The 288,358-nt window shown below is 43.5% G+C and overlaps 2 protein-coding genes, 2 long non-coding RNA genes and 2 pseudogenes across 5 annotated transcripts; 3 read left to right on the forward strand and 3 right to left on the reverse strand.

Moving 5' to 3' along the window:
• Positions 1–14,275: 14,275 nt before the first annotated feature.
• Positions 14,276–69,807, reverse strand: LRIG2 (leucine rich repeats and immunoglobulin like domains 2). Its single transcript, XM_030824819.1, has 18 exons — positions 69,332–69,807; positions 47,943–48,008; positions 46,042–46,116; positions 45,751–45,885; positions 44,748–44,891; positions 44,475–44,618; positions 43,202–43,345; positions 42,855–42,998; positions 40,457–40,537; positions 38,968–39,039; positions 38,762–38,830; positions 31,482–31,645; positions 28,687–29,007; positions 26,485–26,766; positions 24,389–24,838; positions 22,827–22,976; positions 19,764–20,054; positions 14,276–15,127 (listed from the first exon to the last, which is right to left on the reverse strand). Exons 1-18 carry the CDS (start codon positions 69,568–69,570, stop codon positions 14,901–14,903), a joined length of 3,198 nt encoding a protein of 1,065 aa, XP_030680679.1. The 5' UTR covers positions 69,571–69,807; the 3' UTR covers positions 14,276–14,900.
• A 67-nt stretch (positions 69,808–69,874) lies between these two features.
• LOC105738395 lies at positions 69,875–128,875 on the forward strand. Its single transcript, XR_001114198.2, has 3 exons — positions 69,875–70,038; positions 91,774–91,912; positions 126,726–128,875. It is a non-coding gene; the product is annotated as an uncharacterized LOC105738395 (long non-coding RNA).
• A 2,401-nt stretch (positions 128,876–131,276) lies between these two features.
• LOC105738416 lies at positions 131,277–188,499 on the reverse strand. Its single transcript, XR_004032691.1, has 3 exons — positions 187,972–188,499; positions 184,043–184,141; positions 131,277–131,804 (listed from the first exon to the last, which is right to left on the reverse strand). It is a non-coding gene; the product is annotated as an uncharacterized LOC105738416 (long non-coding RNA).
• An 80-nt stretch (positions 188,500–188,579) lies between these two features.
• Positions 188,580–236,737, forward strand: SLC16A1 (solute carrier family 16 member 1). Of its 2 annotated transcripts, XM_030824820.1 has the most exons (5): positions 188,580–188,894; positions 219,034–219,294; positions 225,851–225,994; positions 230,580–231,446; positions 234,442–236,737. In XM_030824820.1, the coding sequence occupies exons 2-5, from the start codon at positions 219,078–219,080 to the stop codon at positions 234,714–234,716; spliced, it is 1,503 nt and encodes a 500-aa protein (XP_030680680.1). In that variant the 5' UTR covers positions 188,580–188,894; positions 219,034–219,077; the 3' UTR covers positions 234,717–236,737. The 2 variants fall into 2 exon arrangements, with proteins under 2 accessions (XP_030680680.1, XP_030680681.1); XM_030824821.1 differs by lacking the exon at positions 188,580–188,894 and having other exon boundaries at positions 218,964–219,294.
• Positions 223,276–224,722, reverse strand: LOC105738415 (annotated as a pseudogene).
• A 21,397-nt stretch (positions 236,738–258,134) lies between the features above and the next one.
• LOC115837575 lies at positions 258,135–258,890 on the forward strand (annotated as a pseudogene).
• Positions 258,891–288,358: the final 29,468 nt, after the last annotated feature.

Consider the following 288,358-nt stretch of genomic DNA (forward strand, 5'->3'; position numbering starts at 1 on the left):
CAAGTGATTCTTCTGTCTCAGCCCCCCGAGTAGCTGGGACTACAGGCACAAACCACCATGCCTGGCTAATTTTTGTATTTTTAGTAGAGACGGGGTTTCACCATGTTGGTTAAGCTGGTCTTGAACTCCAGACCTGAGGTGATCTACCCGCCTTGGCCTCCCAAAGTGCTGGGATTACAGGCATGAGCCACCATGCCTGGCCTCCACTTTTCATTTAATCATAGTTTCAGGACATTGTATGTTGTTTCTAAGCAAAATCCAACTAGGAGTCCCAATTTCTAGGGCTAGCCCTAAAATAGCTCACTGGGGTTACTTCTCGCTACTAACATTCCCCATGCCCCATATTGAATTGTCCCAGATAGAGAAGGGAGTGGGAAGAGGGTGCTCCATTCTGAGTGCCCATAACAATAGCTAATAGCAGCCAAAATGTATTGAGCACTGTGCTGGGCACTGTGTTTATTACTTTATGTGCATCAGCTCATCTAATTATCTCAACAAACATATAAGGTAAGCATGACTATTTCCATTTTACAGATAAGGGGAACGAGGCACAAAGCTTCTAAGAAACTGGCTTAAGCTCCCACAACTGGTTAAGAGGTGGGGGTAGGATTGGAGTCCAGCGCTGTTCACCGTCAAAGGCAGTGCTCTGAATCACTCACTTTTAAAAACCATATAGTAAATGCAGGGCGCAAGGACTTTGGCTTACCACAAGGAATCTTCACATATGTAGCCAGCTGTCTCTGCAGGAAATTGGCAGCCCCTGCCTAGCCATGGAACTCCCACCATGGATGGCAAACTGGAGACTTGGGAGTTTAGTTTCTAGTTCTTTTGCCCAAGCTCTTTTATTGGGGGTTGGAAGAAAGGTAGGAAGAGCAATGAGGAAGGAAACGTTCTGGCTTAACGGGGAGAGAAAGAAAACAGAACAGGTTTGTTTCTGTAACCAAAGACCTTCTAAAAGCCACACCCCTGCATTCAAGAGCTGCAGAAGAAATGCTGTTCTTAAATTCTTCCACCAGCCTCAGTAACCATTTCACTAACAAGTCTTACATCAGATAGAACTTAAATTAGACACAAGAAAGGACTTCTGGTCAAAACGAACAGTCATTCCTGTGAATTGGGATTTATCTTTACAAAATCCCTTCCCTGAACTAAGAAAAGTCTTAGGGCCTTCTCTAAATAAAGGCTGCCCAAACGCAGAAATACTGCAGCTTTCAACAGGGGAAGACATGAGGTAGTTTTCAAACTTCTCCTCTCCTCCCTGGGTTTTATAGTCTTTTGCACTCAGGGGCACTTCGGGAAATGGTACACATTTGGCAGGTGAGACAAGTGACTGAGGTCTGGAAAAGGTGTGAGAAAGCTGGTGCACATGCAGGAGTGGGGTCCAAAAGGTAATGCTCCTGCCAACATGATGCACTGCTTTCCCCCAGACCTGCAACTGATGATGATTCTGTGCTTCTCCGAAAGTCAAAACACTCAACCTCACACACCTAAAAAAGAACTTAACCTTAAGCTCCTTTTTAGTAAGAGCCTATCTGTGTAGTCCCTGAGCCACCCCCAGGTTACATGTATAAAGAACAAAACCATGGAGGTAGCAATAATTCACTATTTGATGACAATTGTTTGTTTCTGCACTAGCTGTTTCTGGCATGGAACATATACCCGAGTGCTTGCCTCTGGAGCTTGCCCAGAATAAATAATTCAAACTAGCCTCTATAACTGCTGACCTTAAACCACATACCTACTGTTTTCAAGACAAAGAAATTCACATTGGCTTTGATGGAGCATTTAGAAAAGAGACAAAATTAAACTACTTGATTCTGAGTATAACTCAAGAGCAGCCAGTCATTCCACATATGAGATTCTACATATTGATTTCAAAATCCAGTTTGTCCTTGGGAAGAAAGAATAAGACAGGAGCTTAGAGCATTTACTCTTGAAAGCTCCAAATAACTTGCTTCTTTGTCCCCAGATGCACTCATTTATCTAAAGACATTCCAATTTCTTATTTTGTGGCAAGTATAGTTCAGTGCCGAAGATGCCTTTTGTTTGAACTTCAGTGAGGCTGGGGATGGGCAGTGCATCAGAACTGCTAGCATGCTAGCCAGTGTGTTCGTCAGTTTCACTTCCAATTTCTCCTCAGAATGTCTAGAAGAAAATTAAGTCTCAGGCCCAGCGTGATGGCTCACTCCTGTAATCCCAGCACTTTGGGAGGCCAAGGCAGGCAGATCACCTGAGATCGGGAGTTTGAGACCAGCCTGACCAACATGGAGAAAGCCCGTCTCTACTAAAAATTCAAAATTAGCCAGGCATGGTGGCACATGCCTGTAGTCCCAGCTACTCGAGAGGCTGAGGCAAGAGAATCGCTTGAACCCGGGAGGTAGAGGTTGCAGTGAGCTGAGATTGTGCCATTGCACTCCAGCCTGGGCAACAGAGCAAAACTCTGTCTAAAAAGAAAAAATATATATATATATATATTAAGTGTCTACAGCGGATTTCAGTATACAAAGAACCAGCTGGGGTCTGAGGACAGGGTGGCTCAGTAGAAAGAGCAGGGGCTTTGGAGCACATGACCTCTGGCAAATCACATAGCTTGAGACAATATTCTTATTTGCAAAATTTGAAGAAAATCCTACCAGCCTGGCTGGGTTGCTGAAGGACCATATTGGTTTGCCTGGGCTACCATAACAAAATTCCACAGACCAGATGGCTTTAAACAATTGATTTTCTCACAGCTCTGGAAGCTAGAAGTCTAAGATCAGTATGTCAGCAAGCTTGGTTTCTTCTGAGAGCTCTCTCTGTGGTTTCCTTCTTGATGAATCCATACATGGTCTTTGGTTTTTGCTCTGTGCTCATTTTAACTTAATTACCTCTTTAAAGACCTTATCTGCAAATATGATTATACTCTGAGGTATTGAGGGATAGGACTTCGATGTATTGAATTTTGGAGGGTGGAAAGGACAACAGTTTAGCCAGTAACAAAGACTAAATGACAAAGGAGTTTCATAAAAGCTCACTTTTTCCCTTTCTTACGCACAGGGAAGGAAAGTGTGCTTTGAAATAATGAAGATATAATTTCAACTCCTAGTTGTACTGCTTGCTAGTTATGTGAATGTGGGCAACTTGCTTACCCAGGATCATCCTCTGTACAATGGGGATGATAGAATTTGGATATTTGTCATCACTCAAATCTCATGTTGAAATGTAATCCCAGTGTTGTGGATGGGGCCTGGTGGGAGGTGATTGCATCGTGGGGGTACAGTTCTTATGAATCAAGTGAGTTCTCCCAAGATCTGGTTGTTTAAAGGTGTGTGGGACCTCCCCACCAATTTCTGTCTTGTTCCTGCTTTCTCCATGTGATACGCCTGCTCCCGCTTTGCCTTCCATGATTTTAAGCTCCCTGAGGCCTCCCCAGAAGCTGAACAGATGTTGGCACCATGCTTCCTGTAAAGCCTGCAGAACTGTGAGCCAATTAAACCTCTTCTTTATAAATTACCCAGTCCCAAGTATTTCTTCATAGCAATGCAAGAACAGCATAATATAGGAGATAAGAATATCTCCCTCAAAGGGATTTTTGTAAGTAAATGTTAAGTATGTAAAATGCTTCACAGTATCTGAAAGGAGTAAGCAGAATGTATTTGCTGTTAGTTACATCATTTCTTCCCAGCAGTAACTGTGATTAAAACTTCCTATTTGCCTCTTTTTGTCAGTGCTTTGACGACTGGCCTTGGGGAGGGTCTGAGAACTAAATGAACAGGGACAAATCTCTATCCTAGAGATTTCAAGAAACATTTCTTGACTGGCTGAACAAAGCAGTAGAGGTGGTGAATGAAACAGCCCAAATGCGTCATGGCGGGCACCTGTAATCCCAGCTATTTGGGAGGCTGAGGCAGGAGAATCGCTTAAACCCGGGAGGCAGAGGTTGCAGTGATCTGAGATCACGCCATTCCACTTCAGCCTGGGCAACAAGAGCAAAACTCTGTCTCAAAAAAAAAAAAAAAAAAAAAGAAAGAAAGAAACAGCCCAAATGGAGCACTACTCTAGTGATCATCCACAAGTCCACATCAGACTACATAGCATCAGACCACCTTCCTCCCAGTATAATGACCCATGTACTTCCTTTTCCCTTTCCTTCCCTTGTGATAGAATTTCCCTTATAACAAGTCACAGGCAGCCCATCCCTGAGAGCATTGGCCAGAAAGGCAGCAAGCCTGGAAAACAAATAGCACGCTACAAATGCTCTACCCAGCAAGTGAGAAGCTGAAGAACAGGAGGAAGTCAGTGAGCTGAAAAGGTGTTTTAATTGTTGCTTCTAGTCAGAGAGACCTCTAGACAAAAGTCCAGTCCTCAGTTTCAATCATTATCATACCAGCAAGACTAAAAGGAATCCCCAAAATAAGTAAAACCGATTCCCATCCTGACACATAAATGCACTGTTACACAGTTACAGCAACACTACTACAGAAGTGATCTGCAGACTTGTGCCAATCCACAAACTATTTGCTCTTTGTCCACAATAAACTACAGAAACCGAGAATAAGCATTTAGAAATTTTAATTGCAGTTTGATAGTAATTTTATGTGTTGAATGTGTAATAAAAATTTTGTTTGTATTTTGTCTTAATTTTTCTAGAAATTCATTCTTACTGCATTTTACAAAAGTATTGATCCATGGCAACTAGTTCTTCAGCACAGATAGTTTAAGCACTGTCACAAACCTCTAAATATCTACAAGTGTGAACAAATATCTTTCATAACTCAGCAGGATGCTACCATATAGGCCCTAGCATGTCCCACTCCAAAACAAAAAATACAATTAACACTAAGGCATTTTTTTTTTTCTGCATGTCACCTTAAAAGATAAAAAGTCTAATTTTTCTATTAGAAATTTAGTAAAAAGCATTTTTTACTAGGGTAAATTCCAGTCTAAACGTTCAGACTGGAGTGATCAGTGTCCGGAGGGTTTTACCGAAGTGTTTATGCAGACTATCGAGAAGATACTCTGCTTGTTCTTGTACACCAATCACAGACAGAGAGCCAAATCATGAGTGAACTCCCATTCACAATTGCTTCAAAGAGAATAAAATACCTAGGAATCCAACTTACAAGGGATGTGAAGGACCTCTTCAAGGAGAACTACAAACCACTGCTCAATGAAATAAAAGAGGATACAAACAAATGGAAGAACATTCCATGCTCATGGGTTGGAAGAATCAATATCGTGAAAATGGCCATACTGCCCAAAGTAATTTATAGATTCAATGCCATCCCCATCAAGCTACCAATGACTTTCTTCACAGAATTGGAAAAAACTACTTTAAAGTTCATATGGAACCAAAAAAGAGCCCGCATCGCCAAGTCAATCCTAAGCCAAAAGAACAAAGCTGGAGGCATCACGCTACCTGACTTCAAACTATACTACAAGGCTACAGTAACCAAAACAGCATGGTACTGGTACCACAACAGAGATATAGATCAATGGAACAGAACAGAGCCCTCAGAAATGATGCCGCATATCTACAACTATCTGATCTTTGACAAACCTGACAAAAACAAGAAATGGGGAAAGGATTCCCTATTTAATAAATGGTGCTGGGAAAACTGGCTAGCCATATGTAGAAAGCTGAAACTGGATCCCTTCCTTACACCTTATACAAAAATTAATTCAAAATGGATTAAAGACTTAAATGTTAGACCTAAAACCATTAAAATCCTACAAGAAAACCTAGGCAATACCATTCAGGACATAGGCGTGGGCAAGGACTTCATGTCTAAAACACCAAAAGCAATGGCAACAAAAGCCAAAATTGACAAATGGGATCTAATTAAACTAAAGAGCTTCTGCACAGCAAAAGAAACTACCATCAGAGTGAACAGGCAACCTACAGAATGGGAGAAGATACTCTGCTTGAATTGGAAGGTATCATAGTGGGGAAAACCCTGAATCTGAGTCAGAAAACCTGGATTCAAATTCTGCTGCCTTTCTGGCCAATGCTCTCAGGGATGGGCTGCCCAGGGCTTGGTGAAATTATGGCTTACCTAATATCAAAAGTTTTTAAACAAAGAAGAGGAAGTGGGTGAGCTGAAACAAAAACTTTTGATATTGGGTAAGTGATACTGTCACCAAGCCAGTTTCCATAACTATAAAATGTGGAAAGTAAAATTGTCTACCCAATCTATATCATGAGTGTTGTGAAATTCAAGTGAGATGTCTGTGGAAAGTGCCTCCTAAAGAATAAAGCGCTTGGCCGGGCGCGGTGGCTCACGCCTGTAATCCCAGCACTTTGGGAGGTCGAGGTGGGTGGATCACAAGGTCAAGAGTTCGAGACCAGCCTGGCCAATATGGTGAAACCCCGTCTCTACTAAAAATACAAAAAAAATTAGCCGGGCGTGGTGGCACATGCCTGGAATCCCAGCTACTCGGGAGGCTGAGGCAGGAGAATTGCTTGAATCCGGGAGACGGAGGTTGCAGTGAGCCGAGATTGCACCACTGCACTCCAGCCTGGGTGACAGAGCGAGACTCTGTCTCAAAAAATATAAAAAATAAAAAATAAAGTGCAGTAGAAGTACACAATGGGGTAAATATGAGCTTTCAAAGAGTTGGTAGCCTCAAAGATGGCCCCTATGATATAGTATAGTAACAAAGTTGACCAGAATATTGACATTCTTCAAATATCCTGTTAATCAAAGATTTACCAAATTAGAAAATGCTGCCTTCATATCCTTCCCTGCGCAGAAAACACTCTTATTTTCTAATGAATTATGAAGTGTATTTGTTTCCATACCTGCCAGGCATCTAGCACCATGGTGGATACCACCAGGGTGGAGGAAGCAGGAGAGCACACAGTGCCTGTCCTCACAACTCACAGCTGCAGGGGCGGCCAGGGGCAGGCTCAAGGCAATATGTGACTTGGCAAGAACTGGAGGAAAACAATTCTGCCCTGTTCTCACTTGTACAGCTACTTGAAGACCCCCCTCAAAAGGATACAAACTCATAAATATACCATTTCACTGCTGTACGTTAGGCAAAAGAAGACCAGAAAATTAGAATGTTTTTAGCTTTATTAAAGACATATTATAGTAGACAAACAAGTAGACAAACACATGCTCTATAAAATATACATTCTGATGTGTGACAAAATACAAACAGATACTAAGAAATGACTACATTGAACAATGACTTGGCTTATATCTCTTTTTAGGTACATCTAGTATTAGGGCTGCTCAGACTGGCATTATCCAATAGGGGAAAAAAATAATAGTGGAAAGTAGGGGGTAGAAATAAGTCTCCCCATTGTAAAGAGGCCACAGTAAACAGCAAAGAGACATTCCAAGAGTACCTGACCATCTGATGATCAATTTCTCTTTCAAGATAGTTACAGTTTGTAGAAGATCACTTTACTCCTTTATCTGAAAACAGGCACAAGTCAAGCTGTTTCTTCACCTTCACCCTATTCCATCTTCACACACACACACACACACACACACAAAACCTACCTTACTACTAACAAAACCTTCAGATGATTCTTGGGTTTTCAGGTGGTGGTAAGTGCAGCTTGTAACATATCTGTTAGTTCCAAACCTGTTACTTTTGTCAATGAACCAGACAGTTATCCAAAAAACAAAGAAAATCAAGGCTAACTGATGTTGGTTTAGACTGTACTCCAAACAAAAAAGTTTAAGGTAGAAAAAGGGGGAAAAAACATCTGCCAACTGTATGGGGAAAGAGATCATGTAATAGAAAAATGAAACATTACTTGCAGGTTGCCACAAAAATAATCTTAGCTCAATCTTCTAAGGTTCAACTGTCTTCACAATTACCTCTATAATCTGTATCAAGAAGCAAAGAAAAGAGGATGTGGCATAAAATGACAGCAAATTTACCTCTGTTATTCCTTTATGCTTCTGGCATTTCTGGGGATATTAAAATGATTAGAAAAGGCCATGACACACTTGGGTAAAATATTGGTATAAAACTGAACACCACAATCTCAACCCCATTCTAATTGGAGTCCCACAGATAAGAAGAAACAAGAATAAAAATTATCAAGAGGGCTGGGCACAGTGGCTCATACCTGTAATCTCAGCACTTTGGGAGGCCAAGGTGGGCGGATCACTTGAGGTCACGAGTTCAAGACCAGTCTGGGCAACATGGTGAAACCCCATCTCTACTAAAAATACAAAAATTAGCCGGGCATGGTGGTGGGCGTCTGTAATTAATTCCAGCTACTTGGGAGGCTGAGGCAGGAGAATCGCTTGAACCTGGGAGGCGGAGATTGCAGTGAGCTGAGACCATGCCACTGCACTCCAGCCTGGGCAATAGAGCGAGACTCTGTCTTAAAAAAAAAAAAAAAAAAAAAAAAAACAGTAAAATTTTAATATATTATAGGCTTTTAAATTTGTTAGTATAGTAATGCCATTTATGCTAGTAACTACTTATAGATTTCTTCAGAAGATTAAACCCAGAATTTCATGTTTCATGTTCCCAGCTATGAACACAGGTCAGACCCCTTTTGTCAATGAAGGTCCAAAATTCTCTAGTTTCCTGAAGAGCTCTAAAATGAATACAAAGGACTTAGAAAGGACAAAGTTTTAAGACTATCAGATTGCTTCTGGGGATTTCCAATGATAAAAGTGAAAAAGACCTTAAAGGTCATCTTGCCCATATTCCATGTGAATGAAGAAATTTCTTAAACGCTATTAACAGATGATGATTTAGCTTCTGTATGTACCTTTCCACCAAAAAGGCTGATTATTCCATTATCAGATAAATTTATTAAAGAGCCAACACAAGATTTATTAGCAAGTATATAATACACCTCCCTGTGTATAACTCTGTCTTCTGGAGTAGAATTCTTATTTTTCATGATGACCCTTTAAGTAGTTAAAGACTTTTAACACATCTCTTTTCATAGGGAAATGGGTAACAGAATCTAAATTGCTTGACATATTAATCTTTTACAACCTCACAATGGGCAATGTGAAGACAGCTGTTTTTAAACATGAAAGTTATTCTGAGGTGGCTCTTTAGGGGAACTTGCACATTGGAATGGGTTCCTGCTATTTTTTTCAAGAGAGTAGCTCGTATTCTAGGGAAAGGACTGCGGGGTGCGGTGGCTTATGCCTATAATCCCCGCACTTTGGGAGGCCTAAGCGGGGAGATTGCTTGAGCCCAGGAGTTTGTGATCAGCCTGGGCAACAAGGTGAAACCCCATCTCTACAAAAAATACAAAAATTAGCTGGGTGTGGTGGCACAGCTACTCAGGTGGTTGAGGTGGGAGGATCACTTGGGCTTGAGATATCAAGGCTGCAGTGATGACAGTGAGCCACGATCACACCATTGCACTCCAGCCTGGGTGACAGGGTGAAACCCTGTCTCAAAAAAAAAAGTAGAAGTTGCGGAGCGACAGAAAGCCAATGGCGTAAGTGTAGATCCTGTCCCAGTAGGGCATGGAGTTCAAGGAATATTGTCTTTTCTTCCAGGTAGAAGTGGAGAATCAGCCTGAAAGGGGACAAACAAATCAAGAGAATGTATGTATTCCTACTGAAAGTGGTCACTAGGGGGCAGTGGGGAAAGGAGGTATTTCTCTCAGCATTTCAGTTTACCTTGCTTTGCAACATTCCTGATTAGCATTAGGCAGACATGATTCTGCTGGAAGAAATACTCATGGGACACTAATCCTACTTAGAGGGTTAATATATTGCTTGATCAGAAACATACGCAATAATGAAAAGTGTCAGGAATTCCTTTTCCTAAGGGGTGTGTGTGTGTGCGTTTATTTAAAGACCAGAGATAGGCTCTTCACATTTACATAGATTGCTGACTAGTTATTTAGGCAAGCTAGGAATATCTAAGAAGGACATATCAACCATCTGAGTTGACATAATGGAAAATGACCTGGCTCTTTAGGAGACCAGACTCCGACAGCACTGTCAGTAGAAGGACCACTGCTAGAGCAGAGAGGCAGTACTCCTACAAGGTTTTTGTATTTTTTTTTTTTTTTTTTTGAGACGGATTCTCACTCTGTCACCAGACTGGAGTGCAGTGGTGCAATCTCGGCTGACTGCAACCTCTGCCTCCCAGGTTCAAGTGATTCTCCTGCCTTAGCCTCCTGAGCAGCTGGGACTACAGGCGCGCACCACCACGCCCAGCTAATTTTTGTATTTTTAGTAGCGATGGAATTTCACCATGCTGGCCAGGATGGTCTCGATCTCTCTCGTGATCCGTCCACCTCGGCCTCCCAAAGTGCTGGGATTACAGGCGTGACCCACCGTGCCCGGCCTCCTACATGAAGTTTTCTAGAGCACTGGCTCACAGGCTATCTTCTGCCCGTTCACACGTGACAGGTGATGCTCATTGGCACAGTCTCTGGCAGCCTGGCCCTAACTCCACCTATTCCATTCAGGAAATCTATCAGAATTTGAGCGAGAGTAATATAATTATAGGGATAACTTCGAATACATTAGAAAGGTGAGTCACAAACTAGTTACAAATTAGTTGTGGTACACCTGTCAACTCATTCTGATACTCTAGTGTGCTATAAAACCAGCATTCAGACATTCTGCTCTAGAGAGCAATGGGTGGTTTTTCAACTGAGTCAAGATTCTTTGTTTACTAATACTGTTTAGAAGCAGAATTTTTTTCTCCTAATGAGTATTTCTTAGACCATTACTCCTGCTATAAAGGAAATACATCTGGCTCAAGTCAGAATGAGCAGCATCACTCTTGTTCTACTCGAACAAATGTCACCAAAGCAGCTTTTTATTAAAGTAGCATAATCCTCCTTAGCTCCTGGAGGGAATTACAGATTCACAGAATGTTACAGCTGGAAAGCGCTTTACAGCATCTAGAAAAATGTCCTCATTTCATAAATGAGAAAATCTAGCCTAGAGAAGTAAAAAGACTCACCCTTGATTACAAAGCCAGTAACAAGCAGAGTCAGGAGGTGAACGAGGTCTTAAATTCTGAGTCAGTCTAGTACAAACTACACCATAATCTAGTAAGAAAGGAAGAAGAGAGATCGCAGATTTAAGGGATAGGAAATTGTGATCTTTAGGAAGTTCAAAGTGAAAATGATCAGAGGCTGACATATTAAAGAAAAAGGTGGGCAGTACTAAACAGCTCAAGAAGTGCTGCTGCCCATGGGAGAACACTTAGGACTGAAAATAAGTATGAATAAATGCTCAACTTTCTGGCAAAAAGTTGAGAAATTATGTGAGTTTGGAACCCTTGAACAAGGACTTAAAAATAGATATTTTTATTTAAGTGGCTGAAATTATCTAGTGAGTAATATTGGATTTAGAGGAGAGAACTGGACAGGAAGTGTAAGGAAATCTGAAAGCACAAAGAATTACGTTGCATTAGAGTGTGAAGTTCTTTATTTACCTAAAGCTCTTTGATATCAGAAATTCAAGAAAACTTTTTGGTTTAATCGCTTGTATAAGATGAGGACCACTCCAAGGCTTTACAGTATAAGAATTTGGGGGCCAGGTGAGTGGCTCATGCCTGTAATCCTAGCACTTTGGGAGGCCAAGGCAAGCAGATCACCTGAGGTCAGGAGTTCAAGACCAGCATGGCCAACATGGTGAAACCCCATCTCTACTAAAAATACCAAAAGAAAAAAAAAAAACAGAAATCGTGGTGTGACTGTAATCCCAGCTACTCAGGAGGCTGAGGCAAGAGAATTGCTCGAACCTGGGAGGCGGAGGTTGCAGTAAGCCGAGATCATGCCACTGCACTCCAGCCTGGGTGACCGAGAGGGATTCCATCTCAAATAATAATAATAATAAAAGAATGTTTGCATGTTCTTCTACTCCCAAGAGCACTCTTCCCTTCTTAAGATATACTGCGCATTGGTAAAAGATTAAAAACAAAACAAACTCGGAAAAGAAGCAATCTTTGGTTTCCTGGTCAATGAAGAATTTTGCTGAAAGAAGATATTCCCATTCAGAGAAAGCACAAAGTGAACACAACTAGAAACAACTAAAACTCAGTCTGGTATTTCAATACTGTGTCATAACAGCCAGACAACTTTCCAGCTGTTCTTCAAGACAGAAAACTCAGATTCTGACAATGAAGAAGATGGATGTGGCCCAGTGCAGAAGTCAGATGGACCAATTGGTTCCAGAAGCTTTCTACTTGCAAATAACCTGAGTGATGAAGATTACAGGCTTATGAGTGATAACACTTGCTAGGCACTATAGGTGAAGTACAGAAGAGTTGCTGAGAAGGTTACAACAAATTAAAGAGGATTCCCCACAAGAATCAGGTGAAAATAGAGGTGGATGATGTCTAGTACTAGTAACGGATCTGTAATAAAGTGGCTTACCTCTTTTGGACAAACTGAAAATATGACAGGAAGTAAGCAAAGAGAAAACCAAGCTTGAACAGCAGTGAGCCAGAGTAATCCATATAGTGGTAATTTCAGATTCAATGTAGGGATCAATTTTATCCTTAATAATGGAAGGCTGAATACAGAAAATGAATATGCATCATTTGCAAGACTTCCCAGGGGAGAAAATAGGGGAAACAGAGGAAAGTGGAAAATCCACAATCTGAGTCAACATTTGCAAGGCCACCTAGGTCAGGTACAAAGTGTGACAGAAGTATTAATGAAAGTTCCACTTACCAGAGGTCAGAGAAGACCGAGAAGCAGGAGCCCAGGCCAATGGAGAACCAGAGCAAGAAACAAAAGTAGGTTGCCTCCAAATTCATGGTGAGAAGTTCCACAAATATTTCATGATAATACACATCTCAGACTTTTGAATGACCCCTGGTAAATGAGACAGAGATTTTCTAGAACTCAGCAACATGAGACATTGAGAGAGCAAATAACTGACCCATAGTTGCAAAGTGGCATGTTTTTGCAGCTTTTGGAACATGGAATGCCTTTCCAGGAGAACATTCTCCAGACACAATCAGAAATGGTGAATCTGGGGCACTGAGACTGAGAAATCCAGTCATAGTCCTGATTGTGATAGTAGGAAGAGTTCATCATGGGGAATATTTGCCAAGATACAGCACACCTAATAGAACCCAGTTAACATCTCCAACACCAAACAACAGTCACTTTAGAAAGTGAACAAAGAGAACTCAGAAATAATATTTTCACATTGTGAGCAAGCAGGTGTGAGAATCTATTTCACTACCAACAGAATTCCTGTTCACAGAATTTCAAATACTCATTTAAATAATACACCTGTTGCAACTCAAAGAGCATTAAAGCAGACAATGACAAGCTTTGCAGACTCAAATATGGACAGTGATAGTGATTTATATCCTAGCGGCGCACCCCAGTCAGAACATGGCAAGAGCAAAGTCACAGAATGAAAGAGATGGTTCTGATATCAGCAACTGTTCTGGCTCCAATTCATGTCACAGTACTGCTTATGATTCTGACTCAAGTTCTGCAATCTTTAAATCAGCCTCCAGTTTTTGAAGCGTTCATTATACATAAACTAACAATCCGATCTAACTCATTGGTTCCTGAAGGAATGACTGAACCTTCCTGAATCAATTTCTGTTTCAGTAAAAAGGGAAGGAGGGAGGGAGAGAGGGAGGAAAGGAAAGGAATTTCCAAACAAGTTTTCCTCTAGGTACATACAGCTGTGACAGGACTGCCAGGCTCTGAAAGAACAAGCCTTTTATGTTAGAAAGGGAGTATCACCTAGCACTTTTAAACAGATGGCAAATGACCAGAAGTATGAACCTCTAGGCATGAAGAAGGCGGTTAATTACACCAAGACTGTGTTTATGTGTATACAGTCACTAAGTAGCTGCCTCCATAGATACACTTTTTAACAATTAAGTTTTTAAAACTTTTTATTTATTTATTTTTGAGCCAGGGCCTTGCTCTGTCACCCAGGCTGGGATGCAGTGGCTTCACACAGCTCACTGCAGCCTTGATTTCCCGGGCTCAAGTGACCCTCCCACCTCATCCTCCCAAGTAGCTAGGGGTACAGCAGCATGCCACAATGTCCAGCTATTTTTTTAATTTATTTTTTGCAGAGACATTTTGCAGAGACAGGGTCTCACCATGTTGCCCAGCCTGGTCTCAAATTCCTGGCCTCAAGCAATCCTCCCACCTTAGCCTCTCAAAATGCTGCGATTACAGGTGTGAGCCACAGTTTTCATACTTTAAATAAAATGTTTAGATCTCACTAAATCGAGTTATTTATTTAAAATCTGTGATCTGAGAAGCTACTTGTCAATATTATAACTGGATATTATATATAATTTTGGCATATCAAAAATATTTACATTGCAGCCAACACATATGGTCAATGAATACAAAAATTATTTATAAATGCACATATATTTACAATGACATCCCGGGACAAAAAAAAAAAATTCACAAGAATAAAAAACCTTTGACCTGGTACCAGTTGGTCAAGCTTGGGATTCTTGCCAAAGACCTTGAATATCAAAGCCCCAGTCTCAACTATCTGCCTGAAACCACTGAAGAATCCCAGGCACACTTCCCAGAAGGCTCCAGAGTTATTTTTGCTCCTTGGAAGGCAAAGTAGAACATCAAAGTAGTGATGTTTTCTCAGGACCATTCTGAAGACTAGGGCAATCCAGGATGTTAAGCAGCAATGTGACTCTTCCTGACAGGCAGATGCACACCAGGGCACATCCCCATGGAACCATCAGGAAGCACATTTGCCCCGTATCTTCCCTCTGCCGGTGCTGCACATTTTTGATGAGCTGTGCCCATTTCTGTCAGCTGTTGCCATTTCTTCATCAGGTATAAGACCAAACAACGCATGGCCCACCTTGGTGCAGTCAGATGTAATCATAAAGAAAGAGTAAAGCAAATGCTGACTTCGGAGTTTCTTCTGAGCTCTGAGGTAGTAAATGCAAAATTAATGAGTCTCTGCCCAGATTTCATCCTGAAGTGAGTTTCATGTGCCCTCACTACCATCTTGAATGTTCCGAGTCCTACTAAAATCAAAAGCATGATCCTGTAACCTGTGGCAGGACATGGAAGAAGCGGAACAGTCTGGCTCTCTCCCTGCCAGGCCCTCATTTTGATGAAGTTGTGGTGACTCATGGACTGGCTGCTGGGAAAAAGGAGGATGAGGCAGGCCTAGTTCTCTGTTTATGTTCCACACGGGCCACTGCAATGCTTCTGAGAATGAAAGACAAGAATTATCAGTAGTGACTGGTAAAACTTAATATCCTTTTAGCCAAATCCTCAAAGAAATAAAGATGTTCAATATTCCTGAATAGGGACACTGAAATCAAACACATACACACACACACACACACACACACACACACACACACACACACACACACACACACAAAACACCACCAGAACATGGTCTTTCAAATCCCTCCACTTCACAAACCTAACCAATTATTTACTGAGATCATACTATATATCATCTACTGTCACCTGTTATTTTAGCGATTCTGTTGCTACAAAATTTTTTATTTTTACTTATTTTTTTTTTTTGAGATGGAGTTTTGCTCTTGTTGCCTGGGCTGGAGTGCAATGGCGTCATCTCGGCTCACCGCAACCTCTGCCTCCCAGGTTCACGCAATTCTACTGCGTCAGCCTCCCGAGTAGCTGGGATTACAGGCATGTGCCACCATGCCCGGCTAATTTTGTATCTTTTTAGAGACAGGGGTTTCTCCATGTTGGCCAGGCTGGTCTCGAATTCCCAACCTCAGATGATCAGCCCGCTTCAGCCTCCCAAAGTGCTGGGATTACAGGCTTGAGCCACTGTGCCTGGCCACAAAATTTTTAAATAAAACTCTTTAGACACGTGGAAAAGAACTAAAAGACAAAATGGTATCCATATTGTCATGAAAGTTTCATGATAGATAATAATCATTGATTCAGTGCAGCCATTATATCTTTAAATATGTCACGAAATTGTTTTAAAAATAAACAGCCATTCCCTTCCAACTCCTAGCATGTCAACAATTCTAACAACAAATGATAGTCAAAAGGAGCTATATTAAATCAGATTATCTGCACACTGGTTTCAAATATGCATTTCTCATTCTTTTTATTACAATGGTGAACTATTTTCCCAAAGACTTTACTGAAAGTTATATTAACTTCATAAGGTGCATTTTAGAAAAAGCTAGCCAAACATTATAAAAACAAATACCCAGAAATAAAAATAAAATCCATGTGAAAAGTAAGCTAGAGCAGGGTTTCTCAAGTTTTAATTAATATGCACACAAATAACGTGAGGATCTTGTTAAAATGTAGACTCTGATTTGCTAGGTCTGCGCTGGGATCATTACTCTGCATTTCTAACAAGCTCTTAGGTAATGGTGATGCTGATAGTCAATAGACCAGACTTCGAGTAAGAAGAAGCTAGGATACCCCACATAAAAAATCGCCAATGTGCCAAAGCACTCTCATTTGCTGATTTCCTTACTTACGGACCAGATTAAAACTTAAGGCATCCCCAAAGTTAGAAAAAAGATGGGACTACATTTCTGGTCCTTCTTAAACCCTTTTGGTATTAACTCTTCTAAGACACCCAACAGTGAAAGTGGATTTACTGTTGGTGCATTTCTTTCATGAACACTTAATGTAAAGATAAGAGATTAACTTCAATAATAGTGCTTTCCTCTGACCTCTTTAGAAGTCTTTAATCTCTTAACAACAGAGGCTGGGTGCAGTGGCTCATGCCTGTAATCCCAACACTTTGGGAGGCTGAGGTGGGTGGATCACCTGAGGTCAGGAGTTCGAGACCAGCCTGGCCAACATGGTGAAACCCTGTCTCTACTAAAAAATACAAAAAATTAGCCAAGCGTGGTGGTGGGCACCTGTAATCCCAGCTCGCAGGAGGCTGAGGCAGGAGACCCGGAAAGTGGAGGTTGCGGTGAGCCGAGATCATGCCACTGCACTCCAGCCTGGGCGACAGAGCAAGACTCTGTATCTCCAAAAAAAAAAAAGCGTAACTCAGATACTTGCAGGGATGGTTCTGGCAGGAGTAAATGATCTAATGTGGGACATGAAGTAGTAAATGCAAAATTAATAAGTCTCTGCCCAGATTTCATCTTGAAGAGAGTTTCATGTGCCCTCACTACCATCTTGAATGTTCCAAGTCCTACTAATATTAAAATCAAAAGCATGATCCTGTAACCTGTGGGACATAATCTAACATGGGACATTAGATCATTCACTCCTGCCAGAACCATCCCCGGGAGTATCACAGTATACTTTGCCTTCCTCTGTAAACCTGTAGTTCTCACCTCCTACCCTATCCTTTTTTGAGACAGAGTCTCACCCTGATGTCCAGGCTGGAGTGCAATCACTCAATCTCGGCTCACTGCAACCTCCGCCTCCCGGGTTCAAGCGATTCTCCTGCCTCAGCCTCCCAAGTAGCTGGGACTACAGGTGCCCACCACCACGCCCAGCTAATTTTTAATTTTTTTAGTAGAGATGGGGTTTCACCATGTTGGCCAGGCTGGTCTCGAATTCCTGACCTCGTGATCCACCCGCCTCAGCCTCCCAAAGTGCTGGGATTACAGGCGTGAGCCATCGTGCCCAGCCTGACCTCCTACCCTATTCCAGTGCTCTTCCATGTCAGGCTGACAGAAGGATGAAAGCTGATAAAAAGCTTGGATGGACAGGAAGACATACATGCTCAGCATTACTCTTCATGATCTAGAAAGAGTTTTGTTTCAAATGCCAAGTGGTTATCAAATGCCTAATCTATACAATATAATGTATATTTCTTTTCCTGGGCCATGTTTGGGGACACAAGCCCAAAACTGCATTCTCACTTATGACCTTGATCATACCTCATGGAAAAAAACACCCGCCAAGTGAAGCTGAGATTAAATGTTTACCTGCTAGAACAGCAACAAAACAAAACATTTAAAACTCTTCTCGGCCGGGCGCGGTGGCTCACGCTTGTAATCCCAGCACTTTGGGAGGCCGAGGCAGGCGGATCACGAGGTCAGGAGATCGAGACCACGGTGAAACCCCGTCTCTACTAAAAACACAAAAAAATTAGCCAGGTGTGGTGGCGGGCGCCTGTAGTCCCAGCTACTCGGAGAGGCTGAGGCAGGAGAATGGCGTGAACCCGGGAGGTGGAGCTTGCAGTGAGCCGAGATTGCGCCACTGCACTCCAGCCTGGGTGACAGAGCGAGACTCCGTCTCAAAAAAATAAAAAATATAAAACTCTTCTCAGCCAGGCATGGTGGCTCACGCCTGTAATCCCAGCACTTTGGGAGGCCGAGGCAGGCAGATCACGAGGTCAGGAGTTCAAGACCAGCCTGGACAACATGGTGAAACCCCATCTTATAAAGATAACAAAAAATTAGCCGGTCGTGGTGGCACATGCCTGTAATCCCAGCTACTTGGGAGGCTGAGGCAGGAAAATTGCTTGAACCTGGGAGGCAGAGGTTGCAGTGAGCCGAGATCACGCCACTGGACTCCAGCCTGGCGACAGGACTAGACTCCATCTCAAATAAAAAAAAAAAAAAATCTTCTCAGTAGGCCGGGCATGGTGGCTCATGCCTGTAATCCCAGCACTTTGGGAGGCCAAGGTGGGTGGATCACCTGAGGTCGGGAGTTTGAGACCAGCCTGACCAACATGGAGAAACCCCATCTCTACTAAAAATAGAAAATCAGCTGGGCATGGTGGCACATGCCTGTAATCCCAGCTACTCAGGAGGCTGAGGCAGGAGAATTGCTTGAACCCGGGAGGCGGAGGTCGTGGTGAGCCGAGATCGCATCATTGCACTCTAGCTCGAGAAACAAGAGCGAACCTCCATTTCCCCAAAACAAAAGAAAACAAAACAAAAAAATCTTCTCAGTAAAAACCATCACCAAATTATGCCCAAATTTTATTATTACCATTTTTTAGAGACAGAGTTTCACTCTGTTGCCCAGGCTGGAGTGCAGTGGCACGATCTCAGCTCACTGCAACCTCCATCTCTTGAGCTTAAGTGATTCTCGTGCCTCAGCTTCCCGAGTAGGTGGGACTACAGGCGTGCACCACCATGTCAGGCTAATTTTTGTATTTTTAGTGGCGACAGGGTTTCACTGTGTTGGCCAAGCTGGTCTCAAACTCCTGACCTCAAATGATCCACCCGCTTTGGCCTCCCAAAGTGCTAAGATTACAGGCGTAAGCCACTGTGCCCGGCCCCCCATATTTTATTCTCTTATTTAAATAAAGATGGGAGAAAAATTAATACCCTATATGATAGCGGGTGTGGTGGCTCACACTTGTAATCCCAGCACTTTGGGAGGCCAAGGCAGGCAATCACATGAGGTCAGGAGTTCATGACCAGCCTGGCCAACATGGTTAAACCCTATCTCTACTAAAAATACAAAAATTAGCTGGGTGTGGTGGTGCAAGCCTGTAGTCCCAGCTTCTTGGGAGGCTGAGGCATGAGAATTGCTTGAACCAGGGAGGCAGAGGTTGTAGTGAGCCAAGATTGCGCCACTACATTCCAACCTGGGTGACACAGCGATACTCTGTCTCAAATAAATAAATAGCCTGTATAAAACCTTTTAAAAGCTTTTTGTGTATGGCCTCTGAATTTTCAGTAGTGTGATCCTGTTACCCCCACAAAAGTTGTTTCCATCCTGTAGATGAAGACTTCTTTGTAACTCTAGTATGCAGAAATCTCTGGTTATAGTTTACACCATTTAACAATGGCCAGTTACTACTATATACCAGTCTGTTTGCTTCCTGTCAAATGAGAGCACTACCTATATGATAAAAGGAAGAGTCAATTAGACAAAAGTAAAAACAAAATAACAACAAAAATGCATCCTTTACCACCGCTCATCTGTGTGGAGGGAAGTTTCTTCTCACTTATCCTCTCATGGTTGGTGGGAAAGGCAGATGGCTCTCTGTTGGCTGACGATATCAGGCTCTCTAGGGCAGTAGTATCCTGGGCAGGATGTGCTAAATATGTCTCTTTAGGCATTTGGACCATGAGGCTGGACAGTGTCTGATCAAGAACGTCCTCCTCAGCAATATAGGTGTATGGACAGTATTCTCGGGTCCTGGAGTAGATGTTGGCATTGTCATAACAATCTGAGCAAATCACCCGGGTACCAGTGCCACCTAATAACAAGAAAAAGCATCTAAATATCCTTCTGTTAAGGAATTATTTTTTGCCAATCATCAGTTTTCTTCAACGGTTGTCATCATCATTGCTAGCATGTATTGAGCACTTACTTTATAAAGTAGGTGAAGTTTCAAGCCATTTCTGTGAATTGATTCATTAATCCTCACAACATCCTTATGAGGTATTATTATTATCCCCACTTTACAGATAGATAGGGTAAACTACAGCACAAAGAAGTTAAGTAACTTAACCAAAGTCATACCGCTGCTGGGCACGGTGGCTCACGCCTGTAATCCCAGCACTTTGGGAGGCCGAGGCAGGCAGATCACAAGGTAAGGAGATCTAGACCATCCTGGCTAACACGGTGAAACCCTGTCTCTACTAAAAATACAGAACATTAGCCAAGTGTGGCTGCATGCGCCTGTAGTCCCAGCTACTCAGGAGGCTGAGGCAGGAGGATGGTGTGAACCCAGGAGGCGGAGCTTGCAGTGAGCTGAGATCACGCCACTGCACTCCAGCCTGGGCGACAGAGCGAGACTCTGTCTCAAAAAAACAAAGTCATATTGCCAGAGTGAGGAGCAGAAACAGCCATTCTGGCTCCAGAGCCCATGCTCTTGAAAACTACACTGAATCATCTCTGTCTATTGTGGATAGATCATGCCCAAATCAAAGGAGCAAGGTAAGGCTGGTACTGTGCTACAAGACACATGCTTGGCTTAAGCAAACTAAGTCAGAGAATAAGGAGTTCTGATGACTTCACTTCATGAAAAACCATGTTACTTTCATAAGTCAAGAGGTTAAGTAACACCAATTGCTACAAGCATCCCTAGAGAAAGCTTCTGACAATGAGGAGTCCTGCCTGACAAGTACATAGTTGACCGAAGTATAGGTTTAACAATGAACTCCCTGGATTATTATGTGCTTTGAAAACTGAATGATGAAGGAGAGAAGAGAGAGTGAGAAATAAAGAGTGAGTTACTTATTCAAAATCATGTAACAGGCCAGGAGCAGTGGCTCACGCCTGTAATCCCAGCACTTGGGGAGGCCGAGGCAGGCGGATCACCTGAGGTCCAAACTTTGAGACCAGCCTGGCCAATATGGTGAAACCCCGTCTCTACTAAAAATACAAAATAAGCCGGGCATGGTGATGGGTGCCTGTAATCCCAGCTACTCAGGAGGCTGAGGCAGGAGAATCGCTTGAACCCAGGAGGCAAAGGTTACAGTGAGCTGAGATGGTGCCATTGCACTCCAGCCTGGGCGACAAGAATGAAACTCTGTCTCAAAAAAAACAAAAAACAAAGAAAAAAAAATCATCCAACAGAATGTCAGAACTGGAAGAGAATGAAAGGTAATTTAGTTTAACCCAGAAAGCAGTGTTATTTCCCACATATTGCAAAGAATAGACTTTTAAGTATTCTTTTAAAAGTCAGAAATGCCAGCCAGGTGTGGTGGCTCATGCCTGTAATCCCAGCACTTTGGGAGGCTGAGGCAGGCAGATCACAAGGTTAGCCGTTCAAGACCAGCCTGACCAACATGGTGAAACCCCTGTCTCTACTAAAAATACAAAAATTAGCCAGGTATGGTGGCGCGCACCTGTAATCCCAGCTACTTAAGAGGCTGAGGCAGAGGAATCGCTTGAACCTGGGAGGTGGAGGTTGCAGTGAGCTGAGATCGTGCCACTGCACTCCAGCCTGGGTAACAGAGTGAGACGCTTTCTCAAAAACAAACAAAAGAGTCAAAACTACTATATTTTTCATGAAAAGCCAAAATCCAATTTATCAATTAGATAAAGTTCTGTTGACACCCAGCCTAAAAAAGTCTCTGAAGAAATGGAATAAATCTTTCATTTGTATAGTATTTGAAGTACCACACAGATTTGTTGAAAAGATCTGTGAGAATCTTGGGGGAAGTGCTTTACAAATTATTGTCTCTTTATTTAAAAATTAGAAAAGTAAAGCTCAGATCTTAAGTAACTAGTTCATGGTCACAGAGCTGGAAAAAGGAAGAAGTATCAATCAAACCCAATTCTTCTGTCCCTTAATTCATTCAGTTTTGTCACTCCCTATGGGAGCAAGGGTGGAGGGAGAAGAGCTCTGTATGGGTAAGCATCTCTATATGTTGGGATGTCACGTTCATTTAATTAGAGAACTCTTTATATCTCTCTTACGTTCTCCAATATATGCTGAGAACCACTGCTACCCTTTGTTGATTTCTTTTAGAGGTGGGGAGTCTTGCTATGTTGTCCAGGCTAGAGTATAGTGGCTATTCATAGGTGCACTCACAGCACAATACAGCCTCGAACTCCTGGCCTCAGGTAATCCTACTTCAGCCTCATGGGTAGATGGGACTACAGGCATGCCACCATGCCTGGCTCCTAGCTACCCTTTAAACTTTACTGAATGTCTACCTGTCAGGAAGAGAAACCAGCCTCCCTTGGATGTGGTCTGAAGGATGCCCACGCCTGAAAAGGGTAAGAAAGAGATACCTGAAAAAAGTTTGCAGAACATCCCTTTTCTATAATTACACAAGTATGGGAGCCTCTGCTATGTACTCTGATCTCTTGTTTAATGTGTTTCTCCACTCTGCAAGATGATTTTCTTATCCTTTTAACTTTAGTCAATTTTCATCCTATTTTGCATGTCACTAAATGCTTTCATTAGGTATCTTACTTTAAAATATTGCTTCAGATTAATGGAGAAACTACACACTGAAAAGTAAACTCAAATAGAATAGGCTGAAATTGTAACCATAAACAAAAGAGTCATTACCATCAGTGCCTTTGTGTATATATCCATTGGCAGGAGGCATAAGTTGCTGATGACTGCCTGCCTCAGAGTTGCTGTAGCCTTCCTGTGGCTCAGACAGCGTTCCTTGGGAAGACAAGTAGCTGGGAATGTCTGCAGGCAGATTGAGCTCCTCTGTAAAAGAGACATTTTTAACTCTCAAAGGTAGGCAGTTGAAGCCAACACTCAGAAGACTATTTTGCAAATGTGTTCCACTTTGATAGTATTAGCAAGAAAAACTGTATGTACCTAGGACCGCAACAGCTCTTGGTACTTCCCCTAAAACTATTTCTCGCTAGAATTCTTCTCAAAGCTTCACTTTAAAAGTTTCACCAAAAGAAACAAATCCTAAAGGTTGAAATCTTATCTACTGCCACACTTTCATAATCTATCTTTTCTTGCAGGATTTCAGGGTAAGAGGTAAAAGACTGACCTCAATGATCCAGTTTGATATTCAAGGGAAAAAAAAAGAGAGACTGATCTCAATCACAAGGGCTCCACTCTTCCTTACAGCAAAATTATGATGAAAAGGAGCCTTAGACATTAAAGAGAATGCATCTGTAATGCGTTTTTAAGAGTAAAGTTTGGCCGGGCGTGGTGGCTCACGCTTGTAATCCCAGCCCTCTGGGAGGCCAAGGTGGGCAGATCACAAGGTCAAAAGATTGAGACCCTCCCTGGTCAACATGGTGAAACCCCGTCTCAACTAAAAATACAAAAATTAGCTGGGCATGGTGGCATGCGCCTGTAGTCCCAGCTACTCGGGAGGCTGAGTCAGAAGAATCACTTGACCCTGGCAAGTGGAAGTTGCACTGAGCTGAGATCATGCCGCTGCACTCCAGCCTGGCAACAGAGCGAGATTCTATCTCAAAAAAAAAAAAAAAAAAAAAGTATTTACAAATTCTTAAAATTGGTCAGACGCAGTGGCTCATGCCTGTAATCCCAGCACTTTGAGAGGCCAAGGCAGACAAATTGCTTGAGCCCAGGAGTTTGAGACCAGCTTGGGCAACATGGCAAAACCCGACTCTACTAAAAATATAAAAAATTAGTTAGGTACGGTGGCACATGCCTGTAGTCCCCACTTCTCAGAAGGCCGAGATGGGAGAATCACCTGAGCCCGGGAAGTCAACGCTGCAGTGAGCCATGAATGTACCGATACACTCTGACCTGGGTGTTAGAGTAACACCCTATCTCAAATAAACAAAATTCTTTCCTCAAAGAGGTTCTGTTATGAACCTATTTCTCAAAGAGGTTCTGTTCTATCAAAGAAGTTGAACATTTTAACAACAAAAACTCCCTTCTATCACATATCAGGTAATGCATCACAGCTCTTCAGTTTTTTGAGGGGGAAGATGAGGTCTCACTATGTTGCCCAGGTGGGCCTTGAACTCCTGGGCTCAAGCAGTCCTCCCACCTCATCCTCCTGAGTAGCTGGGACTACAGGCATGTGCTACTATGACCAGCTCTCGGTTTTTTATATTGTACAATTAATCCTATACTACATTCTTGACTCAAGTACAAGCCATAGGTGTCATGTGGGTACTACTTACCTGTGTTTGTGATACTATAGTCTTCATTTTTCCTTCTCATGTGGTAAATAACAATGACCCAGATCAAAGAAGTGCCAACAACACAGCAGACCACAACAATGATGACAATGCCAACTGTGGTCCAGCCATCATCTTCATGCCCAATGCTACTCTGGGAAGAGTCACAGTTGGGGGATGAAATGACATTTAGGTAAATGTGGCCACGTTCTGTCCCAAGGGTGTTAGACATAATGCAGGTATATTTCCCAGCATCTTCTAGCCCGGCATCTACAATGATGAGAAGCTGATTGGCTGCAGCAAAGAAATGTCGTTCTGTCACCAGCAAAGGCCCATCATCTTTAGTCCAGTTGAGACGAGGGGCAGGACTCCCTCCAGCTATGCACTGTAACACCGCAGTTTCACCTCGGGTTACTGTCTTATCCTCCAGGGGTCTAATAAATGAGGGTGTCTCTAACAGGAAAACATTTAAAAAAAAAATGAAAAGTTAGGCAATTTTGTTCCCTAATTCCTACTGAATTAGACCAATGGGGGCATAATAAAATGAGTAATTTTATATACTCATGGGAGGATTAGAAGTTAATGTTTCAGAACAAAATCCGGAAAAAAACCTCAATCTTTTCTCAGTAATTCCAGCTTTGGCAAGCTATCCTAAGAAAGAAGTTCAGGGCAGCTGCAATAGCTGGAGGGGGTGAGCAGGGGTGACCCATTAAAAAAGATTAAAAACAACTTAAAAAAAAAATTCAAAGATTTATATGCAAAGATGTTTAATACAAAATTTGTAACTTTAAAGAATAAAGAAAAATATTTTAAAATCTAGCAGAAAAATTATTAAGTAAATTATAGTATAGTCACATGATGTTTTACAAAGACTTTAATAACAAGGTAACTTGTGGTACAGTATTAAATGAAAAAAATGTAGGTATATTTAACTACATAACAGTGAGAGGAGAAAGTCTAGAATATGCTAAAATCCTTAAGTATTTGAGTGACTTTCCTCCCCTTTTCCTAATTTTCTGTATATCTTAACATTTTAAAACAATAAATGACTTATTTTTCTAAGGCTAAGGCGGGCGGATCACGAGGTCAGGAGTTCGAGACCAGCCTGACCAACACGGTGAAACCCCGTCTCTAAAAAAAAATACAAAAATTAGCTGGGCACAGCGGTACATGCCTGTAGTACCAGCTACTCAGGAGGCTGAGGCAGGAGAATCGCTTGAACCCGGGAAGTGGAGGTTGCTCTGAGCTGAGATTGTGCTACTGCATTCCAGCCTGGGCAACAGAATGAGATTCCGTCTCAAAATAAATAAAATAAATAAATAAATAAATAAATAAATGACTTCTTATTTTTCTGGTTATACAAGTAAACAATACAAACCAACAAAGTTAAAAAAAATAATAATAATAACTGACATCTAGGAAAATAGAGAACTGGAAAGTAGAATTTACCCTAGATTTGAGTTCCACGAAGAAAAGTATTGTAATAAGGAAGAAAAACAAAACAAACAAACAACAACAACAAAAACCCAGGCTAGCCGGGGGAAATTTTTAGGAAAAAAGGCATTTTACCAGAAATAGGGTTAAGAAGAACACACTGAAAAGGAAAGCAGAAACTCTAACCAGAAAACACATCTTTTTTTTTTTTTTTGTATTAAATTTTTTTTGAAAATGAACTAGGAGCAAACAGTTAAATAGTCTTAGGTTCCTATCAAGTAATAAGTGAAGCAGCATCAAATGGCTGGGATACTCCTAAAAGAACAGTGGAACTCTCAATGCAAACTCACTGAATAGTAAACACACCTACATGAAATAGAAACCTTACAGAGAGGGACTTAAAAAGATAAGTTGATAAAGGAATTTGAACTTTCAATTATTGTGATAAGGATGCCTACCTAATTTTGCCCTATGTATTTTCCCACATTTCAGTTATCTGACCCACTAATTCCTAGACTGACATAACCTTGCATAAAATTGTGAAATAAGATAAAGATCTAAGAATCACAGAGGTAATCTCAAACTTATTTTTCTTGCTCATTAAGACCAAGAGTAGCTCCCAAAGACTCCAACAAAAGCAGGGACCCATGGAGCAGTAAACATACCTAACACTGTTAGGGAAGCATTTGCTGAGAGACCTCCTGCTGTATTTTGTGCCATGCAGCTATAGATTCCCATATCTTCTATTTTCACATTGGCAATAAAGAAGACGTCATCCTCGGGCATGACGTGCATGCGTCTTTCTCGAGCCGCAGGAAAGTCAGTACCACCATCTTTCTGCCAGGAAATCTGAGGTGCAGGGTGTCCCTCTGCAGCACATTCTAATCTGGCCATGGCACCAGTGCGAATAGTCAGATCCATTGGCGTTTTCAGAAAAGATGGCATCTCTGTTTCCAGAAAGATCACCAAGAAAAAGTGGGCAAGGGAACAAAGACACATATATGCATACAAATAGGCATGAAAGAGTCTGGTAGGCAAAACACCCCCTAATGTTCCATTTCTTTGTGAAGACAGGCTCTCTGATTGAGAGTGAATATAGTTTTATAAATTTAAAAAAACAAAAACAAACTTTAGAGATAGGGTCTTGCTCTGCTGTCCAGGCGGGAGTATAGTGGTGCGATCATAGCTCACTGCAGCTTTAAATTCCTGGCCTCAAGCTATCCTCCCACCTTGGCCTCCCAAAGTGCTGGGACTACAAGCCTGAGCCACAGCACCTAGCCAAGAGTGAATATGGTTTTGAGAACATCTTTTCTTCCAGAACCTCAGAGTATTTGGAGCACACTGATGACTGTGTCTTCTAGGAAGCATGATACACTTAATCATCAGCTGGAACTAGGGAAAGCAGAAGGCCACAAACCTTCTTTGAACTTCATATTTTAGAACCTGATATTTACTATGACTCTCTCACTTATGAAGCTAAATGATGCTTCCCTGGGAGGCTGAGGCAGAAGAATCACTTGAAACCAGGAGGCGAAGGTTGCAGTGAGCCGAGATCACACCACTGCACTCCAGCCTGCATGACAGAGTGAGACTCCATCTCAAAAATGTTCCCAAACCAACATCTACAAAGCTATCAAGGAAACTGCATGCTAAAAAAAATTTATGCCTTCAAAAGTATCATTAAAAAACACAGAAGCGAAAACATAAGTACATCTTTTGGTTGTACAAACCCTAAAATGTTGTAGTTATTCAATTTGATAGGCAATAGATAAATCAAGCTGTTTTTGAGAAACTTTTGCAGGAAAGAAGAGTATTCATTTTTAAAATGATCCTGTGTGGAGTGGAAAACCAAACACCATATGTTCTCACTTATAAGTGGGAGCTAAGTATGAGTACACAAAGGCATACAGAGTGGTATCATGGACTTCAGAGATTCAGAATGGAGAGGGTGAGCGGGGGCTGGGGATAAAAAACTACACATTAGATACTATGTACGCTACTCGGTGATGGGTGCACTAAATTCTCAGAATGCACCACTATAATTCATCCATGGGAAAAAAAACTCACTTGTACCCCAAAAGGTACTGAAATAAGGCTGGGTGCAGTGGTTCATGCCTGTAATCCCAATACTTTGGGAGGCCGAGGCAGGCGGATCACTTGCACTCAGGAGTTTGAGACCAACCTGGCCAAAATGGTGAAACCTCGTCTCTACTAAAAATACAAAAATTAGATGGGCCTGGTGGCACACATCTGTAATTCCAGCTACTCAAATTACAGGAGACAGGAGAATCACTTGAACCTGGGAGGCGGAAGTTGCAGTGAGCCGAGATCATGCCACTGCACTCCATCCTGGGCGACAGAGTGAGATTCCATCTCAAAAAAAAAAAAAAAAAAACAAGAGAAATTAAAATAAATAAAAATACACACACACACACAAATGATCCTGTGTAACTACATTTAGACAATGATAATGACCATTAGACCCAAAAATGTCCTAAATATTCCCAGTTATTAGAAGGCCCATCAAGAATAAATTTCATAGTTATCAAGAGAGATTTATGGTTCTGGAATGAAAACTGAGAATTTCATAAGAATGTCTTCAAAAGCATAAACAGCAGTGAAAGTAGCACATCTCCTAGGACCACAGCATTTACCCTTCAACTGAAGACCAATTAGAGACCATAAGTGGGCAGACTGACTAATCCAAAAATCCCACCCACCTGATAAGTTATCACAACTCAAAAGACAATAAGAGTAAGAGTCCTACTTAAATGTCAGGTTTAGCCTAATTCTCTCAAGCAATTCAAAACTGAACATGAAAAATCCTTCTAAACTAAAAAAAAAAAACAAGGAGCATAATTCCTTACCATTTACAGTCAGTTTGGCTTTCTGAGAATAATTAGAACCAAAGTGATTAGTAACAATACACTGATATTTTCCTTCCTCTGTGAAATTCACATTGAAAAGATGTAAGATACTAGTATATTCCAGAGCTTCTCCAGCTTGCTGCCGATAACGAACAAAATTCTCAATATCCACGTCATACAGGACTTCACTGTCTTTGCGCCACACAGTGGACATGGGTGAATCACTGCTGCTCACTGCAGTGCACGTCAGAGTCACATTCATGCCTCTTAGAGCAATTATGGTTTCAGGATGTGTCCTTATCTGTGGCTTAAGAAAATCATCTAAGGGGAAAAAAATGCATCCATAGCCAAGTCAGTTATTTATTTTTGCTTTAGATTCAATTTTAAAACAAATACTATAAAATTGTGTGTTCTATTTACAAAGTGGCATATTAAAGTTCAAAGAGACTACAGAGCTGGAGTCCAATTCCCCTGTTTTAATGGGGGAAATGAGGCCCAGAAAATTCAAATGACTTGCTCAAAGACATGTCAGTCAGTGGCAGAGCCTGGACTGGAACTCAGGTTTCCTGACTTCAGGATCCAGCACTTTCCCTTACTGTCACCTGTGTGCTCAGAATGTATTTCTCAAGCATTATCAGTTATTGGGGAAAAACAGAAACCTTACATTAGGATTTCAAGACAAGTTCTATTTCTGTTACCCCTTGTATATATGTATGTGATAGATAAACATGTATATGGCTAGGCTCAGTGGCTCACGCCTGTAATCCTAGCACTTTCGGAGGTCGAAGTGGGTGAATCAACTCAGGTCAGGAGTTCGAGACCAGCCTGACCAACATGGCGAAACCCCGTCGCTTCTAAAAACACAAAAATTATCCAGGCGAGGTGGCGGCTGCCTGTGATCCCAGCTACTTGAGAAGCTGAGGAAAGAGAATCACTTGAACCCGGGGGGTAGAGATTGCAGTAAGCCAAGATCATGCCACTTCACTCCAGCCTGGACAAAAGAGCGAGACTCTGTCTCAAAAAATATATGTATATATGTAACCATTATCCTTTCTGTGCCAATGTAAAATGGGGGTATTATGAATGATTTATATTTCACAGAGAATACCTAATAAAACGAATTATTTGAAAGCATTTTGTATGTGCACAGGTTTCACCTGATGTAGTGAAAAAATCCAAATAGGTCAAATGTCCAACTGAAGATTGGCTTAGGGCTGGCTAATAAAATATGGATTCATAATTAATAATGTTATTGGACTGATTGAGAGAAGCAGGTATATAAATTCTTAACCAGTATCTCCACTGGATAACATTTCATTGTGCCATAAAAGCAGTAAGTGGAAGGGGAGGAAAAAATATATGGTATGTCTATATTTAAAACTAAGTAAAAAGGGAATGTGTGGCAATGTCAGCAGAATTTAACCTTTACTAGATTCTGTTTTCTTCTTTAAACTTTGTAAAAAACAATGGATGTATTTTGTGAGCCCGAACTTCCAAGTGTGTGTTCTGTTCCAACCATCTTTAAGTACACTGTGAAAACAGATTTGGCAATATATAGGTACTCAAATGATCAGAGATACTAGGGATATGCAACATAGATACACTGATGTAAAAGTTCTCCTATGTAAAGCTAAGAATCAGTCATTCCACTTTAAAGAAAAAAAATTTTTTTTTTGAGAGAGAGTCTCACTCTGTTGCCCAGACTGGAATGCAGTGGCACAATCTTGCCTCACTGCAACCTCCAACTCTCGGTTCAAGCGATTCTCCTGCCTCAGCCTCCCGAGAAGCTGGGATAACAGGCGTGTGCCACCATGCCCAGCTAATTGTTGTATTTTTAGTAGAGTCGGGGTTTTGCCATGCTGGCCAGGCTGGTCTCGAACTCCAGACCCCAGGTGACCCACCTGCCTCGGCCTCCCAAAGTGCTGGGATTACACGTGTGAGCCACCGTGCCCGGCCTAAAGGAAATTTAAGTGTAAAGGAAAATTTTCCAAATTGAGAAAGAATAATATAGAAGTATACTTGAAATTGGCTGGGCACGGTGGCTCACACCTGTAATCCCAGCACTTTGGGAGGCAGAAGCAGGCAGATCACCTGAGGTCAGGATTTCAAGACCAGCCTGGCCAACATGGCAAAACCCCGTCTCTACTAAAAATACAAAAATTAGCCGGGTATGGTGGCACACGCCTGTAATCCCAGCTACTCAGGAGGCTGAGACAGGAGAATCGCTTGAACCCAGGAGGCAGAGGTTGCAGTGAGCTAAGATCACACCACTGCACTCCAGCCTGGGTGACGCAGCAAGACTCCATCTCAAAAAAAAAAAAAAAAAGTATATTTGAAATTGTAAGTGCTAGAATCAGGACAACTTGTCTATGACTATCTCTCTCCCCTCAAGGAAAAAAACAAAACTCTGCCACTTTAATGTTATGAAACCGCATAAAAAATATGAAACACACAGAATCAGTATATTCTTACATTGCTGGTGACAACTTTAAACTAGTGCTATCTTTTTGGAAAGTACCTGGTGGCACTTTTCAAGATCTACTAAAAATATTCATATAAAAAAACCCATATTGCTTGATTCAGGAATCTGACTACCAAATACCTAACCTAAGGTTAACAATCCCCCTAAAAGACAAAAGCCTTCATTCATTAAAATGCCTGTGATCATTTTTAATGGCAATTAAAACTGTATGATTACAAAAATTCCTAGTGGAAAACTATTCTGGTTTAATTTTTTTAATTCTGTTAAGATTATAAGTGTGTAATATATAAAATTTTAAAACAAAAATACAAACCACAGACAAAATCTTTCAGATCCACATTCAGGATGCTTTGTCCTGCTAGCCATTCAGGGTGTGCACAGCTTACATTCACAGAATGTTGAAAGTTATTATCAACCAACCATTGAAGTAGCCACTTCAAATGGCAGTCACAGAGCAAACTGCTTGTGTTCAGAATCCTGCAGGAAAGAAAAGAGGAAAAGCATCCTTTGTTTTCCTTTTCATTCTAAATGTCTTCAGTATTAAAACCTTACCACACACCTATCCATTATTCTTGCCAAAAACATTTAACATAAATCTAATCATGAGAAAACAAATTGAGACTGTCAGCCAAAATTCTTTAAATATATCAACCTCATGAAAGGCACTAAAAAAAGAGAGGGGAAGAAGGGTGGCCAGGGATCTATTTTGAAGATGATTAAAGAATCATTACAATAAAATGCAATGTGTGATTCCTGATTGAAAAAAACCATCTGCAAAGGACTTTAACATTGGGGAAATTTGAGTATGGACTGTGTATTAGTTAATATTATCTTATCAATGTTAATTTCTTTGGGTGTGGTAATAGTGATGTCTTCGTTAGAAAATGTACTTGTTCTTAAAAAATACATGCTGAGATATTTAGAGGTGAAGTGTCATCATGGCTGCAACTTTTAAATGGTCAGCAAAAAAACTGTGTGTATGTGTATATATATAGTTGTGTGTATGTGGAGAGACAGCAAGAGATAAAATGAGAGAGGAGGAGGGAGGGAAATAGAACAAATTTAGCAAAAAGTTAACAACTGGTGAATCTAAATAAAGGGTATAGGGGTGTTAATTGTACCTTCCTTTAAATTTTTGAGGTTTAAATTTTTCCCATGAAAGTATGGGGAAACACTTACTATATATTGGAGCATTGAGAGATCTTTGTTGTAGACAACATATAACTATTGTCAAATTATTTCATCAACACTAAAAACACTTCAGCACTAGGCCAGGCTCAGTGGCTCACATCTGTAATCCTAGCACTTTGGGAAGCAGAGGCAGGCAGATCACCTGTGGTCAGGAGTTCGAGACCAGCCTGGCCAACATGGCGAAACCCTGTCTCTACTAAAAATACAAAAATTAGCTGGGTGTGGTGGTGGGCACCTGTAATCCCAGCTACTTGGGAGGCGGAGGCAGGAGAACTGCTTGAACCTGGGAGGCAGAAGTTGCAGTGAGCCGAGATCACGCCACACTGCACATCAGCCTGGGCAACAGAGTGAGACTGTCTCCCAAAAACAAAACAAACAAAAAGAAAACCCACTTCAGCACCATGCAATGTGTAATGCAATCTAAACTAAGAGCCCTGAAAAAGTATTTGTCGTTTATAACCCTGTAAAACATATCTGAAAAATCAGTATTTTCTCTCAATGACCCCTTAAATGTCCCATCCACTTAGAAGCAGGGAAAGTAAATTATTTTGAGAACTTGTTTTATGTGCATGATCAAATCCTTATCAAGTTTAATGTTTTGCATAAAGTATCTAAGATCTGATTCCACAAGTTTCAATTTTAACTCTTTTTTTTTTTTTTTTGAGACAGAGTCTCACTCTGTTGCCCAGGTGGAGTGCAGTGGCGTAATCTCAGCTCACTGCAACCTCCGCCTCCTGGGTTCAAGCAATTCTCCTGCCTCAGCCTCCCAAGTAGCTGGAACTACAGGTGTGTGCCACCATGCCCCGCTAATTTTTGTATTTTTAGTAGAGACGGGGTGTCACTATGTTGGCCAGGATGGTCTTGATCTCTTTACCTCATGATCCACCTGCCTTGGCCTCCCAGAGTGCTGGGATTACAGGCGTGAGCCACCACGCCTGGCAAAGTTTCAATTTTAAGAATGAAAAAAATTGACTTACATTGTTCAACTGTTCAAAGTTGACTTATATTGTTATTAAACAAGAGAGGCACTGGCAAAGATTACTATGCTTTTATAATGCTTTAACAAGTTTCATTGAGTAATTTTTTCTCTAACAGTTGGTTTGAACAAACTGCTATTGCAGAAACTTTAATGCAACCGTGTTTTGAGACGGAACTCGCTGTGTTGCCCAGACTGGTCTCTAACTCCTGGACTCAGAGGATCCTCCCACCTGAGCCTTCTGAGTATCTGGCATTACAAGCATGAGCCACCACACCTGGCTCTAATGCAACTTTTTTACTGAGAATTGTTGGTTGCTTTTGGTTACTTTAAAAGTCATATTTATAATACTTTTTAGGTCAACATTTATTAAAATCTCTTTTTATACTTTTTGGTATTCCCCACAAGGCTTTGCATCAATAATAGGAGGTGTATGAAAAAGTTGCATATAAATTTTAAAATATTTTCCATTAAAATTATATAATTATAGTAGCAAATTAGAAAGTACCACTAAACCAAGAGGGAGAGAAAGCCCCCCAAATCCTCACTACTCAAAGACAACCACTAGCAATATTTTAGTATAATCTATCCACACACTTGTTGAGAGAATACCATATACTCTGTTAAGTACTTGTGGTCAGGATTTGGTTAGTATATGAAGAATGAAAAGAAGCAAAAGAAATAGAAGTGAAGGGAGCTACTGTGAATTAAGTTTTGTCTGTGGCCAGGCACTGGGCTAAATACTTTATTTATTTATTTACTTTTTTGAGACAGAGTCTTGCTCTGTCACCCAGGCTGGAGTGCAGTGGTAAGATCTCAGCTCACCGCAACCTCCACCTCCCGGATTCAAGCAATTCTCCTGCCTCAGCCACCTGAGTAGCTGGGATTACAGGCACATGCCACCATGCCTGGTTAATTTTTGTATTTTTAGTAGAGACAGAGTTTCACCATATTGGCCAGGCTGGTTTTGAACTCCTGACCTCGTGATCTGCCCGCCTCGGCCTCCCAAAGTGCTAGGATTACAGACATGAGCCACTGCGCCCGGCTGAGGTAGGCATTTTCAATTCCATTTTCTAGAAATGGAAACTGAGATTTTGGAGGCATTCAGTATCATGTCTAAAATAAATAGTAGAGTTAGGATATGAGCCCAGGTCTTTTTGAGTCCAGCTTATATTATACCTAAGAAAACATAAATTGGACGAGGTCACTTCTCTTTTCTAAAGATACAAAAATTAGCTGGGTGTGGTGGTGGGCGCCTGTAATCCCAGCTATTCAGGAGGCTGAGGCAGGAGAACTGCTTGAACCCAGAAGGCAGAGGCTGCAGCGAACTGAGATCGTGCTACTGCACTCCAGCCTACGTGACAGACGGAGACTCCATCTCAAAAAAAAAAAACCAAAGACTTTTATTTTGCCATGATGTGTAATCTTATGGAGGCTGAAGAGACATCTAGGGGCTCTGTCTGGATATCTCCAAAGTCCATCTGAGTGTAGATAAAATACTTAGTCTATTTCCAATTATTCTTTTTCCTTTTCAACCTCAAGTCATACTTTTGGGAGTCCCCAAGTCCCCTGAGAGATCCCCAGGAAGGGTGGGGAGCCTACAGTCCCAGTGACTAAGAGCCCAGAGTGGGAAGGAAAAAGTCTAGCAATGGGTGGACAGATGGATGGAGGATGTAAGAATTTGAAGGGAGTCATATCAAAGGGCTCAAGGGAACTGGCGGGAACATTAAAGGTGGTAAGAGGAGGAATAAGGAGCAGTAGCATTGGGAAGAAAGACAGCTTACAAGACGCGGTCTGGGGATATCTTAAGTATCCCAAACAGGCCAATAAAGGTCCAACAAGGAGGAGGTGGACAGAACCAGTGGTGGCGCAATATAGTTAGCAGGGGCTCAAACAGAGGGGATTCAGATGCCAGAGAAATTGCCATGGGAGAAGTAGGATCCATTAGAGAGAACAGAGTAGCCTGACAGAGTTCCAAAGACTTTTAGTCCAGGGAGTCAGGGAATAAACCCCACTCAGGAAAGAGAGCCAGGAAGAAGACCTTCAAGTCCAGGAGGTACCTTTCAAAAGAAGTCTGGCCGCTAGCCCAACTCCAGAGAATATATTCACAATCTTGAGAATCGAAATCTTTCCTTACCAGCTTCAACAGATGTTTGTCCGGAGCAATGGTTCATTAGCCTGACTCACCATTGGATCCCCGATCTATCAGTCAGGAGTGAAGACAATGGCTTCAAAGGTGCACACTTGGGGTCCTGGGTGAGAGGTCTGGGGGTCCAATGATGAATCTGATCCTATCGGAGTCACAGCACCATAACTGTTAAATAAAAAATTACTCAGTGATACTTGTTAAAGCATGGTAAGGTAGACGTTATTCAGGATCATCTCAATAGATATAGGGACCACAGCAATGTGATGTTGCAGTTGGGGAGAGAGACTGGGTTCAACTCAGTGAGGGAGAGACAGTAGGGAAACAGCAAGGGCAAGTATAGCCAAGGAGCAAGGTGGGTTTGCTTTCATCCCATTCAGTGGATGTGAAATTACTAAAAAATTACATCCAGAGTAAGGAAGACTCTGGCTAAACCCTAACAGGATTCTTGCTGAAGACAGGCCAGGGTGATCAGACATCACCTGGGAATGGTCTACAATGTGGAAGAGTTCTTGCTAAACTGGTTTTACAGGGTTTGTGCTAAAATTGGATTTTACACAGCTAGGCCTAGGAGAAGGTTTAAGGGCTTGCCTACGGGTTGGTTAAGCAAAGAATCTTTGTCACAACTCCCAAATTACTAAATGACTCTCTGAAGATTGAGACTGCAATATTTGCTTTGACCTACTGTTTAAATTTTATGTTAAAATGAGTTCTCGTAACAGTTAAAACTTTCTTGCTAGCTCTCAGGGTATCACTGGCAAAAAAAAAAGGGGGGGGCGGAGTATACTAATTTGTAGTAAGTCACAACTTATAATTAAACTAAGCCTATGAGAAATAACTCAAAATATCTCAACAGATCAAAATATCTACTTTTAAAAATCTGGCAGAAAACTAATGATGATTTTCATAACATTTTAATTTTAGTTTTTATTGTTAACATTACTCAACTTCTACTCTGTGCCAAGCTCTGTGCTGAGCATTTTCTCAAAACCCTCCAGTTTCCTAATGCATCCAAGAAAGCAAAAATCCTAATTCCTCATGGTCTATTATGATCTGCCTCCTAACTCTCTCTTTAAAAAGAAAAATATGAACATAATTTTATTGTTGGACCTATTAAAACTGTAAATTCGATATGCTTTTCAAGAACAACAAAAAAGTTAGAACAGAGCAGTTTGGGGTAAAAAAAAAAAAAAAAATATTGACAGGCCAGGCGCGGTGGCCCATGCCTGTTATCCCAGCACGTTGGGAGGCCGAGGCGGGCGGATCATGAGGTCAGGAGATCGAAACCATCCTGGCTAACACAGTGAAACCTCATCTCTACTAAAAATACAAAAAAATCAACCGCACGTGGTGGCGGGCGCCTGTAGTCCCAGCTACTCAGGGGGCTGAGGCAGGAGAATCACTTGAACCTGGGAGGCGGAGGTTGCAGTGAGCTGAGATGGTGCCACTGGACTCCTGCCTGGGCAAGAGCGAGATTCCATCTCAAAAAAAATAAATAAGTTAAAAAAGAAAACACTGGAACAAATGAAGAGAACGACTAATGAGAAATAAGATGATTAATATGAAAAAAATTATAGATATTTAATTATTCTACTCTGCTTAACTCTCTAAACTCATTTTACTTCCTATTCCTTGTGCCTGGGAAGCCATTCACCCAGTGTTCACATGGTTTGCCATTTCATTAAGGTCCTGGTTCAAATGCTGTATCATCAAAAGAGTTTCCCCTCACTGTTTTATCTAAAATAGCAATCCCCATCACTCTTCATACCTTTGACCTAGTTTTATTTTTCTTCAGTTGTTACCTGATGAGATATTATATATCTACTGGTCTATTATTTATCTTCCTCACTAGGATTTACTGTGATATGCTATGAGTACAGAGACTCTGTCTTGTGCACTACTGTTTTCATCATCCAGAACAGTATCCTACATAGCAGATGATGAATAAATATTTGAGTAAACAAGTTGTCTCACTTTATCTTCACATAACCCTGAGGGAGGTGCTATTCCCATTCTGGGAACAGAAACTGTGTTGTAGGCTAACAGTTTGCCCATTGTCACACAGTTGTAAGGAACGGAGTAAGGATTTGAACCTAGGCAGTTTGAAAACTCACACATTTCTAGTGCATCTCCAATTATCCATGGTAAGGACTAGTCTTTCAAATTTCCAATCCACTGCAGACCAATACTTTTATAAACTACAACAAAAGGGTCACAGTAATGTCAAATTGTTCTAAAAGTTTCTAAAGGCTTATTCTGCATTTCTATCCTTACCTTCTCATCAACCAGTTCTGCTCCACAGAGTATCCTTTGAGTAGCTTCTCAGGCAAGGCAAAATAATTTCTATCATCTAGTGGTTCTTACCCCTGACTGCATATTTGAATCAATAGAGTTTAAAAATAATACCAGGAGGGACCGGTGGCTCACACCTGTAATCCCAGCACCTTGGGAGGCTGAAGCAGACAGATCACCTGAGGTCAGGATTTCAAGACCAGCTGGCCAACATGGCGAAACCCTGTCTCTACTAAAAATACAAAAATTAGCTGGGCGTGGTGGCAGGCGCCTGTAATACCAGCTACTCGGGAGGCTGAGGTGAGAATCGCTTGAACCCAGGAGGCAGAGGTTGCAGTGGGCCGAGATTGCACTACTGCACTCCAGCCTGGGGGATAGAGCAAGACTATCTCCAAAAAATATATATATCTATAAATATAAATAATACCAATGCCCAACTAACCTCCAATCCCCTAGGGAAATCCCGAAACCAGTAAGAGCAATTTTTAAAACTCATCAATGAAAAAGAGTATAAAATGATACACACACTTGTCTATTTTGACATTTTAGTAGTTTGAACAGGTTAGAGAATCTTCTCTGACGATTATACTAACTGTTAAATCACCTTGGAAACTATAAAACAAAATCACATAATACCTTTATTGTAACCCACACAAGGTGTTAAGAACTGGTAACACATGTTTCTGATAATCCAAAAAGGAACAGTAGGGTATACATAAAGCATAAGGAGCAGTACTGAGGTCTCCTAATTATAAGCATTGGTAGAACAGGCAAAACAGAAGGTCTTGTTGCCACACACTCTGGGCTTTTCAATGTTGGCTATTTCAAAATTACCTCTAGCCACTTAAATAACTGAGTATTAATACTTTCTCTTTTCCTGCCTGAACTGTGTGCTTTTGGAAATAACTTGGGTCACTGCCATCACACTTTAAGCACAACAAGCAGGAACAATGATCAACTGGTGATTTTAAAAAGACAAGTTACTTACAGTTCTTTCAAATGAGTCTGAGAAAAAGCATTTTCTTGGATAGACATTATAGCATTATTGTTCAAATCTCTGAAATAAAGAGAAATGAAACATTATCAGTCACCATTTCTGTATCAAGTTACATAAACACTTTACATGGTCATGAAAACCTCTGCTAATAGCAAAGATTATTTATAGAGTAAGCAAAATGTATGCAAAATACTTACAGATGCTCAAGGGATTCAAGACCAATGAATGCTTTCTTTGTAATTGACTTAATCTGGTTTCCTTGTAAGATTCTGAAATATAAACAGACCTTTCTAAGAAAGCTCTCCACTAAACAAAATTAATTAAACATTTACCTATAAAAAGTGAAAATAAGCTTAGCGTACATTTTTATATACTTAACAGCTTTACTGAGGTACAGTTGATATACAAAAAACTACACATATTTAATGTGTACAATTTGATGAGAACGTGCATTTTTAAGAAAGTTATGAAATTTATTAATCAATGCAAAACATAGCATAAAAGTGTCTATCAAGATATTAAAGCTCAATGAGGTGAACAACCATCTTGACCACTGATAAACTGGTAATTTTCAGATGCTAAATTCATTATATTCCTCATGTCTCCATTCATAGCAAAAGATTGTCAGATCAAAGAAATTCAGACAAGTGTGAACCTTTGGAGAAATTCTTCTCATGGGAAAAGATCTAAAATCTTATGTGAGAGAATGCTCTACTTCTGCTAGATAAATTACTCATAAATCTCCTACAATTAAACAAACTACAAATTAAACAGATTACCAACACATTACTCTACTTTCTCAATGCATTCCTTTTACTTGAATAGAAATTCTACTTCCATAAATAACTTCTCTTTAAGTGTCCATAGGAATGCTTTTTCAATAAAAAGTGCCCCGACAACAACAACAAAAAAACACAAAAACAAAAAAACTAGCTGGGCATGGTGGCTCATGCCTATAATCCCAGCACTTTGGGAGACCAAGGTGGGAGGATCACTTGAGCCCAGGAGTTCAAGACCAGCCTGGGCAATATAGAGAGACTCTGTCTCTATAAAAAATTTTTTTTTAATTAGCTAGGCATGGTGATACACACCTTTAGTCCTAGCTCCTTAGGAGGCCAAGGTGGGAGATCACTTGAGCCCAGAAGGTTGAGGCTGCCGTGAGCTGTGATTGCGCCACAGCACTCCAGCCTGGGTGACAGAGCAAGATCCTGTCTCAAAAAAAAAAAAAAAAGAAAAAAACCAGTCAGGTTCAGTGGCTCATACCTATAATCCCAGCACTTTGGGAGGCTGAGGCAGGCAGATCATGAGGTCAGGAGTTCAAGACCAGCCTGGCCAAGATGGTGAAACCCTGTCTCTACTAAAAATACAAAAATTAGCTGGGCATGGCGGCACACGCCTGTAATCCAAGCTACCAAGGAGGCTGAGGCAGGAGAATTGCTTGAACTGGGACCTAGGAGGCAGAGGTTGTAGTGAGCCGAGATCGCGCCACTGCATCCCAGCCTGGGATACAGAGTGAAACTTGGTCTCAAAAAAATGAACAAACAGACAAAGAAACCCCACAGAGCTCCCAGAGTGTCAGAAAGCTCAGACTTTGTAGCCATATGAAATAAACATAATTCAATCATATTTACAGCCGGTTCTTGAAAACACACCTATGTAGACATACATAAATATTATAACACATACAATTTAGTGAGACTTGTGAGTCCAGCAAAGGCTTCACTAGCATCTTCTATGGCCCATGAAATTTCATTGTTTCTTAAGTCTCTACAAAAACATCAGAGAAAGACAGGTTCTATTAGTCAATACAACCATCACAACATTGAGCAACATCCTGGCATGGTGATGTCAAGGTGTACCTGCTAATTCTGATCCTTACTTTATAACAGTTATTTATGATGAAGGCTCAACTCTGCTTCTTTAGAAATATCTGTTAATAAACATGTAAGAACTGATTCTTATAAGCTAAGAATTAAGCTGGCCTTGATAAATAAAGCAACCTGCTAAAAGTATTACTCTTCTGAGCTAAGAGCCCCTCATTATGTTAGCATATTAAAAATTATAGACAGGGTCCTGAAAAGAGCAGGAGGGTTTCAAGATGCAGGGTACATGGCTTATAAATCTGATTTCAGACTAACGGGATTTCTGGGTGACCCAAGCCTTCCTCTGGGACCTTGAACTTACAATGGCTGACAAAGATTAATATCAATACAGAGCTTCACTGCTCAAGAGCAATTAAAGATGCCCCATGGGAAGCAAAAATGATAAACCCATGTGTTAGAGTGTCATCAGATTTTCTTTCAAAGGGAAAGTATGGATCTTCTAAAATTCACTGTTCCATTCTCAGAGGAAATGCAATTGTACCACATCATGTTATGATAAAAGAATTATTTCCATATAATTAAAAATATTTAATCCCTTTTGCTTCCTTAAGTCATCTCATGATAAAGCACAAAGCTTTCTACTTTATAAGGGACATGTAGAGTTGTGTGACTAGCAGTAAAGAGGAGATCCCTGTTTTCACTTAGCTTTCTTTAAGTGAAAAGCTAATAAAGCTCATTTTATTTTACTAAGGAATAAATAATGAAAGAACCAACGGCTCAACTCTTCAGGACTTTCCCCCTCCTCCACAGCACAGCATAAATAGAAACCATTCAACAAATTAGGAACTGTATCTACCCTGGCAAGAGCATGAGGCTAAAGCCAGAATTCCCCAGATTTGATCCTAACTCTGTCTTAACTATCTCTGTGGCATTACACAACCATTTACTTCTGCTATTACTTCCCTAAACTTTAATTCTAAAAGTAATAATCAGTGGTATACTAAAATAACCTATTTGCCATCCCTTCAACTGCCAAAAGGCTACAGCTACATCTAAGTTTCTGAGATTGCATTGATCCAGTTTCACTTCTGATAATATAGGAAAAGGACAAATACAATCACTTAATTTTTCAAGGCCAAATCTAAAGGAAGTTAAAAAAAGTCAAATACACACCTGTGCATGTATATCCCCTTCACAAAATTATCTTGCTTTCCCTCTCATTGATGGTTAGGTCTCCAAGTTAGGAACCTGCCTCTTCTCTGAACCATTTCAACTCAAAATCTAATGACCACAAAGTCCCCTATTCAGGAAACTTAAGAATCTACAAATTCTACTAATTACTCTTTGTTTTCTTTTATTCTGCTCTGTGTTTGAGATTACTACATTTCATTAAATTGCCTCTTCATTTAATAAAATTATATTCTAAATTAGATATATTTATATATAAATATATAAAGTTCATAAAAACACATTCTTATATTCTGTAAATTGAATAACTTACAGAACCACAGAATTTTAGCATGGAAACTGCCTTTAGCAACCATCTAATCCTATATCCTTCCTTCACCGTATAAAAGAGAAAAAAAAAAAGATGCCCAGGAAAAGCTAAGTGATTTTGTTCTTCTGGTGGTATGATAAAATGGACATGAGCTTTAGCATCAAACAGACCTGGGATCTGATTCTGGCCCAACATTTACAAGCTATGTGACTTTGAGAAAATTATTTAAATTTCTCTGAACCTCAGCCTCCTAATATGGAAAACAGCAGTATCATCCTAGTATTTGAAAGTACCTGGTACATATCAGATAATAAGTGTTAGTTTCTTCTGTCCAAAGTCATGTAGCAAACCAGTAACAGTGAACTGGTCTCCTACCACGGCAGTTCCCACTACACATCCTGCATCCTTTTGAATGAGAACTAGTAGCTCTGGTGTATTGTCAAAGTCAAAGGAACAAGAAAATGACTGCATTCCTGACACTAGCAACTGTGTTTTATTCCATAGCAACTAACACAATAAGACATGCTTTGATGCTTACGGGATTAACTCAGAATTAAACTACAAACTGAATTGCCTATGACAGGCTTGGGATTTTTATGGGGATGGAGACAAATAAGACTGTCTTGCTCTGAGGCATAGGACAGAAGAACCACAAAATATTAGCATACATAATTTGCAGACTGATTAGTTGTTTTAATTAATTTGCTTTATTGTACTAAAAAAATCAGTAACAACAACCAAAAAAGAGAATGGATATACTTACAATGTCTGAAGATTGGAAAGAAATCTAAATACGCCATCAGCAATATGAGTGACTCTGTTGTCTCCTAAATTCAATCTCTCCAATAAGCTCAGACCCACAAAGGCAGATTCATCCAGGCGGGTCAGCTGGTTATAGGACAAATCACTGAAAACAAGAAACGTGGAAGGTAAGGAATTCATTGTATTTGGTTCAACTTACAATTCTTATTATATCTACATGGTAAATTTAGAGTTTTCTACAAATTTCTAGTAAAGAGGGATGTTACATCTCATTGCTGCCCATGGGAATGATTTATTCCAATCTGCTCTAGTCTCACTGCCTCCAGTGAAATGCTATCCAACACTTACAGTTCGGATAGTCTTTGGCAGAACTCCCATGCATCAGGGCTGATTCTTTCAATGGCATTCTGGCTCACATAGAGCTGCTGTAACATTCGCAAGCCATACAACCACCCCTTGTTCACTCGTGTAAGGTTGTTGTGTTCCAGTTCTCTGTAGAATTAGAGAAAGAGAAGAAAATACGTTCCAAAACAAGGCAGTTCAGTAACTGGCTTTAAATCTTAAGTTTTTCCCAGAGAAGCATGTACCTTTGTTCAACCCAACTGAGCTGACCAATTCTATTCAATAAAAATGTATATCTTATTTAAGATTTAGTGCTTGGCCGGGCGCAGTGGCTCACGCCTGTAATCCCAGCACTTTGGGACGCCGAGGTGGGCGGATCACAAGGTCAAAAGATCGAGACCATCCTGACCAACATGGTAAAATCCCGTCTCTACTAAAAATACAAAAATTAACTGGGCACGGTGGCGCGCACCTATAGTCCCAGCTACTCGGGAGGCTGAGGCAGGAGAATCACTTGAACCCATGAGGCAGAGGTTGCAGTGAGCCGAGATTGCGCCACTGCACTCCAGCCTGGCAACAGAGCAAGACTCTATCTCAAAAAAAAAAAAAAAAAAAAAAAAAAAAGATTTAGTGATAGAAGGTAGTAAGACTGTCGAAAATAGGAGCTCTACAAATCCAACAGGCCAAGTGGTATAGTATACCTGTTTGGATAAATTCTGATAATTTTCATTAGCCAAAACATTAAGAATATAAACTTTTTGACCGGGCACGGTGGCTCATGCCTGTAATCCCAGCACTTTGGGAGGCCAAGGTGGGTGGATCACGAGGTCAGGAGTTCAAGACCAGCCTGACCAACATGGTGAAACCCCGTCTCTACTAAAAATACAAAAATCAGCCGGGCCTGCTGGCGCACACCTGTAATCCCAGCTACTCAGGAGGCTGAGACAGGACAGTCACTTGAACTTGGGAGGCAGAGGTTGCAGGAGCCGAGATCACGCCATTGCACTCCAGCCTAGGCAACAGAGTGAGACTCCGTCTCAAAAAAAAAAAAAAAAAAAAGAATATAAACTTTTTAGATGAGAAGTCTGTAAGAATTATTTCAAAATTGATCAGTTAGCTAACAAAACTTCAAAGGTTTTATGTACACTTATTTCACATCAGTGAACAGGGAATCAATGAATGTGTCTCTATAATCAGAACAACCACCCTAGCCATTTGACATTGAAAAGTCCCAGACAGACTACTTTCCTAATAATCACCTCTAGTCCCGAGTACTTACAGTTCTTCCATGTTATTCAAGCCAAAAAATGCTCCATCCTTAAGTTTGCTAATTCCATTCCGCTGCATTTTCAAAGATCTTAAGGAGTCGAGCCCTTGGAATGTAAGACCTTCCACAATTTTAATTCTGTTTCTTTTAAGTTCCCTTTAACAAAAATAGTTTTACAGTCAGGAAATTGGTTTGCTAAAATGCTCTAACAGTAATTAAATTAAAAAGAAAAAGACCCTGTAAGAAAAAACTATCTTCTTATAATCCATCTATTTCGTTACTCACAAGAATTGGAGGTGAGGCAGCTTGAAGATCTTAGGTGGAATCATGCTAATTCGGTTACGGTTTAACTTTACCACTAATAAGGAACTCGATAAATTATCGAAGCAACCAGCCTCCAAGGTGGTTATTCTGTTATTACTTAAATTCCTAAAATAAACAAGATAATAGCAAAAGAAAAAATTTAGTAAAATAAAAATTCTACCACTAGAAAGCTGCCAAAAATCTATGTCTAAGCCCCAACTCTATCACTTAATGCCTATCCACAACTTTAGAAATCATTTAAGTGCTCTGTTTCTTCATCTACAAAATTAGGGGCTACCTACTTCATTTAGGTTGTTACAAAACAGCATGTGTGAATATGCTTTGTAAACTGGAAAACACTGGCACACATGCTAATTATCATTATATACGGTAAGCCATTGTTTAACAAATCTCTACCTTTTAGAAAGCTTGGTTCAAATAAAAAACAAAATTGAATCTCAAAATTACTCTTGATATCTACCAATATTTTCTGACAATAGTGCGATCTTTCTTTAGGGGGCTTGTGGGGTGAGTTGGCAAAGCCAACCACCCAATACACCAACTCTAGGTTTGTCTCACATATGCATATAAAAAGCACAATAAGGCCAGGCGCGGTAGCTCACACTTATAATCCCAGCACTTTGGGAGGCCGAGGCGGGCGGATCACGAGGTCAGGAGATCGAGACCACAGTGAAACCCCGTCTCTACTAAAAATACAAAAAATTAGCCGGGCGTGGTGGCGGGCACCTGTAGTCCCAGCTACTCGGAGAGGCTGAGGCAGGAGAACAGCGTGAACCCGGGAGGTGGAGCTTGCAGTGAGCCGAGATTGCGCCACTGCACTCCAGCCTGGGCGACAGAGCGAGACTCCGTCTCAAAAAAAAAAAAAAAAAAAGCACAATAAATAACCAAATATTTTTGAAAAGATAGGTACTGATGAATAATAAACGTGCTTTAAAGTAAATCTAATTTAATCTGTGTTACTTACAGGTATTTAAGCTGCATGCGAGGAAATGAAGACGTCTTGATTTCCGATATTATATTTGAGCTGAGGTCTAAACTCTCCAGAGCAGGGTAAAACTGGAGCGCCTGTGCATTTATTTCTGGGATTATATTATGGACTCTGTGAAACAAAGATTATAATGAAGCTGCTGCCACTGATCCACCCCAGGCCACAAAAATGTTAAATAATTAGAATCAACAATATATGTGCTTTAAAAAAAAAAAACTGTATACTTTTCATAATTTAAGTAAAAAACCTGAAAACTTATTAACTTACAATGAAAGTAGAGTAATATTAGATGTTGGTTCTCCAAAATACGGGATTTCTGTTAGTTCATTGTAATTCATTTTCCTAGGCAAGAGGAAAAACAGATTTAAATGTTTAGTGAGGGAAATATTACCTCTTAGATTCTACCTTCTGGCTAACACATATTCTTTAGAATAGGTGCCAAATTTGAAAAAGAATTATGACTCAGAATGAGTTAGACTAAAATGTATTTTTTGAGAAATTAGCGGTTTTAATGAGAAATGTATTATCTTTTTTCTTTTTTTTGAGACAAGAGTTTCATTCTTTTTGCCCAGGCTGGAGTGCAATGGTGCAATCTCGGCTCACTGCAACCTCCGCCTCCTGGGTTCAAGTGATTCTCCTGCCTCAGTCTCCTGAGTATCTGGGATTACAGGCATGCACCACCATGCTCGGCTAATTTTGTATTTTTAGTAGAGACAGGTTTCACCATGTTGGCCAAGCTGATCTCAAACTCCTGACCTCAGGTGATCTGCCCATCTTGGCCTCCCAAAGTACTGGGATTACCGGCGTAAGCCACCATGCCTGGCCAAGAAATGTGTTTTCATAGCGTTGATCTACTATTGATATTAATATCAGAAAGGCTACGAAGTATTTTGCACATTAAATATTGTTAGTTCAAACAAAGTTCTTTGAATAAGTTGGGTTTATGACAGCTAATTTGAGTCCTTAAACAAAGAAGGCATAATCAGTCCATCCAGATCTCTCTTTCTCTAAATATATGTAAACACACACATACAAATGTATATATTTTTTTCTAAAGCTATACAAATGTTAGAGAGTGTTACTTGAGACCACCGATGAAATTTATCAGCCCACCCAGAGATGGAACCTATGACTAATTTTACAGATAACATAACATGTTGCATCTGATCCCAGCAGCCCTTTAAACAGTTTGTCTCAAATGTTGTAGTAGCAAATCTAATACAATCACATTTCATTAACCTGGTTTTTAGTCACTGAACAACCTCAACAATCTAGAACACAGAAAAGAAACCAGAAGTAAAGACCTTCAGGAAACCAACCAAAGTTACAAAGTCCATGCAATAAAGCTCATGCACTTCCCACTGAAGCATTTTCAGGCCTTTCCTCAGTGCCTACTCTTTCAGCTAACAAACTTGTCAACTGTGTACTCATCCACAACACATTAGAAGCAGTGAATCTGGGGCCAGAAGGAGAGAATGCAGAGACAATGAGCAGGAAGAAGTTATCCCTGTCAGCAAAGAATTAAAAAGGAAAGTAAATCTCAGGGTTCTGAGGGTGTTAAGTGCAGAGGCAAATAGGCCTATATACCTTAATGGTTGTGCCTCTAGGAATCTAACAATGCTCTAGGAATGTGACAATGCAAAAACTAATATTAATAATATCTTAGAAAACTCCCTCCAAAATTACATAATACATCTCAGTATTAAAGGAAAAACTTTAGTTAAGAGAAAAACTTAATTCTGTCAACCATTACGTTCTCATATTATATCAAGAATACTCTATTTCATATACATCTACTTTAGACATGATGCTCCCAATCTTAGATAACATGTCAAGACATCTAAAAAGGTTATACAACAGAGTTTCACTGGCTGAAAACTTGGCCAAAATCAAAACATATTTACTCTGAAGAGGCGTAAATCTTACTTTTAGCCCCGGGAGGGTAAAATATTTCCCCCACAGCCTGCAACTTGAAATCACCAACCCAATGCCAAGACAGTCTGATAATATAACAAAGCCAAAGAAAACATTTTAGGTTTTCAAATAATTTAACTAATTTTTTCCTTCAATTTTTTTATGGCATCTCTGGATTGAACATCCCACAAATCACAATTTATTAAGTTCCCTCAGGAATTTAACATAACTTTAAATAAATAAAAATAACTTACACTTCCTGTAATGTTTGTAATTCCAAGCTGATGTTCCAGTCAGACAACCGATTATGACTCAAATCCCTGAAAGAGGACAAAATATCATTCTTAGTTTCGTGCTGTAAAGTAGACCTAAAGAAAAAAAAAGAAACTAAATAGAAATACTAAAAGTCCTCTTGGCCAGGTACAGTGGCTCATGCCTGTAATCCTGGCACTTGGGGAGGCTGAGGCAGGCGGATCACCTGAGGTCGGGAGTTCAAGACTCACCTGGCAAACACCATCTCTACTAAAAATACAAATATTAGCCAGGTGTGGCGGATCACTTGAGGTCAGGAGTTCAAGACTCACCTGGTGAAACCCCATCTCTACCTCCCAAAGTGCTGGGTATACAGGCGTGAGCCACCACACCCAGCCAAAAAAAATTTTTTAATAAAAAAATAAAAATAAAAGTTCTCTTAAATGTCAATTTGAGTAGTACAGACAAACAAGAATGTTTATAAAGGATGAATAAAAATGTATCTGAATTTCAAAATAGCTATTTTACTTTACGTGTGTGTGTATTTATGTATGTGTGTGTAGCTTCCGAGTTTGGGAATACATACACATGGTCCAATAATCAAAAAGTGTAAAAAGTCTCCCACTTTTGTCTCCAGCCACCCAATTCCCCTTCCCAGTAACAACAAATGAAAATATGCCATTTCTTGTGCAGACTTCTGGATATTTTATGCATGTACAGCAAATTTTTACAGAAATGACAGAACAATTTACACATTATTTTGCCCCTTGCTTTTTTCATTCAATAATACACCTTAGATCATTCCATAGCAGTATTTAAAGAGTTTCTTTATTCCCTGTAGTGATTATGTATTATGCCTTAACTATAAATACATTTGAAGATATATTTCACAAGTCAAAATGGTGAGCTTCTAAATTAAAATTGAAGTTGACCACATCCTTAATAGGGATGTGGTCTTCCTTTAAAAAAAAAAAAAAAAGGGGGCCAGGCATGGTGGCTCATGCCTGTAATCCCAGCAATTTGGGAGGCCAAGGCGGGTGGATCACCCGAGGTCAGGAGTTCAAGACCAGCCTGGCCAACATAGTGAAATCCGTCTCTACTAAAAATACAAAAAAAATTAGCCAGGCGTGGTGGCACGCACGTGTAATCCCAGCTACTTGGGAGGCTGAGGCAGGAGAATTGCTTGAACCCTTGAGGCAGAGTTGTAGTGAGCCAAGATCGCACCACTGCACTCCAGCCTCGGTGACAATGCAAGACTCTGTCTCCAAAAAAAAAAAAAAGCAATCCACCTTCAGGAAGAGGAAATTAATCTCACCCCAAATTATGTTAATAATAATGATGGCATTGGTGGCTAGCATTTATTAAGGCAGGCATTCTTCTATGCACTTGACACACATTAACTGGATAAATCCACACAACAATCCTATGAGGCAAATACTTTTAAAATACTCACTTTCCTAATATGGAAACAGGAATAGAAAGATTACTGATTGGCCAATCTAAGGTCACACAACTAATAAAAGTTATAAATTTGAAATTTCATCCCACTTCTAGCAAGTACTTTATTAGATACAGTAGAGATTTCACTGAAATTAGTCAAGTCTAAATAGTTAAATAGGCTTTAAAAAGTCACCCTGATGCTTCTGGCATCTTTATAAGGCTAAGGTGGAATGCAGCCCACACAAGCTGTCTGCCTAAAAGATGTACTATATGTTACAATATGGCTAGCAACAGGGACACATTACAGAAACATTACAGATCACTTTATCTCACTATGCCACCATAGGCAGTTAACAGATGCATGCAGGTTTGAATAATGTCTCTATCACATTAGAACAATTTGTTCTCAGCTAGATTCATGCCGGCCCATCTGTAAAAGCTAGCCACTTTCATTTAAGAGCTTAATTTATACCATGCCATAACTAAAGCTTTGTGTTAAACCATCACTTTTCCACAACAGTTCTAAAATATTCCAAGATGTCTGGCACAAGGTATCAGCTCAAGGACACTCATGAATGGAGGAGGGTGTCAGAAAATATAAAAGATAAAAATATGAATTCACTACACATAAAAATCTCATATTCAGATACTTCATCCAATTCACACTTGCTACTAAACAACAAACACATACACTTGTATAAAAATATTAAGTGAAAAGATGTTTTTTGTTGTTGTTTTGTGGTGTTTTGACTCAAGGAGAAATTCAACTGTTCTAATTTAAGTTAGATATTCTATATTCTACTCCAAGCTGGTTTGTCTGGCAAATGAAGAGCTAATATCATCTGTGTAGCAGGCTAGCATAATATGATCTAATTTTGTATCTGGTGACTACTATAACTTAGCAGGTTTCCCCTTCCAGATTAAGGGCTTTCATCTTAATCCTAACAGTGTTCATAATGCCTTTCCCAACCCTAAATCTTCCTGGCAATGTAACTCTTGACTGTATTCATCCCCTAGAGTTCTCCTATGAATGTCAATAATCATTGACCCACATAATCATTTTTAAAGAAAATAATTATTAAAGAAATCTAAAGCAATAAAATTAAACTCAATTTATACGTTACAAATAACTTAGTATTCGGTATTAGTGAAAACTGTCCAGTGTCCTCTGTTTTGGGAAAGAGTAATTTTCTCCTATCTTTGAAGTACCTATAGGCTTTCCAATGCAATCCAAAGGATACCTGAAATACTTTGCAGCCTCTGTACCAGATAATGTTGTTGAAAGGATATATGCTTTCAAACAGCCTCATAGGTCAGAGCCCCATATAATGAGGCTCTCTAGACCCTTCTAAAACAAACCCATATTTAGTAAGATTAAAAAACACTAAAGGTGAACTGAAATATATTCCCAAAGCAGTACTATCACAGAAAGCAACTAATATACATCAACATCAGTATAACTGTTTTAAGTTATCAAGTGTCTAACTAGAATTATATAGATTGATCTGATCAGCCATGCATACAATAAACACTTATTGGACCAAGTGCCAGGCAGTGGACTAAGCGCTAGGGTTATAAGCACTGTCAACTTTAGTAATCTTTTTCTTTTTCCGAAAGTAACACTTAACAATTCTCAGAGGTGCAGTCACTCCAAATCTGTAAGAAAATTCAACATCAACTCTACTATTCTCCTTTACTGCAAATGGGTAAATTAGCTTTTACACCTAATTTCACTCTGGAATTTAATCAAATGACATGTGCACACAGGAATGCACAGGCATACTCTTGTTCCCCATAAGCATGCCTTTCCTATTTCTTTTTTAAAAGTACTTCCCAAAAGACAGAAGACTAAAATATGAAGACATCAGGGCCAGGTGCGGTGGCTCACACCTGTAATCCCATCACTTTGGGAGGCCGAGGCGGGTGATCACCTGAGGTCAGGAGTTCGAGACAAGCCTGGCCAACATGGTGAAACCCCGTCTCTACTAAAAATACAAAAATTAGCCGGGCGTGGTGGCAGGCACCTGTAATCCCAGCTACTCGGGAGGCTGAGGCAGGAGAATCGCTTGAACCCAGGAGATGGAGGTTGCAGTGAGCTGTGATCGTGCCACTGCACTCCAGCCTGGGTAACTGAGCTAGACTCCATCCCCCAAAAAATTTAACAATTAAAAATAAATAAATAAATGAAGACTTCAAATATCAGATTTAAAACTCTTGGAACATGGATTTGGATGATTTTGAAAATTGAAGTCTCTCACTGTTCTTCCCAATGTCCATTAATTCCAGGTGGTTTGCATAAATTTTTTTTAAAAAGCAGGAGTCCTGAAATGGAGAACTCTCTTTCAAATATCCCTAAAATGTACTTAAGAACTTGAAGTAATCTAAAGCTCTGTCGCCTAGGCTGAAATGCAGTGGTGAGATCACACCTCACTGCAGCCTTGACCTCCCAGGCTCAAGCAATGCTCCTACCTCAGTCTCCTTACAGCTGGGACCACACGCAAATGCCACCAAGCCCAGCTAATTTATTCTGTTTTGTAGAAATGGGGTCTCCCTATGTTGCCCAGGCTGTAAACCTAATGCTTAATAAACTTAACCTAAAGTCTAGCTTTGTAACAGTCTTTCCTTTATTTTCTAACACCACTAATATCTGAATATTTATAGGTATGATGACAGAGGAGTAAAGGTCTCTCAGAGGGCCTGATCTCAATGTTGTAAACTCAGTTCCCACTCATGCTAATCTACAGGGATGTAGCTGTAATAAATGATGAATTATTAATGTCCTTGATATCATGTGGAGCCAGAGGTGCCATTAAGGTAGTCGTTTAATACCATCAGGGGTAAATTATTTATAGGATGTACAGAGCAATCACAACAGTTTGAAGAAAAAATCAAGTTCAGCAAGCTAATTGCAACGAAGTCCTACAGCAACAGAAATGGAGGGGTTTTCTTCTGCACAGTCACACATACATCTGAATCATCAACAATTTTGTTTTCAAGAATATGCAGCAATAATAGGCTGAACCAGGAACTTCAGCAACTTCTGACAAAGAGGCCCTTTGTAAAAGTTAAAGCATAAGAAAATACTGTATCTAATATTTTGGGTATGACAGTGCTTCATTTAGCCCGCATAATTTACACTTCCTTTTGTGAATGAAAATCCTTGCCTTGTTAAGAGTGTACCTAGCATAATTTAGTTTTAAAAGTAATACTCGGCCGGGCACGGTGGCTCACGCCTGTGATCACAGCACTTTGGGACGCCGAGGCGGGTGGATCACCTGAGGTCAGGAGTTCAAGACAAGCCTGGCCAACATGGTAAAACCCCATCTCTACTAAAACTACAAAAAATTAGCCAGGTGTGGTGGTGCGTGGCTGTAATCCCAGCTACTCAGAGACTGAGACAGGAGAATCGCGTGAACAGGAGGCGGAGGTTGCAGTGAGCCAAGATGGTGCCACTGCACACCAGCCTGAGCAACAAGAGTTAAACTGTCTCAAAAAAAAAAAAAAAAAAACTCGAGGTTACCATTATAATCAATTAACATATTGTGATTTAACATGCTTATGATATTGAGTATTCTTGGAGTAAACTGAACTACACACAGGAATTCTAAAACAACTCTGAAAATTGTCTGCTCTTGTAAGTTGGCTTTTCCTCTACAACTAACAGCTTTACATTAAAAGCTCTCACTTCTTGGAACTTTCAGTCTTCCTTTCTGTAACAGGCTACTTAACTTTTTACAAAATTTGTTTCTAATCAATTGTCATAGGCTAGGAGACCCCAGCTCCTGTTAGAACTATCTGAATTAGGAGTAAATGGGATCTGAGTCTTTTCTGTGAATAAATGCTTCCATTTTTGCTTTGTGGTTGAACTAGAAATGGCTAGCTATATTGGATAAACATTAGGTAAAGATCTTCAGGATAGGCCGGGCACAGTGGTTCACACCTGTAATCCCAGCACTTTGGGAGGCCGAGGCAGGCGGACCATGAGGTCAGGAGATCGAGACCATCCTGGAACATGGTGAAACCCTGTCTCTACCAAAAATACAAAAAATTAGCCAGCGTGGTGGCAGGCACCTGCAGTCCCAGCTACTTGGGAGGCTGAGGCAGGAGAATGGCACGAACCCGGGAGGCAGAGCTTGCAGTGAGCGGAGATTGGGCCACTACACTCCAGTCTGGGCGACAGAGCGAGACTCTGTCTCAAAAAAAAAAAAAGATCTTCAGGATACATAAGTTTATATATTATAGCTTGAGGCATAAAGCTGTTGCAAATTAAACTTTCTGTATTTCATTTGCACTGCTTATTTGTAATACATCATACAATACTTTTTATATGAATTTTAAGTCAGAGGTGCTGGACATGGTGGCCCACACCTGTAATCCCAGCACTTTGGGAGACCAAGGTGGGAGGATCACTTGAGGCCAGGAGGAGTTCAAGGCCAGCTTGGGCAACATAGTGAGACCTCATCTCAATAAAAAATAAAAATTAGTTGGCCATGGTGGCACACACCTGTAGTCCCAGCTACTCAGGAGGCCGAGAGGGGAGGATCACTTGAGCCCAGGAGTTTGAGGTTACAGTGAGCTATGCTCACCAGCCTTGGTGACAGAGGGAGACCTTGTCTCCAAAAAAACAAAAAGAGAAAACAAGTTAGAAGTAGTATGAAGATAGGAACATTCATTTCAAGAATAAGGGGCATGTTTTATTTTCTTCCTTTATCTTTCCTTGAGGTTTTTATTTATTTATTTATTTTTTATTTATTTTTTTTGAGACGGAATTTTGCTCTTGTTGCCCAGGCTGGAGTGCAATGGCGCGATTCCGGCTCACTGCAACCTCTGCCTCCTGGGTTCAAGCGATTCTTCTGCCTCAGCCTCCCGAGTAGCTGGGATTACAGGCATGCTCCACCACGTCCAGCTAATTTTGCATTTTTAGTAGAGCTGGCATTTCACCATGTTGGTCAGGCTGGTCTCGAACTCCTGACCTGTGATCCACCTGCCTCAGCCTCCCAAATTGCTGGGATTATAGGCATAAGCCACCGCGCCCAGCTCCTTGAGTTCTTAATAATAAAAAATATTGTTTCACTAGGGAATGTAACAACAATAAAAAGTGAGAAAATATTAATTCTACAGATACATTTAAGAATACAATCTTAGCATGCCCAGTTTTGGGACATTGGGCAAGTCACTGAACCTCAACTTCAGTCTCTTCTACAGTAAAATAAGAGTATTAGTACCACCCTTATCAGATTGCTTAGAAGATTAAAAGAATATAAAATCTTAATTGGGACTACTCCCCTAATTAACTTATTGAAATAGTAATCTAAATATTGCTTCTGAATCCTAAATTTATGAGAGATGCCAGTAACAAGTCAGCTCACCAAAGATTTGGTCAAATTACTGGAGTATGTATATACATCATAAGATTTGATGTTTCAGAATTACCCAGTGACACCATTTCTAAGAATCTACTCTGTATATATACCTATAGTTATGAAAAGATATCTACCAGGAAATTACTATAATAACAAAATCATAAAAAGAAACTTACATGCTTATCAAGATGAGATCAGCTAAATAATTTACGCAAGTCCCATACAATGGAATTATCTGCGGTCAATAAAAACAGTAATATAGAGAGTTACACACATAGTATGGTTTTGTGTGCTTTTAAAGAAAAGGAAAAAAAGATAGATGTATGTGTAAAACTTTGGAAGCAACCCAGGAAACAATTAACAGTGAATTTTCTTTAGGTAAGACAAAGGAACTTGTTACTGTTCCACTTTAAATGTTTTGTACCATTTTAATAGTTTATCATGGGCTCCAGCCTGGCCAACATGGTGAAATCCTGTCTCTACTGAAAATACAAACATTAGCTGGACATGGTGGTACATGTCTGTAATCCCAGCTACTTGGGAGGCTGAGGCAGGGGAATTGCTTGAACCTGGGAGACAGAGGTTGCAGTGAGCTGAGATCACGCCACTGCACTCCAGCCTGGGTAACAGAGTGAGACTCAATCTCAAAAAAAAAAAAAGGCCAGGTGTGGTGGCTCACATCTGTAGTCCCAGCACTTTGGGAAGCCGAGGCGGGCGGATCACCAGGTCAGGAGTTCAAGACCAGCCTGGCCAAGATGGTGAAACCTCGTCTCTACTAAAAATACAGAAATTAGCTGGGTGTGGTGGCAGACACCTGTAATCCCAGCTACTCAGGAGGCTGAGGAAGGAGAATTGCTTGAACCCGGGGAGCAGAGGTTGCAGTGAGCCGAGATTGTGCCACTGCACTCCAGCCTGGGCAGCAGAATGAGACTCTGTCTCCAAAAAAAAAAAAAAAGTTTACCATAGGTATTAATTTATTTAAGTATATCTTTAACCTAGAATGTACTAGGAAATAAGATTTTATTTTTCAAGACAGGGTCTCACTCTGTTGCCCAGGCTGAGTGCAGTGGCTTGATCATGGCTCACCTTAACTCCCAGGCTCAAACAATTCTGCCACTTCAGCTTCCCAAGTATCTGGGACTACAGCCATGTGCCACTGCATCCAGCTAATTTTTTATTTCTTTTTATTTATTTATTTATTTTGAGACGGAGTCTCACTCTGTTGCCCAGGCTGGAGTGCAGTGGTGCGATCTTGGCTCACCGCAAGCTCTGCCTCCTGGGTTCACGCCACTCTCCTGCCTCAGCCTCCTCAGTAGCTGGGACTACAGGCGCCCACCACCATGCCCGGCTAATTTTTTTTTTTTTTGTATTTTTAGTAGAGACGGGGTTTCACCGTGTTAGCCAGGATGATCTTTTTATTTCTTGTAGAGACAGGGTCTCGTTATGTTGCCCAGGCTGGTTCCAAAATCCTGGACTCAAGCATTCCTCCTTCCTCAGCTTCCCAAAGTGCTGGGATTACAGGCATGAGCCACCACACACAACCAGAAGTAAGATTTTAATTTTGTTACTTTTCTGAGATTGGAATTCTTCCTACCAAATGTTTTCAGAATACCATAAATTGACCAAATCAGGTTAATTATGACACTTGACAAGGAACAAGAAAAACTTGTCAACTCCATGTCCTTTTGCCTTCCTAATCAGTAAGATACCTCAGAAAGATAGTGAAAAATACAAATATACTAGACTGTTTTTCTAGACTGATGTATGAAGTCGTAAATTCCACTTTATAACCTAGTGTCTGGCTTTCAAATTTCAAATGAACAGAGCTGAATTTTTAGTGAGCAGTACAAAACCATGGAATACCACTCCTATCCATGTTTTTAATATCTGTCTTTCCTGCCCCCATTTAGAATAATAGTTCAGTAATAGTGGAACAGAGGTTCCTGCTTATATATGAAAATATGCAGAAAGCTGGCTGGGCATGGTGGCTCACGCCTGTAATCACAGCACTGTGGGAGGCCCAGGCAGGCAGATCACCTGAGGTCAGGAGTTCAAGACCAGCCTGGCCAACGTGGTGAAACCCTATCTCTACTAAAAATACCAAAAATTAGCCGGGCATAGTGGCGGGCACGTGTAATCCCTGCTACTCAGGAGGCTGAGACAGGAGAATTGCTTGAACCCGGGAGGTGGTGGTTGCAGTGAGCTGAGATCGTGCCATTGCACTCCAGCCTGGGCAACAAGAGTGAAACTGTCTCAAAGAAAAAAAAAAAAAAAAAAAAAAAAAAAAATTCAAGAAAATATGCAGAAAGCTATGACATTTTCCCTCACTATTAGTGAGCACTTTTTAGGTACCAGCATTTTCTAGGTTCATTATCTTTGTATCAAACTACTTATATCTTACAATTATTAAGTTATTGTAAAGATTTTTTTTTTTTTTTTTGAGACAAAGTTTCGCTCTTTCGCCCAGGCTAGAGTACAGTGGCGCAATCTCGGCTCACTGCAACCTCCACCTCCTGGGTTCAAGCGATTCTCCTGCCTCAGCCTCCTACTGGGATTATAGGCACCCGCCACCACACCCAGCTAATTTTTTTGTATTCTTGTTTTAGTAGAGACAGGGTTTCACCATGTTGGCCAGGCTGGTCTCGAACTCCTGACCTCAGGTGATCCACCCACCTTGGCCTCCCAAAGTACTGGGATTAACAGACGTGAGCCACCACTCCTGGCCTATTGTAAAGATTTTTAGAAGTTATTCAAGAATAAAACAAGTCATCTTATCACTTATATTATTGGTAAAGAAGGTTTAATCAAAGCCAAGCATCAGTTGGGTTTCTTATTATTAATGTAATCACCATTCCTTAATGCCTATGTAGTTTAACCTGGCACCAAGTCTAATATCTCCTCAAATAAACACACTATGCTCAGGGTTGGCTATGCTTTTCCTGCTGCAACCTACCAAGATTTTGATTACATAAGCAAGTTCTTATAGTGATTCTGAAATAGATATGCAAAAAATATGTATGAGAAGCCCAAAATTAAGAAACATTTAGCTGGGTGCAGTGGCTCACACCTGTAATCCCAGCACTTTGGGAGGCCAAGGCAGGCGGATCATCTGAGGTCAGAAGTTCGGGACCAGTTTGACCAACATGGAGAAACCCCGTCTCTACTAAAAACACAAAATTAGCCAGGCATGGTGGCACATGCCTGTAATCCCAGGTACTTGGGAGGCCGAAGCAGGAGAATCACTTGAACCCGGGAGGCGGAGGTTGCGGTGAGCCGAGATCCCACCATTGCACTCCAGCCTGGGCAAGAAGAATGAAACTCTGTCTCAAAAAAACAAACAAAAAAACAAGAATTTAGTTACAAGTTGATTTACACCACACTTCACTAGTGTTCCTCGGTTAATGGTTTAACTTTAAAACTGCTAATCACGGCTAGTTATTCTGGCAATTATTCTGCCAGTTATTTGTTACAAATAACATAATTACAGTCTTTTTTGGGAAAGGCTGAGGAAGGGCAAAAGGAGAAGAGATAAAGAACACAAATACCTTAAAAAACTGGTTTACAACAAAGTAAAATTCAATTAACTATTCCATTCTCCAGGTTTTTCTGCCAAACATGAAATCAATAATTTGGATAGGGTGTAATTACTTTTATTTTTTATTTGCACCAACTGAATATTGTAACATTTTTCATGACTGAAATAATACAGAATAAATGTGTTGAGTCATTTTCTCTAGCATAGGGAATATAAGAATGCTTTCAGAGTATTTCTAAAAAACATTTTGCTAAGCCTTTACTTAATATGATGTGATCTTTTCTGAACTGGTTAAATGCCAGTTTTCCATTAGGATTGAAAGACCTTTAAAGAATAAAGCATATAAAATGTCATGGATCTAAGATGAAGGAAATGTATTTTCCAGCATTAGGAAACCAAGTGATTATCTTAATATACAAGTAATCCCTTGATTACTCGTGCTGATTTTATTTGTTTTACGTTGGAAAATGCAAAACATTTTTAATATAATGAAACATAATTAGGACATTAATCTCTATAAACATAAACGGGTCCTTCAAAGCAGAAAATAAATTTAAAGAATTAAGTATGCCGGGCGCCATGGCTCACGCCTGTAATCCCAGCACTTTGGGAGGCCGAGGCAGGTGGATCACAAGGTCAGGAGATCGAGACCATCCTGGCTAACACGGTGAAACCCCGTCTCTACTAAAAATATAAAAAATTAGCCGGGCATGGTGGCGGGTGCCTGCAGTCCCAGCCACTCAGGAGGCTGAGGCAGGAGAATGGTGTGAACCCGGGAGGCAGAGGTTGCAGTGAGCAGAGATTGCGCCACTGCACTCTAGCCTGGGTGACAGAACGAGACTCTGTCTCAGGAAAAAAAAAAAAAAAAAAACAGAATTAAGTAAAGCACAGACTTCCTCAACTAACATTCAATAAGCAAAAATTGCCTATGGTTCAGTGGTTCTCCATCATGGCTCCACATTAGCCTTACTAGGGAAGATTAATATTGATAGTTAAGTCCCACCCCAGACCAAACAAATCAGAGAATCACCGGGATAAGGCCAATGTTTTTATTATTATTATTATTATAAGTTCTAGGGTACATGTGCACAACGTGCAGGTTTGTTACATATGTATACATGTGCCACATTGGTGTGCTGCATCCATTAACTCGTCATTTACATTAGGTATATCTCCTAATGCTATCCCTCCCCCCTCCCCCTCCCCCCACCCCACAATAGGCCCTGGTGTGTGATGTTCCCCATCCTGTGTCCAAGTGTTCCCAACAATGGTATTTTGTAAAAGCTCTCCAAGTAACAGTCTAACGTACAGGTGAGGCTGAGAATATTACCAGTCCAGAAATCCATTTAATAACCCAAACCCTGATGGGCAGAGGATATTCTGAGTTCACATGAGATCTAGTGGCTTAAAAGTGTGCAGCTGGCCGGGCACAGTAGCTCATGCCTGTAATCCCAGCACTTTGGAAAGCCAGGGCAGGTGGATCACCTGAGGCCTGGAGTTTGAGACCAGCCTGGCCAACATGGAGAAACCCCGTCCCTACTAAAAATACAAAAATTATCCAGGTGTGGTGGCACGTGCCTGTAATCCCAGCTACTCGGGAGGCTAAGGCAGGAGAATCACTTAAACCCAGGAGGCGGAGGTTGCAGTGAGCCAAGATGGCGCCACTGCACTTGAGCCTGGCCAACAGAGCAAGACTCCGTCTCAAAAAAAAAAAAAAAAAAAAAAGGTGAGCAGCCAGGCGCGGTGGCTCATGCCTGTAATCCCAGCTCTTTGGGAGGCCAAGGTGGGCAGATTACTAGAGTTCAGGAGTTCCAGACCTGGGAGACTCCATATCAAAAAAAAAAGTGTGCAGTAGCCAGGCATGGTGCTTCATATCTATAATGCCAGTAATTAGAAGGCTGAAGCAGGCAGACTGCTTGAGTCCCAGAGTTCAAGACCAGCCTCAACAACAGGGCGAGACCCTGTCTCTACAAAAACTACACAAAATTAGCCAGGCATGGTGGCACACATCTGTAGTCCCAGCTACTTGGAAGGCTGAGGTGGGAGGATCCTCTAAGCCCAGGGAGGTTGAGGCTGCAGTGAGCCATGACTGCACCACTGAACTCCAGCCTGGGCGTGGTAGCTCATGTCTGTAATCCCATCACTTTGGGAAGCCAAGGTGGGTGGATCACCTGAGGTCAGGAGTTTGAGACCAGTCTGGCCAACGTGGCAAAACCCCATCTCTACTAAAAATATAAAATCATTAGCCAGGCATGGTGGCAGGCACCTGTAATCCCAGCTACTCAGCAGGCTGAGGCAGGAGAATTGCTTGAAACTGGGAGGTGGAGGGTGCAGTGAGCCGAGATCTCACCACTGCACTCCAGCCTGGGCAACAGAGAGAGACTCTGTCTCAAATAAATAAATAAATAAATAAATAAATAAATAAATAAATAAGAGAGAGAGAGACCCTGTCTCTAAATAAATAAATAGCATGACACCTCCCCTACACAACTCTCTCTCACTCCTGCTTTTGCCATGTGAAGTGCCTGCTCCCGCTTCGCCTTTTGCCACAAGTAAAAGCTCCGAGGCCTCACCAGAAGCCAAGCTGATGCCAGTGCCACACTTCCTGTACAGCCTACAGAACTGTGAGCCAGTTAAACTTCTTTTCTTTATAAATTACCCAGTCTCATTTAATTGTATATAGCAGTGCAAGAGACTAATACCCCAGGGTATAATTGTGTAACAACCAAGCCCAAGTGATCTGTATCAGATCTGTATTAGATCAGATTTCTTAAGGCTCTCTTGTTGCAGATTTTCTTGTTCAGATATCTTGTAAACTAACAAAAATGTCTTGAAGATATCACTGGATTTTAAAGGCTCACATTTGCTGTTTACCACTTCCCCAGATATACCAGGATAAAGAAGATAAAATATGTTAAAATCCTTAATACAGTGAAAGCATCGTATATGCTTTGAAATGACTGTTGCAAGTGAAATAGTTCATTGTAACAGTATCATGCAAGCCAGGGGCAAAGTATATTGGATTGAGGAAACATAGCAGCTTTTCCCATGCCTCATCCCCAGTTTGGTTTAGGGATTTACTACGTCTTTTATTTACTTAATTTTTTTACTTGGCCACTAATATCCAGTTAAAGTGTTTCTTTTGCAAACTAAAACTGCTGTTTCTGCTACTGTCTAAAAAAGATAATCTTTCTATTACATGAGATTATGTGAGAGACATCCATAATACTTTTGAAGTATCTCAACTTTAGAAATGGGTGGCTAGAGGCCGAGCATGGTGGCTCACGCCTGTAATCCAGCACTTAGGGAGGCTGAGGTGGGCGGATCACCTGAGGTCAGGAGTTTGAGACCAGCCTGGCCAACATGGTAAAAACCCATCTCTACTAAAAATACAAAAATCAGCCAGGCGCCGTGGCGGGTCCCTGTAATCCCAGCTACTTGGGAGGCTGAGGCAGGAGAATTGCTTGAACCCAGGGGGCAGAGGCTGCACTGAGCTGAAATCACCCCACTGCATTCCAGCCAATCACGAGGTCAAGAGATAGAGACTATCCTGGCCAATATGGTGAAACCCTGTCCCTACTAAAAATACAAAAATTAGCTGGGTATGGTGGCGCGTGCCTGTAGTCCCAGCTACTTGGGCGACAGAGCAGGACTCTGTCTCAAAAAATAAAAAAAATAAATAAAAATGGGTGACTGGTATACAGTTTCAGACCACTAAAAACACCTCCATCTACAGCTGTCAGCCCTAATGACACTGCATGCAACTACTTATTCATTAATATTTAATAACTATCTAATGGATGCTGCAAGGCTCTATAAAAACAAAGATAAGAAAAAAATGAAAGATTACTTGTGGATACGTTTTTCCGAATTTTGAGGCAATTAGACGAAACGTCCCATCCCAGAGTCAGATGGGAACCAGAGTTAGTAATAACTTTTTGGGCCAGGCGCGGTGGCTCATGCCTGTAATCCCAGCACTTTGGGAGGCCAAGGTAGGCAGATCACGAGATCAGGAGTTTGAGGCCAGCCTGGCCAACATGGTGAAACCTCGCCTCTAGTAAAAATACAAAAATTAGCCAGGCGTGTGGTGCATGCCTGTAATTCCAGCTACTCAGGAGGCTGAGGCAGAAGAATCCCTAGAACCCAAGAAGCGGAGGTTGCAGTGAGCCAACATTGCACCACTGCACTCCAGCCTGGGCAACAAGAGCAAAATTCCGTCTCAAAAAAAAAAAAAAAAAAACCTTTTAGTGTTCCCATATTTAGAATTTTTCTTTGTTTAAAAAGATGATTTTGAAATAATTAGCTAAGATAATGCACTGATTCATTCACAACATTTACTATGGATAATGAGGTACCTTGAAAAGAAACCATATAGTAAGATATTTAAAAGACCAGAAGCAGGCCGGGCACAGTGGCTCACGCCTGTAATCCCAGCACTTTGGGAGGCCGAGACGGGTGGATCATGAGGTCAGGAGATCAAGACCATCCTGGCTAACACGGTGAAACCCCATCTCTACTGAAAATACAAAAAATTAGCCGGGCGTGGTGGTGGGTGCCTGTAGTCCCAGCTACTCTGGAGGCTGAAGCAGGAGAATGGCGTGAACCTGGAAGGCGGACCTTGCAGTGAGCCGAGATTGCACCACTGCACTCCAGCCTGGGCAACAGAGCGAGACTCCATCTCCAAAAACAATTAAAAAAAAGACTAGAAGCAAATGAGAATGGGTTGCTTTAACTTGTTTTAAAATTTCTCCTGATAGGCTGGGGGCAGTGGCTCACACCTGTAATCCCAGCACTGTGGGGAGGCCAAAGTGGGCCAATCATGAGGTCAAGAGATCGAGACCATCCTGGCCAACATGGTGAAACTCCATCTCTACTAAAAATACAAAAATTAGCTGGGTGAAAATACAAAAATTAGCTGGGTGAGGTGGTACGTGCCTGTAGTCCCAGCTACTTGGGAGGCTGAGGCAAGAGAATCGCTTGAACCTGGGAGGCAGAGGTTGCAGTGAGCCGAGATTGTGCCACTGCACTCCAGCCTGGCGACAGGGCAAGACTCCGTCTCAAAAAAAAAAAAAAAAAAAAAATTCAGGCCAGGTGCAGTGGCTGACACCTGTAATCCCAGCACTTTGGGAGACTGAGGCAGGCGGATCACAAGGTCAGGAGTTCGAAATCAGTCTGGCTAACATGGTGAAGCCCTGTCTTGACTAAAAATACAAAAATTAGCTAGGCATGGTGGTGGGCGCCTGTAATCCCAGCTACTTGGGAGGCGGAAGCAGAATCGCTTGAACTCGGGCGGCAGTGAGCTGAGATTCTGCCACTCCACTCTAGCCTAGGCAATAGAGCGGGACTCCGCCTCAAAAAAATAAAAAAAAAATTTCTCCTGATTTCCCTCAAAAGATATAACCTTTCTTTTTTTTTTTTGAGATGGAGCCTTGCTCTGTTGCTAGGGTGCAGTGATCTCAGCTCACTACAACCTCCGCCTCCCAGGCTCAAGCGATTCTCCTGCCTCAGCCTCCAGAGTAACTGGGATTACAGGCGCCTGCCACCGCGGCTAATTTTTGTATTTTTAGTAGAGATGGGGTTTCACCATCTTAGCCAGGCTGATCTCGAACTCCTGATCTCGTGATGTACCTGCCTCCACCTCCCAAAGTGCTGGGATTACAGGCGTGAGCACTGCGCCTGGCCATCTGTACCTTTTTTAAAGGGGCTCATTTTCTTTCTCTTTTCTTTTTGTTTTAAAAAAATAGGATCTTGCTCTGTCTCCCAGGCTGGAGTGCAGAGGCATGATTTCGGCTCATTACAACCTCTGCCTCCCAGGCTCAAGCAATCCTCCTACCTCAGCCCCTCAAGTAACTGGGACTAGAGGTGTGTACCAGCATACCTGGCTAACTGTTGCACTTTTTTTGACAGAGAGCAGGTTTTGCCACATTGCCCAGGCTAATCTTGAACTCCTAGGCTCCAGTGATCAGCCAGCCTCAGCTTCCGAAAGTGCTGGGATTACAGGTGTGGGCCACTGCACCAGGTCACGGGTTTCATTTTCAATTTACTCCCTTGTGGTTTAAAACTATTAAAGTAGATTACTTTCACATTTCAGCTACATTATCCAACTGCAAGTTATAAAGTTATCTCAAAAAATATTGCCTCCTCTGGCTGGTTGTGGTGGCTCACAACTGTAATCCCAACACTTTGGGAGGCCGAGGTGGGTGGATCACCTGAGGTCAGGTGTTCAAGACCAGCCTGGCCAACATGGTGAAACCTCGTCTCTACTAAAAATACAAAAATTAGCCTGGCATGGTGGTGGGCACCTGTAATCCCAGCTACTTGGGAGACTAAGGCAGGAGAATCGCTTAAACCCAGGAGGCGGGGGCTGCAGTGAACCAAGATCCCACCACTGCACTCCAACCTGGGCAACACAGCAAGACTCCATCTGAAAAAAAAAAGACTAAATCCACATGTTAATAGTGAAAACATAAAGACACATGCACACGTATGTTTACTGTGGCACTATTCACAATAGCAAAGACTTGGAACCAACCCAAATGTCCATCAATGATAGACTGGATTAAGAAAATGTGGCACATATACACCATGGAATACTATGCAGCCATAAAAAAGGATGAGTTCATATCCTTTGTAGGGACATGGATGAAGCTGGAAACCACCATTCTCAGCAAACTATTGCAAGGACAAAAAACCAAACACCGCATGTTCTCACTCATAGGTGGGAACTGAACAATGAGAACACCTGGACACAGGAAGGGGAACATCACACATCGGGGCCTGTCATGGGGTGGGGAGAGGGGGGAGGGAAAGCATTAGGAGATTAGGTACCTAATGTAAATGACCAGTTAATGGGTGCAGCACACCAACATGGCACATGTATACATATGTAACAAACCTGCAAGTTGTGCACATGTACCCTAGAACTTAAAGTATAATAAATAAATTTTAAAAAAATAGTGAAAACATTTTGCCAGGGTTACTAAAATAGCTAGAGGTTGAAGCTCAAGTCACACATGGAAAGACTTCCCTAGAGCTATTCAACATAAGCTTATGTCCTCTCTATATGCTAAAAAACGAATCTGTTCACAACTATTATAAAGAAACAAATGCAAACAAATTTTAAACAATTACAATGAAAATAGAAAGAACTAAAAAACTATAGGCAACTAAATATATATATAATTCAGTAAATTAATCAAGTACAGCACTGGTTCCCAATACTGATCCATGACAAAATTTTTAGCAGTTGGCCAGGCACAATGGCTCATGCCTGTAATCCTAGCACTTTGGGAGGCCAAGATGGGCGGATCACCTGAGGTCAGGAGTTCGAGACCAGCCTGGCCAACATGGCAAAACCCCTTCTCTACTAAAAATACAAAAATTAGCTGGGCATGGTGGAGGGTGCCTATAAGCCCTACTCAGGAAGCTGAGGCAGGAGAATCACTTGAACCCGGGCAACAGAGGTTGCAGTGAGCCAAGATCAGGCTGCTTCACTCCAGCCTGGGCGAAAGTGAGAAACTCCATCTCAAAAAAAAAAAAGAAAAAAAATTTAACAGTCTACAGAGAAATAAAACAGTAAGGAAAAGGCTTTTTTCATAAAGCTAAATCTATATAATCCATAGAAGCAACCTTAACCCTAAAAATACATACTTCTTAATGTTTTGGTACTATCATGAAATGACCAAGACAACACATCATTAGGGGAAAGGGGTTCTAACAAAGTTACTTTGCAAAATAAGAAGTTGAGTGATAAACCTAGTCTTTCAATGCTGTGTATATGTGTGTGTAATCAGAACAACGTGAAACAGAGCTCTATACCCACAGAGAACCCAGTCAAGCTCTGAATGATGAAATAATATTCTAGAGAGTTTCTCATACAGAGAAGCATAAAGACAGTATCTGGGTAGGTTTCCAAAAACCAGTATTAATGAATTTTGTCCACAATCATTTTGATGGTCCCAAGTTTGAGCATATATTTGAATCCCTAACGTATTTAAAGCATTACATGTATTTCAACATTCAAAATTACATAAAGAAACCCAAATGTACTTGGTGGTTTTATAGCTAAAGGCAACTGCTGAAGAATGTTTCATTTCTCAATTTAAAATAGTATGGTACTATCTTTTAATACTCTAAGAGTTCTACCAATGTAAGACTTCCATCCAATTACATTTCTACAACTGAATTGTTCTCTAAGGCATTTCACTTCAACTGAAAATGTCATTTCATTATAGGACATTAAAAATTCTGAATGTCACTTGGCTCTAGGCAAGGTCTTGATTAAACAAAAATCAAACCTTAACACAAAAATATATCTTACATAAAATTACTTCTAAATGTTTACCAACCAATGGAGAATCTTAAATGTAGGCCCGGCTGTGGCCGGGCGCAGTGGCTCGTGCCTGTAATCCTAGCACTTTGGGAGGCCAAGGCGGGCAGATCACCTGAGGTCAGGAGTTCAAGACCAGCCTGGCCAACATGGTGAAACCCCGTCTCTACCGAAAATACAAAAATTAAGTGGGCATACTGGCTCAAGTCTGTAATCCCAGCTACCTGTGAATCTGAGGCAGGAGAATCACTGGGACCCGGGAGGCAGAGGCTGCAGTGAGCAGAGATTGTGCCACTGCACTCCAGCCTGGGTGACAGAGCAAGACTCTCTATTTAAAAAAAAAAAAAAAAAAAAAAAAAAAAAGGCCAGGCCGGGCTTGGTGGCTCATGCTTATAACCCCAGAGCTTTGGGAGGCTGAGGTGGGTGGATCACCTGACATCAGGAGTTTAAGACCAGACTGGCCAACATGGTGAAACCCCATCTCTACTAAAAATACAAAAAATTAGCCAGGCATGGTAGCACACGCCTGTAATCCCAGCTACTTGGGAGGCTGAGGCAGGAGAATCGCTTGAACCTAGGAAGCAGAGGTTGCAGTGAGCCGAGGTCGCACCATTGCACTCCAGCCTGGGCAACAAGAGCAAAGCTCCATCTCAAAAAAAAAAAAAGTAGGCCACATTCATTTCAATTACAGCTAAATGAAGTTGTTTTGTCAAATCTGTGCCAGACTTATTGTTATAATCAGGTAGCTCTTCCAAGAACGTCTTAGAAAAAGGCACTTGCTGCATAACAAAGAGGCTGTGCTAGGTTTAACTGAGACTACACTGCACACTGATATGAGTTTTTAAATTTGGGTCAATAAAACCAGAACTGACTACAGGTGTCACTACCATAAAAGAGAAAGCATCTTACTACGCTACAGTTCTATGTTTACTAAAACATTTGATTATTTATGTTAATTTTCTCAATGACTACATGAGGTAGCTTTCTTTCCTATCTGTGCTAATCTATTTGCAAATATATAAATACTTCTTAACCTCCGCAACACCTCGTATTTGTATTCTATTTCCAATAAAAATCCAAGCAGCCTCTCATATTTTAATTGCACTTCAACCTATTTTTTTAGTGATGACTCTTTTTTTTTTTTTTTTTTTTGAGATGGAGTTTCGCTCTTGTTGCCCAGGCAGGAGTGCAATGGCACGATCTCGGCTCACCCCAACCTCGGCCTCCCGGATTCAAGTGATTCTCCTGCCTCAGGGTGTAGCTAGTATTACAGGCATGGGCCACCACGCCCAGCTAACTTTGCGTTTTTAGTAGAGATGGGGTTTCTCCATGTTGGTCAGGTTGGTCTCGAACTCCCAACCTTAGGTGATCCACCGGCCTCAGCCTCCCGGGGTGCTGGGATTACAAGCCTGAGCCACCGCACCTGGCCCCTCTTCCTCCCCGCTCCCCCCCCCCCCCCCCCACGACGGAGTCTGTTCTGTTTCCAGGCTGGAGTGCAGTGGCGTGATCTCAGCTCACTGCAACCTCCACCTCCAGGGTTCAAGCGATTCTCCTGCCTCAGCCTCCCGAGCAGCTGGGACTACAGGCGCGCACCACCACACCCAGCTAATTTTTTTGTATTTTTAGTAGAGATGGTGTTTTGCCAAGTTGGCCAGGATGGTCTCGATCTCTTGACCTCGTGATCCGCCCGCCTCGGCCTCCCAAAGTGCTGGGATTACAGGCGTGAGCCACTGCGCCTGGCCCAGTGATGACTCTTTCTTAACGACTCCATCAGAAATCTGTCAGTTAATAAACGCACTGCTCAGTTAGTGACGAGAAATAACTGTATGTTAGTGGTTAAGAAGCCCCGTAATTGCAGCATTTAATACCTGCTGTTGTTCCTAATACCACCAGGCTGACTCAGATTAAGGAGCCCTCCAAGTTCCACTGTCTAATAAAGACCTGTCAAAATGAAAACTCAGCAGTGGAGACTCCAGAATTCATTCAACCGTTGTACCTGCTTTACATACATAAATAAGCAGAACTGATTTTTGGGTTCTTTGCCACAAGAAGATGTGCTGAAAACAAAGCATCAAATGGTTTTGGAAAAAATACTCCTCTTTACAGTGAAGTTTAAATTAAATCAAGAATGCTACTTACAAAGATATTCTGAATTACAGGATCTCCTGATTCATCATAATGAACTTTACAACCCTGTTAAGTATCAAAACTGCAGCACAAAATCAGCCAACATGCGAACTAAGGACAAAAGACAGTTCATAGGTCTTTGGCGATTGTAATTATAAAATCACGTGCCTGAGGACCACTAAGTCTGAGGTACACACCAAATAATGCAGCTCAAAATAAGCTGAAAGCACTGTTCCGTGCTCAACCCACCCCCCGCCCCCTCAACCATCCAAAGTCAATGCTGGTGCCCAGGACCCGTGAGTCCTTATCATTAAATATGCACGCCCCAATTCCTCCCCAGTTGAGGAAATCACAGACTCCTTGGCCCCAAGAATCTTAACCCTGGTCTTCATCATACAAGTCTCCAGAAACCTTAACATCGGCTTTTTCAGGCTCCCACCACCTAAAACAAAGTTCATAAAATCCTGACGGCAGTTTCCTTCAGAGCTTAGGCTCTCGACCGCGCCCTCCGACCAGGCCTGTCTCCCTCCGGCCTGCCCCCTGTGGAGGGAAGGCTCCCCCTCCTTTTTGGTCACTCTGCCTGGCCGCTCTACTCACAGGATAGCAGTGTCGGGGGGCAGCAGGCCCGATAGCGCCCTCCAGCTCGGTGCGGGCAATTTCCTGCGACTGCAGTCCAGGAGAGGAATGCGGCAGGAGCAGGGCGCGGGGCAGAGACCTGCTCCGGCGGCGGGCAACAGGAGGAGAGCGGTCTGGGCAATGAAGAGTAACCGAGAAAGCAATCCAGATCGACACCCCAGCAACTGCTCCTCTGGGACGCCTAGGGGCGCCGGCGCCATTTTCCCCCTCGATCTGGACGTGGCCTAGAAGAGCTGCCTGCTAGAAAAGGAGGATCGGCGGAGAAGCTCAGCAGAGATGCTCGGCGGCTGCGCTGTCTCCCGAAGCCCCGGCTGAGGGCTGTACCATCTAAAGGCATGCAAGGAGCAGATGTAGCGCCACAGCGGGGGCGACGGCCTGGGACACACGGCCTGATGGACACCGCTCGTCCGCCCCGCCCCACGGCGCAACGTCCTCACGCACAGGGGCCAGCCAATCCGTGCCATAAGATGAGGTTGCGTCCGGGGCGGAACTCAGTGAGGGGCGGGGCCAGACGCAGCCGTGTATCTTTAGGAGAAGGACTTCAAAGCGTTCAGGGATTGTAGGTGCGGCTGTGGAGTTCCGCCGCTGTTCTTCCGCTGCAGGGCGCAGTAGTTCCTTAAGAGGGAACGGTGCGGCGAATAGCTGTGAGTTCAAAGTCCTGACTACAGGTATATCTACTGTAGTAGAAGAGGATCTTTTATTTGCTCTGGGCTTTAAGAAAGGGGAGTGGCAGAAGGGCTGCCTTCCAAGTCGCACACACGAATGGGTCACGGGAGCTTCTATCCTGGCTTTGGCCAAATCGGCCTCCAGAGCCGAGCTCGAGCCTCTTCTGCCCCCTGCTGCTTGACTGTAGCCCCTGCTCTTCTGCAAGTAGGCGGCAACTCCCACTTGCATAAGATCAGTATCACTCTGTTAATGGCCTTGTAAGCTCCTGAAGGCAGAGGCCCTGTTTCTTCATCGGTGCACCTCCACCTTTTGTTCTAGCTTGGAGTTCAATAAATTTTGGTGGGACTGCACCTGCATGTCTATATAAGGGAAAGACCCTTCTCTTTGGAGGGATGCTGTCAAGGTCACTCTGAGAAAAGCAAGCGAGACAAGTAAAGAGGGTGTTGAGCAGTCAACAAAGCAAAGACTGGATGTGAGGAAATGTATTTCTCCTAAAGCAGAGGCTATGGAAAACTTAGTAGGAACAGTGAAGTCTGGCCACCTTATGCTCATTCAGCCATCCAAGGTTGTAAATAAGACTTTGAGAATAATAGTGATGGTTCACTTATATGTACTGAACTTTTCAAAGGGCGTTTGCATCTGTTACCTTGTTTGCTCCTTCAGTGACTGTGACAGTGGCAAGACAATTATTGCTGATGATGAAACAAGCCCCAAGAGGTTAAACCAGGTTACTCTGAGGCAGGGGCAGGTTCGACATTAACATGGGTTTTCTGACATAAATTGAAAATCTGAGCAGGTTAAAAAGAATGATAATGCCTAGATTAGGGTTCTCATCGAAAGTAACTGAAAGCAATCTTTCCCATGGCAGATTATGGAGTCATAATTATGTTTTTAAAAACCTTTTTGTTTTTTTTAATATTGAAGTATCTATTGGAAACAAGGCCATATCCAATGCTACAGTCCAAACCAAACTTTTAAAGCCAAGACAGCGGAATGAAGCTTACTCTTAGCCTCCGTCCCTTAGCTGTTGAGCAGACTTAACAAACTGGTAAGAAATCTGGCATAGGCAGGAGCCTTACAAAAAAAAAAAAAAAAAAAAAAAAAGGAAGCAGTTTAGTTCCTTTCTACATTATAGTTTCAGAGCTTTCCTATGAAACTATACCAAATGGGGCCATTAGAAATTAATGCTCTGTAACCTGTATCCTCCCCAATAAGTGGCTCACTGCAATCTCCGCCTCCCGTATTCAAGCTATTCTCCTGCCTCAGCCTGCCGAGTAGCTAGGACTACAGGTGTGCACCACCATGCCCGGCTAATTTTTGTATTTTTAGTAGAGATAGGGTTTCACCTTTTTGGCCAGGCTGGTCTCGAACTCCTGACCTCAGGTGATCCACCCCACCCCAGCCTCTCAAAGTGCTGTGATTACAGGCGTGAGCCACTGCGACTGGCCACAAATACATGTTTTTGTTGGGTTTTTTTTTTGAGACGAAGTTTCATTATTGTTGCCCAGGCTGGAGTGCAATGGCACGATCTCAGCTCACCGCAACCTCCACCTCCTGGGTTCAAGCGATTCTCCTGCCTCAGCCTCCTGAGTAGCTGGGATTACAGTCATGCACCACCACGCCCGGCTAATTTTGTATTTTTAGTAGAGACGGGGTTTCTCCATGTTGGTCAGGCTGGTCTCAAACTCCCAACGTTAGGTGATCCGCCCGCCTCGGCCTCCCAGAGTGCTGGGATTTCAAGCATGAGCCACCACGCCCACCCGCAAATACATGTTTTTAACAGAATTTAATGATTCATTTCTGATTAACAATGGAATATAGAGCTTTTATATTCATTGCCCTAATTGTCTAATTAATTCGTGGGTGCTAAAGTACCTGGGCCGAGATTTTAGAGTTCGGTGGAATCCATAAGCACAGAATACCCCAGCTCCAGATTACTTTAAAAAAAAACAAAAAAAACTACTCACTTGATATCCCTTGTTCCACACCTCAGCATAAACCCCAATCCCTTGCAATTTAGCTGCCCTATATCTCCTTACCTCGGGACTTTACTCTTTGCAAAGTCATAGCTAACTAACCTGATCAATTCTATTCTTTCAAACTAGAAGTCTCAGCATTGCCTGTGCTTTCCCCCCATTATTCCTGTCACATCTAATCACTAGACTTTCTTGATTCCCCCTCAGGAATGTCTCAGATCTTTCCCCAGCTCTCCATCCCCACTGCTACTTAGTTCAGACCTTCATCTCATATGACTACTATTCAAATAACCTTTGAACCCATCTCCTGTCCTCCAGTCTCTCCTGTCTCCAAGTCTCTAAGCTGTCACTAGAATTATCTTTCCAAAGCATAATGTTACAGATATGTTTTCTCATTTTATATCTCCATTGCTAAGAGCAGTGTCTGGAATATAGACAATGCTGAATAAATATTTATTGTTGACTAAATTACTGTTAATTTGGCCGGATGCAGTGGCTCATGCCTGTAATCCCAGCACTTTTGGAGGCCGAGGCGGGCAGATTACTTGAACTCAGGAGTTCGAGACAAGCCTGGCTAACATGGCAAAATCCCGTCTTTACTAAAAATACAAAAATTAGGCTTGGTGCTGCACGCCTGTAATCCCAGCTACTGGGGAGGCTGAGGCACGAGGATTGCTTGAACCTGAGAGTCGGAGGTTGCAGTGAGCCAAGATTGCACCATTGCACTCCAGCATGGGCAACAGAGAAAGACTCCATTTCAAAAAAAAAAAAAATTACTGTTAATTTCACTGCTTCTCTGTAAATATGCCCAAATCTAGTGAGAATGCATTTTTGTCTCCTTCCATCTCTTCCTTCCCCTATCTCCTTTTCCCACTAAAGCAAAGAAGGAATAATGATAACAATTGTAACTACTATTTATTGAAGTGAAACCTAAAGCCAGAAAAAATAGATAAATTGTACTTCATGAAAATTAAAAACCGTTCATTAAAGGACACTATCTACAGAGTGAAAAGGTATTCCATGTGATGGAAGAAAAGATTTGCAAGTCATGTATCAGATAATGGATTAGTATCCAGAAAAACATAAAGAACTCCTACAACTTAACAACAAAAAAGCAACCTAATTTAAAAATAGGCAGAGGACTTGAATTCTTCCAAAGATACACAAATGACCAATAAGCACAAGTGAAAGATGCTCAAGATCACTAATCATTAAGGAAATCCAAATTAAAACCACAATGTGATACTACTTCACATCTAGTAGGATGGCTATTATATATATATTATATGTATATGTATGGAAACCAGAAAATAACAAGTTTGGTGAGGATGTGGAGAAACTGTAATTCTTGTACATTCCTGGTAGAAATATAAAATGGTGTAGCTGGCTGGTTATGGTGGATCACACCTGTAATCCCAGCACTTTGGGAGGCCAAGGCGGCAGATCACCTGAGGTCAGGAGTTTGAGAACAGCCTGGTCAACATGGTGAAACCCCGTCACTGCTAAAAATACAAAAATTAACTGGGCCTCCTGGTGCATGCCTACAATCCCAGCTACTTGGGAGGCTGAGGCAGAAGAATTGCTTGAACTCAGGAGGTGGAGGTTGCAATGAGCTGAGATCGCACCATTGCACTTCAGCCTGGGCAACAGAGCAAGACTCCATCTCAAAAAGAAAGGAGAGGGGCGCAGAGGGGAAGGGAGGGGAGGGGAGGCTGTTGAAAATGGTACAGCATTTCCTCAAAAAATTAAAATAATTGAAACGACTTGAAGAAATATGGGTATACCCATGTTCCATAGCAGTATTATTCACAATAGCCAAAACGTGGAAGCAACCCAAGTGTCTTATCAATGGATGAATAAACAAGCAAAATTTGGTATATATATATATATATATATATATATATATATGATTCAGACTTTGAAAGGAAGGGAATCCTGGCCAGGCACGGTGGCTCACACCTGTAATCCCAGTGCTTTGGGAGGACGAGGTGGATGGATCACCTGAGGTCAGGAGTTCGAGACCAGCCTGGCCAACATGGTGAAACCCTGTCTCTACTAAAAATACAAAAAATTAGCCGGGCGTGGTGGCGCACACCTGTAATCCCAGCTATTCGGGAGGCTGAGGCAGGAGAATCGCTTGAAGCCAGGAAGCGGAGTTTGCAGTAAGCCGAGATTGCGCCATTGCACTCCAGCCTGGGCAACAAGAGCGAAACTCCGTCTCAAAAAAAAAAAAAAGGAAGGGAATCCTGATACTTGCTACAACATAAATAAACCTTGAAAACATTGTGCTAAGTGAAATAAGTCATTATAAAAGGACAAATAGTGTGATTGCACTTATATGAGGTACTTAGAGTAGTCAAATTCATACAGACAGAAAATAGATTGGTGATTGTCTGGGCTAGGAGGGGCTAGGAGGAGGAGAGAATGGGGAGTTATTGTTTAATGCATAGTGAGTTTCAGTTTGGGAAAATGAAAAAAGTTCTGGAGATAGATGGTGGCAACGGTTGCACAACAGTGTGAATGTACTTACTACCACAGAACTGTATACTTAAAAATAGTTCCAAATTGTTACATTTTATGTTATATATTTTTTACCACAATTTTTAAAGAAAAATCTCCAGAAATTTAGAACTCATCTATGAGTCTTTTCTTTCCTTTCCCTTTATTCTCCATCTACTCCTTACCTTACTCCAACCCATCAGCAAATCCAAAATATATTTTTAAACTGACTACTTCTTTCCATCTGTCTTACCACCACACCAATCCAAGACACAATAATCTCTCATCTATACAACCTTAGTAGCCTCGTAACTGAACTCTTCTTTCCATCTCGTTCCCATCAAAACCACCCACACAGCAAACAGGCCTATAAATGGCCTCTTTAATAGGTAAACTAGAAAGTGCTAGCAATCCACTACATTATCAGAGTAAAGGAGAAAAAAACATAACTATTTTAGTATATGAAAAAATACGACTTTTTATATGATATATGTGATATGTCATATATATAGCATATATTTGTACATCCTGAAATAGAATAGTTTTTCCTCTTTAACACATAGGTACTATTTGATATATAATATATATCACATATATATAGAAAATATGTATATATATAATGTATGATATATAATATATCACCAAGATTTGGCCGGGCATGGTGGCTCACACCTGTAATCCCAGCACTTTGGGAGGCCGAGGTGGGTGGATCACCTGAGGTCAGGAGTTCAAGACCAGCCTGGCCAACATGGTGAAACCCCATCTCTACTACAAATACAAAAATTAGCTGGGCGTGGTGGCAGGCATCTGTAATCCCAGCTATTCAGGAGGCTGAGGCGGGAGAATCATTTGAACCTGGGAGGCGGAGGTTGCATTGAGCCGAGATCGCACCATTGCATTCCAGCCTGGGCAACAGGGTGAGACTCCATCTCAAAAACAAACAAACAAACAAACAAACAAAAACTCTTAGCCAACTTGGAATAGAATGAACTTCTTCTTGCTAATAAAAGGTGTTTACCAAAACCTATAGCAACTTTTACTTAACAGTGAGACGTTTAAAAAACTCCTTTTACATTAGGATCAAGACAATGATGCCTATCATTGCTTCTACTGGACACTATTCTAGAGGTCCTAACCAGTACAAGATAAGAAAAATATATTAAAGATATAAAATCATAGGGGAGCAAACAAAACTGCCCTTACTTACACAGGATATGATTCTCTGCAGAAAAAAATCCAAAAGAATCTGAAGTAAACTATTTAAACTAACAAAAAATTTCAACAAGGATGTGACTACAAGATCAATATACTAAAATCAATTTTATCATAATAAATCAGCAATTATAAAATATTTTTAAGATGGCATATGCAATAGCAATAAAAACTAAAAGACACCTAGATCAAACAAAGAAATACAAGAGAAGAAGTATATAGAGAACATTATAAAACTTTATTGGAAAGTATAAAAGAGGATCTAAATAGATGGAGAAAAATACTATGCTCTCAGACTGAAAGAATCAATATTATAATCCAGGCAAAATGGCTCATGCCTGTCATCCCAGCACTTTGGGAGGCTGAAGTGGGTAGATTACTTGATGTCAGCAGTTCAACACCAGCTTGGCCAACATGGTGAAATCTTGTCTCTACTAAAAATGCAAAAATTGGCTGAGTGTGGTGGCAGGTCCCTGTAATCCCAGCTACTCCGGAGGCTGAGGCAGGAGAATCAATTAAACCCAGGAGGCATACATTGCAGCAAGCCAAGACTGTGCCACTGCACTCCAGCGTGGGCAACAGAGCAAGATTCTGTCTCAAAAAAAAAAAAAAAAAAATTCACTATTATAAAGATGATGACCAGGTGTGGTGGTGTGGGCCTGTCATCTCAATTATTTGGAAGGCTGAGGCAGGGGGATTGCTTGAGCCCAGGAGTTCAAGGCCAGCTTAAGCAACATAGCAAGGCCCTTTCTCTAAAAATAAAAATAAAAACAAATAAAAGATGTCAATTCTCTCAGACTGATTTATAGATTGAATGCATTCCCAGTAAAAATCCCAAATGTGCATGGTGTTCTAAGGTGAAAATAATCACAAAGACACTCTCAGGGTTAAAAAAGTAGAACTGGCCAGGTGCGGTGGCTCATGCCTGTAATCCCAGCACTTTGGGAGGCCGAGGTGGGCAGATCATGAGGTCAGGAGTTCTAGACCAGCCCGGCCAATGTGGTGAAACCCCGTCTCTACTAAAAATACAAAAATCAGCCGGTGTGGTGGCGCAGGCTTGTAATCCCAGCTACTTGGGAGGCTGAAGCGGGAGAATTGCTTGAAATCGGTAGGCGGAGATTGCAATGAGCTGAGAGCATGCCACTGCACTCCAGCCTGGGCAACAGAGCAAGAAGCCATCTCAAAAAAAAAAAAAAGGTAGATGTAATAGGATCACAGATAAATCTAAAAACAGTGGCAAATGGAAAAAAAAGCAAACTGCTAACAAATATGCACAATATATTAAAATATACAATGTTCAAAATATGTGGAAAATACTAGGTAGAGCCGGGCATGATGGCTCACGCCTGTAATCCCAGCACTTTGGGAGGCTGAGGCGGGCGGATCACCTGAGGTCACGAGTTCCAGACCAGCCTGACCAACATGGAGAAACCCCGTCTCTACTAAAAATACAAAATTAGCCGGGCATGGTGGTGCATGCCTGTCATCCCAGCTACTAAGGAGGCTGAGCAGGAGAATCGCTTGAACGTGGGAGGCAGAGGTTGCGGTGAGCCAAGATCGCGCCATTGCACTCCAGCCTGGGCAACAAGAGGGAAACTCTGTCTCAAAGAAAAAAAAAAAGAAACGAAAATACTATGTAGGAAATATGTAGTAAAAACATGCACGGGAATGACAAGTACCAAATTCAAAAATGTTGTAACCTCTGTGGAGAAAAGGTGAAGAATGAGTTCATGTGTGAATGTATGGGTACATGCTTTCTATTAACTTAGTAGGAGAAAAAAATCAACCTCTACCACGTGGACCTCCAGAGAGGGAAGCAAAACCCCCTGAAAGACGCTTTTTATATTCCTGTAGGCTTTTGTTTTGTTTGTTTGTCTGAGATAGAGTCTCGCCCTGTCGCCCAGGCTGGAGTGCAGTGGCACAATCTCGGCTCACTACAACCTCCGCCTCCTGGGTTCAAGCGATTCTCCTGCCTCAGCCTCCCGAGTAGCTGGGACTACAGGCACATGCCACCATGCCCGGCTAATTTTTTGTATTTTTAGTAGAGACGGGGTTTCACCGTGTTAGCCAGGATAGTCTCCATCTCCTGACCTCATGATCCACCTGCCTCAGCCTCCCAAAGTGCTGCGATTACAGGCGTGAGCCACCGCACCCAGCTGCTCCTGTAGGCTTTTAAACAGTTCTGTTTACAATTCAGTTTTGGCCTGGCAGGTTGGCTAGTGCCTATAATCCCAGCACTTTGGGAGGCTGAGGCAGGTGGATCACCTGAGGTCAAGAGTTCGTAACCAGCCTGACCAACATGGTGAAACCCCGTCTCTACTAAATACAAAAAAAAATTAGCCGGGCGTGGTGGCCTATGCCTGTAGTCCCAGCTACTTGGGAGGGTGGGGCAGGAGAATCGCTTGAACTCAGGAGGCAGAGATTGCAGTGAGCCAAGTTTGAGCCATTGCTCTCCAGCCTGGGCAACAAGAGTGAAACTCCATCTCAAAAAAAAAAAAAAAAAAAGAAAAAAAATCAGTTTTAAGTTTCCTTCCTTACATTGTAACTTTTTTTCAAGTCACCCTTAAACATACAGCAGAAAGTTCTTAAACTTCATCAAGTATCAGAATCACTTGGAGGGCTTGTGAAGGGTGCAGTGGCTCATGCCTGTGGCTCACGCCCGTAATCCTAGCACTTTGGGAGGTCGAGATGGGTGGATCACTTGAGCTTAGGAGTTCAAGACCAGCCTGGGCAACATGGTGAAACCCTGCCTGTACTAAAATACAGAAAATTAGCCAAGTGTGGTGGTGCATGCCTGTAGTGTCAGCTACTCAGGAGGCTAAGGCAGGAGAATCACTTGAACCCGAAAAATGGAGGTTGCAGTGAGTCAAGATCGCACCACTGCACTCCAGCCTGGGTGATAGAGCCAGATTCTGTCTCAAAATAATAATAATAATAGGCCGGGCGCGGTGGCTCACGCCTGTAATCCCAGCACTTTGGGAGGCCGAGGCGGGCGGATCACGAGGTCAGGAGATGGAGACCACGGTGAAACCCCGTCTCTACTAAAAATACAAAAAAAATTAGCCGGGCGTGGTGGCGGGCGCCTGTAGTCCCAGCTACTCGGAGAGGCTGAGGCAGGAGAATGGCGTGAATCCAGGAAGCGGAGCTTGCAGTGAGCCGAGATTGTGCCACTGCACTCCAGCCTGGGTGACAGAACGAGACTCTGTCTCAAAAAAAAAAAAAATAATAATAATAATGATAATAACCATAAAAGAATCACTCGGAGGGCTTGTTAATATATGGATTGTTGAGCTGGCCCCCAGACTTTCTGATTCAGTAAGTGTAGAGTGGGACCTGATAATTTGCATTTCTAACAAGTTCCCAGGTGTTGCTGAAGTGGCTGGTCCATGGATTATGCTTAAAAACCACACTGTGAGACCTACAGTAAAGTCTGTCTACATAACACAGGTGTTTTTGTGGTTGTGAGGAATTAAGAGGCAAACAGTGAATGAAAGCGTGCCATTTTCTACATTCTCTTTGGGCTGAGGCCAGCACAGAAGCTCATTAGGTAGTGAATAGGAGTATTGACAGTGCAGCAGGTAGGAGCCAGATATCAGGAGAATTAGTGTGATATGAACCCCCTTTCTTCCAAATACATGCCTGAAGAAGTAAGTACAATGTAACTGGTTGAGAAAATCAAACCATGCCCCTCGTGCCCCGACCCTAGTCCCCATCCTCAGCACAAACTTGATTCATACGCTGAAAGTGTGGGGAGGAAGGGATTGAAAATGCTGACCTCCATCCCATACCGAGCAAACCATCCTGTCCCTGGGCTGCTTGAGCTTCTGAGCTAACCTGCAGTGAGGCCCATTTTTGTGTTTTCAGCTAGCTGGGCTACTCCCCAGACCTGCCCCTTTATCCTTCCAACGTTGGGAGGAAACCTTGCTGTCACTCTGGATGAGACACTTGTATTGGTTTAACGGGCTCTTGGTGGGAACTTCAGAGTTTGATTATTCTCAGCAATCAGCAGAGGCAGTCATGCGTTTCTGGGTCCTCCAGCCTCACTCTGTTCACCAGATTTCCAGGCTGGGAATGTACCCACAAACCCTTGAGCTGACTGAAAGCCCAGGGAACTTGTGTGTGTGCCTGCATGAATGCGTATGTGTGCATGCCCAAGAGGGAGCTGAAGGCCAGGACACAGAAGGCCAGAGGCCCCAGGCTGGTCATTATCTCCAAGCCAGAACCTTCCTGTCCCTAAATGGGACCCTGGCACAATGCCAAACAGCCAGACTCTCACCCTATATAATGAAGTTCTCACTGATTATCCTGATGATGGCCCAGGAGACCTGGACCCAGGGAGGTTCATCTGCTGCCAACCCTGGTTCCTATTTCCACTCCACTGTGGAAATTAGGATGTCCCTGCAGCTCCCCCACCATCTCGCTTCCCCAGCATAATGCCTATCCCCAAGGGACCCTGATCCTGGAGCTGAACTGAAATGACAGCAACAGTTTATTAACTGGACTAATGAGAGGCCTGGGCAGGGAGAGAAAGAGAAGCTGGAAGAGTGAGAAGGAAAGGGATGAAGAGAAGAACATTGTAAAGCACAGGAAGACAGGACTAGATTTAAGACCAGAGCCAGCGGCTCACTTTCTGAGTGTTTGGGGAGAGGCCGGGAAGGGACTCAGAAGATGGTTTTACAAACTTCATATTCTATAGAGTAAACATGCTATTTTTTCATCAGCAGCAAATTAGAACAGCCTCACTTCCTGATTGCCTGTGTTCCAGGCACTTTACTGTTTTACACGTACTCAGTTAATCTTCATAAGATTCCTATGAGATGAGAATATTCATTTTACTGATGAAAAAGCTGAGGCCCAAAGAGCTTTGCCCAAAATCATACTCATAATAAGGAATAGGCCAGGCACGGTGGCTCATGCCTGTAATCCCAGCACTTTGGGAGGCCAAGGCGGGCAGATCACGAGGTCAGCAGTTCGAGACCAGCCTGGCCAACATGATGAAACCCTGTCTCTACTAAAGATACAAAAAAGTAGCTGGGCATGGTGACATGCGCCTGTAATCCCAACTACTTGGAGGCTGAGGCAGGAGAATCTCTTGAATCCGGCCGGGAGGCAGAGGTTTCAGTGAGCCAAAATCACGCCATTGTACTCCAGCCTGGGTGACAGGGCAAGTCTCCATCTCAAAATAAATAAATAAATAAAATAAGTAACAGAGCTAGGATTTGAACCTAGACAATGTGATTCCAGAGCCCAAAGTCTTTTTTTTTGAGACAAAGTCTTGTTCTGTCGCCCAGGCTGGAGTAAAGTGGCGGGATCTCGGCTCACTGCAAGCTCCGCCTCCTGGGTTCACGCCATTCTCCTGCCTTAGCCTCTCCCAGTAGCTGGGACTACAGGTGCCCGCCACCACGCCTGGCTAATTTTTTGTATTTTTAGTAGAGACAGGGTTTCACCGTGGTCTCGATCTGACCTTGTGATCTGCCCACCTTGGCCTCCCAAAGTGCTGGGATTATAAGCGTGAGCCACCGCACCCGGCCCAGAGCCCAAACTCTTAACCACTGCCATCGTGGGGAGTGATAGGAAATGAGGCTCAATGCATAAATAAATATAGCACTTGCATTCCTCTACGTCCAACCCTATGAGGCAGGTATATTTATTTTCCCTATTTTACAGATGAGGAAACTTAGTCTAAGAGAGGTGAAGTCATTTGCCTAAAGCCACATGATTAGAAAGTGTCAGAGTGGAGATATGATATCCATCTACCTGCACTTCATCCACTACAGCTGCACTTCTTACCTTGATTCTCTTATAAGGAATTTCCCTTTACTCTGAGCTCCTGCAGGCATCCTGCATAAGAGAAGGCTAGCTGCAGGAATGGTGAGACGTTTTATTTTTCCATGGAGGAAGCTTTAGTTTGACATAGGGGGATAAGGATTGCCATAGGATTTAGCCTGTGGAACATAACCCCTAACCAAGTGTTGGGGGCAAGTTGCTAGGACGTGGAGCTGGAAGTTTGTTACATGCAACTGCGAGGATTCCTTGCGAGCAACCCAAATCCAGTTCACTGCCTGATCTAGGCAGAGGCATGAGGGAATTGTTAATAGCATGACATTTTCCTCAACATTTTAAGGTTTAAATTTTTTTTCCTGTCAATAAGACTAACAGGGTAATCTGCACTGGCAGCTGCATCCTTCCTGTTTGTCCTCCTGAAGCAGTTCCAGCTGACCAGCCACTGGGAACCTGCTGCTTAAGCAGCTGGTAATGAACTGCAAAACAGAACAAGAAGAACCAGGCAGGCAGGGGTCAGCACCCTCCCGGGGCAGTAAACTGGCCTTGCAGAGAAGAGCCAAGGAAGAAGAACACAGGAGTACAGCTGATGTATGCATATCTAGCTGTTCTCTGCTCTGGGCTTATTTCACTTTTGCAAAAAATAGTAAATGCTTGTAAACAAACTATACAGAAGAATATTAAATAAAAAGTGAAACTTCCCCTCCCAGACACCCCACCCATGAGGAATAGCCATGGTTAATTTAACCATTTGTTTATCTTTTTGTACCTTCTCTGTGTAAATCTTGGTATAAATGTGAGCTTAATTTTTTTTTTATTATCTAATACAAAGTGGGATTTATATGTTGATCTTCAATTTGATAACTAGCTCTTTTTTTTTTTTTTTTTTTTTTTTTTTTTTTTTTTTTTTTTTTTTTTTTTTTTGAGACGGAGTCTTGCTCTGTGCCCCAGGCTGGAGTGCAGTGGCGCGATCTTGGCTCACTGCAAGCTCCGCCTCCCGGGTTCACGCCATTCTCCTGCCTCAGCCTCCCGAGTAGCTGGGACTACAGGCGCCCGCCAACACACCCGGCTAATTTTTTGTATTTTTAGTAGAGACGGGGTTTCACTGTGTTAGCCAGGATGGTCTCGATCTCCTGACCTCGTGATCCGCCCGCCTCGGCCTCCCAAAGTGCTGGGATTACAGGCTTGAGCCACCGCGCCCGGCGATAACTAGCTCTTTAAATTTTTTTTTTTTTTTTTTTTTTGAGACAGAGTCTCGCTCTGTGGCCCAGGCTGGAGTGCAGTGGTGCAATCTCGGCTCACTGCAAGCTCCGCCTCCCGCGTTCAAGCAATTCTCCTGCCTCAGGCTCTCCGAGTAGCTGGGACTACAGGCGCCCGCCACCATGCTCGGCTGATTTTTTGGTGTTTTTAGTAGAGACGGGGTTTCACTGTGGTCTCGATCTCCTGACCTCGTGATCCGCCCGCCTCGGCCTCCCAAAGTGCTGGGATTACAAGCATGAGCCACCGCGCCCGGCCTAAATTTTTTTTTTTTTTTTTGAGATAGGGTCTCACTTAGGCTGGAGTACAGTGGCATGATCACAGTTCATTGCAGCCTTGACCTCCAGAGCTCAAGCGATTCTCCCACCTCAGCTTCCCAAGTAGCTGGGACTACAGGCCTGAGACTACAGGCACATCCCACTACACCTGGATACTTTTTTTTGTTTGTTTTTAATTTTTAGTAGAGTCTTGCTATTTTTTTAGTAGAGTTTTGTTGTTCTTGCTGTGTTGCTCAGGTGGTCTTGAACTTCTGGCTTTAAGTGATCCTCCCATCTCAGCCTCCCAAAGTGCTGGAATTACAGGCATAAGCCACATCACCCAACCCCGCTTCAAAATTTTTAGCAGTTTACACTTCCAACGATAGTGTATAAACCTAGCCAACAGTGACTCGTTTTTTAGTTAAAAACAAAACAAAACATGCTAGTATGTCAATTGAACAAATATTTCTCTCACTCCTTTTCCTTCTGTCCTTTCCTCTGTTTTCTATTACATTTCCAACCTCTGACCCATGCTTATTACACAGAATTCCAGAAATTTGTCAGTAGGTGAGAAACAGGGGAGGGAGAGTTTATGGTTAATCAACAAAGATACACAAAGGTGCAATATTACTCTATAAAAGGTGATAGCAGCTTTTACATATGTATTTACAAGAGTTCATAGGTACAGCTCGTTAGCTGGCAAATAAAAATGTACAAGCAAGACACCTTGCTAGGTGTGGGATCTCATTTGATCCTTAGATAATAGTGCAATTAGGAAAAGCATGCATTATCTCCCCATTTTACATATGATTAAAAAGAAATTCATGGCCGGGCGCGGTGGCTCAAGCCTGTAATCCCAGCACTTTGGGAGGCCGAGGCGGACGGATCACGAGGTCAGGAGATTGAGACCATCCTGGCTAACATGGTGAAACCCCGTCTCTACTAAAAATACAAAAAATTAGCCAGGTGTGTTGGCGGGCGCCTGTAGTCCCAGCTATTCGGGAGGCTGAGGCAGGAGAATGGCGTGAACCCGGGAGGCGGAGCTTGCAGTGAGCCGAGATCGCGCCACTGCACTCCAGCCTGGGCGACAGAGCGAGACTCCGTCTCAAAAAAAAAAAAAAAAAAAAGGAATTCAACAAATGTGCCTGTAAGGTCACAATGCTAATCAAATATGGAACTCTGAGTCAATATTCTCTTCCCTACATTATATTCACCATTTTTATATGTGTGTAAAATATAAGTGTGCATATAAACTCTAAAGTGCACAATATGTTATCCGTAAGCACATTTGCCACACCCTTTTTTATACCTGTGGCTATATACTAAATGTAATCTGGGTGTGTGCAATACAGTATATATAAAACATGGAAGATGGGCCGGGCGCGGTGGCTCACGCTTGTAATCCCAGCACTTTGGGAGGCGGAGGCGGGTGGATCACGAGGTCAGGAGATCAAGACCACGGTGAAACCCCATCTCCACTAAAAATACAAAAAAAATAGCCGGGCGTGGTGGCGGGCACCTGTAGTCCCAGCTACTCGGAGAGGCTGAGGCAGGAGAATGGCATGAATCCGGGAGGCGGAGCTTGCAGTGAGCCGAGATTGTGCCACTGCACTCCAGCCTGGGCAACAGAGTGAGACTCCGTATCAAAAAAAAAAAAAAAAGAAAAAACATGGAAGATCGTGCAGGAGGCACTAAGAGATAGTCAAAAAAAAAAAAAAAAAAACCACCTAAATGTGACCTGGCAGGCCCTGGCAAATACACAGGTGGGTCAGGGACTAAAGAGCGCTGGGAAATTGTTGAATTCTAAATGAGATCTCTTCTAGTCATGGTTCTGGAACAAACAATGTATAACGGGTTAAGTGCATGGAGTTTTGAAGTCAGGTACATATGGGTTCAAGTTCTGTCTTAGCCACATACTAGATACGTGATCTTGGACAACTAAGTTAAGTTCTCTGGGCTTCAAAGGAATAGGCTGGGCGCAATGGCTCATGCCTGTAATCCCAGCACTTTGGGAGGCCGAGGCAGTCGGATCACGAGGTCAGGAGTTCGAGACCAGCCTGGCTAACGTGGTGAAACCCCGTCACTACTAAAAATACAAAAATTAGCTGGGCGTGGTGGCGCACACCTGTAATCCCAGCTACTCAGGAGGCTGAGGCAGGAGAATCACTTGAACAGAGGAGTCGGAGGTTGCATGGCTGAGATTGCACCACTGCACTCCAGCCTGGGTGACAAAGTGAGACTCTGTCTCAAAAAAATAATAATAATATTCTGTGTTTCACAAGATGAAATGAGACAATGTATGTAAAACATCTTGCAATGTGCTTGAAACATACAATTCTCAATAAGAGTTATTGTTTATATTTTATGTTTGACTTTATCATTCTTATTTGTTTAGTTTCAACATAGTTCAGCTGTACATAAAACTAAGCATATGACTGCAGAAGTGGCAATCATAAAAGATTAATGCAGTGGTTCTCAGCTCTGTCTGCTCATTAGAATCACCTGACCAGCTCAAAACAAAATGCTTATATCTAGGCCAGTGCAATCAGAATCTCTGAAGGTGTTGAGAATCAATGGATTAAACAGAGGCTTTGAGTGTGAAGTTTTCAGGGCTACTAAAAATCAGTAAGATTATGTGAAAATCAAGGCTTTTAGTGAGTCCTCTGAATTTTCATTATGACTGTAGAGGAGGGTTGTTGGTTGATCCCTTTCCACCTTCCCAGGAGTCCTGTTTTACATTTGGACATCTTGAGTCCTGGAAAAGTTGATTCTTTCCCTGATTTCAGGGGTCAAGGAAGAAATCCCTAAAGGCAAAGGTAATATTGCATTTTATCCACTGCTATTATGATTGGTGCATATGGCCAAAGCTTTGTAATCAGGGTGATTCTCAGGACTGTTGGAAACACTAGGACAAAAATGCTGTCTTTCTTGCTGAGCATAAAGAGAAGGCAGGTAGGTAGCCCATCTTGGGATTGCAAAGGAGGTCAGCTTTAGTATAAAGACAGCAGAGAAGAAAGACATTGTTTTGGGGCTACATCAAGCCTCATCTAAAGCTACTTGCCTCTGGGCTTTCCAGCATAATGAGGTGACAAATTCCTTATTCAAGTGTATTTTTCTGGTAGTTGAAACTGAAAGCATCCAAATAGAGTAATAACCTTCCTTATATAGGTTGTAAGAACAATGAAGAGGGAAGCACGCCTGGTGTTTCTATTTTACTAGAAAATAGCAAGCATTTTGCTGGAGCCTCTTTCTGCCCCTTCTAAAACCAGTAGCCCCAGCAAATAAAGCAAAAGCAAATAAACAAACAGAGCGGAAACTCCTCTTCTTTCAAAGTCATAACCAGTTTGATCTCAGGGTCTCTTTGGACTTGTGGTGCAAGTCTCAGGTTCTCCATGTTAAGCTGATAAGGTGGAGTCACACCAGCATCCTCACCACAGCTCTGACCCTGTCTTTCTGTTCATACACTTTCCATGGCTCCTGAACAGCCGTCAAGGCCTCTCACAATCCGGCTCCGTCCTCACCTCCCACTGTAACACCCTATTCTCCCTTCACATGATTTGCTTTTCTCCAAAATATGAAATGCTTTCATGTTTCATTCTCCAGTGCCATTTGTACATGCAGTTCCCTTTGCCTGCTATATCCTTTCCCCCTTCTGTATGTGGCAATCTCACCTATCCTGCAACGTCCAGCTCAAATGCCACTTTCTCTGCTTTCCCCAGGCAGGGCTAGGGGGACTTTCTTGGTCCTTTCTTTTTTCTTTTTTCAGATGGAGTCTCACTCTGTTGCCCAGGCTGAAGTGCATTAGCATGATCATGGCTCACTGCAGCCTTGACCTCCCCGGGCTCACAGGATACTCCCACCTCAGCCTCCCGAGTAGCTGGGACTACAGGTGCACACCACCATGCCCGGCTAATTTTTTCTTTTCTTTTTTTTTTTTTTGTAGAGACAGGGTTTCAGTATGTTGCCCAGGCTGGTCTCAAACTCCTGGATTTAAGCGATCCATCCACCTTGGCCTCCCAAAGTGCTAGGATTATAGGTGTGAGCCACCACACCTGGCCTCCTTGGTCCTCTTACGGTACTTTGTACACACCTTGTGGTAGGGTCAGTGTGTTTTGGTACCCATCTCCCCACCAGACCATGAATGCCTCAACAGCAGGGCCTCTATCTTTTTCATTTCAGTACCCTAGAGAGGCAGTATAAAGTGGTGGTTAAGTAAACTGGTTCTGGAAGAGCCTAGAATAAAATTCCAACTCTATCACTTATTAACTCTGTAACTTAAGGTAAAATACTTCTCTTTGCCTCAATTTCTTCATCTGTAAAATGAAGATTAAAAATAATAGCTGGCCGGGCACAGTGATTCATGCCTGTAATTCCAGCACTTTGGGAGGCCAAGGCAGGCAGATCACCTGAGGTCGGGAGTTTGAGACCAGCCTGACCAATGTGGAGAAACCCTGTCTCTACTAAAAATACAAAATTAGCCGGGCGTGGTGGCGCATGCCTGTAATCCCAGCAACTCAGGAGGCTGAGGCAGGAGAATCACTTGAACCTGGGAGGTGAAGATTGCAGTGAGCGGAGATCGCGCCATTGCACTCCAGCCTGGGCAACAAGAGCGAAACTCCATCTCAATAATAATAATAATAGTGTACATGACTGTTAGAATTAAACAAACAATATACTCCATGTAAAGACGTCTAACTGAGTGCCTTGTACAGGTTAACTATGGTGATGATGATAATGAAGATTACAGTGACAATTACTATGAAGACAACCATTCGTTTCCATTCCAGTGCCAGATTTCTTTTTTCTTTCTTTTTCTTTTTTTTTTTTTTTTGAGACGGAGTCTCGCTCTGTCGCCCAGGCTGGAGTGCAGTGGTGTGATCTTGGCTCACTGCAAGCTCCGCCTCCCGGGTTCACGCCATTCTCCTGCCTCAACCTCCCGAGTAGCTGGGACTACAGGCGCCCACCACCACACCTGGCTAATTTTTTGTATTTTTAGTAGAGACGGGGTTTCACTGTGTTAGCCAGTATGGTCTCGATCTCCTGACTGCCCACCTTGGCCTCCCAAAGTGCTGGGATTACAGGCGTGAGCCATCTCGCCCGTCCCCTTTTTTCTTTTTTGAGACGGAGTCTCACTTGGTTGCCCAGGCTGGAGTGCAGTGGTGCCATCTCGGCTCACTGCAGCCTTCGCCTCCTGGGTTCAAGCAATTATCCTGCCTCAGCCTCTTGAGTAGCTAGGATTACAGGTATGCGCCATCATGCCCGACTAATTTTTGTATTTTTAGTAGAGACAGGGTTTCCCCACGTTGGCCAGGATGATCTCAAACTCCTGACCTCAAGTGATCTCCCCGCCTTGGCCTCCCAAAGTGCTGGGTTACAGGCATGAGCCATCGCACGAAGCCTATCATTTTTTCCTTTTTTTTTTTTTTTTTTTTGAGATGGAGCCTTGCTCTGTCGCCCAGACTGGAGTGCAATGGCGCGATCTCTGCTCACTGCAACCTCTGCCTCCTGGGTTCAAGCGATTCTCCTGCTTCAGCCTCCTGAGTAGCTGGGACTACAGGCACACACGCCACCATGCCCGGCTAATTTTTTGTATTTTTAGTAAAGACAGCGTTTCACCATATTGGCTAGGCTGGTCTTGAACCCCTGACCTTGTGATCTGACCGCCTTGGCCTCCCAAAGTCTTGAGATTACAGGCATGAGCCACTGCGCCCAGCCCTCTTTTTTTTTTTTGACAGAGTCTCACTCCCTTGCCCAGGCTGGAGTGCAATGGTGTGATCTCGGTTCACTGCAACCTCCACCTCCTGGGTTCAAGCAATTCTCCTGCCTCAGCCTCCCAAGTAGCTGGGATTACAGGCACCCACCACCATGACCAACTAATTTTTTGTATTTTTTTAGTAGAGACGGGTTTCTCCATGTTGGCCAGGCTGGTCTCGAACTCCTGACCTCAGGTGATCCACCCACCTTGGCCTCCCAAAGTCGTGAGATTACAGGCGTGAGCCACTGCGCCCAGCCGCCTGGCCCTCATTTTTTATAACAGATTTAAACAGCACAAAAAAGGAAAATTAAGTCATCCCTTTCACAGTCCTAACTTCAAAGGTTACTGCTTAGAATTTCCTGTATTTCCTTTCACACATTTTCTTTTTCTTTAATTTCAGCTTTATTGAAGTATAATTGACGTACCATAAACTGCCTATATTTAAAATGTACAACTTGGTGAGTTTCAACATATGTATATACTTGTGAAACCATAACCACAGTCAAGATTAAAAATGCACTATCCGCCCGGTGTGGTGGCTCATGCCTGTAATCCCAGCACTTTGGGAGGCCGAGGCGGGCAGATCACGAGGTCAGGAGTTTGAGACCAGCCTGGCCAATATGATGAAACTCCATCTCTACTAAAAATACAAAAATTAGCTGGACATGGTGTCAGGTCCCTGTAATCCCAGCTACTCTGGAGGCTGAGGCAGAAGAATCGCTTGAACCAGGGAGGCAGAGGTTGCAGTGAGCCGAGGTTGCACCATTGCACTCCAGCCTGGGCAACAAGAGCAAGACTCTGTCTCAAAAAAAAAAAAAAAAAAAAAATGCACTATCCATCACCCATCATTCCTCATGCTCCTCTGTAATCCATCCCTCACTCCCCCACCCACCAACCCTGTCTGCAGACAACCACTGATCTGCCTTGTCACTATAGATTAGTTTATACATTAAACTCTTATATAAATAAAATAGTACAGCATGTACTCTTTTTTCTTGGCTTCTTCCACACAGTATAATGTTTCTGAGATCTATCTACATTGTTATGTGTATCAATAGTTGATTCCTTTTCATACTTTTGTATTTCCCTGGTATGGATGTACCTTAATTTGTCTACCCATGCATTATTGATGGACATTTGAGTCATTTCCAGTTGTTTATGACAAATAAAACTGTTCTGAATGTTTATGTACAAGTCTGTGTACACATACAAACAACTCTGATATGAATAATTATTAAAACAGCAATAGCAACAGCTGTGAGTGACTGAGGAGAGGACCTGAGTAGAGTGGTAGTGGCAACATGGGAGCTGCTTCCTTTTCAATGTGTGAGTAGCAAACATTTTAATAAAGTTGTAAACATCCAGTTATCCAAATGTTTACAAATAGGAATTATTGCTGAGTGTGGTGGCTCACGCCTGTAATCCCAGCTCTTAGGGAGGTAGAGGCGGGAGGATAGCTTGAGCCCAGGAATTCGAGACCTGCCTGGGCAATATAGTGAGACCCTGTTCTCCACAAAAAGGAAAAAAAAAGAGACAAATAGGAATTACTGAGTTCATTGCAAACTTAGATTTCACCAGTCAAAGTGCCCATCTAGTATAGGCCCAATGTGTATGTCACCACTTCTGGAAGGAATCTGGAGAGGCCACCAGCCATATTTTCCTTGCAAACTTAGAAACATTGGAAATAGCCGGGCACGGTAGCTCACGCCTGTAATCCCAACACTTTGGGAGGCCGAGGCAGGCGGATCACCTGAGGTCGGTAGTTCGAGATCAGCCTGACCAACATGGAGAAGCCCCATCTCTACTAAAAACACAAAAAAATTAGCTGGGCGTGGTGGCGCATGCCTGTAATCCCAGCTACTAGGGAGGCTGAGGCAGGAGAATCACTTGAACCTGGGAGGTGGAGGTTGTGAGCCGAGATTGTGCCATTGCACTCCAGCCTGGGCAACAAGAGCGAAATTCTGTCTCAAAAAAAAAAAAAAAAGAAAGAAAAAGAAAAAGAAACACTGGAAATAAACTCCCTGAGGACAGGATCTTAGGTCACTGCTCTATCCCAGTACCTAGTGACCTGACACATGTACACACAAATTATTCTTTTCTAAGCAGTTAATTCCCTTTTTGGACAGTTCCAATGATTATAAACTTACATGGAGCAGATAAGTGATGTATCTTTTTGCCCTAATTATGCCCTCAGGAACCATAGTTTCTAAATAAGACTTTAAAAATATTTTAAAATGGCTCCACTCTCTTTACTTCTCTAAGTTAAACAGACCCAGAGTCTTTAACCGTTTGTGTTAAGGCAGCGTTTAACTTAGGAAAGTACTGACGAGGTCTTCTTTCTTCTGAAAGGCAGTGTGCTTAGTGACTAAGCATATGAGTGGAAAAGTCTGCCAGATCTGTGTTCAAATCCTGAGTATTGTGGTATGGTTTGTGGCAAATTCTTAATTTTATTATGCCTTAGTTTCTTCGTTTGTGGAGTGAGGATAGTAACAGCTACCGTACAGGATTGTTGCCAGAGTTAAATGAGAACATCGTTGTTGTTGTTGTTGTTTGAGACGGAGTCTCGCTTTGTCACCAGGTTCAAGTGCAGTGGTGCGATCTTGGCTCACTGCAACCTCCGCTTCCCAGGTTCAAGTGATTCTCCTGCCTCAGCCTCCCGAGTAGCTGAGACTACAGCATGCATCACCATGCCCAGCTAATTTTTGTATTTTTAGTAGAGACGGGGTTTCACCATGTTGGCCAGGATGGTCTCGATCTACTGATTTTGTGATCCGCCTGCCTTGGCCTCCCAAAGTGCTGGGATTATGGGCGTGAGACACCGCCTCCGGCCTAAGAAAATGTATTTAAAGCCTCCCGCACAGTGTTCTTAGCATTAAATATCTCCCAGGTTTTTTTCATTTGTATAAATTTAAGAAATACAGTTTAAGGAGTGTGGTTTTGTTACATGGTTATATTTTGTAGTGGTGAAGCCTGGGCTTTTTTTTTTTTTTTTTTTGACAGAGTTTTGGTCTTGTTGCCCAGGCTGGAGTGCAATGGCGCGATCTTGGCTCACCGCAACCTCTGCTTCCTGGGTTCAAGTGATTCTCCTGCCTCAGCCTCCTGAGTAGCTGGGATTACAGGCATGTGCCACCAAGCCCAGGTAATTTTGTATTTGTAGTAGAGATGGGGTTTCTCCATGTTAGTCTTGAAGACTGGTCTTGAACTCCCGATTAGGGAGTTGAAACCTGGTTAGGCTGGTCTTGAACTCCCAATCTCAAGTGATCTGCCTGCCTTGGCCTCTCAAAGTGCTGGGATTACAGGGGTGAGCCACTGCGCCCAGCCAAAGTCTGGGCTTTTAGTGTATCTATCACCTGAATAATGTGTACATTGTACCCATTAAGTAATTTCTCAACCCTCAGCCCCTCCCACCGTTCTGAAGCTCCGTCATTTCACACTCCATGTATAGGTGTACACATTATTTAGCTCCCACTTGTAAGTGAGAATATGTATTATTTGGCTTTCTGTGTGTGAGTTGTTTTACTTAAGATAATGGCATCCAGCTCCATCTACGTTGCTGCAAAAGACATGATTTCATTCGTTTTTATGGCTGAATAGTATCCCGTTGAGTATATATACCATAGTTTCTTTATCCAATTATGGTTGATGGATACTTAGGTTGATTCCATATGTTTGATATTGTGAATAGTGCTGAGATAATCATATGAGTGCAGGTGTCCTTTTGATATAATGATTTATGTTCCCTTGGGTACATACCCAGTAGCGGGATTGCTGGATAGAATAGTAGTTATTTTTAGTTTTTTGAGAAATCTCCATACTGTTTTCCATAGAGGATGTAGTAATTTACATTCTCAGCAATGGTTTTTAACCTATTAGATTACTGACATTTAAATAAATAATAGCATGTTAATATCTAGTGAGGTTTCAAAATATTAACTGAGTGTTCATAGGCAAATTACTCACCCTCTCTGTGCCTCATTTTCTTCATCTATGAAAATGGAATAATAACAGTACCAACTTCATAAGATTATGAGAAATAAGTTCATGTATGTAAAATACATAGAACAGTATGGTACATGCAAATGTTACGTAATTACTTGTTTTATTAGTTATTAGCCAAAGGTATTAGTGTGTATATCAGACCCTGGAGAGGGAGGGGGTTTACGTTATAGAGACGGAAACACTGCAAAAGTGAATCTGACCATCATTTCTTTCCCAATGCCTCCTTGCTAATTCCATTTTCTGGCACCTCTTCCTTTTCCCTTGGCCTCCCCAGAAACTCAATTCCCCTCGATTCTGTTACACGAACAACTGACCTCTCTACCCCCTATTCAACCCCAGGCCTTCTTTGCAGAGCTAGCTTTGTGACTGTGCCCTGCTATCCTGTGAGCATTTTCCGCAGATCCAACCCCTCAGGACCACTTTGAGCTCTCTTTTCCTTTTGCCTCCCCCAGTAGCTTCTGGGAAGAGCAGGGAATAAGATAGAGATTTATCTCCCCATGAAACAGAATTTTGTCATCTCTCTTAGAAGAAGAAGAAGCCAACAATCAATTCTTATGTTAAATGGCAATTTTAATTATTTTGACTCATAAACATTTTAAAAACATATTTTAACCTCAGTTAAAAATCCATATTTTAAACATATTTAAACATATTCTCCATATTATGAAATTTCACTGGTGTGTTACCTAGGTCTTGATGTTTTAATGAGTGAAGTCTGTGAAAATGAGGTTCTAAATGCTAATCAGGGTTTCCTAATTCTGAGAAAGAAGTCAGGAAGGATATTGTTAGCTCATCTGACCACAAATATAACACTGATTCTGCCTAGGAGAGGAAGAAAATAAAGCAAAACGTGAGCAGTGCTGCTTTCTCAGCCTCAATTAACACCAGAACACCATCTCCTCCACTCTCTCCCAAGGACCTGACAAGACAGGCAGAAGCCCTTGTTCTTGAACAATTCAGAGGGTTGGTAGGAAGCTCTCCAGGGAGATACTGGACCTCCTGCCACTAAATGCAGTTGGGGTCTCAAGTGATTAATGGAAAAATAAAAGATGAGACTATATTTATATCTCTAACTGTGGAGTATGTCATACCAGTTACACCTGATTATACAGCTAAGTGTTCCAAAACTTCATCAGCCTGAGACTACAGAATCAGGTTACATTTTCTTTTTTTTTTTTTTTTTTTTAAGACAGAGTCTTGTTCTGTCTCCCAGTCTGGATGGAGTGCAGTGGTGCCATCTTGGCTCACTGCAACCTCTGCCTCTGGGTTCAAGCCATTCTCTTGACTCAGCCTCCCGAGTAGCTGGGATTATAGGCATGAGCCACCATGTCCGGCTAATTTTTGCGTTTTTTTGTTTTGTTTTGTTTTGTTTTAGTAGAGACAGGGTTTCACTGTGTTGGCCAGGCTGGTCTCGATCCACCCACCTAGGCCACCCACCTAGGCCTCCCACCTAGGCTTCCCAAAGTGTTGGGATTACAGGCGTGAGTCACCGTGCCCGGCCACATTTTCTTTTTTTTTTTTTTTTTTTTTGAGATGGAGTCTTGCTCTGTCACCCAGGCTAGAGTGCAGTGGTGCCATCTCGACTTACTGCAACCTCTGCCTCCTAGGTTCAAGCGATTCTCCTGCCTCAGCCTCCCGAGTAGCTGGGACTACAGGCGTGTACCACTATGCCCAGCTAATTTTTTGTATTTTTAGTAGAGATGGGGTTTCACCATATTAGCCAGGATGGTCTCGATCTCCTGACCTCGTGACCACCCGCCTCAGCCTCCCAAAGTACCCGGATTAAAGGCATGAGTCACCACACCTGGCCGACATTTTCTTTAATATACAAATTTCAATGATTCCAATCATCTTCTCTGGAATATGACAAGCTAATTCTTTTTTTTTTTTTTTTTTTTTTTGAGTCCAAGTCTCGCTCTGTCACCCAAGCTGGAGTGCAATGGCGCGGTCTTGGCTCACTGCAACCTCTGCCTCCCAGGTTCAAGCGATTCTCCTGCCTCAGCCTCCTGAGTGGCTGGGATTACAGGCACACACCACCACACTCGACTAATTTTTTGTATTTTTCGTAGAGACGGGGTTTCGCCATGTTGCCCAGGCTGGTCTCAAACTCCTGAGCTCAGGCAATCAGCCTGCCTGGGCCTCCCAAAGTGCTAGGATTATAGGCGTGAGCCACTGCGCCCGGTCTGAGAGGCTAATTCTTATTATTAGACTTCCCTTTACTTGTTTGTTTGTTTGTGGCAGGAATACTGGGAGAAAGTCAATATGACCCTGGCATTTGCAGGTTTCCTCCCCAAGTACATTTGCCACCCTTGCTGTGCTCCATAGCTCTCAGGTCACCTGATGCCATCTAGGGACTGACTTCTCCCTGACTGCTGCTGCTTTCTCCCCAAGATGTGTTTCCCCAAGCCTGGACACAGGCTCTACCCTTTACTCCCCAAAGAATACCTAAAACCAACGAGTAGGTGCCAGGAAAAAAAAGCCTGACAGAAGTCTTGAGGATCACAGAAGGGAATGACACTAAAATGGAGGAAAATCTAAACACGGGGGGATGTCCCACTGCTCTTTAAATCTGTTAGCCCACACCCTCCCTAGGGTACCCTCTACCAGGGCTGGCTTCATGGGCCTGTGACCTATGCCATCACACAGGTCCCCAGTCTTAGAAGGGGCGTCATGCTTAGTGTTCTGCTGTCATCATCTTGAAATTCTTAATAATTTTTGAATAAAAGATATTCTGAATTTTCATTATACACTTAGACCTGCAAATTATGTAGTGATTCATGCCTTCTAGTAACCATTCTTCTCTTTAACCCCTTACCTGCCTGTATGTGCAGAGACCAGTCCCACATCTTGCCAACAAAAGCGCCCATGATTATAGTCAACTCAGGCACACTATTGCTCCAGAGATGCAAAAAACCTTGCTCACGATGAAGATTAGGAGTGAGGAAATTGTCCTTCAAGTACCATAACTACAAGGTAGTGATACGAACAGATAACCAGCATATATTTGGGGTAATATTGACAAAATTATCCAAATGTGGTAGATTCAGATATTTGGTCCCATGTAGACCAAAAACCAAGCAAATAAAATTTTGTTTAAAGATGTTTGTTTAGGCCGGGCGCAATGGCTCACACTTGTAATCCCAGCACTTTGGGAGGCCGAGGCGGGCGGATCACGAGGTCAGGAGATCGAGACCACGGTGAAACCCCGTCTCTACTAGAAATACAAAAGAAAAAAAAATTAGCCGGGCGTGGTGGCGGGCGCCTGTAGTCCCAGCTACTCCGAGAGGCTGAGGCAGGAGAATGGCGTGAACCCAGGAGGTGGAGCTTGCAGTGAGCCAAGATCACGCCACTGCACTCCAACCTGGGTGACAGAGCGAGACTCCGTCTCAAAAAAAAAAAAAAAAAAGATGTTTGTTTTGGTTAAAGGGCTTGGCCTCACTTAGATGGACTGACCCCTATACATGAGGGTGCTTGGGGGAGAGGCTAGAGTGTTTCATGACACAAAAACATTCTATTTATTTTATTATTATTATTATTTTTTGAGATGGAGTCTCACTCTGTTGAGCCCAGGCTGGAGTGCAGTGGCGGGATCTTGGCTCACTGCAACCTCCACCTCCTGGGTTCAAGCGATTCTCCTGCCTCAGCCTCCCGAGTAGATGGGGTTACAGGCACCCGCCCCCACATCCGGCAAATTTTTTGTATTTTTAGTAGAGACTGGGTTTCACTATGTTGGTCAGGCTGGTCTCGAACTCCTGACCTCAGGTAGTCCACCTGCCTCAGCCTTCCAAAGTGCTGGGATTACAGGCATGAGCCATCGTGCCGGGCTGACACGAAAACATTCTGAAGAATTTGGCTACGGCACTGATCTCCAGCCCACCTGCACTCTCATCTCCACCATCCCAATTCTCCACCTCCTACACCCCTCCCCGTACTCCACCTCAGCCCCTTAGGGCGATTTAAGTAATTTTCCAGACCTGACTCTGAAGTTCTCTCCCCAGTAGGAGTCGCAAGGGTGAGTGGTAGAGGGGTGAAGACCCTCAGTGACCAGCTATAGTCTGAGCTGGGAAGGGACAAAGGCAAGAAGAAGGAGGAAATGGGTCACTGCCCATGGCTGGCAGAGCAACTGCTGTGCCTGAGCTTTTATTCTGTGAACAAATCTTTGCTCTCTTCACCAGTGACCCATATGAACTGTCATTCCCAACTGCAATAAAGTGGGGCAAGGGCTGAGAAGGGCTGACTCCACAGCTGTGGATTAAGAGTTCCCTGGCAGGAGAAGAAAGACTGAAAGACACAGGGCTTTCATGGAGGCCAGAGAAACAAAGTCTGAGACAAGGAGATTAAAAAACAAAAACAAAAAAACAAACAAAAACCTCTGAAAAGCCTAATTGCCCCTAAATGCCTCGACACGAAAACTTTGTCATTTTTTCTTTTTTGTGGCTGTCTTCCCATTTTATTTTTAATTTTTTTTTATTTTTAATTACTTTTTTTTTCCAAGACGGAGTTTCGCTCTTGTTGCCCAGGCTGGAGTACAATGGTGCGATCTCGGCTCACTGCAGCCTCTGCCTCCCAGGTTCAGGCGATTCTCCCACCTCAGTCTCCCGAAAAGCTGGGATTACAGGTGTGCGCCACCACGCCTGGCTAATTTTTGCATTTTTAGGAGTGACGGGGTTTCACCATGTTGGTCAGGCTGGTCTGGAACTCCTGACCTCAGGTGATCCACCCGCCAGGGCCTCCCAAAGTGCTGGGATTACAAGCGTGAGCTACCACACTCAGCCTGTCTTCCCATTTTAAACACCCTTTATGTTCCAAGTGAGGTAAAGGTGAGGAATAAGAGGGAGAATGGTTGCAGAGCCTCATTAAGCTGGGAGCTAGGATCACAGGAGCTAGTGGAGATCTTGGGTGAATCCTACTGTTTCTTGAATGAGTCCTGGAAATGCCTGCTCATTTGGCTACTTCTTCCTTTCCTGCACACAGGAATTTAACAAGATTCTTCTACAGCCTGGTGACTTTGTGATCTCTTGGCCTTAGTCATGTCCTCTTTCCCTCCCACCCTAGCCCCAGAGACTCTTCCTCTTTTCCTTGGCAGTTCGAGTCCCAGAGTGTTATTTATCAGTTGGCAGCAGAGGGCGATCTGGCCCCGGAGAATGACCCGGTCAACTCGGGCCGTATGCCTGGGTTGCTAATGACTTGCAGCTCCATCAACATAAAGCTGAATTCTTCACAAAGGAACACTGTCACTAAGCTTTTTCCTTTTCATTCTTGAAAGCTACACTGCCTTAGCTAACCCCTTCCCCCTCCCGCCTTCATTCCTGCTCTCTTTCCTCTCCCAACCTCTTGGAAGCAGCAGGGAATGAACAAGGTCCACAGTGGAGAAAAACAAATCCCAAGGCCCTGCTGAGGAAAACCACAGGAAAATGACCAAGTGGCATTAGCAGCTGCAGGAGTTTTAGGTAGCTGTGTGGTGTGCGTGTATGTGTATGTGTGTGTGTGAGAGAGACAGAATCCCACATAGCAGTACTTTTCATAGTTTAGCATAACACAAAAATCACCTGGAGAGCTTGTTAAAACACAGCTTCCTGGGCCTTACCCAGGAATTCCAATTTAGTAGGTCTGCAGTGGGGCCCAAGAATTTGCATTAACGCTCCTAAGGTATTTTAATGATGCCAGTGGAGGACTGACCACATTTTGAGCAGTACTGCTGTACACAAATGCAGTGAAATAGAATGTATAGATCTGAGTCAGGGGCTTGCTTGGATAAAATCCTGATATCATGGCCTCCCCCAGAAGAGTCAGGCCAGATCCTTTCAATTCCAGGCCAGAAGATTTCATAGATCAGCCTACAGCTGTTCCCTCCCCTTGAAAAAGAAGCAGAGAATGTATCAACAAGAGCATTGTTTGGAGAGGGCTGAGCTCAGATAATAGGCTGGTTCTCCATTGACTGTTTCTTTCATCCCAACTGGCAGAAGAATCACAGAAGGCCCCTCCTTTCCCCTCCGGCAGAGACGAATACTCTACCTACTTAAAAATCAAGAATTCTTCTGACCTTGGCTGTGTCCAACAACTCATGCCCAGAGGCTTCTGACCTGTCCCCTCCTTAGCACCCTCCAGATCTGAAAACCTCCAAAGTCACAAAGCCTTGTGGAAAGAGCTGGTTATCTTCAAGATACCCAGAGGCGCTTGGGCTGATTTAAAGAGCACTACTCCCTTCTGTTTATGCAGCAGAAGATAACAAGACAGACAGAAGTGCTGCTATGGTCTGAATGTTGATGTCCCCGCAAATTCATCTGTTGGAATTTAGTCCCTGATGTGATACCAATTAAGAGATGGGGACTTTAGGAATTGATTAGGTCAGAAGGCTACATCCCCCATGAATGGGATTAGTGCCCTTATAAAAGAGGCTGGGGGGCTGGGCATGGTGTCTCAGGCCTGTAAACCCAGCACTTTGGGAGGCTGAGGCAGGCAGATCACTTTGGGTCAGGAGTTCTAGACCAGCCTGGCAAACATGGTGAAACCACATCTCTACGAAAAATATTTAAAAATTGGCTGGGCATGGTGGCGCATGCCTGTAGTCCCAGGTATTCAGGAGGCTGAGGCAAGAGAATCGCTTGAATACAGAAGGTAGAGGTTGCAGTGAGCTGAGATCGTGACACTGCACTCCAGCCTGGGCGTCGGAGCAAGACTCCCTCTCAAAAAAAAGAGGCTGGAGGGAGACTGTGAGACACATTTAGAAAGCATCATTTATGAGGAACCAGCCCTCTTTGGCAGCTTGATCTTGGGACTTCCCAGCCTCCATATATGGTACCAAGCCTTCTTTAGTTTTAGTGTCCTATCACAGAAGGGCTCATATTGTAAAAGAAGTCAAAAGCCGCCTTGAATAATCAGAACCCTTCTGCCAGATTGTCTAATGTCAATTTGTTTTCTAGAACTACTGCTTCTACATGTTCTTCCTCTTCATCTGGCTCTGGTTTGGAAGCACTTATCTCCATCAAGTCATCTTCTGTTAATTCCTCAGGTGTGGTGTCTATTAGCTTTTGAATTTATCCAATATCTATATCTTGAAACCCTTTATCTCCCACCTTTTTTGGCACATCCACAATCTCTTTCATGATTTCCTTGATTGCTTTTGTCATACATCCTGATAAGTCATGCACAACATCTGGACAGTTTTCTCCAGCAGGAATTTATTGTTTTGGGCTTGATGGCTTTCATAGCTTTTTCTGTAACGATGATGTCTTCAATGCTGTAATGCTTCCAGACTGTCATGATGTTCCTGTCTATCAGGGTTATCTTCCATACTGTCGACAATCCTTTCCATAGAGTATCATGTGTAATGAGCCTTAAAGGTCCTTATGAACCCCCCCATCTAGAGGCTGAATTAGAGACATATTTGGGGGCAAATAGACCACTTTGACACCTTCAGTGTTGAACTCATGGGGTTCTGGGTGGCCAGGGGCATTGTCCAATATCAAAAGAACTTTAAAAGGCAGTCCCTTACTGGCAAGGTACTTCCTGACTTCAGGGACAAAGCATCAGTGGAACCAATCCAGAGAAAAGGATTCTCATTATCCAGGCCTTCTTGTTCCACAACTAAAAGACTGGCAGCTGGTATTTATCTTTTCCCTGCAAAGCTTGAGGGTTAGCAGCTTTACAGATAAGGGCAGTCTTAATCTAAACCTGGCTGCATTTGTACAAACAGTAGAGTTAGCCTATCTCTTCCTGCCTTAAATCCTGGTGCTCACTTCTCTTCCTTACTAATAAATGTCCTTTGTGTCATTTTTTCCCCAAAATCAAGCACTTTTGTCTGCATTAAAAACCTATTCAGGTAGATATCCCTTTTCCTCAATGATTTTCATAACGTCTGGAAAATCATCTGCTGCCTCTTAGTTGACAGAGGCTAATTCTCTTGTTATCTTGACATTTTTAAACCCAAACCTCTTTCTAAAATTACCAATCATTTGCTATCATTAAATTATCTCGCTTTAGATTTCACCTTTTTGCTTCAAGTTGTCATATAATGACTTTGCTTTTTTTGGAATCATATTAGAGCATATACGTATGAATTTCTTATAGCAATACCGCACCAATATAAAAGTTGCATTTTCAATACAAGATATAAAGGTAGTTTGCAAAAAGTGCAAGGTTTTCGTGACTGCTGGTGCAGCTGCAGTGACAGCTTCACAAATTTCCTTTCCTTTTTTTTTTTTTTTAATGGTTCTTATGCTGGATTCATTTATCTTGAAATGGCAGACAACTACAAGCTGCAGGCCTCAATCTATGGAAATATCAAGCAATTCAACCTTTTGATATAACTATTCTGTGCTTCTTGGGAGCACTTCCAGCATCACTAGTGGCACTTCATATGGTCCCAAGGTGTTATTCAAAGTTTATGGTATTGCACTAAACATGATGAAAACTACGTGAGAACTGAGAGATCACTTTTCTTTTTTTTGAGACAGTGTTTCACTCTTGTTGCCCAGGCTGGAGTGCAATGTTCACGATCTCCACTCACTGCAACCTCCACTTCCTGGGTTCAAGCAATTCTTCTGCCTCAGCCTCCCAAGTAGCCGGGTTCAAGCGATTCTCCTGCCTCAGCCTCCCAAGTAGCTGGGATTACAGGTGTGCACCACCATGCCCGGCTGATTGTTTTCTGTATCTTTTTTTTTTTTTTGAGACGGAGTCTCGCTCTGTCTCCCAGGCTGGAGTGCAGTGGCGCAATCTCGGCTCACTGCAAGCTCTGCCTCCCGGGTTCACGCCATTCTCCTGCCTCAGCCTCTCCGAGTAGCTGGGACTACAGGTGCCCACCACCACGCCCGGCTAATTTTTTGTATTTTTAGTAGAGACGGAGTTTCACCGTGGTCTCGATCTCCTGACCTCATGATCCGCCCACCTCGGCCTCCCAAAGTGCTGGGATTACAAGCGTGAGCCACCGCGGCCGGCTATTTTTTTGTATCTTTAGTAGAGATGGGGTTTCACCATGTTGGCCAGGCTGGTCTTGAACTCCTGACCTTGATTGATCTACCCACTTCGGCCTCCCAAAGTGCTGGGATTATAGGTGCGAGCCACTGTGCCCAACCTACTACAGTTAATTGTATGCAGTTATGATTTAATACTGCATCTCTATGTTTGTTTGCATTTATTTCCACTGTGAATGGTGCAAGTGTTTGTAAGGGTATTTATGTGTAAGTTTTGATTTCTTTTTTTTTTTTTGAGACAGAGTCTTGCTCTGTTACCCAGGCTGGAGTGCAATGGCACGATCTCGGCTCACTGCAATCTCCGCCTTCCAGGTTCAAGCAATTCTCCTGCCTCAGCCTCTCAAGTAGCTGGGATTACAGGCGTGTGCCACCATGCCCGACTAATTTTTTGTATTTTTAGTAGAGACAGGGTTTCACCATGTTGTCCAGGCTGGTCTTGAACTCCTGACCTCAGGTGATCCGCCTGCCTTGGCCTCCCAAAGTGCTGAGATTATAGGTGTGAGCCACTGTGCTTGGCCTCTGATAAATTTTAACTTTTTATAATGGATTTATATATCTTTTATGGCAGTAAATAATAAAGTACACTAGTATCTACATATATTTTATGCATTTATAACACACTCAACTTTTTCTATTTTTCTTTTTTCTTTTTTTTTTTTTTTTGAGACGGAGTCTTGCTCTGTGCCCCAGGCTGGAGTGCAGTGGCGCGATCTCGGCTCACTGCAAGCTCCGCCTCCCGGGTTCACGCCATTCTCCTGCCTCAGCCTCCCGAGTAGCTGGGACTACAGGCGCCCGCCAACACACCCGGCTAATTTTTTGTATTTTTAGTAGAGACGGGGTTTCACTGTGTTAGCCAGGATGGTCTCGATCTCCTGACCTCGTGATCCGCCCGCCTCGGCCTCCCAAAGTGCTGGGATTACAGGCTTGAGCCACCGCGCCCGGCATCTTTTTCTATTTTTCTTTTTTTGAGATGCAGTCTTGCTCTGTCGCCCAGGCTGGAGTGCAGTGGTGTGATCTCGGCTCACTGCAAGCTCCGCCTCCTGGGTTCACGCCATTCTCCCACCTCAGCCTCCCAAGTAGCTGGGACTACAGGCACCCACCACCATGCCCGGCTAATTTTTTGTATTTTTCTTTTTTGGTAGAGCTGGAGTTTCACTGTGTTAACAAGGATGGTCTCGATCTCCTGACCTCATGATCCACCTGCCTCGGCCTCCCAAAGTGCTGGGATTACTCGCGTGAGCCACCGTGCCCGGCCCAACTTTTTCTTAATTTAAAAAAAATTGCCGGGCGCGGTGGCTCAAGCCTGTAATCCCAGCACTTTGGGAGGCCGAGGCGGGCGGATCACGAGGTCAGGAGATCGAGACCACGGTGAAACCCCGTCTCTACTAAAAATACAAAAAAATTAGCCGGGCGTGGTGGCAGGCGCCTGTAGTCCCAGCTACTCGGAGAGGCTGAGGCAGGAGAATGGCGTGAACCCGGGAGGCGGAGCTTGCAGTGAGCCAAGATTGCGCCACTGCACTCCAGCCTGGGCGACAGAGCGAGACTCCGTCTCAAAAAAAAAAAAAAAAAAAAAAATTTCTGGGCCGGGCGCGGTGGCTCACGCCTGTAATCCCAGCACTTTGGGAGTCCGAGGCGGGCGGATCATGAGGTCAGGAGATGGAGACCATCCTGGCTAACACGGTGAAATCCCGTCTCTACTAAAAATACAAAAAAATTAGCCAGGCGCGGTGGCGGGCGCCTGTAGTCCCAGCTACTTGGAGAGGGTGAGGCAGGAGAATGGCGTGAACCCGGGAAGTGGAGCTTGCAGTGAGCCGAGATTGTGCCACTGCACTCCAGCCTGGGCAACAGAGAGAGACTCCGTTTCAAAAAAAAAAAAAAAAATTTCTGGCCGGGCGCGGTGGCTCATGCCTGTAATCCCAGCACTTTGGGAGGCCGAAGCGGGTAGGTCACGAGGTCAGGAGATCGAGACCATCCTGGCTAACACGGTGAAACCCCGTCTCTACTAAAAATACAAAAAATTAGCCGGGCGTGGTGGTGGGCGCCTGTAATCCCAGCTACTCGGAGAGGCTGAGGCAGGAGAATGGCCTGAACCCAGGAGGCGGAGCGTGAGGTGAGCCGAGATTGCGCCACTGCACTCCAGCCTGGGCTACAGATGGAGACTCCGTCTAAAAAAAAAAAAAAAAAAAAATATATATATATATATATATATATATATATATATATATATATTTCTAGGCCAGGCATGGTGGCTCACGCCTGTAATGCTAGCACTTTGGGAAGCCGAGAAGGGTGGATCACCTGAGGTCGACACCAGCCTGGCCAACATGGCGAAACCCCGTCTCTACTGAAAATACAAAATTAGCTGGGCGTGGTGGCGCATACGTGTAATCCCAGCTACTCAGGAGGCTGAGGCAGAAGAATCGCTTGAACCCAAGAGGCGGAGGTTGCGGTGAGCCAAGATCATGCCATTGCACTCCAGCCTGGGCGACGAGAGCAAAACTCCGTCTCAAAAAAAAAAAAAAAAAAAAATTAGCAGGCGTGGTGGTGCATGCCAGTAATCCCAGCTACTCGGGAGGCTGAGGCAAGATAATCGCTTGAACCCAGGAAGTGCAGGTTGCAGTGAGCCAAGATCGTGCCACTGCACTCCAGCCTGGGTGACAGAGTGAGACTCTTGTCTCAAAAAAAAGAAAAAATCTGAGTATAAGTGGACCTGTGCAGTTCAAACCCATGTTGTTCAAGGGTCAGCTGCACATTTCTCTTACAAGAGTTAACTTTCCAAAGCTACTCCTATGTCTGCAGTTTCTCAAAATAACCAGCCAGAAATAATTAATATGCCAAAAAGGCATGTTTTGGGGTGGCATATTTTGGTCTCCTACAGTCATACTTAAATGTGGTATCTCCTGAGTCCCAACACCCTCAGGAGCCCATAGTCTAACTGGATACAAAGACTAACAAGCAAATAAATATATAGTAAGAGCAAATAAACCAAAATGTAGTAAAAGCATGGAGATAGCAGAAAACCCTCAAGGGCATTAGCGGAATGGGAACACATCCTGAAAGAAGGGATTGAGCTGAGATTTGAAGGGTGAATGTGAGTTCATCAAGGAAACCAAAGAGCAAAGGCTTGAGAGGGAATCTTGAGTCGTGGGATATGAAAAAATAGTGGGTAATGCTGAAATATAAAGTGCAGTCAGGGATCAGAGGCCCCTTTCTGTTCTTTTATAGCACCTGGCACTTCAGACCACTTTGAGCATTTATCACCACTTCTCAACCAAAATGGTGACCAAATGGGATTATTTGTTTCACAAACCCCTGTAAGAACTGTCAGCAGGGAGTGCTTTCCCTTCTAAATCCCCTCATGGCAGGGAAGAGTACTGGATAGGAGTAGGGGTAGATTTCCCTCTGGAAGGTCACTACACCAGAAAAGCCCCAGGAGTCTGGAGGTTGGTTTTCTCATATGGAACAGTCTGTTTGGCTCTGGCAGCTAAGAGGCTAGCAGTTCTACTGTGCCAAGCTATAGGAGATGAATGAAATGAGCAGAAACCACCAAGAGGCCAAGAAGACCAATTAGTGAGCATACGAAATCTACCCCCCGGAGACTCCAGAATGACTCAGAAGATCACTGAGAGGGTTACAGGTTGTGTAAATCTTGTGTAAATCCGGTCAGGTAAGGAACAAAGAGCACTGCTTGGTTACTGCTACCATGACCCAGTTTCTCCCTCTGGGCAGGTGTGGCTGGGAGAAACACAGTTAACGTGGAGATCATTAGGGCTGCCAGTAGTGGTTAGGGTAGATATGTAAATACTTTCCAAGGAGTACAGGGCAGTGGTTAGTTTCAAAGAAATCAATTTCTAGATCCTCAATTTGATGCGCCCCAGAGGACATCTGCAGCCCTGATTTTCTTTTCCCATCTCATTTTCTCAATTGCCCTCTTCTCACTTTATCAAAAAAAGTTTATCTCTTACTCTTCCCTAATCTGACAAATGATGCATTACACTGGGGTGAAAAAAATATGTAAGGCATCAAAGGGACAATTCTGAATTTTTTTTTTTTTGAGACGAAGTCTCACTCTTGTCCCCCAGGCTGGAGTGCAATGGCACGATCTCGGCTCGCTGCAACCTCTGCCTCCTGGGTTCAAGCGAGTTTCATGCCTCAGCCTCCTGAGTAATTGGGATTACAGGCATGCTCCACCACGCCTGGCTAATTTTGTATTTTTAGTAGAGACGGGGTTTCTCCATGTTGGTCATTCTGGTCTTGAACTCCCGATCTCAAGTGGTCTGCCCACCTCGGCCTCTCAAAGTGTTGGGATTTCAGGCATGAGTCACTGTGCCCAGCCGTAAAATGTTTTTAATCACTAATTATATTAGTACAAGATTACATAGAAATGGATTCAAAATATGATTTCAAAAAAAAAAAAGAAATAATGTAAAGTTAAAGAGTGTAATATGAGAGCAGGAAGGATGGCTTGAGCCTAGAAGTTCGAGACTGCAGTGAGCTGTGATGTGCCACTGCTCTCTAGACAACAGAGCAAGACCTTGTCTCAAATAAATATATAAAGATAAAAATTTTTTAAAAAAAGAGTGTAGTCATGAATTTTCTAAATTGATGATGGTAATATCAAGTTACTATATTTGTATTCCTGTAGATTCCTTTAAAAGGGTGATTTCGGCTGGGCTCAGTGACTCAAGCCTGTAATCCCAGCACTTTGGGAGGTCAAGGCGGGCAGATTGCCTGAGGTCAGGAGTTCAAGACCAGTCTGGCCAGCCAGGTAGAACCCCGTCTCTACTAAAAATACAAAAATTAGCCAGGAAGCTGAGGCAGGAGAATCGCTTGAACCTGGGAGGTGGAGGTTGCGGTGAGCCGAGATCATGTCATTGCACTCCAGCCTGGGCAACAGAGTGAGACTCCTTCTCCAAAAAACAAAACAAAACAAAACAAAGTGCTTTCATAGTTTTATTATATTAATCACAAAAAAGCCAGTAATTCTATCTTACAACTCTTTAAACTCACAATGAAAAATGTCAGTTGCTAACTTTAAAACGTACAAGGGGGTACATGGTTTTTCAAATCTCTTACAAAATATAAGAACAAAAACATTTGACGACCATGGTTTTAGGCCAACGTCATTTCTGGAAGGGGAAACCTAGAACAGCCTAAAACTTGCCTTTTCTATTCGGCACCATTCCATGATTCCCCCAGGGCAGTATGAGAATGGTCTTCAGCTTCCTTTGCAAACCCTTCCAGCCCATTCCCAGTAACTGGCAGAGGTTACTCACCTTGGAGTCACACAGCCTGACTCAGTCATGTGCACAAATACTTGGGCATTCTTGGGCAAAGTACTGAATCTCTCTGTGCCTCAGTTTTCTTTTTTTTCTCTCTCTTTTTTCTTTTTTTTTTTTTTTTTTTTGAGACGGAGTCTTGCTCTGTCCCCCAGGCTGGAGTGCCGTGGCGCGATCTCGGCTCACTGCAAGCTCCGCCTCCCGGGTTCACGCCATTCTCCTGCCTCAGCCTCCTGAGTAGCTAGGACTACAGGCGCCCGCCAACACGCCCGGCTAATTTTTTGTATTTTTAGTAGAGACGGGGTTTCACCGTGTTAGCCAGGATGGTCTCGATCTCCTGACCTCGTGATCCGCCCGCCTTGGCCTCCCAAAGTGCTGGGATTACAGGCTTGAGCCACCGCGCCCGGCCTTCTCTCTCTTTTTTCTTTTTCTTTTCCCGAGTAGCTGGGACTACAGGCATGCATGATATCACGCCCAGCTAATTTTTGTAGTTTTAGTACAAACTAAAAATAGTTTAGTCAGGCTGGTCTCGAACTCCTGACCTTGTGATCCGCCCACCTTGGCCTCCCAAGGTGTTGGGATTACAAGTATGAGCCACTGCGCCTGGCCTGAGTTTTCTGTTTTGGTTTTTTTTTGAGACAGAGTCTCGCTCTGTTGCCCAGGTTGGAGTGCACTGGCGCGATCTCCGCTCACTGCAAGCTCTGGCTCCCAGGTTCACGCCATTCTCCTGCCTCAGCCTCCCGAGTAGCTAGGACTACAGGCGCCTGCCACCACGCCCAGCTAATTTTCTGTATTTTTAGTAGAGACGGGGTTTCACCATGGTCTTGATCTCCTGACTTCATGATCCGCCCGCCTCGGCCTCCCAAAGTGCTGGGATTACAAGCGTGAGCCACTGCGCCCGGCTATTTTTTTTTTTTTTTTTCAGATGGAGTCTCACTCTGTCACCCAGCCTGGAGTCCAATGGTGCAATCTTGGCTCACTGCAGCCACCATCTCCCAGGTTCAAGCGATTCTCCTATCTCAGCCTCCTGAGTAGCTGGGAGTACAGGCTCCTGACATCATGCCCAACTAATTTTTGTATTTTAGTAGAGACTGGGTTTCACCATGATGGCCATGCTGGTCTGGAACTCCTGACCTCATGATCTGCCCACCTCGGCCTCTCAAAGTGCTAGGATTACAGGCGTGAGCCACTGGGCCAGTGGAAGTGTTTTTTAAAACATATTCTAACTCATAGCTATTAATATTTCTTGGATTGTTATATATGGGATAGGATAAGTTAAAAAAAAAAAAAAAGGGCCAGGCTCGGTGGCTCACGCCTGTAATCCCAGCACCTTGGGAGGCCGAGGCGGGTGGATCACCGAAGATCAGGAGTTTCAGACCAGCCTGGCCAACATGGTGAAATCCCATCTCTATGAAAAATACAAAACACTGGCCGAGCATGGTGGCAGGCGCCTGTAATCCCAGCTACTTGGGAGGCTGAGGCAGGAGAATAACTTGAACACAGGAGGCAGAGGTTGCAGTGAGTCGAGATCACGCCATTGCACTCCAGCCTGGGCGACAAGAAAGAAACTCTGTCTCAAAAAAAAAAAAGAAAAAAGAAAAAAATCCTAGTATTAATAGGAAAATACCAGGCAGTCAAGCATTCTAACAGAAAAGGTCAAAACAGGGATTTCTAATGTGAGTCCTGAACCCCTACTACCACTATCCTGGAGGCTCCATGGAGGTGTTAATGAAGGTGTAAGAGTTGTTTTCTCCTTTTCAAAGAAGTCTAATAGAAATCATCAATTATATTTATGCTACCTTTGCTTTTTTTTTTTTTTTTGTCCAGAAACCCATCAAGGTAGTGTGGTAGGCCTGGCTGTCTTAAGGGAAAAGGGATTAATTAATGATATTTGTCTGGCAGGCTAAAATCTTTTGAAGCTTTGAGATCCACTCCTAAGAGCTACTTAGTAGTGAGAAGGTTAGGGATCTGCAATTTAATCTCTGGGAACAAAGTCTTAAACCAAAGAAATAAACCTCTTCAACAAACACTCAGGCAACAGTGCTGTTGCGTTTCAAGAGAAGGGTATGGATTAAAGAATTGAAGATACACTGGCCTTGATATCTAGGTCTCTAATGTAGAATCAGTAGTCTACAGTGGTTAAAATAATGGACTTTTTTCTTTTTTGGAGACAGAGTCTCACTCTGTCAACCAGCCTGGAGTGTAGTGGCGTGATCTCGGCTCACTGCAACCTCTGCCTCCCAAGCTCAAGTGATTCTCCTGCTTCAGCCTCCCGAGTAGCTGGGACTACAGGCACATGCCACCATGCCCAGCTAATTTTTGTATTTTTAATAGAGATGGGGTTTCACTATGTTGGCCAGGCTGATCTGGAACTCCTGACCTCAGGTAATCTGCCCACCTCTGCCTCCCAAAGTGCTGAGATTATAGGCATGAGCCACCACACCTGGCCAAAATAATGGACTTTTGACAGTAAAGAGACATAGTTCAAATCTTGACTCTGCCACTTGCTATAAATAATTAACAATTATTGAACTTCTCTGTGCATCAGTTTTCTCATTTGTAAAATAACAGAAACTATCTCGTAGGCTTGCCAACTAGATGAATCAGATAATACATTTGAACTACAAGATGCTTGACATACAATAACTTCTCAACAAATGTCATAAATTTTTTTTTAAAGGACCATAACTCAAATCTGTCTTTCACTATGACACAGGCACATCTGTTCATCCCCATCTGCCTGCCAATTCCTTTTTTTTCCACCCTCTGAATTAATTGGATGTTTTAGATGTTGTCAAAAGTGCCTGAAACCAAAGCCGAAGGAAAGTGTAGGCTGGGCCCCCACCCAGAAGTTGTGTGTCAGTTTGTTCCTCCTGAGTGAGGTTCACTACTAGGCTGGACACAGTGTGGAGGGAATTTGGGCCTCTGTTACAAAGAGAGGAAGAGGAAAAGAACAATTAAGGGCCCGTTCTCAGGAAGCTCACTCTAACATTACGGGAGTCACGAGTCAGGCTTGGAAAAGAAAGAAGACCAACTAAAAACATAATTGGTTAAGTGTAAATATTGAATATGTAAGTGCTAGGTGGGAAGTTCTCCCTTGAGCTGCATTTGATGCGGAGGTAGGAAGACTTTGTTATGCTCTGCTATCACCCGCATTGAAGCACCTAGATCTTTTATCCCTCCAATCTGTCCCCACCACCAGGGCAGCTGCCATATTAATTGCCCTAAAGCACTACTTTAATCATGTCATTTCTCAACGAAAATATCAGACACTTCATTATCTATGGAATTAAGTACAGACTTTATACCGTCTCCAAATGTGAGCCCAACTTATCACTCCATTGTTCCCTGACATGTGTCAAATTGGTGTAGTCATTGTTCCCTAAGCACATCTTGAATGTTTGCTCTTGTACACCTTTCTTTATTCTATCTGGAATGTCTTCTTGTCCCCTCCCGTCTCAAATACCACTCTCTCCTTTAAAGCTTCCCCTAACACCCTCCTAATTTTCTCAGCATTCTCTATCTAAAATTTGGGACTCTTATTTGCTGACTGGGGTTACAGTTTGTTTTGTTTTTTGAGACAGTCTTGCTCTGTTTCCCAGGCTGGAGTGCAGTGGCAGGATATTGGCTCACTGAAACCTCTGCCTCCTGGGTTCAAGTGATTCTCCCGCCTCAGCCACCCAAGTAGCAGGGATTACAGGCACCTGCCATCATGCCTGGCTAATTTTTGTATTTTTGTGCAGTCGGGGTTTCACCATGTTGGCCATGCTGGTCTTGAACTCCTGACCTCAGGTGATCCCTCCCTGCTGCCTCGGCCTCCCAAAGTGCTGGGATTAAGGCACGAGCCACTGCACCCAGCTGATACATCTCTTTAACTCTCTCCTAAGAGAATTTTAAAAAGTAAAAACAAAGAGAAAAAGGAAATTTAGCCCCCAGAAAATTTACTGCAAAGTAAAATACACAGCTTTAAAATTCAATGTTTTTCTTCTCTGAAGATACCCAGGACAGTTTGCCTCTGCTGTTTTTTGTTTTGTTTTGTTTTGTTTTTAATCATATAAATTGCTTTGCTTGAAAGGCAAGTGAGGGTAAATATAGCAGCAGTATCTCTGATATAACATCCTCTGACCTGTCCTGGACATGTCCTTGACATTGTCCTTTAGAAAGGAAAGAGATGGAGAGAAAGTGTGTCCCTGCTACTGTGTATAAGAGAAACTCCTATTTCTAGCCATTATCAGGGCACAAGGGGACTGATGAATAAACAGAATAAAAATAAAGGTCGAGTGCAGTGGCTTACACCTGTAACCCCAGCACTTGGGCAGGCAGAGGCAGGAGAACAGCTTCAGCCCAGGAGTTCGAGATCAGGCTGGGCAATACAGCAAGACCCTGTTCTCCACAAAAAAGAAAAATAATAATAATAATAAAAATAAAGAAGCAAAATATGCTAGTAATTTGTCATGTCTCCTGTGTTTGGCTGTCTCTGGCAGGACAGCCAGAGCCAGAGAGAGTCGATCAGCAGTATTTACTGAGGTGAAGGTGGCCAGATGCCCTGTACTGGAAACCACACTCAGTTCAACTTCCAGTTCTGCCAACTGCATTTTGAAAAGTGTCCTGCCTAAATGCTTTGTAGGTTACTGAATCCCACTTTCTCCTTACCCTTTTCAGAGTTTTTTTTTTTTTTTTTTTTTTTGAGATGGAGTCTCGCTCTGTTGCCAGGATGGAATTCAGTGTCGAGATCTCGGCTCACTGCAACCTCTGCCTCCTGGGTTCAAGCAATTCTCCTGCGTCAGCCTCCCGAGTAGCTGGGACTACAGAGAGCACCACCATGCCCAGCTAATTTTTGTATTTTTAGCAGAGATGGGGTTTCACTATGTTGGCCAGGATGGTCTCAATCTCTTGACCTGGTGATCCGGCCTCCTTGGCCTCCACAGGCGTGAGCCACTCACCTGGCCCACAGTTTCTTTTTTCTTAAAGGAAAATGTAAGGATAGCAAAAATGAAATTTAACTTGAAAATGACTTGGAATATACATCATTGTTGTTCTCTGTTAAGGGCATTGGGTAGTGGGAGAGTGAGGTAAGGGGCTGGGTGCTGAAAGGAAGGCTGAGTAGAGAATGACCCCTAAGTCTTTGCTCTACGTTTTTGACCCTTTTATAATGAGAATGATTTATGAATTATGTGTATAATTTTTTTAAGTAGAGAAGGAAGGAAACAATGTGTTGAGAAATAGCTCACCTGTGATTTATACAGGATACTTGATTTAGACATATTGTGTACTCTCTATTGCTAGCAAGTAAAATACCTGTTTAGTAGGTTAACTGTGATTACCTTATTTCCAGTGTCTAGTACAGTATCACACCAATGCAAATTTTTAAAAATTATGTACCAATTCTGCCTCCCATTTCTGTCTTTTGATTACTTGCTTCCTTGATAAGATTGAAATTAGAGAACCTTGTGATAGTACCCTTGGCACATGTGCTCACCCTTTTAGAAGATCATTTGTCAAATTAACAAAGCAATGCTGTGCTAGAAATCAGTGTATACATTAGTGTACATAAAGTCCCTCATATAATGTCTGATACATGCTGGTTGCGCTATAAAAACTAAGACCTTTCTTCTCTTCCCCTTTGTCCAAGGAATAAGACAGGGTTGACATCAAAGAATTTCAATTTGAAAGCATCTGGCCTAGCAAAGTTAGTTAGAGCTAGGAAGTGTGTTAGGTATTATTTCACCAATTTTCCTCATCTTAAGATAGAGAAACTCAGGCCCAGAGATGTTTAATACAGGGCCCAATGTTTAATACAGGTTACAAATCCACCGAGTGGCAGAGTCTTAATGAACTCTTCTAAACTTCTACCTAGCTGGGCACTGTGGCTTGTGCCTGTAATCCTAGCACTTTGTAAGGCCAAGGTAGGTGCATTACCTGAGGTCAGGAGTTCGAGACCAGCCTGGCCAACATGGTGAAACCCTATCTCTACTAAAAATACAAAAAATTATCCAGGCATGGTGGTGTGTGCTTGTAGTCCCAGCTACTCGGGAGGCTGAGGTGGGAGAATCGCTTGTACCTGGGAGGCAGAGGTTGCAGTGATCTGAAATCATGCCATTGCACTCAGCCTGGGTGACAGAGCTTTTTTGAAACTTCATCTCAAAAAAAAAAAAAAAAATCAAAGTACTGGCCTAAAGGCATTTTAACCTCTCTGAGAGCACAGTATGTGAAGAACAGGCATAGTTCATCATTATTATTATTATTAGCAGCTTATCATCCTTGTCAGTTTTGGCTTCTGTGTGTGAGTTTTCAATACAATGTTTCAAAGGCCAGAGCAGCTTTCCCTCCTCCTCAGGGAGTGAGCCAGCATCCAGGTGTCTCTGAAGAACAATACCTACCCATGACTCCCCAGGTGGCTTTGTGATGCTGAGCCTCACAAAGACAGGGAGGTCTTGTGGAAGGGAAGCCCTCAGCCCTCAGCCCTCAGGGTGCTGACTGGGGTGAGCTCCAGGAAAAGCTTGCCTAATTCTCACCTAGAAAAACAGAGCTCTTCTCTGGAATTCAAACACAATTTAGAGAGATCAGAGAAATTCAAAGCCTGGGGCCCTTTGTCCTCCTGGTGCCCAAACAACCACACATTCTGCTTTCTGCTTCACAGTTTATAAAGCACTATGAAAGGCAGGAGATCTGCATAATAGGTAGTTCACTGTTCTTATTTTATAAAGTAAAAGCAAACAAACAAAAACAGCCCAGAAAGAAACAGGTGAAGAGAAAGGAGAAGACACTAACAGGGCTTAAGCACTCATGTGTCCTAGGCATCTTAGATCCCTCATCCCACTTTCAAAACCTCCCTGGAAGGAAGTATTATCCCTATTTTATAGAAACGGAAGCTTACAGGCCAAACAGCGTGTCCAAGGTCGCACAGCAACAAAGTGGCAGAGCCAGAAGTTGAAGTACATCCTTTGACCTCTATCTAGTAAATTGAGTGCACCTTCTACAGCCCCACATGAGGAAACCCAATCCCAGAGCGGTAACATGCCCTGCAGAAGGTCACGTAGCTAGTAAATAGCAGGGCTGGAATCTGACTGTAATTCTCATCTGAAGCTTGAAGTGGACAGTCTCTGTTTTAACAAGATGTTTTGTTTGCTGGTGGGAAACAGAGCTTATGGAAGAAAATGAAATGTCACGCATAAATTGATCTGTTTAGATTAGATTTGATAACTTCGGTTGGGGGTATCACTTGCAGGGAGAGGTCCCTAAACTAAAACTCCACAGTACAAAATCACAAAGCGGATGAACAAGTTGGGTAAGAAAAGAAAGAAATACTGGAGGCTATGCTGACCAAAAAACTAAATCTTAAATTTCACTACTCAGCCTTAATTGAGTCTTTAAAGTAACAACTTACTGTTTCAATAAATGACACATTAACATAATACAAAATTTAAAAGATATAACAGATATGATGTGAAAAGTCCCTTTCCTTCCCTCCCTAACCGTTTACCCAGCCTGACCATTATAGAGTATCCAGAAATCTTGATTTGGCCTAAATAGTGTTCTACGTATTTGAAGAGGGTACTCTTTACATAGTGTGATCTGAGAAGTGTGGAAAGATCCAATGCTTTGTAAAAATACATCTCCACTGGCTTGCTTCTACCTTCCCTTTCTACCTAGCAAGAAATTCTGCCAGCGAGAGGTAATCCTTTCTGCTAAACTAAGAGGAGGACATTACTTCCAGAGCTACATAGGAAAAGCATAATTTTGTCTAAGGGCCTTTCTGTTCATCAACCTAATCATTATTTTCCTTTGTCTTTTTTTTGAGATGGAGTCTCGCTCTGTCGCCCAGGCTGGAGTGCAATGGTGCAATCTTGGTTCACTGCAACCTCCACCTCCACGGTTCAAGCAATTCTTGTGCCTCAGCCTCCTAAGTAGCTGGGATTACAGGTGCATGCCACCATGCCCGGCTAATTTTTGTATTTTTAGTAGAGACGGGGTTTTACCACGTTGGCCAGGATGGTCTTGAACTCCTGACCTTAGGCGATCCACCTGTCTCGGCCTCCCAAAATACTAGGATTACAGACATGAGCCCCCGTGCCCGGCCCGTTTGTCATTTTTGTTCTCTCTACTTTCTTCCTGAAAACATACGCCCATCTGGGGAGGCCCTAAGAGACCCTCACTAAGGCTTAACTGATTTCAGGATTTTATTTTATTTATTTATTTTATTTTGAGATGGAGTCTCATTCTTGTTGCCCAGGCTGGAGTGCAAAGGCACGATCTCAGCTCACTGCAACCTCTGCCTCCTGGGTTCAAGTGATTCTCCTGCCTCAGCCTCTCAAATAGCTGGGATTACAGGTATGTGCCACCATACTCAGCCTTTTTGTTTTGATACGGAGTTTCCCTCTTGTTGCCCAGGCTAGAGTGCAATGGCATGATCTCGGCTCACCGCAACCTCTGCCTCCCAGGTTCAAGCAATTCTCCTGCCTCAGCTTTCCGAGCAGCTGGGATTACAGGTGCATGCCACCATGCCTGACTAAGTTTTTGTATTTTAGGTAGAGACAGGGTTTCACCATGCTGGCCAGGCTGAGCCACCGCACCCAGCTGCTAGTGTCCTATAAACATAACTTTTTGGCCAGGCGCAGTGGCCCATGCCTGTAATCCTAGCACTCTGGGAGGCAGAGGAGGGCAGATCACCTGAGGTCAGGAGTTTGAGACCAGCCTGACCAAGTTGGAGAAACCTTGTCTCTACTAAAAATACAAAATTAGCCAGGCGTGGTGGCACATGCCTGTAATCCCAGGTATTCAGGAGGCTGAGGCAGGAGAATCGCTTGAACCCAGGAGATGGAGGTTGTGGTGAGCAGAGACTGCGCCACTGCACTCCAGCCTGGGCAACAAGGACGAAACTCTGTCTCAAAAACAAAACAAAACAACAACAACAGAAACTTTAAAAAAATGTTTACTTTCAGATAGGTAGTAACATTGTGGGTGACTTTTTCTGTCTTTTATCTAGAGCTGTATTAATGTTGCTATACTGTTCACGTAATTTTCTTTAATTATAAAGAGAAGAAAAACCATTCCTTAATAGAGTGGTTTGCAATAACAAACTCAATAGGGAACTCAGTAAAGACTGAGAAGAGGCATTTTAATGTGGCTATTCAGGAGTAGATAATGGCCCTTAATTATATTTCAATAGAGACTAAAACCAAATTATTTGTTATTTGACATTAAGAGGTGACGATAACTGTGCAGATAATTTGCTAGAGGAGTTTGCCAAAAAAGAGTAGAAATAGGACAGAATCATTAGAAAGCAGCAAAGTTGAGTAAAGGTTTTGTTCAGTATTAGAAAGATAGACAAAGTAGGTGTGAGCTCTGCCTCCTTAGCTATTTCTGTTGTAAACCTAGAGAAGACGTGCTTAACAGTGGAGAATTGCTAACATCCTGAGAAAACCTCTTCACTTTCTGTTATTTCACTTTTTAAAAAACAAGTAGAGGCAAAGGGTCTTCCTAAATAATGTTCATGAGGGATCAGTGGCAGGGCATTGGGGAGGGGAGGATGCTGCTTGATTATAAATTCTTTTTTTTTTTTTTTGAGACAGAGTTTTACTCTTGTTGCCCAGGCTGGAGTGCAATGGCATGATCTTGGCTCACCGCAACCTCCGCCTCCCCGGTTCCAGCAGTTCTTTTGTCTCAGCCTCCTGAGTAGCTGGGATTACAGGCACATGCCACCGCACCGAGCTAATTTTTGTATTTTTAGTAGAGACAGGGTTTCACCATGTTGGCCAGGCTGGTCTTGATCTCCTGACCTCATGATCCGCCCACCTCAGCCTCCCAAAGTGCCGGGATTACAGGCGTGAGCTACTGCACCCGGCTGATTATAAATTCTTTACATTTCACCGATGAGCAAAATTTAGTTTGTGTCAAGCTAGCTCTTCTGGAAAACGTGGGGCTTGTGGGAAAACATATCACATTTAAAATCCTGAAATCAGGCCGAGCATGGTGGCTCACACTTGTAATCCCAGCATTTTGGGAGGCCGAGGCCGGTGGATTACTTGAGGTCAGGAATTCGAGACCAGCCTGGCCAACATGGTGAAACCCTGTCTCAACATGGGAACACTTACCTGTAGTCTCAAGAGGCTGATGCAGGAGTATCCTTTGAGCCTAGGAGGCTGAGGCTACGAATGTGCCACTACACTCCAGCCTGGGCAACAGGGCAAGACCTTGTCACAAAAAAAAAAAGGAAAGAAAAGAAATGTAACACCATTGAGGTGAGATAATAAGAGATATTCTGCTACTTTTTTAAAAAATTAAAATTTCGGGCCGGGCTCAGTGGCTCACGCTTGTAATCCCAGCACTTTGGGAGGCCGAGGCGGGTGGATCACGAGGTCAGGAGATTGAGACCACGGTGAAACCCCGTCTCTACTAAAAATACAAAATATTAGTCGGGCGTGGTGGCGGGCGCCTGTAGTCCTAGCTACTCAGGAGGCTGAGGCAGGAGAATGGCGTGAATCCGGGAGGCTGAGCTTGCAGTGAGCCGAGATCACGCCACTGCCCTCCAGCCTGGGCAGCAGAGCAAGACTCCTTCTCAAAAAAAAAAAAAAAAAAAAGGACTTCTTTTAAAGATAGAGATTGACCAAACCTGCTTAGCTTAAGTAGTTGCATATCTAGAGAGTAAGACTGTGGAATACAGTAGGGTTTTGTTGTTGTTATAAATATTTGGTATTACCTTAAAATTACATCCATATAGGCTGGGTGCGGTGGCTCACACCTGTAATCCTAGCACTTTGGGAGGCCGAGCCGGGTGGATCACCTGAGGTCAGGAATTTGAGACCAGCCTGACCAACATGGTGAAACCCCATCTCTACTAAAAATTCGAAAATTAGCTGGGCGTGGTGGCGGGCACCTGAAGTCATAGCTACTCGGGAGGCTGAGGCAGAAGAATCCCTTGAACCAAGAAGGTGGAGGTTGCAATGAGCCAGGATCGTGCCACTGTACTCCAGCCTGGGCAGCGACAAAAGCGAGACTCCATCTCAAAAAAAAAAAAAAAAAAAAAAAATATATATATATATATATATATATCACCATACAATACAATAATCAAACTTTATTTTAAAAAATGTTCTCAGGCTGGGCACGGTGGCTCACACCTGTAATCCCAGCACTTTGGGAGGCCAAGGTGGGTGGATCATAAGGTCAGGAGTTCAAGACCAGCCTGGCCAACATGGTGAAACCCCGTCTCTACTAAAAATACAAAAAATTAGCCGGGCCTGGTGGCAGGCGCCTGTAGACCCAGCTACTTGGGAGGCTGAGGCAGGAGAATCGCTTGAACCTGGGAGGTGGAGGTTGCAGTGAGCCAAGATCGTGACACTGCACTCCAGCCTGGGAGACAGAGTAAGACTCTGTGAGAGATTTTTTTGTATTTTTAGTAGAGACGCCGTGGAGGCTCCATCATAAAAAAAAAAAAAAGTTCCCCATGTGGAAAAAAATTACATTCTGAAAACTAGTAGGAAATTTTTCAATGATCTCTAGAACATTTTGGCATGGATTATCAAAAGATGTTTTACAAGCATGTAAAGAAATTGACTCTAGGCACTAACATGGGTCCACTACGGGCAAGTTCCTTCATTCAGCAAATACTTGTTGAGAGAATTCTGGGTTATAGTTACTGTGCAAGACACAAGGGATGAAGCAGAAAACAAAACAGGCACATTCTTGCCCCTTGTGGAACGCTGGTGAGGAAGACAAATAATAAAACGTATGGTATAATTACAGCTTGTGATAAGTGCCAAAAAAGAAAACCCAGGGATTTATGTGAGCCCATAATTACAGGAACTAGCTTCACTGGGAGAGGAGGCAGTGCTAGAGAAATCCTCTGTGAGGACACAGTAAACTGCTACCTGAGGGATGAATAGAATTCAGGTGGACAATGCGTGTGGAGTGCTACAGAGAAAATCTGAAAACACCATGTGAAAGAGTCATGAGGCAGGAATAAGCTTGCCATGCTAGAGGAACAGAGAAAAAGCTGAGGTGGCTGGAACAGTAAACAGGAGGGAGAGTGCAGATAAGCAGGGGCCACATCACACAGGCAGTAACTAATGCTATTTTCTTTTTTAAAATGATTACTGGACAGGTAGATGAAAGAAATAAAAACACACTGTTGGAGAGAAAACATCATTTCTTTTTTTACCCTTTTTAGGTTCTTAGTTGAGACACTTGAAAACAAGCGTCAGATTAACAAAAGAAAAACAAGTTTATTAACATGCTGTACTCATCAAGTGGGAGAGGCCTCAGTTCAAAAGTATTTATCTCTCCAGGCAGTGGCTTAGGGACCTTGTTTAAATAGTATTTTAACAAAGAACCACGAATTTTTTTTTTTTTTTTTTTTTTTTTTTTTTGAGACAGAGTGTTGCTCTGTCGCCCAGGCTGGAGTGCAGTGGCGTGATCTCGGCTCACTGCAACCTCGCCTCCTGGGTTCAAGCGATTCTTGTGCCTCAGCCTCCCGAGTAGCTGGGGTTACAGGCGTGTGCCACCATGCCTGGCTGATTTTTGTATTTTTAGTAGAGACAGGATAATGCCATGCTGGCCAGGCTGGTTTCGAGCTCCTGGCCTCAAGCAATCCACCTGCCTAGGCCTCCCAAAGTGCTGGGATTACAGGCGTGAGCCACCGCACTCGGCCAGAGCCATGAATCTTACGTAGTGCTGAAACAAAGAAGAGTATCTTTAGGCTTCCAAAAGGCAGGAAAATGTGGGAAGGTAAATTAACAGGAAGAGTAAAGTCTGCTCCTGGATCCTCTAGCACCGCTGAGCTGTTTCTGAGTGGATGAAGGCAGAGTTAGGAAGGGCAGTGTGCCCATGTGTTTTAAGCTTTTAACTTTAACTAAAATCCCCAGTATTTTAGCGAGAAATATTTTGGTTTCCTTCAACACACTAAATTTGTTTTCTGCAAGGTAACTGATCAAAATGGTTGGGATGAACCAGTTATCTTTTTTTTTTTTTTGAGACGGAGTCTCGCTCTGTCGCCCAGGCTGGAGTGCAGTGGCGCGATCTCGGCTCACTGCAAGCTCCGCCTCCCAGGTTCATGCCATTCTCCTGCCTCAGCCTCCCGAGTAGCTGGGACTACAGGCGCCCGCCATCACCCCTGGCTAATTTTTCGTGTTTTTAGTAGAGACGGGGTTTCACCATGTTAGCCAGGATGGTCTCGATCTCCTGACCTCGTGATCCACCTGCCTCGGCCTCCCAAAGTGCTGGGATTACAGGCGTGAGCCACCGCGCAGTTATCACTTCTACAACCAAATTATATCCCAAATCCATCCACTTCCCGCTTTCTCCTCCCTAGATCAAATCACCACCATCTGCCCTGGGCTACTGCTACTGGTCTTGTTTTCACTTTTACTTCCCACAGTCCATCCTCTATACAGCAGCTAGGGTGATCTAAAATGTAAATCAGGCCATTTGAATTCTTTGCTTAAAAATCCTTCAATGGCAGCCGGGCGAGGTGGCTCACGCCTGTAATCTCAGCACTTTGGGAGGCCAAGGCGGGAGGATCGCCTGAGGTCAGGAGTTTGAGACCAGCCTGACCAACATGGAGAAACCCGTCTCTACTAAAAATACAAAATTAGCCGGGCGTGGTGGCACATGCCTATAATCCCAGCTACTAGGGAGGCTGAGGCAGGAGAATCACTTGAACCTGGGAGGCGGAGGTTGTGGTGAGCCAAGATCGAGACCGTGCCATTGCACTCCAGCAACAACAGTGAAACTCTGTCTCAAAAAAAAAAAAATCCTTCAATGGCTTCCCATTTGTCACAGGTTAAGTTTGTCACAGATGCAGAGGTGGAGTTTGGGATTCAACACGTTATTAAGGTTTAACATCTGTGGCAAGGAAGAAAGAGAAATCTGAGTTGGGCTGAGGAAGAAATCAGTGATGCAGACCAAAAATAGCCTTGGCCAACCTATCAAGGAGCTCTGAAACGAGTATTATCTGTCAGAATTGTTAGGTTAAAATAGCTGGGGCTTTATAACCCTGCTCACTTAGTCTTTAGAAGTGGTCTGCTCTAGGAAGGGTGTATCCTTAAGCAGTGAGGCTCTCTGTGTCTGGGGCAGATCCTGAAAGGGCTGTTTGGTGACTACACTCTTCACATCTGGGCATCAAGTCCTTCCTTAAAGGAGGATATGGATGGTACATCTTTTGTCCATCTCACCACTGCATTTAGAATAAATGGCCTTGCCAGGCACATTGTGTGAGTCTGTAGTCTCAGCTATTGGGAAGCTGAGGGGTGAGGATTGTTTGAGCTTCAGAGTTCCAGGATGCAGTGTGCTATGATTGCTCCTGTGAATAGACACTGTACCCTAGCCCAGGTGACACAGGGAGACCCCATCTCTAAAAATATAAGTGAGTAAATAAAAGAATTTCAAGACCTTACATAATCTAGTTTCTGTCTACCTTTCCTCTACTTGCCTTTGTTCACATTTTGCTCTAGGTACACCGCCCTCCTTGTTTCTTTAAGCCCATCCCTTCCTCAAGGACTTTGTGCTTGCTGTTCCCCTTGCCTGGAATGGTATACTCCCAGTCTTCACATGGCTAGTGCCTTCTGAAGTTGTGTGCCTTTCTCTTCATTATTCTGTTTAGTGTTGCTCCATTTCACTTTGCTCATAAAATGATCTGAATTTTTATTTACATCTGTCTCATCAACTAGAATGTAAATTTCATGAGAGTCTCAGTGTGGTCTGTTTTTTCCACTTCTCTAATCCCACTCAGTACCTAGAACACAGTAGACCTCCACAAATATTTATGGTTCTTTTTTTTTTTTTTTTTTTTTTTTTTTTTTTTTTTTTTTTTTGAGACGGAGTCTCGCTCTTTCACCCAGGCTGGAGTGCAGTGGCGCGATCTCGGCTCACTGCAGGCTCCGCCCCCCGGGGTTCACGCCATTCTCCTGCCTCAGCCTCCCGCGTAGCTGGGACTACAGGCGCCTGCCACCTCGCCCGGCTAATTTTTTGAATTTTTAGTACAGACGGGGTTTCACCGTGTTAGCCAGGATGGTCTTGATCTCCCGACCTCGTGATCCGCCCGCCTCGGCCTCCCAAAGTGCTGGGATTACAGGCGTGAGCCACCGCGCCCGGCCATATTTATGGTTCTTTTACCTTTTTTTTTTTTTTTTTTGAGACGGAGTCTCGCACTGTCACCCAGGCTGGGGTGCAGTGGCACGATCTCAGCTCACTGCAACCTCCACCTCCTATGTTCAAGCAATTTTCCTCCCTCACCCTCCAGAGTAGCTGGGATTACAGCCATGCACCACCACGACTGGCTAAATTTTTTTTGTATTTTTAGTAGAGACAGGGTTTCACCATATTGGCCAGGCTGGTCTCAAACTCCTGAACTTGTGATCTGCCCGCCTCGGCCTCCCAAAGTGCTGGGATTACAGGCATGAGCCACTGTGCCTGGCCTGTTTTTTGTTTTTTTTTAAAAGATGCGATCTTGCTCTGTTGCCCAGGCTGGAATGTGGAGGTGTGATCATAGCTCACTGTAACCTCAAACTCCTGGGCTCAAGTGATTCTCCTGCCACAGCCTCCCAAGTAGCTAAGACTACAGGCATGTACCACAACACCTGGCTAATTTTTAAAATTTTTTGTGGAGATGAGGTCTCACTAGGTTGCCCAGGCTGGTCTCAAACTCCTGGCTTCAAGTGATTCTCCTATCTCGGCCTCTGAAATGCAGAAAGGTACATTGAATGATACTACAGATAGCTACAGTTTTAGCTAACTGAATTTTGTCCAAATAATATTTATTAGTATTAAGGTTAACCTGAAGGGAGATCTCTAGTTGGCTGATACAAGTCTGTCTGGTCCTGTCAAACAGTTAAAAGTAATGATTTGTATCAGAAATGTTGTGATCATCCAAATTTCTGATGACACAAAGCTGAGAGTATTGATGGCTAAAATATTGGATGATGGGTTTCAGATTCAGGAGGACCTGAAAATTCATCAACAGAATGGACAATGAATTGTGGCATATTATTCAAGCAATAAACTATTGTACAGCAATGAAAGTGAGTGAACTACTGCTATCAGAAACTTCACAAAGAAAATGTTGAAAGAAATAAACCAAACACACACAAAAGAGTATAGATTGCATGATGCCACATGTATGTATGTTTCCAATACAGGCAAAACCATTCAGTGGTGTTAAAAGTCAGGACTGGTTCTCTATAGGAAGGAGGAAGGGGGCCTGAGTTAGGCTTCTGAAATGCTGGTAATAACTTTCTTGACCTGCGTGGTAGTTATATAAATATGTTTACTTTGCAAAAATTCATTGATCATTGATATGTGCACTTAGGATTTGTGCACATTTTATATGTGTATTATGTTAATTAATTTATTTGTTTTTTGAGATGGAGTTTTGCTCTTATTGCCCAGGCTGGAGTGCCATGGTGTGATCTCAGCTCACTGCAACCTCCACCTCCCAGGTTCAAGTGATTCTTTTGCCTCAGCCTCCCAAGTAGCTGTGATTACAGGCATGCACCACCATGCCTGGCTAATTTTGTATTTTTAGTAGAGACGAGGTTTCACCATGTTGGCCAGGCTGGTCTCAAACTCCTGACCTCAAGTGATCTGCCCACCTGGGCCTCCCAAAGTGCTGGGATTACAGGCGTAAGCCACGGTCCCTGGACTATTATATGTTAATTTTAAAGTTAAGAGTGAAATAGACTTGGGAGATTTATTTAACTAAAAACTCCTGTGTAGTTCCTGATTTTGAATAAAAGAATTTTAACATTTTGCCAGTTAGTATCATAGTTGCTTTTCATTTGGGGTAAATAGTTTTTATTATGTTGAAGTAGTTTCTTTTGATTTTCTTTCACAGTTTTTATTAGAATGGCTGCTGAATACACTATAACACCTATTGCTGCAGGGATGGGGGCAAGGGGTATTTTCATGTGCTGCTACTGAAATATGAAGTGTTATAGCCTTTTTGGAACGCAGTCTGGCAACAGCTATTATTTTAAATATACCCTTTGGCCAGGTGTGGCGGCTCACGCCTGTAATCTCAGCACTTTGGGAGGCCGAGGAGGGCGGATCACCTGAGGTCAGGAGTTTGAGACCAGCCTGGCCAACATGGTGAAACCCTGACTCTACTAAAAATACAAAAATTAGCCGGGCGTGATAGCACATGCCTGTAATCCCAGCTACTCAGGAGGCTGAGGCAGGTGAATCACTTGAACCCGGGAGGCAGAGGTTGCAGTGAGCCAAGATTGTGCAACTGCACTCCAGCCTGGGCTATAGGGTGAGACTTGGTCTCAAAAAATAAAATAAAATAAAGTAAAAAATAAATAAAAATATATATACCCTTTGACCCAGCAATTACAGTCCTGGGAATCTATCCTCTGAAAAAAAAACATTAGTTTCAATAAAACAATTGCAGTAAAAACACTATAGGACATATGCACAAGGACATTTGTTGCAGCATTTTAAGTGGCAACACACACACACAAATTGTAAATACTATGGATGTCCATCAATAGAGTGATGGTTGTAAAAATTATAGTACATTCACATTTTGGCACTTCCATGAAAAGGAATGAATTTGTACTCTACCAGTTGACTTAGAGGGATTTTACACACAAAAATGTTTTGAGTAAAAGGCAAAAAAGTAGTCACCTTTTAAATGACAAAAAAAAATCTGCATTGAATATGTGTGCATTTGTATTTGTCTATATGTGATTATATGAGCATAGAGAAAAATATTAACAACTAGGTTGATAAATTGATTATGGGGGTGGAGGGGACAGCTGATGGGGTAGTAGATGAGGACGGGGGATGGTAGAGTCAAGGGAGAAAGAAAAAGTAAAATAAGAACCAGAGGATTTTTTGTAATCTCTATATGAGCCGGTAATCTTGTATTACAGGTAAAAAATCAAATGCAGTCTTAGGGGCATTGATATATTATACTGTCACCAAATCAAAGGACATAATAATCCCAGTGTGCTTTATGCTGTTCACATCAAATCTAGCATATTAATTTCTGGACAGCACACTAAAAACAAAACAAATAACACCCTACTTGTTGCTGCCAAAATAAGTAAATTGTTTTTCTTATAAGAGGAATGGTCAGCCAGGCACGGTGGCTCACACCTTAGGAAGCTGGCTCCAACACTTTGGGAGGCTGGCCAGGCACGGTGGCTCCAACACTTTGGGAGGCTGAAGTGGGAGGATCCTTTGAGCCTAGGAGTTTGATAGCAGCCTGGGCAACATAGGGAGACCCCATCTCTAACAGAGAAAAAAAAATTAGCTGGGTATGGTGGCTCGTGCCTGTGGTCCCATCTGCTTGGGAAGCTGAAGTGGGAGGACTACTTGAGCCCAGGAGATCTAGGCTGCAGTGAGCAGTGATCACACCACTGCACTCCAGCCTGGGTAACGAAGTGAGACCTTGTCTCAAAGAAAAAAAAAAAAGGAGGAATACTTAAAAATCAGGCAAACCTGGGTTCCAATATTATATCAGCCACTTACTTAGCTGTGCGGCCTTGGGAAAATTACTTAATCCCTCTATGCCCCAGTTTCCTCATCTGTACAATGGGGATAATTACAGTGCCGATCCCTCAGGGTTATTGTAGAGTAATTAAAACCATCTATTTGTTTCCTTTTTTTTTTTTTTTGTTTTTGAGACAGAGTCTCGCTCTGTCGCCCAGGCTGGAGTGCAGTGGCGCGATCTCGGCTCACTGCAAGCTCCGCCTCCCGGGTTCACGCCATTCTCCTGCCTCAGCCTCTCCAAGTAGCTGGGACTACAGGCGCCCGCCACCACGCCCGGCTAATTTTTTGTATTTTTAGTAGAGACAGGGTTTCACCGTGGTCTCGATCTCCTGACCTCGTGATCCGCCCGCCTCGGCCTCCCAAAGTGCTGGGATTACAAGCGTGAGCCACTGCGCCCGGCCTATTTGTTTCCTTTTTTAAAAGGAAGTGGCATCTAGAATAAACTTAATAAAAATCTTCTTCTTCTTCTTCTTATTTTGAGATGGAGTCTCGCTCTGTTGCCCAGGCTGGAGTGTAGTGGCATGATTTCGGCTCACTGCAACCTCTGCTTCCCAGGTTTAAGAGATTCTCCTGCCTCAGCCTCCCGAGTAGCTGGGACTGCAGGCACCCACCACCATGCTTGGGTAATTTTCATATTTTTAGTAGAAACAGGGTTTTGCCTTGTTGGCCAGGCTGGTCTCGAACGCCTGGCCTGGTGATCCGCCTGCCTCAGCTTCCCAAAGTGTTGGGATTACAGGCATGAGCCACGGTGCCCGGCCAAATGTTTTCACTATTAAAGTAAATATTTATTGTGAAACTTAGAATTTACATATAAACAAGAAAGTAAAAACATAACCATAATCTTACCTTCCAGAGTTAAACATTAACTTTTGGATGTTCATGCATTACCCAATGCTATCTGAAAAATCATTATGAGACCTGGTAATAGCTTAATTGGCACAAATTAGCAGCTACCAGCATGTGAAGGGTTGTCATATGGAAGAGAGGTAGATATATATTCTGTGAGGCTCCAGAGAACCACAGGAAGAAGCAAGGGTTATGATGAGAGCTGTCCAGCAATAGATTAAGCTGCCCAACACCATATGGAGCTCCTTGTTATAACAACTGAGTTTTTGGCTTGCAACCATTTGACAAAAAAAGTTATGGAAAAGATGTCAAGTTGAATGACCTCTAAAACTCTTCCTAACTCTAACTTTTTTTTTTTTTTTAGACAGAATCTTGCCCTATCACCCAGGCTGTAGTGCTGTGGTGTAATCTCGGCTCACCATAACCTCCGCCTCCTGGGCTCAAGCCATTCTCCTGCTTCAGCCTCCTGAGTAGCTGTGACTACAGGCGTGCACCACCACACCTGGCTAATTTTTGTATTTTTAGTAGAGATGGGGTTTCACCATATTGGCCAGGTTGATCTTGAACTCCTGACCTCAAGTGATTCACCCGCCTGGGCCTTCCAAAGTGCTGGGATTACAGGCGTGAGCCACTGTGCCCGACCATAACTCTAACATTTTATCATCAAGAAATGCTTGCTATATGTATACATACATTAGATTCACAGCCTGCATAAGAGTTTGTGTGATTTCTTACTTAGTAAATACTGAATGGTAAGGACAATTCCAAATTCATCCCATGAAAGTTAATAGGGAATTCCCAGCAGGTCATAGGTCAGATAGAAAATCTGTCCTTCGTGAAACGCTGAGGACGTGCAATTCCAATTAAACCCACTCAATCTGGAGAAAGAAATCAAAGGGAGGGGGTGGGCCTGGAAAGAGTACATCTTATCTTCAGGTACTGTTTGTTTGATTTTTTTAATACTTGGGGTTTGTTTCTGGGAAGAATTCTTGACCTGGCAAAAATTCATAGTAATTACTCAGGGGAAAGGAAAAAGAAGAAACAAACAAACAAAAAATACATTAATGTGGTTGGAAAAAAAAATCTAAGAACATGGTGTTGGTGGGAGAGAAGACTAAAGGTTTGTGGAAGACCCACCCAAGTGCTTTTGATGTTTGACCAATTATTATCTTATTGTTCTTCCTGCTATAGATACAGCTGCAATTTATGTAACAGGATGTTTAAAAAGATTAAAGAGAATCTGTAGTAGGGTTCTGAGATGATAAGAGTCCCTAGAATATGCATTTATGGACGTTTAGAATATAAGTTCCTGTACATTCTTAGAATAAACCATCTATTTGTTTCCCTTTTTAAAAAAGAAACAAGCAAAATTTGTATTTCAGTATGGCTGCTTCCTTCCAGCAAGTGATATGGAATAACAGACAAAGACAGCAAACAAATAACAGAGCAAAGACAAGTTGGTGGTGGTTCAAACTGTGGCCCATGCCGGTTCTTAATTAGCTTTGAGCTTTCAGTCTGAAATGTTTTAACTCTACATTGTACACGTGTTTGGAATTTATTTGGATTCAACCTGTTCATCAGAAAATGGATTATTCTATGATACAAGCAGGATCATTGTGTGAAATTTATGACTGCAATCACCCAATGTGAAGAAGAAAGTTTAAACATTGTTTTGCTAGAGGAGTTTTCAAAAAAAAAAAAAAGTGTCCTATAGATGTCCCAAACATACAGAGTGACTTACTGGCATTTAAGTCTTTCTGCCATGTGGAGTGCTATCTTAAATGATAAGTTGGCACTGGGCACTTGATAAAAGGGCATTGGGGCATATTCTCCAAGTTTCTGATGTTAGTCATGAATTAATTGCTTGTTAACTTTAATTCTCCTAGCAACCTAGGCTAATACCTACTGCATACTTGCTCTCTCTCTCTCACTGTATTTCTGTGCATGTGTATGTGTGTAATTTTTTTCTGAACTTGTTTCTGTTTGATAATAAGTTACAGACATGATGCCCCTTTCCCTTAAGCACTTCAGTGTATATTTTCTTTTGTTTTGTTTTGTTTTGTTTTTTTTTTGAGACAGAATTTTGCTCTGTCGCCCAGGCTGGAGTGCAGTGGCATGATCTCGACTCACTGCAACCTCTGCCTCCTGGATTCCAGCTATTCTTCTGCCTCAGCCCCAGGGTAGCTGGGACTACATGCGCATGCCACCATGACCAACTAATTTTGTATTTTTAGTAGAGACAGGGTTTCACCTTGTTGGCCAGGCTGGTCTCAAACTCCTGACCTCGTGATCTGCCTGCCTGGGCCTCCCAAAGTGCTGGGATTAAAGGAGTGAGCCACCACGCCCCACCAGTGTATATTTTCTAAAAACAAGGATATTCTCTTTCATAACCACAATTGTAAAAATTAAGAAATCAATATTGATTCAATAATATTTTCTAACCTATAGACCTCATTTGAATTTGCTCAAATGTTCCAATAATGTCCATTATGGTAAAATAAATTCTATATCATAGGCCGGGCACAGTGGCTCACGCTTGTAATCCCAGCACTTTGGGAGGCCGAGGCAGGCAGATCACGAGGTCAGGAGATCGAGACCACAGTGAAACCCCGTCTCTACTAAAAATACAAAAAATTAGCCGGGTGTGGTGGTGGGCGCCTGTAGTCCCAGCTACTCGGAGAGGCTGAGGCAGGAGAATGGCATGAACCTGGGAGGCGGAGCTTGCAGTGAGCCGAGATCGCGCCACTGCACTCCAGCCTGGGCGACAGAGCGAGACTCCGTCTCAAAAAAAAAAAAAAAAAATTCTATATCATACATTGTGTTCAGTTGTCAAGTGTCTTTAGTCTCCTTTAATCTGGAATAGAATTTTCCACACTTCGTCTTTCACAACCTTGACATATTTGAGGAGTTACAGGCCAGTTGTTTTGTAGAGTGTCCCCTAACTTGGGTTGTCTGATGTTTCTTCATGATCACATTCAGATTATGCATTCTTAACAGGAATAGCACAGAAGTGATGTTGTGATCCCTACATAATATTAGTTGACTTGCGCCATTACTGTTGAAGTTAACTTTGATTACTTGGTTAAGGGGATGTCTACCAGGTTTCTTCACTTTAAAAGGACTATTTTTCCTTTTTTTTTTTTTTCTGAGACAGAGTCTTGCTCTGTCACCCAGGCAGGAGTGCAGTGGCATGATCTTAGCTCACTGCAACCTCTGCCTCTCGGGTTCAAGCAATTCTCCCGCCTCAGCCTCCCAAGTAGCTGGGATTACAGGTGCCCACCATCACACCAGCTAAAATTTTTTGTATTTTTAGCAGAGGGGGTTTCACCATGTTGGCCAGGCTGGTCTTGAACTCCTGACCTCGTGATCTGCCTACCTCAACCTCCCAAAGTGCTGGGATTACAGGCATGAGCCACCGCACCCGGCCTTTATTTTTCCCTTAATAGTTAACAAATATTTTGTTAGGAGATACTCTGAGACTATGTAAATATCCTCTTCCTCTGGCCGGGTGCCGTGGCTCATGCCTGTAATCCCAGCACTTTCGAAGGCCGAGGAGGGTGGATCACCTGAGGTCAGGAGTTTGAGACCAGCCTGGCCAACATGGTGAAACACCGTCTCTACCAAAAATACAAAAAATTTAGCTGGGCATGGTGGCAGGCACCTGTAATCCCAGAATCCCAGCTACTCAGGAGCCTGAGGCAAGAGAATCACTTGAACCAGGGAGGCAGAGGCAGAGGTTGCAGTGAGCCGAGATCGTGCTGCTGCACTCCAGCTTGGCAACAGAGCGAGGCTCCGTCTAAAAAAAAAAAAAAAAAAAAGGCCAGGCACAGTGGCTCATGCCTGTAATCCCAGCACTTTGGGAGGCCGAGGCGGGTGGATCACCTGAGGTCGGGAGTTTGAGACCAGCCTGGCAAACATGGTGAAACCCTACCTCTACTAGGTGGCAGGTGCCTGTAGTCCCAGCTACTCGGGAAGCTGAGGCAGAAGAATCACTTGAAGTCGGGAGGTGGAGGTTGCAGTGAGCCAAAATTGCACCACTGTACTCCAGCCTGGGCAACAGAGTGAGACTTCATCTCAAAAAAATAAAAATAAAAATAAAACCAGAAGGAAAGGAAACATGTTTATGTATTATAGGGCATTAGGAAAATATCTATTTTCCTGTTTATGGGTTTAGATTTAGGGATCTTAAACTCCAATTATTTCAGAGGACAGGCTATACTATATATGCGTGAAGCAATTAGATATAATAGGGAGGAGTAGAGACTGTGGGGGGTGGGGAATGGAAATTGCATGCCTCTTTTTTTTTTTTTTTTTCAAGATGGAGTCTTGCTCTTGTCACCCAAGCTTCAGTGCAATGGCACGATCTAGGCTCACTGCAACTTCCGCCTCGTGGGTTCAAGCAATTCTCCTGCCTCAGCCTCCCAAGTAGCTGGGATTACAGGTGCCTGCCACCATGGCCAGCTAATTTTTGTATTTTTAGTAGAGATGGGGTTTCACCATGTTGGCCAGGCTGGTCTCCAACTCCTGACCTCAGGTGATCCACCCAACTCGGCCTCCCAAAGTGCTGGGATTACAGTCGTGAGTGCTGCACCCATCCGAAATTGCATGCCTCTTCTAAAGACATTAAAAATAATTTTAAGGGCCGGGCGTGGTGGCTCACGCCTGTAATCCCAGCATTTTGGGAGGGCAAGGTTGGTGGATCACCTGAGGTCAGGAGTTCGAGACCAGCCTGACCAACATGGAGAAACCCCGTCTGCACTAAAAATACAAAATTAGCCAGGCGTGGTGCCACACGCCTGTAATCCCAGCTACTCGGGAGGCTGAGGCAGGAGAATTGCTTGAACCCAGGAGGCAGAGGTTGTGGTGAGCTGAGATCACGCCATTGCACTCCAGCCTGGGCAACAAGAGCAAAACTCTGTCTCAAAAAAAAAAAAAAAAAAATTTAAAACAGCAACAACAATAACACAGGGTGCTAATCAAAGATGTCTGTGGGCTGAATTCACTTCAAAGGCAGCTCTCATTTGTGAACTTTAGTTTAGATTTTACAATTGTCTTTGTGAATTAACATTTGCCCTTGAAAGGTGTGTTTGCATGTGTGGATCTAGGTCAGCGTGTTCCAACAGTTACTGGCTGGACAATTTTAAGGATAAAGAAGCATATTTGTCACTCACAGTGGTGAGGAAACAAACACTTGGAGGGCCCATGTACCCACCTGGGCTCTTCTGTGGCCTGGAACACCAAAAGCTATGACAAGTTTGCGAGAGTTGTCTGAAGCATTTGGGTTTTTTTTTGACCAAATAACTCAGACTTGGAGAATGAACCACTGGGAGAGGCAAGAGAGAGTTCCCAGGATGAGACCAACTCTGTGGATAATGACTGGAGGTTCCCAAAGGTAGGTGGATGACCACGCAGCAGAAGTTAGGAAATGGCAGGACTGTCAGACCTGTGGGTAGGGTAAAAAGATTATAAATTAGGTTTTCTACAAGGCACCCCCCTGGGAAGGAAGTAATATCTTGTTAGCTTTCCTGGGACAATCAGAAAGGTCATTTAGCAAGACCACCACTGATACACTAAAACTTGGATGTACAAAAAATCCATAACTTGATCAATTAGTATGACTAATCTCATTTTGTTTCCCAACACCTGACTTCCTCTTATGGTGGTAGTTGCAGGGCAAGGGACTCATTTTGCTCGCCTCCCTTGTAGAGCCTTTGTGGTAAAAGTTCATTAAGCTAAAACCATAGTGACATGAGAAATTTGAGAGTGGAATATAGACTTTATTCTTAAAGCAGTGAGTCTGTGTGGCCATGAGTCTAAGTTCCTAATGAATGAGATTAAGTGAAAGTATTGATGGGACTTCTAGGAAGACAGCTTAAATAGAACTCCTACCTATCAAATGCACTATAATTGCACAACCAGAGCAGATTGTGTTATGTTTAATTTTTCCCTCTTCCTAAAATATTATTTCCTTACGTTACTTCAACCATTCACTAAGTCTAATAGACTTATACTGTCTTATGTAGTGAAGGTGTGGAGAATAAGGGGATAAAGAATTAAAGAAAAATGTGCCTTGCCTCACATTTACTCTTTTGCTACACCCATCACAGGGAATAATATCCTACAAAGAAAGTGTGTCCAGGAGTTTGGGGCAGTGATCTGCAATTAAGTGAGTGGGGACCCATGATGGAGCAGATGGTTGGGGGAGAGCATTTGATGCACCCAGGAACAGCGTGCAGTTTCCAATTACTAGGGTGATAACTCTGAAGGGACATAAACCAATAACCCTCCACCTACACTAGAGTAAGGAGAGAGGCTAATTCTAGCAGTAGTCATGCTAAGTGGTATTCTTTTTTCTTTTTTTTTTTTGAGACAAAGTCTCACTCTCTCGACCAGGCTGGAGTGCAGTGGCACGATCTCGGCTCACTGCAACCTCCGCCTCCCAGGTTCAAGCGATTCTCCTGCCTCAGCCTCCCAAGTAGCTGCTATTACAGGCGTGTGCCACCACGCCCAGCTAATTCTTGTATTTTTAGTAGAAATGGGGTTTCACCATGTTGCCCAGGCTGGTCTGGAACTCCTGACCTCGTGATCCGCCCGCCTCGGCCTTCCAAAGTGTTGAGATTACAGGCATGAGCCACCGTGCCCGGCCCCCTATTCTTTTAGTGTGCATTAAAACCACATAGGGGATATGACTGTTACTACATTGGTAAAATGTTATAAGGGGGCTGGGCGCGGTGGCTCACTCCTGTAATCCCAGCACTTTGGGAGGCCGAGATGGGCGGATCATGAGGTTAGGAGAACCAACACCATCCTGGCTAACACAGTGTAACCCCGTCTCTACTAAAAATACAAAAAATTAGCCGGATGTGGTGGCGGGCGCCTGTAGTACCAGCTACTCGGGAAGCTGAGGCAGGAGAATGATGTGAACCCAGGAGGCAGAGCTTGCAGTGAGCCGAGATCGCCACTGCACTCCAGCTTGGGCGACAGAGTGAGACTCCGTCTCAAAAAATAATAATAATAAAAAATAATTTCAAAAACTGTTATAAGGGGATGGAAGATGACTATTTGCTCTTCAACAGCCTTTCCTTAGCCTACAACAGCTTTGTTTATCATTATTTTTTTTTTTTTTTTGAGATGGAGTCTTGCTCTGTCACCCAGGCTGGAGTGCAGTGGCAGGATGTCAGCTCACTACAACCTCTGCCTCCGGGGTTCAAGCCGTTCTCCTGCCTCAGCCTCCCAAGTAGCTGGGATTACAGGTGCATGACACCACACCCAGCTGATTTTTGTATTTTTAGTAGAGACGGGGGTTTCACCATGTTGGCCAGGCTGGTCTCGAACTCCTGACCTCAGGTGATCCACCCTCCTCGGCCTCCCAAAGTGCTGAGATTACAGGTGTGAGCCTTCACGCCCAGCCATGCTTATCATTACTGTTAATAGAGCGTATGAGACTATAACTAAAATAATCATAGTTTCCAATTGAAAAATTTTTGAACTTCATGATCTGTGGAATAAAGGACTTATGAGATAAAATATGAAATCTGGACCTTTCCAGATAATTTAGGACATATCATTGCCCCAACCAAAACACATAGGCAAACTAATGGGCATGTATTAATAATTACCTTTACACTCTTGAAATTGTAATTTTGACCTCCCTTAATTTAGAGGCTCATTAAGGAAGGATTAAGTTTATGTTGCTATCTCTTGAGTAAAGTTTCAAAAGTAAGGTTTAAATCAGGGAATGGGTCAGAATAGCTATATTCTCTTTTTCAGTTCTGGGTGGTTTTTTTTTTTTTTTTTGAGACGGAGTCTCGCTCTGCTGCCCAGGCTGGAGTGCAGTGGCATGATCTCAGCTCAGCTCATTGCAACCTCCGCCTCTGGGTTCAAGCAATTCTCCTGCCTCAGCCTCCCAAATAGCTGGGATTACAGGCACGTGCCACCACACCCAGCTAATTTTTTGTATTTTTAGTAGAGATGGGGTTTCACTGTGTTAGCCAGGATGGTCTCGATCTCCTGACCTCGTGACCTACCCGCCTCGGCCGCCCAAAATGCTGGGATTACAGGCGTGAGCCACCACACCCAGCTTCCTTTTGCTTTTTAATCATTATAGATGATTTAGGAGGTTATTTGCTAAGTGAAGACCAGCCCTCCTGAAATTTTTTCCCAGTTTTCCTAGACCTAGATAGATGCCCAACTGCTTAACATATTCTCTTCGGTTGGTTCTCCTCATATCAAATATCAACTTGCAAAATATTCTGAGAAGTGAGATAAGCAGTGTCCACGTTCTCCCATGAAGGAGGCTAGCAAAAATAAACTAAGGCCCCCTGCTTTAAGGGTAAAGGTCATATTCCACTCTCCAATGTTTCTATTATTTCAGCCTAGTGAACTTTCACCCACAAAAGACTTTCTTTGAACAGTGTGATCAAAAACAAAAACAAGGTCTTTAATTTTTTTTTTTTTTAGATTGTTTACTTACAGTTAAACCTTTAGACAGGAGGCCAACTCTCAGTGGTCACTTTCAAATAGGTTTACTTTGGACTGGCGAGATTTTTAAAAAATCCACAACTTTCAAATAGACATGTGAATGATGCCAGTATTCTTGACTTTATCTGTTTTTCTGAAGTATTTACTCTCTCTAAGGGAACACCTTAAGGGAGTACTATGGATTTAAGAGAATGACTTTAATGGGGACTCTGTCCCAAAAAAAAGGCCAGGTGCGGCGGCTCACGCCTATACTCCCTGCACTTTGGGAGGCTGAGGCAGGCGGATCGCCTGAGGTCAGAGGTCAGAAGTTTGAGACCAGCCTGACCAATATGGAGAAACCACCCTGTCTCTACTAAAAATACAAAATTAGCCGGGAGTGATGGCGCATGCCTGTAATCCCAGCTACTCAGGAGGCTGAGGCAGGAGAATCGCTTGAACCCAGGAGGCGGAGGTTGCGATGAGCCGAAATCACACCATTGCACTCCAGCCTGGGCAACAAGAGCGAAACTCCATCTCAAAAAACAAACAAAAAAGGCAAATCTATTTTTTATATTCTTTGATAAACAGCATAGGGAACTATACTTAATGTGTCTCAGGACATTTTAAATCTAGTATATATACATTTGTTGGCATTTGAAGAGTAAGCTTCAAATATCTACAAATTTTACTCACATGGGAGAGAAAAGTTAATGCCTTCATTTATTCATATGTTGGTTCAAAGAAGGTTTGACAGGCGGAGTGCGGTGGCTCACACCTGTAATCTCAGCACTTTGGGAGGCTGAGATGGGCAGATCACGAGGTCAGGAGATCCAGACCATCCTGGCTAGCGTGGTGAAACCCCGTCCCTACTAAAAATACAAAAATTAGTTGGGCATGATAGCATGCCTGTAATCCCAGCTACTCCAGGGGCTGAGGCAGGAGAATCACTTGAACCTGGGAGGCAGAGACTGCAGTGAGCGGAGATTACGCCATTGCACTCCCGCCTGGGCAACAGAGCAAGACTCTGTCTCAAAAACAAACAAACAAACAAAAAACAAAGAAGGTTTGACTCTCTGCATATCTTTTATTTTTGTCTCAATCATGTCTTAATGGACCCATTTTATTTAAAATTCCCTCAGCTCAGAGATAATCAACTCTTTTCAGTTTGCTGGGACATTCCCAGTGCTAAAACTGGAATAAGTCCCACACACCAGGAAATCCCTCTGTTCGAGAGTCAAGACTGCAGCTATTTAGCCCAGATAATTAATCCCAACACTTTGGGAGACCAAGGCAGGTGGATTACGAGGTCAGGAGTTCAAGACCAGCCTGGCCAAGATGGTGAAACCTCGTCTCTACTAAAAATACAAAAATTAGCTGGGCGTGGTGGCGGGTGCCTGTACTCCCAGCTACTCGGGAGGCTGAGGCAGAGAATTGCTTGAACCCAGGAGGCGGAGGTTGCAGTGAGCAGAGATCCTGCCACTGCACTCCAGCTTGGGTGACAGAGTGAGACTCCATCTCAAAAAAAAAAAGAAATCTATCACGTCCCCCAATTTAAAGAAACTTAAAAAAAAATGTAGAGACGAGGTCTTGCTATGTTGCTCAGGCTGGTTTCAAGGGATCCTCCTACCTTGGCCTCCCAAAGTACTGGGATTAACCATGTGAAGCCACAGTGCCCTGCCAATGCCATCCCTACCAGCAGTTTTTTTTTTTAAATCTTCAAACAACACATCTTCTCCCTATTCAACATTTCTCATATTCTTTTATAATTGTGATTACTCTCTTCTGAATACATTTTTATTTGACCATATTCCTCTTAAATTGTAGTTTCTAGAAATAACCAGCAGAGTAGAGTGGATGCGTCCCCTCTTTTGTTCTAGAGTCTATGCTTCCTTTAATTCAGCCTAATATCTTAATATTTTTCTTGGAAGTCATTAATGTCGATTAAGTTCTCATCTACTAAAACTTAGAAGCATTTTTCTCATGTACTTCTGTTAGGCTATATTCCTTATCTTGTACTTGTGCAGTTATTTTTTCTTAGTTTGAAGTGCAGGATCTTACATTTAACTTTGTTAAACTTAGTTTTCAAACTCTCTCTGTTTTTTTAAAATCACCTATTCCCAACTTTGATTCCTAGGTTTGATGAACACACTTTCTAGGACTTCATTCATGTCAGTTACAGAATTATTAAAAGGACAAATTGGAAACTTTTCTTTATGTTTATATTAATCCATTAATTAATTTTTACTTACAACAATTTAATGCATTTCTGGTTAGCCTAACTTACTAAGAAAAACTCATATTTCTTTACTTCATCTAATACAAGGCTAATGTGATGGGAAAGTAAAGTCAGCAACAATAGATACTGCTTTGTGATGATAAAGTATTTTGCTACTTCCATCAAAACCATAGACTTGCCAGGCGCGGTGGCTCACGCTTGTAATCCCAGCACTTTGGGAGGCCGAGGTGGGCGGATCACGAGGTCAGGAGATCGAGACCACGGTGAAACTCCGTCTCTACTAAAAATACAAAAAAATTAGCTGGGCGTGGTGGTGGGCGCATGTAGTCCCAGCTACTCAGAGAGGCTGAGGCAGGAGAATGGCATGAACCCGGGAGGCGGAGCTTGCAGTGAGCCGAGATTGCGCCACTGCACTCCAGCCTGGGTGACAGAGCAAGACTCCGTCTCAAAAAAAAAAAAAAAAAAAAAAAAAAAACCATAGACTTGCTTTCTAAGCCACGTTTTTCCACCAAAGATGGTATTTCCTATTGCTATGATTTGAATGTGTCTCCCAAATTTTATGTATTGCAAACTTTAATCCCCAATGCGTACGTTGATTAGAAGTGGGGCCTTTGGGATGTAATCAGGATTAGATAATAGGTAAGTCATCAGGGTGGGGCCTCCATTATATGACTGGTGGGTGGCTTTAAAAGAAGACGAAGAGGGCCAGGCGTGGCGGCTCACGCCTGTAATCTCAGCACTTTGGGAGGCAAGGCAGGCGGATTATAAAGGCAGGAGTTCCAGGCCGGGCGCGGTGGCTCACATCTGTAATCTCAGCACTTTGGGAGGCTGAGGCAGGCGGATCACGAGGTCAGGAGATCCATCCTGACTAACATGGTGAAACCCCGTCTCTACTAAAAAATACAAAATAATTAGCCGGGCGTGGTGGCGGGTGCCTGTGGTCCCAGCTGCTCGGGAGGCTGAGGCAGGAAAATGGCGTGAACCCGGGAGGCGGAGTTTGCAGTGAGCCGAGATCGCGCCACTGCACTCCGGCCTGGGCAACAGAGCAAGACTTTGTCTCAAAAAAAAAAAAAAAAAAGAATAAGGTCAGGAGTTCCAGACCAGCCTGGCCAATATGGTGAAACCCCATCTCTACTAAAAATACCAGAAAATGGCCGGGCACAGTGGCTCACGCCAGTAATCCCAGCACTTTGGGAGGCCGAGGCGGGCGGATCACTTGAGATCGGGAGTTCAAGACCAGCCTAACATGGAGAAACCCCATCTCTACTAAAAATACGAAATTAGCCAGGCACTGTGGCGCATGCCTGTAATCCCAGCTACTTGGAAGGCTGAAGCAGGAGAATCGCTTGAACCCAGGAGGCAGAGGTTGCGGATGAGCTGAGATCGTGCCACTGCACTCCAGGCTGGCCACAGAGCGAGACTCCGTCTCAAAAAAAAAAAAAAAAAAAAAAAATTAGCTGGGCGTGGTGGTGCATGCCTGTAATCCCAGCTACTCGGGAGGCTGAGGCAGGAGAATTGCTTGAACCCGGGAGGTGGAGGTTGCAATGAGCTAAGATCGTGCCACTGCACTCCAGCCTGGGCGACAGAGTGAGACACTGTCTCAAAAAGATAAAAAAAAAGAAAAAAGAAAAAAATAAAAAGAAGAAGAGGAAGAGAGGCCTGAGCTGACATGCATGCTCTTGCCCTCTCACCATGTGATTGATGCCCTCTGCCATGCTATGATGCCAAGATGCCTCACTGAATGTTGGCACCATGCTCTTGGATTGCTCAGCCTCCAGACTGTAAAAAATAAACCTCTGTCCTTCATGAATTCTCAAGTCTCAGATATTCAGTTATAGCAACAAAAAATGGACTAAAATATCTATTGTGACTTTCCACCTTATTTACTGTGCTTGTCACTAAGCAAGTTTTGGTTATTAAGAAGATCAAATCTTAAAGAACAAAAATTTGCTCTTGTTAAGGATGTTCAAAAAATATATCAAGGATTTCTCAGGTAATTCCAAAAGAAAAGCTCCAAGTAAACTTAGGAATAAATATATATTCTTCCAAATCTATTCATTTAAAAGGCACAAAACACTTTGGAACTGCAAGTTTCACTGTATTTGTTAACCCATCAGAGACAGTTTAGCCCACTTGTCAAATACATAAGCTTTGGCCTGGTTCAATTCCTAGTTCTACCACTTGCTAAGTGTTTGACTTTGGGCAAGTTTATCAGTGCTTAGCACAATACCTGACATCTAGTGAGAGCTGTAAAAAAGGAGTGTGATATTGTAATAAATATATTTGGTTTTCAACTCCATTTATTGACCTACAACTTCTAAAAAAGCCTTACAGTTTCCAAAGTGATGGGTTTTGTATGCTAGTGAGATGACTGGTGGCGAGGGGCTGGTCATCAGAAAGATCAAGGCATAGAGGGGTGGGAATTTAAGCCCCAGCCCCCAGCTTCCAGGGAGGGAAGAGGGGCTGAAAGTTAAGTTGCTCACCATGGCCAAAGGTGTAATCAATCCATTATGCTTGCATAATGGAGTTTCCATAAAACCCCCAAAGAACTGAGTTTGTAGAACTTTTAGATAGCTGAACACATGAAGGTTCCCAGAGGGTGGCAAGCCTACGGAGGGCACGCAAGTTCTGTGTCCTTTCCTGCACCTCGTCCTATGCATCTCTTCATCTGTATCCTTTGTAATATCCTTTTTCTTTTTTTAGACAAGAGTCTCACTCTGTCGCCCAGGCTGAAGTACAGCACAATCTCAGCTCACTGCAACCTCTGCCTCCTGGGTTCAAGTGATTCTCCTGCCTCAGTCTCCCAAGTAGCTGGGACTACAGGCATGAGCCACCACGCCTAATTTTTGTATTTTTAGTAGAGATGGGGTTTCACCATGTTGGCCAGGCTGGTCTCGAACTGCTGACCTCCAGCGATCCACCTGCCCCGGCCTCCCGAAGTGCTGGGATTATAGGCTTCAGCCACAGCGCCCAGACTATAATATCCTTTATAATAAACCAGTAAGCATATAAGTAAATGTTTCCCTGAGTTCTGTGAGCTGTTCTAGTAAATTAATTGAATTCAAGGAGGGGGTCATGGAGTCTCTGATTTATAGCTGATCAGTCGGAAGCAGAGGTAAAACAACCTGTAACTTGCAATTGGCCTCAGAAGTTGGGGGGCAGTCTTAGGAACTGAGGTTTAAATCTGAAAGGCAGTCCTCAACTTGTGGTATCTGAGGGTATCTCCAGGTAGTGTCAGAATTGAATTAAATTACAGGACATCCACATTCAGCTGGTGTCTGTTGCAGAATCACTTGCCTGCTGGGTTTGTGGGGAAAACCCCCCACAAATTGGTCACAGAACTCTTCTGTGTTGGTTGTTGTGTAAGAGAAGAGGAAAAAACAGTTTGAGTTTTTCTATTCATGGAGAAATTAGTGGTTATTGAGCATCTATTTATGTTAGGCACTACATGAAGTACTTAACATGCTGTTTCATTTTTTCTCTAATGATTCTAAGAAGGAGACATCCTTGTTATCTTCAATTCACAGATGAGAAGATTAAGACACAGAAATATTGGACAATTTGTTTCAGGTAAAAATGGAAGGATGTACACTAAGTCTCTCTAACTCCAAACCAAAATCCCGAACATAATTTTATCCTGCTATTCCTTGAACACAGATATAATCTTCACTAGGCCTGATAACTTTAGAAGTCTCAGTAGGAAAGATACAGACGATCAACCAGTCAGGGAGTTTTTATGGACCCCAAAAGTTCCTCTGCAGCATGGTCTTACCTTGGTGATTCACCAGGGTGAGGTTCTGGTCCACAGCCATATAGGCTTAGAAATCCAATCGGCTAACACACAGATTATGGATTTATCTCCCAAAGCAGACTCAAGCTTCCAGAGGCTGGTATTCAAAACGAGAATACCAGTTTATTCATAAAATTTTGAATAGAAATAGAAAAATATAATGGCCAAGGGTCAAAACATTCATGTCCTGTGAGCAGCACTTGGGAAGTCAGATGGTAAGAGTAGGTTGCTTACAGAGTAAATAAGGGCGTCTGTTTTATTTAATAAATTTTTTTTTTTTTTTTTTTTGAGACAGAGTCTCACTGTGTCACCCAGGCTAGAGTGCACTGGTGCAATCTTGGCTCACTGCAGCCTCCACCTCCAGGGTTCAAGCAATTCTCCTGCCTCAGCCTCCCAAATAGATGGGACTACAGGTGCACACCACCACACCCAGCTAATTTTTGTGTTTTTTTCTTTTGGTAGAGATGGAGTTTCACCGTGTTGGCCAGGCTGGTCTTGAACTCCTGACCTCAGGTGATCCGCCCACCTTGGCTTCCAAAATCCTGGGATTACAGGCATGAGCCACCGTGCCCTGCCTATTTAATAAATATTTACAGGCCATGATAGATTCAAACCCATTCAACTCCAAAGCAGCCACTTCCAGAATGGAACAGGCTAGTGAAACCTCTTACCTACAAACACTTGGATAAACACCAACAGCATTTGCCTCTGAGACACTCTGTCTTCCTAAACTTTTTTTTTTTTTTTGAGACGGAGTTTTGCTGTTGTTGCCCAGGCTGGAGTGCAATGGCGCGATCTTGGCTCACCGCAACCTCTGCCTCCCGGGTCCAAGCGATTCTTCTGCCTCAGCCTCCCGAGTAGCTGGGATAACAGGCATGCACCACCATGCCCAGCTAATTTTGAATTTTTAGTAGAGACGGGGTTTCACTGTGTTACCTGGGCTAGTCTAGAACTCCCAACCTCAGGTGATCTGCCCACCTCAGCCTCCCAAAGTCCTGGGATTACAGGTGTGAGCCTATTTTAAGATTATAGCATAATCTTGCCTACCAGGGAGCCATTTTACCTCTTTACTAAGACTGAATAACTATACTTTGACCCACTGTGCATTGATCTCAAGGTTAAAATCTGAAAGGGCAACTTTAATTCCATGGTTTCATAGGGAGTCCTCTCACTGAGGCTCCAAAGTATTGACAGCAGCAATAAGAGAAAAGATCCCTCTGGTAGAAGCTGCCTTCTTTCTGAAGGTTTTGCTGGTTGGCTCTCCAACTTCAGAAACAGAGACTGTCGCCATCAGATTTTTGCCTGTCTACCGAAACCTAAGGGATAACAAACACTGTTTCTGTAGCTACCAAAGAGACAGACTGCTTGGAGAAAGATTTACATAGCTCTGCAGACACCCTGGTGGTGCCAGCTCCAGGGGAGTCGGTGCACATGGTGTGAAGCAATTTTTTTTTCCTGGCTTTTTGCCATAGATTCAGGCAGCCACAGCAACAGCAACAGCAGTGGTTCTTACTCGCATGCAGAGCTTCCAGAATGCTTGGGAGTTTCCTGATGATAAAAACTTGTGAAAGATAAAGGTAGAAGTTCTACTAGGTAGAGCAGCCAAGACTTAAAGGAGGACAGTTGCCCTCAGAACCTTTGGACCCCGGGTAACTGCCGAGCTTAAAGTCAAGGAAAGAATGCTCACTGCCTGCATGTGCTACATGACACCTTGCACAGCAGATCACAGAGAAAGAATAGTATGGACAAACTCCTCTCCTTCTGCATCTTCACGGTACAGGGAAGAGGAAGAGGGTCCTGGGGGAACAGAGTTTTTCCAGCATTATGGAGCTGCCACATTGGGAAAATATAATGAGAACTGAAGCCCCTGCCTATCAAGGCCAACTCTTTCCAGCTCTTTTCAGCCACATGGAAAGAATCTCAGGTAGACCCAGAGCTCCTGGTACATGGACACAGAACACTGGGTACAGTCAATTATACCCACAGCCTCTTCCTAGAGTGTTCTCTAGATGATGCTAGGAGAGAGGGGTAGGGCAGATCAAGGCAGTCAAACTACAGTTGCTGATTTTCTTCACTGAAGGCCAACTAGGGTTCTAGACAGCCAAGCTCACTCATGAGGCCCCAAAGTACTGACAGCAGCAATAAGAGACAAGATCCCTCTGGTAGAAGCTGGTGATCAATGTATTGTGATTTCTTTCCATATCCCACCTCTTTCCAACATTCACATATTAAAGTGAAGCCCCCACCAACTCAGTATGAAGACTTGGCCCTGTTATACCTCCAGATTCTTGCAAGAGGTTTGTTTTCTGAACATTTCCCTCTGTGTACACCCCTCTTGTCTTAATTGGCCCTACCCACTGAGGTGGATTCCAGATCCTTCTCCTGTATCTTTGGCTTGGCTGAAGCCTCTGGCCCCTTCACTGCAAAGTCTAAAAGCAGGGAGATGGCCAAAATAGGCAGTGAGGGAAGAACAGAGGCATTCCTATTGCATCTGCTCAGTCTCTCAGCAATCCTCTGTCAGGGAAACTCTCAGGGTTACTGCCTAGCCTAGAGAGTCTCCCTTTCCTCACTGCATAAGAGGAGGGTGAGACACAGAACAAAGTCTCTCAGAGGCTGTCTGCTGCGTGCTGAAAGTCAGCCACTGTTGTTGAATATGGGTGTTCTCCATAGGCTCCATTCTGGATGTAATTCCACAGAGCCGTTTTCTGGGTCTGTTTCAGCAAGGGTCTGGCTGAGCATTCTTCCAACATGACTCCTTGCCATATCTCTAGTTGTCATTGGCTCTCAGGGGAGTTGCTGTTCACGGTTTTCACAGGTTAACTGCTATTGTTGTTATTATTCTTAGCTGGCATGCAGAGTGGCAGACTTCAACAAATCCCGGCAATAGTGACAAGCTACCACTTTAGCAAAGTTTGATTGATTGATTAAAAAAATGTTTTTGAACATTGGCATGTACATGAAACACTTGATGATGTAGATGGAAATAAAGATGAACAAGAAAATGAATTCTCTTCTCCAGGAGGTTACATTCTAATGGAGACATAGGTGCAGACATAGATCATTATAATATAAAGTCCAGATAGAAGGACAGGTCACGGCTGGGCGTGGTGGCTCACGCCTGTAATTCCAGCACTTTGGGAGGCCGAGGCGGGTGGATTACGAGGTCAGGAGATCGAGACCATCCTGGCTAACACGGTGAAACCCCGTCTCTACTAAAAATACAAAAAATGAGCCGGGCTTGGTGGCAGGTGCCTGTAGTCCCAGTTACTCAAGAGGCTGAGGCAGGAGAATGGTGTGAACCCGTGAGGCAGAGATTGCAGTGAGTCGAGATCACGCCACTGCACTCCAGTCTGGGTGACAGAGCGAGACTCCATCTCAAAAAAAAAAAAAAAAAAAAAAAAAAAGGACAGGTCACAGTTATAATGCTCACACCTGGTAAGTTGAAGGAGAGCATTTTCACCTAGGAGGCCACCAGGTAGATGTCTGTTGACTTCCTGGGATATCCTGATTCTGTTTTTGCTTAAGAAGCCAACATCTGGCCCAGAGCGGTGGCTCGTGCCTGTAATCCCAGCACTTTGGAAGGCTGAGGCGGGCAGATCACTTGAGGCTAGGAGTTCAAGACCAGCCTGGGCAACATGGTGAAACCCCGTCTCTATTAAAAATACAAAAAAAGTTAGTCAGGTGTGGTGGCGGGCCCCTGTAATCCCAGCTACTCTGGAGGGCTGAGGTAGGAGAATCATTTAAACCCAGGAGGCGAGGTTGCAGTGAGCCAAGATTGCACCACTGCATTCCAGCCCAGGCAACAGAGTAAGATTCCATCTCAAAAAAAAAAAAAAAAAAAAAAAAAAAAAAGCCAACATCAAGGTTAAAAAAGGCAACTGCAGCCAGGCACGGTGGCTCACACCTGTAATCCCAATGCTTTGGGAGGCCGAGGTGGGCAGATCACTTGAGGTCAGGAGTTCAAGACCAGCCTGGGCAACATGGCGAAACCCTATCTCTACTAAAAATACAACAAAAATTAGCCGGGCGTTGTGGCGGTCGCCTGTAGTCCTAACTACTCAGGAGGCTGAGGTACAAGAATCGCTTGAACCCGGGAGGCAGTAGCTGCAGTGAGCTGAGATCGCGCCACTCTACTCCAGCCTGGGCGACACAGTAAGACTCTGTCTCAAAAAAAAGAAGAAAAAAAGTCAATTGTAACATGTCAAGCACCATAAAATAAATACTTAGTAACGCCTTATGTGCATATAAGAGGAGTTTGGTTTGTTATCATTTTCTTTTAAATTGATCTCTTAAATTAGTCAAATAGGTTGACCTGTTAATCACTTCCCTTTTGCTTCTCTTCCCTGTTCCTTAGGGCAACTAACATGAGAACAAACAAAGTTCAGTACCAGGAATAAAGTTGACTCATACTCTTAGGCTTTCTCTCCTTTTAGAACACATTGATTGAAGACTTGGAGTGGAGTGACATTCATTCTCATAGGGAAAAAGATAAAGTCGCCAAAGCAGAAAGGTTAAGAAGGGAGCAGGGAATATGAGGTGAAGAAATAGGAGACAGTGGCTATTGGACTGTCTTTTTTTTTTTTTTTTTGAGACAGTCTCACTCTGTTGTCCAGGCTGGAGTGCAGTGGCGTGATCTCAGCTCTCTGCAATCTCCGCCTCCCGGGTTCAAGTGATTCTCCTGCTTCAGCCTCCCCAGTAGCTGGGATTACAGGTGCATGCCACCACGCCCAGCTAATTTTTTCATATATTATTTTTTAGTAGAGACAGGGTTTCACCATGTTGACCAGACTGAATTAGACTGCTTTTGACAAAGTTTCTTCATCTCAGAAGAAAAGTCTGTCTCGTGAAGATCATATTCCAGGTAGAAAGATGAAGATGAGTAGAAATCCCACATATTCTGTCCCAACATCTTAGAGGAAGAGAATAAGTTGTGACAACACAAATAGTACCTTTGTGACCTGGTACCAGTCCATGCTTTCCAGGTCGAGAAAATTTAAAAACAAAATGGATAGAGTACAGGTTCCAATACATAAAATTAGCAGTAAAGACAGGTGGACTGAGCTGGGCGTGGTGGCTCACACCTGTAATTCCAGCACTTTGGGAGCCCAAGGTGGCCGGATCACCTGAGGTCAGGAGTTTGAGACCAGCCTGACCAATATGGAGAAAACCCATCTCTACTAAAAATACAAAATTAGCTAGGCGTGGTGGCACATGCCTATAGTCCTAGCTACTCAAGAGGCTGAGGCGGGAGAATCATTTGAATCCAGGAGGCGGAGGCTGCGGTGAGTTGAGATTGTATCATTGCACTCTAGCCTGAGCAACAAGAGCGAAACTGTCTCAAAAAAGAAAAAAAAAAGAGGTGGACCGTTTTCAAGGCAGAAATCTCAATGGTGCCATTGAGTAATTTCAGGTCAAGAGACAAATGGCCAGACGCAGTGGCTCACCCCTGTAATCCCAGTACTTTGGGAGGATGAGGTGGCCGGGTCACTTGAGGTCAGGAGTTCAAGACCAGCCTGACCAACATGGTGAAAACCCATCTCTAATAAAAATACAAAAATTACCCAGGCGTGGTGGCGGGTGCCTGTAATCCCAGGTAGTTGGGAGGCTGAGGCAGGAGAATCGATTGAACCTGGGAGGTGGAGTTTGCAGTGAGCCGAGATCATGCCACTGCACTCCACCCTGAGCAACAGAGTGAGACTGTCTCAAAACCACAACAACAACAAAACAAGGGGGTAGAATCGATGTCTCTCCCTCCAGTGAGTCTTTATAGGCTTTTTTTTTTCCTGTGTCATGCCTTTGTTTCTCTTCTATCTAAATTATCACTTAAGTCTGTATATGCTATTGAAATATTCATGTTTGTCTTCATATAAACTCTTAACTACTTAAGGGCAGCAATCATGTCTTCATACCCTCAGTGGCAACTAGCTCAGTGCTGACTCTTATTAGGTCATTAAGAAATGTCACTGGATTTGATGTTTTAGGAGAATTGGACTTCAAGGGTAAACAGCTACAAGGTCTGGCAATCCATAGGTCTGGCCAAGAATTTTCGTGAGGCAAGACAACATTTGGCAATTACAAGGGCATTCCAGTGAAGTGAAGTGTCAGATTTTGCAATAGTTCTGCAAATAAAATAGATTTTCTGGAACGGCTGGGTTCTTGGAAAAACACGTGTTGATGGCAAAAATTAATCTGGGTCCTCACCTTTATAGAGATCACACGAGATATAATCTCTGCCAGAGTCAAATAGGAAGAGGTGATATTAATAAATTTTCTGGGCCGGGCACAGTGGTTCACGCCTGTAATCCCAGCACTTTGGGAGGCCGAGGCAGGCAGATCACGAGGTCAGGAGTTTGAGACCAGCCTGGCCAACATGGTGAAACCCTATCTCTACTAAAAATACAAAAATTAGCCAGGCGTGGTGCCACACACCTGTAATCCCAGTTACTCAGGAGGCTAAGGCAGGAGAATCACTTGAAGCCGGGAGGCAGAGGTTGCAGTGAGCCAAGATCATGCCACTGCACTCCAGTCTGGGCAACAGAGAAAGACTCTGTTTCAAAAAATAAAAAATAAAAAAAATAAATTTTCTGGGTTTTACAAGGAATTATGCTAGGTATTATACATGCATATTTTTTTTTTTTTTTTTTTTTTAGATGGAGTCTTACTCTGTTGCCCAGGTTGGAGTGCAGTGGCATAATCTCGGCTCACTGCAACCTCCGCTTCCTGGGTTCAAGCAATTCTCCTGCCTCAGCCTCCCAAGTAGCTGGGACTACAGGTGCATGACACCACACCCAGCTAATTTTTGTACTTTTAGTAGAGATGGGGGTTTCACCATGTTAGCCAGGCTGGTCTCGAACCCCTGACTTTAGGTGATCCACCTGCCTTGGCCTCCCAAAGTGCTGGGATTGCAGGTGTGAGCCACTGTGCCCAGCCTGCAGAATTTTTTTTCTTTTTTGAGACGGAGTCTCGCTCTGTCTCCCAGGCTGGAGTGCAGTGGCGCGATCTGGGCTCACTGTAAGCTCCACCTCCCAGGTTCATGCCATTCTCCTGCCTCAGCCTCCTGAGGATCTGGGACTACAGAAGTCCACCACCATCCCCAGCTAATTTTTTGTATTTTTAGTAGAGACAGGGTTTCACCGTGTTAGCCAGGATAGTCTCAATCTTCTGACCTCGTGATCAGCCCGCCTCAGCCTCCGAAAGAGCTGGGATTACAGGCATGAGCCACCGCGCCCGGCCCAGAATATTTTTTAAAGTAAGATGTGATTACTGTCCTCAAGCTTAAAACCTTAGTGAGAAGTTAATGTAGATGTATATAAAATAATCACAGAATGATATGAATGTTACATTAAGTTAGAAATTAAACATTACATTACTGTCCTAAGATGGTAGCCATGAGATGGGTCTTGGGACTCCTCAAATTTTTGTAGGTATTTACCCCCCATCCTGAGGTCATTTGAAACATAATAAAGTTTATTGCTTTAACACCTCCCCCACCACTCCACCTTACCACCACCTATTAATAGGTCAAGATAGCATTTCACTTGCCTGGTGCAATAATGTGCCTCATATACAGTCTAGTCTCTGAGCTAGGATCTACAACCCCAACTTATAGATTAAGATTCACTTCATTTCAATGACTCAGTTCTTCCAGCTGGAAGATCATGAGACTAGGTCTTTAGTTCAAAAAGTCAGTCTCAGCCCTGCTTGATGGCTCATGCCTGTAATCCCAGCACTTTTGGGAGGTGAGGTGGGAGGACTGCTTAAGGCCAGGAGTTGGAGACCAAAATGGGTAATAAGGTGAGACCCTGTTTCTATCAATCAATCAATCAATCAATCAATAATAAATAAACTGGGTGAGACCTTGTCTCAAAGAAAAGTCTCAAAAGTAATCAGGACTTTGGGGATGGGAAAAGAGTTCCTGACTTATACTTCCCTAGGACTAAATTTCTTGCCAGTAACTTTTCTGCCTCTGAATAGAGTTATAGACCCCAAAATTATCTTGTCACTGGGATCTCTGGTTTCTAAGGCCAGGGGTTTTGGATGTCAACTTTCTGTGCACCTGAATCCTGAATCTGTATAAATTGTCCAATGCATCTTAGATTGTTTTTGGAATTTTTTTTTTTTTTTGAGACGGAGTTTCACTCTGTCACCCAGGCTGGAGTGCAAGAGCACGATCTTGGCTCACTGCAGCCTCTGCCTCCCAGATTCAAGTGATTCTCCTGCCTCAGCCTCCCGAGTAGCTGGGATTACAAGCGCCTGCCACCACACCCAGCTAATTTTTGTATTTTTAGTAGAGACAGGGTTTCGCCATGTTGCCCAGGCTGGTCTTGAACTCCTAACCTCCAGTGGATCTGCCTGCCTCAGCCTCCCAAAGTACTGAGATTACCGGCATGAGCCACCGCGCCCAGCCTATTTTTGAAATTTTTATCATAGTATAAGTAAAAATTTTCTGCCAAGGTCCCAGGGGCTAGTTCTGGCAGAAGAATCACAGGGAAGATTCTACACAGCACACTGGTAGCCTAACGGTCTCTTATTTCTTTTTTTTTTTTTTGAGACGGAGTCTTGCTCTGTGCCCCAGGCTGGAGTGCAGTGGCGCGATCTCCGCTCACTGCAAGCTTAGCCTCCCGGGTTCACGCCATTCTCCTGCCTCAGCCTCTCCGAGTAGCTGGGACTACAGGCGCCCGCCAACACGCCCGGCTAATTTTTTTGTATTTTTAGTAGAGACGGGGTTTCACCGTGTTAGCCAGGATGGTCTCGATCTCCTGACCTCGTGATCCGCCCGTCTCGGCCTCCCAAAGTGCTGGGATTACAGGCTTGAGCCACCGCGCCCGGCCTGGGTCTCTTATTTCATCATGTGTCTTGCTACAAGGCAACAATGAGTGAGAGGCTGCAGCTTTGTGATGAGCTCATAGTCATCAACTTGTTTGTGATAGGAACAGTAACTAAAGAAGATTTCTGCCGGGCGCGATGGCTCACGCCTGTAATCCCAGCACTTTGGGAGGCCAAGGTGGGTGGATCATGAGGTCAAGAGATCAAGACCATCCTGGTTAAGACGATGAAACCCCGTCTCTACTAAAAATACAAAAAAATTAGCCAGGCGTGATGCTGGGCGCCTGTAGTCCCAGCTACTCGGGAGGCTGAGGCAGGAGAATGGCGTGAACCTGGGAGGCAGAGCTTGCAGTGAGCCGAGATCACGCCACGGCACTCCAGCCTGGGTGACAGAGCGAGACTCCGTCTCAAAAAAAAAAAAAAAAAAAGATTTCTGCTTTAAGGCTTAAGGCAATGAAAGGGTTATTTCAGGAAGAAGAAAAAAAAAACAACCCACCACAGAATGGATTAGCTAGCAAGGTGACTATCCAGACATGATATGCCTTACCATTTACATCAGATCAAATAAGATAATGCCCAAATACCCAGCTCAGTTCCTGGTACTCAACAAATATTAGTTCGCTTCCTTTTTTTTTTTTTTTTTTCTGAGGCAGAACTCTCACTCTGTCACCCAGGCTGGAGTGCAGCCAGTTCTTTTCCTCTTGTATAGAGATTTTACAGTTTACAAAGTGCTTTTGCATACATTAAATCCCCCCTGCCCAAAACCTTCTGAATCAGATATTTCCCCCAGAGTAGTGATTTCACCTCCTAAAAGTATTGCAAGGCTGAAAGTCAGATCCAGGTCTTTAGACCCAAAATGAGTTCTCTTTTCTCCATACCCCAAATCCTTCTATTGCTTTGTCCTAGATTTAAGATTGCAAAGGTTGGATTAGCGTGCTAAGAATGAGATGGAAAAGAAAGAATGATCTGTGAGTTCCTGTGTAGCTGAGGTTATCAGGGCCTTATTATTATATACCTTTATTTGTATTAATAAAATAACAATACTGCATTTTATCTGTCCCAAGAAATATATAGTTATATTGTAATATCTCTGAAATCAAGATGTGTCTTTTTTTTTTTTTTTTGAGAGAGCCTTGCTCTGTTGCCTAGGCTGGAGTGCAGTGGTGAGATCTAGGGTCACTGCAACCTCTGCCTCCCAGGTTCAAGCGATTCTCCTGCCTCAGCCTCCCGAGTAGCTGGGATTACAGGTGCCCACCATGACGCCTGGCTAATTTTTGTATTTTTAGTAGAGATGAGGTTTCACCATGTTGGCCAGGCTTCTCTTGAACTCCTGACCTCGTGATCCACCTGCCTTGACCTCCCAAAGTGCTGGGATTACAGACGTGAGCCACCGCGCCCGGCCAAGATGTGTCTTAAAACCGATGTTTTACAGTTGTTTCTTCTGCTCAGCAGTTGTGTTATAGTTGTCATTGTCTTTTTTTTTTTTTTTTTTTTCTTTTTTTTTTTGAGACAGAGTTTCACTCTTGTTGCCCAGGCTGGAGTGCAATGGTGTGATCTTGGCTCACCACAACCTCAGCCTCCCAGGTTCAAGCAATTCTCTTGCCTCAGCCTCCCGAGTAGCTGGGATTACAGGCATGCACCACCATGCCCGGCTAATTTTGTATTTTTAGTAGAGACGGGGTTTCTCCATGTTGAGGCTGGTCTCGAACTCCTGACCTTAGGTGATCTGCCTGCCTCAGCCGCCCAAAGTGCTAGGATTACAGGCATGAGCCACCGCGCCCAGCCGTCATTGTCTATTCATGCCCAAACTTGATTGATTGTTAATCCTGGTGGCATGACTGGAAGACTGAAACTCATAGCCCTTTCAGTTTGTTCATTTAAGTATCATTTAAGCAAGTTATATGAATCCTACCTGTTGCCTGAAAACCTTCCATTGACACCTTCCTGTAAGTTCAAGAAAGCATTAGCATCAAAACTTGCAGACTGGATGTCAGAGGCTTGGAAGAAAAACTCAGATAAAAATAGTCTGGCCAGGCACAGTGGCTCATGCCTGTAATCCCAGCACTTTGGAAGGCCAAGGCAGGTGGATCACCTGAGGTCAGGGGTTCGAGACCAGGCTGGCCAACATGGTGAAACTTCATCTCTACTAAAAATACAACAACAACAAAAAAATTAGCTGGTCATGGTGGCAGGCACCTGTAATCCCAGCTGCTTGGGAGGCTGAGGCAGGAGAATTGCTTGAACCTGGGAGGTGGAGGTTGCAGTGAGCCGAGATCACGCCACTGCACTCCAGCCTTGGTGATGGAGGGAGATTCTGTCTCAAAAACAAACAAACAAAAAAGGTGAAGACCTGAAGACCTGCCTAAGGAATGTTACATCACCAGTGCTCTTGAGGCCACACTTGTAATATTGTATTGAAAAATACAGACATAGGCCAGGCTCGGTGGCTAATGCCTGCAATCCCAGCACTTTGGGAGGCCAACACAGGTGGATCACCTGAGGTCAAGAGTTCAAGACCAGCCTGGCCAACATGGTGAAACCCTGTCTCTACTAAAAACACAAAAAATTAGCCGGGCCTGGTGGCACATGCCTGTAATCCCAGCTACTCGGGAGGCTGAGGCAGGAGAATTGCCTGAACCCAGGAGACAGAGGTTGCAGTGAGCTGAGATCATGTCATTGCACTCCAGCCTGGGCAACAAGAGCGAAACTCTGTCTCCCCCAAAAAAATAAATAAATAAAGGAAGAAAATACAGACATTGAAGATTCAGAGTCAAAAGTGATTCAGAGACAGACTCTGAACGTGAAGACATTTTGGACTACCTTACCTACATAGTTTTCATTGTATTTTCCTTTTATTAAAGCACAAGTGTGATATGATAAAAATCAATGTTCAGGTTCAATGAGAATAGTCATATTTGTATATATATGCCTCACAATTTATATAGTCAACTCATTTTGATCATTATAGTAACGTTGTGACATTAGTAGCAAAATATTATCTCCAATTTTACCTCTGGGAAAAATAAGGCAGATTAAATACTCAACCATAGAATCAGGACTCACCCTAATTAAGTCTCATCCTAATTAAATCTTCTAGAATAAGCCTAAAATCCTTCTTTTCCCTCTAAAATTTCAAGACTTGTATCAATTTTAGAGCCACTGTTTCTATCTTTCTTTCTTTCTGAGAGCCACTGTTTTTATTTTATTTATTTATTTTTTTGAGACTGAGTTTTGCTTTTATCGCCCAGGCTGGAGTACAATGGCATGATCTCGGCTCACTGTAACCTCCACCTCCTGGGTTCAAGTGATTCTCCTGCTTCAGCTTCCTGAGTAGCTGGGATTATAGGTGGCCGCCACTACACCCAGCTAATTTTTGTATTTTTAGTAGACATGGGGTTTCACCATGTTTGCAGGCTGGTCTCGAACTCCTGACCTCATGTGATCCACCCGCCTTGGCCTCCCAAAGTGCTAGGATTACAGGCATGAGCCACCACACCCGGCCGAGAACCACTGTTTTTAAAAAATTGAGCATATTTGGTGAGATTGATGTTAATATAATTCAGAATGAATATTGAACATGACTCCTTTTTGGCAAGAGAAGTCAACTGTCAGAATTGTAACAAATCACTATTACACACAGCCTAGTACTTTGCATAGCAAAGTACATAAAAGGTACTAAATAAATAATAGGAGTTGTATTACTCAGGGCAATAACACTGACTATCCCAGCAGTCAGACCCTAAATCCTCAGTGGTTTAAACAACAAACATTTATATCTCACACATGTCATATATCTAGCACAGGTTGGCAAGCAGTGAAAGTTCAGTGTTGCTCAACTCCTCACCTTCACTCAGTGCTATGGTTTGAATGTTTGTGTCCCCTCCAAAATTCATGTAGGAACTTAATGCCCAAAGTTATATTAACTATTAAAAGGTGGGACCTTTATGAGGTAAGTCATGAGTGCTCCACCCTCATGAATGGAATTAATGCTTTACAAGGGAGGCTTTACACAACATTTCTCTCTTTTTACCCTTCCATCCCTTCCACTATGTGAGGACGAGGAGCCATTGGAAGCACAGACATCAGACTAGAACAGACTAGAACAGACTAGACTAGATATCAGACCTATTGTTGCCTTCATTTTGAAAATCTCAGCCTCCAGAACTGTAAGAAATACATTTATATTATTTATACATTACTCATTCTCAGGTTTTTTTGTTTGTTTTTTGTTTTTTTTGAGATAGTCTCGCTTTGTTGCTTAGGCTGGAGTACAGTGGTGCTCACTGCAACCTCCGCCTCCCGGGTTCAAGCAGTTCTCCTGCCTCAGCCTTCCGAGTAGTTGGGATTACAGGTGTGTGCCATTATGCCCAGCTAATTTTTTGTATTTTTAGTAGAGACAGGGTTTTGCCATGTTGGCCAGGCTGCTCGAGCTTCTGACCTCAGGTGATCCACCTGCCTTGGCCTCCCAAAATGCTAGGATTACAGGCATGAACCATCATGCCCTTTGGGAGGCCAAGATGGGTGGATAACCTACGGTCAGGAGTTCGAGACCAGCCTGGCCAATACGGTGAAACCCTATCTCTACTAAAGTACAATACTTCCTCAGATGGAAATGAGGACAATGGTATTAGAAACTGGAGGAAAAGCCATTCTTGTGGCAAAGAACTTGACTGAATTGTTTCTGTGTCCTAACGTTTTATGAATGACAGAACTTGTGAGTGATGAACTAGGATATTTGGCAGAATTACCTAAGCAAAGTGTTGAAGGTTCTGCATGGCTTCTTTTGATTGCTTATAGTAAAATGTAAGAAGGGAGAAATGAATTAAAGATAGAACTAAAAGGGAAGCAGAAGATTTGGAAACTTCTCAGCCTGGTGTTAAAGAAATATCTGAGGCACAAGAGTTTATTTGAGTGAGATGCAATTCATGAGTTGGGGAACACTCCAGACTAAAAGAAGTTTAGTGTCCCAATGATGAAATGTCAGGTATTTATTGGGAAAGTGGAGAAGCAAAATAAATTATTTGATTGGCTTCCAATTACAAAATTCCTTTTTTTAGGTACTTGTTGGCAAGTCCCTAATCACATAATCGTACTTATCATGGCTGGGGTTAAGTTTTAGTTTTGTCTAGCATGAACCATCAGAAATTACTCAACTTAAGTTTTTGCAGTTTAAGCAAGATTTAGGTTATTTTTTATTTCTATTTTTTTATTTTTTTGAGACGGAGTCTCTCTCTGTCGCCCAGGCTGGAGTGCAGTGGTGCCATCTCGGCTCACTGCAAGCTCCGCCTCCCAGGTTCACGCCATTCTCCTGCCTCAGCCTCCAGAGTAGCTGGGACTACAAGCATCCGCCATGATGCCCGGCTAATTTTTTGGTATTTTTAGTAGAGACGGGGTTTCACCGTGTTAGCCAGGATGGAGATTTAGGTTATTTTTAAGGCCTCTGGTTTTGTCTGCTCAAGAAGTTTTCCAGCCAAGTCTCCATTTTAATTTAAACACTGGCAGGGTTGTAAAAGCACATTTCAGAAAGCATACCAAGGATGTGGCCAAGTGCCTATTTGATAAGATTAATAGGGATAGGAGGAAGCCAGATGCTATTCTCAGGACAATGGAAGAATGACCCTGAAGGCATTTCAGAGATCTTTGAGGCTGCTACTCCCATCACAGGCCCAGAGTGCTAGTGCCTTGAGGGAAGAAAGGCTTCAAAGGAGGGACCTTGGGGCTCTCAATATTGCCTCGTCTGTTCCCTGCATTCAGGTGCAGAACTCCTTGGCTGCCCTAGCTGTGGTTCAGGTGGGCCCAGGTGAGGCTTGGGCTGCTGCTCCAGGAGGCACAAGTGGTGAACTTCAGTGGGATCCTTGTGGTGCCAGCTTGGCAGGCATGCAGAGTACAACACTTGTGGAGGCACTGCTACCTCCACCTAGATTTCAAAGGCTCTCTCTGAAAGCCTCAGGGCCCAGGCAGAGAGCTGCCAGGGATACTGCAGAGAACCTCCATTAGGCAATGTTGAATGGAGTTGTGGGTTAAGGCCACTGTAGAGAGCTCTGTCAAGGACAGTATCTAGTGGGGCCATGGGGAAGGGTCAGCTCTACTCCCCCAACCCCTGGCAAGACCCAAAACCTAGAGAGCCACCGGTGTGCAGCATCAGTCATGGAGAGCTGCAGCATGGGCTATGCCTAGTGATGCTACAGGAATGCAGCTGTCCAGGGCTTTGGGGGCCCAACCCTCACCCCAGGGTGTCCAGAAGGTGGCACATAGAGTCAAAGATTGTTTTTCTGAAGCTTCAGGATTTAATGTTTGCCTTGTTGGATTTTGGACTTACTTGAGACCTGTTACCCATTTCTTCTTGCCTATTGCTCCCTTTTAGAATGGGAATGTCTGTCCTATGCCTGTACACCATTGTATTTTGGAAGCACATAACTTGATCTCACAGGCTCACAACTGGAGAGGAATTTGCCTCAGGATGAATTGTACCTTGGGTCACATCCAAATCTTATGAAGATGATATTTAGATGAGACTTCAGAGTCAGACTCTAAAGTTGATGCTGGAACAAGTTAAGACTTTTGATGTTACTGGGATGGAATGATTATATTTTGTAAGTAAGAAGGACATATATTTTGGGGGGCCAGGGGTGGAATTCTATGGTTTGTGTCTCCTCCAAAACTCATATTGAAATTTAATCTACAATGAAACACTCTTTAAGAGGTAGGGCCTTCAGAGAGTAGGCCCTGAGGGCTCCACTCTCACAGTGCTTTAGAAGAGGACTTGAGGGGGTGGGTTTGCCCCTTCTGTCTCTTCCTCCATGTAAGGACAAAGATTTCAGCCCCTCTGAAAATGCAGCAACAAGGCATTATCTACTAGTGCCTTGATATTGGACTTTGCAGACTCCAGAACTGTGAGAAATGAATTCCTATTATTTGTAAATTATCTAGTCTTAGGTATGTTGTTATAGCAGCACAAACAGACTATGAGACTCAGTAACCAAAATGACTCAAATTGTATCTTGTGGCTGAACCATGTGGAATATTTAACCTCTGGGGTTGTGTGACAGGTAATAACAGGGTTGGGGAGCACATTAGCTTATACCTTCCTCAGCCTAAAAATGATACATGTTATTTCCTTCATAGGCCATTAGCTTGCTGTAGTCACATGATCCAAACCTAACTGTAAGGGATGCTGGGAAAGCAGGGGAGCAGTGGAATATTTGATGAGTACTGTTTATACAACAGCAGTTCTATAAACATTTCCTTGAGGACAAGAATCTGTTTTATTTACTGATATTCCCAAACATCTAGAAAAGTGCCTGACATTTAGTGTTCGCTAATAATTACTGAATCAATTAATTGATGAATTAATAAATGGCATGTGAAGCTGGTATGAATCTATTCTGAAAAGTTGCCAGATAGAATGATATGCAAGTTCAGGTTAATATTTCAGCAACAATTAGTGTTAACAAGAAAAAGGTATTTTGGTAAGAATTTATTTGAAGTTGACTAACATTCTCAAATGTAGTTACAGATTACATAACATCTTTTTTACAGGAGCTTAACAGTTCTTTAAATTAACTAAAATGTGAGGAAAGACAACAGTTAATTCTAAAAGCCAGTTTGGATTTTTTGCTTCATTTAAAAACAGCCTGTGGCCGGGCATGGTGGCTCACACTTGTAATCCCAGCACTTTGGGAGGCCAAGGCGGGCGGATTACAAGGTCAGGAGTTCGAGACCAGCCTGGCCAACATGGTGACACCCCATCTCTACTAAAATTACAAAAATTAGCTGGGCATGGTGGCGTGCACCTGTAGTCCCAGCTCCTCGGGAGGCTGAGGCAGAAGAATTGCGCCACTGCACTCCAGCCTGGGCCACACAGTGAGACACTGTCTCAAAAAAGAAAACAAAATGAACAGCCCGCAGTCTTCCTAGAAATGACTGTTTGGGGAGTTGGGAACAGCTTGCCATGGAGAGAAGAATTTAAGATTGTCATAACAGGAAAAGGTAAGGAGTAGTGAGGCAGGGGGAACCATTCAATAAACAGCAGTCCTTTTCACTCTAATAGAAAAACCTGTTGTCAGTTTTACCAGCATATTTAGAAAGGCACAAAGAGTTCAATATTGGAGTTTTCAGAAAGGAATCTCAAAGTGATTATGAGATGTAATCATTCATCTTTCATTCATCATCCAAATAGGTACAAAGCACAATGCTCAAGATGGTGCTAAGAATCGAGGTGCAAAAGAGGATTTCTATGCTAATGGAACTTCTAGTCTAATCGGGAAGATAGACATTGAACAACTATTACAATAAGCGTGACATTGGTTGCAAAAAGGGAAGTGCCAGGTGCTATAAAGTGACAGACTGGAGAACTACTGGTTTTGGGCAGTAGAAAAGTAGGATCTGAAGCAATCTTAAGAAATTGATGTTTCAACTTAACTCCAAAAGATAAGGAGGATTTATTTGGCAATGGAAAAGTGAGAGGAAGAGAACTCCAGATGGTAGGAATAGCCTGTCCTCACAACCCTACTATGAAGTCACACAGGATTACATGCTTAATTATATAGCTGGAGAAGTTGCAGAAGAAGAAAGTGACTTGTTCAAGGGACACTGTTTAACAGGGCACTTAATTAGGACCATAGGCCACATTCCTAACCTTTTCAGGGCAAGGCACACAATTCTTTTTCTAAGGAAGACTCTCTTTCCTGACCAAAATAGTAGCTGAGTCAATCACTCCTATAGCCCATCAGGCACATCAACCAAGCATGAGCTATACTGATATAATAGATATCAACTTATAATCTGTCCCACAGCTTTCAGGATGAGAACTAAAGAGCCCTAAAGGTCTCTCATGTAGGAAGAGGGTGGTGTGTAGTGGCAGAGAGGGAAGCTTCATCAGTGAGAGCCAAGTGCTAAAAGCAGCTGCGTGTGACATTTCTGTCAGCAGTCCTTCCTCCCTCATTGTGTATGAGACACACATCAGATGCTCTGGTTTATGATTTCAGCTTCAGAGTACATACCCTTTGAGATCCAAGCTCACATATCTTTTCCAGTGGCATGGTGCCTTTTTATTAACCGGCTTTAAAACCCATCTCAAAGTAGTAACTACCCAAATGCTGAGAATATTGGGACCCCTTTCTCCTACCCTCATGGTTTGGAAACTTGTGGACTGGTTGACTCTCAGGCCCTAGGTGCCTGCCTAGTCTCCCTGCTTGCTAGAAAGTGACAAAGCACATGCTACCAAAAAGATTCTGTACAGATGCCAGAATCATGTCAGAACACAAGGTCACATACATACTGTCTTCCCCATTTATATCAGCCCAGAGGACAATCTACTCTCTTACCTTTGGAAGACACAATAGAGGCTAACTTTTGGAGGTCCTAGGTTAGCACCACTTTATTTTTCATTTTCTTTTATTTTTTTGAGACAGAGTCTCACTCTGTCACCCAGGCTGGAGTACAGTGGCACCATCTCTGCAACCTCTACCTCCTGAGTTCAAGTGATTCTCCTGCCTCAGCCTCCCAAGAGTAGCTGCGATTACAGGCATGGGTCGCATGCCTGGTTAATTTTTGTATTTTTTTTTTTAACCTTCAGGAACAATTTATTCCATTTTCTAGGAGTTAACTCTCTGACTTCTGTCTTTCATTTGGCCCCGTAGTAAATGCTGTAATGTTCTGTTCAGGTGAGAACAGAACAACAGACAAAAAGGAGACAGATTTTAAATCAGCTTTGCCCTCAAATGGGAAATTTAAGGACAAGTATTGCTGACTCAGAGAAAAAAATGTCTTTTTGTGCCTTAAGTACTCATCTCCTCCCTGATTAATATAATAACTTTTTATAAATATGACTTCAAAAATCCATTAAAGGAAATCTTAGTATCTCTAAAGAATGTAACATATTCTGATATGTGAGATTTCTTTTTTTTATTATTATTATACTTTAAGTTCTAGGGTATATGTGCACAACGTGCAGGTTTGTTACATATGATACATGTGCCATGTTGGTGTGTTGCACCCATTAACCCATCATTTACATTAGGTATTTCTCTTAATGCTATCCCTCCCAATTTTTGTATTTTTAGCAAAGACAGAGTTTCGCCATGATGGCCAGGCTGGTGTCAAACTCCTGGCCTGGCCTCAAGTGATCCGCCTGCCTTGGCCTCCCAAAGTGCCAGGATTACAGGCACGAGACACTGCGGCTGGCCAGCATTTTATTAGGTAGATCAGATTTAGGGAGGGTCAAGTTTTTGCCTTTTTATATTGTGTTTACTCCTCCAGGTAAATTAAAGTAGGAAAAATCGATTATTTACGGCTGGGCGTGGTGGCTCACGCCTATAATCCCAACACTTCGGGAGAATTGCTTGAACCCGGGAGGCGGAGGTTGTAGTGAGCTGAGATTGTGCCACTGCACTCCAGCTTGGGCAACAAGAACAAAACTCTGTCTCAAAAAAAAAAAAAGAAAAATCTATTATTTACAGGGGAGATAGAGGAAAGTCCTTATAGGCTTTTGCTTCTTTGATTTGGTAGCACAGATCCTGATTTCACTGAGATGTCAGCAAATGAAAAGATACGGTTGCATACTGACTAGTCTCTAAAACTTTAAAAGTTCCTGATACAGTTCCTCATTTCAAAATGGATTACTTTAGATATTTCTGTTATGTATTTGTGTTGAAATCTGTTAGTTGTTTCCAAAAGTGCTGGGTCATATAATCTCTCAGATTACTTCCCCAAATTATCCCAATACTTCTCGAATTATCTCAATGGTAATGAAAACCATTGGAAAATAAATGTCAGAGTTTTCTTTTTTTTGAGACAGAATCTTGCTCTGTCACCCAGGTTGGAGTGCAGTGGTGTGATCTCACTGCAACTGCCTCGCCAGTTCAAGCGATTCTCTTGCCTCGGCCTCCTGAGTAGCTGGGATTACAGGCATGTACGTCGATGCCCAGCTAATTTTTGTATTTTTAGTAGAGATGAATTTTTGCCATGTTGGCCAGGCTGGTCTTTTTTTTTTTTTTTTTTTTTTTTTTGAGACGGAGTCTTGCTCTGTCCCCCAGGCTGGAGTGCAGTGGCGCAATCTCGGCTCACTGCAAGCTCCGCCTCCCGGGTTCACGCCATTCTCCTGCCTCAGCCTCTCCGAGTAGCTGGGACTACAGGCATCCGCCACCACGCCCGGCTAATTTTTTGTATTTTTAGTAGAGACGGGGTTTCACAGGTTTCACCGTGGTCTCGATCTTTTGACCTCGTGATCCGCCCGCCTCGGCCTCCCAAAGTGCTGGGATTACAAGCATGAGCCACCGCGCCCAGCCAGGCTGGTCTCTTAACTCCTGACTTCAAGTGATCCATCTTCAAGTAATTTACCTGGGGGAGTAAACACAATATGAAAAGGCAAAAACTTCACTCTCCCTAAATCTGATCTACCTAATAAAATGCTGGCCAGCCGCAGTGTCTCGTGCCTGTAATCCTGGCACTTTGGGAGGCCAAGGCAGGCAGATCACTTGAGGCCAGGCCGGGAGTTTGAGAACAGCCTTGGCCTCCCAAAGTGTTAGGATTACAGGCATTAGCCACCGTGCCCAGCTAAAGAGTTTTCTTTTCTTTATCTTGTTTTTTTTGAGAGGGAGTCTCACTCTGTCGCCGAGGCTGGAGATCGAGCAATGGCTTGATCTCCGCTCACTGCAAGCTCCGCCTCCCGGGTTCATGCCATTCTCCTGCCTCAGCCTCCCAAGTAGCTGGGACTACAGGCACCCACCACCAAGTCTGGCTATTTTTTTGTATTTTTAGTAGAGACGGGGTTTCACCGTGTTAGCCAGGATGGTCTCGATCTCCTGACCTCATGATCCGCCCACCTCGGCCTCCCAAAGTGCTGGGATTACAGGCGTGAGCCACCGCGCCCGGCTGCCAAGAGTTTTCTTTTTGATAAACAAAATTATAATAATGACAATAATCTGTTCTGAACTAAATGGCAGCAGTGTCTGAGCACCAAGGCTGTTTGCTTTATCAATGGGTGGCCACATTTTGTTTTGTCTCAGGAATCTGTTCATAACTAGATATTAGACAGAATTTTGGATTATTTGAATGATGGGTTGGCTTTGGAAGCAGCATGCTAAAGTTGGGTGAGGCTAAATAAGGGCTTCTTAGTCCACATTATTTCTCAAACTTCCATAAATACATATATGTCTGGAGTAATAATAACTATTTCTTAGTTTATGGCAAGGTAACGTCTGGTAAAATTCATTCATTTAGTCTACAAATATTCAAAGAAAACCTACTATACCCATTGTACTGATGAATAAGACATGATTCCTGCCTTATATGTATAATTTCGTAGAGACTATTATATACTAGACTGAACTCCAAGGTCAGGGTTTAGGTCTGTTTCAATTTCCATTTTATATCCAGCGATAGCACAGAACCAGTCTCATGGTAGGAGCTCAATAAATAACTGGTTGAACGGGCCAAGCATGGTGGTTCACACCTGTGATCCCAGCACTTTGGGAGGCTGAGGCAGGTGGGTCACTTAAGGTCAGGAGTTGGAGAACCAGCCTGGCCAACATGGTGAAACCCCGTTTCTACTAAATAAATCCAAAAATTATCCAGGCGTGGTGGTGTGTGCCTGTAATCCCAGGACTCGGGAGGCTGAGGCAGGAGAATCTCTTGAACCTGGGAGGCGGAGGTTGCAGTGAGCCAAGATCGCGCCTTTGCACTCCAGCCTTGGCAACCAGAGTGAAACTCCATCTCAAAAAAAAAAAATTAGTTTAATGTCTAAATATATGAACAAAAATGTACATGATGTTAGCTTTCTAACACAAAGATGGATACCATTTTTTGACAATGACGTTTTGTTTGTTAATCAAAATTACATCAAACATTTCTAACATCAGCCATCAATAACCCATATTTTAGCCAGGCCTGTGGGAAGTTAATTTTAATTTTTACCTCTTCTTTTTTTTTTTTGAGACGGAGTCTGGCTCTGTTGCCCAGGCTGGAGTGCAGTGGCGCAATCTCGGCTCACTGCAACTTCCTCCTCCTGGGTTCAAGTAATTCTCCTGCCTCAACCTCCTGAGTAGCTGGGATTACAGACATGCACCACCATGCCTGGCTAATTTTTGTATTTTTAGTAGGGATGGGATTTCATCATGTTGGTCAGGCTGAACTCAATGTCCTGACCTCATGATCCACCAGCCTCAGCCTCCCAAATTGCTGGGATTTACAGGCACGAGCCACCATGCCTGGCCCAATTTTTACTTCTTGTAATCAGACTATGGCCTTCAGGGAAATTAACACTGGGGAAAAAAGGATGATATTTGAAAGAAAGGGATATTTAAATCTGCACTATGAAGTTTTATTTATAGGTTTTATTTAAAACGTGCTATTCTGAAGACAACTATAAAGTGGGTGCATGGTGGGTTATTTTTTTTTTTTTTGGCAAATGCCAATTCAAAAATACGAAGAGGCTGTGGGCAGAGTGGCTCCTGCCTGTAATTCCAATGTTTCAGGAGGCCGAGGCAAGAAGATTGACTGAGGTTACGAGTTCAAGACCAGCCTGGGAAACATAGTGACTCCCCTTATCTACAAAAAATTTAAAAAATTAGCTGGGCATGGTGGTGTCTTCCTGTAGTCCTAGCTCCACAGGAGGCTGAAGTGGGAGAACTGCTTGAGCCTAGGAGTTTGAGGTTACAGTGGGGTATGATCATGCTACTGCACTCCAGCCTGAGCGACAGAGCGAGACCCTGTCTCAAAAAAAAAAAAAAAAGCCATGTCACCATGCTATTTAAGATACAGCTTCTCTCTTTCTCTTTATCCTAAACATTTTCTATCTCTTTTTTCAGAGTTAAAAGAGCTCTACTTGCTAGCTCCTGCATTATACATAAGTAGAAAGGAAGAAAGATGAGCTAAAGATCCTGGAAAGCAGAAAATCCAATTGTTGTTCTGGATTCTAAACATTACCTGTGTGGCCCTGGATAAACTTGAATCTTTTCATATGTAAAACAAAGGAAGTTGAATTAAATTATTTCTAACCCACCCTCCAGTTGAATATTCTATGATTTCATCTGACAAACCCTCCCTCTTTTCATCCTTGTTGTTTGTGAAATGCTCCATCACTCATCACAGATGCTTAAAATAAAATAGCTCTCTCTATAGAATGTTTGCCTTTTTTTCTCCAGATAGTCAAGGCACCATGTTGACGTTTTAAAAATCCAAATGAAGAGACAAAGAAGGAAATAAATAACACCCTATAATCCCATCACCAAAGGGTTTTGTTATAATCTAATATTGCTTTTGTGTTTATTTTATGCATATTTCCTTAAAAAATAAAATTGTGATCACTTTCTATTTAGTGTTTTGAAATCTGTTTTTCTTTTTGTTTTGAGACAGGGTCTTACTCTGTTGCCTATGCTGGAATGCAGTGGTACAATCATGGCGCACTGCAGCCTCGACCTCCCCAAGCTCAGGTGACTCCCTATATCCCGAGTAGCTGGGAATACAGGCATGCACTAGCATGCCTGGCTAATTTTTGATTTTTGTAGAGAAGGTTTCACCAGGTTGCCCAGACTGGTCTTGAATTCCTGGGATCAAGCAATCTGCCTGCCTCAGCCTCCCAAAGTGCTGGGATTATAAGCATGAGCCACTGTACGCAGGTGAAATCTTTATTTAACAATACATTGTAAACATTTCCCCATATTCACTTAAGGTATGACTGTTTTTCCTGACTATATTTGCAATCCATTATTTGAAAATATTACATATTAACTTATATATTGTTTGCCATCTAGGTTATTTATACTCTTTATTATAAACAACACTGCAGTAAACAAACTTATACAAAAATATCTGATTATTTCCTAAGGATAAATTCTGATAGCTAAAATTAGTCCGACTAACCATGTATGAGTGCTGGTTTCCAGAAAACCTTGAGATGATGTGTTTTATAATTTAAAGAAATTGCTTTGGGAGGCTGAGGTGGGCAGATCACCTGAGGTCGGGAGTTTGAGACCAGCCTGACCAATATGGAGAAACCCCGCCTCCACTAAAAATACAAAATTAGCCGGGTGTGGTGACGCATGCCTGTAAATCCCAACTACTCAGGAGGCTGAGTCAGGAGAATCACTTGAACCCAGGAGGCAGAGGCTGCAGTAAGCTGAGATGTGGCATCATTGCACTCCAGTCTGGGCAACAAGAGCAAAACTCCAACTCAAAAAAAAAAAAAAAAAAAAAAGTGAAATTGTTGCCAGTATATCATGTGAAAAACCCATGAGGTACTGGGTTTTATAATTTAGAGAAACCCTTGTCAATATGCATGTTCAGGCCAGACACAGTGGCTCACGCCTGTAATCCCAGCAATTTGGGAGGCCAAGGTGGGTAGATCACCTGAGGTCGTGAGTTCAAGATCAGCCTGGCCAACATGGTGAAACCCTGTCTCTACTAAAAATACAAAAAATTAGCTAGGCATGGTGGCAGTTGCCTGTAATCCTAGCTACTTGGGAGGCTGAGGCAGGAGAATCGCTTGAACCCAGCAGGTGGAGGTTGCAGTGAGCCGATATCTCACCACTGCATTCCAGCCAGGGCGACAAAGCAAAATTCAATCTCAAAAAACAAACAAACAAATATGCATGTTTGATATTATTGAACATTTCTTTGTATTTTGTTTTGATCATGTGGATTTTCTTTTTGTTGTCATTAAATATCTATTCCTTTCCTTTGCCCGCTTTTCCAATTCTTCCCCACTTTTTTTTTTGAGACACTTCAAATGCCTCATTATTTTTGATGAAATGCATTTCACAAGGTGCCCTGCAGACTGAGGGAGATTCAAAGTTCTTTTTGAAAAGCAAAATCAGGCCAGACACAGTGGCTCATGCCTATAATCCCAGCACTTTGGGAGGCCAAGGCAGGTGGATCACCTGAGGTCAGGAGTTTGAGACCAGCCTGACCAACATGGAGAAACCCCGTCTCTAATAAAAACACAAAATTAGCCAGGCATGGTGACACTTGCCTGTAATCCCAGCTACTCGGGAGGCTGAGGCAAGAGAATCACTTGAACCCGGGAGGCGGAGGTTGCGGTGAGGCAAGTTCGCTCCATTGCACTCCAGCCTGGGCAACAAGAGTGAAACTCCTTCTAAAAAAAAAAAAAAAAGAAAGAAAAAAGAAAAGCAAAATCACCAGGCACAGTCACTCACGCCTGTAATCCCAGCACTTTGGGAGGCTGAGGCGGGCGGATCACTTGAGGTCAGGAGTTTGAGACCAGCCTGCCCAACATGGTGAAACCCCACTTCTACTAAAAATACAAAAAAATTAGCCAGGCGTGATGACGCACACCTATAGTCTCAGCTACTTGGGAGGCCGAGGCAGGAGAATTGCTGGAACCCAGGAGGCAGATGTTGCAGTGAGCTAAGATCGTGCCACTGCACTCCAGCCTGGGTGACAGAGTGAGACTCCATCTCAAAAAAAAGAAAAGCAAAATCACCATAATTATGGTCCCAAACCAAAGCTTTAACTAATGTCCTTTCATTGACAATTTTCTTCTGGCCTGTAAAGAATAGTTTTATGATTTTGTTTTGTTTTTCAAATCTAGCACCTACCAGTAAATCATTTTAGGGCTCTCTTCTTGAGCACCTTGTCTTTGTCTGTTTGTGTTGCTATAAAGAAATACCTGAAGTTGTATAGTTTATAAAGAAAGGAGGTTTATTGGCTGGGTGTGGTGGCTTATGCCAGTAATCCCAGCACTTTGGGAGGCTGAGGCAGGAGAATTGCTTGAACCCGGAAGACGGAGGTTGCAGTGAGCTGAGATGGCGCCACTGCACTCCAGCCTGGCGACAGAGCGAGACTCTGTCTCAAAAAAAAAAAAAAAAAAAAAAAGAAAAGAGAAGAAAAAAAGGAAAATAGGTTTATTTGGCTTACAATTCTGCAGGTTGTACAAGAAGCATGTTACCAACATCTGCTTCTGGTGAAGGCCTCAGGCTGCTTCACAGTGAAAAGTGTAGAGCAGCCTGTGTGTGCAGAGATCACACAGAGAGAGAGCAGGGAGGAGGTGCCAGGCTCTTTTTAACAAGCCAGCTCTGAAGGAACTAATAGAGTAAGAATCTACTCAGTATCACAAGGACAGCACCAAGCCATTCATGAGAGATCCACCCCTATGACCTAAACACCTCCCATTAGGCCCTGCCTTTACATAGAGGGTCAAATTTCAACACGAGGTTTGGGAGGATAAACAACCAAACTATAGCACGCCTTTTCCATCAATAATTTCACAATTTTTTTTTTTTTTTTGAGATGGAATCTTGCTCTGTTGCTCAGGCCAGAGTGCAGTGGCATGATCTAAGCTCACTGCAACCTCCACTTCCCCAGTTCAAGCTATTCTCCTGCCTCAGCCACCTAAGTAGCTGGGACTACAGGTGTGTGCCACCACACCCAGCTAATTTTTGTTTTTGTTTGTTTTGTTTTGAGACGGAGTCTTACTCTGTCGCCCAGGCTGGAGTGCAGTGGTGTGATCTCGGCTCACTGCTACCTCTACCACCCAGGTTCAAGTGATTCTTCTGCCTCAGCCTCCTGAGTAGCTGGGATTACAGGCGCGGACCACCGTGCCCGGCTAATTTTTGTATTTTTAGTAGAGACAGGTTTTCACTATGTTAGTCAGGCTGGTCTCGAACTCCTGACCTCATGATCTGCCTGCCTCGGCCTCCCAAAGTGCTGGGATTACAGGCGTGAGCCACCACGCCTGGCCCAATTTTTGTATTTTTAGTAGAGACAAGGTTTCACCATGTTGGCCAGGATGGTCTCCATCTCTGGACCTCGTGATCTGCCCACCTAGGCCTCCCAAAGTGCTTGGATGACAGGCAGGAGCCATCAGGCACGAGCCATCAGGCACGGCTCTTTTTTTTTTTTTTGAGACGGAGTCTTGCTCTTGTTGTCCAGGCTGGAGTGCAATGGCATGATCTCGATTCACCACAACCTCTGCCTCCTGGGTTCAAGTGATTCCCCTGCCTCAGCCTCCTGAGTAGCTGGGATTACAGGCGTGCACCACCACGCCCGGCTAATTTTGTATTTTTAGTAGAGACGGGGTTTCTCCATGTTGGTCAGGCTGGTCTTGAACTGCTGACCTCAGGTGATCTGCCCGCCTCGGCCTCTCAAAGTGCTGGAATTACAGGCATGAGCCACCACGCCCAGCCAATAAAATATTTTTAATAAAAGATTAATACTTAGTTAATTTTATGCATTGAAACATTAACAAACCTTAAACATTGTGGTAGGTTAATATTTCACAAATTGGAAGAACATTAGCACATTGACAGTATTCCTTTTTTTTTTTGAGACGGAGTCTCACTCTGTTGCCCAGGCTGGAGTGCAGTGGCACAATCTCGGCTCAAGGCAACCTCCACCTCCCAGGTTCAAGCAATTCTTCTGCCTCAGCCTCCCAAATAGCTGAGATTACAGGTGCCTGCCACCACGTGTGGCTAATTTTTTTGTGTGTATTTTTAGTAGAGATGGTGTTTCACCATGTTGGCCAGGCTGGTCTTGAACTCCTGACCTCAAGTGATTCGCCTGCCTCGGTCTCATAAAGTGCTGGGTTTACAGGCGTGAGCAACTGCGCCTGGCCAATATTATATTTTTAAATGTAAAATTACTAGGATTTGAATATCAAAACTGTGGTGGCAGAAAAAAGCATTTACATTCACTTGCATAACCCTAGAATTGGACTCATCAGATAACATTGGCTTACTAGCTAGGTAAGTAAAACGTAAATACTTTGGAAGTGGCTACCTTCATTAGAACTTTTTAGCCCTTAGAAGAAAAACCAATCCAGAAAAACTGGAAACCTACAGAACCCCCTTGCTGGGCTCTGACTTACTGGCTAAGCACCTTATTGTTGATAGGTGACCATTCAGAAGAACAACTTGTAACATGTTAGCCATGTGTTAAATAACAATGCACATCTTCACATAATTTATTGCCCTTTTACCTTGTTCTGAGACTTTATTCTTTTCTAAGCCTGTATTTATTATAACTCTTTTTAAATATATATATATATTTTTGAGACAGAGTCTTACTCTGTTGCCCGGGCTGGAGTGCAGTGATCCAATCTCGGCTCACTGCAACCTCTGTCTCCTGGGTTCAAGCGATTCTCCTGCCTCAGCCTCCTGAGTAGCTGGGATTACAGGCGCATGCCACCATGCCCAGCTAATTTTTGTATTTTTAGTAGAGACGGGGTTTTACCATGTTGATCAGGCTGGCCTCAAACTCCTGACCTTGTGATCTGCCCACTTGACTTCCCAAAGTACTGGGATTACAGGTGTGAGCCACCATGCCCAGCCTAATTGTTCTTTTTCTTGTTTTTTTGTTTGAGGAGGTGAGGTGAATGGCTGGGGAACTGGGGTGCAAGATTTCCTTTTCATTGTATATTATACCTTTTGAATTTTGTCCCATGTAAAGGAATAATTTAAAAACAGAATTACAAAAATCTTACTAATTAGTAGTCCAATGTTGGATAAGATTGGAGTAACTGCACTGCACATAGTAGGTATTCAATAAAGATGGAATGAATGAATAAATGAATAGATGGATGAATTAAGTGAAATGACTGAGTAAGTGTCTTAAATCTATACTTTGATTACTAAAGCTTTCTGGAATTGTGAAATTTCATAACTGTATGAGACTTAATGTCTTTTTTTCTTTGAGATGGAGTCTCACTCTGTCACCCAGGTTGGAGTACAGTGGCGCAATCTCGGCTCACTGTAGACGGGGTTTCACCATGTTGCCCAGGCTGATCTCGAACTCCTGACCTTGTGATTTGCCCACCTCGGCCTCCTAAAGTGCTGGGATTACAGGCGTGAGCCACTGTGCCTGGCTTAAATGTCTTTTTAAGAACAGAAATAGGTCTGAATTGGGAGAAAAAAACTATTGTCACTTTGTTAGATTTCTAAGTTTAAGCCATTAGTCTTTATTACATCATAAAGGATGAAGAAGCATATTTTTATACATGCCTACATTTGCTGAGGAGGCTAGTCCTGATCAATATTTTTCTGAAAGATGGTGAAAGGTAGAGCAGACTTCAAGTCAACATTTTTACTGCCTCTCCTACTTCAGTGAAGCTAACATCAAGGGCTTATACTAAGTGCAAAGTTACCTTTGGTTTTGTTTACTGGTCTATGTCCTAAGATAGACAATGCAGCTACCTATTGTATATTCAGATCAAGTCTTGGGGACTAGCATGGTTCTAAAATCTTGATGGCTTCCTGGAGACAAACTGATAAAGAGAAAACACTGGAATTCTAGTTATTTTTGTTGGGAAGGTGAAGGCTGAGTTGTGGAATTTATTGCAGCATAGATTCTTAAGAGTTTTGCTAGATAAATAAAGACAACCAGATAAAAGTGGTTTTAGATTGAGCAACTCGATGTAAAATGCTTACAACAGTGCCTGGAACAGAGTATGTGCTTTAAATCTGCTATTTATTATCATCATTATTATACTGACACTCACCATTTTATACCAACAAATAATTTAACAGCCATACATATACATCTATACAAATCAATCTGTATGATACTGAGAGAAGAAATAGCTCTTTTTGTAGGAAATTTATAGTGATACATTTTGAAGAATGAAAGACAGAAAGTTAAATTGTTACAGAAAAAAATACTCCGTTTCTTTGAGGAAATGTTCTTTGCTAGTTTGGTTGGAGCTCTGCATCGAACGTTGAGAAAAGTTTATAGTCTATAGTTTTCCAAACAAGTTAAAAACAGAAATGACAATACCTAAGATAACAAACAGGCACCAATTATACAGTAATAATTTATTGCTTTTCAACAATTCTGGTGTGATAAAATTAACTGAACCAAACTCCCCATATATTTTGAATGTGAGAATCAAGTTTCCCAGGGAAGTCAGATACTTGAGACAGGGCCTATAAAGTATCCTCCTTTTTAAATTTTTTTCCAGATGAAGGTAGAATGCCAAGAGAGGCTGAGAAAAACAAATAACCAGCTGCCTACAGACCTGCCTTCATAGGAATGGCCTTTGCCTTCATCTATGTGTGCCTCCATTTCTGAATGCCTTATTTCTGGATACCTTCCAGTCTATAAAAACAAAAGGAGGATAGATAAAAAAGAACTGTACTACACCTGTACTGGACAATCAAGAGGTGAAAAATGTTCTTTAGTGAGTTAAAATTGTTTTGCAATCTCTTTGATAGGAGTAGGCAAAAATCTTGAAAAAGTCCAAATTCTTAGCAGAGATTGTCTTAGAAAGGTTAACTTTTCACGTTGGCAGGAAGTAATACCCAAACACTAACACAAAATTTAAACTTATCTCCAATATGTAGATAGAAAAATCTATCCACGGGGCATTAGGCCTTTCTTATTTACCTTAAAATACACTGTTTCGGCCGGGCGCGGTGGCTCAAGCCTGTAATCCCAGCACTTTGGGAGGCCGAGGCGGGCGGATCACGAGGTCAGGAGATCGAGACCATCCTGGCTAACAGGGTGAAACCCCGTCTCTACTAAAAATACAAAAAATTAGCCGGGCGTGTTGGCGGGCGCCTGTAGTCCCAGCTACTCGGGAGGCTGAGGCAGGAGAATGGCGTGAACCCCGGGAGGCGGAGCTTGCAGTGAGCCGAGATCGCGCCACTGCACTCCAGCCTGGGGGACAGAGCAAGACTCCGTCTCAAAAAAAAAAAAAAAAAAAAAAAAAAAAAAAAAAAAAAAAAAAAAAAAAAAATACACTGTTTCCCTCCTTCCTCCTAGCATTCTCTCCTAGGAAAAGGTTCTATGGCTTTTGCATTCTTTTTTTTTTTTTAAGAGACAAGGTGTTGCTACATTGCCCAGGCTGGTCTTGAACTCCTGTCCTCAAGGGATCCTCCCATCTGAACTTTTTTTTTCAGACAGAGTCTCGCTCTGTCGTCCAAGCTGGAGCAGTGTCACGATCTTGGCTCACTGCAACCTCCACCTCCTGGGCTCAAGCAATTCTCCTTCCTCAGCCACCGAAGTAGCTGGGATTAAAGGCACCTGCCACCACACCCAGCTAATTTTTGTATTTTTAGTAGAGACAGGGTTTCACTATGTTGGCCAGGCTGGTCTTAAACTCCTAACCTCAAGTCATCTGCCTGCCTTGGCCTCCCAAGGTGCTGGGGTTACAGGTGTGAGCTACCGCCCCCAGCCCTGAATTCTTTTTTGTTTGTTTTCTTGAGATAAGGTATTGCTCTGTTGCCCAGTCTGGAGTGCAGTGGTGTGATCCAAACTCAGTGTAACCTCAAACACGTGAGCCCAAATGACTCTCCTGCCTCAGCCTCCCAAGTAGCTAGGACTACAGAAGTGTGCCACCATGCCCTGCTAATTTTTAATTTTTTTGTAGAGACAGGGTCTTGCCACTTTGCCCAGGTTGGTCTCAAACTCCTTGGCTCAAGAGATTTCCTGCCTTGTGAATCACTGAGCAGACCCCAGCATGCATTCTTCTAATTTTTTTTAATTTATTTTTTCTTATTTTTTAAGTTTAAAGGAATGTTAAATTCCACAGATTCTTTTTCTTTTTTTTTTTTTTTGGAGACAGAGTCTTACTCTGTTGCCCGGCGAGGTCTTACTCTGTTGTGGCGAGATCTCGGCTCATTGCAGTCTCCGCCTCCTGGGTTCAAGACATTCTCCTGCCTCAGCCCCCTGACTAGCTGGGATTATAGGCACCCACCACCTGGCCCAGGTAATTTTTGTATTTTAGTAGAGATGGGGTTTCATCATGTTGGCCGGGCTGGTCTTGAACTCCTGCCTCAGCCAGCATGCATTCTTAATAGTAGACAACACATTAGGAGTTTGGAATGCCCGAATGTTTATCTATTAAAAAAAATTTTTTCGAGACAGGGTCTTGTTCTGTCACCCAGGCTGGAGTGCAGTGGCATGATCATAGCTCATTGCAGCCTCAACCTCCTGAGATCAAGCAATCTTCCCATCTGGGCCTCCCAAAGCTGATACTACAATTGTGTGTGCCACCACATGCAGCTAATTTTTTTTTTTTTTAAGAAACGGGGTCTGGCTATGTTGGCCAGGCTAGTCTCAAACTCCAGGGCTCAAGCAATCATCCTGCCTTGGCCTCCCAAAGCGCTGGGACTACAGGCATGAGCCACTGCTCCTGGTTGAAATACTTTAATTTTAAAGTACAAAGATTGCATACATTTTTGCTTGAGGTTCTTAGTGCTTCAAGAGATCCACCAATATCCTAGAGGAATCCTTTCCATGAATTAGTAAAGCTTGTGAATATGTAATGTTAAAAAAACACAAGAGATGTAGCTATTCTAGAGAAGGCAGAGCAAGATAAAGATTTTTAACTTACAAGCCAATGATTTTTTTTTTTTTTTTTTCGCTAAGAGACAGTCTTGCTCTGTCACCCAGGCTGGAGTGCAGTGGCACCATCTCAGCTCACTGCGATCTTTGCCTCCTGGGTTCAAGCGATTCTCCTGCCTCAGCCTCCTGAGTAGCTGGGACTATAGGCGTGCACCACAACGCCCAGCTAAGTTTTGTATTTTTAGTAAGGATGGGGTTTTACTATGTTGGCCAGGCTGGTTTTGAACTCCTGACCTCAGGTGGATCCGCCTGCCTTGGCCTCCCAGAGTGCTGGGATTACAGGCATGAGCCACTGTGCCCAGCTGCCAATGATTTTTCCAAAATAATTATGCATCCCTGGGAAGGAAATAGGAAATGAAACATTTTGTATATAATTTGGATTTGTAGGTGGCCTTTCTAAGTAATTTATTAGAAGGTAAACAATAATTATGTAGAAAGAACCTGGTTGGTAAATATAATAATTATGAAACCTTATTAAATTTTTTTTTTTTTTTGAGACGGGGTCTTGCTATGTTGCTCAGGCTGGAGTGCAGTGGCGCGATCTCGGCTCACTGCAAGCTCCGCCTCCCAGGTTCATGCCATTCTCCTGCCTCAGCCTCCTGAGTAGCTGGGACTATAGGCGCCTGCCACCACGCCCGGCGAATTTTTTTTGTATTTTTAGTAGAGATGGGTTTCACCATGTTAGCCAGCATGGTCTCGATCTCTTGACCTCGTGATCCACCCGCCTCAGCCTCCCAAAGTGCTGGGATTACAGGCATGAGCCACCGCGCCCAGCAGAAACCTTACTAATTTATATTAATTAGCAAGAAAGCTGAATTAAAAAGAAGTCTGAATCATATAATAGAATTACTAAAACTGCTCCCCCTTAATCTACCTGCCTCTCTTCCATCTCCATGTTATTCTGTACACTGTACCAAGTGGAAGGAAGAAGTGCTTTTTATATTTTTATTTATTTACTGTTTTTGAGATGGAGTCTCGCTCTGTCACCCAGGCTACAGTGCAGTGGCACGATCTCGGCTCACTGCAACCTCTGCCTCCCTGGTTCAAACGATTCTCCTGCCTCAGCCCCCCAAGTAGCTGGGACTACAGGCACACTACCAAACCTGGCTAGTTTTTTTGTATTTTTAGTAGAGATTGGGTTTCACCATGTTGGCCATGCTTGTCTCAAACTCCTGACCTCAAGTGACCCGCCCACCTCAGCCTCCCAAAGAGCTGGGATTATAGGTGTGAGCCACCACACCTGGCCAAGAAGTGCTTTATATGAAGAAGAAACAGCCTGTACAAAGGTTCAGCGTTGGGACTATGAAACAGTTCTGCATTTTCCTGCCTCATCATCCTCTTCATCCCCATCCTTTCCTATAACATCAAGATTTTAAACAAAATAAATGAATCAAAATAATCCAGCACTTAAGAACAGAAGCTAGGAATTAAGTAGACCTAGATTTAAATATCAGTTTTATAGTATTTATAAACTACAAACTACCCAATTTTGACTAAGCATAATTTAGTGATATCCCTATAAATTCTGGCAGATGGAATAAGATTGCCCTAGGTTCTTGGTGAAGGCCTTTGTTTAGAAGCATGGTTCCAGTGACTGAGAATTCCCCCACTAACTCCTGTAGTCCATACTTCCCTCATTCCACTGGATTCTGTTAAATGGTCTTGGTAGCCCGAATTATGCACTCCCACGTTATGGTTAAAGCATACTTGGGCTGTGTTTCATTCATGATATGGTCTTCCCTGGGTTGATCAAATGAGTAACTAGTAAAACAAATGAAATACATATGATAGAGTTATAAAGCTCCCAGGTTGACTACCTTTGAATTGGAAACAGGAGCAAAACCCCATTATCTAGCCCATCTGAGCCTAATGGGAACATGAGATGAAGGCCGTACCTAATCCTCTGCTTGGATGGCCACACTGATATGTTACCCATTTGCAATGTATGGTTTTGTGCTTCTCACTGACCTCTTGTGTGGCATGTAACATCTCCAGATTCTAGCTCCTGCTGTGACTATAGTAAGTGTACATGTGACAAAGTAATGAGCTATGTGTGCAGGGGGAAATGGGGTAGTGGTGAAAACAATGGCTGCAAGCAGAATGGTGTATTCTGAGCTTGTTGAGTTACTATCCTTTTGGTTTTGGGGTAACTGAGTAGACTAGCTGTCCCAGTAGGTAGCATACAACAAAGAGTATTCCTTGGCCAGGCACAGTGGCTCACACTTATAATCCCAGCACTTTGGGAGGCCGAGGCGGGCAGATAACCTGAGGTCAGGTGTTCAAGACCAGCCTGGCCAACATGGTGAAACCTCGTCTCTACTAAAAATACAAAAATTAGCCAGGCGTGTTGGCAGGCACCTATAATCCCAGCTACTGGGGAGGCTGAGGCAGGAGAATCACTTGAACCTGGGAGGCAGAGGTGTGGTGAACCAAGATCCCAAGATTGTGCCATTGCACTCCAGCCTGGTGACAAGAGTGAAACTTTGTCTCAAAAAAAAAAAAAAAAAAAAAAAGGAACAGAGAGTATTCCTACAAGATTTCCAGTTTCTTTCTTGCTATTAAATTAGAGGTGGTAAACAGTAAGAGTTATATCTCTAAGACTTTAAAGAGGACTCTCCCAAAGCAGTATAAAACTGAAGGCCTCAGACTGATGCCATGAATTTAAGACACTAGAGAAAAAAGAACTTGTCCATTTAGCAGTGCAGTGTGGGGCTGAAGGCTGTTTAGTGCAAAGGATGAAGTGAGCCATTTCAGCCACTGTGGCCATGGTGACAAAAATGGAACCATGGGTCTTGGATAGGGGGAAATTATGAAGTTGTAACGGAAATCCACCAGGTCTCTTAAACTCAAATCCTCATCTGCCAAAAGTAACAACGAAAGGAGTGTCTCCATACAGGGATGGGACTGCCAAAATGACCCTCATTCTGATATTCAACTTTTCCTTGGGGATCTTTCATAAATCACCCTTGGCACCGGGAGGAAGCATTCTGCTTTGTACCTTTTTTTTTTTTTTTGAGACGGAGTCTTACTCAGTCATTGGACTGCAGTGACGCGATCTCAACTCACTGCAACCTCTGCCTCTGGGGTTCAAGCGATTCACCTGCCTCAGCCTCCCAAGTAGCTGCGATTACAGGTGCCTGCCACCATGCTCGACTAATTTTTGTATTTTTTTTTTTTTTTAGCAGAGATGGGGTTTCACCATGTTGGCCAGGCTAGTCTCAAACTCTCGATCTCAAGTGATCCACCGAACTCAGCCTCCTGGGATTACAGGCGTGAGCCACCACGCCCGGCTCTACCTATTTCTTTCTTTGTTTTTGAGATGGGGAATTTCACTCTTGTTGTCCAGGCTGGAGTGCAATGGCACGATCTGGGCTCACCACAACCTCCGCCTCCTGGGTTCAAGTGATTCTCCTGCCTCAGCCTCCCAAGTAGCTGGGATTACAGGTGTGAGCCACCGCGCCCAGGCACCTAGTCCTTATTTTCTAACTCCCACACAATTTTTCGTTGTTGTTGGTTCCTCCTTTATATTAATTAAAAATAAAGTTAGGGGTTTTAATAATTCTATTTTGCTTCTGAATTAATGAATAATGTATTATGTAGAAATGTCAAGCAAGTTTGGGCTGTTATTAGTGCTGTATAGGGTAGTGCTTCATACAGTACATTGTAAATGCTTGAATTTGGATGCCTAGAAGGGTGTGGCACTCCTTTTCCCCCATACTGCTTACCATTTCTTGTTGACTTATACTGGGCTAATTAACTTTTTCTTGGTCTTTAAATGCTTCTCAGTTTGAATCCTTGATTTAGATTAAACTTGATTGATGGAAGTTCAGGAACAGACTTACAAAATATGGGTTTTTACTTTCATTTTTGGTTCTCCTGGAGTAGGCAGTTCTGTGACAGAAGCTATTTCCCCTGATCAATGAGAAGGGCCTTCAACAATTCTTAACTCTTCCAAGTTCAGATGTAAAAAGGCATATCCAGAAGTGCCACCTTCCATCTGTTCCATGTTCCAAGTTTTTCTGGTGAGGATTCTCTTTTTCTTTGAATGACTGATAATGAGAACACCTACTATATAGAGGGAAACCTTTATACTCTACCCACAGGGTATGGCCTTATTCCATGACTGCAAAAAAAAAAAAATCTTATCAGAGTGCGATAATAGGTATAACATCTGAGCCCATGATTTGTGCAAAAGGTAAGACAGAGGGAGGGTAGGGAGGAAGGCTTCACTCTAATATGCAGCTCAGAAGTAGGTTTGGTAGCTACTGGACCTCACCTTGGCACAGGTGTCACTGGTATTGTGTGGTGCAGGGATTCATGGCAGATTTGGGGTTCTCAGAGGTCACCACAAGTTGAATTGTATGCTTTATTTAAGCCTCATCTTGCTCACTAGTGTAGCAGTATGAAGGTCCAGGTAGAACACCCAGGTCTGGATCCCCAGGCAGATGGATACACAAAGCCAGTCACTGTGATGTTAGAGGCTTCCTTCACCACATGCACCCCTCGGCTGAATCACAGTAGGCTTGATGTGCAGCTGTCCAGTAATTTCAACTATCTGCTGCTGCTCTGGTTGAGGGCTATAAAGTCCAGGTTCTCACACTGAATGATCTTATAGCATGGAATATGGGGACCAGGACACCCAGAACTTCCTAGAAATAGGTGACCTTAAAATTAAGCTGTTAGTTGGCTGGGCGTGGTTACTTAGACCTGTAATTCCAGCACTTTGGGAGGCTGAGGTGTGTGGATCACCTGAGGTCAGAAGTTCGAGACTAGCCTAGCCAACATGGTGAACACTTGTCTCTACTAAACATACAAAAATCAGCCTGGTGTGGTGGCACGCGCCTGTAATCCCAGCTACTTTGGAGGCTGACGCAGGAGAATTGCTTGAACCCAGGGGGCGGAGGTTGCAGTGAGCTGAGATTATGCCGCTTCACTCCAGCCTGGGTGAAAGAGTGAAACTCCATCTCAAAAAAAAAATAAATAAATAAGCTGCTAACAAAACCATGTCCCATCATCTTTGTCCCCAACTTAGCCGACTAGAGACTGATAACTACCCCAAATTCAGATAAGCAGGGGGTAGTTCTCTGTGGTGAATCTCTGGTTTCAAAGGCACCTTTCATGGCACATGCTTTCATAATGGTTGTTTCGCTCTACTAACATAAAAGGAACCCAAAACAGGCTTTTTCTAAGTCAAGATGGCCTTAAATTCTATGGATTAAGTCTCCTATGGTATTAATAGCTACAAATGACAATTTCTACTTGTGTATTTTTGGTGAAAACTAAATGATGACTACTTTCTTTTTTTTTTTCTTTCAGGCAGAGTCTTGCTCTGTTGCCAAGGCCGGAGTGCGATGGTACGGTCTCAGCTCACTGTAAACCTTCGCCTCCCAGGTTCAAGCCATTCTCCTGCCTCAGCCTCCCAAGTATCTGGGACTACAGGCGCTTGCCACCACATCTGGCTAATTTTTGTATTTTTAATAGAGACAGGGTTTCACTATGTTGGCCAGGCTGGTCTCAAACTCCTGATCTCGTGATCCATCCTCCTCGGCCTCCCAAAGTGCTGGGATTACAGGTGTGAGCCAACGTGCCCAGCCATGATGACTACTTTCTGATGACTCGAGACAATACTGATTATGTCACCTTGGGGAAGCTACTTAACCTCTCCGTATCTGTATATGTCTGTAAAATGGGGATTGTAACAGTTCCTAGTTTATAGCATTTTTGTGAGGAATTAATGAATGTTACTACATCTAAAGTGCTTAGAGCAATGCTTGGCATATGGTAAGTATCCCAGAAATCTTGGCTATCATCAATTTATTATTGTTATTATTGAACTCCCCATCCCATTTGCCTAAAATACTTTACTAGAGACGGAGGAAGAAAGGAGGGAAGGGAGGCAGGAAAAGAGAGAGGTGGGGAAGCTACTCAGGGTTAGGACTTTTAGTAGCTAGGGGTCAAGGAAGAAAACAGGTCTGGCAAATACATGGGACCATCTCTAGAAAGAATGTTTCCCAGAAAAGATCCTAAATAGCGATGATGTAGGTTACAAAGAGCACAGGTCAAAACTATCCCCCTGGGCTAGCAAAAACAAGGAGCAGGAGTCAAGCCGTATCAGACCAGAGTGGGAATTAGAATGACATAGATTGAGCCTCAGGTAATCTGGTTGAAAACAAATTTAATTTGGCCGGGCACGGTGGCTCACGCCTGTAATCCCAGCACTTTGGGAGGCCAAGGTGGGAGGATCACGAGGTCAGGAGATGGAGATCATCCTAGCTAACATGGTGAAACTCCGTCTATACGTGGTAGTGGGTGCCTGTAGTCCCAGCTACTTGGGAGGCTGAGGCAGGAGAATGGCGTGAACCCGGGAGGCGGAGCTTGCAGTGAGCCTAGATCGCGCCACTGCACTCCAGCCTGGGTGACAGAGCAAGACTCCATCTCAAAAAAAAAAAAAAAAAAAGGAAAACAAATTGAATTTGAAGATAAATGGGTCAAAAAGGAATATTCTCAGCTGTTTGTTTTCCATATGGATTGTTTTGCCACCTTTAAAGTTTTAAAGCAGTACTGTCAGATTATCATAATATTTTAGGTATGTTTCAAACTTTTGTGCTTTTTAATCTAAATTAATTCTTAGATGATTATTAAGAAGCAATGTAAATGTTTCATATTATCAAGCCATTGCAAATATATATATATATTTTTTGAGACAAAGGCTCACTGTCACCCAGGCTGGAATGCAGTGAGCCGAGATCGCGCCACTGTACTCCAGCCCGGGAGACAGAGTGAGATTCTGTCTCAGTGGAAAAAAACAGTATGTACAATATGATTCCTTAGGAAACATATATATATATATGTATGTGTGTGTGTGTGTCTGTGTGTGCATAAAAAAATTCTCAAAGGCCCAAAGAAGCAGTAAAGCAAATCCCTGGCCACCAGAATAACTAAACATACAAAAAACCAGCAGTTGGAAACAATAATTTTTGACTTATTTGTCATGTTGAAGACTTTTTATTGCAAACATTTTGTTTTCTAGCAAACTATTTTGACTGCGTCATGTCATGTCAGTAGAGTGCCAGAGAAGTAACTGATTAGGATACTGGTGCAGGCTGGTAAGATAAGTGATAGGTCAAAACAGAGCAAGGAGAGCTGAAGAGAAATGGGGGAGGTCAGGGAGGAGCTTAGAGTGCATCTCATGAATACCGAGTTAATCTTTCTTTAAAGAATGGCAAAATTCATCCTAGATCCAGACATAGGCCTTTGAAAGCAGGAGGACTACACCTGACATATAACCTGAAATTAGATGATGATATTCTGAATGAGAGGGCTCTCAACTTTAAAGAAATAATGTCTTTAGGATTGGCATTATCTTCTTTACTCCAGGTATTTGCTTAGCAAAACTTTTTTCAAACATGGTTCAAAAGCAAATCACATTTTCCATATTTCCTATTAAATTATTATATATTATGGGGGGGCAGTGTTCTTAATGACAAAATATTGTGTTTAAAAAGAATCCTTTCCTAAAAGAAATCAGGAAGATAATTCCATTTACAATAGCTACACAAAAATAGATGCTTAAGAATAAACTTAACCAAGGAGGTTAAAGATCTCTAAACTGAAAACTATAAAACCTTGATGAAAGAAATTGAAGAAGACACAAATGAATAGAAAGATGTTTCATGTTCATGGGAGAATTAGTATTGTTAAAACACCCATACTACCCAAAGTCATCTACAAACTAAATATAATCTCTATCAAATACCTATAATATATTTCACAGAAATAAAAAAGACAGCCTGGCGCAGTGGCTCACTCTGCAATCCCAGCACTTTGGGAGGCAGAGGAGGGTGGATCACCTGAGATCAGGAGTTTGAGACCAGCCTGACCAACACGGAGAAACCCTGTCTCTACTAAAAATACAAAATTAGCCAGGCGTGGTGGCGCATGCCTGTAATCCCAGCTGCTAGGGAGGGTGAGGCAGGAGAATCGCTTGAACCTGGGAGGCAGAGGCTGCGGTGAGCCAAGATTGCGCCATTGTACTCCAGCCTGGGCAACAAGACCAAAACTCTGTCTAAAAAAAAAAAAAAAAAAAAAAGACAATCATTAAACTCATATGGAGCCACAAAAGACTCAAATAGGCAAATCAATCCTGAGCAAAAATAACAAAGCAAGGCCGGGCGCGGTGGCTCAAGCCTGTAATCCCAGCACTTTGGGAGGCCGAGGCGGGCGGATCACAAGGTCAGGAGATCGAGACCATCCTGGCTAACACAGTGAAACCCCGTCTCTACTAAAAATACAAAAAATTGGCCGGGCGTGTTGGCGGGCGCCTGTAGTCCCAGCTACTCGGGAGGCTGAGGCAGGAGAATGACATGAACCCAGGAGGCGGAGCTTGCAGTGAGCCAAGATCGCGCCACTGCACTCCAGCCTGGGGGAAAGAGCAAGACTCCGTCTCAAAAAAAAAAAAAAAAAAATAACAAAGCTGAGGCATCACAGTACTTGATTGCAAAATGTACTACAAGACCGTAGTAACCAAAACAGCATGGTATTGGCATAAACACAAACACAGAGACCAGTGAAACAGAATAAAGAACCCAGAAATAAATTCATTTATCTATGGCCAACTGTTTTTCAACAAAGGTGCCAAGAACATGCATTGGGAAAAAGACAGTTTCTTCAATAAATGGTGCTGGGAAAATTGGAAAGTCACATGCAGAAGACTAAGACTAGACCTTGTCTCCACCATATACACAAATCAACGCAAAATGGATTAAAGACTTAAATATAAAACTTGAAACTATGGAATTACTAAAAGAAAACATAAGGGAAATGCTTTACAACACCAGGTTGGGCAAGGGTTTTTAAAAAGAGAACTCAAAGCACAGACAACAAAAGCAAAAAATAGACCAATGGGATTACATCAAACTGAAAAGCTTTTGTACTGTACATAAAAGGGAAACAAGTAACAAAATGAAGAGACAATCTAAAGAATGGAAGAAAATATAAGCAAACTATACATCTCACAAGGAGTTAATATCTGAAGAATATATAAATAACTTAATTCAACAATGAAAAACAAATTATCTTGATTTAAAAGTGGGCAAAAGACCTTAATAGGCATTTCTCAAAAGAAGACATACAAATGGCCAACAGGTACATGAAAAAATGCTCAACATCACTAATCATCCGGCCAATGCAAATCAAAATCACAATGAGATATCATCTCACTCTAGTTAGAATGGCTATTAACAAACAGACAGGCTGCGTGGTGGCTCATGCCTGTAAATCCAGCACTTTGGGAGGCCAAGGCAGGTGGGTCACTTGAGGTCAGGAATTCAAGGCCAGCCTGGCCAACATAGTGAAACCCCGCCTCTACTAAAAATACAAAAATTAGCCAGGTATGGTGGCACATGCCTATAGTCCCAGCTACTTGGGAGGCTGAGGCAGGAGAATTGCTTGAACCCAGAAGCAGAGGTTGCAATGAGCCGAGATTGCACCACTGCACTCCAGCCTGAGTGACACAGTGAGACTCTGTCTCTGTCTTAAAAAACAAAACAAAACAAACAAACAAAAAAAACAAGTGTTGGCAAGGATGTGGAGAAAAGACAACACTCACACATTTTCGGTGGAATTACAAATTAGTACAGCAGCTACAGAAGATAGTCTTTAATCCATTTTGAGTTGATTTGTGTATATGGTGGAGACAGGGTCTAGTCTTACTCTTCTGCATGTGACTTTCCAATTTTCCCAGCACCGTTTATTTAAGAGACTATCTTTTCCCCAATGTGTGTTCTTGGCACCTTTGTTGAAAATTTTTTCCTCAAAAAATTAAAAATAGAACTACTGTATGAGCCACGAGTCCCACTAGTGGCTATACATTCAAAGGAAATGAAATCAGTTACATTGAAGTGGTATCTGCCCTCCTATGTTTACTGCAGCACTATTTACAATAACCAAGATATGGAATCAACCCAAACATCTAACAGTGAATGAATGAATAAAGAAAATGTGAGGCCGGGCACGGTGGCTCATGCCTGTAATCCCAGCACTTTGGGAGACCGAGGTGGGTGGGTCACTTGAGGTCAGGAGTTCAAGACCAGTCTGAGTAATATGGTGAAACCCCGTCTCTACTAAAAATACAAAAATTAGCCAGACGTGGTGGCAGGCGCCTGTAATCCCAGCTACTTGGGAGGCTGAGGCAGAAGAATCACTTGAACTTGGGAGGCGGAGGTTGCAGTGAGCTGAGATTGCACCACCGCACTCCAGCCTGGGGGACAGAGTGAGACTCAGTCTCAAAAAAATAAATAAATAAATAAATAAAAAGAAAAAGAAAAAAAAGAGAAAATGTGGTACATATGGATAACAGATTATACAGCTGTAAAAAAGTATGAAATCTTGCCATTTGTGAAAATACGGTTAAACCTGGAGGACATTATGTTAAGTGAAATAAGCCAGATACAGAAAGACAAATACTGTATGATCTGTGGAATCTAATTTTTTTTAAAGAAAGAGTTTATATCCTAGAAGCAGAAAGAACAGTCGTTATCTGAGACTAGAAAGGGGAGACGGGAAAGGAGGATAGGGAGAGGTTGGTCAACAGGTACAAAGTGACAATTAGATTGGAAGAATAAGTTCTGGTGTTTTATTGCACAGTAGGGTTGCTGTTAACAATAAGGTATTGTATATTACAAAATAGCATGAGGTGAGAGATATGCTAAGTACCCTGATTTGATCAGTATACAACATTTTTGTATGTATGGAAACACCAAAACTGTAACCTAGAATATGTACAATTACAATGTGTCAATTAAAAAAAGAATCCTTTCCTGTACTGTTTATTGTTACTAAAATGGGCAAAATAGCACCTTCCTATTTACTACATCACAGAAATGGTGAAGTAACTGAAAGACTGCAAGTTAAGCAGGTGAATTCCGGAGAACACACTGTAATTTCATCTTTCTTTTTTCAGATAATGCAATAGAGCAACTTACTCAGCTTAAAGAGTACCTATATCATAACTTTGGAAGTTTGCATTTGCATTTCTTATTGCATCACTAACTTCCAAAGTTACAACTCTTACCTTGAAATCTTCCCAAGATTTGCTCACTTAACCAGCTTGCAAACAACAGTCCAGCATTTTCCTGAGGCAGATTACCATAGCAGCATCCAGTCTATCAACCTTTAAAACAGAAAGGTGAATCCTAAGAATTTTGTGATAAAGCTAAAAGCCAGTAGAGAGTGCCAGGCCTTCTCTGGGTTCTGATGTAATGTTTCTGAAAGACCCCCATGACAAAATATTTTATCTTAAAGGTTGTACTTGTTCTTTATACTTAAAGAAACTGGAGTTTCTGATCATGCCAATCATCAGATGGGAGACCTCAGACAAGTCTTTTAGCGTCCCTGGGCCTTAATTTCCATTTCTGTAAAAAGTCAGGAGTGCCTTAGATGATCTCCAATTTCCTCTCCACTCTGATTTCTCATCCTATGCTCCCTAGTTCATTTCTTCAATGTCATGTGCCTCAAATCAGGAAAAAAACCTGGCAGAAGAGCAAGGATTTTACCTGTATTATTTTTTTATTTTCACCAGCTCACCCACCCACCCTGTTTCTATTTTTCCAGGTAAGAGCCTTGGAGTTGCTTTTAATTTTTCCCTTTTATGTACTTTAGACAAATTATGACATTAATTCATAAATACTTACAGAACACTTTTCAAGTTTTACCAATTACTTCGGCAGATACTATCTCATTTGATTAACACAACAGTTCAGGCTAGTAGGTATTATTTTTAATTTATCTGGCAAGGAAACTAAAGCCCAGGGAAGTTCAGTGAATTAATTGCCCAGAATAACACAGATAGCAGTTATGGAACCAGATCTTCTTTTTTTTTTTCTTTTTGCACTCTGTCGCCCAGGCTGGAGTGCAGTGGCACGATCTCGGCTTACTGCAACCTCTGCCTCCTGGGTTCAAGCAATTCTCCTACCTCAGCCTCCTGAGTAGCTGGGATTACGGGTGCGCACCACCACGCCAGGCTAATTTTTGTATTTTTAGTAGAGATGGGGTTTCACCATGTTGGTCAGGCTGGTCTCGAAATCCTGACCCCGTGATCCGCCTGCCACAGCCTTGCAAAGTGCTGGGATTACAGGCATGAGCCACTGTGCCTGGCCTATTTATTTATTTATTTATTTATTTATTTATTGAGATGGAGTTTCGCTCTTGTTGACCAGGCTGGAGTGCAATGGCGTGATTTCAGCTCACCACAACCTCCACCTCCCAGGATTACAGGCATGCGCCCCCACGCCCGGCTAATTTTGTATTTTCTTTCTTTTTTTTTTTTTTTTTTTTTTTGAGACGGAGTCTCTCTCTGTCGCCCAGTCTGGAGTGCAGTGGCGCAATCTCGGCTCACTGCAAGCTCCGCCTCCCAGGTTCACGCCATTCTCCTGCCTCAGCCTCTCTGAGTAGCTGGGACTACAGGCGCCCGCCACCACGCCCGGCTAATTTTTTTTGTATTTTTAGTAGAGACGGGGTTTCACCGTGGTCTCGATCTCCTGACCTCGTGATGTGCCCGCCTTGGCCTCCCAAAGTGCTGGGATTACAAGCGTGAGCCACTGCGCCTGGCCTAATTTTGTATTTTCAGTAGAGACAGGGTTTCTCCATGTTGCTCAGGCTGGTCTCAAACTCCCGACCTCAGGTGATCCACCTGCCTCAGCCTCCCAAAGTTCTGGGATTACAGGCGTGAGCCACCATGCCCGGCCTAGGCCTATTTTTTTTATTTTTTATTTTTTTTTTTTGCATTTTTTAGTAGAGACAGGGTTTGGCCATGTTGGCCAGGCTGATCTTGAACTCCTGACCTCAGGTGATCCACCCACCTCAGCCTCCCACAGTGCTGAGATTACAGGCGTGAACCACCGTGCCCGGCCGGGACCAGGTCTTCTGATTCCAAAGTCTTCACAACACTAAAATCTATTAAAGCAGATCCAGGTTTTGTAGGGCCTGAGGTGTCTATAATTTTGATGACTATCTATCTCCAAGGACAGGAGTACAAAATTGCAATACAACACAAAGTATGATCCTGTTGAACATACTGTTAGGGCCCCTCTCAGAGCCTCTTTAGGGTCTATTCAAGGGAAGGGCCTCTAGGGTTAATCTTTAGGGTTAGGTTTCATTGTAATGTTTTCTATATGCTAGACACTGCCAAATAAATACTAATTTTTTTTTTTTTTTTCAGACAGAGTCTCACTCTGTTGCCTAGGCTGGACAGGCTGGAGTGCAGTGGCACCATCTCGGCTCACTGCAACCTCCACCTCCCAGGTTCAAGTGATTCTTCTGCCTCAGCCTCCCAAGTAGCTGGGACTACAGGCGCATGCTACCACACCGGGCTATTTTTTGTATTTTTAGTACAGACAGTGTTTCACCATATTAGCCAGGCTGGTCTCGAACTCCTGACCTCGTGATCCGCCCGCCTCAGCATCCCAAAGTGCTGGGATTACAAGGCATGAGCCACTGCACCCGGACCTTTTTTTTTTTTTGAGATGGAATCTCACTCTGTTGCCCAGGCTGGAGTGAATGATGAGATCTTGGCTCACTGCAATCTCTGCCTCACGGGTTCAAACAATTCTCCTGTCTCAACTTTCTCAGTAGCTGGTACTATGCACTAGGCATGGCTAATTTTTGTATTTTTAGTATTGGCAGGGTTTCACCATGTTGGCCAGGCTGGTCTCAAAATCCTGGCCTCAAGTGATCCGCCCATCTCGGCCTCCCAAAGTGCTGGGATTACAGGCTTGAGCCACCATGCCGGCCTGAAATAAATACTAGTTTTATTATCATCATAACCCTGAGGTAGGTATTATCCTTGTTTCACAGAGTTGGGAGTGAGGCTTGGAAAGGTAAAATGACTTGCCTGAGGACACAGAGCTGGTAAGTGCAAGAATCAAATTTGGAACTCAACAGATCTGGCTCTCAGGTCTATAGTGTGAATCTACCACCCTATGGGGCTCTATAAGCCTTCGTTTGAGGTTTCCTGGGATTCATCTTATTTAACCACTTCTCACTACATTCCATAGAACACGACCTTATAAATTTACTTCTGAACCAGACTCAGGATCCTGTCTCTCTAACTTAATTCTCCTTACCATCTACCTGAATGCTGCTGCCACCCTAACAGTGCTCTTATAAGTCCTAGCTGCCCCAATGACCCGAAATGCCTTCCCTTTCTCCGTGTTTATCAAATGTAAAAAGCAATTACTGTATTACTCACTAGTAGTACTTGGCCGTGGATGCCATACTATCTTCTAATATACTGAACTGTTATTGGAAAGCACATGGGACCTCTCAGGACCTGATCCTCCAATCTCTACTCTTCTTCAATCTCAGGTTCTTCATTTGCAAAACAGAAACCATAAGGCCTACTTCCCAGGGTTGCTGTGAGAATTGAGGGGGAGGGTAAGTGAGGGGGTGAGTCCTCGAAGGGAGGAAGACACGAGGGGAACGGCAGGGTCCTGGCAAGCAGCAAGTGCTCAACAGATGTTGGTTAATTTGTGCCTAAGTCTCCCCCAAAAACTTGCAAGCTCTTTGAAGGCAGGGGCCTTGCCTCATACTTTTTCGGTATTTCTCAAAAGTCCTGGACATCAAAGACACTCCATGGTTATTTGATCACTTCAACACACACACGTTGGTTATGCGGTCACAGCGGCTAGTATGTTAAAAACAGGCTCTGGAGTGTGACTTCAAATGCTGGCCGCTGACGAGCTGGGCCGTCTGGAAAGTTACTTCACCTCTCTGAGCCTCGGGTCCCTTATTTACCAAATGTTCATGGCAGTGCCCACTTCACAGGGCTGTGAGGATTACAGAGGATAATCCGGGTGAGGCGCATCAGCCCCAGCGCCGCCTGCCACACTTCTATCCGGCCCCACATATGCATCGTCCATAAGCGTCCGGCCCCTGCATTCTCGCTTTTCCACGTGGCCGAGGTGCACACCCCAACCCACTGGGCCAGTCTCCCCACCCTCTTACCTGCTCTTCTTTCCCGACTCGTCTTTAATACCCACCAGGCGCCAGCCGCCGCGGGCCTGGCTCTGTGGTGGCAAGTTGCATGGGTTCTCCCATCAGGACCTCCGGATGAGCCTACGAGGTCGGTTCTATTACTGTCGCCACTTGAGGGAGGAAACAGGCCCGGAAGGTTGGGGAACTTCCCGAGGTCACTGAACTGGTGTCAGGCCCGGATTGGAATTCAAACACATCCCAGCCCATGCCCGGCTCCCTAGCGCCGGCCCCCGGGCGTCTTCCCGGGTGCCAGCGGCACCCGCATCCAGTCAAATGCTGCCCAGTCCCAGTTCCTCAGTCGCTTCCCGCTACTCCGTACGCGCATCTCCCCCCACCCGTCAGGGTCAGGCCTCTTGGTGACTCTTCCTTTTTCTCTGGCAGAAACTGAGGGGTGAGACCGATGTTTGTGTCCCGAACGAGGGGAGGTTGCCTAGAGCTCGTCAGACATGGACCAAGGGGCGAGTCTGGCAGGGCGCGGTAGCTCTGCGCCACTCAGCAGGGGCGCAGCGCGCGGGTCGGACTGGGACGCCGGTCACGTGGCGGGGAGGGGGCGCCGGCGCGCGCGGGCGAGCTAGGGGGCGCGCGCGGCTGAAAGCGTGTGGAGGCGCGGGCTGCAGTTCGGACGTGTGTGTGGCGGCGAGGGGGCGGCGGCCGGGAGAGACGACTCCGCCCCCTGTGCGCATGCTCGGGCCCCGGCGGGTTATAAAGCAGCCTCGCCGGCCCGGCCAGACAAAGTGGTGAGCTGCGACGTGACTGGCTGGCTGCGTGGGTGACTGGAACAACCAAACGAGGCAGCGAGCGAAGGACGGGAGCCGGACCGTGGGCCCCGTGGAACTCCAGCTCGCGCCACCACGTCACGCACACGCTCGGCGCTGCGATCCGCGCATATAACGGTTAGTTGGGTAACAGCCGGCGGCACGCGGCGCGGACCCCACGGTGCCCTCGCTGCCTTGGTGGGGTCGGAGGGGACCTCCGGGGTTGGGAGACTTTGTCTCCGGCGGAGGGAGGCGGCCCAGCAGAGGGCATCGTGGTCACAGGCAGCCGCGTGGCCTCGGACCGCAGTGCTGGTGAAGGAGACCTTGAGGCGCTGGGGACAGCGCCTCTCTCAGCCGAGCCGCGGGCCCCGTGGTCAGATGCCGGTCCCTGGCCTGGCCGAGGAGTTGGGTCGTGGTGCGCGGTGACGTTGGGGAAGTCCCTTCCCCTCTAAGTAAGTCTTCAATAGGCTTCTCGAGAGATGCTTTGATCTGGAAAAGGGATAACATGAGGCTGCTGCATGTGGTACCTCCAGACTCTCCTGGCCGCTTCTGCCCCAAGGGAAGGGACTCCGGGCAGGAGTTATTTATGATTCGTGACATTGTCCGCCCCGACCTTCTTGGCCCGCCGATCCTTGCCCCACCTGGTGACTTGCGAGAGTGATGCGGAGAGCTGCATTCTCTACAGCCAAGGCGTGACTGCAGGGTTCGAGTAGACTTTGCGGAGGGGACGGGGCAGCCCGCAGACTCCTGGGAGTGGTGCTGACGGGGGCTCTTTGTCATTCAACCTGTGGCTGCCAGCGTCCGCCGCAGCGCTCTTCTACTCCTGGACTTAAGGCGGCCCTGTTGAGAGAAATCTGGAGGATAGCGTTACACTTGGTCCGATGCAAGTTTTTTGTTCCAAGTACGTCTTTTTTTTTTTTTCCAGCATGCTTTTTAACATTTTATTACTTTGTCATGACATATTTGATAGAACAAGCAGTTGCCAAAACTAGTTTGTAATTAATCTAAACCAGGAGACAAACTTGTTACTACTTTAGTCTTTCCTTGGGTTTCCAGTGGCTGATTAGAAACTGGGCTGCTACTGATAACAGTAAAATGTTTACACGCTACTTTATTTACTGTAACTTACTATAACTTGTTTTGAATTTTTTTTTCAAAAATTACTGTGGTTTCAACAATTTTTTTATCTCAACCACCAGCCCAGTGAGGTGATGCAAAGACTATGTATCTTTCAGTTTTTTAGTTAGGTGTTAAACAGTACCCGTAAATTCAAGTCTTACACCCTGGGGCACGACTTTGCCTTCCGATTGCCATAGAAATGACCAACAATTCAAGATATTTAGCACTTAAAACACGTAGTAAGATTTATTATTTACACAGAAGTTAAATATATTTCAGTAATTCATTTTGGGTTTAGGTAGATGCTGTTGTTTCATCAGATTGCAGTTACCCTTGTTAAATATGCAAGTTAATGATCTGAGGAGCATTTTGTAAGATTTTTATAGCTGAATAGATTTGAAGGTTTAGTTGTAAGCTTAACGGGATAGACTGTAATGTCCTTAAACAGATTAAAAAGGAAAAAAATCATATCACTATAGGATGAAAGCAAATGATTAGTGCTTCACTAGTTTACATCTTTTAGCCTTTAAATATTAGGGCATATATTAGCCCTGGAAAGGATCCTAATGACCAGCTGATCGGGATCCCTTGTTTTACACATAAGGAAACTGAGACTGAAGGGTTTAAGTGATCTAACATCTTAGGTCTGAAAACTTATTATGGTTTGGTGGGAACTATGTGTGTCATTGGACTCATTTTTGTTAGATTGGCCCTCCTGAGTTTTCTTTAGATTGTAAATTTGGATACAAATTATCTCAGCCTGAAAATAGATTTCTCAACTCCTTATGTTCTGCATTCCCATCGTGTTTTCAATTCACTTTATAATGCTCACTCCTATGCAAGATTAAGATCTCTGTGTAAATGCCTACATAGCTGTCTTGTTTTTGTTGCAGTTGAGGACAAGGAAGATGGAACTTGGGTATGAGGAAAACAGTCCAGATTGTTGTGAATTTTATATGTTCAGCAATTTGTTATTGGCTACCAGGCACCATGAGAGACTTAGGATTCAGCAGTGAACAAATTTTACCACTTGCCCTCCTAGAGTTATAGTCTAGCTGGAAAACAGATAAATATATAATTGCCACAGCAAATACTCTTTACAAACAAGTAGGTACTGTTATAATAGGGTAAGTACAGGTTCCTGTAGGAACAAATACTGTATTGCGTAGGTGTGAGAAGACACCCAACTTAGTATAGAAGCAATTTGGGTAGACCTCTCTGAGGAAATACTGTTTAACCTGAGACTTGAAGGATGAAAGAGCTAGCCAGGCAAGGCAGTGATGATGGGTGGAAAGAACATTCCAGACATGAACACTGAAGCTACACTCGAGTACAGGGTGTAATGCAAGAGCTGAAAGAATTTTACCAAAGCTAAAGCATAAAAAAGTCAAAGAGAATGGGAAGAGATAGAAGTTGAAGAGATAGACAGTATGAGAAAATGGAGGGCCTTGTAAGCCATTTTAAGGAATCAAGGAGGGTAAAAAAATTAAAGGGATTTTTAAGGAATAAAGGAGGGTAAAAAAATTTTAAAGGAGCGCTCTTGTCTTGAAGCTGATTGAAAGCACTTGAAGGATTTTCAAGCTGGGCGCGGTGGCTCACGCCTGTAATCCCAACACTTTGGGAGGCTGAGGCTGGTGGATCACTTGAGGTCAGGAGTTCAAGACCAGCCTGGCCAACATGGTGAAACCCCGTCTCTATTAAAAATACAAAAAATTAGCCAGGCGTGGTGGTGTGCTTCTGTAATCCCAGCTACTTGGGAGGCTGATACAGGATAACCGCTTGAACCCAGGAGGTGGAGGCTGCAATGAAAACTGAGATCACACGACTGCACTTCAGCTCAGCTCAAGCCACAGAGCAAGACTCTGTTTCAAAAAAAAAAAAAAAAGGGATTTTCAGTGGGACTGGGGATGACCTGATTGGATTTTGCGTTTTAGGAACATCACTTTGGATGCAATATGGAGAACAGGCTGAAAGGAGGCTGTTGGAGTGGTGTGAGACCACGGTGATGGACAAGACAGGATTTGGTAGAGAAACAGACAGGATTTGGTGGAGACGAGATAGATGTGGGAGACTGGGAAAGTCAAAGACGTTAAGGTTATAACCCAGGTTTCTGGCTTGAACAAATACAAGTTTATTAGGTGGTATTTGTTTGTCTCCGTTTAACCGATAGGGACACTAAGAAGTTGCGTGACTAGACCAGGGCTGCTCAGCTTGTAGGGCTTGGAGACAAAATTCAAACTGTTGTTTTCAGTTTTTGTTGGCAACCCCTGAGAATGGTGTTTTTCTTTTTTCCCTTTTGAACAGTTAAGTATGGAAAATTTCAAAACACAAAGAGTTGAGCGACACGATTTATCTCTTCCCCTATCTACTTTCCCCAGACCCTACTGGATTACTGTGAAGCAAATTCTACAAATGATTTCATTTGTTTTATTTCAATATAGATATCTGAAAGATAACTCTCGAGAAAGTCATAACCACAATGCCATTACCCTACCTTTAAAAATTAACATCACCAAATATCCAGTCAGTATTCAAATATTCCTCAGTTGTTTTTAAATAATTGGTTGGTTTGATTTGGGGTCCAAACAAGGTAACATATTACATTTGTTTGGGATGTCTCTTAAACTTTTTAATCTATAGGTTCCCTCATCTTAATTATTTTCCTTGTAATGTATTTTCCTTGTAAGGTTGGTGCAAGTGTCATTGTGGTTTTTGCCATTACTTTTAATGGCAACTTAAAAACCACAATTATGTTTGCACCAACCTAATATTTGTTGAAGGAACCAGGCCATTTTTCCTCCAGTTTCTCTCATCCTGGATGTTGATGAATATGTCCCTCAGGTATAGATTTAACATGTCCTAGTTTAATATGTCCCTCTATCCTTTGTATTTCTTGTAAATTGGGAGCTAGATTGAAGACTGAACAAATTTAGTTCAGGTTTGATTTCCGAGTGGGAGTGTGGGGGGAGAGGACCAGTATAATTCCTAGATATTGGTGTGTACTTCCTTCAGGAGGCATATATTTGGTTATCCCTCTTTGTACTACATTAATAGCCTGTTTTCATTATTTCACTAGTGGTTTGCAAGTGGAAATAATTATGCCTTTAATTCTACCATTTATTTTTAATTTAACTAGAATACCTCTATAAAGAGAGGTACAGTTTGAATAGGAAGGACAAGTTAAATTAAAATTTATGTTTTAATACAATATGGTATGTTATTGAGACACTATCTTTTTCTGGAAATGTATTTAAATGTATCGAGGTATATCCTCTTAAAAGGCCACTATTTTAAGTTGTAAAAGTGTTTTTTTTTTTTTTTTTTTTTTTTTTGAGACAGAGTATCGCTCTGTCTCCCAGGCTGGAGTACAGTGGCCCGATCTCGATCTTGGCTCACTACAACCTCTGCTCCCGGGTTCAAGCGATTCTCCTGCCTCAGCCCCCAAAGTAGCTGGGACTACAGGCATCCGCCACCACTCCCGGCTAATTTTTGTATTTTTAGTAGAGACAGGGTTTCACCGTATTGGCCAGGCTGGTCTCAAACTCCTGACCTTGTGATCCGCCCGCCTCAGCCTCCCAAAGTGCTGGGATTATAGGCGTGAGCCACCGCGCCCGGCCATAAAAGTGTTTTTAGCACTTGATGTTAACATTTCAAATAGCTTTTAGTATTTAGAATATTTAAAATTTTTGTCCTTAAATTTATGGCGTTTCTTTTGGTCTTTCGTGCTCTTTCTTGGAGGACTTTGCTGTTCCCACAGCTTTTAGGGACTACCTAGTAGAATCACTACTAAATCCAAATCTTTAGCTATAAAAGGATTCCAGATTGTAAGTTCTTAAGGACAGGGGTTGAACACTCTTATTGATGATCTGCTTTTCCAGTTGCTTCTTGGGCATTTTGAACTTAATATGTCACTTAAAGCTCATTATCTCTGCCTATTCTCAACTTTCCTTCATCCTCCAAACCTAGTTTTTTTCTTCTGATTCTACCATTATTGAAGGTAGCCAAGCTTAAAACCTCTGAATCATCTTAATATTTCTCCTAGTAGGCCCCCCTGCCCTACCACATGCAGTTGGTGCCAATCCCTTGTTCCTTTTGTTATTTCTTGTCCAACCCCCCACTTTTCATTTGTAATACTGCAACTTAGTTTATATATTTTTCTCTTTGCAGGAAGGGAGTGTTATAGGATATTTTTACAATGAATGGAAGGACTAGTTTAGGTGGCATGTTTGGTTCCTAGTGTCCTGAGAAGAGATTAAAATGCAATGACAATCTTTTTTTTTAAGATAGAATGTATAGAATTTATAAATTCTAAATTTATAAATTATAATTTTATAAATCTATAAATTATACATTTATAAATTTATAAATTCACTCTGTCGCCCAGGCTGGAGTACAGTGAAACCATCATGGTTCACTGCAGCCTCTAACTCCTGGGCTCAAGCAGAGCCACCTCAGCCTCTTGAGTAGCTAGGACTACAGGCATGGGCCATAATACTCAGCTAATTTATTTAAACATTTTTTTAGTGATAGGGTCTCACTATGATGCCCAGGCTGGCCTCAAACTCCTGGCCCCAAGCCATCCTCCTGCCTTGGCGTCCCAAAGTGCTGGGATTACAGGTGTGAGCTACCCCACCTGTCCAGCAATAACAATCTTCTGGGATCACAGTACACATAATGAGAAGAAGGGTTCACATCCACCACACCAGTGAGGCAGCTGCATGGGCTGAGCCATTGAAGGGTGTCACTGACCATTTGACCTGCAGAGTAAGATCCAGCTCTGTTGGTTATCTACGCTATCATGTTGCTAATCACAACTCATGATATTGTTGAATCTGACTTAATTACAATGACTTAGCCTTTGTATAGGAGAATTTCCTCAAAATCTACTGATATTATAAGTTATATATTTGATTATTGGTTGAAAGATATGTCTTCCCTCTGATTTTGCTCTTCCTACACAAACCTTTTGAAGATTATTGAATGAATTCAAGTCTATACACTGTTGTGGTGTGTTAGACTATTTTGGAGAGTAACAGGGCCTTTGTAATTTGTCTTATTGAGTTTTGGGAACCAAAACTTACGTTTTTACTTTATTGACCTGCTCTTCTGTTCCCGTATGAGAGGTTTTTATCCTGGGGTCTGCATATTGATCCCCTAAGGTCTATTGAATTTGAGGGGTCTGTGAACTTGTTTGGGGGAAAAATATTACATCTTTTCATTAACCTATAACTAAAACTTGGAATTTCATTCAAATATGAATGTAGGCAACAAACCATGGTTGTATTAGCAGTACCTGTGACTTTGTCACCAGTAGAAATCATGTACTTCATACCATAATGCAGCTGTTATAGCTATCTTGAAATTGTTTAAGCTTATCACTACCTCAAAATTACTGTGATTATTATACCCACTGCTGGATCTTATTTTATTTTTTAAAAGCACATTGTTAATTCCAAGTAAAGTATTTTGACAGTTCTGTCTTTGCATTTTATTTTTTGCATTTAAAAACATTATTCTGTCTGGGCACGTGGCTCACGCCTGTAATCTCAGCACTTTGGGAGGCTGAGGTGGGTGGATCACTTGAGCCCAGGAGTTCAAGAGCAGACTGGGCAGCATGGCGAAACCCTGTCTCTATTTGTTTAAGAAAAAAAAAAATATTATATTAAAAAAAGAAAACATTATTCTGACAAGGGTTCCATACGTTTTACCAAATGGCCAGAGGAATCCCTGGCACCAAAAGAGTCTAAGGACCCCTGCTCCTAACTTCTTTACTTCTGTTCCAAGGTTAGAATGAAGTTAGCCAGAACCTATGAAGCAACACAGCACACAGATGCTGATATCACAGGATTCTACAGAATCATGATGCCATTCCTTGGTTATTGACTTTGTTTTATTTACTAATCATCATAAATTCTGACCTCACAAATGAAAGGGAACAAATGTGTATATGCTAAGAGAGAATAAAATGACTTTCACAAATGAAGGCATAATAATTTTCCTTTGAGGCCAGGCGTGGTGACTCACGCCTGTAATCTCAGCACTTTGGGAGACTGAGGCGAGTGGATCACTTGAGGCCAGGAGTTTGAGACCAGCTTGACCAACATGGAGAAACTCTGTCTCTACTAAAAATACAAAATTAGCCAGGCATGGTGATGCATGCCTGTAATCCCAGCTACTCGGGAGGCTGAGGCAGGAGAATCGCTTGAACCTGAGAGGCGGAGGTTGCAGTGAGCTGAGATTGCGCCATTGCACTCCAGCCTTGGCAACAAGAGCGAAACTCTGTCTCAAAAAATAAAAATAAAAACAATTTTTCTTTGTATTCAAGAAGTATATGTTTGTTTCCAAAGGAGTTCTATCTTAAGTGCCATAAGTTAAATGGAACATTGGGTGTCTTCACAGACTTGGGGGATTTTCTTCTTCTGTTTTGGGTGTGTTCACATCCTCAAATGTACTTAAAATTGCTTCATACCTTGTCTTCAACAGCTCACTATTAGTGTAGGCCTTTATTTTGCTCAATTGGAAAAATCTTTAAAGAGGTTGAACCTAATGTTTGAAATACCTGCCCTGGAAATTAGAAATGCACATCCTTACTTCAGTCTATTGTGTTGTATGATGTTGTTTTTAGTATTTACCCTTTTACCTAGAAAACTTGATGGAGTAGAAGGAAGGACAGTGGTTTAAAAATTACTGTAGTTTCCAGGAAAATAAAACACTCATGGGCCGGGAGCGGTGGCTCACGCCTGTAATCCCAGCACTTTGGGAGTCTGAGGCAGGCAGATCACAAGGTCAGGAGATCGAGACCATCCTGGCTAACACGGTGAAACCCCATCTCTACTACTAAAAATACAAATATTTTACTACTAAAAATACAAAAAAATTAACCGGGCATGGTGGTGGGTGCCTGTAGTCCCAGCTACTCATGAGGCTGAGGCAGGAGAATGGCATGAACCCAGGAGGCGGAGCTTGCAGTGAACGGAGATGACGCCACTGCACTCCAGCCTGGGCAACAGAGCGAGACTCCGTCTCAAAAAAATAATAATAAAATAAAACACTCATTTGAAAATTGTATATTGGCCGGCGCAGTGGGCCACGCCCATAATCCCAGCACTTTGGGAGGCCCAGGCAGGCAGATCACCTGAGGTCAGGAGTTTGAGACCAGCTTGGCCAACATGATGAAACCCTGCCTCTACAAAAATACAAAAATCAGCCGGGCATGATGGCGGGTGCCTATAATCCCAGCTACTTCGGAGGCTGAGGCAGGATAACTGCTTGAACCCGGGAGACGGAGGTTGCTGTGAGCCAGATCGTGCCACTGCACTGCAGCCTGGGCAACTGAGCAAGACTGTCTCAAAAAAAAAAAAAATTGTATATTTTAGGCTAGACTCCGTCTCAAAAAAAAAAAATATCTTTCTAATAAAATAACTGACAATTATCTTAATGGCAGCATAGTCTAAGATTTATATTGTTAGCAATTAAAAAGGCTATTTAATGGTGCTGTTTTGAGGTAATAATGCTGACTTTGATACATCTTTAATGTCTGCAAATATCTTCCCAAAAAGCTTTGCAAGTAAACTTTTGAGAATAGTATACTCTGGTTTCTCTTCAGATCACATGAATTTTTCTCTCTCTCTCTTTTTTTTTTTTCCCCTGAGACGGAGTTTCACTCTCATTGCCCAAGCTGGAATACAATGGCGTGATGTTGGCTCACTTGCAACCTCCGCCTCCTGGGTTCAAGCAATTCTCTTGCCTTAGCCTCCCAAGTAGCTGGGATTATAGGCGCATGCCACCATGCCTGGCTAATTTTTTGTATTTTTAGTAGAGATGGGGTTTCACCATGTTGGCCAAGCTGGTCTCGAACTCCTGACCTCAGGTGATCTGCCCGCCTCGGCCTCCCAAAGTGCTGGGATTACAAGCGTGAGCCACCGCGCCCAGCAGATTTTTCTCCTTTTACTAAAGATTTCCATGGAGAGAATGGTGAATAATGTTTTAGTGCCAAACAGTACTCAATTTTAATACTCTTTTGTGAGATTTGTCTGTTATTGGTGAAGCAAACCAGAAAACAAAACTCAGATCTTTATTGGAGATAATGGGGGAAGTCAAAGATAGCATCATAATGAAGTTCAGACTTACTCAAGGAATTTTTAAACAGTTACTGTTATATACAAGAAGTTATTAGAAAGTTATTAGAAGAGATTAGACACGTAAATACCTATTTAAAATATGGTTTAAAAACGTTTAGAATGAGACTAAACCTTTAAAATGAAATGTTATATTACTCTGTTGTCTCTAGTCCTCCAAAGATTTTGTTAATGTAAAACAGTAAAATGTTAATTATCTCTGTGAGTAAATAGTTCAATTTAGCTCTTTGCAAGAAAAGGAAAAGCTTTCTCTGTTGTTTATCTTTTTCTTAATGAATTATAATCCACTTAGTCTCCCTATTTGGCATCTGATACTGGAAGTGAAGTAGATTGTAATAGAAATACCATCTATTATTAATATATTCAAATACTCATTTACATTCAAAGTAATGTAAATGATATGATCCTGACAACTCAGGATTTGTAACTTTAATCTAGCCAGTTCATTTCTTCTTCAAATTCTGGAACAGGGTAGGTTATGTGTTAATTTTAAATGGCCCACTTAGATATCGATTTGTTGAATATATTTTGGGTTGCTGTAGAAAATAGAACACATACCATTATTTATTCCCGAATATAATTTAGAATTCTGCCAAGCAAAACCTACTATTGATGGACATAGCCCCCAACTTTCTTTTCTCCATGACATCTCATGTTGTTTTATAAAATGTGAAATGGGTCTATATCTGGAAACTCCTCGCCAACCAAGAAATAAATTAATATGTGAAAGGGACATAGGACTCTCAACTTAGGTAGTAGCCAGTTTTTCACTCTGTGAGAAGAAGGCAAAAATGAAGCATTAAAAAAGGTGAAATTTGCTGGTGTAATAATAGCTCAGAAAACAAGATTGGTAAGTTCTTTGTGCCAAAAGTTGTAGTCTATGATTTTTTTTTTTCTTTAAAAAACAAAACAGCCAGGCGCGGTGGCTCACGCCTATAATCCCAGCACTTTGGGAGGCTGAGTTGGGTGGATCACCTGAGGTCAGGAGTTCAAGATCAGCCTGACCAACATGGCGAAACCCCTTTCTACTAAAAATACAAAAAATAGCTGGGCGTGGTGGTGTATGCCTGTAATCTAATCCCAGCTACTTGGGAGGCTGAGGCAGGAGAATTGCTTGAGCCCAGGGGGCGGAGGTTGCAGTGAGCCGAGATGATGCCACTGCACTACAGCCTGGGCGACACAGCGAGACTCTCTCTCAAGAAAAACAAACAAAACAAAACAAAACAAAAACTTTCTGCTTCTTTGAATGTAGAGAGCACTAGATCCAGAAAGCATTACATCACTGAGAGGTTTTTTTTCTGGTTTCATATTTTTCTCTACTTCTCAAGAACTGGAAAATTAGATTACTTGAATTTCATCTAATGCTAATATTTGGTTGAGATATAGGGATTTTTTTTTTTTTTTAACTCAAGTGGATCTGCCTGCCTTGGCCTCCCAAAGTGCTGGGATTACAGGTGTGAGCCACTGTGCCCAACCTACTCTTAGTTTTTTAATATTGCTGTGGCCATGGTTGTTAGTTGAAAATACTTTTGCTGCAAAATACAGTGAAAGAGTGAAAAAATAACCCTTTGTTACACTGTGGTAGGGAGAAGAAATTGGTAGAATCCTAACAGCAAGTTGGCAATATGAATAAAAAATAGAATTTGCAGAAATTCTTTTTTTTTTTTTTGCTTTTTCTATTTTTTTATTTTTTTATATTTTTTTGCACACAAAACAATAAACATTTTCTAAAAGTACATACAAACAAAAAGATGCATATCAAACATATTAGGAAGGTTGCACATGGGAAGACAGGGAATAGAAATGGGGGGTGGGAATTAAAGAAAATAAATGAGAGAGGGACTTTGTGTGGATCACTGATAATAACTCAATCCTCTATTTGACAAAGAAGAAGGAGAAGGAAGAGGAAGAAAAAGAAAGTGGGATAAAGGATCAGAAAGGGAGGAAAATAGAAAAAATTAGAGCATGACTCCAGGGTAGACCTGTTTTGTTGTCGCTGGGTTGGTTGGTTGGTTTGTCAGTTGTATTTTTTTTTTTTTTTTTTTTTTGAGACGGAGTCTCTCTCTGTCTCCCAGGCTGGAGTGCAGTGGCACGATCTCGGCTCACTGCAAGCTCTGCCTCCCGGGTTCACGCCATTCTCCTGCCTCAGCCTCTCCGAGTAGCTGGGACTACAGGCGCCCGCCACCACGCCTGGCTAATTTTTTTTGTATTTTTAGTAGAGACGGGGTTTCACCGTGGTCTCGATCTCCTGACCTCGTGATCCGCCCGCCTCAGCCTCCCAAAGTGCTGGGATTACAAGCGTGAGCCACCGCGCCCGGCCTTGTCAGTTGTATTTTTCATATGTTTCGCTATGTTGGCCAGGCTGGTCTCGAACTCCTAGCCTCAAGTGATCAACCCGCCTCGGCCTCCCAGAGTACTGGGACTACAGGCGTGAGCCACCACGTCCAGCCCCCACATTGCTTCTGGCCTCTGTGGTAGACCTCCCAGACGGGGTGGCTGGGCAGAGGCGCTCTCCACATCCCAGATGGGGTGGCCAGGCAGAGGCGCTCCTCACTTTCCAGACAGGGCGGCTGCGCAGAGGCGCTGCACTCCTCGCTTCCCAGACGGGGCGGCCGCGCAGAGGCGCTCCTCGCTTCCCAGACGGGGCGGCCGCGCAGAGGCGCTCCTCGCTTCCCAGACGGGGCGGCCGGGCAGAGGCGTTCCTCACTTCTTCCCAGACTGGGCGGCCAGGCAGAGGCACTCCTCACATCCCAGAAGGGGTGGCTGGGCAGAGGCTCTCCTCACTTCCCAGACGGGGCGGCCGCGCGGAGGCGCTCCTCGCTTCCCAGACGGGGCGGCCGCGCAGAGGCGCTCCTTGCTTCCCAGACGGGGCGGCCGGGCAGAGGCGTTCCTCACTTCTTCCCAGACTGGGCGGCCGGGCAGAGGCACTCCTCGCATCCCAGAAGGGGTGGCTGGGCAGAGGCGCTCCTCACTTCCCAGACGGGGCGGCCGGGCAGAGGCGCTCCTCACTTCCCAGAAGGGGCGGCCGGGCAGAGGCGCTCCTCACTTCCCAGACGGGGCGGCCGGGCAGAGGCGCTCCTCACTTCCCAGAAGGGGCGGCCAAGCAGAGGCGCTCCTCCCTTCCCAGACGGGGTGGCGGCCGGGCAGAGTCGCTCCTCACATCCCAGACGGGGCGGTCGGGCAGAGGCGCTCCTCACATCCCAGACGATGGGCGGCCGGGCAGAGGCGCTCCTCACATCCCAGACGATGGGCGGCCGGGCAGAGGCGCTCCTCACATCCCAGACGATGGGCGGCCAGGCAGAGACGTTCCTCACTTCCTAGACGGGGTGGCGGCTGGGCAGAGGCGCTCCTCACCTCCCAGACGGGGCGGCCGGGCAGAGGCGCTCCTCATAACCCAGACGATGGGCGGCCAGGCAGAGACGCTCCCTACCTCCCAGACGGGGCGGCGGCCGGGCAGAGGCTGCAATCCCAGCACCCTGGGAGGCCAAGGCAAGGCGGCTGGGAGGCGGAGGCTGCAGCGAGCCAAGACCACGCCACCGCACTGCAGGCCGGGCAACACCGAGCACCGAGTGAGTGAGCCTCCGTCTGCAGTCCCAGCACCTCTGGAGGCCGAGGCGGGCAGACCACCGGAGGTCAGGAGCTGGAGACCAGCCTGGCTGACATGGCGAAAGCGCGCCTCCAGCCAAAGGAGAAAAACCAGGGAGGGGTGGTGGCGCCCGCCAGCAATCCCAGGCAGCCCGCAGGCCAGGGCAGGAGAATCACGGGAGCCGGACGCAGGGAGTCTGCAGCGAGCCCAGTGTACTCCAGCCTGGGCCACAGAGGGAAGAAAAGAAAAAGAAAGAAGAAAGAAGGAAAGAAAGAAGGAAGGAAGCAAGGAGGGAAGGAGGGAGGGAGGGAAGGAAGGAAGGAAGGAAGGAAGGAAGGCCGGCCAGAAATTCTTTGTCTAAAATTATATCCTAAATTTCTAGTGTGGAAAATACTATAAAAGGAAAAACGAATGTAGCAACCTAAATGTGCAACAAAAGGTTTTTTTGTTTTGTTTTGTTTTTGAGACAGAGTTGTGTTCTTGTTGCCCAGGCTGGAGTCCAATGGCACGATCTTGGCTCACCTCAGTCTCCGCCTCTGGGTTCAAGCGATTCTCCTGCCTCAGCCTCCGTAGTGGCTGAGATTACAGGCATACGCCACCATGCCTGGCTAATTTTGTATTTTTAGTAGAGACAGGGTTTCTCCATGTTGGTCAGGCTGGTCCTGAACTCCCAACCTCAGGTGATCTGTCTGCCTCGGCCTCTCAAAGTGCTGGGATTACAGGTGTGAGCCACCGCACCTGGACAACAGTAGGTAATGTTTTTTGTTTTGTTTTTTTTTTGTTTTTTTTGTTTTTTTTTTTTTGAGGCAGAGTCTCACTCTGTCACCCAGGCTGGAGTGCAATGGTGTGATCTCGGCTCACTGCAACCTCCAATTCCCGGGTTCAAGTGATTCTCCTGCCTCAGCCTCCCAAGTAGCTGGGATTACAGGCACCTGCCACCATGCCCAGCTAATTTTCCTATTTTTAGTAGATACGGGGTTTCACCACATTGGCCAGGCTGGTCTCAAGCACCTGACCTCAGGTGATCCACCTGCCTCGGCCTCCCAAATTGCTGGGATTACAGGCGTGAGCCACCACGCCCGGCCAACAGTAGGTAATGTTTTAAAGTATAATACATCCATAGATCAGAATGCCACTCTTCAAAAACAGCATTGTGGAACTAGACACATCAAAAAATGTTTCCGGCCAGGCACAGTGGCTCATGCCTATAAACCCAGCACTTTGTGATGCTGAGGTGGGTGGCCTGAGGTCAGGAGTTTGAGACCGCCGTGACCAACAGAGCGAAACCCTATCCTTACTAAAAATACAAAAATTAGGCAGGCATGGTGGCAGGCACCTGTAATCTGAGCTATTTAGGAGGCTAAGGCAGGAGATTCGCTTGAACTTGGGAGGCAGAGGTTTCAATGAGCCGAGATCGCGCCACTGCACTCCAGCCTGGGTGACAGAGCAAGACTCCGTCTCAAAAAAAAAAAAAGAGGCTGGGTGCAGTGGCTCAGGCCTGTAATCCCAGCACATTGGGAGGCCGAGACGGGCAGATCATTTGAGGTCAGGAGTTTGAGACCAGCCTAGCCAACACAGTGAAGCCCCATGTCTACTAAAAATACAAAAAGTAGCCAGGTGTGGTGGCGCACACCTGTAATCCTAGCTACTCGTGGGGCCTAGGTATGAGAATGGCTTGAACCTGGGATGCAGGGGTTGCAGTGAGCCAAGACTGCACCACTGCACTCCAACCTCAGCGATAGAGCGAGACTCCATCAAAAAAAAAAGAAGTTTCCGATATTAATGGAAAATGTCTATTAAGCAGCGTATACATACATATATACATATTCCATATTTATGTTTATTCATATGCACGAATATCATAAAAGGAAGTCAGGATTTACATCAAAATATAAATAACTTTAAATGAGGATGGTATAATGGCAGGTAAATTTTTCTTTTCTTTTCTTTTTTTTTTTTTTTTTTTTTTTTGAGACGGAGTCTCGCTCTGTCACCACTGGAGTGCAGTGGCGCAATCTCGGCTTGCTGCAAGCTCCGCCTCCTGGGTTCACGCCATTCTCCTGCCTCAGCCTCTCCGAGTAGCTGGGACTACAGGCGCCCGCCACCACGCCCAGCTAATTTTTTGTATTTTTTAGTAGAGACGGGGTTTCACCGTGATCTCAATCTCCTGACCTCGTGATCCACCCGCCTCAGCCTCCCAAAGTGCTGGGATTACAAGCGTGAGCCACCGCGCCCGGCCTGTCAATTTTATTTTCTATTCACACATATCTTTTAATTTTTCTATGACACACATGTATAACTTGTCATCTTTTAAAACTGCTACTTTGTAGGGCTTTGTTTTTCGTTTTTTGAGACAGGGTTTCACTCTGTTGCCCAGGCTGGGGTCCAGTGGTGTGATCTTGGCTCCTGCAGTTTCCACCTCCTGGGCTCAGGTGATCCTCACCTTAGCCTCCCATGTAGCTGGGACCACAAGTGTGTGCCACCACTGCTGTCTAATTTTTTGTATTTTTTGTAGAGAGAGGGTTTCGCCATATGGCCAAGGCTGGTCTTGAACTCCTGTTCTCAGGTAATCCTCCCTCCTCTGCCTCCCAAAGTGCTGGGATTACAGGTGTGAGCCACCATACCTGGCCATATTTTCTTTACTATCAGGTAATACATGTTCATTGGAACAAGTCAGTCAACATAGTTATATGGAAAGAGCATATTATCTCCCCTTCTCAACCTCCAGCAATATGACATTTTAAGTATGCTTATTAGAACATATTTATTTAATTAATTTGTTTACCTATTTACTTTCTTTCTTTCCCAGAATCTAAGCTCCATGAGGGCAGGGATCATGTCTGTCTCTTTTTCTCTTCAAAGTCTTAGTTTGCAATCTTTTTTTTTTTTTTTTTTTTTTTGAGATGGAGTCTCACACTGTTGCCCAGGCTAGAGTGCAGTGGTGTGATCTCGGCTCACCACAACCTCCGCCTCCTGGGTGCAAGTGATTCTCCTGCCTCAGCCTCCTGAGAAGCTGGGATTACAGGCACCCGCCACCATGCCCGGCTAATTTTTGTATTTTTAGTAGAGACGAGGTTTCACCGTGTTGGCCAGGCTGGTCTCAAACTCCTGACCTCAGGTGATCCACCCACCTCGACCTCCCAAAGTGCTGGGATTACAGGTGCGAGCCACTGCCCCCAGCTGGTTTGCAATTTTAATTGCAAAAACAATACGATGAAGTTTAATAATTTAGGACATTGATATTCGATCTTCTTTGGCTATTATCCTAAAATGTTGCCCTTCTACAAATCTTTCTTTGTTAGCTAACAAAGTATACCCCATTCTTCCTTTCTGTTCACTGCAGCCTCCGCCTTCCAGGTTCAAGAGATTCTCCTGAGTAGCTGGGACTCTGGGCGCACGCCACCATGCCCAGCTAATCTGTGGTGTTTTTAGTAGACACTGGAAAATTCCTGTTTTCAATTTAAAATAAATGGGTCACTATCTTTTGAAAAAAGTTGTACTGATGTGGGTACTTATCCCAAAAGTAAGTGATCCATTTTATACCCCCCACACCTTTCTTATATAATAGCCTCATTCTCCCTAAATAAAATCATGCTTATTTGGTTGAACAAATGATGTAAGTCATTTTCTTACAAGGAGAATTAAGAGTGTTTGCTACTAGATTCAGATTATTTAACATAACATTGACTGAGATTGTGAAAAGAGGATTAAATAAGTAAATATACACACACAAGTGTGTGCATATATGTATATATATGTTCATTACCTTTAAGTTTGCATGTTAGTTTGCCCATTTACAAATATGTTCAGCTCATCAGTTCTCTATACTACTTTAATCCTCCTCATCTAAAACAACTACTGTACAAGAGGATTAGGATTGGGGTCACAATAGTAGCATCATAGGGTATTGTAGAGTATTAAAGTCAAGTCAAATTAATTGGAATTATATATTGGAATTACATATCAACATATGCCCAGTAAAATGGAAATACAAATGAAGATTGATTCTTACTCGGGCATATTGTATCTTAATGAAATTTAGTTGAAGTTGCAAATAGAAAGCCAACATTTTCCATTTATTTATTTTTCATTGAAATAGCTTGACTGGCTTTGTTCATGATATAGCAAAAGTAGCTCTTAATGCTGGTTAGCAGAAACATTGATTGCCAGGAAGCTGTCTAGGAAAACTTAAACCCATTTCACCTAACAAGCCAGAAATATTTATAATACATGTTATTTGGTAGTTAAATCCCATTCTCTGGACATTTCTTAAGGCTGGTTCTTTTTTTTTTTTTTTTGAGACGGAGTCTCGCTCTGTCGCCCAGGCTGGAGTGCAGTGGCACAATCTCGGCTCACTGAAAGCTCCACCTCCTGGGTTCAAGCCATTCTCCTGCCTCAGCCTCCCGAGTAGCTGGTACTACCGGCGCCCACCACCACGCCCGGCTAATTTTTTGTATTTTTAGTAGAGACAGGCTTTCACTGTGTTAGCCAGGATGGTCTCGATCTCCTGACCTCGTGATCCGCCCGCCTCGGCCTCCCAAAGTGCTGGGATTACAGGTGTGAGCCACTGCGCCAGGCCTAGGCTGGTTCTTTATGTCCACATGCCTTCATGTTACTTGAACTTTGTTTATGCCTTTTCAAAAAATTTCAGCATTGAAGCTTTGCTCAGCTGACTCAGTTGGACTAATATTTAGCAAAGATTCTTCACCAAAAGTCATTTACAAGGTAGAAAAGTGTCATACTGGCTTGGCACAGTGGCTCACGCCCGTAATCCCAGCATTTTGGGAGGCTGAGGTAGGCGGATCACCTGAGGTCAGGAGTTTGAGACCAGCCTGGCCATTGTGGTAAAACCCTATCTGTACTAAAAATACAAAAATTAGCCGGGCATGGTGGCACACGCCTGTAATCCCAGCTACTTGGGAGGCTGAGGCAGGAAAATTGCTTGAACCCAGAAGGTGGACGTTGCAGTGAGCCAAGATCGCGCCATTGTACTCTAGCCTGGGCAACCAGAGCAAAACTCCATCTCAAAAAAAAAAAGCGGGGTTGGGGGGGGGGGGCGTCATACTGGAACTGCAGTGGACAGAGAGAGGTGTCAGAAAGGCTGGAAGTTAAGGGATATTGTTTATGCTGGAGAAACCCTCCTCTCAACCTCCTTCTGTCTTACTTTAGATGGTGGAAGGGCCCTGAGATCTTACAAACACTCTCCATTTCATCACATATCACAAATTTAGCACATGCTATGTTTACTTGAAACAAAACAGGGCTTTTGTAGATCACAGTAGAGATGAGGACAGTTACAAATGTTAGCTTTCAAATGTCTTGTGGTCCTGTAGACTCCTGACAAGTGTGCATTGTGAGCTTTCTTGTTAGGAAAAACTTTGGACAAATTTGGAGAATGCTCTCCAAGAATACGCATGGTATTTAGGACTACAAGAAGATGTGGGCCAGGCGCAGTGGCTCACGCCTGTAATCCCAGCACTTTGGGAGGCCAAGGCAGGCAGATCACCTGAGGTCCGGGGTTTGAGACCAGCCTGACCAACATGGAGAAACCCTGTCTCTACTAAAAATACAAAAAGTAGCCAGGCGTGGTGGTGCATGCCTGTAATCCCAACTACTTGGGAGGCTGAGGCAGGAGAATCACTTGAACCCAGGAGGTGGAGGTTGCGGTGAGCCGAGATCGTACCATCGCACTCCAGCCTGGGCAGCAAGAGCGAAACTGTCTGAAAAAAAAAAAAAGTGTGAAGAGGTCTGTAGGGGATAAACTTGATAAGCCAAAGAACACTTTTTTTATACTACATCATTATTTATTTATTTATTTATTTATTTATTTAACTTTCATTTTAGATTGTGGGGTACATGTGCAGGTTTTTTACAAAGGTATATTGCATGATGGTAAGGTTTGGAGTACAATTGAACCCATCACCCAGGAAGTAAGCATAGAACCCAATAGGTAGTTTTTCAACCCTTTGCCCCCTTCCCTTCTCCCCCATCTTGTATTCCCCAGTATCTATTGTTCCCATCTTTATGTCCATTTGTACCCAATGTTTAGCTCACACTTATAAGTGAGAAAAGTATTTGGTTTACTGTGTTAGTTTGCTTAGAATAATGGCCACCATCTTCATCCATGTTGTTGCAAAGGACATGATTTTGTCTAAAGAACTCGTAAAGGAAAGTTAATTATTATTTTGTTCTATAATAGAATTTTTGCATGTTCTTTTTTAACCGACTAAAAATAGTAAATTTGACATCCTTGATCAAAATTATTTAATAAGTAAGAAGTATGTACATACTTTTTATCAAAGTATAAAATATGTATTATTTAAATATAACCTAAATGATGTACAGTGAAAAATAGTGTATTCTGCACCATCTCTGACCATCCTTTCCAGTATACATATTTATCAGCTTTTTTCTATAATTAATACATCCCTGCTATACATCAGAATTTACTGTAGTGCTGAAAAAAACATTGTCTAACCTGATTCTGATTCAGTTGAATGCACCAAGATGATATGCAGTCTGAATAAACCATTAGGTATCAATTTAGTCACTTTTGTGATCAAATTGAATTAATGATTTAAAAAAAACAGCCATTCTCAAAGTGTGGTTTTTTGGACCCTTCAAGGACCTCAGGACTCTCTCAAGATTGAGGTCTTTAGATTTCACTTAAACTAATCATTGAAACTATCAGCCAGGCAGTGACTCACACCTGTAATCCCAGCACTTTGGGAGGCTGAGGCCGGCGGATCACTTGAGCCGAGCCCAGGAGTTCAAGACCAGCCTGGGAAACATGGCAAAACTTCACCTCTACAAAACATACAAAAATTAGCCAGGCATTGTGTCTCGCGCCTGTAATCTCAGCTACTCGTGAGACTAAGGTGGGAGGATCGCCTGAGCCCAGGAGCTACAGTGAGGCACTGCACCACTGCACTCCAGCCTGGGTGACAGAGCGAGACACTGTCTTTAAAAAAAAAAAAAAAAAAAAAAAAATTCACCCATCAGGTTTTGGTGTAGTATCAAAGAGGAATATCCTCAATTATCTGAAAATGCTATTAAAATACTCCCTTTTCCAAATACATTTCTGCTTAAGATTGCCTTGGAACAAAAACTTTGAGATTTGTTGTCTTTTTGTGCCGGGGGGTGGGGGCAGGGAGTGGAGGGAGTATGAAGCTGAGTTTTTATTTAGAATGATGAAAGAAATAATACATAACTCATTTTAAAAAGCTGACAAATGCAGGGCACGGTGGCTAATGCCTGTAATCCCAACACTTTGGGAGGCCGAGGTGGGTGGATCACCTGAGGTCAGTAGTTCAAGACCAGCCTGGCCAACATGGTGAAACCCCTTCCTACTAATAACACAAAAATTAGCCCGGCGTGGTGGCACACGCTTGTAATCCCAGCTACTCAGGAGGCTGAAGCAGGAGAATCGCTTGAACCTGGGAGGCAGAGGTTGCAGTGAGCCGATATCACGCCATTGCACTCCAGCCTGGGCGACGAGCAATTATATGTATTTTCCACATTTTCTTAATCTGTTCCTCCGTAGATGGACATTTAGGTTGCTTCCATGTCTTGGCTATTGTGAAAAATGCTGCAAAGAACATGGGAGTGTGCAGGTAATCTCTTTGAGATCCAGATTTCAGTTCCTTTGGATACATACCCAGAAGTATGACTGCTATATCAAATGGTAATTGTATTTTTAATTTTTTGAAGAATCTTCATATTGTTTTCCATAACAGCTACACCAGTTTATATTCCCTCCAACAGTGTACATGGGTTTCCTTTTCTCCACATCCTTGCCAACTCTTGTTCTTTGGAGATCTGCTATCTTAAAAAAGAAATACGTTGGCCGGGCACGGTGGCTCATGCCTGTAATCCCAGCACTTTGGGAGGCTGAGGCGAGTGGATCACGAGGTCAGGAGTTTGAGACAAGCCTGGCCAACATGGTAAAACGCTGTCTCTACTAAAAGTTAAAAAAAAAACTGGGCATGGTGGCGTGTGCCTGTAATCCCAGCTACTGAGGAGGCTGAGGCAGGAGAATCGTTTGAACCCAGATGGCGGAGGTTGCAGTGAGCTGAGATCGCGCCATTGCACTCCAGCCTGGGCGACAGGGCGAGACTCCATCTCAAAAAAAAAAAAAAAAGAAAGAAAGAAAAAAAGAAATGCTTTCTATTTATTGGTAGAGTGGTCTATGTAAATAATTTTCAACTGGAAATTATTAACTAAAATATTGATTTTTTTAGGGATTATAAATATGAATTAAAAGCAAGGTCTAAAATCAATTATCATAAACAGAATTCTGAAAGATAGGCCTAAAATCCTTCTTTAAGCGTTCTAGTTAGCAAGTTGTTAATTTCTCTTATAAGCATAATATATTTAACTTCTTGTAATGTGGATAAGATTTTCCCAGAATGGCAGGGTAGGTAAAGAGAGTTGGAAGTTTGCAGAGACAGGTTTATATTTTTTAAGATTCTTTATATGCAGTTTGATCAAAATTATGCATTTCATAATTGCTGAGTGTTGGCTAGCCAGATCCAGTAGGTATATTCCTTCTTTGACTGGCGCTTTCTGCTTGATTTTTTCATTGTTTTTGTTTCCTCAATGTATTCGGTTTCAAAGTGGAAAAGAAAAGAAAGTGAGGTTTCCTAGACTTTGAATCTTGGGAGTTAACTTGGGACAGGTGGTTCTGTAAACCATGAAGCTGGATTAGGGCTAGTTACAGCAAGCAACAGGTTATCTACTTTAGCAGCAATAGCTTCAGGAAATCAGCCTTTCTGGATTTGAATGTTTCCATGTGTTTGAAACCTAAAACTAGTTTACACTTATTAACGGATTATTTTTAAGGTTACTGGTTTTAAGATACTTTCTGCTTCTTTTAAATTCACAAACTGGTCGTTGTCATTTTAGGAAAAGACAGTGGCTTTGTTTTAAATGTTGATGAGGAAAGTGTACAGAACATCATGAATACTATTTTCAAGGCTTTTGTAGCTCTTCTCTTTGGGAGTGGGGCAAGGACATGGCAGGTATGGAGCACAGCTTCAGCTTTCCAGATTAGTTTACTAGCACAATTCATGAGTTATGAGAAAAAAAAAATCAGAAAATCTAGAAGGTGATTCTTATCACCGTCATTGCCAAGAAAAGTTAGGGTTATTGTTTTCTATCATCCTTTACAAGATGAATTGATGAAGAATTTTTCTTGTTACCCTATCACTTTGTTTTTTAGTCTCCCCATCACTCTTGGGCAGTAATAGCTAAGCTGATAGGAAAGCTACTGTGCACATTGTAAGGATTAAAATCTTAAACTTTAGTCCCTTTTAGCCTCTGGGCTTTAGCATACAAAGAATGCATGTGCTCTGTTTTCTCAAGGGAACTCTGAGTACTCTGCAAGGGGGACTGCTCTCATAATTTACTTTATGAATGAGCCTTTCTGTTTATAGCTAAAATTTGCCAGTTTAAAAGGAAATAATATGCTTAGATAATATTAACTGACTTTTTTTTTTTTCAGTTATGTACCATCAGTATTTTTAAGTTAACAGGGATAGCCATTTGTCAGGCGGTGGCAGAATTGTGTTGAATCTGTGTGTGGTTTTTTGAAGTGTTCTGTTTTTCATAATGATTTTGCATGCTCTTATTTCTTATACTTTCTTATTTCCTTTTAAATTTTTCTAAAGTTTCTTGAGGCTTTAAATCTAATTTTGGCACTATGGAATAAGGTATTAACTTGATGAGGCAAGCTTTAGTGACTAAAAATTGTAACTGCTTTAATTGGGACAAATCATAGCTGGCAGCTAAACTCAAAGTTTAATCACGTCCAGCACGTATTAGCTGTTCTAGTCAGAGCTTGATGTGTTAAACAGCCCTACTGTCTGTGTGTGGGTGTTCTATGTGTGTAAATATTCTGAGATGAATTAATCTTTTTAGTGGTTCTTTGAAATTTTTTAAGTGTTCTCTTTTTTCATACTTAGAAGAAGAAAAAAACTCATAAAATCAATGCCTGCAGCAGTTTCATTTAACATCATTTTAGAATTCAGGCTGTTTCTGTTAGCAGAGCTGACCTGTTAAATAGCTTTTAATCATATTCATTCCAGTAGAAATTTTAGGAAACCTTAACTTGTAAATATTTTTATCTCACCCAAATCCTAGGTAGATGAAATGCCCTAGGACAAAGACCTTCAATTTTTAAACTGGGTTATATTTTTGAGGGAATTATTCTGCACATCCTCAGGTTGAGAGATAACCTTAGCTAAAAATTACCTCTTGAGAATGATGCCTGATCTCTACTTTTTCTTTTCCAACTTGAATTATCCAAAAGACTTTTACTCCCACTATAAAAGAGAGGTTCATCTCTTATTCATCCCATTTCTTATGGTGGTTCACTGTCCTAAGCAATAAAAATCTCAAAGGAAGGGAAAATTCCAGAATACATAGTCCTAGAAAGAGTCCCATGATAGAAATCCAAAAAGGGGTTAGGTCAGAAATATTGGAGAATATTGAAAAATATTTCATCTGGACAACCAACTCCTGCCTTCTCCTTTTTTTTTTTTTGAGACAGAGTCTTGCTGTTCGCCCAGACTGAGCAACCTCTGTCTCCCAGAGTCAAGCAATTCTCCTGCCTCAGCCTCCCAAGTAGCTGGGATTACAGGTGCCTGCCGCCATGCCCAGCTAATTTTTGTATTTTTAGTAGAAATGGGGTTTCACCATTTTGACCAGGCAGATCTCGAACTCCTGACCTCAAGTGATCCACCCGCCTCGGCCTCCCAAAGTGTTGGGATTACAGGCATGAGCCACTGCCCCCAGCTGCCTTCTCTATTTTCTAAGTTAGAATTATAAAAATGAGATATGTATCACAGAGATGTGTATCAACAGATTTATTTCAATTAAAATGAAGAAGTGTGCTTTTGTTTAATGGAAATCTCTTTTACCTGATTGGTTTGAAAATGAAGACTGGCCAGCTATTTCCCATAAGTGACATCACCTTAATCTTTAGTGCCAAACACAGCTAAAGTACAGAAGAAACCATCCAGAATGAAGTTCAGAGAAACAAAGGAATGAATGATAATATGACAGCATGGAAGGGAGAGTAAGAGAGTAGAAAGCATGGGAAGGTCCAACCCATATCCAGTTGGAGTCTCAGAAAAGTGAAAAGAGAGAATGGGGGAGAAGCAATATTTGAAGACGTAATAGGTGAGAATTTTTCAAAATTGTCAGGAAGACTGTTTTGTCAGTATGAATATTTGTTAGCTGAGTCATCTGTATTTTCTAAATAGTTGTCTTCTAAGATTTTTCTCTTTATCTTGTTTTCTCAAACTGAGGATTTATATTGTTCATCAAGTCTATAATATCCTTAGTCATTAACCCTTAGTCATTTACCCAGACAGTTGCCTCTTCTCCATTCTCTATTCTCTTTTTCCAAAGTCCCATTAGATAAATGTCAGATCCTCCCATTCTAAAACCTTTCGTTCATAGCTTCAGAATGACACTCTCCCCTGAATTCTGACTAATTTCTTCAAACATATTCTTAAGGTTTACTGACTCTGTATATAGCTACGTCCTATCTTCTAGTTAACCTGTTATTAATTTCATTGACTTTACTTTTTTTTTTTTGAAACGGAGTCTTGCTCTGTCACCAGGCTGGAGTGCAGTGGTGCAATCTCAGCTCACTGCAACCTCTGCCTCCCAGGTTCAAGTGATTCTCCTGCCTCAGCCTCCCAAGTAACTGGAATTACAGGCATGTGCCACCACGCCTGGCTAATTTTTGTATTTTTAGTAGAGATGGGGTTTCACCATGTTGGCCAGGCTGGTCTCGAACTCCTGACCTCAGGTGATCCACCCTCCTCGGCCTCCCAAAGTACTGGGATTACAGGCACAAGCCACCATGCCCGGCCAACTTTACTTTCCATTTCTAGTTCTATTTCAAATCAATTAATCTTCTTCTATGGATCTTTTTTAGAGAAAGACATAATTTTAGAGAAAGACACAATTTTCTCTAATGTTTTAAATGCCTTGTTTTATGTCTTTAGTCATTTAAATATTCATATTCCTATGCCTATAGTTCCTGAGCATCTAATCCGACTGTGTTGGATTGGCATTGCATTTACTCACGGTTAATTGGTTCTTGATGTGTTCACTATTGTGAGCTTATGTTTGACAGGCTTTTGTTTGTGGGAAATCTTTGCTAGCAAAATCAAGTATAATGTATCTCTGGAAGAACAACAAAGATTTTCTACAGATAATCCCCTGCCAAGCATGAGCTCACACTGGCCTGAGTTGTGAATTCTCAGAAGAATCTTCTATCCTCCTCTTGTCTCCTTTTCTTTATCCTCATCTTTGTCTTCTTCCTCTTTCTTTTAACCATCTAGATAACCAAGACAAAGAAGTTTGCCTGCCCTCTCCTTTTGCTTCTGTATTGTCTCCCTGTGCCACAGAACAAATTTTATTCCCCTTGTCACTGTCCTTGGACTTTTTGGGGGTTTTGATCAGCTTTATTGAGGTATAATTGACATAATAAAATTTACTAACTTGAATGTATACTTTGATGAGTAACTGTCACCATCATGATAATAAAGTATTTCCATTACCCTAAAAGTTATCTCATACCGCTTTGCAGTCAGTCTCCTCTCCCCAACCGCTGGTGGCCACTGATCTGTTTTCTATCCCTTATCTAAAATGCTTGGGATGAAATGTGTTTTGGATTTCAGACTTTTTCAGATTTTGGAATATTTGCAGTTACTTAAGCAGTTGAACATCCCTAATCCAAAAATCCAAAATTCAAAATGTTCCAATGAGCATTTTCTTTGAGCATCATGCTGGTGTTCAGAAAGTTTCAGATTTTGGGTTTCATATTTTCAGATTAGAGAAATGCTCAACCTGTGCTAGAATTTTGCCTTTTCTAGAATTTAATATAAATGTGACCATATAGAATACTATCTTCTGTCTAGCTTTTTTTCCTACTTAACAGAATGCTTTTACAATTCATCCATGTTATTGCATGCGTCAGTAGTTCCTTTTTATTGCTGAGTAGTATTCTATTATATGTCTGTACCATTGTTTATCCATTCATTTGTTGATGGACATTGGGTTGTTTTCAGGTTTTGGCTATTATGCATCAAGCTGCTAGAGAATTTTTATATAAATCCTGGGTGATACCTGAGGCTAGCTCATATGTTAAATGTATCTATAACTTTATAAGGAACTGCCAAAATGTGTTCCAAGGGACTGTAACATCAGCAATATGAGAGTTCCATTGGCTTCATAACCCCACAAAGTCGTGGAATTATCTGTCTTATTTTTAGTAGGTATGTATTAGATTGTGATTTTAATTTGCATTTTTTTTTTTTTTTTTTTTTTTTTTGAGACACAGTCTCCCTCTGTCGGCCATGCTGGACTGCAGTGGCGTGATCTCAGCTCACTGCAACCTCCGCCTCCCGGGTTCAAGCGAGCAATTCTCTTGCCTCAGCCTCCCGAGTAGCTGGGACTACAGGCATGTGCCACCACACCCAGCTAATTTTTGTATTTTTAGTAGAGACGGCCAGGTTGATCTCAAACTCCTGACCTCGTGATCCGCCCGCCTCAGTCTCCCAAAGTGCTGGGATTACAGGCGTGAGCCACTGCACCTGGCCAACTTTTTTTATAGTTGTTTCTTCATGTTCCTTCAGAAATCTTTGCTTGATTTAAATATTGAGTCTTTAAGTCCGAGAGCATAGGTTATCTATTTTAACTTCTCAGTATTATAGTTTTCAGTGTACATATCTCATGCATCTTTTGTGAGATTTATTTCTATATAGTTTACCATTTACAATAGCATTTAAAAATGTTTTCATATTTGGATTGTTCATTGTTAGTATATAGAAATACAATTGATTTTTGTGTATTGATGTTGTATCCTAAGACCTAGTCAAATTCACTTATTTGATGTTCCTTAGGGTTTTCTTTATACATATCTGTCATCTGAATAAAAACAACTTTATTTATTTATTATTTATTTTTTAGAGACAGACTTTTTTTTTTGTTTTTGAGACGGAGTCTCCCCCTGTCACCCAGGCTGGAGTGCAGTGGTGCAATCTCAGCTCACTGCAACCTCTGCCTCCTGGGTTCAAGTGATTCTCCTGCCTCAACCTCCCAAGTAGCTGGCACATACCACCATGCCTGGCTAATTTTTTGTATCTTTAGTAGAGACGGGGTTTCACCATGTTGACCAGGCTGGTTTTGGATTCCTTACCTCATGATCTGCCCACCTCAGCCTCCCAAAGTGCTGGGATTACAGGTGTGAGCCACCATGCCTGGCCGAGACAAGGTCTTGCTCTGGAGTGCAGCAGCATGATCATAGGTCACTGTAACCTCAAACTCCTGGGCTCAAGTGATCCTCCCACCTCAGCTTCCCAAGTAGCTAGGACTACAGATGTGTACCACCACACCCAATTTTTAAACAACGTATGTAGAGGTAGGGTCTCGCTATGTTGTCCAGGCTGTGCTTGAATTTTTGTCCCCAAACGATTCTCTCACATTGGTCTTCCAAAGCGTTGGGATTATAAGTGTGAGCCACTGCACCTGGCCTATTTTATTTCTTCTTTTCCATTCTTTATGCCTTTTGTTTCTTTTTCTTGCCTGCACGCACTGGCTAGAACCTATAGTAGAATGTTGTGTATAAGTGGTGAGTATATCCTTGCTTTTCAGGAAACTTCCTGTATGGAGCTATTTTCATCATACTCCCACAACATCCAGTGTCCTGAATTGTATTTGAAGTGTTCATAGGGGTTGGAAGGAACAGTGTTTTGGAGTTGAGTACTAATATTATGAAGAAGCGTTTGTGTCATAGACTAAAGAACATGGTAGTCAAGAGTGAACTTGTCATCTCTGACCTGTATTCATTGCTGTAATATAGTCTGAGTGGAAGTACTTTGAAATGTACCTGCTAACATACAGGATAAGTTGTAATATAGGGTGGAAGTTGGCTTAAAGTAAAGGAGACCTTCATGAGAAAACAGGTAACCTACCACCAAACTCTCACTCCCACCTGCCCCTTATTAAAATCTTATTAGAAAATGTAACAGGAGGTTACATTTTCTAACCATGCTATTCATTATTCATTAGTACTAAGTGAATTCAAGACAAAGGGGTTATCTTTGATTTAAAAGTACTTTTTTTTTTTTTTTTTTTGAGAACAGAGTATTACTCTGTCACCCAGACTGGAGTGCAATGGCGTGATCTCGGCTCACTGCAACCTCCGCCTCCCGGGTTCAAGGATTCTCCTGTCTGAGCCTCACTAGTACTTGGCATTACAGTTGCATGCCACCATGCCTGGCTAATTTTTGTATTTTTAGTAGAAATGGGGTTTCACCATATTGGTAAGGTTGGTTTAGAACTGATCGCAGGTGATCCACCCACCTCTGCCTCCCAAAGTGCTGGGATTACAGGCGTGAGCCACTGCGTCTGGCCTAAAACTACCATCTTTTGACATCATATATATATTTCTGATTTTAACTGTATTGGCTAGCTGTTGTTTAGGAGTTTCTTGTCATATAATGGGGAAAAATACCCTGAATCAAAGCTATTAGATAAAAGGAAACTTTTCTGAGATAGTTCCCCAGCCTGTTAAGTGAAAATTTTCAGTGTTCAGAATTGTCTTATTTTTTTGTAAATTGCTACATATCTAGTGAGTCAGGCACCCACTTCCTAGTACGTTAAGTCAGCCATAAATAAGAGAATGTGAAAAGAAAATATGGAAGAATATGTTTTGGAAAAGGTAAAAAACTTATAAAGGCTATATTAAAACCTATAGTGTTGGGGCTGGGCGTGGTGGCTCACGCCTGTAATCCCAGCACTTTGGGTGGATCACCTGAGGTCAGGAGTTCGAGACCAGCCTGGCCAACATGGCCAAACCCTGTCTCTACTAAAAATACAAAAATCAGTCAGAGGTGATGGCGTGTGCCTGTAGTCCCAGCTACTCAGGAGGCTGCGGCAGGAGAACCGCCTGGGAGGCAGAGGTTGTAGTGAGCCAAGATCTCGCCATTGCACTCCAGCCCAGGCGGCAGAGTGAGACTCTGTCTCAAAAAAAAAAAAAAAAAAAACCAACTAAAGTGTTTGTAGGTTATGTATTATCTGTTATCTTAGGTTAAGCAGATAAGTCAAATGGGGCTTTTGGTTATCTATAGTAATTTAAGGAATTATGATGTTAACTGATTTATTGAAAAGGGTTTATTTCAATTATGATTTCTTAAGTGGCGAGAAGCTATTTTCCTTTAAGCTACAAAAAATTATGGGTAATACTATGACTCTAAAACTTTTTCTGATAATGTCTTTAAAAGAAGATAATGTCTATTGGATAAGTAACATTAAAAAAAAATCATTTACTCGAGAGCTAGGTGTAAAGTTCTGAAGGAGAAAAACACTTTTTTTTCCTCTTACACAATCAACACTCAGCACATCACAAAACACTACTGCAACCAGATGTGTGGGGGTTTTTTTTCCCCCACATACACCAAGCAATTGTAGGAGACACCAACTGGGTATCCCGTAATTCAATTCAATTTTGACTTCAACTACCTGGAGTTAGATTGCAGGTTAAGGACTCAGTTGCACAAGACTGGGGCCCTTACTTCACACGCCAATCATACGTAAGTAGTAGGTTGTCACCTGTACTTGTGACTCACCAGCTATAAATCGGGTTACCAGTACCCTCTCCTTGGGTTTGATTAATTTGCTAGGAAGGCTCACAGAACTCAAGGAAACGCTTATTTATGTTTGCCGGTTTATTATAAAGGATACTTTAAAGGATACATACGAAAGCCAGATGAAGAAGTACATAGGGTGAAATCTGGAAGGGTCCCCAAGTACAGGGGCCTCTTCCCCCGTGGAATTAGGGTATGCTATCCTCCCTGCACATGGATGCAATGACCAACCTGGAATCTCATCAGGTCTCTTGTTTACCAATTTATTTATGTATTTATTGAGACAGGGTCTTGCTCTTTCACCCAGGTTGCAGTGCAGTGGCGCAATCACAGCTCACTGCAGCCACTACCTCCCAGGTTCAAGTGATCCTCCCAACTCAGCCTCCTGAGTAACTGGGACCACAGACACGCACCACCATGTCTGGCTAATTTTTTAATTTTTTTGTAAAGTTGGGTCTACTTATGTTGCCCAGGGTGGTCTCAAACTCCTGGGTACAAGTGATCCTCCTGCCTCAGCCTTCTAAGTAGCTGGGACTATAGGCATGCTCCACCATACCCAGCTAATTTTAAAAATTTTCTTAGACACAGGATCTGTGTTGCCAGGCTGTCTTGAACTCCTGGCCTCAAATGATCCTCCTGCCTTAACCTCCCAAGTAGCTGGGATTACTAATAGGCATGATCCACCATGCCTGGCTATATTTCTTATTTCACAAAAGAGTTTTATAGGTGTGCCTTATATTGACATACTATTTTAATTTTATATCTTTCAGATATTTGGATTTGACCTGCATTTTGGAATTTATCTACACTTAAAATGCCACCAGCAGTTGGAGGTCCAGTTGGATACACCCCCCCAGATGGAGGCTGGGGCTGGGCAGTGGTAATTGGAGCTTTCATTTCCATCGGCTTCTCTTATGCATTTCCCAAATCAATTACTGTCTTCTTCAAAGAAATTGAAGGTATATTCCATGCCACCACCAGCGAAGTGTCATGGATATCCTCCATAATGTTGGCTGTCATGTATGGTGGAGGTAAGTACCCATTAAGGCCTGCTCTTTTAATTTTCATGAAGCAGCCAGAGTGTCTGTATTAGGTAACTTAAAAAAAAAAAAAACGTCTTATTCAGTGAGATGTTTTGAAATGTTATTTCTTAAAGTTTGGTGTTTAGAGTCACATTTTTCATTCCTGATAACAATAGCAACTCTTGCTATAGTAAACTATAGTATTTCAAAACAGAAATGAGAAAATTGTGAGGGACCTTGATTTGCTCCAACTGATGTATCATTGAGCTTAAAAGACTGTTATAAAAATGATGTATGCACAACTGGTTCTTTTTGTTGATCCCTGCTAGACTCTTGAAATGTAAACATAAGTATAGATTTTTAAAAATTGATGTTGGGAGGATTAAAATAAATCAGACTAGCCTGAATGGCATGGTTCAAAGTCTCAGGTAAAATTTTTATATGATGTTAGAATTAACTGAAAAAACCTCCTCCGTATTACTTGCGATGTTATGAGTCCTAAAAGCATTTCAGCTGCACCCTAAACTTAAATTTTACCATTTATTTCTCTCTTTTTTTTTTTTTTGGCATATTGTAAAGGAAATGTAGGAAGTAAGTTGCTCACTTAACATCATCTAAAATACTGTTTCAAGCCAATGTAATGATTCTAGGTTTCAACTATAAATAACTAAGCCTTAGGCTGCTAAGGTGGTGCCAGATTCAACCAATATCTGTCAAGTTCTATGAATATATTCAGCACTGGGCTAGGTGTTGTGAGTGACAGAAAACACTGATCCCTTCCTTTGAGAAGTTTATAATCCTTTTGAGACAATAATATATGATCATGAAACAGGAGTAAGCAGTTGAAATCATAATTTCATTAAGCCTGTAATTAAATCGTACAGAAGAAACAGGTAACTGGCTGCCATGGAAAGAGAGAAACTGGGTGACTGGGAACAGGAGTAGGAAGACTTATGTTTCCACTGTTTATCTTTTTGTGCCTTTTACATTTTGAACATACGCCTATTTTGTCTATCAAATTAAAGAACCTAAGTGCTGAATTGTAGTGTTTTTTTTAAAATAAGTTCAGAGAAGTCAAAATGGACTTTGGGCATTAGCTTCTGAGAGCCAATAATTTTGTGGGCTTTGAACTCCATTCTGCCAGGATTTTAATCAGGTTTTGACTATGATGGCTTGAAGAAATTGGTATAAATATTACCCAGAGGTACTCCAGGTTTCAGTGTGTTCTTAAGTTGACAACAAACCAGAAGTTTACATGTTGCTATTCTGTGCTACCAAAGAGCTAGAGAGCCACTTGTGTTTTGCATCAAAAGTAAGTGATGTCAGTTTTATTAATTTCACATGACACTTTCCTTTGGGGAAACAGTTCCTTCTTTGTCCTTACTCAATTAGTGAGATAACTAGCACATTTTTTTGAGTTTGTATTATAATAGGCCTATAAACTGTACCCCTTTCTATTTTTAATGATAGCTAATTAGGCCCATCCTTCCTGAAATAACACTAAAAGACAAAATGCCTATCATGAACCTTGTTGCAGAATTTTTACTAAATGGGTTGTTTTGTTTGGTTTCTAAACAGTATATCCCCTAACAGTTTTCATCACTTTTACAACTGTGATAATCCTTTAACTTGTTCACTTGGACCACAGTCTGAACACTAATACGTTTTGAGATATGGTTGGTTTTGTTTTCTTTTTTAGTGCTTTGGGTCAGAGATATACAGTGATGGTTGTTAAAGTATATTTTGCGGGGAGGAGATCTTACCTGCCTACTTTTGGTTTGTTTATTTGTTTTTCCTTTTTTTTTAAACATGAAAGTATAAATTTACATATTATCAGTTCCACAAGGGTCACCTTAACACTGTGGTTTGGAATTTTAAATATTTCAAAAACTTTAACTTCTACAGTATTAACTTCCACCTCAGAGTCAACATTGTGGTGATACTGATCTTTGTTTTGTGGGATTTTTTTTTCTTTTTTTTTTGACACGGGGTCTCACTGTATTGACCAGGAGTGCAGTGGCATGATCATGTCTCCCTGCAGCCTCAGCCACCTAGGCTCAAACTATCCTCCTGCCTCAGCTTCCGCAGTAGCAGGTGGCCCTACTACTATGCTCAGCTAATTTTTTATTTTTGTTAAGTAGAGATGGGGTCTCACTCTATGGCCCAAGCTGATCCTTTTTTCTTTTTTTAAGTTTTTTATTATTTATTTCTTTATTTGTTTTGAGATAGGGTTTCTCACTCTGTCACTCAGGCTGGAGTGTAGTGGCACAATCACCACTAACTGTAGCCTCAGCTTCCCTGGGCTCAGGTGATTGATCCTCCCCCTTCACCCTGCCAAGTAGCTAGGACTACAGGCTTGCACCACCACGCTCGGCTAATTTTTGTATTTTTTGTAGAGATGGGTTGTCGCAGTGTTGCCCAGGCTGGTCTTGAACTCCTAGGCTCAAACAATCTGCCCACCTTGGCCTCCCAAAGTGCTGGGATTACAGGCATGAGCCACCATGCCTAGCCTGGTATTTATCTTTGTAATTCTGACTGTACAAAGTCTTATGACTACAGTGGCGTGATCTCTGCTCACTGCAACTTCTGCCTCCTGGGTTCAAGCAATTCTCCTGCCACAGCCTCCTGAGTAGCTGGGACGGCAGGCGTGTACCACTACGCCCAGCTAGTTTTTGTATTTTTAGTAGAGATAGTGTTGGCCAGGCTGATCTTGAACTCACCTGACCTCAGGTAATCCACCCACCTCAGCCTTTCAAAGTGCTGGGATTACAGGCGTGAGCCACTGCGCCCGGCAACGGCAGCCAGTTCTTGATGTAGCACCTTAGAGAGACTTGGTCCTGTGAAACACATGAATAATCAAAAGCTTTAATTCCTTCTTAACATGCTTATCTTATATATATATACGTACATAACATCTATATCTATATGGATGGAGATGGAAAGAGAGCACCTTCTGTCTGTGTCATGTGAAAGCATAAATAAGCATGTATCATAAATAAGCACCAGTATTATGATCACTGCCAGTATTTGTTGAGGACCAACTAAACACCTCACATATATTAGTTAATTTTTTATTCTTTCAACAATCCTATAAGGTAGTTTAATAATAACCTCTGAGAAACAAAGACAAGAATATGGTGGAACCAAAATTTAAAATAGGGTGCCCTGGGGCTACAGCCTATCCTTTTAATATTAGTATACTGTACCGCAACTCTGAATAGTAAAACTAGACTGTAAGTAACTGAAGTATTTTTCATAGTATTTATGGAAATAGAATATGCCAATATGTGATCATTAGTATATTCTGGATATATGTACATTCAATATGTGTTTTTAGAAATAGACTCTATGTTTGGATAAGACTTTCTTGTAATTAAGATTTCAAAATTTGGAAAAGGCAAATTACAGATTATACCTATTTATAGCAAGTAAGAAGAGAAGGCCAGGCACAGTGGCTTACACCTATAATCCCAGCACTTTTGGAGGCAGTGGCGGCAGTATCACTTGAGCCGAGGAGGTTGGGTCTGCAGTGAGCTGTGATTGCACCACTGCACTCCAGCGACAGAGGGAGACTGGTCGCAAAAAACTGATACATGAAATGCATAAAATATTTTCTTGTTTCTTATAATGCTTTTCATTTGGTTCCTTTTCTCACATACAAGAAATGCTGATTTTTATATGCATGTAGTTAGCTGAGGAAATGTAGTCTGGTTTTCTTGGATAATACTCTATTTCCTATTCTCTTGAGTTGTTACACCCAAGTTGTGTTGACTGTTATCTGATTTAATCTTATCCTGCATGCATTTTTTTCACAATTGTACTACCATGAAACTTAATAATATAGGCATGGAACCAAGTAATTCTGAAGGATACATTTGGGTGGGGTTTTTTTTGTTTTTTGTTTTTTGAGACAGAACCTCACTCTGTTGCCCAGGCACAATCTCATCTCACTGCAACTGCTGCCTCCCAGGTTCAAGTGATTCTTCCCCTCAGCCTCCCGAGTAGCTGGGACTACAGGCATGCACCACCACACTTGGCCCCTGAAAGATATTTTTGGTTTAGTACCTGAATTTGGATGTAACTAGGAACTTTTCTTTTTTAATCAAGATTACCTAATTGCAACACCTAAACTTGGAAAAAATGATCATGCATTTTTGTCTTTTTCCTTTTTTTGTTGTTGTTGTTTTTGTTTGTTTGTTTTCTTTATAAATGACCCAGTCTCAGGTGTTCTTTTATAGCAATGCAAACATACTAACACACAACACCCTAGGAGGTTTCATTCTTCATTTGGTGATGACTCTACTGTTAGGTTTTTGTCCAAATACTTCCATCCCTAAGAATTTACTGAGGCAGTTCTAAATTAAAGAAAGTGTGAGAAACAAAAGAGGTTACAGAAGAGCCTTGGGCAGCCTGAGAAACGATGGTCCTGTCATAGTAGTTGGGACATTCGTGAGCAACCAAATGCCAGGCTTGATTAAAGGCGTCCACAACATCTGGCTCATCCTGGGGGCGCTGGTGCTATACACGGCCTGCAGGGTCTTCCCCACCAGGGCAATGCCATCGCAGTGGTGCTTCTTCCAGAAGCGATTCCTGTAGATCTCTGCCTACTGAGTCCCAAAGAAGCGGCCCATGGGCTGTTTCCCATCCTTGTCCTCATACTTGTACTTGCCAGTCAGCAGGCCACCAGCCAGAGGGTTGAAGGCATAGAACCTCAGTCCAAAGTGCCTGAGGCAGGGGAAGAGCTCCGTTTCCACTTGCTGGGTGGTGGCATTGTACATGCCCTGGTACACAGTGGACAGGATCCAGCCGTTGCTCTTGCAGAGGGTACAGATCTTGGCCACTTCCCAGGCGGCATAGTTGGAGAGGCCAAGATCCACGAACTTGCCCTCCTGGTGCAGCTGGTGGCGGGCACGCAGTGTCTCTTCCACCGGGGTGCTGTGGTCTGGCATGAGCAGGTGGAAGAGGTCCACTCGGGGACACTGCAGCCACTTCAGTGACATCTCCAGCTGGAACCGGAGACTGTCAGGTTTCAGGGAGTTCCCAAACAATGGATTGGCCTTGGTATCAATTTTCACTCTGGAGTCGCTGCCGCCCAGCCTGAGCCCCAGGCCACCCAGGATGGTCTCGGACTGGACGTCGCTGTACACGAAGGCCGTGTCTATCTCTGTGTGGCCGTGCTCCAGGAAGGCGTGGGTGACTGCGGCGCTGGTGGGCGCGTCCATGTGGCGCCCCATCTCCATGGCACCCAACACCGTGGAGGGCCGGGACATGACGGTGGCAACGGGAGACTGCGACAGCCCAGGAGCGGCGCACAGCGGTTGGAAGCACCAGCTCCCTGGAGTCGGCGGCCGTGTGGCTTTAGGGACTGCTGTTTGTTTGTTTTTGAGATGGAGTTTCACTCTTGTTGCCCAGGCTGGAGTGCAATGGCTCAATCTCGGCTCACTGCAACCTCCGCCTCCTGGATTCAAACGATTCTCCTGCCTCAGCCTCCTGAGTAGCTGGAATTACAGGCATGCGCCACCACGCCCAGCTAATTTTGTATTTTTAGTACTGATGAGGTTTCTCCATGTTGGTCAGGCTGGTCTCGAACTCCTGACCTCAGGTGATCCACCCACCTTGGCCTCCCAAAGTGCTGGAATTACAGGCATGAGCCACTGCGCCTGCCCTGTCTTTCAGGAGGCTGAGGCAAGATAATGGCATGAACCCGGGAGGCGGAGATTGCAGTAAGCGAGATCGGGCCACTGCACTCCAGCCTGGGCGACAGAGTGAGACTCTGTCTCAAAAAAAAAAAACACCACCACAAACCACATTTATGATAATATACAAGTACTCTAAAATCTAGATGCATTTATATGTCTCCTATCACTATGCATGTCTGAAATTTAAAACAGAACATACTTTCTACTAACATGTTTTTGTTTTGTTTGTTTTTTGAGACAGAGTCTCACTCTATTGCCCAGGCTGGAGTGCAGTGGCGCGATCTTGGCTCACTGCAACCTCCACCTCCCAGGTTCAAGCCATTCTCTTGCCTCAACCTCTGGAGTAGCTGGGATTACAGGCACGCGCCACCGTGCCTGGCTAATTTTTGTATTTTTAGTCGAGACAGGGTTTCACCTTGTTGGCCAGGCTGGTCTTGAACTCCTGACCTCGGGTGATCCACCTGCCCCAGCCTCCCAAAGTGCTGGGATTACAGGCATGAGCTACTGTGCCCAGCCACTTTCTGCATATATGTTAATCATATCCTAGATACATCAAGAACCTTGTGAACATCCATTACCAAGGTGTTTTCAGCCTGCCCTGCCATAAAAGAGAAAGATTAAGGATAACTTCGGGTCTTTTGTATTTTAGTAAAATTTCATCTAGTATTTTTAGATTTAGAACGTGCACAATTAATTATGTTTTCTAACATCTTTATTTTAGTACACATATGACTCAGAAGTAATTATAGAAAACAATATTCTTATCATTGCTGCTTGTTTATTTTGGAGGATTTGTCATTCATTGTCATTCATACTTGTGAGGGAGCAGTTTCCTTTATATTACTACATTTTTGGTTATCTTTTAGGTCCTATCAGCAGTATCCTGGTGAATAAATATGGAAGTCGTATAGTCATGATTATTGGTGGCTGCTTGTCAGGCTGTGGCTTGATTGCAGCTTCTTTCTGTAACACTGTACAGCAACTATACTTCTGTATTGGAGTCATTGGAGGTGAGTTACTACTGATTCATTTGGAAGCATTAGTTTATTGCTGGCTATTTTGTATTTACCTGCATTCATCTTTCAGATCTCTGGAGTGAAATTCTTTTCTTATAGAAATGACTTATCATTTTGAAGAACTACAGATAAAAGTACTAGAAAAGCAAACTTTTAAAGAAATTGCCATTATATAATGGATATTTATTGTTTGTTGAATGAGTAAATGAGTTGAAAGAATGATTGCATTCCTTGTCCTAAGAATAGACAGTAGATACAATGTGTGTGGCAACTTGGTGCGAGAGTGGCTATTTGATAGAATGTCCACATAACATTTCTGAGGGGTAGAGGATGTGCTTGATAATTCCTCCATTTTAAAAATCACTAAATTAAGATGAGCATAATGAATAAAAGTTACCCATAACCTCACAATCCAAAGAATATCATTAACATTTCTCTGTATATCCTTCCATGTATTTTTCTATGCACAGATACACCTTTTTTTAGAGCAAAAAAGTATCAAATTATGTAAAATTTTGTAACCAGTTTTTTTTGTCAGTATTAAGTTGAAAGTCTTTTGTGAACATGAATATATTCTTTGTATACATTTGTAGAAAGGGAACTGCTGTGTGTTTGTTTTAATATATGTATGCTAAATTGTCCTCCAAAAAAGTTATACTCACTTATTGTCCCACCACAATATATCAGAGATTCTAAGATTATCCCTTTTGTCAACAATGGGATATTGTCTTTTTTAAAAAAATAATTGCCAATTTAACAGGTGAGAACAGTATCTCTTGGTTTTAATCCTTTCTCTTTTTTTTGAGACGGAGTCTGGCTCTGTCTCCCAGGCTGGAGTGCAGTGGCACAATCTCAGCTCACTGCAAGCTCTGCCTCCTGGATTCACATATTCTCCTGCCTCAGCCTCCTGAATAGCTGGAACTGCAGGTGCCCGCCACCACGCCTGGCTAATTTTTTCTATTTTTTTTAGTAGAGACGGGGTTTCATTGTGTTAGCCAGTATAGTCTTGATCTCCTGACCTTGTGATCCGCCTGCCTCAGCCTCCCAAAGTGCTGGGATTACAGGCGTGAGTCACCGCACCTGGCCTTCTGATGTTGAATTTTGTTAAAAAGTATTTTTAAAATTCAATCTTTTCCAATGTTTTCCCCTTATTAAACATATAAATTTTTTATGTATTCAAAAAGTATTTTATGGTTTCCGTCTTGTATATCATCCTGAGAAAGTTGTTTTCTGCTGCAAGATTATGAAAATATTTGTCCACTTTTGTTTAGTGCACTTTAGTTTTTATATTTTAAAAATCTGGTTTTTGTTGTTGTTGTTGTTGTGTTTTTTTTTTTTTTTGAGACACAGTTTCACTGTCACTGCCAGGCTAGACTGCTATGGCGTGATCTCGGCTCACTGCAGTCTGCACCTCCTGGGTTCAAGCGATTCTCCTGCCTCAGCCTCCCAAATAGCCGGGATTACAGGCGCCTGCTACCACACCCAGCTAATTTTTGTGTTTTTAGTAGAGACAGGGTTTCACTGTGTTGGCCAGGCTGGTCTCAAACTCCTGACCTCATGGTCCTCCCGCCTCTGCCTCCCAAAGTGCTGGGATTATGGGCGTGAGCCACTGCACCCGGCCAATTTTTGTGTTTTTAATAGAGACGGGGTTTCACCATGTTGGCCAGGCTGGTCTCAAACTCCTGACCTCAGGTGATCCACCTGCCTCGGCCTCCCAACATGCTGGAATTACGGGCATGAGCCACCATGCCCAGCTACACTTAAAAATTCCGAATGGATGAAAACGTCTGACATAAGATGAGAAAAAAGAAATATAACTATTTGTTCCCACATGGTTAATCAGTTGGTTCATTTGCTCTTTTATTAATTTATTTATGAAATATTTATTGAGCAACAACTGTTTGTGTGTTAGAAACCATTTTAGGTGCTGTAGAGATAGAGCAACAAGTCAGGCAGTTACGCTCTTTAATAGGCGGAGACAAACAGTACAACTCATAAATATATTAATAAGAAAAATATCAGGTAGTGATAAATGCTATATAAAGCCTTTGAGTGTTGTGACAGGGAAGAACTGGGCAAGCAATGAAGGTAAGGGCTCACTGAAGAATCAACTTTAAGTAGAGACCTGCATAACAACAGGGAACTAGATTTGTGAAAATGTAAGGGATCAGAGACCGTAGAGCTTATTAACAAATGTAAGAATGGTTTGCTATGAGGTCAGGGAGGAAGTTCTTTGAATATTTACTTTTGCTAGCACATTTCAACTCTGTTCCTGGACTTTCTGTAGTGTTTCTGCACTTTCACTGATGAATTTTCACCGATTCCTGAAACAGGTCCATGCTGCTCTAATGATTGTAGCTTTTGTAAAGCCATTTAAATAATTTGTTCTGGTTGGTCCCACTTTTTCCTCTGCACCATCAAAAATTTCCTAGTAGCTCTGTATTTGTTCTCTAAGTATCCTTTAGAATCATTTACCTTAATCTGAAAGTAAAATTCACTGACATTTACTTTCTTTCTTTTTTTTTTGAGATGGAGTTTTGCTCTTGTTGCCCAGGCTAGAGTGCAATGGCACGTGTTCTGCTCACCGAAACCTCCACCTCCTGGGTTCAAGCAATTCTTCTGCCTCAGCCTCCCAAGTAGCTGGGATTACAGGCATGCGCCACTATGCCCGGCTAATTTTGTATTTTTAGTAGAGACAGGGTTTCTCCATGTTGGTCAGGCTGGTCTCGAACTCCCAACCTCAGGTGATCCATCCGCCTCAGCCTCCCAAAGTGCTGGGATTACAGGCGTGAGCCACCGCGCCCGGCCAAAATTCACTGACATTTTCATTGGATTGCATTAAATTAGTACATTCAGGCTGGGCGTGGTGGCTCGTGCCTGTAATCCCAGCACTTTGGGAGGCTGAGGCGGGTGGATCACGAGGTCAGGAGATCGAGACCATCCTGGCTAATATGGTGAAACCCCGTCTCTACTAAAAATACCAAAAAAAAAAAAAAAATTAGCAGGCCGGGCGCGGTGGCTCACGCTCGTAATCCCAGCACTTTGGGAGGCCGAGGCGGGCAGATCACGAGGTCAGGAGATCGAGACCACGGTGAAACCCCGTCTCTACTAAAAAATACAAAAAATTAGCTGGGCGTGGTGGCGGACGCCTGTAGTCCCAGCTACTGGGAGAGGCTGAGGCAGGAGAATGGCGTGAACCCGGGAGGCGGAGCTTGCAGTGAGCCAAGATTGCGCCACTGCACTCCAGCCTGGGCGACAGAGCAAGACTCCGTCTCAAAAAAAAAAAAAAAAAAAAAATTAACCTGGCGTGGTGGCGGGTGCCTGTAGTCCCAGCTACTCGGGAGGCTGAGGCAGGAGAATGGCGTGAACCTGGGAGGCGGAGCTTGCAGTGAGCCGAGATCGCACCACTGCACTCCAGCCTGGGTGACAGCAAGACTCTGTCTCAAAAAAAAAAAAAAAATTAGTACATTCATTTCAGGAGCCTTAACATCTTAACAATGTTGTGTTTTATTTTCCCAAAACTTTTTTTTTTTTTTGAGACAGAGTCTTGCTGTCACCCAGGCTGGAGTGCAGTGGTGCGATCTCGGCTCACTGCAAGCTCCGCCTCCCAGGTTCACGCCATTCTCCTGCCTCAGCCTCCCGAGTAGCTGGGACTACAGGCACCCGCCACCTCGCCCGGCTAATTTTTTGTGTTTTTAGTAGAGACGGGGTTTCACTGGTCTCGATCTCCTGACCTCGTGATCTGCCCGCCTCAGCCTCCCAAAGTGCTGGGATTACAGGCGTGAGCCACCGCGCCCGGCCTTTCTCAAAACTTTGTATGTATTTTAAATTCGTTTTTGTTTTTGAGACAGGTTCTTTCTCTGTAGCCCAGGCTGGAGTGCAGTTATGTGATCATAGCTCACTGTAGCCTCAAACTTCTAGGCTCAAGTGATACTCCAGCTTTAGCCACCCAAGTAGCTAGGACTACAGGCACACACCACCATACCCAACTAATTTTCGAATTACTTTTTGTAGAGACAGTTCTTGCTATGTTTCCCAGGGTGGTCTTGAACTCCTGGCCTTAATCAGTCCTGCTGCCTTGGCTTCCCAAAGCACTGGGATTATAGACATGAGCCACTGCACCTAGCCTTATGCATTTTCTAGTGTAAATTTGTTTTATCTCTACTGTCGACTTAACGATCTTATATGGTTATAATAATCCGGTGATTTTGTTAGATTAGACAAAATAGACAGTTATTCACCTTCAAATAATAAAAACAACAATAATAAAAATAACATGTATTAAGTGCTTACTACATGCTGAGCACTGGGTACTAAGTGCTTAACAAATCTTTTCTTCCTCACAACAGTGCCCTGTGCCCGTTTTACATATTAGGAAGCAGTCATAGGAGGGTATACATGTCTGAGATTATGCAACCAGTAAGCACTGATACTGAGATTTGAACCCATGTCTGTTTTAGAACTCATACTTTAAACCACTACATAACGTGTCCTCTAATAATGAGGATTTATATCCTATTCTTTCTATTATTTATACCTATTATTTATTTATTTATTTATTTATTTTTCCTCTTCACAGGTCTTGGGCTTGCCTTCAACTTGAATCCAGCTCTGACCATGATTGGCAAGTATTTCTACAAGAGGCGACCATTGGCCAACGGACTGGCCATGGCAGGCAGCCCTGTGTTCCTCTGTACTCTGGCCCCCCTCAATCAGGTTTTCTTCGGTATCTTTGGATGGAGAGGAAGCTTTCTAATTCTTGGGGGCTTGCTACTAAACTGCTGTGTCGCTGGAGCCCTCATGCGACCAATCGGGCCCAAGCCAACCGAGGCAGGGAAAGATAAGTCTAAAGCATCCCTTCAGAAACCTGGAAAATCTGGTGTAAAAAAAGGTCTGCATGATGCAAATACAGATCTTATTGGAAGACACCCTAAACAGGAGAAACGATCAGTCTTCCAAACAATTAATCAGTTCCTGGACTTAACCCTATTCACCCACAGAGGCTTTTTGCTATACCTCTCTGGAAATGTGATCATGTTTTTTGGACTCTTTGCACCTTTGGTGTTTCTTAGTAGTTATGGGAAGAGTCAGCATTATTCTAGTGAGAAGTCTGCCTTCCTTCTTTCCATTCTGGCTTTTGTTGACATGGTAGCCAGACCATCTATGGGACTTGTAGCCAACACAAAGCCAATAAGACCTCGAATTCAGTATTTCTTTGCGGCTTCCGTTGTTGCAAATGGAGTGTGTCATATGCTAGCACCTTTATCCACTACCTATGTTGGATTCTGTGTCTATGCGGGATTCTTTGGATTTGCCTTTGGGTGGCTCAGCTCCGTATTGTTTGAAACATTGATGGACCTTGTTGGACCCCAGAGGTTCTCCAGCGCTGTGGGATTGGTGACCATTGTGGAATGCTGTCCTGTCCTCCTGGGGCCACCACTTTTAGGTATAGTATATCTCCCTACTAATGTGGGTCTGTTACAAAACAAGCATATAAGATGGGAATGCTGATAGAAAGCAAACATTAGTGAGCTATTTGGGTAAGAACAAATCTTTCTCACTTATGTACCCTTGATGCTGGGACAATACTTGGCACAGCATAATTGCTCAAATATAGAATCTAATTAAATGGAACCATCAAGGCAAAAGGGGGATCAAATATTGATACAAATGTCAGTGTTTTTTCTTTTTTTTGAGGCGGAGTCTTGCTCTGTTGCCCAGGCTGGACTGCACTGGCACCATCTCAGCTCACTGCAACCTCCACCTCCCAGGTTCGAGCGATTCCCCTGCCTCAGCCTCCCGGTAGCTGGGATTACAGGTGCATGCCACCATGCCCAGCCAATTTTTATATTTTTAATAGAGACGGGGTTTCGCCATGTTGGCCAGGCTGGTCTCTAACTCCTGACCTCAAATGATCCACTTGTCGCGGCCTCCCAAAGTGCTGGGTAACAGGTGTGAGCCACTGCGCCTGGCCTAAAATATGCTTTTTTCTGATCGCAAAACTGATGTGCTTAGTGTAGAAAAGCATGTAGAAAAACAACCCAATCTTTAAAGCGCTAGTGATTATTTCATTTTAAAAATGAAGTGTATTTCACATACTTTTTTTTTTTTTTTTTTAAGACAGAGTCTTGGTCTTGTTGCCCAGGCTGGAGTGCAATGGCGCAGTCTCGGCTCACTGCAACCTCTGCCTCCTGGGTTCAAGCGATTCTCCTGCCTCAGCCTCCCGAGTAGCTGGGATTACAGGCGCCCACCACCATGCCCAACTAATTTTTGTATTTTCAGTAGAGACAGTTTCACCATGTTGGCCAGGCTGGTCTCCAACTCCTAACCTCAGGTTAGGCCTCCCAAAGTGCTGGTATTACAGGCATGAGCCACCGCGCCTGGCCCATAAATTTTTTAAAAACACACAAAAAGCAAAAAAAAAAAAGGTTTATTTCAGTAGCAGTAGTATAATAATAGCTACCATGTAAGCTCACAGTGTACCAGAGACTGTCCTTATCATTTTGTATCTCCTGTTGTATCTCACAAGTCCATATGAGGTAGGACCGTTTTAGTCCCCATTTTATAAGTGAACAGAGGCTTCAAAAGGTGAAATAACTTGGCTAAGATCATACAGCTAGTAAATTAATTATAACTTGGGAACTATTTGTGAAGGTTATTGAATACTTTATCTTTCAAATTAATAGCTCAATAGATAACATGTAGTGAAAAAATAATTTGACCCTCCTTCTGGATGTGACTCATACTTTAGGAATTTTGATTTGGAGAGTGAGTGAGTATGTAACAGAAGATCCATAGCTGCCTTTTGAGATCACTGTCTTCTTCCATCTCATACCCAGTGAGTTACCAAGTTCTATGAGTTTTTATGCTCTAAATCTTTTTCTCATCTGCCCATTTTTCTTCATCACAACTACTACCCTTATCCAAAGCTCCTGTCTCCTGTTTGGGCTGCTCCTGACTGTAACCTCCTAACTGGTCTACCTGTATCAGTTCTAGCTTTTCTTCAGTCTCCTTGAAGTCTCCAGTTCAGAACTCTTCAAGATTTCCTAAAACTCTCCAGTTGCTTCCCATTACTTTCAGGGTGAAAAGCAAATTCCCTAATGTGGCTTGCAAGGCACTGCATGGGCTGGCCCCACCTGTCCCTCCAGCCTCATTTCTACCACTGTCCTCCTGCTCTCTGTGCCCCAGAAACCTGGCCCTTCTTTCCCCTCACACACCATGCTCTCTCCTACCATTGTGCCTTTGCACTACAGTTCTCTGCCTGCATCTAATTCCCATCTCCATTCTCCTAGATAATTCCTATCCTGCAAATCCCAGCTTAGTTGACACTTTAAGGAAAGCTTTCTTGACCCCACTTCTTTCAAACTCTCCTGGTAGTACTTGTCACAGTTTGTGTAGTTACTTGATTAACATCTCTTGTCCACTGAACTGTGGATGTTAAATCCTCTGTTCACCCTTATCCTCAGGGCTTAGCTGAGCCAGTGCCTGGTATATGATAAAGGCTCAATAAATATTGTTGAATGAATGATGCCCTGAGTTAGAAAGCCATATGGAATCATATTTAAATTGGTTGTGTTAAGTCCTGTTTAAGCATAGAGTAGAATTTTCCCAGAGATACCAGTTCAAGGAGATGCTAATAAATTTTATAGTAATGAAAGTTACATGACCAAAATAAAATTTGGAAACATCAAGTTAAATAGGGTTCTTTACTACCAGACCTCACAAAGCCTTTATGAGAAAATAATATGCCATTTACCAATTCATTTGACTTTTGAAACATTAAAGCAGTATCCTTGTAGCACATGCTTAAGGGTGCAGACTTCCAAGTCAGACTGTCTAGGTTTAAAGCCAAGTCATTTCACTTATTAGTTTTGTGACCATGGACAAATTAGCTAACATCTCTGTAATTTAGTTTTTAAATCTGTCCAGTGAGGATGATAATAGAATCTGCCTGTTATAAAGATTAAGCATTTAGAATGGGTGTAAGATATTGCTTTTAAATTTTTAGCACTGGACAGGTGTTCACAGGAATACTCTTTGGGAAATGCTGAGAGAGAAAGAGCATTGGCCTGGGTAAATGGGACAGCACTATGGCCTTGGACAAGACTCCCAAGCCTCTTTTAGCAACACTTATTTCTATAGTGTATTAAGAGAATTGACTCTAGGTGATCACTACGTCTCTTCCATTTCCAGTTTGCCAAGAGTTAACTATTTTCAAGTTACTAAAAATAACAGAATATGCAAAGGCCACTTAAAATCCATGAGGCATTATAAACAGAGGATCAGCTAATTTTCAGCAATTCCTTGTACTAATTCATCATTTTGGGACTCTTTAAAGATTGGATTGACATCTTTCTGAATGGATCCTTAAGCTTTGCTTGGGGAAAAAAAAACTGTTTACTCTTAGAAACATAACTGTTTGTGTTGTTTTACATATTTAGGTCGGCTCAATGACATGTATGGAGACTACAAATACACATACTGGGCATGTGGCATCGTCCTAATTATTTCAGGTATCTATCTCTTCATTGGCATGGGCATCAATTATCGACTTTTGGCAAAAGAACAGAAAGCAAGTGAGCAGAAAAAGGAAAGTAAAGAGGAAGAGACCAGTATAGATGTTGCTGAGAAGCCAAAGGAAGTTACCAAAGAAGCAGAATCTCCGGACCAGAAAGACACAGAAGGAGGGCCCAAGGAGGAGGAAAGTCCAGTCTGAATCCATGGGGCTGAAGGGTAAATTGAGCAGTTCATGACCCAGGATATCTGAAAATATTCTACTGGCCTGTAATCTACTAGTGGTGCTCAATGCAAATAGTAGACATTTGTGTGGAAATCATACCAGTTGTTCATTGATGGGATTTTTGTTTGACTCCTTACCAATAGCCTGAATTTGAGGAGGGAATGGTTGGTAGCAAAGGATGGGGGAAAGAAGTAGGTTTTGTTTTGTTTTGTTTTAATCTTAGCTTTTAATAATGTCATAAAGATTATAATATGTGCCTTAAGTTTTAGTCTTTAGAACTCTAGAGAGCCTTAAGTTCTTAAAACATTTTTGCTGAATTCATCTATTTCGAGTGTTGTGTAAAAAGGAAAAATAACAACTAACTTGTTTGAGGCAAATCTAAAATTTAAAATTAATCTTGCTTCATTGTTACATGTAATATATTTCAGATATTTTCACTGGAAGATTTATGAACAGAAATATTGGTTGAAAGTTAGAGATTTTACAAAATGCTGACAAAAATATTTTCCTAGCATCAGTAGATTTCTGGCATATGTTTCTGCTAGCTATATATTTAGGAAATTCAAAGCATAAAACTTTGGCAACATCTTGGCTGTTCTAGACACAGTGTACTTGTCAACCCCTCTCAGGTACCTTTTCTTGGGATGCTTATTAGAAGCCAAGTATAGTGCTTAAGGTTTGTTTTCATTAAATTAGCTATTTTTGCTCCCCTGTTCAAAGATGCATTTGAGTGTTTATAGATCACTGCCCTTTTTGAAATCACCTGGTATTATTTTTCTCACTGGAAAAGTTAGTATTAAAATCTACAAAACTACATATTTGTGCCTCCTTGGCAAATACAACACATCTAATTAAATGTAGACAGATATTTCAAACATCAGCTGAATTCACTTAAGTTTTTCCAAAACCTCAGTTAAACTGTGAAGCTATTGGAATTTTTTTTTCCTGGAATTTTTCCCCTTTGATTCACAGTGGTCCCATTTATATCTGCTTCTAGCTTAGTGCTATGTGTGAGATATGTGTGTGTTTGGTGTTTTGTTTTTTTTTTAATGTTTTCAAATTAAAAAGGGCCAGAAAAATTTGGCACCAGGCAAACGAATAAAGATAGGGTTGGGAAAGAAGTTGCTAAGTGTGCTTAGTTTTAATAAGTAATTCCTTCTCTTTTTTCAGAGAAGGCCTTACAGAAAATTGTTGTGCTTAGAATTGTTGGATGCATTTTTACTCTCCACACAAACCTAAAAATTTTGTGACCTCTTTCACTTACCTGAAAAGTAGAGAAATGGATTCAGTATAAGGATAAGGAGGGAAGGTGGACCAGAATGAAAAATTGTAAATATTTTTTTAACCTAATATCACTTAAATGGAGGCAGAAAGATAGACATTCAATGAATTATATTCAATGCATTTAAAATACCACTGTAATTGACAGAGTAAAAGTATAGATACAAAACCTTGTGTAAGAGGCTGACTTTTCCAAATAAACATTTTTTAAGAAAATATTTCTTCTTCCAAATGTCTATTTTCTTGAAAATATTGCTGTGTCTTCATTTTCATTACCGGGTTTCATTTTGGGCCTTGCTAAATTGATTGGATTAAATTCTCCAGCTTATGAATCTTGATATTTGTGTATATGATTTATTTTCATTTGAATTTCTCCTTTCCTCTTCTTTGCTGTAAGGCAAGGAGGAGGGGAATTTTAAAACCATCTTATTTGAACTGAGAGCATCCAGAGCAGTTAACCTGAAGGAAACAATGAAAAACTCCGTTTGTATGCCTGAGCATCATGGCAGATAGAGGAAGAGCGTTAGAGGAGAAAACTGCTGCTGAGAGGATTGGCAGGCTTGGCCTCAGTTTGGACTCTAATTTTCCTTGGACCCAAGTCTGTAACCTCTGTGTACCTCTTCTCTCTTACCTTCTATAAAAATGAGGATTACTGTTGGTAAGGGAATAAGGAATGTAAGTAAAGGAAATATGAAAAATAAAAGTAAAGCAAGTATGAATAACTTTTTCCTCATCTTTATTGTTGAAGTCATATCCACACAGCACTCTCTGTTTAATCTCTGTTCAATAGTTGAATCTTGTTAGTGGAGTGAGGGTTTTGTGATGCAGATTAACCACCACTTATCAGAAGGGTTCTGAAGTTGCTGTATTCAGAAGCAAAAGTTAGTACCACATGCTGGGCACAGTGGCTCAGGCCTGTAATCCCAACACTTTGGGAGGCTGAGGTGGGCAGATCACTTGAGGTCTGGAGTTCGAGACCAGCCCGACCAACATGGTGAAACCTCAGCTCTACTAAAAATACAAAAATTAGCCGGGCGTGGTGGTGGACGCCTGTAGTCCCAGCTACTCGGGAGGCTGAGGCAGGAGAATTGCTTGAACCCGGGAGGTGGAGGTTTCAGTGAGCTGAGATCACGCCACTGCACTCCAGCTTGGCAACAGAGCAAGACTCTGTCTCAAAAAAAAAAAAAAAAGACTACTGGATACAGTGTAAACATAACTCATATACAATGAGAAACTAAAAAAAGATGTGTGACTTGCTTTATTGCCATGGTCTTGAACTGTACCTGTAGTATCTTTAAGGTATGCCTATAACTGGCTCAAGGCTGGAACTAAATGTTTTATTACCCGTACAACCCTGACATTTTACCGCTGAAGATACAGGCTTAAGGGATTTATTCAGAATCAATTTTGGGAACAGAGCCAACACTAAAGCTCAACATAGGCCTACTCTGAGTCTCTCCTTATTAACAATCAGCTTATCATCTCTGTGATGCAGGTCAACACTGGAAGCAACTGGGCTTTCTGATCTAGTCTGTTGTCCTTTAGTCCATTTGAAGATTGACTTCATTTGAAGTTTTATTTCAATTAACATGGTTTCAGTGGCTGCTTTGGGAAAATAGATGTATGAATAAAGCACCTGCTTATCTTTTCTTTTTCTCTTTAACACAGAGAGAATATAGACAGTTCTTAGGTAGTTGCAGTGCCTGAAAAGGCATGGGACTGTTCAAGAGTACACACTCTGAAACAGGCTCCTAAGTCAAAGCAGGAAAAGTATTCAAGAAGCCGGGCACGGTGGCTCAAGCCTGTAATCCCAGCACTTTGGGAGGCTGAGGCGGGCGGATCACGAGGTCGGGAGATTGAGACCATCCTGGCTAACACGGTGAAACCCCGTCTCTACTAAAAACACAAAAAATTAGCCGGGCGTGTTGGCGGGCGCCTGTATTCCCAGCTACTCGGGAGGCTGAGGCAGGAGAATGGCGTGAACCCAGGAGGTGGAGGTTGCGGTGAGCCGAGATCGCGCCACTGCACTCCAGCCTGGGGGACAGAGAGAGACTCCGTCTCAAAAAAAAAAAAAAAAAAAAAAGAAAAGTATTCAAGAAACTGATAGGTTGAACAATTGCAGAAGATCATGGTAACATAAATCATATCATATTACCATGTTATACCCAAATCTATAAACTGTCTTAACTAGCCAACATGAATGCATAGTTTGTACAAAACTATGTATTGTATTAAGGAAAGGATGATGGTAAAATAAAAAGAGAAAATGGTTAAAAACCATTTAATATTTCTGTATGAGCAAATGGCTTATTGTGTTAAATCTCAGATTGATAAACTGGATATTGGTTGCAGGTTTGTATGAAAAAGCTAAATGTCTGGGTTTTACCCTCCTAGGAAATGGTTCACAGTATAATAAGTCTAATCATCAGTACAGGTATGCCCCTCACCACCATCCCCTCACACACACTTTTGCTTAGAAAGATGAGGAAAGGCTAACAGTGAAGCCTCCCAAAGTGCTGGGATTACAGGCATGAGCCACCGTGCCCTGTTATCATGGTTTGTTTTAATAATCAAGTCAGGCACTGCTTAGAAGACATGAAGAAAGAAGTTAATGATAGACTTGTGTAACTGTGACCATTCTTTCAGTACATAATGGGAAATGACAACTCAAGTTTGCCTGGCTTGCCTAAATGTGAGCAATTGAGCCAAGTTGCTTCAGACTTTAAAAGAATCTGGGCGGGGAGGGGTGGCAGTTTACATACATCGTTACCTGAAATATGTTCCAGCTTTAGGGTTTTAGATTCAGTCACTCTTTTTTCCTCCGTTCAGTCTGGGTCACTGTGGCAAAGTCATTCAAATGTAAGCAGTTGGAAACTGTAGAGCATAGAGTATCTTTCTCCTCAGCTGAAGAGCATCAGTATATTTACTTTTTGCTTTTACTCTGACTTGCCCAGAGGAGATGTATAGCAAAAGGAATCACATCCTACTGGTTGGTTAACAAGGGAGGCTGCCTGGGTTCAAATTGAGGATCAGATAAATTACTTAGCCTCCCTAAGCATCAGGATTTTTTTCTAATAAAAGGTGTTAATAATAATTAGTACCCACCCCTAGGGTTGTCAAGAAGGTTAATAAGTGTATGCACTTGACTATTTAAAAAATTCATGCTTGGGGTAAAAAGGCTATGAGAATTCCTGAAGTGGACTCTTACTTGCAGAGGATGGTTTTGGAGTGACTTTTAAGAATATTAGCTAAACAATTAAATCCTCCTTTTTGATCAGCTTCTCCTTTTAGTCTTTCCAATGTATTGGTCTTTTTTGGTAAATGAAGGGATGAAACTAGCACTTCACCAAATGGTTCATATATACCGGCTTTTCACGTAAGATGGATTTGAATATCAAAGTCCTTAGTCTTTCTACTCTGATACCACACTCCCTCCATAGGGAAAAGATGCCGTACTAGTAGCAGATAAACTTTTCCCCTCAATAACTAACGATTCTATAACAGAAGAAATAAAACTACTAAATAATCTTGGCTAAAGTTCTTTATCCCTAGCAATGTATTTAAATGCAAATGAAAGGTTGATGAAATATCTATTTTCCCTACTACATCATGACAGTTTAAATGATAAATTTTTACCGATTGGTGACTGAGTAAATTGGTATAACATTTTGGGAAGGCAATATTGTAAGATGTATCGAGCACGAGGAACTCGTTTTTCCTAAAAATTTCAGATTTTGAAATTTGTCTAAGAAAGTTTTTGCCTGTCCTTGAAATTATCAATTTCTTTGAAAAATTCTTACGTTGGGTATCAGTGGGTTTTTTTGTTTGTTTTTTGGTTTTGTTTTGTTTTTTTTGAGACAGGGTCTCACTCTGTTGCCCAGGCTGGAATGAGGTGGCACTATCAGTCACTGCTCACTGCAGCCTCAACCTCTCAGGGTCAAGCAATCCACCCACTTCAGCCTCCCAAATAGCTGGGACTAACTATAACTTTTTTGTGTGTGTGAGATGGTGTCTTGCTCTGTCACCCAGGCTGGAGTACAGTGGCGCAATCTCAGCTCTCTGCCTCCCGGGTTCAAGCAATTGTCCTTTCTCAGCCTCCTGAGTACCTGGGATTACAGGCACATGCCGCCACGCCCGGCTAATTTTTGTACTTTTTTAGTAGAGAAAGGATTTCACCATGTTGTCCAGGCTGATCTCGAACTCCTAACCTCATAACTATAATTTTTATAGAGACTGGATCTTACTGTGTTGCTTAGGCTGGTCTCCAACTCTTGAGTTCAAGCAGTCCTCCTGCCTGGGCCTCCCAAAGTGTTGGGATTGCAGACATGAGCCACTGCACCTGGCCTCAATAAGTAGTCAGATGGATATGGTTATGAAGTCCCTTTGATACAAAAACGGCATAATAATAAGTGAAAAAACACAAACTAGGCCTGATGTGGTGGCTCATGCCTATAATTCCAGCTCTTTGGAAGGCCAAGGCAGGCAGATCACCGGAGGTGGGGAGTTTGAGACCAGCCTGACCAACATGGAGAAACCCTGTCTCTATAAAAATACAAAATTAGGCATGGTGGCGCATGCCTGTAATCCCAGCTACTCAGAGGGCTGGGGCAGGAGAATCGCTTGAACCTGGGAGGTGGAGGTTGTGGTGATCCGAGATCGTGCCGTTGCACTCCAGCCTGGGCAACAAGAGTGAAACTCTGTCTCGGAAAAAAAAAAAAAAAAACTAGTATGATATGTGTAGATATATATGCCTAATACATACACACACAAGCACAGGGAAAAAGAAAATGTTCATGTATACCAATCATAATTTTGTTAGTGTGGTAAAATTAGGTGACTGTTTCCTATGTTTTTTCCATATTCAGAATTTTCTTTCTTTTTTTTTTTTTTTTTTTTGAGACGGAGTCTTGCTCTGTTGCCCAGGCTGGAGTGCAGTGGTGCAATCTCGGCTCACTGCAAGCTCCGCCTCCTGGGTTCACGCCATTCTCCTGCCTCATCCTCTCCGAGTAGCTGGCACTCCAGCCTGGGCAACAGAGCGAGACTCCGTCTCAAAAAAATATATATATATATGATGGTTACTTTTATATTAAAAGAAAACAACGTACCATATACTACTGGTTTACAGAAAGAAAAAAAAAACTATGCATGTGATCTAGAAGAGTTCTAGCAAGAGTCACTTGATTCCTAAGAAAATCAAGCTAATGGTTATTATAAGCACATTACTTTTTCTGCTTCTCCAAGAGTTGCATTCTGGTGAAAGAGAGGTGAGTGTGACATGGAACTCAAGAGCACAATAGTCTTGCATCACTATTTTGCTGGTGCTGGACCAAAGCTGTGAAGTGTAGAGTCCACAGGCCACCTGTACTGGCCACCTGTGCCGCCTTCTTGCAGGCAGTGCTCTTGGAGACAGCATTCCTGTGGTTCCCTTCTAATCATCATTCAGCTGCAAGTATTTACCTCAGGAAGCCAGAGTGTTCAGCTCTCAGCCACTCACCCACATCACGGTGTTGTGTTGTTCTTGAGCATTATCTTATTGAAATCAGCATCAGAAAAAAGAAAATACAAGGCCAGGCATGGTGGCTCACATCTAATCCCAGCACTTTGGGAGGCCAAGGTGGGCAGATCATCCGAGATGGGGATTTCGAGACCAGCCTGACCAACATGCAGAAACCCCATCTCTACTAAAAATGCAAAATTAGTCGGGCATGGTGGCGCATGCCTATAATCCCAGCTACTAGGGAGGCTGAGGCAGGAGAATTGCTTGAACCCAGGAGGCGGAGGTTATGGTGAGATCACACCACTGCACTCCAGCCTGGGCAACAAGAGTGAAACTCCATCGCAAAAAAAAAAGGAAAGAAAAAGAAAAAATACAGTGATAGCACAAAAAGAGGTGGAATTTGCTTGTCCACATGACTATCATTTGTTCATTCACCAAAAGATATTTATTGGACACTTAGTATATCCCAGGCATTGTTCCAGGCTTTGAGAATCCAGCAGTGAATAAAACACAATAATATGTTTTCACAAGTATCTTACATTCTAGTAGGGAAAAATAGATGATGAACAGTAAGTTATTAAGAAAACAGTAGTTTTCAGAATAGAGCAATGGATATAAAATCAGCCTTCATTCATTCACCCAAACTATTTTTGTAGCATCTTCTATGTTTTGTGCCTGGCTCCATTAGCTGGATAGAGGGCATAAAGCAGTGAACAAAATATAGTTCCTAGCACCCACAGCTTCTAGTGTAGTGGGGAAGATATGTAGTAACTTCTGTGGTGTGGTAACACATGGCAAAACCTAATCCAATCTTGGGAGAGCATAAAAAGACCAAAAATTATGTTTTTGAGAAAATTAATCTATCTGATCTTTGATAAACATGATAAAATTATTTTAAGGATTACGTGTGAAAGTACACAGCACACCATTGAGCACATAGTAACATTAATATATTAAGTGCATAGTCATTGTAAAAATCTGAATCTCCTTGAACATTCTGCAATGCAGTGTAGCAAGTTATCAGTTCGGTCATCAACCAGAACAACAGCGAATAAAGAACAGCTAGTGATTGTATAGCTCATCCAATTTTACAAAGGCCTTTCAAATATATTCTATTGTCTGATCCTGCAAAATCCTAGGGAAGTGAGTATAATTAAAAATACTGACTCTTTATCTGGGCCTTCATCTTGGCGGGTCATCCTCCCCTGCTGTCAGGGAGCACAAAACAGGACTGCAGACAGCTTAACTGCTAGAGCTGAAGGTTGTGCTGGATGGAAGCTTTGGAATCATACAAGAATGCAAGAGACCAAATCCTGGGTGAACCTGAGGGTGAATAATGGCTAAACCAATCCCTGAGTTCTGCACCAAAATGTGTAAAATGGTTCCTGTCCCCACAAATTTACAATCTGATTCTGTCCCTTGGCTTCGAAATGCATAATGTGATGTTTTTTCACTGTGGATTTCCTTTCCTAATATGCTTTACTGATTCCAGAATTAAAACTTTGCATTTCCTGAGCTTACTCTGGCCAGATCCCAAGAGGAAGTGGCCAGAAGCCATTAAGAGGGCCAGGAGGGGAACTGGACCGGGATTAAAAGTCACCTGGTGTGCTGACAATCTGTATGTGTGTAATTGTCAACAGAAGGTTTATAATGGTTGTAGTCTTTGTGATTTATCTTTCTTTTCCTTTCTCAACAATCTTTTTCTCCCCGCCTTCTAACCACCTTGAGGCCAAAAAAAAAAAAAAAAGGCCTGGGTACTTTGGTCAGGCTCTATTTGTATATGCTTTTTAGAATGGGAGAATGGGAGTTGTACAAACTTGATATCAACACTTTTTGCTTTAAATTTCAAGTATACTGTCTCAGTTCTTACATGCTAAGAATGAGTAACCAGGCCTGCAGTAGGTTTTCTGAGCGAGGCACTTCGAGGGGTCTCTCCCTGTGCACCAGCCCCTCCTTCCCACCCTTTCCTACCCCCCACATGCCACAGTTGCCAAATCCTGTAGATTCAGCTAGTTTACTGTTTCTCCTTTCCATCCTCTCCTCTTCGTGTTTCTTGCTATTGGCTGTTTCCAACAGCTTCCCTCTTTTCTCACTCACCACTTCGGATTGAGCCTCAACAGTGCTGCCAAAATAATTTTTCTAAAAGGGCCAAATCTCTCAGTGTTTCGTTTTGTTTTGTTTTGTTTTAACAACAATTAAAAAAAAGCCAATACATCTTTTATAACTACAAACAAAAGCAATAAGATAAAAATAATAAAACTCAATCTAATCATGTCTTTTTTTTCTGCTTAAAATACTGTAGTTTGAGGATAAAGTCCAAACTCCTTGGCTTCTGGCCTCACAGAGCTCTCCGTGATTTCCTTCCTCCGTGAAAGAAGCTCCTGAAGTTTCCTTCAGCCTTATCTCTTACCACTCCTCAGCCCACACCCTGCTTTCCAGGCCAACTGCATTTCTTAGGGCTGACCTGTACCTGGAAGCCCCGCCCTTCTTTCCCCTCTGCACCAGCACCTTATCCTCTGAAATTTGGAAGCCTTACCTGATCCCACAATTTCAATTGCCCTCTTGACTGAAGTGCAGTTACAATGCAAGTCTTTCAAATCTCAGGTCTCAAATCTCAGCCACTTGCTAGCTCTGGGTCCTTAGGAAAGTTACTTAATCTCTAGGCCTTGGTTTCCATATCTGTAAAATGGAACTAATAATAGAACTTAACTTACAGGGTCGCCATGACAATTAAATCTATAAAACCCTTAGCACAGTGCCTGACACTGAATAAATGCTCACTGTGTATTAATTTTGCTTTCTCTTTCACAGATACCACTATTAAAGAATAGTTTTCAAAATGATAAAAGCATAACTCACACAGAGAATGAACATACATTTATTTAAATCATGAATTAAGGAGAAAACTAGTAGGATTTTATAACTGTTTAAAATGGAATTTTACTTATAAAACTGCCTTTGCAAAATGATGACTGAGACAGCAAAAGATCTAACTTTGTAACAGACTCCATCTTGCTTCTAACCTCCAAGCTGTCCTTGTTCATTCCTGGGTATAGGCCGAACTAACTTTGGGAGAAGCTTAGTTTATAGTTTAAACAAAGACAGCTCTTTCCCAAAGCAGACCTCCTTTTTGCCTGGGGACTAGATTGCCTCTGTAGGACTAACATTAGCCACAAGATTAGAAATTGTGGTTTAGGAGTCATGCAGCTGGAGGCTACAAGATTCTGACCCTTCCTAAACTGCTCCTAAGATCAGTGCTTGAGATATTTTGTAGACTCGGCACTTGATGGATCATCTGGCACCACCCAATCGAAAAACTGGCTCAAATGATCTTGTAGCCCCCACCCAGGAAGTGACTCAGTGCAAGAAGACAGCTCCGACTCCCTACGATTTCATCTCTGACAAATCAGCACTCCTGGCTCACTGGCTTTCCCCCACCCACCAAGTTATCGTTAAAAATTCTGCTCCCCGAATACTTGGGGAGACTGATTTGAGTAATAATAAAACTCTGGTCTCCAGCACAGCTGGCACTGCATAAATTACTCTTTCCCTATTGCAATTCCCCTGTCTTGATGAATGCTCTGTCTAGGCAGCGGGCAAGGTGAACCCCTTGGGCGGTTTGTTCTGTACTGGACAAAATGTATTTATTTGCATTGCCATGAACAGAGCTGTTTACATCCTGCATCCAGCTCTAGACAGAAAACATCTACAGCATTATCAGGCCTCCCAATTAACTTTCATTTCTACAGAGTTGTGAAACAGTCCAGCACTTTTGTAGTGTAGAATTGGATAACCTGGAACTCTAAATAACACACATCATTCCATTGAAAGACACCCAGTCATTATTTGCCCATTTAAAAGTCTTTCACAATTTTTCCTAGCACTGCAGTGCATTGTACATGTTAGTTTGCTCTTCTAAATCCCTACCAAACTGTGAACTTCTTGAGATGAAAGGGAACCACACACAAAGTGAGACATACCATGTGATTTTAGGGCCTGGGGAAGCTTCTGCAGGAAGTGGCATTTCAACCAGGTAGAGAAAGATAATGCTGCATTTCTCCTGGAGAAAAGCATCCAGAGAAAGCTATGTAGGAGCCATGGTAGAACTGACAGCCAAGCATTATTAAACACAGACTGTGTGCCAGGCCCTGGGCTAGGTTAAGATAAAAAGCTGAATAAAGCCTGGTCTCTATTTTTAAGAAGCTTTAAATCTGTTGGTGGCATGAAAAGGAAATCAGTGCTTACAACATAGCATGATGAGGACCCTAAAAGTCCACAGGCCAAATTTTGGAGACTCAAGTGAACAAAGGCAGAGTGTTTCCCAAGCCCAAGTCTGATGAAGGGCAGAAAACAGAGGAGATCCCAGTGGGGCCTGTGGGCTACTGAATAGGAAAAGCAAATTATTTTTCTCTATACTTGCACTCAACGTACAATGCTCCTGTGATCAAATGTGTAGAGATTTTTCTCCACATCCAGCAATTCTCCAATTTTCTGCAGACACCAACTGAGAGTCTTACAACTAAACTCAATTCTGATACTATCTACCTAGGTATAGTGTCAGATCACACAGATTAAGGACTCAGTTCCAGGCCGGGCGTGGTGGCTCACGCCTGTAATCCCAGCACTTTGGAAGGCCAAGGTGGGTGGATCATCTGAGCTCAGGAGTTCCAGACCAGCCTGGGCAACATGGTGAAACCCCATCTCTACTAAAAATACAAAAAATTAGCCGGGCATGGTAGCGCATGCCTGTAATCTCAAATACTTGGGAGGCTGAGGCAGGAGAGTTGCTTGAACCCAGGAGGTGGAGGTTGCAGTGAGCCAAGCCTGGGTGACAAAGTGAGACCCTGTCTCAAAAAAAAAAAAGACTCAGTTCCACACGTTCACACTCCAACTGCAAATAGTGACCTTCATGTTACAACTTCTGTCCAATTTAGCTACAAATTAGAGGTTTTACAAATTAGACCCTTTCTTGGGTTCAATCACTTGCTAGAGTGGCTCACAAAATTAAGGGAAATGCTTTACTTACAGTTACCCACTTATCATAAAGGTGTAAAATAAAACGTATGGGAAGCCATTGTTTTGGACTGAGCTCCTGCACTAGGCCCCAACAGAACAAATTAAAATAGAGTCACTTATGCTAAGTGTCATGCGATCAAGCTGAAACTTTAAGGAAGCAAGAAAATTCCCCATTAGACCAATTTTTTCTAAAAACAGAAGATTCATAGCAATCAGTCAGAAGAGGCCCAGTCAACCTGAACCAGCATGTTAAGGAAGTCTCCTCCTTTAACCCTTACAAGGAAAGTAACCTGAAGTAACCTGATGTTAACAATCTGCTTTTGGTATTATTGTTTCCTCACTCCTGCTCTAGCTATCTTATAAAAACCAACTGTTAGGCTGGGCACGGTGGCTCACACCTGTAATCCCAGCATTTTAGGAAGCTGAGGTGGGCAGATCATGAGGTCAAGAGACTGAGAGACCATCCTGGCCAACATGGTGAAACCCCATCTCTACTAAAAATACAAAAATTAGCTGGGCATGGTGGCATGCGCCTGTAGTCCCAGCTACTCAGGAGGCTGAGGCAGGAGAATTGCTTGAACCCGGGAGGTGGAGGTTGCAGTGAGCCAAGATCACACCACTAACACCCCAGCCTGGCAACAGAGCAACACTCCGTCTCAAAACAACAACAACAACAACAACAAAATTTGGTTTGCCGGCCAGGCGTGGTGGCTCACGCTTGTAATCCCAGCACTTTGGGAGGCCGAGGCAGGCGGATCACGAGGTCAGGAGATCGAGACCACGGTGAAACCCCGTCTCTACTAAAAATGCAAAAAATTAGCCGGGCGTGGTGGTGGGTGCCTGTAGTCCCAGCTACTCGGAGAGGCTGAGGCAGGAGAATGGCGTGAACCCTGGAGGCGGAGCTTGCAGTGAGCCGAGATTGCGCCACTGCACTCCAGCCTGGGCAACAGAGTGAGACTCCGTCTCAAAAAAAAACAAAAAAACAAAAAAAAAAACAAAATTGGTTTGCCATCCTAGCAGAGCACTTACCTATTTTTAGATGAGATGCTGTTTGATTTATGAATTGCTAATAAAAACCAACTCGATCTTCAGACTAAATTTATTAAAATTTTCTAACAGTTCTGGTGACCGTGAAAGGACTTGAAGAAGACTGCCGATGATCCTGAGGCCATTGAAGGATGCAGATAAGGCACTCCTTACTCCTTTAGAGTCCCCTGTCTTCCTCACAGTGCTCCCAATGTCATGAGTAAGTTCCTACCAGGGCCAACTCTTTGTATTTGAGCTCCTGATAACTTTGGCTTTTGGGTGCCAAGGGTTGTATTGTAGCAGAGTAAATGACCTTTGGGACTTTTGGTGATTGTTGCGTCGCTACCAAAGAATCACACTTTTAAAGATAACTGACAGTGACTGCAGCAAGTGGCAGTTACTGCAGGGGGTGTTAGACACTATTTTTCAGAAATTCACAGGGATTTGGGTTCTCTCTTTGTTTCTTTTTCTTGCACACCAAGGTAGGGAAAGATCATTGGCTATGTGGGCTAAGGAATCTTGGCGCCAAACCACAACTTAATTGACAGGTATGGGAAGGGCACCCAAAAGCTGTTAGACCACCTATCACCTAAATATGTAACTACTGAAAGGATAAGCTGGCCAGGCATGGTGGCTTACATCTGTAATCTCAGCACTTCAGGAGGGCGATGTGGGCGAATCACCTGAGGTCAGGAGTTGGAGACCAGCCTGACCAACATGGAGAAACCCCGTCTCTACTAAAAATACAAAATTAGCTCGGTGTGGTGGCGCATGCCTGTAATCCCAGCTACTTGGGAGGCTGAGGCAGGAGAATCCCTTGAACCCAGGAGGCAGACATTGTGGTGAGCCGCGATCGCGCCATTGTACTCCATCCTAGGCAACAAGAGCAAAACTCAGTCTCAAAAAAAAAAAAAAGAAAGAAAGAAAAAGAAAGGATAAGGTTTAGTTTGACGCTAGGTTACCCACGAGCCTTAAGAAAATTTCCTTGCAACAAGAAACACTGAAAACATCACATGACCCAACCTCTTGACATTTCCCTCTTAGGCTTTTATCTCAGCTCTCATATTGAGAAAATAGGCATCTCATCTGAGAAACTCAATATGCTAAACAACTGAGGACTCCACCTTCCAGTGTGCCTGCGTTTTACTTTTTATTTTTATTTTATTTATTTATTTTTTTGAGAGGAGTCTTGCTCTGTTGCTCAGGCTGGAGTGTAATGGCGCGATCTCAGTTCATGGCAACCTCCGCCTCCTGGGTTCAAGTGATTCTCCTGCCTCAGCCTCCCGAGTAGCTGGGATTACAGGAATTCGCCACCATGCCTGGCTAATTTTGTATTTTTAGTAGAGATGGGGTTTCTCCATGTTGGTCAGGCTGGTCTTGAACTCTCGACCTCAGGTGATCTGCCTGCCTCAGCCTCCCAAAGTGCTGGGATTACAGGCGTGAGCCACCACGCCCGGTGCCTGCCTTTTTATGTATAAAAATTTTCGTCCTGGAAGCTGTAAATTCTAACAAAAACGGTGATTTTTTTTTTTTTTTCAGAGTCTCATTCTGTCACCCAAGCTGGAGGGCAGTAGCATGATAATGGCTCACTGCAGCCTTGACTTTAGTGATTCCTCCCACTGCAGCCTGTTGAGTAGCTAGGACCACAAGTGCACATCACCACACCTGGCTAATTTAAAAACATTTTTGTAGAGATGGAGTCCCACTGCACTGCTCAGGCTGGTCTCGAACTCCAGGGCTCAAGCAATCCTCCTGCTTCAGCCTCCCAAAGTGCTGGGATTATAGGCATGAACAACTGTGCCTGGCCAAAAAGTGGTGAAATTTTATCAAAGACAATTTAGAATTACAGGGGACATTATAGAGAACATTCCAGATGGACAAGATTATCCATCTAAGAAGCACATTTGAAAGTAAGGGCTCTCAAATTAGACAAACAGATGAAATGCCTATTTTCGATACACAGAAGCCTCTAACCAGATTTTAGGTTTCAAAAAATTGCTTCTCTAAAGGTCTCCTTTAAAAAGGCAAATGAAAAGCTTTAAGCAACAAACTGATAAGAAAAATAGAATCTGCTAACCTGTTTACTTAGTTACCATCCCACCCTGATGGTTTAAAAGCAAGCCAGAAAAACTGTTTATAAAAGTTAAGCCCTCAAGTCAATCAAGTTTGCTTCTTTAACCACCTTTATGCCCTAGTCAAATTATTAAGCTCAGAGCTATGTATGCTGAGTCCAGACACAGAAAATGCTTTGTCTGCCCTATTTGTCAATGAGCTCCACCCTAAACTCAATAATCTGGTTAAAAGCAAAAGCTAAATTGGAAAGTTCCTAACTAAATTAGTAAACTCAACATTTCAGGATCTTTGTTAAGAAGCTTGGTTTTTCTTTTTATAAAAGGAGGAGAGGCCGGGCGCGGTGGCTCAAGCTTGTAATCCCAGCACTTTGGGAGGCCGAGGCGGGCGGATCACAAGGTCAGAAGATCGAGACCATCCTGGCTAACACGGTGAAACCCCGTCTCTACTAAAAATACAAAAAAAAAAAAAAAATTAGCCGGGTGTGGTGGCGGACGCCTGTAGTCCCAGCTACTCGGGAGGCTGAGGCAGGAGAATGGCGTGAACCCGGGAGGCGGAGCTTGCAGTGAGCCGAGATTGCGCCACTGCACTCCAGCCTGGGGGACAGAGCAAGACTCCGTCTCAAAAAAAAAAAAAAAAAAAAAAAAAAAAAGGAGGAGAAACTATTGGAAACTGGCAACCAAAAAATATTGTCTTTTCCACAAATTTTATTTTTAAAATATGCTTTAGCCATGTGAGCAAGTAGCCTTAACTTGTCCAATTTTTGTCAGAAGCACAATTTGGATAAAAATATAAGTGGAGATAAGCCAGTTTTATTACAGATTCGTGACTAAAATTTTAGAATAAAAGCTATAAGATCTTTGTATCCATCTTAATGTATATTTAGGCATGTATGATTTGTATATTTGATATCTTTTCTCCCTCCAGATGGTATTACTAATTTATAAAGTCCCCTAAAGGAGTTCTATTCAAACTTGAGTTGAGTTAAATGAGCACTAATATAAATGAAATATTCCTAAAACTCTCAGAAATTTAGGAAATAGCCCAACTGCCTTTTAATTCACAGGATATGGGGTAATCTTTGGTAAGTAAAGCTAGTTTTTAAATAGTTGATAAAATAAAAATGAAACTGTTTTAAGAACTGTTTGTTTTTGCCTAGATTTCCTAGCAGACAGGTTTATATTGTCTCTGATAGATATTTAAGACCATAAAACTATAAATTCAACCTATAAGTGAAATGCACTGTAAAAATAATGGCTTGATGCAGGTCAATCATGAAAAGTAAAATTTTTAAAAAAATACAAGGAAGAATCATGTTTTTCAGTTTCTTTGCTTCTGTGATATTTTTAATACTTTTCTATTTGTCAACAACCATAAAATAACTTCGGATAATAGCCAGCACGGCCTGGCTCAGTGGCTCATGCCTGTAATCCCAGCGCTGTGGGAGGCCAAGGTGGGTGGATCACCTGAGGTCAGGAGTTCGAGACCAGCCTGGCAAACATGGTGAAACCCTGTCTCTACTAAAAATACAAAAATTAGCTTGAACTTGGGAGTGGAGGCTGCAATGAGCCAACATAGTACCACTGTACTCCATCTTGGGTGAGACAGAGTGATATTCTGTCTCAAAAAAAAAAAAAAAAAAAAAAAATTGGAGAAGGGGTTTCCTGCCCAGATCCTGACTGACAGTAGGTCTGAGGGCACAGGCCAAGGGAAGCAGTACCACAGGCTGCGCTTCTGATCCAGTGAGGTGCCCATTGCCGCTCCCAATGGGGCTAGAGACTCGCCATTGTTCCTGCGCAGCTAAGTACCTAGGTTCATCCTAATCGAGCTGAACACTAGTCGCTGGGTTCCACAGTTCTCTTCCATGACCCACGGCTTCTAATAGAGTTATAACACTCACTACATGGCCCAAGGTTCCATTCCTTGGAATCTGGGAGGCCAAGAACTCCAGGTCAGAGAAGAAAAGGCTTGCCGCCATCTGGGGAGCGGCCCGCCACCATTTTGGGAGCTCTAAGAACAAAGACTCACCAGTAACACACCGACTTTAGCCTCCCAAAGTGCTGGGATTACAGGCATGAGCCACCACACTTAGCTCACAGGTTGTTTTAGAATGAGGAAATTGATAAAGGCAAAAACTGAATAGACAGAAAGTTATGAAGAGCAAGAGAGCAAAAGTGAGAATCTGGTGTGTCAAATCAGCTGAAATTGAATGAATTTATTCTAGGAGTGTCCGAAATTGGTGGGTTCTTGCTCTCACTGACTTCAAGAATAAAGCCACGGACCCTCGTGGTGAGTGTTACAGTTCTTAAAGATGGTGTGTCCGGAGTTTATTCCTTCTGATGTTCAGATGTGTTCGGAGTTTCTTCCTTCTCATGGGTTCATGGTCTCGCTGGCTTCAGAAGTTAAGCTGCAGACCTTCACAGTGAGTGTTACAGGTCATAAAGGCAGTGCAGGCCAAAAGAGTGAGCAGCAGCAAGATTTATTGCAAAGAGCAAAAGTACAAAGCTTCCACAGTATGGAAGGTGACCCAAGTGGGTTGCCACTGCTGGTTCAGGCAGCCTGCTTTTATTCTCTTATCTGGCCCCATCCACATCCTGCTGATTGGCCCATTTTACAGAGAGCTGATTGGTCCATTTTGACTGGGTGCTGATTGGTGCGTTTACAATCCCTGAGCTAGACACAGAGTGCTGATTGGTGTATTTACAATCCTCCAGCTAGACGTAAGAGTTCTCCAAGTCCCCACTAGATTAGCTAGACACAGAGCACTGATTGGTGCATTTACAAACCTTGAGCTAGACACAGGGTGCAGAGTGCATTTATAAACCTTGAGCTAGACACAGAGTGCTGATTGGTGCATTTACAAACCTTGAGCTAGACACAGAGTGCTGATTGGCGCATTTACAATCCTTTAGCTAGACACAAAAGTTCTCCAAGTCTCCACCAGATTAGCTAGATACAGAGTGCTGATTGGTGGGTTTACAAATCTTGAGCTAGACACAGAGCACTGACTGGTGCATTTACAATCCTTTAGCTAGACACAAAAGTTCTCCAAGTCCCCACCAGATTAGCTAGATACAGAGCGCTAATTGGTGTGTTCACAAACCCTGAGATAGACACAGAGTGCTGATTGGTGCATATACAAACTTCCGGCTAGACATAAAAGTTCTCCAGCTGGCTTTGCCTAGTGGATCCCCTGCCAAGGGATCCCCTGCACCGCGTGCCTGCACTCCTCAACCCTTGGGCTGTCGATGGGAAGGGGTGCCGCAGTGCAGCGCAGGAGGCGGTGCCCATCGGGGAGGCTCGGGCGTGCAGAAGCCCACTGCGTCGGGGGAGGTGGGGGGGCAGGGTATCAGGCATGGCGGGCTGCAGGTCCCGAGCCCTGCCCCGCGAGGAGGTGGCTGAGACCCGGCAAGAATTCGAGGCGGCGCGGGCAGGCTGGCAGTGCTGGGGGACTGGGTGCCCCCTCCGCAGCTGCTTGCCCAGGTGCTAAGGCCCTCACTGCCGGGGGCCGGCGGGCCAGTCCGAGTGTGGGATCCGCCAAGCCCACACCCACCCAGAACTCGCGCTGGCCTGCGAGTGCCACATGCAGACCTGGTTCTCGCCTGTGCTTCTCCCTCCACCCCTCCCCGCAAGCAGAGAGAGCCGGCTCCAGCCTCGGCCAGCTCAGAGAGGGGCTCCCACAGTGCGGCAGCAGGCTGAAGGGCTCCTTAAGCATGGCCAGAGTGGGCGCTGAGGCCGAGGAGGCGCCAAGAGCCAGCGAGGACTGCCAGCATGCTGTCACCTCTCAGGAGTTTTTAAAAATAAATCTTAATGTCAAAGTTACACTGATGCAAAACTAGAATTTGATCTTTTTTTTTGAGACTGTCTCACTCTGTCACCCAGGCTGGAGTGCAGTGGTGTGAACACGGCTCACTGCAGTCTGGACTTCCTGGGCTCACGTGATCCTCCCACCTCAGCCCCCAAAGTAGCTGAGACTACAGGCATGTGCCACCATGCTGAAACTGCCCTTTGCAAAATTACAACTGAGACAGTGAAAGAGATCTAACTAACTGACTCCATCTTACTTCCAATCTTTAAGCTGTTGTTCCTTCGTGGGCATAGGCTAAACTAACTTTGGAAGGAACGTATAGTTTACAGTTTAAAACAAAACAGCCCTTTCTCAAAACAAACCTCTTTCTTGCCTGGGACTAGACTGCCCTTGTAGGACTAACAAGTTAGCCACAAGATTAGAAATTATGGCTTAGGAGTCACGCAGCTGGAGGCTACAAGATTCTGACCCTCCATAAACTGCTCCTAAGATCAGTGCTTGAGATATTTTGCAGACCCTGCACTTGACCGATAAACTGGCACCACCGAATAGATAAACTGGCTCAACTGATCCTGTAGTCCCCAGCCAGAAAATGACTCTCAGCACAAGAGAATAGCTTCAACTTCCAATGATTTCAGCTGTGACTCAACCAATCAACACTCTCAACTCACTGGCCTTCCCCCATCCACCAAATTATCCTTAAAAACTCTGATCACCAAATGCTCCAGGAGACTGATTTGAATAATAATAAAACTCCAGTCTCCAGCACAGCTGCCTCTGTGTGAATTACTCTTTCTCTATTGCAGTTCCCTATTTTGATAAATTAGTTATAGTTAAGCAGCCTGCAAGGTGAACCCATTGGGCCGTTAAAATGCCTGCCTAATTTTTGTATTTTTTGTAGAGACGAGGTTTCACCAAGTTTGCCTGGCTGGTCTTGAACCCCGAGCTTTGGCAATCTGCCAGCCAGGGTCTTCCAAAGTGCTAAGATTACAGTACCACCACACCTAGACAAATTTGGCCTTTTCTTTTAAAACAACAGGGTTTCCTTGGAGTAGATAAGAGACTGAAAGGGATTATCTTTTAAGTGATCTGTGTGAGGGGGAAAAAAAGCTTCTGTGTTTTATCAAGAGAATTTCATGTGCTTCATGTTGTCTTGTATTAGGTCTTTTTTTTTTTTTTTTTTAATTGGAGATGGAGTTTCACTCTTGTTGCCCGGGCTGGAGTGCAATGGTGCAATCTCGGCTCACCGCAACCTCTGCCTCCCAAGTTCAAGCAATTCTCCTGCCTCAGCTGCATGAGTAGCTGGGATTACAGGCATGTGCCACCTTGCCTGGCTAATTTTCTATTTGTAGTAGAGATGGGGTTTCTCCATGTTGGTCAGGCTGGTCTTGAACTCCAGACCTCAGGTGATCTGCCCACCTTGGCCTCCCAAAGTGCTGGGATTACAGTCGTGAGCCACCGTGCCCAGCCTGTGTTAGGTCTTTTGATAATTTAAGAACTTAGTCTTCTCAATATTAAAACTGCTAATGTTTTCTAAAACTGTAATTTTCTGTACTTGCCTTTGAAATGTTTAGTCACTTTGGCATTTCTTCGTAATTATCTGTGATCCTGTTAAATCAAGTGTTTTTTTTTTTTTTTTTTTGAGACAGAATCTCGCTGTTGCCCAGGCTGGAGTGCAGTGGCATGATCTCGGCTCATTGCAACCACTGCCTCCCAGGTTCAAGCGATTCTCCTGCCTCAGCTGGGACTACAGGTGCGCACCAACATGCTTGGCTAATTTTTTGTATTTTAGTAAAGATGGGGTTTCACCATGTTGCCCAGTCTGGTCTCGAACTGCTGAGCTCAGGCAACCCGCCCACCTTGGCCTCCCAAAGTACTAGGATTACAGGTGTGAACCACTGTGCCTGGCCTAAATCAAGTGTTTTAAACCTTTGATATTTTCAACAAATTTCCCAAAATCAAATTCTAAATTGTATTTTTCTTTTGTTTTTGATATGGCGTCTCACTCTGTTGCCCAGGTTGGAGTGCAGTGCCATGATCTCAGCTCACTGCAACCTCCGCCTCCTGGGTTCAGGTGATTCTCCTGCCTCAGCCTTCCGAGTAGCTGGGATTACAGGCACACACCACCATACCCAGCTAATTTTTGTATTTTTAGTAGAGAATGGAGTTTCTTTTTTTTTTTTTTTTTTTTTTTTTGAGATGGAGTCTCGCTCTTTCACCCAGGCTGGAGTGCAGTGGCGTGATCTCGGCTCACTGCAGGCTCCGCCCCCCGGGGTTCACGCCATTCTCCTGCCTCAGCCTCCCACGTAGCTGGGACTACAGGCGCCTGCCACCTCGCCCGGCTAATTTTTTGTATTTTTAGTAGAGACAGGGTTTCACCGTGTTAGCCAGGATGGTCTCGATCTCCTGACCTCGTGATCCGCCCGCCTCAGCCTCCCAAAGTGCTGGGATTACAGGCGTGAGCCACCGCGCCCGGCCGAGAATGGAGTTTCTCCACGTTGGCCAGGCTGGTCTTGAACTTCTGAGCTCAAGCAATCAGCCCACCTAGGCCTCCCAAAGTTCTGGGATTACTGGCATGAGCCACTGTGCCTGGCTAAATTGTTTTTTTCTTCACTTTAACTTTGGGATTTTCCAGACAGTTTTCTTGAATGTATCAAAATAATTTGTACAAAAAGAGAGATATTAAACTGATTAGGCTTATTTTAGATGTTAAATTATATGAGGAGCATTGTCAAATGACAAGTGCTGCTAAAACCTTATATTTGTTATTAATATGAGTATTCCAGAAATTATATGAAATTTCTAAAAATCTAACATGTCCTGGTATAATAGTATCAGTCATAATTTTGATTATTATGTTGAAATGTTGCATGTCACATAAATACTGAAATTTCTTTTTCTTTTCTTTTTTTTTTTTGAGACAGAGACTCACTCTATCACCCAGGCTGAAGTGCAGTGGCATGATCTTAGCTCACTGCCACCTCTGCCACCTGGGTTCAAGCGATTCTTCTGCCTCAGCCTCCCGAGTAGCTGGGATTACAGGCGCCTGCCACAGTGCCTGGCTAATTTTTGTATTTTTAGTAGAGATGGGGTTTCACCATCTTAGCCAGGCTGGTCTTGAACTCCTGACCTCGTGATCCACCTGCCTTGGCCTCCCAAAGTGCTGGGATTACAGGTGTGAGCCACCACGCCCGGCCTCTTTTTTTTTTTTTTTTGAGACAGCATTTCACTCTTGTTGCCCAGGCTGGAGTGCAATGGTGTGATCTTGGCTCACCGCAACCTCCGCCTCCCAGGTTCAAGCGATTCTCTTGCCTCGACCTCCTGAGTAGCTGAGATTACAGGCACCCACCACCACGCCCAGCTAATTTTGTATTTTTAGTAGAGACAGGGTTTCTCCATGTTAATCAGGCTGGTCTTGAACTCCCGACCTCAGGTGATCCACCCACCTTGGCCTCCCAAAGTGCTGGGATTACAGGCGTGAGCCACCATGCCCAGCCAATAATGAATTTTCTATGTCAACTGTATTATAATAAACTCACATCAGATTTTTAACAATGGTCATTTTAAGTCTTGTTATCCTCAGACAGTTAACTATTTTAGTCTGACACTTTCCTGAAAGCTTTTGCAAACAACTATAATCCTAAAATGTTTCATCTTCAAGGAGATTCATGGAAAGGACTCTGACAAGTATAGGTTTCTTTTTTTTTTTTTTTTTTTTTTTTTTTTTTTTTGAGACGGAGTCTTGCTCTGTGCCCCAGGCTGGAGTGCAGTGGCGCGATCTCCGCTCACTGCAAGCTTAGCCTCCCGGGTTCACGCCATTCTCCTGCCTCAGCCTCTCTGAGTAGCTGGGACTACAGGCGCCCGCCAACACGCCCGGCTAATTTTTTTGTATTTTTAGTAGAGACGGGGTTTCACCGTGTTAGCCAGGATGGTCTCGATCTCCTGACCTCGTGATCCGCCCGTCTCGGCCTCCCAAAGTGCTGGGATTACAGGCTTGAGCCACCGCGCCCGGCCTCTTTTTTTTTTTTTTTTTTTTTTTTTAATTTTTTTTTTTTTTTTGAGACGGAGTCTCGCTCTGTCGCCCAGGCTGGAGTGCAGTGGCGCAATCTCGGCTCACTGCAAGCTCCGCCTCCCGGGTTCACGCCATTCTCCTGCCTCAGCCTCCCGAGTAGCTGGGACTATAGGCACCCGCCACTACGCCCGGCTAATTTTTTGTATTTTTAGTAGAGACGGGGTTTCACCGTGGTCTCGATCTCCTGACCTCGTGATCCGCCCGCTTCGGCCTCCCAAAGTGCTGGGATTACAGGCGTGAGCCACCGCGCCCAGCCACAAGTATAGGTTTCTGATATCTATTAGATTATACCATTGGAGTGGGTAAGAATTTCCAGAACTCTAAGGAAATTGATGGGTTCATGAAACTGCTAACCCAACACTAGGCAGGACAAGAATTAATTATATGAGACTGAATAAACTGACAAGGATAATGTTTGTGCCTTTTTGTTTAAAACATTTCTGAATGAAAATTCAGAAATAAGATTAATGAAAAGGAGCTGGCCTTCTAAACAGTAAAATACATGCAAAGTATAGTCATGCACCACACAATGACATTTTGGTCAAAAATGGACTGCATATATATGAAGGTGGTCCCATAAAATGATAATACTTTATTTTTACTGTACATTATCTAAGTTTGGATATGTTTCGATACATAAATACTTACCATTTCTGGTTCTTTAATATTTGTTTACTAGGCTGGGCGCGGTAACTCGTGCCTGTAATCCCAGTACTTTGGGAGGCGGAGGGGGGTGTATCACCTGAGGTCGGGACTTCTGAGACCAGCCTGACGAACATGGTGAAACCCTGTCTCTACTAAAAATACAACAATTAGCTGAGCTTGGTGGTGGGCGCCTGTAATTCCAGCTACTTGGGAGGCTGAGGTAGGAGAATCGCTTGAACCTGGGAGGTGGAGGTTGCAGTGAGCCAAGATTATGCTAATGCACTCCAGCCTGGGTGACAGAGCAAGACTCTGTCTCAAAAAAAAAATAAATGAATAAAATAGAATACTCTCTTCCTTTCTCCGCCATTGTGGTGGGTGCTTGACTCTGCTGCTCGCCGTGTCTTCTCACAAGACCTTCAGGATTAAGCCATTCCTGGCCAAGAAAAAAAAGCAAAATCGTCCCATTCCCCAGTGGATTCGGATGAAAACTGGTAATAAAATCAGGTACCACTCCAAAAGGAGACATTGGAGAAGAACCAAGCTGGGTCTATAAGGAATTGCACATAAGACAGCACACATATTGATGCTGTCTGAAGGTCACAATCATGTTACCATATCAAGCTGAAAATGTCACCACTATCTAGAGAGTTCGACATGTTTTCCTCTCCGAATCTGTTATGAACGTGTTGGTTGACTGGGTTCAGTAATAAATATGAGACCTTTCATTTCAAATAAATAAATAAAATAAAATAGGCCGGGCGCGGTGGCTCACCCTTGTAATCCCAGCACTTTGGGAGGCCGAGGCGGGCGGATCACGAGGTCAGGAGATCGAGACCACGGTGAAACCCCGTCTCTACTAAAAATACAAAAAATTAGCCGGGCGTGCTGGCGGGCGCCTGTAGTCCCAGCTACTCGGAGAGGCTGAGGCAGGAGAATGGCGTGAACCCGGGAGGTGGAGCTTGCAGTGAGCCGAGATCGCGCCACTGCACTCCAGTCTGGGTGAAAGAGCAAGACTCCGTCTCAAAAAAAAAAAAAAAAAATAATAATAAAATAAAATAAATTTGTTTTCTTGATTTAATATTTTTTTCTTTTTTCCTTTTTTCTTTTTTTTTTTTTTTTGAGACGGAGTCTCGCTCTGTCGCCCAGGCTGGAGTGCAGTGGCACGATCTCGGCTCACTGCAAGCTCCGCCTCCCGGGTTCACGCCATTCTCCTGCCTCAGCCTCTCCGAGTAGCTGGGACTACAGGCGCCCGCCATTACGCCCGGCTAATTTTTTGTGTTTTTTTTTTTTAGTAGAGACGGGGTTTCACCGTGGTCTCGATCTCCTGACCTCGTGATCCGCCCGCCTCGGCCTCCCTAAGTGCTGGGATTACAAGCGTGAGCCACCGCGCCTGGCCTTCTTTTTTCTTAAGCTATCTGTAGCTTATAGAAATTTGGTAAAGTATACTTCTGTGAACAAAAATTATAACATTTACTTTTTTCTCCCTATCTGATCCCTCCAGAATTATGAAACTATTAGTGAGTATCCTTATTTTTATGGCAATGTAATTGTTTGCATAAGTTCAATAAGAACCTGTTTTCCTGTAGCAAACATAATGGAAACACTGGTTAAATTAACCAAGGCTTTAACTGGAATGTTATATTTTGAGATATGACTAGGCAGCTTTAAGGAACTAAGGTTGGCATTACGGAGCCAATAAAGCACCCCTTGGAACAAAACTGGCCTGGCTTATAAAGGTTTTTAGTCGGCCGGGTGCAGTGGCTCATGCCTGTAATCCCAGCACTTTGGGAGGCCAAGACGGGTGGATCACCTGAGGCGAAACCCGTCTCTCCTAAAAATACAAAAATTAGCCGGGTGTAATGGCGCACACCTGTAATCCCAGCTACTCAGGAGGCTGAGGAAGGAGAATTACTTGAACCCAGGAGGCGGAGGTTGCAGTGAGCCGAGATTGTGCCGCTGTACTCCAGCCTGGGTAAGGGAATGAGAATCTGTCTCAAAAAAAAAAAGCTTTCTAGTCTTACAGCCCTGCAAGTTGAAGCTGGAAGACTTGATACAGGCTTCAGAGAAATTATCATAACAGCTTCTGTATGAACAACCTTCATGCCTGTTGCTATATGAACTACTCAGAAAGTTCACTGGAACACCTGGTGCAAACTGCGAACCAGGAAAATCTGTCAGACTGCCACTGCCTGACCCCTTTCCAAATGAAAATGCTTTGAGAACATGTGGAGGTTAAAGCAACTCCATCTTGGATGCTAATTTGCCACTTTGACTTCTGATTAACCCCCGTTATGGGAATGTCACTGAGATTTCTACTTTGTCTACTGTTAGCATGCACTTAACATAAATCCTGCCCTTAGGCCATTTATAGGTATGACGCACATAATGTGCTTGCCTTCCCCTAAGGAATCAACTTCAGTTGTCCCACACATTCCTCCTGAAGCACATATGCCCTTTCCTTATGGTGTATAAGCCCTGGGTCTGGAGAGTAATATTGACAGTGCAGGGATCCACCATCTTGTGGCTGCCCAAGTCATGACTTCTGTTTGTGAATTCCTATTAAATGTTTATTTCTAAGAAACTGGATTTGTCACCCTCTTTTTTCAGCCTCTGAGCTCTCTTTCTTTTTAAAAACAGGGATGGGATCTTGCTATGTTGCCCAGGCTGGTCTCAAACTCCTGGGTTCAAGTGATCCTTCTGCCTCGGCTTCTCAAAGGGCTGGAATTACATGTGCGAGCCACTGCAACTGGCCAGCCTGTCAGCTCTCTTGGTATTTGTGGGTAGGATTGTATAGACCTGCTTATCATGGAACAGACCAACATATAGAAATCTTCTTCGGCTGGGCGCGGTGGCTCACGCCTGTAATCCCAGCACTTTGGGAGGCCGAGGCGGGCGGATCACGAGGTCAGGAGATCGAGACCATCCTGGCTAACACGGTGAAACCCCGTCTCTACTAAAAATACAAAAATTAGCCAGGCATAGTGGCAGGCGCCTGTAGTCCCAGCTACAAGGGAGGCTGAGGCAGGAGAATGGCGTGAACCCCGGGGGGCGGAGCCTGCAGTGAGCTGAGATCGCGCCACTGCACTCCAGCCTGGGTGAAAGAGCGAGACTCCGTCTCAAAAAAAAAAAAAAAAAAAAAAGAAATCTTCTTTACTGCCTTGTAGACTCAGAGACTGAGTTAATAGTTTGTTCTAGCCGTTAACTTTTTCTTTTCTTTTGTTTGTTTTCATTGGTTTGGTTCATGGGGACCTTGACTAAGAAACACTCCAAACTTTTGGTATATTGTCCTGACAGTCATTATGGTGGCCTCCCTGTTGTGCTATATTCTCTCAAGTTCTTAAATGCACGTTTGCAGCCATCAACGATGTACCAGCTGGTCTCACAGTGATTAGAGCAACAAGAAGGATATGAACCACAAAAGGAATATTTCTTCTACAAGCTTGACATTGTGACTAGACAGCCTGGCTCTCCTAGGCAGCCTCCCTGCCCCTCATCCCATCTGGGGCAGCTTAGCTTCTGGAACCTTCCCAGGAAGCTGAGCAGTTTGTGCTGCTCAGAAAGGGGCAGACACCTTGGGACCCTGCCTCAGGACCTGCTTTCATGGGAGTCAGCCCAGCCCCCTGCCAGAAGGCTCTCTGTGCCTCCTCCCACATCGGGCACATAGCAACACATATTCCCAGAGGCAGCAAGTATGGTGGGTGCTGGGGTCAGAAAGCCTTGGGTTCAAAGCCTGGTTCTACCACTGACTGGCTGTGAGGCTCTGGGAAGATTACTTAACTCCTCTGGGCCTTAGTTTCTTCCTCTGTAAAATGAGGATAATAATTGTATGAGTTTGGCTAGGCGTGGTGGCTCACACCTGTAATCCCAGCACTTTGGGAGGCTGAGGTGGGTGGATCACGAGGTCAGGAGATTGAGCCCATCCTGGCCAACATGGTGAAACCCCGTCTCTACTAAAAATACAAAAATTAGCTGGGCATGGTGGTGTGTGCCTGTAGTCCCAGCTACTCAGTTGGCTGAGGCAGGAGAATCACTTGAACCCAGGAGGCGGAGGCTGCAGTGAGCTGAGATTGTGCCACTGCACTCCAGCCTGGGTGACAGAGTAAGACTCTGTATCAAAAAAAAAAAAAAAAAAAAAAAAAAAAAATTGCATGAGTCAGCAGAGTTCAGTGCAGGAACTCTGGAGGAACCACTGGAGGTACTTTGAGCAGAAAGTGATTTGAGACAAAGGTTAGGTGATTACAGGGTGGTTGGAGTGTCTGGGTGGGGAGAGGAGAGGAAGTAAGGCTGAGTCCAGAGGGTCTGCCACCTCTGCCTGAGCAGGAAGCAAGGTATGGCACCTGGAGATTGCCATTGGCACTGCAGAGTTCTGGGTTACACTGGCATGGCTGTGGTCCAGGGAGCAGATGGGGCCTCCACAGCTGTTGCCACCAACTGTCCCAGTATTCCCCACAGGTGGTAACTGGACACTGGATGCTGCTGCAGGAAAAAGTGTGCATCTGTATGGCCCTGCTTGCCAGAAAGAACCAGCTAAAGCAGCAGGAAGGCGGATTCTGCCTCTTCCACCTTCCAAATCTCATGTGAGGGCCTAAATGTTGGATACCCATATGTACCCATTGCTCTCGAAGAAGCAAGGCTGGGAAATGCGGTTTTCACCTATCTGCCTCCAAAGGACAGGAGATCGGTGGGAATGGATCCTGGGTGCTACTCAGCCACATGAGTACTAAGCACACTATGACTGACAGCACCCTGAATGGTTCCCACCACGTGATAGTGCCTGCTGAATAAATGTGGGCTATGGTTGATATTATAGCCATTATTGCTACATGCCTGCCATATGGCTGCACTGTGCTAGGCCCTAGGAGAGATCACGGCAAACAAGATGGGTTCCTATCCTGTAGAAATGTATAGACTCAAGAGGGAGCATAAAGTAAATTGGTGAATGAAAAAAAAAAAAAAAACAACTTCTTCATAAAAGCCAGGAGAGCATAGGGAGCTGTGGGAGCCTGGGGTGGGTGGGCACCCAGGCCCAATCTTGGATGGCAAAGGTGGAGAGGTCAGTGGATGGAGGCTTTCCAGTAGAAGGGAAGTATAGTATGATGCTTGAAGGACAAATAGAAATTGACCAAATTAAGCAGAGGGAAACAAGGGGTATGTGTACCAATGCTCATTCCACCTTGAGGGGGCATACACATACACAAAGCCCTGAATGATGGAGGGAGCATGGCATTTGCCAGGCCAGGAGTAGATAGTTTGGTCTGACCAGTGCATAGAGGGATGGTGAGGGTGGTGGGTAAGAGATGCAGCTGGAGAGGAAAGCAGGGACAGGAAGGTCAGAGGTCTCAGGGGGCATTGTGTGTCATTTTAAAGAATTTGATTTAGGCGGAGCTCGGTGGCTCATGCTTGTAATCCCAGCACTTTGGGAGGCTGAGGTGGGTGGATCACAAGGTCAGGATTTTGAGACCAGCCTGGCCAACATGGTGAAACCTCATCTCTACTGAAAATACAAAAATTGGCTGGGCATGGTGGCGGGCACCTGTAGTGCCATCTACTCAGGAGGCTGAGGCAGGAGAATCGCTTGAACCCAGGAGGTGGAGGTTGCAACGAGCCGAGATCATGCCACTGCATTCCAGCCTGGGTGACAGAGTGAGACTCCTTCTTAAAAAAAAAAAAGGGCTCTTGGCTCACTGCAACCTCCCAAAGTGCTGGGATTACAGGCGTGAGCCACCACGCCGAGCCCATAGTGGTCTTTTTTAACAAAAGAAAAAATTTGAGCTTTAGTGTTAGGCAATAGGGAGCCACAGAAGGTTTTTTGTTTGTTTATTTGTTCGTTTTTTGAGACAGAGTCTCTCTCTGTCACCCAGGCTGGAGTGCAATGGTGCCACCTCGGTCACTGCAACCTCTGCCTCCTGGGTTCAAGCTATTCTCCTGCCTCAGCCTCCCATGTAGCTGGGACTACAGGCATGTGCCACCACACCTAAAAATACTAAACATTTTTGTATTTTTAGTAGATACGGAGTTTCACAATGTTGGCCAGGCTGGTCTGGAACTCCTGACACTAAGTGATCCGCCCGCCTTGGCCTCCCAAAGTGCTGGCATTACAGGCGTGAGCCACCATGCCTGGCCCATAGAAGGTATTTAAGCAGGGATAAGGATCATCATTTTGGTTTCAGAAATATCACTTTGATGGAGTTTGTGCAACAGTCTATAAGAGGACAGGACTGCAGGCAAGAATTTCAATTATAATTCAGCCTTCTGGGCTGGAAATAATAATGCCCTAGAGAAGGACTGGAAATAGGCAGAGCCAGTTCCAGGTAGTTTAGGAGGAGGCTGATTGAGCAGGTCAAGTGTGGGGGTGGGGGCAGGGAGGAACCTGAGTGGCTGCCAGGTTTCGGCAGTGGGCTCACCCAATAGGGCAGGGCCTTCATCGGCTCCTGGCACTTGATACTGGGGTGCTGTCTACCCACAGTCTCCCTGTTCCTGGACTAAGTTCACTGAACGCCTCTTCCCTCCCATCACCTTTATGGCCTGCATTCAACTCAATTCCACCTGTTATGTGGAATAGTAAGCACCTATTGTGTGCCATGAATGAGGCTTCTCCCAGCCTCACCTAAGGGAGTTATCTGGCTGATTGAGAGGCTCTGAAGCAGAGATGGGAGGCTGAGGGTGAGCTGAGAAGAAGGGAAAATCTTACAGACCCAAAGCCCGTGTTCATGCCTTCTCTCCTCCGCCAGTGCTGGAGGAACTTGACTGCTGACTTCTTTTTTTTTGAGACGGAGTCTTGCTCTGTCACCCAGGCTGGAGTGCAGTGGTGCGATCTCGGCTCACTGCAACCTTCACCTCCCGGTTCAAGCAATTCTCCTGCCTTAGTCTCCTGAGTAGCTGGGATTACAAGCACACGCCACCACGCCCAGATAATTTTTGTATTTTTAGTAGAGACAGGGTTTCACCATATTGGCCAGGCTGGTCTCAAACTCCTGACCTCAGGTGATCCACCCACCCACCTCAGCCTCCCCAAGTGCTGGGATTGCAGGCGTGAGCCACCGTGCCCAGCCAGCTCCTGACTTCTTAAACCCATGATAGGAAAGGGACATCACCAGGGCCTTAGACAAAGCCTCTGGGCTCCTACTGAAACAGGCAGCCAACTCAGCCTCTTTCTGCTCAGAAAGTCGAAAAGTTCTGTGTTTCTACTGCTGTAAGATCCAGGAGTAAAGGAGAGACACACCTGGCTCATCACCCACAGGGCTCACTGCCTGCCATCTAATAAATTCACTCTTTGGAATCAAGGTATCTTCCCAGAGGTCTCCTGTTAACAGGGAGAAATTGACCCATTACTGCCTGGGTGACATTAACTTTTTACCAATTCATTATCACGCTAGTGCAGGCAAATTATAGGACTGCTTTTCTTTCCTTTTTCTTTTTTTTTTTTGAGACAGAGTCTTGCTCTGTCACCAGGCTGGAGTACGGTGGCGTGATCTCGGCTCACTGCAACCTCCGCCTCCTGGGTTCAAACGATTCCACTGCCTCAGCCTCCCAAGTAGCTGGGACTACAGGCGTGCACCACCACGCCCGGCTAATTTTTTGTATTTTAGTAGAGTCGGGGTTTCACCATGTTGGCCAGGATGGTCTCGATCTCCTGACCTCATGATCCGCCCGCCTCGGCCTCCCAAAGCTGGGATTACAGGTGTGAGCCACCGCGCCCAGCCAGGACTGCTTTTCTTTCTTTTTCTTTTTTTTGGATATGGAATCTCACTCTGTTGCCCAGGCTGGAGTGCAGTGGCACAATCTCGGCTTACTGCAACCTCTGCCTCCTGGATTCAAGCGATTCTCCTGCCTCAGCCTCCTGAGTAGCTGGGAGTACAGACACGTGCCACCACGCCCTGCTAATTTTTTTTTTTTTTTTGTATTTTTAGTAGAGATGGGGTTTCACCATGTTGGTCAGGCTGGTCTTGAACTCCTGACCTCGTGATCCACCCGCCTTGGCCTCCCAAAGTGCTGGGATTACAGGCATAAGTGACCACACCTGGCCTGCTTTTCTTTTCTTTTCTTTTCTTTTTGAGACAGAGTCTTGCTCTGTCACTCAGGCTGGAGTGCAGTGTCGCGATCTCGGCTCCCTGCAAGCTCTGCCTCCCAGGTTCACGCCATTCTCCTGCCTCAGCCTCCTGAGTAGTTGGGACTACAGGCGCCTGCCACCACGCCCGGCTAATTTTTTGTATTTTTTAGTAGGCAGGGTTTCACTGTATTAGCCAGGATGGTCTCGATCTGCTCACCTCGTGATCCGCCCGCCTCGGCCTTCCAGAGTGCTAGAATTACAGGCTTGAGCCATGGCGCCCAGCCTCTTTCTTTCTTTTTTTTTTTTGAGATGGAGTCTTGCTTTGTTGCCCAGGCTGGAGTGCAATGGTGCGATCTCAGCTCACTGCAACCTCCACCTCCCGGGTTCAAGCGATTCTCCTGCCTCAGCCTCTTGAGCAGCTGGGACTACGTGTGCGTGCCACCATGCCCAGGTAATTTTTGTATTTTTAGTAGAGACAGGGTTTCACTATGTTGGCCAGGCTGGAGGACTACTTTTCTTGGAGCCCAGAAAAGATGCCTGCTTTTTAGAAAGGTGAGAGGACCGGTGCCATCCTGGGTGGGGAGGGGTCTGTGTATTAATAAAGAATATAATAACAGTGTTTACTGTTGATCAGGTGCTTTACCTTCCTAATTTCTAAATCTTCATACTTCTGCTAGGTAATTATTGTTCTCATTTTGTGGATGATGAAACTGAAGTTAAGTAATTTTTGCTCATTAAGGTCACGTGGCTACCAGGCAGCTGTACCAAAATTTCGACCAACCCAGGCCAGATAGCAATGCTTTCTTCTTTTTTTTTTTTTTTTTGAGACAGAGTCTCGCTGTGTCGCCCAGGCTGAAGTGCAGTGGCGCAACCTTGGCTCACTGCAAGCTTCGCCTCCCAGGTTCATGCCATTCTCCTGCCTCAGCCTCCAAGTAGCTGGGACTACAGGTGCCCACCAACACGCCTGGCTAATTTTTTGTATTTTTTTAGTAGAGGCGGGGTTTTACTGGGTTAGCCAGGATGGTCTTCATGGTTCTGGTCTAATCAGTCTCCTGACCTCATGATCCGCCTTCCTCAGCCTCCCAAAGTGCTGGGATTATAGGCGTGAGCCACGGCGCCCGGCCAATGCTTTCTTCTTAATGGTTACATGGTCATTAAGCCTTGTTCCCCGAATCTCCGGCTCCCTGCAGGCCCCACTACTCCCTGAAACAGTCAGGTCCCAGAAGGATGTTTTTCTGTCATGTTTATCTCACGGTTGTTTCGCTGGGCCCAGGAATGGAAGCTCCTGGGAAGAATAGGGAGTTCAGAGCTAAGGCCAGGCTGCTGGGGGGAAGGTCCTGCAGGGGAAGTCCGGACAGGGACAGAGAAACCAACCAAGACCTCCTGAGAGACCATGGCTCCAATGGATCTTTTTTCGTCTTCCCCGTCCCCAGCAAGGGGTCTCCTGCACACTGCAGAGTCCTGCTCTTGTCCCCGGCATGTTTCATAATCTGGAGATTCCTAGGGCTTGCTATTCCCCCTCCCAATTTGGCTCTGAGAAGCCTCAGGACTTCCTCTTCCTCCTGCTCTGGGACACTGTTCAGGGCGTCAGCCTACTGGCCTGAGGCTCCCACTCTAGATTTAATTTCCACCAATCCTAATGCCTCCAAATCCCCGGCTGAGACACCAGGCCAGGGTACAGCCTGCAGAGCTTATTCATGTGAAGCAGCTGTCTGATGACCCTGGTGAGAGCGGAGAGAAGCCTCTAGGCTCATGGCAACTGCCCCTCCCACCCCTAAACCTGGGCTCCCTGCCACTGCCCCCACAAAGCTTTCAGGAGAAAAAAAAGTTCTGGTCTAAACTGAGACCAGTGGTATTTCTTGGGTCACAAGACTGCGGCTGTGCCCCGAGGCAAATCTTGGTGACACCAGGTCTTCCGGGCAAGACTGAACAGGCTCCAGGGCTTGGCCACTGCTGTGGGTCCTAACCTTTGCTAGGCAAAGAGGCATCACTGGAAGGCTTGGAGCTTGGCAGGCCCTTGGAGAAGCCCCCAATGTGCAGTCCTGCTAGACCAGGGTAGGGAGAGGTGCCCACCACCACCAGCAGCAAGGCAAAGGTCCATCCCTCCTCTTTCAGGCCTGGGACTGCCTCTGATGGGGAAACAAGACAGGTTTCAGCCCCAGACGTGAAAGAGCACTGGGCTGGATCTTGCTTCAGGTTGCCTCCTTTTAGCAGCAGCTCCAGCCCTCTGGAACCAGGAACAGGCCCTTCCCCGCCACCCCCTCCCACACTCCACTAGAATCCTGGAGAAACTCACACACTTACACCCACACTCTTATATACAGTCACTCCCAACATGGCACGCACAAACTGCACACGCCCTAATCAACAACAAATATCCTCCCTCCTCTGACACAGACAGCCCTGAGTTACAGAGACATGCATTCCGCAGGGCCTGAAAGCCAGCTGTGTTTCTAGTTGCCAGAGGAACCTCATGCTGACCTTCTTCAAGAAACCTGGAGAGGCTGGGGTGCAGTGGCTTACGTCTGTAATCCCGGCACTTTGGGAGGCCGAGGCGGGTGGATCATCTGAGGTCGGGAGTTTGAGACCAGCCTGACCAACATGGAGAAACCCTGTCTCTACTAAAAACACAAAATTAACCAGGCGTGGTGGCACATGCCTGTAATCCCAGCTACTCGAGAGGCTAAGGCAGAATCACTTGAACCTGGGAGGTGGAGGTTTTGGTGAGCCGAGATCGCGCCATTGCACTCCATCCTGGGCAACAAGAGCGAAATACTGTCTCAAAGAAAGAAAGAAAGAAACCTGGAGAGAGGGACCAGTGTGTGGGTACACAGGACGGTCACTCCCTAGAAGGCCTCTTTGTGGTCTTCATTCCACCACCCTCAGCCCAGATATGGCAATGTGGGGTGCCCTCTTGTGGCCAGAGCGGCCCTGCAGCCTCTTGGCCGGATCCCGGCTCCCCTTGGGCACCCAGACATCCCTCCTGCAGGCTGCCCACCCCCTGCATGTCAGGGCTCCACTCTCGTTACTTCCAACTGGCCTCCCTCAGTAAAGATGAGAGTAACAACACTTGTTCACATTGTTGTAAGGATTTCCTGAAAGCCCTGACAAAGAAGCCTGCTGCACTTAGCAGATGTTCACTAAACATGGGCTTCCTTTCTTCTTGTCTCCCTCCCCACTCTGAAGCTGCTTCTTTTAGGAAGTGGAAGAAAATGGAAAAAAAGAAAACCTAAGCTCCCAAGCAAATTACAGTTCTGATCTCCATCAGATCCAATAATCAACAGAGCATTAATTCATTGTTTACCCACAGGTAGGGAATGTGAACTACCTTCACGTGTTAAATAAAATTTATAGGAGGCCATTGGTTTGGCCTGAGCTCCTGCAGTAGGCCCAACAGACCAAACCAAAATGGAATTACTCATGTTGAAGTTCCACACCACCAAGCCAACACTAAATTACCTATCTGTCCTTGTAAGAAATCAGGAGAGGTAATAGCCAGATCCTCAAACACGTCAGTTTCAGCTGGCATCATGAAGAAGTTCCCTTTGCTTTAACCTTCATAAGGAAAGTAAGTCAGGAACAACCAATCTGCTTTTTGTTCTTTGTTTCTACTTTCCTCAGCCCTTTTCATACTATGAAGCCAATCTCCGCTGCTCAGCTCATCAGAACATTCATTCTATTTTGTAGAATGAGGTGTTCCCTGATTCATGAATTGCTAATAAAAGCCAATTCAATCTATAACTAAATTTGTTGTAATTTTGTCTGACACATGGAAATTAGAAAAAAGAAAAATTTAATTAGAGCCCCTGCATGGTGGGAATGGGAATGAATTGGTATCTCTTGGAACTTCTTGTTATAATAAAAGTGAGAGCCTCTGACCTAGGATTCCACTCCCCTACTCACCCCCACTGCATGCCACTCCCAGCCTAGGCTCTTGATCAGAAGAGGGCAGAAAAGAGGGGGTGGAGGAGCAGACAACTTCCACCAGGACTCTGGCTACGACCCCTCAGGGCATGGTCAGCTGAGATGACCTCAGCTAGAAGAATAGGGAGCTGCTCATGAACAGTGATTTCAGAAACAGTAGCCTGGATCCGCTGCCCCGAAACCACCCTCCTCACCTATCATCTAAGATTTCACTAGGGGGATTTGATTTACCCAGCTATTGAAATGCTGTGGGAAATGATTCAAGCTAAGAAATGAACAACTAACAGAAGGCAATTCCCTCCCAACACAGCACTCCCAGCTTAGCACCTGACCCAGCTAATGTGGTCTCAGCCTGAGCACTGACAGTGACAGGGACTCATCCTCTCAAGTAGCCCTTGTGGTGCCCAGGCAGCTCCAACTGCTAGAAGGCTCTTCTGACACTGGGTCAGCTTCTGCCAGGCAGAGCCACAGAGCAACGGCCTATGGGTGCCAGGCCTGTGTCAGGCTGTGAGGAAGACAGGATAGTGCAGACCCTGTCCCTGCCTTCTGAACAGACCAGGTCTAGATTGAGGAAGTGAGCAACCTCAACAGTCCTAGGGGCATGCGTTTGTCCCACATTCGAAGTTCTGCAGCGCTCTGTGAATGATGGAACCATTGGGACATAGTAGGACAGTCACCCAGTGGCCTGGACACTCCTCTTCTGATTGCAGCCTGGTCATACCAGACATTTCTAGATACTTTCTGAGGCATCTCCAGCCTAATCTTGACCCTGTGGCCTCCCTTCCAGTAGCCCAAGCCCCCAAGCTGGGTTGTGCTAAGTTGGAGCTGTGATGCCTCCTGGCTGGAAGGAGAGGCTGCTGATTTGCTTGGGAATTATTCCAGGGGTTCTGAAGCTTCAGGGTATGAAAATCAGGAATTGTTGAAGCACAGATACAGCCCTTCCTAGAGGTTGTAGTTTCCTGCCCTGTCCGGAACTAACAGACTAACAGGGGAGACACAATTAATAGTAAATTCACACATCTGGGGAATGCCCCAAAGGACCAGCAGAGGATGCAAGGGTGAGGGAGAGGGGATATTGGATAGGCCATCCTGCCCTGCTCTGAGAGTCTGGGTGGGCAGGAGTTAGGGGGTGGCTCTGTACTGAAGGAAGGAAAGTCTGAGTTCACCAGGCAGAGAAGGTGCCCAGGGAAGGACTCCTGAGAAGGCTGAGAAGCAGGAAGGAGCCCTCCCTTAGCTCTCAGGATAAAGGTCCCACTTCCCTCTATGCCTGGCATAAAGTCTGGGGAGGTAAGTGAGGGGCAGCCCAGTTGTAGGATTGAACCCTGGGTGAGGAATCAAGTCCTGGGGGCCAGTCAGAGGTGTATTATAACCTGTGCGACTTGGCTTTCTAACGGCCAAATGGGGTTTCAGACTCACAAACTCCAACTTCTGCGGCCCTGAGAGATGGTGCCACCCTCTCAACTTGCAGGTGAGCACATGGAGGCCAGCAGGGAGCCACTGCACAACAGCAGAGCTCAGGACCCCTCTCCTGGTCTGTCGGCTGTGTTGGGCTCCTGCATCCCCAGAGGTTTCAGGGACTTCATGGGGTGGCAGGAGAACTGAGAGATAAGTAAAGGACGCAGCGGTCATGGGAGGCAGAGCACGTCTCACAGCAGTGCGAGCTTTGTCTCCCTCTGGCATGGTGGTGGCTGGGAGGTGGTGAGAGGGTCTGGGTCTCAGATCACCAGCTGTGACACAAGCCCTGTGAGCTTGGGCAAGTAAAAGGCTGCATTTGTAGAAAATAAACTCTTTTGATTCCATTGTGAAAATGGTTTCCCTTTCCTTGGTTAGAACCAGCCAGATTTAATTTCCAGGAGCCAGAGCCAAAGAGAAAATCATTCAGGGCAGAGATAACTCTTCTCTAAGAAGTCTAGCCTTGGGCAGAGACAGGAGAGAAATACAGACTTCCAAGCCAAGGCCCAGGCCTATTTAAAATATTAATATTTTAAAAGGTCCGGATTTAGGATAGAAACAAAGAAGGGCTAAATAAATCAGAAAGCAAATTGAGGAGTAGCTGTTGCTGATGCTGACTGAGGTTCTTGCCTGGCTGGTCTCAGAGCAGCATCCTCAGCCTCCTGGGAGAAAGGGCACAAGTTGTCATAATGGGGGAAGACAAAGGCTGGAGGGAACACAAAGCTAGCCTTAAGTGCAGCCCGACTGGCTTTGTTTCTCAAGACATTCGTATTACTAGCAGCTTAAAACAACAAACATTTATTATTTCACACAGTGGCTGATGGTCAGATATCTGGGTTCTAAGTTGCTGGGTTTTCTGGCTCAGAGTCTCTTATAAGGTTTCAATCAAGATGTCTTTTGGGGCCACAGTCATTGAAGGTTTGATTGAGCCTAAAGAATCAAAGACAGACATGCTGTTATATAATAAGCCAAAATTATATTAGCTCTATACTGGCTCTATATTTTTTATTGCTTCACCGCAGACTGGGATCATTGCCTCAAAAGTTTACCAGTGCCGGCCGGGCGCGGTGGCTCACGCCTGTAATCCCAGCACTTTGGGAGGCCGAGGCGGGCGGATCACGAGGTCAGGAGATCGAGACCATCCTGGCTAACACGGTGAAAACCCGTCTCTACTAAAAATACAGAAAAAATTAGCGGGGCGTAGTGGCAGGCGCCTGTAGTCCCAGCTACTTGGGAGGCTGAGGCAGGAGAATGGCGTGAACCTGGGAGGCGGAGCTTGCAGTGAGCCGAGATTGCGCCACTGCACTCCAGCCTGGGTGACAGAGCGAGACTCCGTCTCAAAAAAAAAAAAAAAAAAAAAGTTTACCAGTGCCAAGCTCAAATTTTTTATACACCCAATTGCTTTAAATATAGTCCAAATAAACAGATCATTTGTCATTGACAGCCTTCCAGTTTTGCATACCCCACAAAACAGGATCCCACATTTACTAGCCACAGATACAATAAACTCTGGTGCTATAAAAGGCCCCAGTTGCCGGGCACGGTGGCTCACGCCTGTAATCCCAGCACTTTGGGAGGCCAAGGAGGGTGGATCACGAGGTTAGGAGATCGAGACCATCCTGGCTAACACAGTGAAACCCTGTCTCTACTAAAAATACAAAAAATTAGCCAGATGTGGTGGCAGGCACCTGTAGTCCCAGCTGCTCAGGAGGCTGAGGCAGGAGAATGGCGTGAACCTGGGAGGTGGAGCTTGCAGTGAGCAAAGATCACGCCACTGCACTCCAGCCTGGGCCATAGAGGGAAACTCTGTCTCAAAAAAAAAAAAACACCAGCCATAGCTGCCCTTTGGATCTCTCTGACTCTGAGACTCCACACCCTACTACTGAGGGCATCATTTAGACACCTAAGGATCCGCTCCAATCTCCGTGTCCCCCAGAAGCTCCCCCGCCCTCCTTCTCTTCTAGCTGGTGGCCTCAGCCATTACCTGCGGAAGGTCTCATGCTGTGAAAAGCCTCCTCAGTAGGGAACCCTGTCAAAGCACGGCCCAAATAAAGCTTGTTGTGTGTTATTACCACCTCATGGCCATATCTTTTTCTTCTTTTTAATTTTTATTTTAGGTTTGGGGGTACATGTGAAGGTTTGTTACATAGATAAACGAGTGTCACAGGGGTTTGTTGTACATACTACTATTATATATCACCCAGGTATTAACCCCCGGTACTCAATAGTTATCTTTTCTGCTGTTCTTCTCCTTCCCAACCTCCCTCCTCAATAGACACCAGTGACTGTTGTTTCCTTGTGTTCATAAGTTCTCATCATTTAGCTCCCACTTACAGGTGAGAACATGCAGTATTTGGTTTTCTGTTCCTGCATAATTTTGCCAAGAATGATAGCCTCCAGCTCCATTCATATTCCCGCAAAAAAATCTTGTTCTTTTTTATGGCTGCATGGTATTCCATGGTGCATATGTACCACATTTTCTTTATCCAGTCTGTCATTGGTGAGCATTTAGGTTGATTCCATGTCTTTGCTATTGTGAGTAGTGCTGCAATGAACATTCACATGCATGTGTCTTTTTTTTTTTTTTTTTTTTGAGACGGAGTCTCACCTTGTCGCCCAGGCTGGAGTGCAGTGGCGCCATCTCGGCTCACTGCAAGCTCTGCCTTCCGGGTTCACGCCATTCTCCTGCCTCAGCCTCCCGCGTAGCTGGGACTACAGGCACCCGCCACCACGCCCGGCTAATTTTTTTGTATTTTTAGTAGAGACAGGGTTTCCCGTGTTAGCCAGGATGGTCTTGATCTCCTGACCTCGTGATCCACCCGCCTCGGCCTCCCAAAGTGCTGGGATTACAGGCGTGAGCCCCCACACCCGGCCCACATGCATGTGTCTTTATGGTAGAACGCTTTATCTTCCTCTTGGTATATACCCAGTAATGAGATTGCTGGGTCGAATGATAGTTCTGCTTTTAGCTCTTTGAGGAATTGCCACACTGTTTCCACAACGGTTGAACTAATTTACACTCCTACCAACATCATAACATCATATAAGTCTTCCCTATTCTCCACACAACCTTGCCAGCATGTGTTATTTTTTGACTTTTTTTTTTCTTTTTTTTTTTGTGAGACGGAGTCTTTGTCCCCCAGGCTGGAGTGCAGTGGCGCGATCTCGGCTCACTGCAAGCTCCGCCTCCCGGGTTCACGCCATTCTCCTGCCTCAGCCTCCCGAGTAGCTGGGACTACAGGCGCCCGCCAACACACCCGGCTAATTTTTTTTTGTATTTTTAGTAGAGACGGGTTTTCACCGTGTTAGCCAGGATGGTCTCGATCTCCTGACCTCGTGATCCGCCCGCCTCGGCCTCCCAAAGTGCTGGGATTACAGGCTTGAGCCACTGCGCCCGGCCGACTTTTTTCTTTTCTTTTCTTTTCTTTTCTTTTGAGACAGAGTCTCCCTCTGTCGCCCAGGCTGAGTGCAATGGCGTGATCTCGGCTCGCTGCAACCTCCGCCTCCCGGGTTTAAGCAATTCTCCTGCCTCAGCCTCCTGAGTAGCTGAGATTACAGGCGTGTGCCACCACACCCAGCTAATTTTTGTATTTTTAGTAGAGTCAGTGTTTCACCATGTTGGTCAGGCTGGTCTCAAGCTCTTGACCTCGTGATCCACCCACTCAGCCTCCCAAAGTGCTGAGATTACAGGCGTGAGCCACCGTGCCTGGCCATTTTTTGACTTTTTAATAACAGCCATTCTGACTTGTTTGAGGTGGTATTTCATTGTGGTTTTGATTTGCATTAGTGATCAGTGATATCGAGCTTTTCTTTCTTTTTTTTCCTTTTTCTTTTCTTTTCTTTTTTTTTTTTTTTTTTTTTTTGAGACGGAGTCTCGCTCTGTCGCCCAGGCTGGAGTGCAGTGGCGCAATCTCGGCTCACTGCAAGCTCCGCCTCCCGGGTTCACGCCATTCTCCTGCCTCAGCCTCTCTGAGTAGCTGGGACTACAGGCGCCCGCCACCACGCCCGGCTAACTTTTTGTATTTTTTTTAGTAGAGACGGGGTTTCACCGTGGTCTCGATCTCCTGACCTCGTGATCCGCCCACCTCGGCCTCCCAAAGTGCTGGGATTACAAGCGTGAGCCACTTTTTTTTTTTTTTTTGAGACAGATTCTTGTTCTGTAGCCCAGGCTGGAGTGCAGTGGTGCTATCTCGGCTCACTGCAACCTCTACTTCCTGGGTTCAAGCTATTCTCCTGCCTCAGCCTCCCGAGTAGCTGGGACTACAGGCACCTGCCACCACGCCTGGCTAATTTTTTTGTGTTTTTAGTAGAGACGGGGTTTCGCCATGTTGTTCAGGCTGGTCTCGAACTCCTGACCTCGTGATCTGCCCGCCTTGGCCTCCCAAAGTGCTGGGATTACAGGCGTGAGCCCCCGCACCCCTGGAATTCACTACACATGGCTACTTGCTGGAGGCCTCAATTCCTCACACAAACGGCCTCTCCACAGGGCTGCCTGAGTATTCTCAGAGCAGTTGGCTTCTCCCAGAGTAAGAAATCCAAGAGAGTATCACCAAGATGGAAGCCACAGTGCTATTTTATGACCATCTCTCTCTCTCTCTCTCACACACACACACACACACACACACACACACACACACAGAGCATCACTTCCATTTTATTCTATTTGTAAGAAGTGAGTCACTAAATCCAATCCACCCTTGAGGGGAACTAGGCTCTAGGCTCTACATTTTTCTTTTTGGAGACAGGGTCTTGCTCTGTTGCCCAGGCTGGAGTGCAGTGGCATGATCTCGGCTCACTGCAACCTCTGCCTCCTGGGTTCAAGCTATTCTCCTGGCTCAGCCTCCTGCATAGCTGAGACTATGGGTGCCCGCCACCATGCCCAGCTAATTTTTATATTTTTACTGGAGAGGGGGTTTCACCATGTTGCCCAGGCTGGTCTCAAACTCCTGACCTTAGGTGATCCACCTACCTTGGCCTCCCAAAAGTGCTGTGATTACAGGTGTGAGCCATTGCGCCCAGCCTAGGCTCTACATTTTTAAGCCTCCACCTCTTTTTTTCTTTGTTTTTTTGAGATGGAGTTTCACTCTTGTTGCCCAGGCTGGAGTGCAATGGTGCAATCTTGACTTATTGCAATCTCCACCTCCCGGGTTTAAGTGATTCTCCTGCCTCAGCCTCCTGAGTAGCTGGGATTACAGACATGTGCTAACACGCCCGGATAATTTTGTATTTTTAGTAGAGACGGAGTTTCTCCATGTTGGTCAGGCTGGTCTTTAACTCCCAACCTCAGGTGATCTGCCTCCCAAAGTGCTGGGATTACAGGCATGAGCCACCGTGCCCGCCAAGGCTCCACCTCTTGAAGGGAGGAATATCAAAGAATTTGTGGGCATATTTTAAAAACCACCACAGCACTTTCACAGGCCTCCTCTCTCACCTCACCCCTCACCCCAGGGCCCTGTGAGGGAAGCAGGGCAGCTAAGGAAACTCAAGAGGCTGACACCCCTAGCCGTGCTTACATCACTGCCTTATGAGGCCTGGAGCCCAGGACCTCATAAGCCACCACAGCCCAGAGAGGAAGCCCTCCCCTCTGCTTGGCGTCATTCACTTTCACACCACTTTCTCTTCTCTCTTCCACCTTCTGGTTCTGAAGACAATCCTGTGAGGTACCTTAGTGATTACTGAACTTAAAGAAGCCAAAGGAGGCCTGGCTGCTTCTGGTCATGCTTTGGGACAGATGAGCTGTGTGATCTCAGGTAAGTCCCACCTCCTCTTGGGGCCTACTTTTCTTCTTCTGTAGAATGTTAAATGAGTAATTTTTTTTTTTTTTTTTTTTGAGAGGGGTCTTGCTCTGTCACCTAGACTGGAGTGCAGTGGCATGATCTTGGCTCACTGCAACCTCCACATCCTGGGCTCAGGTGATCCTCTCACCTCAGCCTCCTGAGTAGCTGGGACTAGAGGCTTGTGACACCACATCTGGCTAATTTTTTTTGTACTTTTTGGTAGAGACAGGGTTTCACCATGTTGCCCAGGCTGGTCTCGAACTCTTGAGCTTGAGTGATCTGCCTGCCTTGGCCCCCCAAAGTGTTGGGATTATAGGCATGAACCACCACACCTGGCAACAAGATTAATATTTTAAAAGGATATACTGTTACACAGATATAAAATGCAAAACATTTAATTCATTAATTAATAAGGAATCCCTCGTTAATATAATTTGAATATTATAGTCAATTTTAAAGAAAACTATCAAGTTTAGAGTCAGATAAAGAATGTTGAGATGCATTTACATGTGGATGCAAAACTCGAAGAACTGAAAAAACTGGTCAATATTTATGTGTGACAAAGTATTATCTTTTCCCTAATCTTTGCAAGGTTCATGGCAGTGACCCCATAACAAAAGACAGATCAGCAAGATAAAAACATACATCTTTATTTAACCAAAGTTTTATGTGACACAGGAGCCTTCAGAAACAAAGACCCAAACGAACTGAAAAATCTGTATTTTTATGGGCAGTAATGCAGAAGTATGATCAAAAGACAAAAGTGTATTGCAGGAAAGTTTACACTTTCTCGCTGAAAGTTTGATAATTGCATCTGCTGAAATAAATGGACAATAGGCAGATTAACAGGAGAAAAGGCTTACGAATTCATTAATATGCAAGTGCAAGAGAGTCACACAAATGAGAGTCACACAAAGTAAACTCAAAGGGCCAGATAGCTGAAGCTTAAATGCCCTCTTCATAGGAGTAAGGGAGGTGGCGGCTCTAGGCAATTTTAGAGAAAGAGTAAATGATTGTTAGGGGGAATGAATGGGCCCAAAGAACAGGCAATATCATGTCACAAAGTTTGTCTGGGCTCCGGGTTTGGCGTCAACTCCAGTCTTCTTTCCTGTGAGTTAATCTTCTCTGTTTAATGAGATTGTAGGGAGAGGGCCCAAGACAACTGCATTCCTTCTGAAGAAACTTCCCTTGGTCAGATAAGGGAACTTCAGAGAAAGCCTCTCCCTGTGTTCTGGGAAAGGCAGAGGAGCCAGAGACAGGAGCGGGAGGGAACTGGGGGGAACTTAGCAAGGCCTGTTTGTTCAGATTCTTCTTGGCATTTTTGTGTCTTTATTCCTTTTCTCCAGATATAGAGAGAACCCCTCTGAAATGAGGGCCTTATGACCTACTTCGGGAGAAGTTCAATTCAGTTTTATGGCCTGCTTCAGGGGAGAACAGTGAGAGAAGGCCAGAGAAACCTCCCTGCTTCTCTTGTTTTCTTGAATGCTGAGGTGCCACATTTTGGGGTAGTATGTCATGAACCCTATCATACCAAAGCAATAGAATCAACTGCATTTCACTGTACAATGGATGCAATTTGCATTTCTTTAGAAGGAAACTGTCTATCAGATTTTTACAAGTCAACTTTTATCTCTACAGAGTGGTAAAATATCCTGATCAAAGACAAACTAGGGGCCGGGCGTGGTGGCTTACGCCTGTAATCCCAGCACTTTGGGAGGCCGAGGTGAGCAGATCACTCGAGATCAGGAGTTCGATACCAGCCTAGCCAACATGGTGAAACCCCGTCTCTACTAAAAATACAAAAATTTGCTGGGCATGGTGGCAGGCGCCTGTAATCCCAGCTACTTGGGAGGCTGAGGCAGGAGAATCGCTTGAACTTGGGAGGCAGAGGTTGCGGTGAGCCGAGATCACGCCATTGCACTCCAGCCTGGGCGACAAGAGTGAGACTCCATCTCGAAAAAAAAAAAAAAAAAAAAACTAGGAAGCGATAAGAGATAATCTAGAAGGATGAACTATTTAGGCCAGGACTCCTACTTAATTTCAAAGTCCCACAATTTTTTCTTACAAGGACAAAAGTGGGCATTCATCTCTAATCCTTTCTCATGCCAATACTCTGGTTCTAAGCCCCACATCACAGATGGGAAAGTGGAGGCTCAGCTTGTGTTGGTGGTGTCCTGTGAGCTGTCTCCTTCCAGCAGCCCCCAATCAGGGTTTGCCTCCTGCTTCTCCCCTTCCCTCAGCTCATCCCAGCAGCATAAAAATGAAGCATCATCTGTCCTTTCTGGACACCAGAGACACCTTTTGAGGAGAAGTGGGTTTTCTGGCTTTTTCTCTGTCCCCGGCCCAGAAGCCGGACACTTATCCATATTGACTTGAGTATGTAATAAGTAGCAGGTAAGTCAGAACCAACCTAATTAACAAGGGCACTTGTGTTAATAAGCACCTTTCAATCCATGCAGGGAGCTAACACACTCAGAATACAAAGGGAAGAAAAGACATTATCTTGAAATGCCTGGGCTCCCACCTAGGCTGAGCCTCATGAAGTCATTATGGGTAATTATGGGCTATTACATGCTATCACCTTGGCAAGACAACTAGCCTCAATTGCCTAGAGTCACAGGTCCCTCAAGTCAGGGAAGGTAAGGGCAACTTTCCATTTTCAGTTCTTTTCCATCCTATTTCTTGTGAGCACCCCCACCAGCCCCTCCATGCCATCATTCAGGTTTCACCCTAACTGTTTTGTTATCCTGTTTCCTTTTGCTACTGGGAACTCCAGAAGTCTCAAAGAGCTTTCCCAATTCTCCACTCAACTCACTTTGAGCCGGTTTCTCCTTTCCAGAGAGAGTTGAGGAGGCCTATGGGGCTCGAAATGGGGAGAAGAATGGGTCCCTGAGTTGGGTAGGGCCAGACAGGAAAAGCTACAGCTTGGCTGTAGCTGCATTACGGAGGATGGGGCAGCAAGGAAAGGGGGGTGGGGCTGAGAGAGAGATGGGAAAAGGAAAAACGACAGAAACTGAAAGCTCAGGGCACACTTTTAAAGCTTTTGCAGATCTCCTTCTAAAGGGGGTAGACCGTGTGATGGCCTCTTCAAAACTCCAGTTCAGTAAGACAAAGGACAAAAGTGTGGGCATCCATCTCTGATCCTGGCCAAATTCTTTGTAGTAGATTAAACGTGGCCACAAATTATTTGCTGCTTCTCAGAGGTGGGGGTCTATTTCCTCAACCTTTGGATCTTGCCTGCTTTTGTAACTTGCTTTGACTAGTGGCATGTAGCAGAAGGGATGCTTTGACCAGTAGAATGTAGCAGAAGGGATGTGGCATGTGTTCCAGATGGAGTGCAGGATGCACTACCTTAAAATATGGTGCCTTGACATATTAAATAATTCGGCTGGGCATGGTGGCTCACGCCTATAATCCTAGCACTTTGGGAGGCTGAGGCGGGTGGATCACCTGAGGTCAGGAGTTCAAGACCAGCCTGACCAACATGGAGAAACACCGTCTCTACTAAAAATACAAAATTAGCTGGGCGTGGTGGCGCATGCCTGTAATCCTAGCTATGCAAGAGGCTGAAGCAGGAGAACGCTTGAACTCAGTAGGAAGAGGTTGTGGTGAGCCAAGATCGCGCCGTTGCACTCCAGCCTGGGCAACAAGAGTGAAACTCTGTCTCAAAAAAAGAAAAAAAAAAAAAAAAAAAGGCCGGGTGCAGTGGCTCACGCCTATAATCCCAGCACTTTGGGAGGCCAAGGTGGGTGGATCATGAGGTCATGAGTTCAAGACCAGCCTGGCCAAGATGGTGAAACCCCGTCTCTACTAAAACTACAAAAATTAGCTGGGCGCAGTGGCAGGCGCCTATAATCCCAGCTACTTGGGAGGCTGAGGCAGAAGAATCACTTGAATCCGGGTGGTGGAGGTTGCGGTGAGCCAAGATCATGCCACTGCACTCCAGCCTGGGTGACAGAGTGAGACTCCATCTCAAAAAAAAAAAAAAAAAAAAAAAAGAATTCAAGCTGAAGAAATGAATGGAGAAACAGCATGTGCAGGGGTGATTGTGCTGGGTGTGTTGCCTGATGTGCAGAAAGTCAATGCACCAGGACTCCAGGTTGCAGCAGAGAAAGAGGTTTAATTGTAAGGCCACCAAATGAGATGAGAAGAAACCTCAAAACCACCTCTTCAAAGAGTTTGGGTCTAGGGACCTTAAGGGGTTTGGATGAGTAGTGGGCCAAGGTGTTGATTGTTCAAAGAGTGAAGGGTGACATCATAGGATGGAGGTGAAGAAACTGCATTTTTTTTTTTTTTTTTGAGACAGAGTCTTGCTTGTCACCCAGGCTGCAGTGCAGTGACATGATCTTAGCTCACTGCAACCTCTGCCTCCTGGATTCAAGCCATTCTCCTGCCTTAGCCTCCTCAGTAGCTGGGATTACAAGTGCACACCACCACGCCCAGCTAATCTTTGTATTTTTAGTGGAGACGGGGTTTCACCATGTTGGCCAGGCTGGTATCGAACTCCTGACCTCATGATCTGCCCGCCTTGGCCTCCCAAAGTGTTGGGATTACAGGCGTGAGCTACCGTGCACAGCTGAAGAAACTGCATTCTCAGACCAACTTGGTTCCTTGCTGTGGTCTTTGGACTCATTGGCGTCAGTTCTGAAAAACATCTCAAATGAAAAGTTGTAAGGCTCCTAACGTCAAAGATGCTATCTACAAGAACAATAAGGAAATTCATGGTTTATGTCCTGGCCTACATGGTCCATAAGAGGCTATAGGAAAATGAGTCATAGGACAACCTGACTAATGCTTAACCTATACTTTTATCTAAAGCCTGGCATGTAATTATTGTTAACACTGTGGGGAAGGTTTCATAGGGAAGGTCTCTCTGACCTTCCCCTGACTTTCTCCCATGAAGCAGGCCCTAAAAGAATTCTCTGACCTTCTTACAAAATAAGGTCATAAGACCCTATTTCCAGGGCCTCCTTCCTATGCCCAGAAGAAAAGAATGAAAATGCAGAGATGCCAAGAAGCTGTGAATAAACAGGCCTTCTCCAGTTTGTTACCATTACTGTAGCAGGATGAGTCGCAGACAAAACTCCTCAGACACTGGACGAAAGAAGGAAGAGATTTTTATTCCGCCAGGAGCATCGGCAGACTCCTGTCTTAAGAGCTGAGCTCCCCGAAAAAGAAATTCCTAGCCCTTTTTAAGGGCTTACAACTCTAAGAGGTCCACGTGAAAGGGTCATAATAGATCAAGTAAGCGTGAGGAACGTGACTAGGGGCTACATACATCAGCTAACAGAACAAAAAGTTTTACAGTGCTTTCTCATACAATGTCTGGAATTTACAGATAACACTAGTAGTTTTGGTCAGGGGTTAATATTATTATTAACCACCAGGGCCAGGTGATGGCGCCAAGGTCGTCTAGCTATTTATCTTACTTCTGTTTCTTTCCAACTTTTTGCTTTCTCCCTTTTCTCCTGTCTTATAAACTAGGGAAAAGGGGAGGTTGGGGAGAAGCTGGGAAGCACAACAGGAGAAGTGGTGGTCTCATTCCATTAGATCATACCCACTTTTGTCCAATCATACCGTATGATAGTCCACTCTACATGAACCTAAGCATAAAAATACCGTTTTTTTCTGTTTCTTTGGGTCTTCATTTCCTTATCATGTCTCTCATATGATGTAAAACTTATTAAATAAATTTGTATGCTTTTCTCTTGTATTTAATATTTTGTTATGGGTATCTCTGCCACAAACCTAGGGTGATAGTAGATAAAGATGCTAATTTTCTCCCCTACAGTGACTTTAGAGATTAGGACGTAAAGGCTTGGTGGCTTCCTTCTCACTGTCTCCTGAATCTCTCATTCTGGGGGCAGTTAGGCGCCATGTCATGAGGACATTCAAGGAGCCCTCTGGGGAGTTCCCATTGTGAGGAGCTGAGGCTTCCTGACAACAACCAACACCAACTCGCCAGGAGAGGAGATGAGCAGAAGACAAGGGAAGCAGGTAAAAAGAAAGGGGGTGGTGAGTGGAGAACATTGAGTAAGGCTTTGTGCAAAATTGTAGCTGTCAGATTTGGAATCCCCCAGGTTCTCCTTTAGAAGCCTCTTTAACTCAAGGTACCCAAGGCCTCAAACTCTTTTTTTAAACGAATAATAATTATTTTTTTATTTCAGGGCCAGGCATGGTGGCTCACGCCTGTAATCCCAGCACTTTGGGAGGCTGAGGTGGGCGGATCACAAGGTCAGGAGTTCAAGACCAGCATGGCCAACATAGTGAAACCCTGTGTCTACTAAAAATACAAAAAAAGTTAGCTGGGCGTGGTGGCGCGTGCCTATAGTCCCAGCTACTTGGGAGGCTGAGGCAGGAGAATTGCTTGAACCTGGGAGGTGGAGGTTGCAGTGAGCCAAGATGGTGCCACTGCACTCCAGCTTGGACAACAGAGTGAGACTTTGTCTCAAAAAAAAACCAACAACACACACACACACACACAGATTAGGGAAGAAGACCCCAGCTGAGAGAGTGGCCATATTGAAGAAAGTGGATTCATCTATTAGCTCTGAGATCAAAATGGAGCTGCCTAGTGATGACAATAAAGGAAACTTGTAGTGAAAGCACTTGAGTGGTCTAAGCTGATGGAAGGATGGGAAGAGTGGTAAGAGGCAGGGGATGCCAGCAATCTGTAAGGATAAGAATGAGAAGCCACGGCTGGGTGCGGTGGCTCACACCTGTAATCCCAGCACTTTGGGAGACCGAGGCAGGTGGATCACGAGGTCAGGAGATCGAGACTATCTTGGCCAACATGGTGAAACCCCGTCTCTACTAAAAATACAAAAATTAGCCGGATGTGGTGGCACATGCCTGTAATCCCAGCTACTTAGGAGGCTAAGGCAGGAGAATTGCTTGAACCTGGGAGGCGGAGGTTGCAGTGAGCCAAGATCATGCCACTGCACTCCAGCCTGAGTGACAGGGCAAGACTCCGTCTCAAAAAAAAAAAAAAAAAAAAAATGAGAAGCCACTTAGGTATTCAACTGGGCTTGGACTCAGGGAGTGAAGATAACAGAGCTATGTCTATCTTGGAAATCACTCTGCCCATATCCACCTCCAGTCTAGGCCACAGAGGATACAGGTAGGCCTTAATGGAACTAAGTGACACTGCCCTTCTTTTGAAATCTAATCTAAGATTTGCGTCTCATGGTACTGTATTTAGGGTGGGCAGTGAGGGAAATTTCAAGGTGTGGGAAATGTAAGAGAGTGTGCAGCTGGGCATGGTGGCTCACGCCTGTAATCCTAGCACTTTGGGAGGCTAAGGCGGGAGGATCACTTGAGGTCAGGAGTTTGAGGCCAACCTGGCCATCATGGTGAAACCCCGTCTCTACTAAAAATACAAAAATCAGTCGGGCCTGGTGGCATGCACCTGAAGTCCCACCTACTCGAGAGACTGAGGCAGGAGAATCGCTTGAACCCGGGAGGCAGAGGATCCAGTGAGCCCAGGCTGTACTCCAGCCTGGGCAACAGAAGGAGACTCTGTTTAAAAAAAAAAAAAAAAAAAAAAGAGAGAGTGTGGGTATATGGATGATGAGAAGCCTAAGCTATTCATTTGTCTGTCTAGAGAGCTCCCCACCAGGGCATAGGAGAGAAAAAAGTATTGTCTTCCTCACCCATTGCTAGGTTCACAGATAACACCCCATAACAAAACGCAGATTAATAAGAGGAAAGCATAACAAATTTAACAAAGTTTTATAAGACATAAGAGCCTTCAGAAATGAAGACCCAAAGACCCAGGGAAAATTGTGTTTTTTTAAATGCTGTCTGCTGAAAGAAGTAGATGATTGTGGAGAACACGACTGGACAAAGGGTATGATCTAATGGTAATAAACTGGGGTAGGGGAAGTGGGGGAAATATGACAATGTCTGTTTGTTCAGATTGTTCTTGGCCACTCTGAGGAGCATTCCTTTCTGCTGAGTAGCATTCCTTTTCTCTGAATATGGGGCTGGGCCAGCCTGGAATGAGGGTCTTATATCCTGCTTTCAGGTGAGGTAGGTTAAATAATTCCTTTATGAAAGCATTGTGCATGAGAAAGCAGGCGGGAAGGTCAATGTGATCTTGCTTCTTTAGTTTTCTTAATTGCCAAGGTGCCATATGTTGGGGTATCATGTTCTGAGTCCCATAAGGGGCAGGATTACCTTCAGGTGAGGAAACATAAAATTTAAGGAGGCACACACTCTCAAGATCATATGGTGTCCAGAATTGGTGGGTTCTTGGTCTCACTGACTTCAAGAATGAAGCCGCGGACTCTCGCGGTGAGTGTTACAGCTCTTAAGGTGGCACGTCTGGAGTTTGTTTCTTCTGATGTTGGGATGTGTTTGGAGTTTCTTCCTTCTGGTGGGTTTGTGGTCTCGCTGGCTCAGGAGTGAAGCTGCAGACCTTCGCAGTGAGTGTTACAGCTCTTAAGGTGGCGCGTCTGGAGTTGTTCATTCCTCCCGGTGGGCTCGTGGTCTTGCTGGCTTCAGGAGTGAAGCTGCAGACCTTCACGGTGACTGTTACAGCTCATAAAAGCAGTGTGGACCCAAAGAGTGAGCAGTAGCAAGATTTATTGCAAAGAGCGAAAGAACAAAGCTTCCACAGCATGGAAGGGGACCTGAGCGGGTTGCCGCTGCTAGCTTAGGCAGCCTGCTTTTATTCTCTTATCTGGCCCCACCCACGTCCTGCTGATTGGTAGAGCCAAGTGGTCTGTTCTGACAGGGTGCTGATTGGTGCGTTTACCATCCCTGAGCTAGACATAAAAGTTCTCCACGTCCCCATCAGATCAGTTAGATACAGAGTATCGACACAAAGGTTCTCCAAGGCCCCACCAGAGCAGCTAGATACAGAGTGTTGATTGGTGCATTCACAAACCCTGAGCTAGACACAGGGTGCTGATTGGTGTGTTTGCAAACCTTGAGCTAGATACAGAGTGCCGATTGGTGTATTTACAATCCTTGAGCTAGACATAAAGGTTCTCCAAGGCCCCACCAGAGCAGCTAGATACAGAGTGTTGATTGGTGCACTCACAAACCCTGAGCTAGATACAGGGTGCTGATTGGTGTATTTACAATCCTTGAGCTAGACAAAAAGGTTCTCCAAGGCCCCACCAGAGCAGCTAGATACAGAGTGTCGACTGGTGCATTCACAGACCCTGAGCTAGACACAGGGTGCCGATTGGTGTATTTACAATCCCTGAGCTAGACATAAAGGTTCTCCACATCTCCACCAGACTCAGGAGCCCAGCTGGCTTCACCCAGTGGATCCTGCACCGGGGCTGCAGGTGGAGCTGCCTGCCAGTCCCGCGCGGTGCGCTCGCACTCCTCAGCCCTTGGGTGGTTGATGGGACTGGGCGATGTAGAGCAGGGAGTGGCGCTCGTTGCGGAGGCTTGGGCCGCACAGGAGCCCATGGAGGGGGTGGGAGGCTCAGGCATGGCGGGCTGCAGGTCCTGAGCCCTGCCCCACGGGAAGGCAGCTAAGGCCGGGTGAGAAATCGAGCGCAGCGCCAGTGGGCTGGCACTGCTGGGGGACCCAGTACACCCTCCACAGCCGCTGGCCTGGGTGCTAAGCCCCTCATTGCCCGGGGCCGGCAGGGCCAGCCGGCTGCTCTGAGTGGGGGGGCCCGCCAAGCCCACGCCCACCCAGAACTCCAGCCGGCCCGCAAGCGCCGCACGCAGCCCCGGTTCCCGCTTGCACCTCTCCCTCTACACCTCCCTGCAAGCTGAGGGAGTGGGCTCCAGCCTTGGCCAGCCCAGAAAGGGGCTCCCACAGTGCAGCAGTGGGCTGAAGGGCTCCTCAAGTGCCGCCAAAGTGGGAGCCCAGGCAGAGGAGGCACCGAGAGCAAGTGAGGGCTGTGAGGACTGCCAGCATGCTGTCACCTCTCAATATAAGTGCAAGATGGGTCCTTGAGAATGAAAGCCTCACTTGCCTCACCCTTGTCCTAACCTTGATCTCTACACCAACTCTTCTTTGGCTGTAATCATGTCTTAAAAATTAACAAAAAAAAAAAATGGCCGGGCGCGGCGGCTCACGCCTGTAATCCCAGCACTTTGGGAGGCTGAGGTGGGCGGATCACGAGGTCGGGAGATCGAGACCATCCTGGCTAATATGGTGAAACCCCGTCTCTACTAAAAATACAAAAAAAAATTAGCCGGGTGAGGTGGCGGGCACCTGTAGTCCCAGCTACTCTGGAGGCTGAGGCAGGAGAATGGCGTGAACCCCGGGGGGCGGAGCCTGCAGTGAGCCGAAATCTTGCCACTGCACTCCAGCCTGGGCGAAAGCGAGACTCCGTCTCAAAAAAAAAAAAAAAAAAAAAATGGCTGGGCACTGTGGCTGACACCTGTAATCCCAGCACTTTGGGAGGCCGAGGCAGGCAGATAACCTGAGGTCAGGAGTTCAAGACCAGCCTGGCCAACATGGTGAAACTCTGTCTCTACTAAAAAGTACAAAAATTAGCTGGGCGTGGTGGCAGGCGACTTAATCCCAGCTACTTGCGGGGCAGAGGCAGGAGAATCGTTTGAACCCGTGAGGTGGAGGTTGCAGTGAGCTGAGCTCAAGTCATTGCACTCAAACCTGGGAGGTAAGAGCGAGACTTCTCTCAAAAAAAAGAAAAAAAATAACAAAAAAGTTTAACAAGGCCGAGTGCAGTGGCTCACGCCTGTAATCCCAGCACTTTGGGAGGCCAAGGCAGGTGGATCACCTGAGGTCGGGAGTTTGAGACCAGCCTGACCAAAATGGAAAAACCCCATCCCTACTAAAGATTCTAAATTAGATGGGCGTGGTGGAGCATGCCTATAATCCTGGGGGGCTGAGGCAGGAGGATCGCTTGAACCTGGGAGGCGGAGGTTGGAGTGAGCCAAGATTGTGCCACTGCACTCTAACCTGGGCAACAGAGCGGGACTGCGTCTCAAAAAAAAAAAAAAAAAAAAAATTAACAAAAACCAAGCTCTAGTCTTTCTTGCTGGACAGCTGTTTTCATCATGTT

Source organism: Nomascus leucogenys, chromosome 12, assembly GCF_006542625.1.
Source record: "Nomascus leucogenys isolate Asia chromosome 12, Asia_NLE_v1, whole genome shotgun sequence".
Lineage (NCBI taxonomy): Eukaryota > Metazoa > Chordata > Mammalia > Primates > Hylobatidae > Nomascus > Nomascus leucogenys.

Bases quoted from the DNA above. Each gene is read 5' to 3' on its own strand.
- LRIG2 (XM_030824819.1), bottom strand. From the start codon at position 69,570: ATGGCGCCGGCGCCCCTAGGCGTCCCAGAGGAGCAGTTGCTGGGGTGT. The intron at 31,646-38,761 runs GTAAGTAACTTG...TCTTTCCTGCAG, and splicing joins CAGACTCATTTGAAAGAACT to GATTCTGAACACAAGCAGTT. The intron at 29,008-31,481 runs GTTTGTATTTTT...TTTTCCCCTTAG, and splicing joins TCTGAAAGATTTTGTCTGTG to ATGATTTTCTTAAGCCACAG.
- SLC16A1 (XM_030824820.1), top strand. From the start codon at position 219,078: ATGCCACCAGCAGTTGGAGGTCCAGTTGGATACACCCCCCCAGATGGA. The intron at 219,295-225,850 runs GTAAGTACCCAT...GTTATCTTTTAG, and splicing joins GGCTGTCATGTATGGTGGAG to GTCCTATCAGCAGTATCCTG. The intron at 225,995-230,579 runs GTGAGTTACTAC...TCCTCTTCACAG, and splicing joins CTGTATTGGAGTCATTGGAG to GTCTTGGGCTTGCCTTCAAC.